General features: G+C 34.7%; 2 protein-coding genes and 2 long non-coding RNA genes across 12 annotated transcripts; 2 read left to right on the top strand and 2 right to left on the bottom strand.

Annotated features, from left to right (window-relative positions):
* Positions 1-26,927: 26,927 nt before the first annotated feature.
* On the bottom strand, positions 26,928-43,963 carry LOC116419416. Its single transcript, XR_004229728.1, has 2 exons — positions 43,655-43,963; positions 26,928-27,263 (listed from the first exon to the last, which is right to left on the bottom strand). It is a non-coding gene; the product is annotated as an uncharacterized LOC116419416 (long non-coding RNA).
* CUL1 (cullin 1) lies at positions 33,969-119,889 on the top strand. 4 transcript variants are annotated; one of them, XM_031939327.1, is made up of 22 exons: positions 33,969-34,033; positions 75,862-76,159; positions 81,077-81,251; positions 83,406-83,573; positions 86,936-86,986; positions 87,115-87,205; positions 88,073-88,236; positions 88,883-89,045; positions 99,446-99,576; positions 105,434-105,541; positions 105,619-105,725; positions 106,757-106,805; positions 107,096-107,227; positions 109,677-109,794; positions 110,514-110,590; positions 112,532-112,663; positions 114,513-114,605; positions 116,012-116,059; positions 116,142-116,224; positions 117,740-117,845; positions 118,406-118,519; positions 119,339-119,889. In XM_031939327.1, exons 2-22 carry the CDS (start codon positions 76,020-76,022, stop codon positions 119,417-119,419), a joined length of 2,331 nt encoding a protein of 776 aa, XP_031795187.1. In that variant the 5' UTR covers positions 33,969-34,033; positions 75,862-76,019; the 3' UTR covers positions 119,420-119,889. The 4 variants fall into 4 exon arrangements, with proteins under 4 accessions (XP_031795187.1, XP_031795185.1, XP_031795186.1 ...); XM_031939325.1 differs by lacking the exon at positions 33,969-34,033 and adding an exon at positions 42,231-42,359; XM_031939326.1 differs by lacking the exon at positions 33,969-34,033 and adding an exon at positions 42,535-42,613.
* A 5,107-nt stretch (positions 119,890-124,996) lies between these two features.
* Positions 124,997-233,111, bottom strand: EZH2 (enhancer of zeste 2 polycomb repressive complex 2 subunit). 6 transcript variants are annotated; one of them, XM_023504958.2, is made up of 22 exons: positions 232,961-233,110; positions 202,970-203,064; positions 197,267-197,376; positions 180,554-180,676; positions 175,516-175,617; positions 151,440-151,556; positions 147,700-147,820; positions 145,892-146,032; positions 145,132-145,234; positions 140,712-140,890; positions 133,203-133,294; positions 131,968-132,208; positions 131,112-131,281; positions 130,708-130,802; positions 129,419-129,459; positions 128,766-128,891; positions 128,048-128,226; positions 126,850-126,945; positions 126,481-126,562; positions 126,040-126,120; positions 125,814-125,898; positions 124,997-125,314 (listed from the first exon to the last, which is right to left on the bottom strand). In XM_023504958.2, exons 4-22 carry the CDS (start codon positions 180,668-180,670, stop codon positions 125,254-125,256), a joined length of 2,229 nt encoding a protein of 742 aa, XP_023360726.1. In that variant the 5' UTR covers positions 180,671-180,676; positions 197,267-197,376; positions 202,970-203,064; positions 232,961-233,110; the 3' UTR covers positions 124,997-125,253. The 6 variants fall into 6 exon arrangements, with proteins under 6 accessions (XP_023360726.1, XP_023360724.1, XP_012406568.1 ...); XM_023504956.2 differs by having other exon boundaries at positions 175,489-175,617; XM_012551114.3 differs by having other exon boundaries at positions 140,727-140,890; positions 232,961-233,108.
* LOC116419415 lies at positions 147,809-155,459 on the top strand. The gene is made up of 3 exons (XR_004229727.1): positions 147,809-151,291; positions 153,921-154,061; positions 155,081-155,459. It is a non-coding gene; the product is annotated as an uncharacterized LOC116419415 (long non-coding RNA).
* Positions 233,112-288,358: the final 55,247 nt, after the last annotated feature.

Genomic DNA, 288,358 nt, shown 5'->3' on the forward strand with positions numbered 1-288,358 from the left:
GATTTATTATTTTTTATTGTATTTTTTTTTTTTTAGTACTGGTTGATTTATGGCTTTGCAATTGTTCTTAAGCTGTTTCATATGTGTATACTCTGGTTCCAAATACAATATAAGACTGAGTAGTGACAGTAATAATATTTTACAATAGGCACTACTTCTATGTCTTTGTAATTTCTCTTTAAGGCTAAATTCTGAGGGTAATCCCAGCACTCCACTCCTCCCCCAGTTATGAGCAAGTTCCAACTTTTTCTGGATCTAATTAACACTTTTGGGCTTAGGGCTGTCCATACCAATGAGAGAACACAAAATAGGGATGATGATGGCAGTGATTTAGGTAGAGAATGGTAGTGATGGTAGATTACAAAGCAAGCAAAGCTCTTCCCTTGGATCAATGCTTACTTTATTTTCTTATGTTCATAATTCTCTTACCTTTGACTTCCAGACTCTTGACCCTATCTGCTGACCAGAAGTTTTTGTGTTTTGTTTTTTTTTTCTGTATGAGAAAATTGCATTTTAATAGGAAAAGCAATTTCTGGAAATGTTTAATAATATCTTACATTTACATTGGGTTTTTTGTTTTGCAAAGTACTTTACATGTACATTGTCTCATTTTAATTTCACAATGATTCTGTGAGGTAGGTTATTATTATTCCTATTTTACAGATAAAACAATTGAGGCTCAGAAAGATTAAACAAATTACCCAGAATTACCAAGTCTGAGGCTTCATTTAAGCTTAGACCTTGTGATGTCATTTCCCACTTTCCTGCTCACTTAAATTTCATTATTGTCATCAGAAATTCATCTTCCTTCAAGATTGCTTTAGTTTTAAAACTCCTACATCTTCAGTATCCCTTAGTTCTTGGGCCCTTCCTTCTCTCTGATTGGAGAGGGTGGAGAGTGGATATTGGAGAGCTCCTGCCAGATCCTCTGATTAAGTTTTTTTTTTTTTAATTAAATAACTTTTTATTGACAGAACCTATGTCAAGGTAATTTTTTACAACATTATCCCATGCACTCACTTCTGTTCCGATTTTTCCCCTCCCTCCCTCCACCCCCTCCCCTAGATGGCAAGCAGTCCTATACATGTTAAATAGGTTACAGTAGATCTTGGATACAATATATGTGTGCAGAACCGAACAGTTTTCTTGTTGCTCAGGGAGAATTGGATTTAGAAGGTATAAATAACCTGGGAAGAAGAACAAAAATGCAAGCAGTTTACACTCATTTCCCAGTGTTCTTTCTTTGGGTGTAGCTGCTTCTGTCCATCCTTGATCAATTGAAAGTAAGTTAGATCTTGTCTTTGTTGAAGAAATCCACTTCCTTCAGAATACATCCTCATACAGTATCGTTGTTGAGGTATATAATGATTTCCTGGTTCTGCTCATTTCGCTCAGCATCAGTTCATGTAAGTCTCGCCAATCCTCTCTGTATTCGTCCTGCTGGTCATTTCTTACAGAACAATAATATTCCATAACATTCATAAACCACAATTTACTCAACCATTCTCCAATTGATGGGCATCCATTCATTTTTCCAGCTTCTGGCCACTACAAACATGACCAGAAGTCTTTAACCTGGAGTCTGGGAATTTGCTTTCAAAAAACATTTTGATAATTCTCTTTCAATATATTTGGTTTCCACTGTAATGTTAGTGTGTTTTTATTTTTTAATTTAAAAACCAGAAGGATTCAAGACACTAAAAAGGTTAAGAATCCCTGGCTTAGGCAATACCTACCTGGCCCTATCTACATTAGCAAATTTTTCTATACTCAATTTTTTTCCCTACCTTTAAGACATCTGATTTCTGTCTTTCTCATACAGACACAGATACACACACAACAGTCTTGTCTTCTGCTCCAGAAATCAACCTTTCTTCCTACTGACGTTCAGTTTCTGCTGCACTCCTTCCCTAGAAAAATTCTTGCTCTTGGTACTTTATTGTTAGATACATCCCAGGCTCCTCCTTTTTAGTCCTTCTTCACAACTAGACTCATCCTTGCTGGCCTTGACCTGTTTCAGCTGATTTCACTGATGCAGGGAACTCTCAATAAAGAAAACTGCGCTAAAAATGTAGATTACCAGCTGTTCTACAGCTCTGCTTGAGGCATGGAGAATTTAAGTGATTTGCCCAAGATCACAGAACAATGTGTATCAGAAATGATACTTGAACCCATGTCTTTGGTGACATAAGGCCAGTTTTCTTTCTAAAATATCACATTATTGTTTTCTTAAAGTCTATTTTCCCTTCCTTCTTCTTCCACCACTTCCTCTCTCCACTACTTCTCCCTCTTTCCCTCCTTCTTCATAAATACATACATAAAACAGGTGTTCCAGCCTCAGAAATCTGGGGGAGAAAAAGAAACAATTCAAGCCCCTGGGAGGCTTTAATGATTTTTGAAGTTTTTTCACAATCTAAAGAAGATGACAATAGCATGTCTATACTATATATATTTGTATAAATCACTCAGCATTATTTGCAGACTGAAAATTTGTAGTAAGTGTGTCATTTGTCAACCCCAAAGGCTCCAAGTTGTAACTTCTATTAGTGATTTTTGGCTGGTTTCAGCTAGCTAATGTAATTTTATCCTTTGATGGCAATGGGATAATTGTTTTTATGAGGGCCCGGTTCTATTCTTTAGATGAAAGCTACAGGAGCAGTATGCAAAGTTGAGTGGCCTAGTCTCTGAGAGATAGCTATTTAAAAGATATGGATCTTTGAAAATGCAGCTTATACTTCCTCTTGTTACCCAATAGTTAAATAACTTAATTAGCTAGAATCTAGTGTGCTGGATTAGTCTATTGAAAATAGGAGAATTATCACTAACAAGATTACTTAGAAATAAAATTGTACTTTTATTTCTGCTTCTTTGGAATTACAATTAATTTTTCTTTGTTTTACAACAGAGGAACAAATTAAGATCAAAATAATGTTTGAAAACCATGATGGATAAAGTAGCCATTTTTTCTTCTCTATTCTGCAGTTTGCTCTCTGTTCCTTCCATATTAGTTTTTTTGCTCATCTTTCATACATCTTTCTTTTTTTGCATTCTATTTTTTAATTAAAGCATTTTATTTTCAAAACATATGCATGGATAATTTTTCAACACTGACCCCTGCAAAACCTTGTATTCCAAATTTTCCCCTCTTCTCCCCCCCCAACTTCCCTAAATGGCAAGTAATCCAATATATTTAAACATGGTAGAAATACATGCTAAATTCAATATATGCATACATATTTATATAATTATCTTGCTGCACAAGAAAAATCAAATCAAAAAGGGAAAAAAATGAGAAAGAAAATAAAATGCAAGCAAACAACAACAAAAAGTATGAAAATGGTATGTTGTGATCCACACTCAGTTCCCATAGTCCTCTCTCTGGATGTAGATGGTTCTCATCATCACTTGGTTATTGGAACTGGCCTGAATCATCTCATTGTTGACAAGAGCCACGTTCATCAGAATTGATCATGGTATAGTCTCGTTATTGCCATGTATAATGATCTCCTGGTTCTGATCATTTCACTCAGCATCAGTTCATGTAAGTCTCTCCAGGCCTTTCTGTCATTTCTTACAGAACAATAATATTCCATAACATTCACATAGCATAATTTATTCAGTCATTCGCCAGTTTATGGGCATCCCTTCAGTTTCCAGTTTCTTGCCTCATACATCTTTCTTTGGGAATTCATAAGTACAAAAGAATGTTCTTTTTTGTTTTTAAAGTAGCATAAAGGTTAAGATGGTTTGGAGGGATGGCCATGCTATATGCTATAATTTGAGAGGTACTGCTCCAAGGTCCCAACCTCCCCTGAAATAGTGCCCCACTACCACCATCTTGCAGGGGTGCCTTTCTCCTCTCTTACTCTTGAGAGTAAGATATCTACTGTCAACGTTTTTCCTCTAGATTAGATAAAGATCATTATGTGTAGAAGAATACTGCGTGCTTACTAAGCTTAGTTGTGGCTTGATTCTTGAAAAGGGGACAGACTAGGAGGAGCTCTGGCCTGCAGCTCCCTTTCAGTCATCTCTCATTAATATGTTATAATTGATCAATACTATATATATACTTGAAATTTATGTACCAACTGTGAAATCCTAGACAAGTCACTTAACCTCTTTATGCCTTAGTTTCCTGATCTGTAAAATGAGTATAATAATGACACCTATTTCCTAGGGTTATTATTTGGATCAAATGAGATGATATTTTAAGTAATTTGTAAACTTTAAAGTGCCATATAAATGTGAGTTATTACTTTAACTTACTCTGGGAGATAAATCAAAGCAATTCTCATTTTTATTGCTTTTGCTGCAAACCAGTGCTCCTCCTAGCCTCTCCAAGAATCAAGCCACAACTAATCTTAGCTAGGACTCTATGGATAAGAGGAAAAGTATAAAATTCACATCCTCTACAACAGTATATAAGGAAAGAGTGTTCAAAAGTGCCAACAGTTTCTTCATGAATGAGCATTCATGGTCTGTTGCAAAGAGGTACGGCTCACCTTCATTCCCAAAGATTCTGAGTCCCAGTCAGCTAATCACCTTGAGGGGTAGCCCCAATCACTGAAAAGCTATTAGGAATTGCATCAGTTCAAGAAAACATCAAAGAACAGGATCACACTCTCTATGGGGAGGAGCTTTAATTACCTCACAAAAGGTTTACTCCCTGTAAACTCATCAAATTGATTAATGACTCACTTGGTCAACTCTCTTTATATAACAAATATATTATTTGTTTTCTTTATTTTTTTTCTTCAAAGAAATCTTCCACCAAAAGAGAACATTACTGTGAAAAATTCAGACTAAGATAACAAACTAAGTGAGGTGATCCAATTATTTAAGATGGCTTTATAGATGGTAGATGATTTACAATATGACAAAACATTTTCTACAGGATCATGCAGGATCCAACTCAAATGTTGCTTCCTTCGGGATGCCTTTGCTGATTGCCCCCTTTCCTCTTCCAGTCCCAAGCATGTATTACTTCTCTTTCCTCAAAAACTCTACCATCTTTTGTGCTTCTCCTCTTTGTTTTCGTTGGTGTTCATTCTTGTCCCACTCTCGACCTCATTTGGGGTTTTCTTGGCAAAGAATGGAGTGGTTTGTCATTTCCCTCTCCAGCTCATTTTTAAAAATTTAATATATATTTATTTAGCATTTTATTTTTCCAAATTACATGTAAAATCAATTTTTAACATTCATTTTCTAAAATTTTAAGTTCCAAATCCCTCCTCCCTCCTCATTGAGAAGACAAGCAATTTGATTATCTAGGTTATATATATGTAGTCATATAAAACATTTCTATATTAGTCATGCTGTGAAAGAAAACACAGGCAAAAAAAAAAAGGAAAGAAAGCTTTGAAAAGTATGCTTTGATCTGAATTCATACTCCATCCATTCTTTTTCTGGAGATGGATAGCATTTTTTTTTATCATAAATCCTTTGCAATTGTCTTGAATCTTTGCATTGCTTAAAATAGCTAAAATATTCACAATTGATCATAGTTCTAATACTGCTCACTTCATTTTACATGTAAGTCTTTCTAAGTTTTTCTGAGACCATACTGCTTGTCATTTCTTATAGCATAATAGTATTCTAAGACAGTCAAATAATACAGCTTTTTTAGCCACTCCCCAATTGATGGGCATCCCTTTAATTTCCAATTTTTTGCCATCACAAAAAGAACTGCTATAAATATTTTTGTACAAATAGGACATTCTCCTTTAAAAAAAAAAAAACTTTTTTGAGATACAGACCTCCTAGTAGTATTTCTGAGTTTAAAAGTATGCGTGTTTTTGTTGTTTTGGGAGGCAGATTTCCAAATGGCTTTCCAGAGTGGTTGAATCTGTTCACAACTCTATCAACAATACATTAGTAAATTTTCCCATATTTCCTCCAACATTTATCATTTTCTTTTTCTGTCATATAAACCTATCTGATAGATATGGGGTGGTACTTAAGAATTATTTTTAACTTCCATTTCTTTATTCAATAGTGATTTAGAACATTTTAATTATGTCTATAGATAGCTTTGATTACTTCATTTGAAAATTATTTATATCTTTTGACCATTGATCAATTGGGGAATGGCTCTTATTTTTTGAATTTGACTCAGTTCTCTATACATTTAAGCAATGACGTATTTATCAGGAAAACTTGCTGTAAAATTTTTTTTCACATTTATGATTATTTTTCCCTCTGTCTTATTTTTCCTGTTTATCCTAATATCTTTCTCATGTCACCCAATCTGTCCTCAAAAGTGTTTTGTTTCTGACTGCTACTTCCTCCAATCTACTCTCCTTTTTTTTAATTAACAAGGTTTTTATTAAAGCTTTTTATTTTCAAAACATATGCATGGATAATTTTTCAACACTTATCCATGCATATGTTTTGAAAATAAAACCTTGAATTCCAATTTCTCCCCCTTCTCTTTACCTCTCCCATAAATGGCAAGTAATCCCATATATGTTAAACATTGCAAAAATACATGCTAAATTCAATATATGCATACATATTTATACAATTATCTTACTGCACAAGAAAAATAAGATCAAAAAGGAAAAAAATGAGAAAATAAAATGGAAACAAACAACAACAAAAAGTGTGAAAATTCTATGTTGTGATTCACACTCAGTTCCCACAGTCTTCTCTCTGGGTACAGATGGGCTCTCTTCATCATAAGATCATTGGAACTGGCCTGAATCCATCTCCTTGCTGAAAAGAGTCACATCCATCAGAACTGATCATTGTATAATATTATTGTTCTCTTGGTTCTGCTCATTTCACTCAGCATCAGTTCATGTCTCAAATTGTTTCTTACAGAACAATAATATTCCATAACATTCATATACCACAGTTTATTCAGCCATTCTCCAACTGATGGGCATCCACTCAGTTTCCAGTTTCCTGCCACTACAAAAAGGGCTGCCACAAACATTTTTGCACATGTGGGTCCCTTTTCCCTCCTTTTAGATCTCTTTGGGACATTAGCCCATCTACTCTTCTGTCTACCAGTTCTACTTTCTTACCCTCTTTCTCTAATACTTTCCTGTGAGGTAAAGTAGATTTCTATTCCCACCTAAGTATATGTTATTCTCTCTTGCAGCCAATTTCAATGAAAGGTTTGAGCACTTCCCCTGTCACTTCTCCCATTTTTCCTTCCATTCTAAAAGCTCTTGCATGATTAGATAATTTTTACTCCATTCAATCTCTCCCTTTCTCCTTCTCTTAGTTCATTCCTTTTTCTCATCCCTTAAATTTATTTTTTAATATCATTCTATCATATTCAATTCGTAGCCATGTCTTTTATGTATACTCCTACTAAGTGCCCTAATGATGAGAAAGTTCTTAGGAGTTATATTTTTGTCCCATGTAGCAATATAAACAATTGTTTTTTGTATTCCTTATGTATTTGTTTTCTTTATTCTCTTTCTTGTTTGTCTTCATGTGTTTCTCTTAAGTCCTGTATTTGAAAGTCAGATTTTCAATGTAGCTCTGATCTTTTCATCAGTAATACTTGAGAGTCCTTTATTTCATTGAATAACCATCTCCCTCCTCACTCCCCCTGCCCAACCCTGGGATTATACTTATTTTACAAACTCTTGGTTGTAATTATAACTTTTTTACAGTCTAGAACATCATATTCTAAGCACTTCAGTGCTTAACATAACAGCTGCTAAATCTTGTTTTATTCTGACTATAGCCTCATAATATTTGAATAGTTTATTTCTGGCTGCTTGTGATGTTTTCCCCTTGAGCTCAGAGTTTGGCAATAATATTCTTGGGGGGGGTCCATTTTGAGATCTCTTTTAGGGAGTGATGAGTAGATTCTTTCAATTTCTATTTTACCCTCAAATTCTGGAATCCTAGGATAGTTTTCCTATTCTATTTCCTATTCTGCAAAAATGTTTGTAGCAGTCCTTTTTGTAGTGGTAAAGAACTAGAAACAGTGGATGCCCATAAGCTGGGGAATGGCTGAATAAGTGATATGGTATATTTATGTTATAGAATATTATTGTTCTATAAGAAATGATGAGGAGGCTGATTTCAGAAAAGGAAGGAAAGACTTACAGGAACTGATGCTAAGTGAAATGAGTAGAGCCAAGAGAACATTGTACACAGCAACAACAAAATTATGTGATGAATTTGATTCTTTTCAACAATGAGGTTATTCAAGGCAGTTCCAACATACTTGTGATGGAAAGAGCCATCAACATCCAGAGAGAGAACTATGGAGACTGAATAGGAATTACAGCATAGTATTTTCACCTTTTTTATTGTTGTTTCTTTGCTTAATTTTTTTCCTCTCATTTTTTTCCCTTTTGACCTGATTTTTCTTGCACCGCATGATAAATGAAGAAATATGTTTATAAGAATTGTACATATTTAACCTATATTGGATTACTTTCTGTCTAGGGAAAGGAGGAAAAGAGGGGGGAAGGTAAAAAATATGAAACACAAGGTTTCATAAAGGTGAATGTTGAAAATTATCTTTGAATGTATTTTGAAAAATAAAAATATTTTTCCTTTTTGATCTGATTTTTCTTGTGCAAGATGATAATTGTGGAAATATGTATAGAGAAATTGCACATGTTTAACATATATTGGATTATTTACTGTCTAAGGAAGGGGGTGGGAGGAAAAGAGGGAGAAAAAATTTGGAACACAAGGTTTTGCAAGGATGAATGTTGAAAATTATGCATATATTTTGAAAATAAAAAGCTAAAAAAAGAAGAAAAGAAAAAGCTATTATTATTTTTTTAAATTAAACAGTCATCCACAAGTAAACATTCAGTGGAAATGAGGAAAAAAAGATGATATGTAAACTCTTTTTTCATCATGTCTTTCAGAGAGTTCAATAATTGTTAATTTCTCTCTCCTGGGTCTGTTTTCCTGATCAGTTTTTTTTTTTATTGAGATATTTCACATTAACTTCTATTTCATTCTTTTGATTTCATTTTTATTATTTTTTTGATGTGGATATATTTCTTGATTATGTCAAGTCATCAGCTTCTATTTGCCCAATTCTAATTTTTAAGGAATTATTTTCTTCATTGAGTTTTTGTACTTCCTTTTCCATTTGGTCAATTCTGTTTCTTAAGGGGTTTTCTTTAGTGAAATTTTGTATGTCTTTTTATGTGACCAATTCTTCTTTTTAAGTTCTTCTCTTCAGTGAATTTTTGTATCTTTTTTACCATTTGGACTTTTCTGTTTTTTAAGGTATTATTTTCTTTGGTATTTTTTGTGGCTCCTTTGTCAAGTTTTTTTTGTTTGTTTGTTTTGGTTTGTTTTGGTTTTGGGTAATTTTCTTGTATCACTTTCATATATTTTTCCTTTACCTCTCCTTTGATTTTTTTTTAAATCCTTTTTGAGTTCTTTTATGAAATTGAGGCATTTGGGACAGGCTTGCATAGGATCACATAGCTAGTAAGTGTTCAGTGTCTGAGATCAGATTTGAACTCAGGTCCTCCTAACTCCCAGTGGGGAGCTTTATTCACTGCACTATCCAGTTGCCCCTCAAGAATTCTTTTGGGGCCTAAGATCAATTAACATTTTGCTCTGAGGCTTTGTATATAGCAGTTTTGACATGGCTGTCTTCTGAATTTTTGTTGTCTTTTTCTTTTCTGCAGCCTCTTTCTTGACTTTAAAATTAACAAAGTTGGGCTCTGTTCCCAAGATGGAAGGGATACTGTTCCATGCTTCAGCTGAGTTTTTCTGCAGCTGTTTTCTGAGTTAGTTCTGAGAGTCTATAAGTTTTCAGTTCTTCCAAGTGTTATGATCTAAAAAAAGATATGTTTACTACCCTCCTGGATTTTGCTCTGGTCTGTATATGACCACAAGCACTCTTTAGCACTCCTGGACTGTGACCAGGTGGCCGGGTCCCCAGCAGCTATAAGTTCTGGTGTCATTTCCCTGGAAATGCAATTCAGTACTGCAACTTGGATCAGTGTAGGTGCAATACAACAGAGTCCTAACCCTTGTGCCAGCAAAGGGAGCCCTGTAATCTCCTCTCTGACCCCCTTCCTCCCAAAGCCACTGCTGCTGATGCAGTTGCTCCCAAGGACAGCTTGCTGGTTTGTTGGGCATTTCCTGCTCTAGATCTCAGTGTAACACAACTTTTTGCCAAACTTCTGAGTTGTCTTAGGGTGGAAAATTGTTTCAACCTGTCCTTTTGGGGATTCAGCTGCCCCAGAATCACTTTTATACATGAGGAACCAAAGTAAACAAGGCTACATCACTTGCCCAGGGTCACACAGCTAGTAAGAGTCAAGGGATAGATTTAAACTCAGGAAGATGGGTCTTCCACTTCAGGCACAGGCTTTCTCCACCGTCCACCTCGCCTCCCTCCACAGTCACCGTACCCACGGCGCTCTCTCCATCATCCACCTCACTTCCTCTACACTGTCACCATATCCTGCCTTTTGCTTTATTTGTTGACTTGGTTCATCTGTCCTGCTGTGTTATAAGCTCCTTATTGGCAGGAACTGGAATGTTCATATTTGAACTGCTTTTCTTGCCCTCTCCCAGTTTCTAGCATAATGTCTGAACTTTAGTAAAACAGTTGTGTAACATGTAAATTTTCCCCTTGTCTGTGTCTTGTTGCTATTGCTTTCTGTACATTAAATCAAGTTTTGCTGTGATTAGTCCAACGTGGACCTGGGGAATATATAGACCACTTCATCTTGCTGAGATGACATCTTCACTTAAAAGTGAGGAAGGAGTTACTCCTGTACTGATATAGGAAGGAAGTGAATATGTGGCTATTCTTTGCTGCTTGGCCCACCACATGGTTGAGGAATTCTTCTCATAGATGCTGCATAGCTGCATAGATGGAACTGTTGCCATCTTTAAAAAATTAAGTACCTGACATTTCTTGGCTGTCTTCCTATCTGGAATGGGAATGGGAAAAAAGTGACTCCTTCACTTACAGCATTTCTGAACAATGCTATAAGGAAAAGGGCTATAGGACCTCCAATGCCAATGGTCACAAATCCCCCCCCCCAAAAAAGCACTCCTTTTCACCATTCTTTTCTCTTCTAGGTAAAGAGAGTGGGATCTTTACCTTGGTTGAGACCAAGACCCATAGGAATCTTGGGGTAATGATTCTGATTATATTTGACAACCATTGAACATTAGTTCAAAAGTATCAGGAAAGATTGTCAGGAGTGACTCGTGGAACTCCAGTTTAATGAAAGAATTTATCCAGCAGCTATACTACATTTGGATATGACTTGGTACACTCATACTATGTAGATACTAAACTAAATTATGAGCTTAATCCCAGTTTAATCCCACCTTTATCCTCATCCACTTGAGATGATATAAGGGGGATTATATCCCTGAGACATTGTAGGGAAATATTTGATCTCTTTTGCTATATTTATGAAATGAATATCCCCTTGTAAAAGTTGATCAGTGTTAAGTAGTTAAATGAAATCCATGCTTGCTACTGGCACCATAAAACTGGTTATGGGGGTGAGGGGAACAAATTGTGGAGTATTGAAACATCCACAAATTCCTCAGGATACCCTAGAACCCTGAAAGGTAAATATCACTGTCTTAAACTTAAGAGTAGGGCCAGAACATATATATAATCATCAGCATTTATCAGTATTTGCATAGGGAGGGATCCTCTTCTAGGATTTCATTGATGGGAGGAAATTTCATGCTAGAACTTCTACTAATTACAGATCAGTAATTCATCTATAATTTATTATTTTAGAGAGTTAGATAAGAACCTGGCTTCCTGACTCTAAGACTTGCCTTTTATCCATTAGGTCAAAGTACCTTTCACTGTCTGCCATACATTTCTCTAAAAAGCTATGAGATAAGTCTGTAAGTCACAATAGGAACATTCATGTCTACTTACCACTGATTACCCTGGCTTTCACTGTGTGAAGGTCAGGTATCTTCCAGTGTTCTCCAGCATCCTTAAGAGGATTGGGGAATGTCTAGTTTTTCTGCAAATAGCTCCAGCCCCTACAATGGTATTCCCCCAATGATAAGGATAATCCCCTCTCACCCAGTTCCATGTAACCACTAACAGTTAGATTTGGTTTTACAAAGGAACATTTACTTCAAAATTATAATTATGAATCTGCAAACCTCTTAGCTCAGCTTTTACAGAGCAAAGTCCCAGTTCTAAGTCCAAAATTTCCCTTAGGCTTGAGTCCCAAGCAACCAGGGCGTCTCCAGGTTTCGCTGCCAGGCTAGAATCCTGATTCCAAGTTTTTCATGGCTTCGAGTCCCAAGTCCCATGAGAATCCCTGCCAACACCTAAATCTGAGAAGGACAAATGGAATCAAATAGAAACAAATATCCCAGGCCCTTTTCTCAGAGGTGGGATTAAAGAGAAGGGGATGGAAGAGGTATTTCCCCACCCTGATTCAGTTCATAATGCCATACTGTGAGTGAACTAAGTGGTATCTTTACCACGTATGAAATAGGAAGGAATACAAACGAAAGAGAATGAACAGAAAAAAAAACAACTATCCTCCATCTGGACAGTTTTCAAGCCCCCAGCCTCTTCTGGTTATACGTTGTAGTGAAATTCAGAGATACCTCCATAGAAGGTGATCTGGGAATATTCATATGAAGCTTATACATTTACTCCTGTTCAAAATTTGCCATGCCCAGAAAACAGACTAGAGTACATTTTAAAAATTCAGTCCTTTACCAAAATTCAGAACAGTTCTCTGTGGTTTCTGAAAAGACATAAGCAATACCCCTCCATCTGCTTCCTTAATATTATACAATAAAATCTAAAAACAATAAAGGTTGCATGATCATACACCATCCCCCCGTACAGATGAAAATCACAATTGTGACAACTGCACTAACACCCAGGATACCCCAGAATCAGCCGGAGTCAGGATAAGCAAAAGTCCTTAGTCTTTATTCTTGCTCTTTAGGGGTAGAAGTGAAGGGGATGGAAGAGAATCTCTCAACGGCCTTCTTCCTTGTCCACCGCAAAAAGTGACTCTAGCTCGTCTTTCTCCACCCCCGAGTCCCTCCTACAGTCCTCTGTATACACCAATCATTGAGCCAGCACAGATAGCGGAAAGGACCATTTTTCAAGCATATGTCCATAGAGTATTGTCCAATTGGTAGTTAGCCTCAAGTGCTCGGCAGTCCTGACCTCAGTGCATTGACTCAATAGTTTCAGCCCTCTACACACAATTATCCCCAAATACAAAGTTTTTTAGATTGAACAAAATAAAAAATGTATATATATATATATGTGTGTGTGTGTATATACATATATATATGTATATATATATATACACACATACATACACACACATATACATATGTATGTATATGTGTGTGTATATTTAACAGAGTAGACCAAATATCTCTGCTTCCTTTGCCTAATTCTTATAGGGCTTTTTTCAGCCTACAACAAAAGAAAAAGCAATGTAGGCAGAGAAAATTGGGTTTCACATCAGATGAAAACCTAAGACACACTGAATTTTATCTAAAGTACATGGAATTATTCTCTCCCCATCTGGATTTGCGATTTAGAGTTGATGTGTCACCCCATTCTCAGATGGGAAAATTGTCCTGTGGAACTTTTTCCAACAATTCCCTCACTGCATAAGGCTATCTAAATGGGATCTAGAAAAAAAAGTGCCCTCTTCTTCACTGGGCACATCCAGATTCTCTAGGGGTCCCTCTCTACCATAAACAGTACCCAGAAAGGTCCAATCTCTATTCTAAAGAGTACCCTACATTTCCTTCATGGGGGAAAAATTTGGAACCCAAAATTTTGCAAGGATCAATATTGAAAATTATCCATGCATATGTTTTGAAAATAAAAAGCTTTAATTAAAAAAAAGGACAAGAAAAAAATTTCATCCATGGACCCTTGATGTTGCCAAAGTAAACTAAATAGGATTGCAAACTCACCCATTGGAACAAAAAACTAAGTAGGCTCTGTTAGGAAAGTGGCAAAGAATGTCAGTTACTTTTGTGTTTTAGGCATAAGCATCTCACACTAAGAAGTTGTAGAGCCTTTTACATGCAAAGAATGCAAAACGTCTATATCTGTCTAAATGCAAACTTTATAAACATTTATTCTAGAAAGTAGCAATATAATAATTTTAGATTTAGATAATTTAGATTTAGACAAATAATATCAGTATTTATACACAACTCAATTATGCAGAACATATCAGAATATCAGCTTCAGGCACTAGTATATCAATACTTACACAAAATTCAGTAACAAATTTGATAACAAAAAGAATTATTATTTAACAGTTAAGCAATCATTAAAGGAGAACTGATTTAGGAGGGAACACATGTTGGATTAAAAATGACTATACATTTACAATCTAAACAAAAAGTTGTCCAGTTTTTCTAGGATCTTACAATTCAGGGTATCTTAAAAATCCAATATTTGGAGCAGAGAATCTCCAGGTGTCCCTTGGAGAAAAGCTAAGGGTCATATTTTATCCTAGACAAGGCTTCACATGTAACACTAACTTCCCTGACACCCACTTCCTGAAGGTCAAGTGTGTTATATTTCATCCCTCCCCCAGGATTCTTCAGTACCCTTAAAAGAGGATTAGGAAATGAAGCTTGAAAAGACTCCAGCCCCTGCTAATTCTATTTCCCCAAGTATAGTCCCCTCTCTCTGAGTCCCATGTAACCACTGCCAGATTAGCTTCTGCAAAGGAACATGTATTTCAAAATGCAAAAAAAAAACACAGTTTAACTCATTTTCTATATAGCATATATCCAGTTCCAGTCCCAACCCCCTCTTAGGCTTAAGTCACAAGCACTCTGGCTTCTCCAGGCATCCCTGCCAAGCAGACTGGCTGCAACATCCTTCCTGGAATCCTGGCACCAAGATTGCCATGGCATGAAATCCCAGGTCTTGTGGGGATCAACACCAGCACCCAACACTGAAAAAGACTGACAAAATTAAACAGAAAGAAACGCTCCCAGATCCAGTTCTCATGGCTGAGTTAAAAAAAAGAGAAAGGGGTAAAGTGTCCCCTCTCCTGGTTCAATTCTTGGCGCTAATGGATGTTCTAGAGGCAGGAGGTAAAAAAAAAAAAACGGAAAAAAGAAAACATATCTCTATATGGCCAGTTTTCGAGATTGCAGCCTGTTCAATGCACAAAATCAAAGGAGTCTACTCTCAACCTATGTGAGAGAAGAAGTTGGAAGGATGGTGGCTCCGTGTTAGGCAAACTCCTCACGTGTCCATATGTTAGATAGCTACTCATCTACTATAATGGGGACACAACACCTATTGATGGAAATGATGAAATGCAGAATGTGAATGCAAAACTGAAAGCTGTGTAATTATGATGACCAACCAAGAGAACCAACCCAAGAGAAAACATGAAAAAATGTAACTCCTTCCTTTCTTTGCAGTGTGGAACATGACATCAAACTTATATCAAATATTGTTAATCTTGCTGAACTGTTTGCAACAAGGAATGTCTCACTGGATTGAAAAGGAGGGAGGGATAAATTAAGAAAATAAAGGGTGTGTAAAAACAGAAGATCAAGATTTTTTTAAAGATTATTTTCTAATGAGAAAAAAATTCAGTATTAACTCTCTCCATTCTGAATGACACCTATTCATTGAATCTGTCTCTTGTTTTCAAACACAGGGAGTGGTCAATGAACTTTGAGATCAATTATAAATTTTATTATTTTCCAAGTCAAAGGGGTGGCACCTTTCCTGTAGATGTCTAATTCTATAACTGTGAGTCAGTTGACAAAATATGAAGATATCTGCTATGCTTGTACTTCGCCTGACTCATTTTATACTAAACAATTAAATTGCAGTGCGAATGAAAGAAAATCTTTTTAAAATATTTGTTATGACTCCTATCGCATCCTCTCTTAAGCCATCTCTTTCAAATATACCATATTGCCTCACTAAATCACTGGTTTCCAATTTCTAAGGGGAGACTTCCTAGAAAACGCCATATAAGTATTTCAAGAAGTCCATTTTCTTAAATGACTCGTTATTATAAATGAATACATGAGCCTCCTGTAGACAGAATACATGTTACACACACACACACACACACACACACACACACACACACAATTTTAACTGTATATAAATGCTTCAATGATTTTTGAAATTAAAAATTCACCTAAAAGTATTATTCAGTTCATAATATTTTTTGCCATTATGTATTTCCTCAATTTACTTGCACTAATAATATAGTTACTATCCTATCAGAAGCCTTAAAAAACGAGTCCTTTTGCCCAAAAAAGATTGACAAACCAGCAGTTTCAAATTCACATAAAAACAGAGACCACTTATCAGTATGTAAAAGTCCCTGTAATTGACTTAAGTTTTAAAATGTTAAGTTATCTACATTTTATTGAAGTTTTACTCATTTTATTAAATGTTTCTCAGTTACATTATTATCTGGTTGGGACAACCCCCAGCATCCAGCTGTGTTTCAAGTGTCTGACAACTCTGGTTGAAATCATAGGCGTTTAGAATCAGAAAACATTTTAGATATTACCTAGTTTAATTCACTGATTTTACTGATGGTCCAGAAAAATTAGATGACTTGTTCCAAATCATATAGCTAATAAGTATTATCAGGATTTGTGATGCTTAAAAAAGTTTGAGACATAATTTCTGGGTAATTAGTCATATAACTAATAATGTTAGCTTTGGGGAGGCATTTATTTAAAATTTAAGTACAAAAAAAAAAAAGAAAAACATTGAAAAACATTGCCATGTACATAGCAGAACATGAAAGGATTCAAAATACAAAACAATAAATTTCCATTTCAAGTATCCTATACAACACATACTACACATTGTGTTCAGAGCTGTCCCATCTTTTATTTGTTTTTTTTAGACTTTCATTTGTCCTCTGCTCTGCACTTTTCACTTTAGTATTTTCTTTCCCAGTTTAAACAATTGGCTTTTAATATAAGAGAAAAATAATCATTTCTTTCAAGATTCAAATCCAGGTTCTTTTTCATCATATTCATTCTCCATACCACTGAACTGTTCTGTCTTTCCAAAATAACTCTTAAATCTTTTCTAGCTATAAGGGACAATGAATCTAAAAGCCTGTGTCCTTGAGCCCCACGGTATCTATGACCTCTCCAGGGTGGTAAGATTGTGCCAGTACTAACTTAGACTCTAACAGTAAGTTATGCCCTCCAATGGCATTACTGAAGCAAAGGGGACTTGACAAAAATGGAATCATGTGACCCTAAATTTCATGAAGGGTAGGAGAGGATTTGGTAGGTAGAGCTGGATCTCCCCAAAGGGGGCCATCTGACATTTGCCCAATGCTTTCTGAAATAATCCATTCTATTTGTACATTCCAGGAAACAATAGAAATGAAACAGCAATGGTTTGCCCCCCAGGGAAATTCTCCTGGGGATACTGGGGGTGCCCCAATAATATTCAATAACTGAAATATAAGGAGAGTCAGACCCTAGTGGGTAAAAGTTGGCAGGTGTTCATTCTTTGGCTCTCAATCTTGGTTATTAGGTGCTTATATTTTTGCAGTGTTGGTATAAAGTGACATTTATTTTTCTTTGAAAATTCTAAAGTTCTAGTCACTTAGAAACCCACAGCAAATTTTCATTAAAAGGAATCCATAGATCTGTTTTTGCTCAGAGCCTCTTACTTTGAAAGACTTTGAATTTTGTTCCAGAATAGCTTTTGTACTCTTAATGGCCTCTACTGCAGTACATCTTCATAGAAAGAGCTACAGACCCTTCACCTTGGGGTGGGGAGGGACTTAATTGGGTTCATTATGGACAGATTTGGATAGAAAAGCTAATGGCTATTGTAATATGGAACAAAGACTTGAATCACATCTGACACCTACTCCTATTTAGAGATATTTATTAGATTCAAGTGAGTAGCTGGTAAATTAGGGACATTCTAAAATGAAAGTGAACCTTCCTTCCAAGTACATTTATTTAAAAAGTTCTTGTATGAAGGTGTCTCTTACTTATGTGAGAGTTCAGAGAGTAGAATGTCAAAGTTCAAGTATATCTTTATTTATCCCTTTCTTTGTTCTGAAAAATGGGATTTTTAAAAGACAAAAGTATCATCACTATTCACCAACTATACTTTCTACATTCATATGAGTCACTTAAAAATTATTGCTGTTCTCTATTTCTCTTTTTTCCTCTCTTTTCCCTCACCCTTTTTACCTCTATCTTATTTGTCCATTATTTATCTGTGAATATGCGTGCAATTTTTAAATATAAAATTTCATAACTCTTACATATTTACAAAGGTGAATCACTTTATTTTTAAAGAAAAAAATCTGTAATTATCCTCGTTTAATTCTTCATAGATGTAATATTTCATGTCTCACAGATACATACATCATTGTAGAAGTATTGGTATTAAAAAGATGGGCCTTTATTTCATAGAGAAGCTTTGGCTCATTTAAAGACCTTTGCATTTTCCCAAAGTCAGTACAGACAGATCTCATCCCATTCAATTCTGATCCAATTATTGTTCCATTTGCAATGTCTTTCTAAGATATACATACTGATAAATGAATTCTACAGGTTGTATATTCAGCTAGGTCATTGGTGTCAAACTCAAATAGAAACATGCTTACAAGCCATTTTGACTTAGAAAATTACAAATAAACATTATCTAGTTGGATATTGTATTTCTATTTTGTTAGACATCTCCAAATTAAGTTTTGATAAGTTTTCTAACTAAAGTTTTGCAGATTACCCAGGGGTTGAGTTCAATACCTCTGGACTATATAATATAATATAATCTAAAAAGAAGGCTCTTTTCATCCACTTGGGTTTTTCTGTGTAGATAACGGGACCAAACTCTTTTGAGTGATTCTAGATCTCATTTTAGAAGTTTGTAATGTTACTACTAAAGCAATCATCACAATGTAATCGACAAACAAGAGTATCTGGAAGATATCATCTATAGAGAATTATTCTGTTTTTTAATTAAAGCTTTCTATTTTTCAAAACATGCATGGATAATTTGACATTAGCCCTTGCAAAACCTTGTGTTCCAATTCCCCCCCCCCCCTGCTCCACCCTCTCCGCTGGATGGCAAGTAGTCCAATATAAGTTAAATATGGTTGAAATATGTTAAGTTCAATATATGTAGACATGTTTATACAATTATCTTGCTGCACAAGAAAAATCAAACCAAACCAGAAAATAAAATGCAAGCAAACAACAAAAAAAGTGAAAATGCTATGTTGTGATCCACCCTCAGTTCCCACAGTTCTCTCTCTGGGTGCATATGGCTCTCTCCATCATTGGAACTGGCCTGAATCATCTCATATGTTAGAAAGAATCATGTTCATCAGAATTGATTATCATACAATCTTGCTGTTACCATATACAATGATCTCCTAGTTCTGCTCATTTCACTCTGCATCAGTTCATGTATGTCTTTAAGGCAAGCCTCTCTGTATTCATCCTGCTGATCGTTTCTTACAGAACAATGATACTCCATAACATTCACATACCATAACTTATTCAACCATTCTCCAATTGATGGTCATCCCTTCAGTTTCCAGTTTCTCTAGCCACTACAAAAAGGGCTGCTACAAACATTTTGGCACATACAGGTCCCTTTCCCTTCTTTAAGATCTCTTTGGGATATAGCCCAGTAGAAACACTGCTGGATCAAAGGGTATGCACAGTTTGATAACCTTTTGGGCATAGTCCCAAACTGCTTTTCAAAATGGTTGGATCAATTCACAATTTCACCAACAATGCATCAATGTCCCAGTTTTCCCGCATCCCTCCAACATTCATCATTATCTTTTCCTGTCATCTTAGCCAATCTGAGAAGTATGTAGTCGGTACCTCAGAGTAATGATATCCAGTTCTTTTTTGGTCACAAATCTTCCACAAATCTGAGAGGTTAACTATCCTATGTTCTTCTAATTTATTTATAATCTCATTCTTTAAGACTTGATCATAAACCTATTTTGATCTTATCTTGGTATATGGTGCTAGGTGTGAGTCAAGGCCTAGTTTCTGCTATACTACTTTCCAATTTCCCCAGCAGTTTTTGTCAAATAGTGAATTCTTATCCCAAAATCTGGGGTCTTGGAGTTTGTCAAATACTAGACTGTTATAATCATTGGGTATTTTGTTCTATGAACTTAACCTATTCCACTGATCAACTGCTCCATTTCTTAGCCAGTATCAAATGGTTTCGATGACCTCTGCTTTATGATATAGTTTTATATCTGATACAGTTATTCCACCTTCATTTGATTTTTTTTTCATTAATTCCCTTGAAATTCTTGACCTTTTGTTCTTCCAGATGAACTTTGTTATTATTTTTTTTAGATCTGTAAAGTGGGAGTATCCTTGGTGTAGCACTAAGTAAGTAGATTAATTTAGGTAATATTGCCATTTTTATTATATTTGCTCAGCCTACTCAAGAGCACTTGATATTTTTCCAGTAGTAACTCCCTATTTCAAGCCTTGGTGACATCAATAATCTAATCCAAAAATCATCTAACAAAGTTATAATCTTTCAAAGTATCTTGTAGGATTTTTGTATAAATATGGAAAATACCTTGCTGTATTAAAGTTTCTGATGTAATGTTTTTTTTTACATTAAGTCAAATGTTTTTTAAACTGTCAACAAATAATATGTACAATGAAGCCTATATCTTTCAGTCATGTTTAGATGGTAAAGAGGTTGTTGATTGGCTTTCAAAAATCGAATTGTTTCATCCTAGTACCCTTATCAAGAGTGCTAAAAGATAATGGAGAGGGAAACTATATTGGAGCAGGCAGAAATATGTGATAAACAAGGAATTATTATAGGAGAAGCAATAAAAAGTTGTTATTGAAGAAATGTAGAATCCAAGAAGACAAGCTAGTCATGTGATGAGATATGGCTTAACATAGGCCATGATAAGAGTGCCTAGTATAAAGTAGATGCTTAATAAATGCCTTTTAAAATTAAATTGTTGAACTGAGAGAAAATTAAACCCATGTGCTCTTTTTTGTAGCATAGATGCATTGAGGACACAAAGTAAATTCTTTCTTATATGGATTGGCTTTCCAAGAGCAGGGTGGAGTAGAAAAACACAGAATTTAAGAAATGAAAAAACAAAAAGATAGCACTACAAATTTTTTTTTTAAAAAGAGATAACCCCATTGGCACATTGGATAGATTCCATGTGGCAAAATCAATGGGAGAACATGACATTAAGTAAATATTTGTTGATTGATCTATATATTTTTTCTTTATATATTCTTCATTGTATAATATTCCCATTGTATAAATATTTGTTATATATGTGATATAGTACCTAAAACAATATATAAATGTTCTTCTTGAAATATCCAAGGAAAATTAATGTTAGATAAGTCTCATATAACAAAAAATCAAGAATGATGGTACAAGTTAGGATTAAAATTTATATCTTTCCTTTTTAGGCCATAGAATTAATAAGGAGTCTGAAATTCACTGTGCAAAATGAGTTATGTTTGGAGCATCGGCTTCTTGTAAGGAGATATGTACTAAGTTGTGATAATGCTGTAAAAATTCTCCTTTTCTCCTATGATTTCATCCTGTGTTTATGTTTAACAGGCCCATTTTAGTGTTTTCAAGATCTTTTATCTGTTGTAATTAATTATACATTCATCCTATAGTTTACAAGTAGTTTTCCATGTATTCTTGAACTTACTATTCAGCAGAAAATTCACTGCACATTTTCATTTGTTTCGTAGCATTAGAAAGTCTATTTTCATGGCTCAAAGCCATTGGAAATAATCAGAGGAGAACTAGATGTTCATATCCTACTTTTTTTTAAAGTAGGCAAGTACACCATTGTTCGTTCATTCAATCTATGCTGAATGTGTATTTCTCAGTCAACTATTCCTATCAGATTTTAATAATAAAAAAAAAATACTCTATCCTCACCACCAAAACTTTCCTGAACACCCACAGAATTAGTTACACTCTATTGGCTGCTAAGCCAAATTAGGCTATTCCTTTTTTTCCTCCTCCCACAGTCAAAGAAGAATAAGAATTCTTGGTTTTGATGAGACTCTAATCAAATTAAAGATTGGGATCTTCTTTTTAAAAGTATCTTAAAACAGAACTAAAGTAAATGATCATTATATAGTGAGTATGCCCTGGGCTCACTGTCCCAGAGAGAGACCATTATATCTCATGCAGTGAGTCAGCTCTAGGAAAGCTCTAGGCTTATACTCCCAAACAAAAACAGCTTCATTTCTCCCTCAAAATTCTAGAGTTACCCTGCTCAGGGGCCACATTCTTTATGAAGCTTTTCCTGCTACCCCTCCCCACTCTCACCCCTGATCTACTACTGTACTACTCTCCCAAAATGACTTTAGTTTCATTTTGTCAATATTGGATATAAGTTTCTATGAGAACATAGGATTGCCTCATGACAGGGACTTCATTTTGGCTTTTTAGCTTCATTGCCACCACGGTATCCGGTACATATTTGTTGTTTGTTCTTCGTTTTGTAAAGGATCACACATCAAGGAGGTGATGCAGTGACATGCAAATGAATTGGATTGAAGTGAGGGTGGGATGGGCAAAATCTCCTGCCTTACTTTCCCCCTCCAGAGGAATGTGGGTCCAGCGTCCAGATCAAGATGACTGGAGATAGCCCTGGCTGTAGTGGGAGACCTGGGCCTTTTTAATCGAAGTTCTTCAATAGGTCTAAGTTTGACTGAGGCTGCACCCATTCAGTAATTGAGGCTAGGTAGCAATTGAAGCAAAGAATCTTTTTCACCTTGTCCAAAAAAAATCTAAATAAATAATTTTAATGCTTTAGTACTTTTAATAATTTTAGTAAGTACTTTAGTAAATTTAGTAAAATGTATTCTGAAGTGCTCAAGGTACTTGAAAACATTTTATTTTCTTAAGTATTATTTTGTGTTTATTTTGTATGTGTTTGCTCTGACTTACTCCTATGTTAGGCAGTCTATTTTCTTCTTAAGGCCCATTGTGACACAAAGTGAAACCTTATACACTTTAGGAATTCTGAAAAAGCACTCTGAAATTAGAGGCCTTTGAATATCTAATAAGGTCTGATAGCCTTCTTTAGAGGCAGAATGCTACAGTGGAAAGTATAGTAACTCTGCAGTAAGAAAATCTTGCTTCAAATCCTTCCTCTGGGAGGCAACTAGATGGCTTAGTTGATAGAATACTAGGCCTGGAGTCAGGAAGTCTTAAATTCAAATTAACCTCCATCATTTCTTTAGCAGTATGACTCTTTCTAACTCACTGAAGCTCAGTTTGCCTTTATCCACTGGATCTTTCCCACATAAGGAAGCTGAAGCTAATTAAACAATCTTGATTAATTGATAAAATAGCAACAGAACCCTAGCCTCTCAGCCCCTACAATTCTAGTTTTCTGTTTATCCTTCTGAGTCTTGCTTCTTCTATCACATTAAAATATTTCTTCAGAATACTTGTGGAGTTGCTGATTGAGAAACATTATGACTAGTGGAAAGAGTCTTGGCCTTAAAAATCAAGAAAACCTGTATTCGAAATCTTTGATAAATATGAGCTGTCCAGTCTCTGAGGGAGTTCCCTAAGCCAGTAAATCACAGACCTTTGTTAAACTTTGTAGGTGGAGGGATTTTCCTTGCCTGGAATTTAGGATATTGATTAAATCACAGGTTCCAATCCAAAAAAAATTGCTGATTAGAGTTTCCTTGTTGAAAGGAAATCTACTCTGTATATTTTGAGAAGATTGTCACTTTGGTTTGGTTTCTGAATCAGCTAAACACTGACTGCCTGAAGCAAATGGAAATTTGGTCATTTTAAAGTCTATTTCCTGCTGACAAAGATATAATTATTACTTTAAGAGTAAATTTATTCAACTTTTGTATTCAATCATATACATTTGTGTCTGTTGTGTACTCACACTTTAAATTAAATGAAAATTATATTCTAATTCCAATCACAATCCTTCAAATTATGAAATTAAAGCAAATTATTTTGCAAAGTCTGAAACTGTGATGTGACAAGTCTCTAAAGGAATATTAAAGAGGTATAAAGAAAATTTCCAGCAAGAATTTCAGGGGAAAAGTTCCACAAAATCTCAGAAGTCGCTAAATCATGCTTCTCTGTATGTTTGGGTTTTTTGGTTTATTTGTTTGTTTGTTTTGCTGAGGCAATTGGGGTTAAGTGACTTGCCCAGGGTCATACAGCTAGGCAGTGTTAAGTGCCTGAGGCCAAATTTGAACTTGGGTCCTCCTAACTTCAGGGCTGCTGTTCTAACCACTGCACCACCTAGCTGCCCCATCTCTATGTGTTTGTGCATCTTTTACTTTGTTTCATTTTGTGGTAAAAGATGAAATCACAGAGGTTTCCATCTCTGGTTAGACTACAATTATCAGGAGTCTTTAGAGAAAAATGTTTGGGTCTGAGTTATCTGAATAACTACAGTTACCTTTTTAAAGCATCAGAACTCTTTTAGTTAGCCATATGAATGGAAGCCTGTGTAACATGTTACATACTTCACTGCCTGCTAAACAAAATGTCAAATTAATAAATGCTTTTCTTAATAATTCAATTATCAATATGAATGGGGACAGCTAGATTGCACAGTCAATAGAATGCTGGGCCTAGAGTCAGGAAGATTCATCCATTCCAAAGGATCAGACACAACTGAAAAACAAATACACATCAATAGCAATAGCAGTTATTCAGTATATTGTCATCTTCATTTAAATTTACTGCTTCTAATCTACTGGGGCCTTGGAAATCAAATAATTAAGGTAGATAGAACTGTGGGTAAATAAGTATAAATAAGTGATGACTAAGGTTTTAAGAGATTCTCTTATGAGTAAAATATATAAACTTTGGTATCTGGACTTATAAGTTCCTTAAAGATAAAGACTGTCTCATTTCTCTATATGCCCAGCTCATTGCACATAATAAGTGCTTAACAGATGTCCATCTCTAGCACCGTTTTCTCTTAATTGTGCTTTCATCTGATCTTTCTTCTTCAACCTCTTTTGCTAGAATACTCTCTTCCTATTAATGTATAATAGGCATTTCCCATGGATTTTCCCATTTCATGCATTTTCTCTTCTCTAGTGATTCTGATGTGTGTGTGTGTGTGTGTGTGTGTGTGTGTGTGTGTCTAGACCTAATCTCTGAGACCTGAACCGTAATCCTGTATTTGCCTAGTGGACATCACAAGTATGTCCGGTAGTCATTCCAAACTCCTGCAATGCCACTAACTACCTGTATGACACTGGATAAAGAAAGCACTTACTCTCGCTAGTCCTCATTTTTCTCATATGTAAAATGAAAGATTGTGGGGCAATTAGATGGTACAGTGGATAGCCTGCCAGCCCTGAAGTCAGGAGGACCTGAGTTCAAATCCAGCCTCAGACGCTTAACACATCCTAGCTGTGTGACCTTTGGCAAGTCACTTAATCCCAATTGCCTCAGTAAAAATTAAAAAAAAAAATGATAAAATGATTAGATTAGATGATTTCTAAGGTCCCATTCAATTCTAGATCTATTTTCTTATGTCTGAAGTCAAACCCCTTTGAAGCCATTTCTCCTCTAAAGATTTAATTTTCACTGGAGGGCACCATCCTTCCACTTATTCAGGTTTATAACAGTGGCATCATTCTTGAGTTTTCTTTTTTCAAACCTTTTCCCAATGTCACCTCATTTACCCCATTTTATTAGTCCTATCTTTATAGCATCTGCCATATCTCCCCCCCTTCCCCTCACTAATACAACCTTTAACCTAATTCAAGCTCAATTTTGGCCCTCCCTTCATACTAGAAGAGAGGTATGAATTTTTTTTCTTCTTTTATGAGGCATTTACAGTATTTTATTGTAAAATGTGGGTTAAGTATTTGGTCATAAGCTTTGGATCATCTTCTGGCCTTCCCCTGTCATTTCTGGCTTCTGCAAAACTCCCCGCAAAATTCCCATTTAATTTATTATGATGACCAATGACATACTAAAATCATGATATGTAGAGAGCCGGAATTCTGGAGAAGTGTAGGGAAAGTCAAGATGGGAAAGGGATACCTGTGCTTTCCTCAGCTGTAAGATAGAGATAATAATAGCACCTACCTGGAAGGGTTGTGAAGATCAAATGAGATAATATTCTTAGCACAATACCTGACACATAGGATACTATAATTCTTCTATTGAATAATAATCCCTTGTGCTATTATAATAAAAACAGGTAGGTTTTTTAAATTTACTGTTTTTTTATTGGACAGATTAGGTGTAACTTCTTCAAAATAACTCATTATGAAGTTTTTAAATTAGAATTTATAGTAAGCACTTATATTTTGCAATTATTTAGTATAATCACTTCTCAAATTTTAAAGCTCTTGGCAAAGAAACTTGCATTTCACCTTCACCTTGACTTTATACTCTGGAAGTAGATCCCTTCAGGTCTGTATCATCTGGCACAGAAGGCCAGCAGTTGGATGCATCCTCCTGCCAATCAACATTCATCTTCTCCAAGAAACACTGGAGTAGTTGTTGCACGATCCTTCCAAAATGCACTGTCTGTACATAAGACAATGCCCTGTCCTTTGAGGATATGGGAGCTCCCAAACTGTTACATTCACAAGGTTATCTCCAAAGTTTAAAATGTTCATCTGAGATAATAGTCTCAACAATCCAGGAGGGATGCTCTAGCTGGAGCACCAAGGAGCCTACTGTTTACGCCCCAGTATACAAGGTAAAACATAATAGAGGCAAAAAAGAGCCAGGGAACAATTATTTTCTGGTTCACTCTCCCAGAGCCAGACTGGTCAGATCTTCCATTAAGAGTTCTAAGGGGAAAATTTCTTGGAGGGAGTTTCTTGTCGATAATCATAAGGGGCTTGAGCCCCAACTGATTATATTTCCTTCCCCTCCCCACAGGTGTTAGGTACCAGGAAGTAGAGCCCCAGTTCCATTTAACCACAACATGAAATTGTTTTTGCAAAGGTATATTTACTTCAAAACTATAGCAAGAGCAGAATATACAAACATTTTCCCCAGTTCCTTGGGCATAAAAACTCTTCTTTTCCACCTTGATCTGTGGAGAAAGTAGGCTCACTCTTAGCTCAGTATCTACTTTGGTCCCATCAAGTTCACTTCCATATGTAGCATAATTGCCTAATAGATCTTTAGCTCAGGTCCCCGGAGGTGGATCCTAAAGGTTACTCCAGATCATTCACTGGTCCTTGGGGTATGGTTCAGCTAGTTACAAAACTTGGACTCCAAGTAGCCTCCTGATCTTTGAGTTTTAGAGATCCAATCCCTTTACCTAAAGAGAGAAAAAATAAACTCTGAGGTCAAAGGCTGAGACCTATTTCACAGTCTGTGAACTCAGAAGGGAGAAGGTCTTTCCCCCTTACATCATTGTTTTTTATCATAAACCATGAATAAAGAATTCAAGTTCTCCAAAAGGCGGCCATAGAGGCTAGGCAACTGACTCCCCATAGATCTGACAATGTAGCCAGAAAAGGCTTCCCATTTATCCCATGATTACACAACTGGAACCAGTTACAGAAGGTTTTGCACATGGTCTTTCAAAGCACTTCCATTCACACCAAGACTCTTCCTGAAGTAAGCTTCCCAGCATCTCTGACCCTTTTACAATACTATAAGAAACCTGTAGTGGAAAAAATTGTTTTCAACTAGTAAGACTAGAAGACAGGCACATCTACAGAGAAATCTGAGTTGGGCTTTGAAAAAAGGAAAAACTTCAACAGATGGAGATGGAAGGAAAGTTTATCACATTTGAAAGTATAAGGTATAAGCTGGGATAGCTGGAGATTAATCTGAATGAGTTCAGAGAGACCCATAAACAGGGGCTTAACTAACTACTAGGAAATGAATTCTTTCAGGACAGCAATACATGGAGACCATTTAGACCTTCTATTAAGAAATTAGTTCTCAAACTTTTTGGTCTCAAGACCTCTTTACACTCTTGAAAATTATTGAGGATGATGGACAGAAGCAGCTACACCCAAAGAAAGAACACTAGGAAATGAATGTAAACTGCATTTTTGTTTTTCCTCCCAGGTTATTTTTACCTTCTGAATCCAATTCACCCTGTGCAACAAGAGAACAGTTTGGTTCTGCACACATAGATTGTATCTAGGATATACTCCGACATATTCAACATATATAGCACTGCTTGCCATCTAGGGGAGGGGGTGGAGGGAGAGAGGGGAAAAATCGGAACAGAAGTGAGTGCAAGGGATAATGTTGTAAAAAATTACCCAGGTATGGGTTCTGTCAATAAAAAGTTACTATAATAAAAAATAAAATAAAATAAAATAAAAAAAGAAAATTATTGAGGAACTCTCCACAAGAGCTTTGTTTATGTGAGTTACAGACACATTCATATTTTCCAAATTAGAAATTAAAATACCAAAATAGTTTTGACTGAAACTCTCTGAAAGAGTCAGGGGGGAGAAGGTGAAGGGGCCTGGCCTAAACTGAGAACTACCATACTAAAGCATAGAGACATGGCAATCTGTATCAGGAAGGGATAAGAAATCCTTACAAATCAGATACTTGAAGCATTAAAATATCCAAAAAACTATTGCATTTTGACCAATGGAAATGCAATATAAACTATTCATGCTTATGTATTATGATTTTTATAAGCTTTCTGCATATGAAACTTTTTTCTACTATTCAATTGACAATTGTTAGCTAAGGTCCCCTAGGCACCCAAGGAAAGAGGAAGGTTAGTTACTCTTTCCCATTTTTGCCACCTTACTCAAATTTATTCTCCAGTTTCGCTTGAGATTTGCCAGATACTCCCTCCTCCTATGTACCTTTTCTCTATCCCCATCTCATGCTCCTCTTCTCTTATTTTGGCCAAGCAGTTGAAACTCCAAGGCATCCCCTTATTAAGAGGGGATGAGATGGTCTTTCTCCTTTTCCTGTACTAGTGGAGACAGACCCTAAAATTCTTATATGGCATTGCCCCCAACCATTGAGTCCCATGTGTAAGTTTTAGCATAGCCTGTTCAGCTGAGGAGAAAAGTAGGTCAGGCAGCAAACAGCTTTAAGAATGCTTACTCAAGAAACACATTTTAGTTAACTGCCATAAAAACTGCCTTCCTATGTTTCATAAACCAATTGAAGCACTGCAAACCATGGGACAAAATCACTTTATTTTGACCTCTAGATCTTTTCCTCATTTCACCCCAAAGAGACAGCATAAAGCATGGCTCAAAATCAGTTATATTTCATTGCCAGTCCTTTTGGTATGATCAAAGTACAGACAGCCCTTTCTTTACTAGTCAAGAAGTATTTCCTGGTTTAGAATTTACTTGCATCTTCTTTTTTTTATCATCTGAGATACCTGTTTCTGAACTTTTAAAATTTTACATGCCATCGCTAAAGTTCCACTGTGTAGATACTTAATAATTATTTACATATTGTGCAGAAGGCAATGTGCATGGTCAGAGGTAGAAAGCCAGTGTCCAAATCGGAAAGACCAAAGTACAATAATCCTTATATATACTTGCATATACTGTGTTATGTGCCTTTAAAAAAGTCATACGACTTCATTGCTTCAGGGATAACTCTCTAAGATACAAACCAATTGTAGACCTACATTAGGAAAGGGAGCTTCTGATCCCAATGAAATCATAGGTCCATTTCCTATTTATGTGTGTGTGTGTGTGTGTGTGTGTGTGTGTATAATATATGTAAGTATATATGTATACATATATGCACTTGTGTGTGTGTATTTATCAGTGAGGCGGCACACTGAGCCTGGGATCAGAAAGATTCATCTTCTTGTTTTCAAATCCAGCCTCTGACACCTACCAGCTGGGTGACCCTGGGCAGGCCACTTTACGCTGTTTGCCTCAGTTTCCCCATTTGTTTTCATTTTAGACAGCTGGAGAAAGACATGACAAACCCCTTCAGTATCGTGGCCAAGAAAACCCCAAATAGGATCATTATGAGTCAGACAGGACTGAAAAACAATACCAAAGGTATTAGGGGAGCTACATAGCACAGTAGAGAGAGCACTGAGCTTGGAGTGAGGAACAACTGCCAATCAGGCCTCAAATACTTAACAGGTGTGGGATCCTGGGCAACATAACCTCTGTTTGCCTCACTTCATCTTTAAAATGGGGACAATAATAGCACCTACCTCACAGGGTTGTCAGGAGGACAAAACTACAAGCCATAGAAAATTAGAAAGGCTTCAAATATGGGTTTACATGTTTTTTAAGGACTGGCATTGGTAAGTTCATAAAGGTTCCTAATCTGGTTGGCTGCAAGATGAGAATTGGGGCTATACCAAATTTCTAAGTATGTATACACAACATTGAGGGGTATCATTTATACCTGGCATCCAAATCACAGGTCCTTTAAGTGCTTCCCCTGGACTAGCTATTTTGGTTAGCAAAAACAGAAGCATGTGCTTTGAAGTCTTACGCAGAGCAGGTAGAGATATCAATGAACTTGTAAATTAAAAGAAACATCAACAATTTAATATTTAGACCAAGTCTTCAGAAGCACTATAACATGCAAATTATTCTTCTGATTTCAGACTGATGTTCAGTCCTTGGAAGCAGTGAACAATTTACCTAAACTCTTAGCCTCTAATGCCTCTAACAAAGGGGGAGGAAGGATAAAAAGAATAAGAGGGGAGGAGGGGAGAGAGAGAGGAGACAAAAGAATTCTGCATATTACAATAAACATTTATTAAATGCCTTTTCTGTACAGAACGATGCAATAGACCCAAGAGAATTATAAAATTTAGATAAGACAGAATTTTTGCCTTAAAAAAACTTATAATCTAGGAGAGGGGCAAAATACAAAGCACAGAGAACTATAACATTAAATATTACATGAGAAGAACATCAGAGAGTAACAAAACAACATGTTTTGTACTTAACATCTCTTGGGGGAAATTAGTGATGGCAAATTGTGAACTAATAGTATCAGACCATGGTTAATTGCTAAGTGTTTACCCAAGAACTGTGGCTGATTTACTATTTGTTCTTCCGTGCCTAAAATGAGCATGTAAGTATGAAAGTAATTCAGTTTATAGGTCAAGGAACTCCAAAGGTATGAATGGAAATAGTTTAAATTCATTATTTAGATCCTTTAAATATCATAGTTCTGAAAAAGTAATTAAGCAAAATATGTGGTAATAAATTACAAAGTTTTTATTGGCACAATTTTAATATGACCTGGAAAATACACTTCATCACTCATGACTGAAATGTACACCAAATTTTTGCCAATAAAAACTTGAAACAATCTAAGACATAGTCTAAAGACATTACAAAGCAAATAAATGCATGAAAAAAAATAGTAACCATATAACTTAAGCCCCATTTTAGAACTGAGAAAAGGGTGGTGGGACAGGGAATGAGGGTAGGATTTTCTCAGGGAAATAAGACATTCAGTGATTAAGAGGAAGAATCAGGCTCTGGTAGGTTCTATAATCTAATCATACTTTGATCTACATATGAGTTTGTATTCCAGCTTTTGTTATCTCAGTTATTTGATAAGATGTATTTCTCCTTAGAATTATCAATGATTTAGGTATAAGGGCTATACACTGTAGTACTATTACTAACAGGATCTATTCTGATTCCAGAAGCAAGGGACCATATAATACGAGGATTAAGAATAGAAGGAATAGGGATTTCTTCTCCTTTTCTAGCCATAGGACCAGTTGTCTGGCTTTGGAAAAAATTAAGAAATTGGCCAGATGAATCCCTGACATCTTTCTATTCCCTCTATCTTCTTTTCTTTACCCACTCCCACTTCTTATTTACCTCCATTCAGGTACAGAAGTACAAATTACACTCTTTTCAGCCTCATATTGCAGCAACCCATCCAACCCTGACCTATTTCTGAAGGAGCACCCTCCTATAAATCACCCACTTCACTCTCCATCAAGGTTCTGTTTCTGAAATGTCATGGATTTTAACAAGGTATTAAAAGGATAGCAGTCCCACTGTATGGTCACATTAATATGTAATTGCCTGACAGTTTTTTAACCTCAACTGCAAGGATTTGTGTTTTTTAAAAAGTTTACTTTTTAGCCCAAACTAATTTCTAATAGGTAGAATTTCAGGCATTATAACTAAAGGAGGTTGAAACAAAAAGTCAGGTAGTATGTAAAACAAACCAAAGATAAGTCTTGCCTGTATATATCTTGGACTCAGCTTCTATCTATGAGTCCAGGGATTATTTTTAAATTCCAAATTTTGTTTTGTTTTCATTTTAGACAGCTTTAAAAGCAGTAGCATGGAAGACTCCAGTTGTGGGGAAAAGGAGGAGTACACAACTGGGGCAGGGTAAATTGGTTATGCGTATGGGTCATTTGCAAGTTCAGAGTTTGGACATTAGAGACAGACTTTGCAATATTCCCGCCCTGGTCATCATTTATTTACTTTGTACCTTGGCAAGTCTCTTAAAACTGTTCATATTTCATTTTCCACATCTGTCCCTCAATATTCTTCCTGTACTCTGGCTACACTCTCTTTCCTTCTTAATCTTCTTAATCTCCCATTTGTTGAATCAATTCAATTTTTTTTTTTACTACCCTCTACCTTCAGATCCCTAAATTCCTAGACCTATTGCCACACATGTCTGGCTAAGCTCAACATATATTACTCCCACTCTCCTCCTCTATCACTTCTTGAATGTGCTGCTGAACAAAGCCTGAGGAGGTCACTCCAGGGCATTGACTACATCTAATAAAAGTGAGTTTGTCTAATTTCAATGGAGATACAAATAAAGCAATCCTTTGACACCTAACTGATTTTCTATCCTGTTCAACACAATAGCTACTCCAACCCTTTCTTCTGTCCTCAGTCTCCCACAATAACCCCTCCACCCACTATCTCAGCTGAGGATCTTGCCTGTACTTTACAGAGAAAATAGAAGTCATTTGATATGAGCTCCCTCTTCTCCCCTCTTCTTCATCTATAACCCTATGAAATCTGCCTTTACTTCAGTGTCTGGTGATGAACTGACTCTTAAATCCCATCAAGGCAAACCCTCTAAATGTATCCTTTAATTCTATCCCCTCTAGTCTTCTTTGGGAGATTGATCACACTATCAAATCCTTCTTCTAATAGTTAATCTATTTCTCCCTAAAATATTCAACTCTCCCCAAGTTTTAAAGGGCTCTCCATAGATCCCTGCTGGCTCTCATCTGATATCTTCCTTCTTTTCTCAGCCAAAACTCGAAAAAAGCCACAAGGTGCCTCCCCTCCATCTCTTCTCACTTCCAACAGCAGCATTCACCTAAAACTGTTCTCTCCTTTTAATGGCCAGATCTAATTACTTCTCCATCTTCATCCTTATCTACTTCTGTAGCATTTGCCCAGGGAACAGTGAGATGGCATAGTAAGAGTTCCTTGAATCGGGAAGATTCATCTTCCCCTATTCAAATCTAACTTCGGGCACTAGTTGGGTGACCCTGGGCAAGTCACTTAACCATGTTTACCTCAGTTTCCTGATCTGCAGAAGGAAATGGCAAACCACTCCAATATTTTTGCCAAGAAAACCCTAAATGGGGTCAGAGAGTAGTTGACAACTGAAAGACTAAACAACAAAAACATCTGCCATGGTCGGCCATCCTCTCCACATGGATATTCTCTCCTTTCTGGGATTTCTGGAACACGGCTCACTCTTCCTGTACATTTTGCCTGTTCCTTCTCTGTTTCCTTTGATGGATCAAATATGTCACATCTGGATTTTTCTTTCTTTTCTCTCTATACTTTCTTAGTGATGGCATTGTGTCATATGGTTCAATGATCATCTCTATACAGATAACTCCCAAATTTTTATGTGCAGTCCTAGTCTCTCTCCTGAGTTCTAGTCTCACATCATCAAATGTCCTTTGGACTTGTAAAATTCAAACTCAGTATCTCTATGACAAAACAATATCTTCACTATCACACCCTCCCCTCCCCCCAAGAAAAAACACCCTTTCCCCCCATTACAATCAAGGGAACCACCATCCTTCCAATCACCTAGGTTGGACACCTCAGTATCATCCTTGGCTTCACTTTGACTTAACCCACATATCCGGTAAGTTGCCAAAATTTCTCATTTCTTATATATGTCTCTTCCTTTCTTTTCTGACATAGTCACCAGCCTATTTCATGCTCTCTCCATCTCTTGGCTGGACTATTGCTTTTTTTTGTCCGTCTTAAGTCTTTTCCCCACTCTACAATACCCTAAAAACAGTGGCCAAAGTTTTCTCCCTAAAGCACAGGGTTGACAGTATCATTCCTTCCTCTCTCTACCCTCCTTCCCAAGACCCACTCAGTAAATGCCAGTGATTCCCTATTTACTCCATGCACTCTAAAGTTCTATTTCTATTCGTCACACAAGATACCTAATCTCCTGAGTCTTTGCATAGCCCTATTGTTCATACCTGGAATGCTGTCTTTACCTCTGACTCTTGAAATTACTGATTTCCTTCAAACCTCAGCTGTTCCTTTTTCCATGAAGTCTTTCCTGATCTTCCTAGTTAAGAGTAGCCTCCTTCTCACAATTACTTTATTCTTTTGGACTTTTTCTGTACTGCAGACACTAATATATGTATATGCTATGATCTTGTATCTTATAGCATTTTTTCTGCAACTTACAGTTTTAAAGAGTTACCTGGCACATAGTAGGTGCTTAACAAATGTTTGTTCATTGAATGAAGTAAAGATAAATTTAAGAAGGAAGACCTTATTGTAGAGGACTTGCATATTAGATTATTATTATAAGAATAGTTCATATTTAGATAAAGAGATAGAAATCACAACCATTATCATGCCCATTTTACACATGAGGAAATTGAGACCCTGAGAAGTTAAATGATTTGCCCTCTCACTCTTGGGTATACAGACAGCCAGAAAATCAATATGACAACTTTTGAACATAGGCCTTCTGACTTCAGATCCATTGTATTTTATACTACATCCTAGTTTCAAGTTATAAGGTTTGGATTTCATTCTTAGAGACCTAAATCCCTTATAAATTCATGTCCATGGGAATAATAGGATGAAAAGGGCATTTTAGAAAAATTCATCTGAAAGGAAACCAGATTAACAATCTAAAAGTAAGGAAATCAGGAAATAATGGATTAGTCTAATCTATTAGTGGTAAAAACTAAATTGTGGTAATGGATAGAAGATGCTTAGAACTGAAAAGAATTGGGATTGTTGAAATTCTTAACAAAGATCATATTGCTCAAAGGTCATCTGATGGTTGCCTTGTAATGGAAAACTTCTTGGTATTTCCAAATAACAATGATATGACCATATTGTTATTAACTGTCATTTATTACCCACTTGCCACTCTCTCTCTCCTCTGTTTCATTCTTCTCTGTGATGGTCAATACTCTGGTCTGATGGTTTCTCTCTGGAGGGTATGTGGATGTAGGAGTAGCCCTTAGGGCTGGCCACATGCAATTCAGTGCTTTCATGACTTCTAGCCTCCTGCTATTTCTGGGTTACTCTCTCTATCTCTATTTAATGAGGTCCCTATTCTGTGGAAATAGAAGGCAAGAAGTGATCTTTTAGAGTGAAAAGCCTCCTGGGAAAAGAGATCTAGAATGAAAAGGCTAATGGAGCATGTTAGAAAAGGTAGTCTACAGAGTCAGGAGAAGAACCCAGAAATATTAAGGTATTTTACCAATATCATAAATATAGTTAAGTGGCAAAATGTTTTTCTGACATGAGAGGCATTAAGTTATAAGGGGAAAACTGACAGAATCTGGAGAACTGATAGTATTAATTGCGATGAGGAAGAGAAAGAAGTCAAAGATATCTGGGATTTGGTTGACTAAGAAAGTCACTACAATAGGACACAGGAGACAATCTTTTATCAGGAGATTTAAAAAAATATATATATAATAGTATCCAGGATAATGTCAGGACACCCAACATTGGAAATGTAAAGCAAGTTCAAAGTTGTATATTGAATTTATTATTATATTTTTTAAAAAGCAAACTGAACATAATAGAGATTTGTACTTTTTATGTAATCTTTGTGCTATTATTTATATGGAAATGCTCATTTTGTTTGGTATTTGTTAAGACAGAATTTAAAAAAAAAAAAAAAGAAAGAAAGAAAGAAAAGAAAAAAGAAATGAACAGATAAGAGGCACGGTTAGGCCTAAACAAAGCATTTCAAATTAATATATAGAAAGAAAATAGTTGTCGTCATGAAAGTCAATGAGAGAAAGAAGACAAGAGATTTAGAACATCAGGTTGTTTACAAATTGTTCCTGAGATGTATTGGCAAGTCACCTCACCTCCTTGGGCCTCAGTGGGCTCATCTGCCAAACAAAGAGACGAGACTAGCTAGCCTGTAAAACCCCTTTATTTAGCCCCAAGTCTATAATTGTACTTTAGAAATTAACAAAGTAGGTAGGAAGAAAATGACTCTGCTGAAATATTGGCATGATAACTAATGAAGCTGAAAACGGTTGCACCAAACCAAGTATCCACAGAAGAGATAGATGCTGTAGCTATATACAATTTTGAAAGAACTGAGAGATCTATTTTTAAGCTGTATATATGGAAGGAGGGAATATAGTACTGGAAAAATAATAAATGAATAGTACTTGAGAAGATATCGGTAATTACTGGACAATAAGCCTATTTTGTCAACGTTTTAATGAGAATAATCAATGAACACATTGAAGGTAATGCCCTTAATGAAAATAAGAGAAAGGAATACGCTTTTGCAAACAAATTTCTACACAATACTGTATCATCCTGGTCACAATTGTCCAAAAGGTGGAATACAAATACAAGATTCTGTTGTCTTTTATGATTTGCTGATTACAAAAAGCATTTTATTCAAGTAGAACAAAGGCTTCTCCCTTTGCTGCCCTTCTTGTATCCCCCAGTGCTTAATCCAGTATCTATTCTTTGATTGTTAAAATAACAGAGATGACTTTGTACAATATTCCTTTATGATATCAAGCCAAATAGTGCACAAAACAAGGAATCATCCCACTATCAAATATTCTTAGCTCTGTTGTAGAGGATTACTTTCACTGAACCCAAAAGGTAGAAGGATTTCTTATACATCAGCTGGTCTTAATAATTTTTGTGTCATGGAACTCTTTGTCAGTTTGGGAAAAGCCTATGGACTCCTTTTTAAGATGATTTTTTAAATGAAAAAATTATATATATATATATATATGTGTGTGTGTGTGTGTATATATAATAAAACAATATATTATATGTGATTACAACGGAATCAATTATATTGAAATTACCAGAATTATTTTTTTAAAGCTATGGATCTTGTTATATTCACATACATACATCTCCACTATTTCTCTTCTCCCAATAAAGTGGAAAAAGAGAATGCCATGACAAGTGAAGGGAAGCTAGGAGACTGGAGCAATTCTTATATGAAGAGAGGATTTAAGTAAGGTAAGATGGTTAGAAAATGGTAATGAATAAAAAATTTTAAAAATGAAAATAGCCTCTTTTCAAAAAGTCATCACACAAAAATCTAATATAATCTAAGCCTCCTGATGTTACAGTTTATACATGACATTATTATTAAATCTAGTTTCAGAATGTTTACAAGAACTTCACAATGAAATTCATCATCTCACTGAAATTCATGGTCATTTAAAATAGATTGGTTTACTATAAGCAGGAAAAATTAATGAAGAATGAGTGTTGAATATACTTTGACATAGAGCTGTATGAGTATTCTATTGAGTTCTTCCATCCCTACTTTCACTCTGTTCAGTCACTGAGGAAGGACAATGAGCTGAGCTCAGAACTGAATGGGAGGAAATCGGGGGATAGGCTGGATTTAGGACTGGGGTAGAGGGAAAGCAGAAATTAGTGCTTTGAACAATTCCATGTTATTCTCAAATAATTTCAAAGAATGTGCTATTAGAAGACAGAGCAGAGGGGTGGAAAGTTGGCTATGTATGGACACAGATTTTAGAGCTATCAGCTAATAAGTATTCCATTATGTGCTAGGCTGGAAATGCAAAGGAAGGGTAAAACAATCCATGCCTAAAAGGGAGGTCAAGTCCCAAGGATGAAGGCAACATAAAACAACTAGGCACATACACATTTGTAGAGGAGATGGCAGGTCATCTAAGAAGAGAAAGCACCAGGGGTGAGATCCAGTGGATGGTGGGAGTGAAAAAGTCTTCCTATAGAAGGGTATTTAAGCTGAATCTCAAAGAAAACTAAAGAGCAGAAAGACAATGATGAAGAGGTTAACATTATAGGTAAGGGAGACAGCCAGGATAAAGACATAGCAATGGAAGATGGAGTGTTGTGTTCAAGAAACAGTGAATAGGCTCCTTGTAGCTAGTTCATATTCTTTTGGAGTGAACAAAATATAATAAAATTGGAAAGATCGGAAGCGGCCTGGCTATGAAGAGCTTTAACTCAAGATTTTGTACCTGATCTTGGAGGCCTATTACTCTCTATTCAAGCAATTGACTAAGAGAGTACTATGATTAGACATCAAAATAGAAAATCATTTTGGCAGCTGGGTGGAAGATGGAGTGGGAAGGGGAGAATTCAAACAGACTGAAATAGTCCAAATGAGAGGTGGTGGAGTTCTGGCTGGGTGAATAGAGATAAGAAGACATGATATGGGTAAAATGGATAAATAGCATTCAAGAGTTCACTTAATTTGGGTAAGGTCAAAGTACTGATTAAAAATGATTAGAAGAAAGTAGAGGAAGTGAAAATTTTTATATCTTTTTTTAGTTTAACCATTAAAAGGAGAAGAGATATATAACTATCACTGGAGGATTTTTTTTTTAAAAGATGGGAGTCATATAGCCATGTTTGTGCATGGCAGAAAAGGAGCCAGTCCATGGCAAGAAATTGAGACTAAAAAGTTAGAGGTATGATGGTGGGGATGATGTTCTAGAGAAGACAGAAGATGAAGAATTAATGTAAAATCTTTTCATTATAAGGGTGAAAAAAAAAAAAGGAAAGTAATGAAGATATCTGAGTAATGTAAGATAAATGAAAGAGAAAATTTTAATGATTTGCCTTTATTTTTTTCTCTAAAGAGGTTAAGCTCTTACCTGAGAATGTGGATAAAGGGAATGCTTTGGAAGGGGTGAAGAGAGTTTTTAAAAGCTCTTTGTAGAGAGTGATTAGTGAAGGATGAGAAGGGGGTAGAATGACTGCTTGTTAAAGGCTGGAAGACACCTTAGTCATCTGGTATAACCACTTAATTTCACAGATGAATAAACCCAGAGAGGTTGAGATTTGCATAAGGTCAAATAGAAAGTAGCAGGACCAAGCTTTGGGATTGGTTGATGAAATTAGAAATTGGTCCTGGAAGCCGATGATGGTGTGAATTTCAAATGATTGTGGAGTAAAGTGCAGGTTTACTATTCATCTTCTTTTAATGAACTGGAAGAAGAGGGTGCCATGACTAGTGAAAGAAGAAGGGCATAGTAAATGTTCTTATGTGTCAAGAGGGCCCAATTAAGTGTTAAACATGGAAGAGAAAAGGGAAATTTAGCCATTGTGAAATAGCATCTTTTTCAAAAAGCCATTATACTATATAAAAGCTTTTAACTGTTTAGAAATGCAAATAAAAATAAAATTAAGACCAAAAACATCCCATCTCTTAGGAACCCAAATGGAGGGATTTTATCTATATTATATGTAATGATATATATTGCATATGTCTTTATTCTTTACTGGTCATATATATTATTACTCTTTCAGAGACTGGTGGAGGGTAGGCTAGATGATTCCAGAGGTCCCTTAAAAACTGCAATTTTATGTGTAAGATAGATCCAGTTGTAGTACTAGATACCAAAAGATTGGTCCAGAGTTTTTGAAATAGGAACTGGAGCATCACATAAGCTGGAAGTACTAGTATAATGGGATTCTGTTTCTGTAAATGGCACTCTTTCCTATGGGTAGAAATTCAGCCCAGTTTGCTGCTGAACAGGATCCTTCAAGCCTTTGGCTGAAATTGCATTCCTAACTCCTCTTAATCCCAAAAGTCCTCCAAAATCCTTCCTTGAATGCATTTGTCAGCATTTACTAAACAATTACTATGTGCCAGATACTGGGGTAAGCACTGGGGGATACAAGAAGGGCAGCATAGGCACCCAGGAGGGAAAGACGAAACAATGGAATACTTTTTCCTTTCCTTCTCCACTGAGGAAGATGCCTCAGGGGTGATATAACAGTGATATATAAGTAATTAGAAATAGGGGATGTAGCTGGATGGAAAGAGCTGTGGTTTAGGGATCTGGTTAGGGTTTTTAGCCCTGCCTCTCTGCCACTACCAACTCAGGGTGACTAGGAAAATCACTGATGCTCCTGTATGGGCCTCAGTTTTAATTGTAAAAGTAAAAAGAATTAAAATAGGTGATCTGATTCCAAATTACCACCCCCCTTTTTAAATACTATTTTCTTTTTTCTTTAATATTTTTCTTTTCCTAGTTACATACAAATGTAAAAAAAATTGTTTTAAATTTAAAATTTTTAGGTCCAGATTCTCATCCTTCCTCTCCACCAGGAAAGCCCATATGAAGTGCAAAACATTTCCATTAAAGTCATGTTGCAAAATAAAACAGGACTCCCCCCCAAAAAAAAAATCTTAAAGAAAGTTTTTTTTAAAAGCATGGTTCTTTCTCTAAGTATAGATAGCATTTTTCATCACTAGTCCTTCAAAGTGTTTTAAACGCTATTTCTTTTTTACTTATTTTTCATACACATAGCTTTATGAATCATGCTGGGAGAGAAAAACTAGAACAGAAAGGAAAAACCATGGAAGAGAAAAAAAAAACAAACTAGAAAAAAGTGAACACAGTATGTGTTGATTTACAATCTCCAAGGTTCTTTTTCTGGATGCAGTTGGCATTTTCTATCCAAAGTCTATTGGGATTGCCTTGGAAGTGCTATTTCTTATTACTAGCTGTAATCAAGGTGCTCCAGTGAAAGTATGATTTTAGACTAATGTGATTCATGCCACAAGCCACCCATGAAAATCAAACTCGGGGTTTTACCTATCGCACCATCGATTTGAAATCATTAATGGAGGGCAGGAAGCGACTAACCCACCCTTCCTAGTATACAAGAAGAAACAGGTTTGTGTGTTGAGGTGGCTTGCCCCAGCAGGAATTTGAACCCAGGCCTCTCTGTTTTCAGTCAGTGCTCTTTCCACCAGGGAGTGATTCAGCACCGTTACTTAGAGTTTTAAAGGTAGCAAATATAAACGATTTAGAGAACTTTGTCACAAATCTATTAAGTTTGGTCAAGCAAATTGTTAAATATAGCTTCAATGTTTGTGATTTGGGTTTTGACAATAACTATTAGAAGAAAATGGGGAATCTATATTTATGCCCACCTGCATTTTTGATTTCCTTCACAAGCTAATTGTACAATATTTCAGAGTCTGATTCTTTTTCTACAGCAAAGTAACGTTTTGGTCATGTATACTTATTGTGTATCTAATTTATATTTTAATGTATTTAACATCTACTGGTCATCCTGCCATCTGAGGGAGGGGGTGGGGGGGTAAGAGGTGAAAAATTGGAACAAGAGGTTTGGCAATTGTTAATGCTGTAAAGTTACCCATGCATATATCCTGTAAATAAAAGGCTATTAAAAAAAAAAAAAAGAATTTAGATGCTAAAAAAAAAAAAAAGAAAAAAAGAAAATGGGGATGTTTTTAAGATTCCCCACTCCCCCCACCTCCCATGATTTCTCTGATATTGTAAACTCCCGGTGGGCAAATTTTCTCCAATAATGCAGCACAGCCCCTGGCAGGCAATACTTGAGAAGTGCCGGGGGGGGGGGCGAGGTGAGGTGATTTGATCCATATCACACAACTAGAGAGTGACCGGGCAGCACTTGAACCCAGCTCTTCCTGGGAGCCGAAGTGCGCGCTGCCTCCAGGACACAGGACAGAAGCATCTATTGTTCTCGAGGGTCTCCCCCAGTCCGCTCTTCATGTGCCAATAACTTGGCTGCGGCAAGCCCACAAGCATTTATTAGGCGCCAGGCCCGACCGCGCGCCCGCCGGCAAAGCCCGTGCTCGCCTTCGAAGAGCTCGCAGTCTAGTCTCCACCAGAGACCGCAGGCCAGCACCCCACGGAGGACAGCCTAACTCGGAGATCCTCCCCCTCCCTCCGCCCCCGGCTTTCTGCCGAGCTCGGCCGTGCCCTGCGCCCCGGAGGCGCTCCATGAGCGCAGCTTTCCGACCGCTCTCGGGCTGCAGTTAAGCCTCCCTCGAGGAGGGCAGGATGGGGCGGGGGGCGGGTAGGCGGAGGAGGGCCCGGGAGGAGCAAACTGGAGGACTCGACTGCTCTCGGGCTGGAGTCGGACGGATGCGCTGTGCTGCTGCTGCCGCCGCTGCCGGCGCGCTGCAGCCGGAGGCCCCGCAGGTTCGCACTTGTGGTGTGGGGGAGGGGGGCTGGGAGCGTGGGAACTCGGCTCTTTTCGGGGGGCAGCATCGTGCAGGGGAAACTGAAGCCTTTGACTTGAGGGGTTACTGCTTATTTTAGGAGGGGGGGGGGGGGGGGGTGACCTCCAACCCCAAGGCTCCGGGCAGGAGGCGGCAGCGTGGAGACGGTGGCCGAGTGGTCTCTGGGGCCTGGCCCCCGGCGATGGCGACCGCGGCGGTTGCCCCCTCTGCCGAGTGCGTGATGGGCAAGGCGGGCTGGTCGGCCGGGCCGGGAGGGAGCGCGGCGAGGGCGGGCGGAGGGTGCGCGGCGGCGGCGGCGGCGGCGGCGGCGGCGGCGGCGGCAGGAGGAGGGTGGGCGGGACTGGCGGCGGCGGCGGCGGCAGGGGGGGAGGGGAGGGGGAGGAGGGAGCGGGTGTCTGTCGCACGCAGCTCCAGTCCGGGCGGCCCCTGGGAGTGTGGTACACGGCCAGTCCTTGGCGGGACGGGGACCGAGCCGCGCTAGAGACCCCTGTGGGGCAGGTGGCGACGCCGGCAGAGCCTCCTCGGGCCCGGAAGAAGATGCGGGTGAGTGTCGGCCGCTTGGAGGGGGCAGGGGCCGGGGGAGCGGAGCAGGCCCGGGCCGGAGCCGCGGTGTCGCAGTGACGGTGACCGAGGCGGCGCCAGGCTGGGCCGGGATGGGCCAGGCGCCGCCGGGGCCCTGGGCCAGCTTTGGGCCCGGCTCTGCGGGCCCGGTGCTGGGGAAAGGGTGTGCGGAAGCGAGAGGCGCAGGCCCGGGCCGGGGGCCTCGTGTAGGTGCGTGTTGGGCTGGGGGAGGGGAGGCGGCAAAGGGAAAGGAAGAAAGGCGGTGGTGGGCTGGGAGTGCAGGTACTGAGTCACCCCGTGTGGCCTCCGCGGCCAGACCCGGTCTTCGCTACGACCGGACGCCTAACTACGCACTGGGGAAAGGCCCTGCTTCCAGAGGCGGCGGCGGTCGCGTTCTGGTGGTTGTGGCCGCCGCCGCCGCCGCCTCTCTGCCGGGACTCGCCAAGCTCTCGCTGCCCTTCGGCCTCGGCTCGCCGCAAGGGCAGGGCCGGGCCGGGCTGGGAGCCCCGGTGCTCGGCCTCGGGGGACGGGTCTCCTCCGCCCCCCCTCCCTCCTTCCGGGGACAGCGCTCTCCCCACCCTAGGCTCAGCTGCCTGGTCCTTCTCCCCAGAGCTGCTTTCGCGTGTGAGGGCGCGGGGGCGACGGCGAGGAGGAGGAGGAGGAGGAAGAGGAGGGTGGGCAGGAAGATCTCACTCGTTTTCCGGTTCCTGATCGCGTAGCGTCCCGTCCTGTTCCCGGGGGTCCTCGGGTCCTGCTTGCCGTCGGCCGCTCTTTTTCTTGCTGTGACTCCCAGGAGTTGAGTATTATCCGATAATTGTCGTTACCTTCGGCCGTTCTCCCGGCGTTTCTCTCCCCCCCCCCCCCATCCCCAGGGCAGAGGCCTAGGGGGGAGGGAAGAAGGGAACAGCGTGTGCCGGCGTCCCGCCGGGGACACTGAGGCTGCCGGGTCCTGCTCGAGCTGCTCCGCTGGACTCTGAGGACCGGGGCGGGGGGTGACCTGCCCTGGGCGCCTCTGGCCACGCGGAAGGGGGTCCCCGCAGCCTCCGAACCCGGCGCGGAGGAGGGGGCGTCAGGTGCAGACCCCCCTCCCCCAGCCCGGTTTTCCACTCTCTTTCTCCTTGGCCAGGCCTTGAGCGGTGGTTACAACTCGTCGGGCTGGAGGTGTGGGCATGACATCCACAAGGGGTGCCCCGAGTTGAAGCGCGTTTGGAGCCTTCTCAAGCTTCTTTTGGGGTATTTTATTTTAAAGCTGTTTGCTATGTTACATATAACAGGCTTTCCCTAAAGTGTTGGCGCACTTTAAAGCTTGAATACAAATGTACAATAGTACACTATTAAGCTTTTTTTTTTATGTCTAATGTTATACGGCACATAGAACGGATAGAGCATTTAGAATTGTGGTCCTTAAAACTGCACCAAGACTTACGATATCCTGCATATAATTTGTAATCACGTTGATATAAGTAACATCTTAAATTATTATAGAGTAAAATAAGATTTTATAAAAAGTAGATTAACTTTTACTATGTGTGTATGTACCTGAATGAACTTTTGTGCCTCTTCCCCATACTTGTGTTAAAACCAAAGAAGGATCTTTGCAACTACTGTTTTGGGGAGGAAATTAAAATAGTAAAGTTGTCTCTTGGAGTCCATGCAATCAATTATAGCATTTATACCTTAGGTTGGAAGCACTAATTTAAATTTTTATTATCATAGAGCCGTAGCTAATTTGGAGGGATGTATTGAAGTCAAGAGTTTGACACATCAGATTTGCACATAGTAAGCATTTCATATTTTTTTTCATTCATTCATGAATGACTGTAGAAGAAATAGATTGCCTGTTGGAGGCAATGTAATAATGGAAATAGAAATAGAGAATTCGAATTGCAATCATCCTCTCTGAGTTTTCTGAAATTTTACATAGTTTGAAATTATATTCCGATGGTTACAAACAGTAGTTTTGTCCCCAAATTCATCATGCTGGAAGTATATTTTAAGGTTATTATTTAAAGTAGCTAGTGAAGTTAAAGTTTTTGAGTCTGCTTTTAAATTTTTTCATTTATTGGCATTCATCTTTTGAGTGGTATTGAATTTAAAACATTTAGAACTCTTGAGTTTGAATGGGAGGAGAGTAGAGTTCAGTACAGTTTCTTAAACTATTCACTATTACTAAGTATTAAAAAATTAACTTTTTAATGTCCAGTAACATTTTTCCCAGTTGAACATTGCTTTTCAAGTTAGGCTTTGTCATTTTTATTTTCTGTGTGAGCAAGAATTTTTACCAGTTTACAAATTTTGTTTTTTAGGGACATAACTCCTGTCCTTAATAGGAATTAGTTTTGGGATAGGATTTAGAGATCATTTAATCAATTCTTCCCTATCTATCTAAACCATTTTACAGATGAGACAACTAAGAACCAGCAAGGTAATGACTTCCACGAGGTCACATAAGCTTTTGAGCTAGGATTTCTATTGTCTGCTGCAGTTTTTAAAAAAATTTTGCCACTTTCCCATCTCAGGTGGACCCAAATGCCAAGAACATGAATAGTTGCATGAAATGAGTATTTTTAAAGTTCTTTTGAAAAACAAAATTCTCATGAGAATTTAAGATATAAATAAAGTATTTAAGCTTCTATATCTCCCATAGCACTTAGTACACTGCCATCTTAGTTTTCTTTAGGCGTTGAGTATGTAGGTATATGCCAAATTGTGTTTCAAGCACTGTATGAAATTTTTATCAAGTCATTTTGTCGACAATTCTATTATGATTTATTATTTGTATTGGAGATTGGTTGGTTAGTAGTAGAATAGAATGAAAACTGGACCTCTTGATGTTTTTAAAATCCTGCAGAAAATTGTGAACATCTACTCCACAAATTATAGTCTTAAAGCTTTGGAGATGCAAAAGAGATTTTAAAAGATATTGCCTAGATTGTACAACCAGTATGTGTCAGAAGTGCAGTTGAACCCAGGTCTTCCTGGCTTCCAGCTCCAGCTTCCAAAGGACATGAGGTTCCTTTGGAGGTTGAAAGAATATTAAAATTTCAGAGTCTTGCCTATGAAATTAAGAATTTTTCCATCTGATATTTAAATTTAGAAGGATAGAAATCCACTTAGAACATTGTTACATTTTATTTGGAAGATATTACTTATTTTTAGTGACACGCTTCATCTCCATTGTAAGTGATTTTTCTCTTAAAAGTGATTTCCTTTTCATCTGATCTTATATTTTAAACTCCTTGATGCACTTTCTGATCTATATTATATTTGTTCCTTCCTTGCAGTAATAGTATTTATCATTGTCTCTCCTAGTGATTTGGGAAGGTAGACAATATGTTCAATAAATGTTTGCTGAATGAATATATAGGGAGATAGAAATCTAGTTACTAGTGTACCTAGTCAGAGAAAATGAAGCAGTTGCTAATGTTGTATATATAAATAATGCACAGTGTTGTATGTATAAATGTTCATTATGTGCCAATGGCAAAAACTGAAACAGCTCCTGACCTTAAGGAGTTGATAGTCTATTTTGAGGAATCAAGGAAAACAATATGTACACATAAAAGTACTATGCTGTGAGCCACATTCAGTCCCCATAGTTCTCTCGAAGCAGATGGCTCTCTCCATCACAAGTGTATTGGAAATGGTTTGAATCACCTCATTGTTAAAAAGAGCCTCGTCTGTCAGAATTGATCATCACACAACTTTGCTGTTGTGTTCAATATGCTCTTGGTTCAACTCACTTCACTTAGCATCAGTTCATATAAGTCTCTCCAGGCCTCTCTGAAATCATCCTGCTGGTCGTTGCTTACAAAACAGTAATATTCCATAACATTCATATACCATAACTTATTCAGCCATTCTCCAACTGATGGGCATCGACTCAGTTTCCAGTTCTCTGCCACTACAAAAAGGGCTACTATAAGTATTTTTTTTGTACATGTGGGTCCTTTTCCCTTTTTTAAGATCTCTTTGGGATACAGATCCTGTAGAAACACTGCTGGATTAAGGGTATGCACGTTTGAAGACCTTTGAGTACACTTCCAAATTTCTCTCCAGAATGTTTGGATCAATTCATAACTCTGTCAACAATGTATTAATGTCCTAGTTTTCTCACTTCCTCTCCAGCATTTATCATTATCATTCCTGTCATCTTAGCTAATCTGAGAGGGGTCTAGTGATACCTCAGAGTTATCTTAACTTGCATTTCTCTAATCAATAGCAATTCAGAGTATTTTTTCATGTGACTAGAAATGTTTTTTCTGAAAATTGTCTGTTCATATCCTTTGACCATTTATCAATTGGAAAATGGCTTGTATTCTTATGAATTTGAGTCAGTTATCTATATTTTTTTTAGAAATGAGGCCTTTATCTGAAGCCTTGGATATAAATTTATTTCCCTAGTTTTCTACTTCCTTGTTTTTTTGTTTGTTTGTTTGTTTGTTTGTCCTTCATTCCAGAAGAGTTCCATGACTTCAAGGAGGTGATATGGTGCAGGCAAATGAATTGAATTTAGGTAAGGGAGGGTTGTGGAAGATCTGGCTCACTTTCCCCTCCAGAGCCATCTGGGTCCAATGGCAAAATAGATATCAGAAAGACTGAAGATGGCCCTTTTAAGGTAAGGTCTTAACAAGTCTCAGTTTGCTGAGACTACACCTATTCAGTGATTAAGGGTAGGTCCCCAGTTAAAACAAAGAATCTCCTCTTTAGCCTAACCCCCGAAATTTTTAATAAAGAATGAATGAATCTGGGAAGGGAAGACCTCTTCTGGGTTTCTGGTCAAAGTAGAAATAACTGCTGTTTATATTCAATCTGAATCAATCAGGATCCAAACAATGACCAAATGTCAAGCCCCAAATGGGGCTTGGCTTAGAACCTATGGGTAGCCAATAAGAATCAGATTGCAGGGTTTGGACATGCAAGAGAGAAAAAGAGCATTTGTAGGTAAGATGATACCATAGGTGGACAGAAGGAGCAAAGCAAGGAAGCAGGAGAGGAAGAAAAGGACGAGAGTCTTCCAGCTGACCACTTCCAGGCCATCTTCACTCACAGACTTCGTTGCTTGTCCTTTGTTCTCCACTAGCCTTAATCACTGAAAGCATGCAGCTCAGTCAAACTGAGACTTGTTGAAGACCTTAGTTTAAAAAGGCCAAGGTCTCCCACTACACCCAGTGCCATCTCCAGTAATCTTGATCTCTATTTTGCCACTGGATCCAGATGACTCTGGAGAGGAAAGTGAGGCAAGTGACTTTGCACATCCCTCCCTCACTAAATTCAATCCAGTTCACCTGCACGTCATGGCATCATCTCCCTGATGCTTCCATGTAGAAAATAATTTTACAGGTTGCCTGAGGAACTGGACACTATACCTGTAGAAGGTTAAACTTCAGCAGAACCTTATAGAAAGTTAGGGATTTTGAGGTTATGGTAGAGAAGGGAGAGCATTCTTCTTGGCGTGGGGTATAACCTTTCAAGGACTGAGACCAGAATTGTGGAGTAGGAAGACTTCAGACAAGCTATTTTGCTGCATTATAGAATCTAGTAAGTATGGGAAAGTAAACTTTAAATGGGTTGTGACAACTTGTAATAGCCAGGAAAGAAGGATTTGTATTTTCTCCATGAGATAAGGGGGAGCCAGTGGAATTTTTTTGAGCAGAGACATAAAATGGTTGGACTTGGCGAAAATTATCAAGTTTGCCAAATGGATTTAGAGCAGGGGGAGGTGGAATGCAGGAAATTCAATTAGGAAACTATTTCAGGTAGCAAGAAGAAAAGATGGTGATGGGTATCTGAACTCTAGGGATAATTTTCTCTTGGAATCTGAGTGAATTTGATTAGTCAGGTATATTAGTGACTGGAAAGATGTTGGTACCCCAACAAAATTAAAGAAATTTAGAGGAGTGGTGAATTTGGAGAGAATTATAGTAAGATTATTCAAACTTATTAGTTGTTGCGTGCCAGTATTATGTTTAAACTCAAAGTCACTGAGGAACAAAAATTGTTGACCAGATTTTTATTCTTTGGTATTTTGCCCTCCATAGATTTTTTTTTTTTTTTTTTTTTTTTTTTTTTTTTTTTTTTTGCACTAAGTCTGGTAGTTTTTAAAGTCTGATGCATAGAGAGCAACATAAGGTCCCAAGGTATTTTCACATTTGAAAGAAGGTACTAAGTGGAGCAGTGGATGGAACACTCTTGTCTAGAGTGGAGGTCTTTGAATTGAAATTTGATCAGTGACACTAGCTTTTTGACTTTGGGCAATTCAGTTAATCTGATTGCCTCAGTTTTCCCATCTGTAAAACGGGGATAATATCATCTACCTCCAGGGGTTGTTATGAGACTCAAATGAAGTAAATTTGTAAAGTGCTTGTTTAACCAAGTGTCTGGTAGCACATAGTAAGCACTATATAAAATGCTAGATATCATCATAATTGTTACTAAAACCAGAATAATAGCATTTGATTGTAGAGTTTGTTCAACTTGAAATGCCTTTAATTTTAAAGAATAAATTCCGCATTTTATTAAAAATAGTGATATATTTAAAATTGACAAAATAATGGTGAAAATAATTTGGAGGAAAAATCTTAATTTAAAAAAGTTTGTTTTCTATAATAATGCTTGCATTTATATAGGGGTTATGCACAGACATACTTCCAAGTATCCTAAATATGTGTAGAAGCCATCTTTATCAAATGAAGTAGTTTACATACATACATACACACACACGTAAAATCACCTTGCAAATCTTAAAGCTCTCCATACCTATTGGCTATTTTTATTTTTCTCTGTAGTATTTAAGCATAGAAGACTTGAAATTAGTATTAAGTTAGTCCCTTCTGCAATGGCTTACTATTTTAAAAGTCTTATAAAAGGTAAATTTTAAAGGAATCCTAGTCATTAAAAGTGATTGTAAAAGGTCATTACAGTAAAATTACAATTGGACTTTTTTCCCCCTTTCAAAAATTTTGTCATACTTAAGCAGCATAACAAATGTCCTTAGAAAACAAGAACAATAGAAGAGAAAGATAAAGGCGAGGTTCTATGAATTAAGGCAAAGAGATAGGTTGACTACCTGTGGCAGCACCAGTACATTGTCAACAATGAAGTAGCTAATAATAGGTGACATTATATAAATGTGATTGACTATAAAAGGTGATTTATATTTTTCTCCCTTCCCGTCTCCCTCCATTCTTCCCTTTCAGAGAGCAACACATTCAGGCAGAAGGAAAATAGGCATAGATTTCTTAGGTTCTAACAGTATTGTTGGTATTTTATTGGTTTTTTTATGTTCTCACTTAAGGGCGTGGCAGTTTTGGTGAGCTAGAATATAGACCGGTAGGAAGCACATAGAACTTGATGTCATGAGAGACCTAGGTTTATATCTCACCTCTGATTGTGAATTTAGGAAAATTATTAACTTCTGAGCCCTAGTCACCTAATCTGTAAAATGAGGAAAATAACACCCAAAACAAGAATCCAAGCCATGATGTCAGAATAATAGGAGTTTTCTCTTCCTATGCATATGTGGTAGAAAAATTTGCCTTCTTTCTGGGGTGACATACCCCAAGGCAGTTGCATTTTCTGTGATTGGAATAAAAGCTGTCTTGTAATTAATATGTATTGTTACATTGAATTTGGGGACCCTTTAATATGATTTATTCACTTTTCAATCACTAAGTTCAATCACTAAGACAATTATTGAATAGTCAGAAATTAAAATTTTAGTGGGGACTGATTCTACTTTGGTAGAAACTGAATCTGATCCATTAATATTTGTGTGTCTATCTTGTAGAATCGACATAGCTTGTTTCAGTTACCTTCTCTAGTACAAAGTTTTTCTGGATTCTTCAAGTTATTAGTACTCCTGAAATTGTTTTAGACTACTTGTACACATTTACATATTGTAACATCTTAGGATGCAAGGTATATTGTTTTCCTTTGTAAACACTCTTTTTTACTTAAAGTATTTCCAGCACAGTGCTACAGGTACTCATAGTTGTTGAATGGCATTTTTCTACATTTTTAACATTTTCATCCTTTTTTTTTTTTCCAGTAAGGTTCAGATAGAAATGGTATTCTGCTAACAATTTTGCAAGTATATAAAGTGACTGCTTTTTATAATTGAATGAATAAAAAAAAGCTTTTTAACTATTTAATACATGGTTCAACAAAAACTTAGCCCAAAGGATACGAACAGACTATTCTCAGATGAAGAAATTAAAACCATTTCTAGTTATATGAAAAAATGTTCTAAGTCACTGTTGATCAGAGAAATGGAAATTAAGACTACTCTGAGGTACCACTACATATCTCAGATTGGCTAAGTTGACAGGAAAAGCTGATGATCCTTGTTGGAGGGGATGTGGGAAAACTGGGACACTAATACATTGTTGGTGTTGCTGTGTACTGATCCAGCCATCCTGGAGAGCAATATAGAACTGTGCCCAAAGGGCTATTAAACTGTGCATACCCTTTGATCCAGCTGTTTCTCCTAGGCCTGTATCCCAAAGAGATCTTAAAAGAGGGAAAGGGACACATATGTGCAAAAATGTTGGTGGCAGCCCTCTTTGTAGTGGCAAGAAACTGGAAACTGAGTGGATGTCCAATAGTTGGAGAATGTCTAAATAAGTTAGGCATATAAATGTTATTCTGTAAGAAACGACCAGCACAATTTCAGAGAGGCTTGGAGAGACTGACATGAACTGATGCTAAGTGAAATGAGCAGAACCACGAGATCATTGTACACAACATCAATATTATACAATGATCAATTCTGACGGACAGGGCTCTTTTCAACAGTGAGGTGATTCAGGTCGGTTCCAATGGTCTTGTGATGGAATGCCATCTGCACTGAGAGGACTGTGGCAACTGAGTGTGCTTCACAACATGATATTTTCACTCTTTTTGTTGTTGTCTATTTGCTTTTTGTTTTCTCATTTTTCCCCTTTTTTGATCTGATTTTTCTTGGGCAGCCTGATAATTGTAGAAATATGTGTAGAAGAATTACATATGTTGCATATTATTGGGTTATTTGCCATCTAGGTAACGAGGTAGGGAGAAGGAAGGGTGGGGATCACAAGGTTTTTGCAAGGGTGAATGTTGAAAATTATGTATATGTTTGGGAAATAAAAGACTTTATTTAAAAAATTTTTTTAAAAGAATAGTATTGTGAACTTCTGGAAGAGTAAGCTTCAAGAGTGCTAGTATTCTTAGAAACTACTCAAGTTTTGAGTATGACTTTACATTAGCTCTGCCCAAAATAAAACAAAGTCAAAAAGGAAAAAAGAAAAAGAAAAATCTAGACAGTCTCTGCTGTCAAGGAACTTATGTACTTTAATTGAAAGAAAGAATATGTAAAAATTCAGATGCTCAATTTTTTCAGAAAGAAGAAAGTTGGTAATTGCCATCATATCTAAACTTTCAGTAGTTTGAGTAACTAAGATTTTAGTTAATTGAGAAAGTAACTCTTTGAGTGTGATGATATCTATTAAAAATGAGTTTTTAAAAATTATTGAGCCCAAGCATTTACAGATTATATTGTCTGTAATGTGTTTGGACAGTACATGTTTCTTCATTGGTATGATGGAACTATATTCTTGGGGGAGGAAAATTCCTACCAGTACAAATTAGTGCTTGACCTGCCAATTATTACATAAGTAATAGAGAGTAGTAGCCTAGGATATAGAGAAGTTAAATGCTTTTGTCCATGTAAGTAATTGTGGTTGAACAGTTTGATCTGTAGTAAAGATCAAGTAACGATACAGTTTGCTGTTTGGAGTTCTCCAGTCTTTGAAGTCTTTTTATATTTGTATTCTGTTCATGAAAGTTCATCAGTTTCTCATATGTTTTTTGGTGTCAAATTATGTCTTATTAGATATTCCATAGATGCCAAATTTTTAATTGTCTTTTTTGAGGTGTTGCACATTTTCTACTAATTCAATTCAAATCAATGCAATAAACATTTATTAAATCCCTTACTAAGGGCTTCTTTTTGTATTCCCAGTCATAGTAGCCACTAAGTAATCTAAAGGCAGAAGACCATACACAAAGGAGATTGGGGTGGAGGTGAAGTTACCCGTACAGACTAGATGGTATTAGGCCCTTTTGTCTCTCTAAAGGAAGACACTGATTTGGAGGGGTGGAGTATTTAACTCTTCCCAAAGAAGGGATCTTAGACTTCAAAGAAGGGGAGAGGTTGAGGGAGATGGTATTTGAGATTAGCATCCTGGTGACAAGGAATTGAGCTTATCCTGGAAGAGATTCAATGGCAGAACTACAAATGCAAATCTTCATTGATCCTTAAATCTTAAATTTCTGCAGATTTTTAAAATTTTCTCAAGATACTTCTTTAATAATGGTCAGTCAGTAATCATTTATTAATAAGTACCTTGACATATGTGCCTGACACTGTGCTCTAATAAGCACTGGGAATACAAAGAAAAGCAAAGGAATCCCTGTCCTTGAAGAGTTCACAGTCTTATTGTGGAGACTACAAAGAGTCATGTAAAATATGCTATGAACAGAAGATAATCAATGGAGGGAAGGTATTAAAATCAAGATGGATTGGTGAAGGTTTCCTGTATAAGATGCAATTTAATTAAATAATGAGATTTGAAGCCAGGGAAGCCAGGAGGGTAAGAGTTGAGGAAAAAATTTATTCCAGACACGGAGACAGCCAGTGAAAATGCTCAGGGCAGAGATTTGAGTCCCAGAAATTTTATGCTTTATATTCTCTACATATTTGGAATAAATTTTTCTTTTTTATTACCTCGTTGATTGAATTATTACTGTATAACAAGTGCAGTTAAGTTGATTTTTGAGGGTTTTATTTTGTACCTTGGAACTTTCTTGAAACTATTATAACAGCATTTTTACTGGTTCCCTAAGATTTTCCCAATATGCTCTCTTACTAAAAAACAGATAGTTTTATCTCATCTTTACATATATATATATATGCCTTTAAATTTTTTTAGTTTTGCTAGCAATTCCAGAACTATCAGATAATAAGAAAGATTGCCTACCCCTTCTTTAGTTTTTTTATCTATTGTGAAAGGTTCTAGTATATCTGTCACCATTGCATATGATGTTTGCTCTTTATTTAAAAGATACTTTTTATAATTTCAAAAATTATTTTTGAAAAATTGCCCATAGGTAAGGATTTGACATATTTTGTCAAAAGCTTTTCCTCCTCCCTCCACACATATTGAGATAATAATGTGATTATTTGCTTTTAATAGAAGTAATTGTTTTCTTAATGTTGAATCATCCCTGGTATAATCCATGATGAATATATATTTGATTAGTTGCTATAGCATTAAGAGAGATTATTTTTCAACTTTTAAAATTAATGATGATATTGGTTTGTAGTTTGTCACGTTTTTTCTCTAGCTCAGATATTAGGACTTTATTTGTCTCATAAAAAGATTCTAGTAGACTGTTTTAATTCTATGAAGCCATGAGGACCAGGAATTTTTACTTTGGTGGTTCCTTTACAGTTGTTTCTCTTTCTTTTATTAAAATTGGATTATTTAAGATTTCTAATAGTTTTTCTGTCTGTCTGGATATTTATATATTTAAAACTATTTTTCCCTTTACTTTGCATTCTGTATTGCTGCCATTGTAAGTACACATAGAGGATTTGGTGATACTTTATTTCTTTTGGTTTGGTTGTGATTTTACCTTGTTTTGTTTTTTTAACCTTAGCTTGGTAAAGGCTTATCAACTTATCATATAGAGTTTATCTATTTCTCTTTTAATTTTTAATAGCATCTCATGCTTATTTTAGATTTATTTATTGGCTTCCTAATTTTTTAAATTACATATCCAGTTCACTAATCTTTGTTAATGTGTTTGTTGGAATATTATTTTTCCTTCATGAGGACTGCTTTAGTTGCATCCCAGAAATTTTGGCATGCTATTTCATCATTTTCTTTTACGTAGTTGTTAATTATTTATATGATTTGTTCTCTGACCACTCATTATTTATGACTTTCTTGTTATGTCTTCATTTATGTGTGTGACCTATAAAGGATATATTGATTATTTCTGCTTTTTAAAAATTTAAAATATCACCTAATGTATGATTAGTTTTTTGCCAAATTTCCTTTTGATGCTGGAAAACAAACAGGCCTGTTTTGAAGACACTGTTAAGTGTTTTAGCTCTTGGTTCTCCAGCAAATATTCTTTTGTTTATTGTTCTGTTGTACTTGTCTAAAACCTTTCTAAAGAAAAGGATTTTGAAATTTCCTACAGCTACTTTTTCTATTTCTCTTAAGCCTGACCATTTAAAATGAGTTATCTAGCGTACTAGTTTAAAATTGGTACTAATTTGTTGTCCATAATTACCATATATAGTTTCCTTGTTTGTCCCTTTTAATGTCATTTTGTTGTTCTTGTTATGTACTTTGTCTAATAGCATGATTGCAAATCTGATTTTTTTTTTTTAATTTTTTTCTCCTGGAAGGAAATTTTTTTCAGCCCCTCATTTTTATTTTCTTTAAGGTATGTTTCTATAGGGTAAGGTACAGATTGTGACATTTCTTTTTTACTTTATTGGATTGTTTAATCCATTCATATTTCTTTCATTTGTGTATTTTTTCCAGATTGGAAATTTTTCCCCTCTCCTCTTTATCTATAAACAGAGTACTCAGAATCTTCAATTATTTTAGTTTCAGTTATTTTAATTTTTAAAATTTTTGTTATTCAGTTGTCAACCTCTACAAGGTGGACACATGGACTTTTTTTTTTTAATCTGTGTGGTTTTCTTGGCAAAGATACTGGAGTGGTTTGTTACAATGTGCCCTCGTTTTACATAAAATGAAAATCTGAGGTAAAGTGACTTATTCAGAATCATACAGTAAATGTGTAAAAACCAAATTGAACTCAGCTTTTCTGCACTCTTAAGTCAGATATTCTATCCAATGTACCACCTAGGTGCCCTTTTAAATTTTAAGACTGCCCTCTTCACTCTCAGGACTCTCTAGTCCCAAGGTCCATTCTATTTTGCTCTCCTCCCCCTCTCCCCCACCCCCAAGTGCCCCAGTCCAGCCCCCCCCCCCCCCCCCCCCCCATTGATAACTTCTTTCCCTCCCTTTGGAGTTTTGTTTTAACTTACTTCTTTTTCTAGTCCCCTCGTTTTTCTCAGAAAATTCTCCTCTTCAACATAATTTGTTAGGTTTTAAAATATCATTTTCCGTTTCTTTTCCTAAAAGCTTTCCATTATTTTTTTTTTATCTTTTTCTATCTGTTCTAGACCTTTATTCTTTGATTCAACTCAAGTTTAGTTAGACCTTTGATCTCTGTATTCTTTATGGAATTGGATTCTCTTTTATAGTTTCTGTGTTATTTACCTTGTGTTGATCTTTCTTTTGCCTCCCTTTTCCTTCAAGTAAAGAAGATATCTTGTAGTAAAAATTTTATTTTGCCTTTTACCATACAATTCATTATTGCATTTTACCCTTTCACCATTTTTCCTCTTTCTGCTATGAAATCATCTCTTAGGTTCATGCTTTCCACCTCTCTTGCATGTCAGTTTACCCCATGAGCTCTGGTTTCCCTTCTCCTGAAGTAGGATGAATGGTGTTTTTAAACACCATATCTCTCTGTAGCTTATATTCATCATTAGGTCCTTATCTCCTTTTATGTAGCTTTCATCATTGTTACCCCTTCCCACCACTAAAACATAATTTTGTTGCTTTTTTTCTACTTTTATTCTCTTCCTTTGCCTACTCATACTTATTACCTTGTAGGCTTTCTTCTCTTGAGACTAAAGAATTATTTTAATTTTTATCTTTGGTTTCTTGTAGAATACATTGCATTACCTTTTTTCTTCTTCTCTCCCTTTTGTGCACCTTCTTATTCTTAATCCCATGAGAATATTGATCATTTGTAGGTACAGTGTTGTGAAGTTTAGCCCATGATGCTCTGGCCCTGTTTCTCCAGTATTTGTTTGCTTTTTTCTTTTACCCTTTTCTGTTTGGGTACTTATAAAAAGAAAATTCTTAATGATATTTTTGTTGTCTTTGGTTGCTAAATTTATCTACTTTTCTTATTTCTGTTGTCTGGGATATTTGAAAAGCAAATAATTTGTTCAGACTTGCTTTTCTTTTTAGGGAAGCTTCAGAGAGCTTTTATTGGGTGTCTTCATTAATGGTTGGGCCCATATGCCATACAGGGCATATCCCTTTGGGTTACATCTTGATTATCTTTGTTCTTCAGACCACAATCTCTTCTCTTCTATGGGATAAAGAATAGCACTCTGTTATTTGGATTTCCTTTAAATTTGAAGGTTTTTCTCCTGGCTACTTGAATAATTTGTCACTATAATTGATAGATTTAACAACTATGTGTTTTAGCGTTTGCAGTATAGAGTTTATTTTTTCCCCTGGATTTGTAGATTCTTGCAGTTGGCTCTGCTTAGTTCATGCTGCATCTATTCATATAGATCTTTTTCATAATTCTAGTTATTCATCTCATACATCATTTCTTATGGCAGTCATATTCCATTACATACATATGCCACAATTTATTTAGCCATTTCCTAGCCACTGAAGATCTTTTTTATTTCCTTCCCTCGCCTCCTCTCCTTAGCCTTGATGATTGAGTAACTGGGTTTTTCTAGTTAACATTGCTGCACAGAAATAAGTTATGTTGCCATAAATGCATATGATAGCATAAATAACCTTTTTGGTTTTTTATTTATTTTTCTCTCCTTTCTACCCTTTCCCCAGTTGAGGAAATGGACAAGCCCTTAAAACATAGCTGCATAGACCAACAAAATAAATTCTCACTTTGGCCAAGTCTATAAATGGTTTTCTTTCTTCACTTCTAAGTTCATCACCTCTGTCCAGAGGTGTTTGTTCATTCTTTTGGCATCACAGATTTATCATTGCGATTAGAGTTTTAAAGTCTTCATTTTTTTTTTACATATCATTATTATTCTTATAAATTGTTTCAGTTCTTTTCATTTTAACTGTGGCAGTTCATGAAGGTCTTTCCAGTTTCCTATAAAACTATCCATTGCCATCATTTGTTATGGCATAATAATGTTCCAGTACATTAATATGCAACAATTTAGCTATTTTCCCAGAGGAGAACATTCTTTTAGTTTTCAGGGTTTTTGCTTATCATGGAAAGATCTTTTATAAATATTTTGCCCATATGGCTGGCTCCTTGGACTATATACCTATTAGTCATATAGCTGGGTCAAGGGATATTGGACATTTTACTAACTTTTAGGGTATAGTTCCAAATTGTTTTTCAGAATTTATAACTCCATCAGCAGTGTACCTGTTTTTCTATAGGCTCTCCAAAACTGGATATTTTCCTTTTCCATAATTTTGCCAATGTGATAAGTTTGTGAGGTGAGCCTCAGGGTTTAATTATTTATGATTTTTAGAGCATTTTCTTCTTTCATTCATTACTGATAGCTTGGATTTATTCCTTTGGAAACTGCCCGTTCATAACTTTTGACCATATATCTACTGGATAATAACTCTTAAGTCTTATGAATTTAAATTAATTATAACATAGCCTGAAAAATGATAATATTGTTATCAAAGTTGCTGTAGAGATTTTCCCCTATTGCCTGTTTCTCTTCTAACTTGTAATATATTCAATTTGTTTTTGTAAAACCTTGCAAATCTCATGCAAAAAATTGACCGTCTTATTCTGTGAACTTCTGTCACTTATAAGTTATTAATTCTTCCCTGTCCTTGGATCTAGAAAGTAATTTTTATCATTAATGTTTGGAACAGCTATGATTTTGGGGTAGAGAATCAGAACTGCCTTGCTTCTTAGAATCCAAGTTGAGATTAGATTAATTTTCATTGTTTAGCATTTAGCATTGTTACATTACTTCTCCAGCTCTGCTCAGCAGCATGGGATTAGGAGTTTGTTGTTGGGGATAATTCTTGGTTAAGGGATCATTGTTGGGAGTGATTCCTGGTTAAGAATCAAGAAGGTATGAATGATCATAGGACAAGTAAAGAATTAGTGTTGTAAGCTAGAAGAGTTCTACATTGGTTCATTGAGGTTTTGGAATTGGTAGTGGAGGAGATAATAACCAGAATAAGATGGCCTGTAAAAGTACTAAGATGTGGAATGATTGAAGGTCATGATGACAATGAAGAATAGATTTAGGAGTAGAAAGGAATAGAGAGAAATGGAAGTATAAAGATAATGTTTGGATTAAAAAATGTCAGAGTTCTTGAACATGAAAATGGAACACGTGATGAAAAGTCCAAGATTATGAACATTCTTCTGTGAAGCTGAGGTTGAAGTGGATCTTAGAAAATGAGTAGAATAAAGGAACTAAGAAGTTAACAGTATTTGAGAGAGAACATGAACATATATATTGAAATCTCTTAATATGATGGGAGGTGAGGAGAGGAGACATTTAAACAGGTACTAACTCTTTGACAAGGGAGGAAGAATGTCCTGGGGACATTAAAATAAATAACTGCCTTGAGGATCTGGATTTGGTGATACATTTCAATAGACTGTATCCCAAGAAGAAAAGTTACTAAATGATTCTTGTAGAAGACTAGTTTGGAAGGTGACAGTGGATCAATAAAATTAGGAAAAGTCAGTGAGATGGGAGGGTCTCTTTGAATAACCTATTCAAACTTAGGGTTCAGATATAGTAGTTACTATGTTGGTGATGTCAAAAGGAAGCATAACAATGTTGATGAACTCGTTTTAATTTGTTGTAATTTATTATCTACATGTCAGTTTCATTATTGAATGCTTTTAGGATGTTGTGACTCCCTAGGCTCTAAAGCAAAGCATTTTGTAGACTTCTGTTTCCACAGCTTTCGTCTGTTTTATGAGATCATAGGCTTATAGACTTAGAACTACAAGGGACATTGAGTCATTAAGTATACCCTTCTCATTTTACACATGAAAAAAAACTCAGATCCAGAGAGGTTACTCTCTCAATGCCTTGAGCAATTCTGTAAACAGTATATTTGTAGATTAAATTTTCACTACACTATCTCTTCTTTACTAAGGAAATCATGGGGATAAAAATAAAATTATACAGATTATACTTATAATATAAAGAAAAAACAACCATAACATCTAGACATTTTTATGTCTAGCATATGTTTTGTCTACAACATATTTTTGAACAAACGTCAACTCATCTTTCCATCTAAAAAGCAAACTTATCTTTAGTCTGAAACTACAAGCATTAAAAAAACCATAATTACTATGCGTCTGACAGGTTATGAATTCCTATAAGGTCAGGTACCCTAAGTTTAGTGAATGAAGATTTTCCTCATTCATAAGACAGAAGCTCATTCCCCCCCTCCCCCATCTTACTCTTTCATGATTCTGTTTATCTACCATCTTCCTCTTTAATGTTTTTATACGTGGATTTGTACTCTAGCTCTGTGTTGACTTTGGGCTTACTTTTCTCCATGCTTGATAAGAAGATCCAGTTTTGTTGCTAAGGTAACTTTCTGAGTTCTTTTGGTCTTTTGGTCTCATTATTGTGATAACTCTTTTAAATTTGTGCATCATTTATCAGAAATTGGGATGATCCTAGATCATTGTTGTTGTTTTCGTTATTTTCTTATCTTGATAAATATTTTTATTTTGTCTCTACTGACTTTTGGTCTTTTCCATAACTAGTAGCTGGTCCATTGTAACAGAACTCTTGATTCTGATATGGCTCCTTCATCACTAACTAGTTTTTTCCTTTCTATTAAGATATAGTCAGCTTCATTTTTGTGTGTGTTTGTGTATATGATGAAAATTAATGCTTGCCATATCCAGTCCCTACCATCTTTTGTTGAGAAGAAAATATTTTTTTTTAAATTATGAGGCTTCTAAATAGTACTAAGTAGTAATAAATCCTTGGTCTGTTCCCTCCACTCCCACCCTAATCTAATCCAGCTACATTTGCATCTTCTACCCACAGCCCCTTTTTTTTTTCTTTCAACTTTTCATTTTTTGCAGTAGACATTGACATTGAAACTTAAGAATTTTCTAAGATGAAATAGTCAAGCACTAGGGATATAAAAATTAAAATGCTAGTTTTTTATAAATTGGTTTTGGTACAGAATGAATCTAACTCCACCTACTAATTTGTGTCTCTGGACCATCATTTCCTTTACTAGTCCTTACTGTTTTCTGGTTTCACTTAGGTAGAAAGTGCCAATGATGACAGACTCTTGGTGTGTTATTTAAACATTTAATCAAGCTCTATTGCGACATAAGATTGAAAGTGATTTTTTTTTTTTTTAATCTTGCTTAATTTAGGTTGCCATAGCCAAAGTTATTACCTAGTGGTCAACCTAGAAGTCTTTTTTTTTTTTTTTTTTTTTTAATTTAATAGCCTTTTATTTACAGGATATATACATGGGTAACTTTACAGCATTAACAATTGCCAAACCTCTTGTTCCAATTTTTCACCTCTTACCCCCCCCACCCCCTCCCCTAAATGGCAGGATGACCAGTAGATGTTAAATATATTAAAATATAAATTAGATACACAATAAGTATACCTGACCAAAACGTTATTTTGCTGTAGAAAAAGAATCAGACTCTGAAATTTGGTCATAAAGACCTTCCCCTTCCACAGGTCTGAGAGGTAAACTATCCTGTGTTCCTCTAATTTATTAATAATTTCATTCTTTATGCCTAGGTCATGAACCCATTTTGACCTTATCTTGGTGTACGGCGTTAAGTATGGATCAATGCCTAGTTTCTGCCATATTAGTTTCCAATTTTCCCAGCAATTTTTATCAAACAGTAAGTTCTTATCCCAAAAGCTGGGATCTTTGGGTTTGTCAAAGACTAGGTTGCTATATTTGTTGACTGTTTTATCCCTTGAACCTAATCTATTCCACTGATCAACTAATCTATTCCTTAGCCAATACCAAATAGTTTTGGTAACTGCTGCTCTATAATATAATTTTAGATCTGGTACAGCTAAGCCACCATCATTTGATTTTTTTTTCATTAATTCCCTTGAAATTCTTGACCTTTTGTTTTTCCATATGAACTTTGTTGTTATTTTTTCTAGGTCATTAAAATAGTTTTTTGGGAGTCTGATTGGTATAGCGCTAAATAAATAGATTAGTTTAGGTAATATTGTCATCTTTATTATATTTGCTCGCCCTATCCAAGAGCATTTAATATTTTTCTAATTGGTTAGATCAGACTTAATTTGTGTGAAAAGTGGCCTGTAATTTTGCTCATAAAGTTTCTGATTTTCTCTTGGCAGATAGATTCCTAAATATTTTATATTATCAGTAGTTACTTTAAATGGAATTTCTCTTTGTAACTCTGACTGTTGGATTTTGTTAGTGATATATAAGAATGCTGATGACTTATGTGGGTTTATTTTATAACCAGCAACTTTGCTAAAGTTGTGGATTATTTCTAATAACTTTTTAGCAGAATCTCTGGGGTTCTCTAAGTATATCATCATGTCATCGGCAAAGAGTGATAATTTGGCTTCCTCATTGCCTATTCTTATTCCTTTAATCTCTTTCTCAGCTCTTATTGCTATAGCTAGCGTTTCTAATACAATATTAAATAGTAACGGTGATAGTGGGCAACCTTGTTTCACTCCAGATCTTATTGGGAATGGTTGCAGTTTGTCTCCATTACATATGATGCTTACTGATGGTTTTAAATAGATGCTGCTGATCATTTTAAGGAAAAGTCCATTTATTCCTATACTCTCAAGTGTTTTTAATAGGAATGGATGTTGGATTTTATCAAATGCTTTTTCTGCATCTATTGAGATGATCATATGGTTTTTGTTAATTTGGTTATTAACATCAACCTAGAAGTCTTAATACTTAGCTAGATTGCTCTTATATAAGAGCATATAACATATGCTCATATATATAGACTGCATATAATTATTTTATATCCATCTAATTCACAACCTTGTTGGAGTTAAAATGCCATTCCAATGTTTAATTCTATGGTAAATAATCCCAGAAAAAGTAATGCATGGGGTATATGTGATTCAGAAGAATAATATGTATAAAATCACTAGAAGTTCAAAGAATTTCTATCCATTGTGTCATCTAGCTGCCCCTGTTCAAATAATTTCTTAAGTAATTATTAGATTGAAATTTCTTATTAGAGTGGGCGATGATACTGTTTTTAAACCAAGGTACCTTGGTGCTTTCATTAGTTAAAGATTACTTTTTATTTAAATTTTATTGATATCTTTGCTTTTCTCACTAAATGTTCTTGTACGTCTCTTTCACTTCTCAGTATAACAAGTGTTTTGGATTTTTGTTTTAAAGAAAAGAGAGTCGGGAAAAAACAGCAAAATCTCTCAGGATGTTAGGAAAAATCTGATGGTATATGTGATATTTTCATACTTATGGATTCCTAGTGCATATTTTTACTTCATTTTTGTTTTTTGAAATTGATGTAGGTTTTTTTAATGCTTGTAGTTTCAGACTAAAGATAAGTTTGCTTTTTAGATGGAAAGATGAGTTGATGTTTGTTTAAAAATATGTTGTAGACAAAACATATGTTAGACTTAAAAATGTCTAGATGTTATGGTTGTTTTTTCTTTATATTATAAGTATAATCTGTATAATTTTATTTTTATCCCCATGATTTCCTTAGTAAAGAAGAGATAGTGTAGTGAAAATTTAATCTACAAATATACTGTTTACAGAATTGCTCAAGGCACTGAGAGATTAAGTGACTTGTCCTTCATCCAGGCCAGTTCAAATGTCTGAATTTCTGAGATTGCATTGAACTTGGACCTTTTCCCAATTTTGTCCTCTACCCCAAGTTGCTTTTCTCACTTTTCTAGAAAGAGATATGGAGCATAAGTTCTTTTTCCCCCCCTGAGGCAACTGGGGTTAAGTGACTTGCCCAGGGTCACACAGCTAGGAAATGTTAAGTGTCTGAGATCAGATTTGAACTCAGGTCCTTATGACTTCAGGGCTGGTGCTCTATCTACTAGGTGTACCACCTAGCTGCCCCTGGGGCATAAATTCTTAACCTGGTTTCTGTGAGCTTAGGATTTTAGTTTTTATAACATTTCTATATAATACTTTAAAATCTGATTTGTGTATGCATTTAGAACATCCTTAAAAAGATTCATTGACTTGAGTCACCAGATAGACAAATGAATCTGTGACAAAAATGGTTAAGATACCCTTATCTAGAGGTTGTGTTTTGCTAAATTGAATCTTATATGCTTTTGAGAAACGCTATATTGAAAATATTAGTATACAAATTGATATCAAAGAAATAGTGCAAAAGGCAGTTGGATGATAAGCTATTGTTTTGGTGAGATATTCAACCAACACAGGGAGAATGGAGATGCCATTTAAACCAAGTGACTTCATTTTTGGAAATTTACCAACTCCTATTTGATAAGATAGGGGAGACAAGAAAAGACTCTCTCCAGAGGTCAAACAGACAAATGGAAAAAGACAAGAGACTAACAAAAAAAGGAACATTATCCCCTAATATTTGTTTACTGTTGGTAAACTTGAATGAGAATAGATTTTAAATGGCCTTTTATTAAGGATAAAAGTTGTATAACTTTACCCAACAAAGGAATATTGTATAATTTGAATCATAGTCAATTTAATGTATTAGGTTTTCTTAAGAAGGGCTATACCTCTGTATCCTAATCATTTTAAATTTTTTCCCTTACACATTACTTTTTTTTTACAATTGAAACAGTAGGTTCCCAAATATAACAATGTTTGTTACTTCATGAAAATTTATAGGAAAAAATTTTCATTTCTGGATTCTTTTGTGTCGTACTTGCTTTCCAAATCTATTTTTGTGACATATCATACTAAGGACATTATGAAATTCTTTTAACTATATCCTATATTATTTCATGGAAATTTTACTGAATGAAAAATAAATTACAATATGCTTAAAAGTTAGGTTGTCTTAATATTAATATCATTTATTCAGAGAGTTGCACCTAGCTATTGTGGTGAAGCAAAAAAGTAGAAGAGGAAGGTTCTTACCCATCAAGAAGCTAAAAGCTCATACTATATCTGTGAAACAATATAATTAGAACTAAAGAGTCATGTATCAAGTACATTTCTAAATAAGATGATGTATAAGTTAGAGATCATTCACATTTAGTGGCAAATCTTGCTTTCTAATTTTTTATTACTGTGTTTAACCAAGTACCTTGGTGATTTTTTTTTTAAAACAAACATTTTTAAATACATCAGACTTTATGAGAGTTGTCTTTCAGCATACCCACAATAGCTGTAATAATTTCACTGATGTTTTCATTCTTTACCACTGTTGAGAAATACTCAACAGGAGTATGTCACAGGTTCTAAAAATCTCAAAGTAGTGGTACAAAAAATTTTTAGACAGCATCACTGGAATAAATTTACTGATGGAATAGTACACGTTTGATATGCAACTTGCCTTCATATTTGATTTCAAAGTAACTTTTTTAGTGATGACTCAGTGCCTTGATTTATTCTAACATAGAAGGAACTAAGAGAAATCCTTTGAAGCCAAAACAACTTTCTAAAGCAATGTGTAAACTGCTAAGGATATCTTATAACTAATAAGGATAGGGTATCTTAACCGTATATTTTCTGTAGACCTAACTACTGCATTACTTTTAGGAGTTGGTGAGTACATTCTGATATAGACAAAAAGAATTAGAGCTTTATGTTATTGTTCACTAAGTAGAAAGAGCATTATGAATTCCCAGAATATCAGCTGCCCTAATTTAAGTGTAAATACCCAAATGTCTCCAAAGCAAAAATATGACATTATTGCTGTTCTGTAATATTCTTGTTACTACTTTGAATAGCTAACTTAATTTACTTGACATTCTGATTGTGGAGAGACAGAAGTGTTAATCAAAATGTGTTACATCTATCAAATATTAAGTCTTTTGGCTATGTTGTAAAGGGAGTTAATATTTATGAATTTCTTAACCAAGGTAATCTCCAAAGTCTTTTCCAATACGGAGATATTTTGAACCTTTAGCAAAGTTACTGTAGTTTAGAAAGTAAGACTCTTTAGTCTATCCTTCAGTCCATTTTACATATATTATCTCATTTTATCTTCACAACAAAACTATGAGATGACAGTATTCCTATTTTACAAGTAAGAAAACCAGTCCAGAGAAGTCATGTAGGTTTGATCAGGGTCATATCAGTTAGTATTTAAGGCACTATTTAAATGCTTTTGCTGATAACAATTTTATATTTGGGGTATGCATTACCCATTACTTTCTGGTTGTCTACCTCTTAGTCATCTTTAGAGTATTAACTTAAATCCTACTACTTCATAAAACCAACCTTGACCATTCCAGTCTATTTCCTTTTTCAATAGGTAGCTCATATCTGTACATTTCATTTGGTAATTGGTTATGAACCACCTTTTAATTTCTCTTCTGTTTTGTGATGTCATCATGGGTATAAGTTATGTCTGATATCCAATTAGATATATTCTTTCAAGATAGTCCATTGTCCCAATTACCAGCAGCATACATAGTATAGTGGAAAAGCAATAAGAGCTGGAGTAAAAAGGCCTTGAAAGCTCAGCTCTACATTTAACTATTTGTGTGATATTGCATAAGTTACTGAATTCTTTTTGATTAAAAGATTTTCTAAAGTCCCTTGTAGCTCTAAATCTATTTCTAAATGATCCTGAATTAAATTTGTTTTGCGAAAGTAGCTCAAATATTTCTTTTAAAACTTCTTCATATAATACGTATACATGCCATGTAATGTGTTTTGCTACCCAAATTATGCAGCAAACTGGTAAAATATCCAAGTTTTTTGTTGGGAATTATTCCTGATTCCTTTTGGAAGATTTGTTGTCAAACATTATGTTAAATCTCCTTTAAAGGTGAGGTGCTTGTGAAACACATAATAAATGCTCCCCTATAGATAGAAAGAAAAATAAAAGACTACCTATCCTTCAAAATAGAATTACATGAGAAATTTAACTTTGTTATCTGCAATGGTATAAATGTTATGTGTAATAATTCCAAGGAAAGGAAGACCTTTTCACAAAAGTATAGCTTAAAAGTTTTTAATATTGCATCCAACTTGTATTGTTGCATAATCAGATTATTTAATAAGATTGTTATGGCTTATATCCTTTGTTACTTTTTAAAAAATGATTACTTAATAAATGATGTGCATTGTAAGGTAAATTTAGATATGTGAATTCTTCGTACTTCGTGATTTTGCCAATAGTATCTTTAAAAACCTTTTGTTAATGTGAACTTAAGACATTAACAAACATTTCTAAAGAAGAGAAATATTGAATCTAATATATATATATATAGCTAAAGTAGGTTTGAAGGGGAGGAGTGGAGTTGAATTTTAAATTCAATACTGCCTATTATTCAACATCGTCATCTGAATTTCCTTTTCTTTTCTATGTGTATTAAAATATCATTTCTGTTCTTTTCATCTTTTTTTTTTTTTTATATCACAATCATTCCAAATAGGATAGCATCTTAAGAGTCAGAGAAACACACTTTCTCATTTCTTTGCCCCAATGAAAGTCTTCCTTTGTAACCCATAAATATAAGAAGAAAAAAGTCAGACATTAATCTTATCAGAAAATGTACTCTCCTCCACCCCTAACTACCCCAATTAATTAGAAGTACTAAGTTCCTCTCCTCATTTCCATAATATATTATTATTCCCTACCCTTTCCTTTATTCTCTTAGAACAAAATCACCTCCAGGCCTTGAATTTGTTTTTCTTTATTCTTTTTTTGATTTCTGAAAATACTAGAATTTAGAAGGGACGCTTATCTCTCCTTTTATTAGAATGTAAGCATTTGATTATCATTTGGCACCTTCTGATTGAGGTTTTCTTGACAAAGATATTAGAATAGTTGGCTATATCTTTCTCTAGCTCATTTTACAGATAAGAAAAACTGAGGCAAATTTAAGTGACTTGCTCAGGATCTCACAGCTAGTAAATATCTGAGGCAGAACTTAAACTTAGGTCTTTCCCTGTAAGAGGGGCTGCCAACCTCCCGCCAGCCTTGGACATTGCATAGTGCACAGCTCAAGTAATCTGAGGGTAGCCTTGTAAGAATGAACAAGATGGTGCTGGGAGGAAAGGGGTCCCACAAAGGAAAGGAGCAACATGGCAGTTCCCAGGGAGAGGCATGCCAGACCTAGAGGGGAGTACCTTGAATATCCTTATTAGGAAAGGAATGTATACATCATATCTACGTGTGGCTTCCTGTAGAGAATCATGTATCTATTATAGGCTAGAATGTGATTAAGTATGAAGTAATAACTAGAAACAAACACTTTTTGATAAAAGGACCTGCAGTCTTTGTAATAACCAGAGTCTCACAACACCCTGGCTCTCACCCCTCATTACTTAGTCTTCACCATTCAGGTGGATAGGCAGTGCTGATCACATAAGGCCTGTTCCACTCAGGAGTTGGGGCTGTGACCCCTAACACTTCCCAATAGTAGGCTCTGCACTATATCCACTGTACCAGCTCTCCATTCTTAAGAAGTGTATGTCAACTGACTGACTCGAGTTTTGAATTTTAATTTGCAATATTTTATTGTTATTTGGGGAGGGAGGAGTGCTTTGATGTTATGGATTTTGACAGGACATTTTTGGGCATTTTTAGTGTTGAGATTTCTTTGAAGTTGTTAAATCATAGTTAATGAGCCTCAAAAAATGATAATGGAAAACCCAGTTATAAGAATTCTGGTAAGGAACAATTTAAATAATGGCATAGTTGAGCTTTGATAGAAGAAGTGAGCTTATTGTATAAATTGGTATGTAGTACAGTGAACCAGGATTTTTAGTTGAAAAAATTTTCACTGCTGCTCTGTGTTTACTATAATATTACTATATTTTCAAGTGCCACCAAGTGGTAGATCTTTATCAGTGTCATCCTACATGATTTCAAGAAGTTAGTGAAAGCATGAAAATCCTTTCTATATGAATCCAGAAGGGATTCAAAACATGAAGGGATACATTAGAAAGCTGTTTGATAAGGCCTATAATTTTTTTTTTTTTTCAAAACTTCAAGTTGGATTGACTCCATTGTCACTCATTATAGTTCTCATCTAGATTGAGTAGTAGTCAAGAGGTGAAAAGTAAATATCATAATGCAAGATTTTAAATACGTAGACAAGAAGCAGCAGAAAAGTCAAGGAGGCCTGAGAATTCAGGTTCCAACTCAGACAATACCTGGTTGTGTAACTTTGTCACTTAACCTTTCTTCCCTCCAAGATTCTAAGCAACTTTGCAAGACTCCCAAGTCAGAATTAAGTTCAGCTCACACAAGGTCCATGGTCCATGAAATCTTAAATTTGTCAAATAATTGCTAATGCATCCATTTATCTGCAAATGATGATGAGCTGAAAGCTAGGTATAACCTCCCAATGCTTGAGTTCTATAAGTTGATAATTTTGCATGGCCTGGAATGATGTTATAAAAGTCCAAATGGTCCTTGACAGAAAAAAGGTTCCTCTTAGTTATCCAGCAGTGGCTAATCTTCACTGATAGAAGTTTTTTAAATGGAAACTTCTTACACCAATGAAATCACAGGCCCAAATTAATTTTTAAAAATCTTTAGTATATTTAGATAGGAAAAGAAAGAACTTAGTATTTGGGATTATGCCATTGCTGATGTGTTTCACTGGTATATTTTAGTCTTTTTTTTTTTTATGACAATTTTATATGTCTTCAAATACCTCTGGGTTTAATCCTGTTAGAAAAAACAAAAACAAAAAAGTGCTAGTTATAGATACAAAGTTTGCCTCAAAAGTGTTCATAGTGTAAGACTTGGAACATTTATTGTCATGACATCTTTATTAAATACTTGGACAAAGCATCAGTTATGCAAATATAACATCAGGTTATGAATAAACATAAATTAAATTGGTCAAGTTCGCAAGCTTTCAGTTGTTGGTTGGTTGGTTGGTTGGTTGAGTTACAGTGTATCCCACTCTGGCTGATCAGACCTATCCAAGCTCAGAATGCTCTGCCATAGACCAGTCACAAATAGTACCTATAAACATTTGGGGTGGTTTCTCTTAATTTTATGCATCTCCTATTTCTTCTGGAGCTGACTCATTTCTGCTTTGCTTATAGATGAGGGCACGCCATGCTGGGTGGTCCTGTGCCAGTGACTCCCATGTCATGCAATTGAGTCTTAAGTTCTTGAGAGACATTCTATCATGGCTTGCCCTGTGTGAGTTCTCCATAAAATAATCTTTTTGGCAAGCATATGTTTGGCATTCATTGGAATGCTTGGCACTTTAGTTCTGGGGGAGGGGGGGGGGGGAAAGGACCTCAGGGTCTGGTAACTTATCCTGCCAGGGGATCTTCAGAATCTTTCTAAGACAATTCAAATGGAAGAAATTCAGTTTCCTAGCATGGTGCTGGTATCCTGTCCAAGTGTCACAGGCATACAACAATGAGATCAGCACAGTGACTCTGTAGATCTTCCATTTGGTAGTTTTAAAACTATTTCCCTCATGGTTAACAGGTATTTTTCACTGTTTAAGAACTTCGTTTTAGACATCTCCATCTTGGTGGGAGCTAGTATAGGTACCCAGTAAAACTACACATACACTACACACAAACACTTGTGAATGTGATTTCTTTCCCCTTTGGGAAATTGTCATTTGGCTCATCTCATGAAAAATGATATAAATTGATTTTTTGAAGTAGAAACACTAAACCTAAATATTAAAATATTCATAATATGGAAGCGCTAGAGAAAATGTGAGATTTAAAAAAAAAAGTAGCAGTGCTCGTAACTTAGGTTGCTTGCCTATGTGTAATATCTCTGCACTTATCAACATAAAACTGCCCTGACTTGATCAGGTTGTTTTGTGATAGTTCTGTGAATATATTGTAACAAAACATATAATGTTGCAAAACTCTGCTGTAACATTGTTTAGCCAGTCTTATAACCCCAAACACAAATTGTCAAGAGTGTTCCTGGGGAACTAACTGTCCCTGGTGTTGTTTTGTTTTTTTGTTTTTGTTTTGCAGAGCCAATTAGTGACAAGCAGGGTATGTGTGTTATCAGTACATAAAGAATATATAACAAATTGAAATTTTTAAATGAAGTAATTATAGTAATATAATCAAAGAAGTTAGAGCTTTGGAAGCTCTTAGTTTCTGTTTGTCTTCATTTCGAGATGACTCACAGAATTGAGTGACATGGATGAACACTCCTAGGGCTACTACCACACCTGCCGCCATTTTTCTTAAACTAAATTCTTGTGCTCAGATTTTTGATACTGTGTAGTTCTCAAATGTTTTTTATAAGCCTCCTTGAGGTATAAGCCTTAGTTGGTATCCATCCGAGTTGTGTCTTTTTTTATTCTCTTGTTTTTAAGAATTTTATTATTGCTACTATAGTTTAAAATTGTGGGCCCTTTTCCTTACCTATCAGAGTATATGTCTCTTGTAATATACTCTTGGCTTCTAGTAAGTTTTTTTTTTTTTTTAATGGCATTATTACTCATATGTAGAAATAGCAAAATTCTTTTAATTTCTTAACCTAAAGGTACAAGGAAAGACAAGTTTCTCTTATTTATCTCCTGTTTACTGTTGAGATACATGGATATTGTGTATATGTGTGTGTGTGTGTACACGTATATAAATATACAGAAGACATCAGCATTAAAACTAAAATATCTTTTGTTTTGACAAATCACTGATTCAAACCAAATCACAATGCTTCTTTTTCCACAAAAGTTGTTGTCTTCTTTTCTCCAATCTCATTGGTACCACTGTAGTTTAGGCTATTTTTGCCTGCAGCTTGATTTATTTTTCTTAACAAGTCTCCCTGTATTCGTTATCTCACTTACTGTTGTGAAGTTACTCTTTCTTGAACCAAGAACTCATTTGACAAACATCAGATAACCCACTACTAGAAAGCATATAACTCCTTGATCATGTTGCTCTCCAGATCCATTAGCTTCAATACCTTTCAGATCTAGAAATGTATAATCTCTAGTGAAATAGTTTTTCTTTCTTGAATATCCTTTCCTTTACTCCCCAATTTCTTATTCATACTCACCTAACACTTAACCAATACTTTAGACACTTGGGGTGGAATATATGGAATATGGAACAGTTTAAGAAATTACTGTGGCTAGAAGAAACGTTTATAATTGAAATATGGAAAACATTGGAGCCAAGATGAAAAAAAAAAAAAAAAACCAGAAGGGATCATTATGCTGGTCTTATGTCCTAATCAGATAGAATATAGTTTATGAAGCTTGTACTTCAGTCATGCTAAAGTGCTTTACTTCTAAGGAACTTTACTGAAATGGCTATTTGATTAAAAAGAGCTTCTCATTTGTTTTTTAACTTGTCTTATTAACTCGTCTTACCATGTTTTTTCAGAACAGCAAAGTGAAATGTTATTTTGATCTGAGTTATGACTATTAAAGAAAAAAATATATTTTGATGACTTGGAGATGATAGAAAATTTGGAAGAAAATAGTGTTTTCTTAGAAAGTCTGGTCAGTTGCATCTATAAAGGGCATGTTACCTCTTTGTCCCCTAATTTTCTTATCTTTAAAATGATGGTACCTTTGGCAGCTAGAGGGCACCAGTTCTGGAGTCAGGAAGACTTGATTGCCCATCAGACACTTAGCATTTCCTAGCTGTGTGATCCTAGGCAAGTCACTTAATCCCATTTGCTTCACAAAATAAAAAATGATACTTGTAGAGCTTCCTTTACAGACTTACTTGGATGAAATGTTCCTATTAGAAATAAAATAATGTACTTTTTAAAATTTTGCACTTTTCCTGTTTGCAACATTCTTTCAAATCTATGGGAAGTGTAAGAAAAAAAAATCTTCCTTAAAATACAAATGATCAGAAGATCAAATGATAAACTGTAAATTTGGCAAACTATTTCTCTTCTGTCCTGTAGCTTTTAAGGATTAGGTTCCTTTGATTTCCAATTCCTTTAATCTCCACAGGTCTCTTCTAGGTCTTAAAAATCTGTAAATCTGATTTGCAAATACTATTTGTTCTAGCTATTTACAGTCTTAGTACAGGAAGTCTTCAGTTTGTGTTCCAAACATTTTTTTAAATAAGACAGCTGTTTGGAAATTAGATGTGTTTTCATATAGTAACTATGTTAAAAATTGGTGATGAGATTCCCACACTAACTTATTAAAGTAATTTCAGCTCTCCATGAAACAATTGAAAATAATGTGTTTTTTTAAACAAAAATATAAGGAAATAGCATTGTAGAAATAGTAAAAACAACAGTAAATTCTATAAGAAGTTGGTGTTATTTGATTTGATTTGAGTGACAATATTTAAGGGGGAGGAAGAATGAAGAAATTTTATCTTCTGTAAAAGTTCTGAAAGGAATGTGACTTTTCAGATGCTGATTGGGTTAATACTAATATTTATCAATTTCTGATACTGTCTTCTATGATCCAGAAATGATTATTAGTTATTTTCTGAGTTACTAATAAAGTGTACAGGAGAAGGGGAATAAGAAGTAGTTAACTTTTCCTGAATGTTAAAAGAAGGAAGGTAGTTGTATGGCTTTTTAAAAAGATTATTGGAAGTTGTGAATATACCCGTGAGCTGTGATCATAAGTGGAACAAAGTGATTGGGAGTGATGGTAATAATATAAAAAGCATGTGATATAGAGCCAGAAGGGCCTTTAGGTATCTTGTAATCCAATGTTATTATTTTATAACCAAGGAAATTGAGGCTTATGAAATTGTCTTGTTAAGAAGTTTGGAGCTGGAAGAAACCTTAGAAGTCTTTCCAGGTTGGGACTTCTTAAATTTTTCCCACTCATAACTCCTTTTTACCCAGGAACTTTTTATGTGATCCGGTAGCCACAGGAGAGAGTTGAGTACCAGATAGACACCAAAGGTGGATGAGCCACCCTGAAAAAGACTTGGTATATACACAAGTATATAAAATAGATATACAAATCAATCATTTGCTGCTGATCATAATTTCACAACACTCATGTTTCACTTATGAGACCCCACATGGAGTCATGAACCAAAGTTTAAGAAGTACCAGAAAGATTTACAGAGAGTGGCTTGATCATGAGATCATGTATGTAGAGCTGGAAGGGACCATAGATCGTATAGGCTAACACTCCTTTTACAAAGTTATAAACTAAGGTCCACCTAGGTTAAATGATTTGTTCAAAGTCACGCAGGTAATAGAGCCTGTTCAGTAGTCTTGGTATGACAAAGTAATGTAGATGGAAAATTTTTCTAACAGTTTGAGCTTTTTGGAAGTGAAATGATCTGCCTTGGGAAATCATGATTCCTATCACTAGAGTTGAAGTAAAAGGTAAATGGTTATTGACAAGAATATTGTAAATGGAAATTGTTTGTGTTTGGATTTGGATTTGGATTAGACTAATCATCTCCAAAGGTCTTTCCCAGTTCAGATCATTCCATCTTAGGTTCTTTCATATAAAATATACTATATTTTTAAATGATATTGAACTTTTATATAAAACTCTCAGCCACAAAGTCCAAAGCAATTTGAAATCTCAGTGTAGATTCCAATACTTCATGGACTACTACTTTATAAAAGAGGTCATCAATAACTTACCACCCTAATTCTTTAGTGGACTTTTTTTCCCCCTCACTTTATAAATGCCATTATATTAATATGGCCATGTATTTAATTTTACTTCTGTATTATGCATCTTCAGTGGGATATACTTAGAGCACCTAAAATTTAAACAGAATTTTAATGGCTTCCTGGTAAAGCAGAAGAAGCCTGTGATTTGAAGTCTGTAGATCCAAGTTCATATCTTTTATCTGCCATTTATTCTTGTGTAATGTTCATAAGTCATTGATCTCAGTTTTAGAATTCTTGTGAAACTCTTCCATTTTGCATATTAGATTGGGAAACTAAGATCTTTTCCACTGCTAAGTCTTATGATTTGGTATGACTTACATGGAGTACTTGGGGAAAATTCATGGACAGTGAACCATATTTTGAGAACATTTGGCTTAAATAATTAAATTCTAACTTTTTTAAGTTCTAAAATTTTGGTAGTTATAAATCTTTAAGGTCACAACTTTAAATGCTAGGATAGTAACTGTGCATTTCATTAGGAAATTACATATATTGGGAGGGAAAAGTAAATTTAAACTTTCTATTAATATTTGAGAGTGCTTTCAGAATGAATATATTCATGGTTTTTTAAATTACAGTTTAGATATTGTGTCTTTTAGCTTAATAATCAAGTATGATATACATACTATCTTAATATATATGTACATTATGACAATATAAACCATATAAGTCACATTATTGCCACCACTTTAAGAGTAGTGCTTCCACAATGTAGAAAATCATTGATGTCCTTCACAATTAACTGAAACATGAAGACCTGGTAATAGAAATGTGTATTTCTCTGTCTTTAGAAATGTGTATTTCTCTGTCTTGTGAAAGCAGAATGTAGAGAATGGTAAATCATTAAAAAGTGTTTGGAAGACATTTAGGTTTTGATAGCAGCAAAAGTATCATATTTTATTTTATTTTATGAAAATATTTATTTGATTTATCCCAACGTGGAATTGCTGGTTATAGTGTTGAAGTACTTGCCTTCAAGTGGACATTTTTTAACTATAATGGAAACATGCATGTGCTTATGTGTATATACACATTTTCATTAGTGTACATTATTGCTAAGTAAGACTTAACACGTTGTGGGTAGAGTACCAGCCCTGAACTCGGGAGGACCTGAGTTCAAATCTGGCCTCAGACACTTAACACTTCCTAGCTATGTGACCCTGGGCAAGTCACTTGACCCCAATTGCCCCGGGGTGGGGGGGAGACTTAACATGTAACATTTTGTTTCAATTTTTTGCTCCTTTTTAAAAATGTTTGTTGATAGAACTGTTGTATTAGTTTTAATTAAATCTTTTTTTCCCCTTCAGGTTTGCTTGGAAGACGACCTTATTCCTCGCACATAAAGAACAACTCTTCTGAGCTGCTGTTACTGAATTTGGAATGATACTGCATATGTTCATCTGATGGAGGATTAACTAGATTTCAGATAAAACATTGCTCATTGGAAAACGTCACAATAATCAAAATGTCATCCAACAGGAGTCAAAATCCACATGGACTAAAGCAGATTGGTCTTGATCAGATTTGGGATGATCTCAGAGCTGGAATTCAACAGGTTTATACAAGACAAAGTATGGCAAAGTCCAGATATATGGAACTCTACACGTATCCTATTATCTTAAAACTTGAGTTTTTATATTGCTCATCCCACATTTTCTATAGTTACAGAATTTCAAACAATTATTTTAAAATTTCATTTACTCTTTCAGCACTGTGCTAGGTACATAGATGCACATGCATAGAGAATAAGATAGTCTTTGTTCTCAAGAAACTTATATTTTGGGAGGAAAGTATGAAAAGTTCAAAACTAAATAGGAACTGTAGGAAACAGATTACTAACTCCTGAGGGAATCGGGAAAATATACTTAAAGGAGTTATTTGAGCTGAACCCAAATTATATGAAGTCTCTCTTCACTCTGTCCTATGCATTAATAGTGCTTAATATTCTTAAATAGCTTTAAAAATATTCATTTTGTTTAATGAATTACCTTTTAAGTTAAATTGACCCTTTGTAATGAAAAATGTCTTGATATCATGTCATGAGTGAAATTTGGTAGTATAGATGTTTTTAAATGTGCAACTTAGCAGATGTTTGCCATTCTACATTTTTGCTATTGTATCAAAAGCACTGTGTGATATAGACACCATGGAAGATACAAAGGTGTTAGAAAGGAGATATTAAAACTCTTAAGGCATTTATAGTCTTGGGTAGGGGTATTTTAAGTACCCAAAATTTTGTTTAGTTATAAAAAATTATTTATTGAGTATCTTTTAAGATTCCATACATCAAGAATTCCTGTTGAATTTATTTTTTTAAAAAAAATTTTAATAACTTTCTTACAATGTGAACTACTGCTACTGTATAAGTTTTTAGCAACAGTTGTTGGGTGGGGATAATGGACTTAGGGTACATTTAAATCTAATGCATGTGCATGGATGAATAATTGCCAGTACTGCTCTTGTAATATATGTGAATATCCATTTATCTCTGATTTTGAAATTTTTAGTTTAACATTTCTTTGTATGCTCATACATATTTCACATGGATATATGTGCTAGATTGCATGATTTAGTGGTTAAAAGCTGGCCCTACGGCCATGAAGACTTGATTTCAAGTTGCATCTTTGATGCATATGACCATATTGAAATCACTTTGCTTCTTGATTTTGTTGGTAGAAGAAATAGCCTCATTTAGGAGCTTTGATGTATTATCTAAAAGACTGGAATTCTCTGGCATTAGCATGTGAAGAATATAGATGATCATGGTCATTTTAATGTTGATACATGAAACCCCTCTTAATGGAGCTGTAAAAAAGAACTAGAACTTAGAGTATATTGCCAGTAGATCAATTTTTTAACTCTTGAAGACACTTGGAAAAAGTAGTGAATTTTCAAGGGGGAACTTCATCATATATAGTGGTAAATGATGGTAATATCTTGACAATAGCTTCATTTGCTTTGAAAATTTGCTTTGGCAAATGCCAGCACATTTTTTTGTTTGTTTTGTTTTGTTTTAAGAAAAATGTTGGAAAAGAAACAATTATTGTACAAATATTTTGGAAACTTTATATAATAAGCCTATCAACAGATGCCATGCCATGACTTCTTTGTGAACAGTATCACTGATACCAGAATGGGGAGAAAGTCATCAATTTCTTTTTGGTACTATGACATGTTGGAAACATCATATTTTATCATTTTATCATCTCTTGCTCTTTGTTTCTAAAACATTATTTCTTTGAGTTGTCAGAAGAAATGTAGAATTAGTAAAACGGCAGCCTTTACAGATCTTGTCCAGTGTAGAAAAGACCTTGATGTTCTTGACGTGACATGGATGCCATTGGAGCACATTAGGTGACCATTAGCTATTTGTTGTCCTTGCCACATTGCCAGCCCCATATACTTTTCTGATACTTAGATAATGGAAAGGAAAAAATTCTTTCCCCTTCTGCTTCTTAACCACACAATTTGGCACTCCTATTCATGTAAGAGCTTTAAAACTGGATTTATGGAGGGGCCCAATGCTTTTTTTGTGCACTAATTATCAAAATTATTTAAAAAAAAAAAACATGAATATAAATGAGGAGAACTAGAATGTCTATACATAATTTTGTGGGAGCCAATTAAGGAGAGAAAATGAAATTTGGAAAGAGCTCTCTATTTAGAATCAGAAGGCTTGAGTTCAGATTTCAGTGCTTGCTGCCATTAATTTTGATAAAATGAGAATACACATATTTATACGTCCATTTCCCAGGAAACCAGAAAGCATTATTGTGAACAATTTCTAGAGTTCCGCTGCAGTGCTCTTTTCTACTTTTGTTTCTTTTGTTCTTGACATGTGACCACCTGGCTCTAAGTGTATATCGTTTATGGTGACATCGTTTATACCTAGTGTAGTGCTTTTCCTTACCCCATCTGAGTGAACAGGGTGTTAGAGTCAGGAAGACCTGCCTTGGACTCTATAAACAGCTATGTGACCCTTGTCAGGTCCTATGATCTCTCTGACCTTGGTTTCTTCATCAGTAAAATGAACATATTAAACTCTGATTCCTGTTAGTTCGGAATCTAATGGGTTTTTCTTAATGCTCGTCTCTTATCTTCTCTTCAGCCTCTGAACCTGTTAATCAGCCTTTACATCTTCTTGTTGTACTTAACCTCTTCCCGTGCCCTTTAAATTTAGTAATACAGACTTATTTGCCATGCTTCACCTAAAATAACCTCATTCTCTTAACCTGTACCTAAAGTGAATTTTAAGATTCTGAAAATGAAAACAGTCAAGCCAATAGGATTTTACCCTAAAACACATCACAGTGGGCAAGAAGGATATCTACAGAAAACTACTAAAATATTAGAGTGTTGATAATTCAAAATTTAAAAAGCAATTCTAAGACACAAAGAACTAAAGAATAAGAGTACAATCCTACAGAATGCTACTGTAGCAAGAGTTAAACCAAAATCTTAGCATAAAAAATTAAAAGCAATATTGAAATAGATTGATTTTAGTTGGTTTTAGTTTGGCACCTACAAGAAATAACTGCAGTTCTGAGGTTGATGTTCACCCTGTGTTTTCTTACTTTCTATTAACTATTAAGGCAGATCACCAAAACTGAAGTGGCCAAAATGCAGTATGCCATGCCCTGATTACACGTTCTTAATTTTGTCTTCAGCTGAAAATCCCAGATAGGTCTCTAGGCATGTGGGTGGGGCTGACAGTAGAAACTGCTGCAGTGGCCAAGAGAAGCAGAAAGATACCCTGCTGCTTCCTGAAACCCAGGCTGACTTTAGAGCAAGGCATTGAACTTTGCTGGGCGCTGCTTTCTTCATTCATTCCCCAACTGAAAGAGTTGGATTATATGATTTCGAAGAACCCATCTGATTCTTAATCTGTAATCCTAGGATACTCTGATTCTTTAGAGCACAGTGAAAGGATGAAAGAGCAAAAATTTAAGTGAATAGAGTCTAGCTTTTTATCTCTTCTATGATTTATCCTCATTAAAATATAAGTTGCAAATATTGTGCAAATTTTCTGGTTAATTTTGATCTCATCTCGATATAAAATTGTCTTAAATTTAAAATTGTCTTAAACTTACGCATATTTTTAATAGTATTTAAGTCTGCAAAATGATGTATCATGTGAATAGATTAATGTTTATAGTGATCTTATTTGTTGTTGAAATTAACTTGTTATCTATTACAAATGTATTGAAATGGATAAAAACAGATTTCCCTGAATTCCACTTAATGGTGTCTAAATTTTCATTGAATATTTTAAATGTGATCCTGTTGATATATTTGTATATCTTTGTAATTAACAATTAAGCTGTGTCCACCACAGGGAAATGTATTGCTGCATGCCACCCACACAGTACATAATTAGCAATTTAAAGTGCATAATTTATTTTACTGCTACATAGGGAAATTTCATCAGTTTTAGATCTGGGTCTGTTTTAGGCTTAAGGGCTAGGACAAGGATGATGATCTGGTAAATGAGATTGGGTGGGGATCAGATAAGGAGAAAAAACCAAGAGAAGGTAGTACCATAAAAATACAGAGAATATTCAAGAACAAAGGGTGGTTAATAGTCATATATGTAGAGATGAACAAGGATACATACTGAGAAAAGGCCCCTTAACTTCATAATTTAAAATTGCTAAACTTGGAGGAAGCAGTTATGAGATTAAAAACAGATTGAAATAGGTTGAAAAGTGAATGACAGGAGAAGCATTGAAGTCATAAACTATAGATGGATTTTCTCTTTTTTTTCCCCTTTTTTTTTTTTTGTAAATTTTTTCCATTTAAAACAAATGCAGAATGAAAAACGTAAAGAACGTTGCCATAAATGCAGCAGAAGATTAAAAAGAGGGTTCATTATAAAAAGTTAATTGCCATTTCAAGCAAACCTATATAATACATTATTTTCTATGCTTCCCAGTTTTTCCTTTTAGTAGGTTTTCTTTTGTTCCTCCACCATGCACTTTTTACTTTATTTCTACACACACACACTAGCATCAATTGATAAAGCCATGAATCTTTGCAGTAACTACAGGTCCTAAAGACTATAAAGTCATTTCCCTAGACATCATTATATTTTGCAAAAAGTTTAGGGCAGGGGTCTTCAAACTACGGCCCACGGGCCAGATATGCAGCAGCTGAGGACGTTTATCCCCCTCACCCAGGGCTATGAAGTTTCTTTATTTAAAGGCCCACAAAACAAAGTTTTTGTTTTTACTATAGTCCAGCCCTCCTGAACTGGCCCCCTATTTAAAAAGTTTGAGGACCCCTGGTTTAGGGAATCCTCTAGCATTTTGTATGTTATCAATTAGCAACAAATCTGTTTGATTCTTAAGGTGAATTTACTGAATTTCTTGTGTTTTATGTATTTCACAAGGGGGTTTTTTAATACAGTTTTTGGGAAACAATTTGTCTTTCCAATAGAGATTGTAAAGTAAAGCTGAAATTAGAAATGAGTTAATTTTAACTGTCTAATCCTTAGAATATTATAAGTTCCTTAACCTTTTATAGTCATGTTTATAACTACTGTACTAGTGTACACCAGTCCAACCAAGCTCGAGGAGCTGGAGTGCCTCCTTCTAAATCTAAGAAAGGTCAAACACCTGGAGGAGCTCAGTTTGTTGGTTTGGAATTATACAAACGACTGAAAGAGTTTCTGAAGAATTATTTGACAAACCTTCTTAAGGTAAGATTCTTTTACAGTTTGTGTTTGAACTAAACAGATGGAAATTGCAATAGAAACTCATAAAGTTGAATAATACTGAAGTCTTTATCATTTGATAACATTTTATAACTGTATGTATGTGGGAAAACGTTGAAATTGTTCATTATTTTGCCCATGATAGAAATGGAATATTTTCCATAAACAACTTTTCTTATATATTTTTAATGCTTAATGCCTATAAAATTATGAATAGATCCTTCTAAAGTAGTCGGACCATTTGTTGGATATTATGTAAAGAATTTGTGAAATGGACCAAAAGATTGGGCAAGATGACATCTAAGGTCTCTTGATTGTATAACCCAGCTCTTAGTTTACTTTACTCTTAAATTATTTTAATTTTCTTAATATAAGTTAATGGCCATTTTCCTATTATAATATAAAGGAATCTAGTTTATTTTCTAACAACAATATACACAAACGGTTAAGAGATAGCATGTCTTAGAAATTTACACAATGACATTCTCAAAAGTAATTTTGCTGTGGGACACAGGAGCTATAGAATTACTACCTTAACCAAGGTGGGTTTCTTTGTGAATACCTGTTTCTTTTGAGTATGGTTTACCCTACCGTACTCTTCTTGCCTGGGTAGTGATTAAGTTTTTTCCCCTTCATCTTCTGCCTTTTTCTTCCTCAGTCTTCATCTCTGTAGCAAAGGCAGTGTGGTGCCTTACTTCCAGCCACACGGATGGGCAAGTGGGGCCTTCAGCTGATGCTACACATGTTATATAGAGTGAGTGAAGACATCTATACTCTCTACCCTGGGAAATTTAGCAGAGTTTTTTCTGTGTATATATTCATAATTTGAACTACACAGATCTGGTACAAAAATTTCAGCATGCTCCAGATTGTTTTTTTTTCCTTAAATATCTTTATACATTGAAAACATTATCCTGTTTCTAAAAACAGTAAATTTGCCCACAACTTGTTATAATTTAATATTGTCATCGTATTTATTGCCCACATAGTATGTTCTTAATATCTTTTTGAAAGCAATTTTCAAAACAAATGTGAATCTTGATGAAAATGAATCCTGTCATTTTGCTTAAATGTGTATAGGTAAAAGACAAGACATTGTAGTATATAAAAGTGTTTTGGCTTTTCTTTAGTGACAGTGAATTTAAATTTTGTTCCTTATAATAAGGTATGATTCTTAGATATTCTTTACATTTGTTCATATTTAGTCATTTTCTACAAGAAACTTAAAGATTTTCAAAAGATTTTATAGAGGAGTATTTCTTATTATCCTACTTTCCTAGAACGTTGAAGCTGAAAGGGATTCTAGAGATTGATTATCTAGCCCAACTCTCTGAATTGCTAGATATGAAATGGATTTCCAGATGAGATTGTGACTTAAGTTGTGTGGTTGGGATGAGGTGGAAAAATAAGCCTTTTTTTTTCCATTTACTAGATAGAAGTAATTGGTAAAGGAAAAAAATGAAACTAACTAAAAGTTAAAATCCATTTCTGTAATAAAAATAATTCAGAGGTTTATTACTAAAAGATTAGCCTTTGGGTGATAAATTTTTCTGGCACCTGCAACTCATGAAAAAACTTAAGGCATAGAAATGTCTTGATATGTTTAAAGTGCAATAACATCTACCCCAGTGAAATAATATCTTTTGAAATATTTTGTTTTTCTTCTTGTTAAAAGAAATAATTTTGAAGAATTTTAAAAATTTTGTAGCTAGGAAACATGTCATATAACATGTTGCATAGCTTTTATTCATATGTTCTCTTCTGCATATTAAAGTCTTCTATTTAAATATAAAGAAGGAACATTATTTGGAAAATAATGTTGGTGCCATGATGAACTGAAGAGTATTAGAATTCTAAAACTTTAAAACAATTATTTTGGGAGAATGCTTTGCTCTGTATCTAAAGAAATAACTTGTGCATTACATACATAGAGAGACCCTTCAGAATTCTTAGCAGATGAATTTTTCTTTCTGTAACCTACAGGATTTGTGCTTTATCTTATATAATAATTAAATAATAGTTTTTTAGAAATGTGCATGAACATAAGTAGGTTTTTATGGAATAGTTTTAATTATTTTTCTAATGAATTTACATTAAAATTGAGTGATCTTAAAGTTTTAGTGAACTTACTTGTTTTAGGATGGAGAAGATTTGATGGATGAGAGTGTACTGAAATTCTATACTCAACAATGGGAAGATTATCGATTTTCAAGCAAAGTGCTGAATGGGATTTGTGCCTACCTCAATCGACATTGGGTTCGCCGTGAATGTGATGAAGGACGAAAAGGAATATATGAAATCTATTCAGTAAGGATTTAGAAAAGCCAACTTAAAATGTGTATTATTTTCTTGAAGATATTTCGTCTGTTTGTAAGGTGATCTAAATATAGATGTTATATTGTTTTAGATTATTTGGTAAATTACTTGTAACTTGATATTTTAAATTCCATCAGTAAATAACAGTTAAATGCTTTGTTGAATAATAGAAGGTAAGGATAAGTAGTTGGAATTATGTCTTGATTGAAAAACTGGTACATTTACTTCCTTCTTGCTTTTTTAATTGTCTGGAAGATTTTTTTTCAAATCCCCAAGTGTTCATCATCATCTTTGGTTAGCATGAGAACCTTCTTGCCCTTTTACCCTATGTAGCACAAAGATTCAATTTATTATGTGGATTTCTTTGCAAATAGATTGAGACATGGGACATTTTGAATGGTTAAATCACTGCTAAAACACCAATTTAGCCAAGAAAGCTTTTCATAGGAAGGAGACTAAGGAAGAAAAAAACAGCACATCTTGTCTTTGTGGTGAAATAGCATCTATAGAATAAATTTATTTTAAACATATATAATTATGTCTAGTTCTTTGTCTTGGAAGTTGTTACATAGTAACTATCTGATTCCATCAAATTAGGCTAAAAGAAAATGCATATTTTTATTACTACTCACAGGAGTCATTCTTCCTCTGTTTTAAGGAATTATAATTATCTAATTATTTATATCTCCTATATAGCTTTAATAGTGTGCCTCTCAGGATTAGGAGTGATGAAAATATTAGAATAGAATTAATAGGGCCTAGGGTAGGGAAGTGAAAGTGACATATGGGACTCATTCACAGGTGGTGGTCTTCATTTCTCTTACAAAAAAAATGTTACCAAAAAACTGTGTGTCTGTGTGTCTATGTCTGTGTGTACACGCACACATACATGCGTCTTTGTTTATACAGAAACATATAACACATGTGTACATACAACCTTTGGTGAGAATTATGGAATTTTTATTCATTTTAAATAGAACTTGCAGCAGATTTGTTCCTTCTGGAATGCTACTGAATTCTCTGTCCCCATGTATCAAATACCATATTATTAAAGAATAGTTTTATTGAGGTGTTTGATGTAGATTCATGAACAAGAGAAAGGACTGCAGAATTTATTGAAAAGAGATCTGACCTTAACTGGGAGAACCAGGTCCATGTCCAGCTTCTGTCATCTATTCATTATGAAAATGTTTCCTATACTAATGAAGTCATGAACCAGTCAGAAATGAAAAAGTGAAATATAATTCAACCTCTACCTTGATTGACAAACTATGTATTACAGGTACCATAGGCCTTCCTTTACGGTCTTTCACTATATCCCCAGATCCTTGTAAGATAAGAATGCTTTCTCATCTCAAGGCTTTTTTTTTTGTTTTTGTTTTTGTTTTCTTGAATCTCATTAGCCTTCCCTTCCTTCCTACAATGTTTCTTCATAACAGAGGAAAAATATTTAAGCAACAGAAGCCTACTCATCATTACTCTGTCATTAGTGACAGTGTGAACAGCATTCCATCCAGCCTTGGAGCTCACTGTCTTTAAAGATTGGGAAAAGCCCTTTTGATATCTGATGATCAAATGATCACTTGATGAACTCTTTATAAAAGAAATTTTGTAGGCAGGACTTGTTTAAATATAATTTAATACAGCATGTAATGCCCTTAAAATGGAAATTATTATGCCTTGGCATTATGGGAGGTTTTAAAAATATATATATGAAATTAAACATAAAAACAACGTGATGAAGAGAATAGAAAGCTATTAATTGGAACCAGGAAGACCTAGGTTACTATATACACTTACTATCTGACCTTTGGCAAATTATTCCAACCTTCACTGTTTTTGGCAATTGCTTAAAGATGGTTAACAAAGAAAAAACTCACCTTGAAGTTCTCTACAGCAGTGAAATTATAACTCCATTCTTTATTGCTATCAAAAGAATATACAAATCTTAATTGTTTGTAGCTATTAAGCTGATGCTATAAAAATAAATTCATTTTGTTTTTATAGAAAGGCTTACCTTCCTATTAAGTTAATATTAATGTTCTATTTATCTCTCGGATGCTAATATCTTCCTCTTATATTTTAGACTGATTTTTGCTTATTTTAAACTGACCTTTACTTATATTTTAAACTGATTAAAACTTTAATTTCTCAAATACAGTATTGTTTAGTAAAGTAGTAGGTTGACTCCATTGAGTGTACTTTGCCACTTATCCCAAATTCTCCAAAATGGAATCAGAGAAGGGGGCAAAAGGTATAAAAACATGCCTGTTAGACAATTCTAAACATATTAGTCATTTATGAATGAAGAGAAAATGTTTAACTCGTGAACTTTGATTTTTTTCAAGTAGTTGGTTCTGTTCAGTCACCTGCAAACTAACTCCCTTGTGTCCAACAATAACTTTTTCACACATTTACTCTTTCATGGTCACCTCAATTGTTTAACATAAAAGCATTACTAGAATAGTGTGAAGATGTACTAGAGCAAAATTTAATAGTCAATAAAGGATTAAACTTAGCTTCATTAGGTTGAAAACAGGTTCTAACTTTACAATAGTGTAAGATTCTTTGTTTATCTGTGCCCCAGTTGAATTAGGTAGGGATAATAAAGATTGGATCTGGGCATTAAAGAAAAGAATCTGCCTTCTGTGTATAGAATGGTGTTTATAGAAGGTAATTTAGACTATTTAACATAAATAGTTAATAAGGAAAATGTGTCAATTAGCAATGAGTTGGTACTTTAAGATGAATATATATGATTAAATTTTTGTTTTTAAGAAATTGTAATTGAACTACACTTGATAATTTCTATAACATACTGATGTTATATTTACTCACTTTAATGAAAAAGTATATGTGTACTGACATTTTTGATGGAGGGGACATTATCTTCATAAATGAGATATCGTAGTATTTGAAACTAATTCTTTCTGTCAAAAGCTTATTGGAACACATTTATATTCAGTTTAAATGCCTCTACCACTACAATCAAAAGCATTTTTATGGTTGTTGTTTAAGTAATACCATGAAATTTTTTGCAAATTGATTTGTCTTTTTAAGTTGCTAGTTGGTTTGGAAATCATTTTAAACCATTTGTTCCTCAAATCCGTAATACTTCTTAATTTACTGTAGAAATGTTGACAATTGACTAACTAGTTTGTAATTCATGCTGTTGTTTATGGCAATTATCAGTGGAATTCACTATTAGGAACAATGTGAAACGTAAAATATAACTCAATATTTCTCTCTCTCTCCCTCTCCTTTTCCTCCTGCCTTCTCCTTTTCCTTTCTTCATCTCTCCCCCACGTACTCCCCGTCGATCTCTCTTGCTCTCCTTTTTTTTTAAATCCTAGCTTGCATTGGTGACTTGGAGGGATTGTCTGTTCAGGCCATTAAATAAACAGGTAACCTATTTCGCTATATTCCTTAAGTTATTGTAACTATCATGTTATTTCTAGTCTATTTTGTATTACTTTTCATTGTTTTGAGTATTATTTATTATATGTTACTAAGTGATTTTATATTTTTTAAGGTAACAAATGCTGTTTTGAAACTAATAGAAAAGGAAAGAAATGGTGAAACCATCAATACAAGACTGATTAGTGGAGTTGTACAGTCATATGGTAAACATAGTTTACTTTTACTTTATTTGATAAGTATTTAGATTTTCCTAGTCTTAATGACAGCTCTAGGCATAGTTGTAACATTTAAATATTTTAAATTATCATTGAATTTTGTTGCTTACAGTTATGTGATGGGAATGTAACCTGTTCATAAACAGCTTTTAAAAAATCCAACTATTTTTGCTTGATTGAATACATGCTCATTTTCTCATCATAATGTTATTTGCACAGTAGGTGCTTAATAAAGGTTTTCTTTAATTTAACTACTTAAATGTTTCTTAGTATTAATTGAAAATTTAAAATTTTGTTTGAGGCTAATAATGTCTGCTTAATAGAGAATAGATCTTCATTAGGAGGACTTGTGTGTTTGCCAGAATTCTAACCATATTTGAACATATTGAACATATTGAACAGTTAAATTTGAACAATTAAAATAAAGAAGTACTTATTAATTAAAATCTAAGAGTATTCTGGATTTCCTTGCTTATATATGATGTTAATGAAAGTCATTTTACAAAATTATCTGGATTCCATTGTAATTTGAAAACCTGGTAACTATTGATGTACCACAATCACAGAAATAAATTTTAACAAATCATATCATAAAATATTTTCTCAGTTTCACATAATGTTCTTTTTTTTTACATTGGAATGTTTGTATTTGATGATTTCTAAAAAAATTGAGAGAAACCTTTGATGAATAATGGACCTATCAGCCATGCATCAGAATGAGTTGGTTTTAGACTTTTGAATTTCTTTTCTTCTGTGCTAGTTTAATTAAATCATTCATCTAAATGACTTTCAAGATTGTTACATTCTGTCAAACAAGGAGACCAAATTTTAAAGAAAGTATTTATTTGCTTTTAGTGGAACTTGGGCTTAATGAAGATGATGCATTTGCCAAAGGACCTACACTTACAGTATATAAAGAATCCTTTGAATCACAATTCTTGGCTGACACAGAGAGGTTTTATACAAGAGAGAGTACTGAATTTTTGCAGCAAAATCCTGTTACAGAGTACATGAAAAAGGTAAGTTGAAAGTAAAAATAAATTAATAATAAATAAATTATTAATTTTATTTATATTGTATTTGATTTTATAATCTATTATAAATAATTTTATTTTATCAAATAATAAAATAAATTTGATTAAAATTATGCAAGAGATTATCTGAAGGAGTCTGTGATTCCTTTTTTGTAAGACAAATTTTGTTTTTGTAGGTTTAGCACCATTCTCCATGTATAAAAAGTATATAATTGGTACAGTAACTTCATAGTAAATTCTTAAATAATGAAAAACTGCATTCTTAGTGTAACATCCCCTAGTGGACATGTTATGGTATGACATTTGTGATACAGAAACGACATATCAATTATATCAACACAATCTGTTTTATAGTGAAATTTTAAATAATGGTAATATTATTGCCAACCACTTGAAAGATGGTAAAGGACATTCATAATGTGCTTGTCAGAGAGGCAGAAAAGAATGAGTGACAAAAAGATGGTGATCCTGAGTGGTATATTGGTATTCTTTTAGGATCTCAGGGAACCGAGTCCCCTGTCATTAAAGGTCTTCACAGAAAGACTCATATTCAGGTAGGGGATGAGATTAGAGGATCCCTTCGACTCAGACACCTTGTATCTAAAAGAAATACATTTTAATTATTTCCCAGGCAGAGGCTCGTCTACTCGAGGAACAGCGGCGAGTTCAGGTTTACCTTCATGAGAGCACACAGGATGAGTTAGCACGGAAATGTGAGCAAGTTCTCATTGAAAAACACTTGGAGATTTTCCACACAGAATTTCAGAATTTATTAGATGCTGACAAAAATGAAGGTGAGCTGCTAAGACAATTTATAGATATAAATTGTGATTGCTGGTTATATCATTATATTGAATGTTCCAGAATTATAAGAAGTAGATTTGGGACACAATATTGAGAGGTATGGCTTAAGCAGTTATATAGGAAGGTCCATAGCTTGGCCATAGATGGCCAAAACCTACTGGGAAAAGAATGATTTAATGGCATTCATCTGTGATCTTATTAATATTTAATTTTAACTTAATTAATATTTCCTCCAGTAATATAGATTTTAGGCCATCCTTGCCTTCCCATCCTCTGTGGCTCCCATTAATTTGCACAGAAGTTCTATCCAGTATTCTGGAGATCTCCCTAACTTGCCCATGACCCCTTGAGGAGTACCAGTGTAACATATATATTGATTATCATTATCTCTCACTTTGAATACATGACCCATCATCATCTGCCTCAATTATATATTCCTTTAATGACATCCCTTATTTGACTTTTCCTTCCCTTTCTTTTTTTATAAGATGTTGCAGCCCTCTCATGCCCACAATACATCTCTCTTCTACCCTTTGAGATTAACTACAATGGGCTGGCTATAATGTTACATCTTATAGGAAACAAAATAGTGGAAAAACTTAGTTGTTTGTCCTCCAAATATAAGATCTTTATCAGTGATTCACTAGTGGATTATATACCAAAAGAATTAAGTTGTATCACTCTTGTCAGTATAAACAAAACCAGAAGACAAGGAATTTGCAGCCAAGTGGAAGGATAGCTCACAGGTATTCGGTGCAGTTGGTTTTCTCATACAAGTAGTAGCAATAAGAAACATCATTTGATATTTTTAGTCATTTCATATTATAGTTTATGGCAATTAATTGAAGATTCTGTTAAAGAGGAAAAAGAAATTCAAAGAACATTGTAAGACTAAATCATCTTGTACTCTGACTCTTGGTGACTGCCTGAATGCAGAAGTGGGACTAGGATGAAGAAAAGATGTTGGAGGGTACGATTTTGACTAAGAAATGCATGATGGCCAAGATATGGTGCCTACACAGAAGCTTAATGCCTATCATGACTATTTTCTTTGAAGGTGCAGGACATAATAAACACTGAATAACGCCCTTTACATCTCCCTTCCCCTCTGTAAGACAGGAACTAATTTTTTACTGATGTGGAAGTCATTCCTGAGTATGCCATGCATGTAAAACATCTTCCAAACTGACCTACCTAGATATAGCAGAGGATAGTATGTAACTAGAAAGAAATTTGTTTTATTTCTATATTAGAAGGATAATGTGAAAAGAAATGATTATACATCTTGGTTTATGTCAAAGGCAACTTTTTTAACCAAAAGGCCCTGGAAGAAGGAAGCAGTCTTCACATGCCTAATCCCCAAAAAGGGAGGGGAGGGGGAAAGAAAGGTAAAGATATCCAGATGATTGACTGAAAAGGAAAATTCTGACTAGGACAGAGAGAATCACACATTGACATTATTGTGATTGTGATATTTTTTTTCCCCTTTTCCTTGTTCTCTTGTATGGCAAGACAGGAAAACTGAATATTTTTCCTTTGATTAGTTGTAAGAAAGCAGTTCAAATTTTCTTAATGAAGACAATAAAAAACAATTTTGATCACAAATTCCCCTGAAAATTAGAGCATTGAAAACAGACTTGTGAAAGGCTGTTGAATTTAATGGAATATCAGTGAATTAACAGAATTGTTCTGCCTAAACCTTACAATGACTAAAAGTTTTAATAATTAATATTAGTTAAATTATTAAAGAGTATACCAAGTTGTATTTCATTGTTTTCTTTCTTTTAATTTGGAATGTTAAGAAGAATGGATTATTTTTTCATCCATTTATAACTAAATGATACTTATAGAGTGTCATTAACTAAAGGATACTTACAGAGGGGGAAACTTGCTTATCTTTCCCTCATCTGTGCCTGCAGAAAGCTTGACTCCTAGGCCATACTTAACTTAATTCTATTTACAAAATCCAGAAAAATAAGTTTTTAAAATGCTCATTGCTACACTTCCAACTTGTAAGATGAGGTGATCTAAACTTTAAAAAAATTATTTTGAGTTACCAGTACAAAGCAGAAACTCTAAAAGGTTGCATATCTGAGTCAAAAAGTTTAAATGCCTCTTCTGGAATATTTCATGTAATCACTAGATTATTCCATAAATACATAACATAGTTATTCCAGATAAGAGCAGAAAAAGAAAAGTGAAATTTTCTTTTCAGAGTGTCTTAAACACAAATTCCTTTGATCCCTAACTTTATAGAAATGTAGAATGTTTGAGCTGGAATGTGGTCAACTAATCCAACTGAAATGAAATATAGATGAATGAACTGTCTGATCCCTAGGGAAGTAAATACTGTGATTAGTCACTTTTTCCCCCCCCTGAGGCAGTTGGGTGACTTGCCCAGGGTCACACAACTAGGAAGTGTTAAGTGTCTGCTGTCAGATTTGAACTTGGGTCCTCCTAACTTCAGGGCTGGTCCTCTATCCACTGCACCACCCAGCTGCCCTGATTAATCACTTTTAAGGAGCCTTAACCACCTGAAGAAATTTCTACTATCCCAGTAGAGAAATTTTATTTAAAAGATTCATTCACATTGAGTAGATGCCCATCACTTGGAGAATGACTGAATATGTTATGGTATATGAATGTTATGGAATATTATTGTTATGTGTGAGAAATGACCATCAAGATGAATACAGAGAGGCTTGGAGAGACTTATATAAACTGATGCTAAATAAAATGAGCAAGACCAGGAGATCATTGTATATGGCAACAACAAGATTATACAGTGATCAATCCTGATGGATATGGCTCTTTCCAACAATGAGAAGATTCAAACCAGTTCCAATAATCTTGTGATGAAGAGAGCCATCTACCCTCAGGGAGAGGACTGTGGGAACTGAGTGTGGAGCACAACATAGCATTCTCTTTTTGTTGTGTCCATTTTATTTTCTTACTCGTTTACTGTCCTTTTTGATCTGATTTTTTTTTTTGTGCAGCAAGAGAATTGTATGTGTTCACACATATTGGATTTAACATTTTAACATGTATAACATGTTAAATTGCTTGTCATCTAGGAGGAGGGGGTGGAGGGAAGGAGGGGAAAATCTGAAACAAAAGGCTACACAAGGGTCAATGTTGAAAATTATCCATGCATATATTTTGAAAATAAAATGCTTTAATTAAAAAAAAAAAAAAGATTTGCACATGTTTAACATACACTGGATTACTCACTGTCTAGGGGAGGAAGTAGAGAGATAAGGGAGGGAGAACAATTTGGAACACAAGGTTTTACAAGGGTAAATGTTGAAAACTATCTTTGTGTATATTTTGATAATAAAAAGCTATTTGGAGGGAAAAAAATAAAAGATTAATTCATTAAGATTAATGACTTCTTAAAAAGGCCTCTTAAATTAAAAGCCATAGAAATGTAGTTAAAATAGCTTATTTTAGCAGGGAACACAATCGTTGGCATCCTCACATAGCAGTTTTGCCAGCTAATCCTCAGTGGACATAGCTTTAACTGAAGAAGCTGAACTCTTTTAAGATGAGAATTATAGGGGTGCTAGAAGGGTAAGATAAAATTGGAGAAGGGGAGGAAGCCTTCTTGTAACATTTTCACATCTGAAAACTATATATTGCCCTATTTCAATCTGCTTCATAAACCATTTTGGTCACTTCTTCCCAATGAAAATTGGGAAAGAAATCAGTTCTAACTTTGTTGACTCTTGATTTTCCAAGAAAGAATTAAAGTAGTTCCTATTGATGTGATTAGCTATAGCTATTAGCTTCTTGAAGGTATCTTTTCCCTTGCCCCCAAAAAGCTCATTTTAGCGCTTAAAAATTTTCTAAAACTAATTAATCTCTCTCCATATGACCTTGGTTTTTTCCATGCCTCTGTAAAAATTATTTTCCTTTAGTACATATCTGATCACATCTGTACAATAAAAAACAAGATGGCTTTCCTAAAGCCTTTCATGTTCTGGCCATAGCGTGTCTTTATAGCCTGATTACATATATACTCCCTTCCCTTTCTCAATTTTTCAGTCAGACTGGCTGGTTGACTAATCTTCACAGAAGATGCACAGTTTAATAGCCCTTTGGGCATAGTTCCACATTGTTCTTCAGATTGGTTGGATAAGTTCAAAACTCCACCAACAATATATTAGTGTCCCAGTTTTCTCACATACTTTCCAGTATTCATCATTGTTTTCCTGTCATCAGCCAACTTGAGAGGTGTGTAGTGGTTGTCTTAATTTGCGTTTTTTGTCCAATAGTAATTTAGAACATTTTTTCATAGTATTTTTCATACTAGAAATGGTTTTAATTTCTTTATCTGAAAATTGTCTGTTCCTATCCTTTGACCATTTATCAATTGGAGAATGGCTTGTATTTTTATAAATTTGAGATATTTATATATTTTAGAAACGAAGCCTTTATCAGAACCCTTGGATATAATTTGTTCCCCAGTTTACTACTTCCTTTCTAATTTTGTCTGCATTGGTTTTGTTTGTACAAAAACTTTTTAACTTGATATAATCTATTTTGCATTTCATAATTTATTCTAGTTCTTTGGCCACAAATTCCTTTCTTCTCCACAGATCTGAGAGTTAAACTATCCTTTGCTATTCTAATTTGTTTATCGTATCACTGTAAGTTATGAACCCATTTCAACCTTAATATAAGGTGTTAGCTGTTAATCATTGTCTAGTGTTTGCCATAATATCTTCCAATATTCTCAGCAATTTTTGTCAAGTAGTGTGTTCTTATCCCAGAAGCTAGGGTCTTTGGTTTAGCAAACTACATTATTATAGTCATTGACTCTTGTGTCTTGTGAACCTAACCTGTTTCACTGATCTACCACTCTCTTTTTTAGCCAGTGATAAATAATTTCATATAGTTTTAGGTCTGGTACAATCTGGATCTCTTTCACTCAAATTTGGTTTGTCCTATTCTTAGGCATTTTTGCTGGATCAACATCTACCTCCTATCTTAAGTGAAGGTTCCCCAGAATTCTGGGTTTCTTCCTTTCTCTATGTGGTCAATCCCATTCATTCCTATGGATTCAGTTATTTTAATACAGATAACTTGCTGATCTATAGAACTAGATTAGCTTCTTGATGGATATTCCCATATCAATTGTCTGAGAAAACCTCCAATTTGTGTCTAAAGCTAAACTCACCTTTGCCCCCAAAGCTTGTTCTACTACTATCTTTCTAGTTATTTAGGAGCACTTTCAGAGTTATTTGTGCTCTTCCTCCTTTTTCATTCCTTACACTTATTCAGTTACTGAACACTATCAAATCTTTTCTCATTTTCTCCTTTCCATTCACATGGTCATCTCTTGCCTTACAAATGTCTCCTGAAAACCATGGAGCTAACACAGAATTCAAACCCAAAGATGATTCAACTACTTGTTACTGTGTGACTTTGAGCAAGTCATCTTATATTTGGAGCTTAGGAATTAAACTAGATGGAGTCTCAAAAGGCCTTTCTAGCTCTAAAACTGTAATCCTCATTGATCTCTGCCTTAGGTCTGTCTCTTCCCTCAGTACTTTATCATTCATATGGCTGCCAACATAATCTTCCTAAGTCACAGGAACTACCATGTCATTTCCCTGTGCAAAACCTCCTTTCAGCTCCTTACTGTATCCAGAATAAAATACAAACTTTTCAGCTTGACTCTTCACAAACTGAAACCAATCTACTGTCTTTCTAGCTTCCTTTGGCAGACTCCTTAGCACAGTTAAATACCAGCCAAAGTAGACTACTAAGCTAGAGTACGAATTTTGTGTGATTCCCATCCATACATACAGAAGCCATAGTTTTTCTTTTTAAAACTTATTTAATGGAAGCATTTTTCCCACTTATCTATCTCACAACTTAAAAGAAGAAAATAACAAAAAAAAAAGATGCTTTGTCATGTCATTCAAATTTCTACATGAATTATGTTTAAAAATCTGTGCCATTCCGCACCTTGAGTCCATTACCTCTCTTTCAACATTGATTAAGATTCTTAAGTATTTTGTCAGTTTTTCTTTAAATGTTGTTTTGACTACATTTTTCTTCCTGTTTCTGCTCACTTGACTGCATTCATACATAAAAATCTTCACAGGTTACTCAGAAACTGTCCTTTTTATTACATTTATATACTTTGTTTATTCAGTTCCTCAATTGATGTGCATAACATTTAATTTGCAGTCCATTGCTAAAACAAGAAAAACGATTATAAATATTTTTACGAATATTCCTCTTTATTTGATTGATTTGTGGAAGAGACCCCGTTGTGGCATGGGCTGGTTCAAAAAGTTTGGTATAACTTATTCCAAATTGTTTTTCCAAAATAATTGTAGCATTTTATAGTTTCAGCAACAGTGCATTAATGACCCTGATGTGTCTTGCAGTTTCTCAAATTTATTATATTAGGGTTTGTTTGTTTTTTTTAAACCATTTTTCCAAGCTAAAGCTCCTGTTTTCCTGCCTCATTTCTAAATTTCAATTTGCTTATCTACCTTCTTTAGGTAGTTAGGGAAACTGTGTACCTCCATTTCTAGTTGATAGTACTCTTTCTCTCATCTGTATATAGCTTGCATCCCCTTTGCAAGACACATTTCTGCCCATGGAATATATGCTTCATAATGGCTTGAAACTTTTTGTCTTTGTTTCCCTAGTGCTTTGAATGTAATAAATACTTAATGTTTATTTAATTTAATTTTGTAAAATTTAATCCAGATAGTTGTCTCAGTTCTAGTACTTTCTTTCTCTTCCAACTGTCCCCTCCTCATCCAGGCTTTACTCATTTGTCTCTTCTACAGATCTCATAACTAGATTCATTTATAATCTTCCAATTCATCCTTCACACTACCATCAAATTAATTTTCCTTTTTCACAGATAAAATTATGTCTTCTGCTCAAGACAAGCTGTTATTGGTCCACTTTAACTAGCACTGTTGCCCATCATATACTTTACCAGCCATTCATAGCCTGTATTCTGCAATTTCCATATATTTGTACACAATATTTCCTTTTCCCAGCATTATATCTTGCCACAGAGCAAGGCCCCAGATTATCAACTTGGAGTGGAGATAAAAGGGAAAGGACATAAAGCTTCTCTGAAATCACCGTAATCCCCTCCACTAACCATGTAGATTTCTTCCAGTCTGCATAGATGCAACCATCCTTGGGATCCCATCTTTTTTTGCACAAGTATGCCAATATTTGCATTGGGGTTTTGTATTATATGAAGAGGTATTCTGTGAAAAAAGTTCTACAGTCACATTTTCTCTTTAAATTATTAAATAGAAATCTTTGCATACATGCACAGTGTTTTTGATAACTATTTGTTAAAAAATAAATTTGATTTGCTCAGTTTTGTTCATGGTTTATCCCAAACACCTTTTATTCTGAAGAATAGGAATATAGTGAAAGAAGTACTGTATTTGAAGGCAAGATCGCCTGACTATAGATTCCATGTCTTCCACTGATTAGCTTTGTGACCTCAATACAAGTCATTTAACAACCCTAGATCTTAGTTTCTTTACATGAGGGCATAAGATTATATCACCTCCTAGGTTCCTTTCAGTTCTAAATGTATAATCCTCCTACACCTTCTCCAATTCCATTTTTCTGTCTTTAAAAAATCCAGAAGTTACTAACTAATAATTTGAGAATGTTATGTGACATTGTTGGTGGAATTGTGAATTAATCCAACCATTCTGGAGAGCAATTTGGAACTGTCCAAGAGGTCATCAAACTGTGCATTCCCTTTGACCCACAGTGTTTCTACTGGGCTTATATCCCAAAGAGATCTTAAAGGAGGGAAAGGGACCCACATGTGCAAAAATGTTTGTGGTAGCCCTTTTTGTAGTGGCATGAAACTGGAAACTGAGTGAATCAGTTGGAGAATGTCTGAATAAGTTATGGTATGTGAATGTTATGGAATATTATTGTTATATAAGAAACAATCAGCAGGATGACTTCAGAGAGGAGACCTACATGAACTAATGCTGAGTGAAATGAGCAGAACCAAGAGATTATTGTATACAGCAAGCACAAGATTATATGATGTTCAATACTGATGGACATGGCTTTTTCCAACAATGAGATGATTCAGATCAGTTCCAGTAATCTTATGAAGAGAGCCATCTACACCCAGAGAGACTGTGAGAACTGAGTGTGGATCACAATGTAGCATTTTTCCTCTTTTGTTGTTTTCTTGCTTTTTGTTTTCTTTCTCATTTTTCCTTTTTGATCTGATTTTTCTTGTGCAGCACAATAATTGTAGAAATATATATAGAAGAAATTGCACATGTTTAACCGATATTGGGTTACTGGCTGTGGGGGGGAAAGGGAGGGAGAAAAATTTGGAACACAAGGTTTTACAGGTGAATGTTGAAAGCTATCTTTGCATATATTTCAAAAATAAAAAGCTATTAATTTTTCTAAAGAACATTATATGAGTGGCACCAAAAAAGTGAGGAAGAAGTTGAAAATGAAAAACAGTGATGACATGAATGAAAGATATAAGAAGTAAATATAGAAAGTCAGTAATTTGAAATACAGCAGGTCTACTTTAGATAAACCATTAATGAAAAACATATCATTGTCAATTGATTATTGGTTTGTAATCAACTATAACTTTTAATACTGAATGTTCATCTTAAGTTAAGGGCTTTTCTTTTTGTAATAATATCTTTATTACATAATTCTGTACTTATATTTTTCTCTTATTTTGTATGTGTATTGATCTGGCATACCCTCGTGCCTGGCTTTGTTCCAGTAATTATTGGTTGATTTAATTTTTGATGTTCTTTGAAGTATTATGTCCCATTCTCAGAAATTGACTCTATCTTATTGATAAGAATTTAAGCACTCTTTTCACTCATTGCTTTTCAAAGGTATTTATGACAGAGTTTCCCTTTCTCTAAAATTTTAAGTCCTCATTTTTAAATATAGAGAAGAATTTGTATGGGTTATAAATACTTTTATTTTATATATCTTCATTTTTAAAAAGTAGACTTCTAATATACAAGTGCATTAGGCTTTTGTTAATATATTTTACTTCCATATCATCTTTATTTTCTAATATCGTCATCCCATGACATTCATGAGTTTTATAACTTTTGTGTATTCAATTGACTATACATAATTAAATGGACATTTTTAGAGATTTGCAACAAATTATAGATGTACCTGTAAAAATTTAGTAAGTCATAAATACTATATATCATTAACTATTTTATCATTTGCTAACATGAGCATACATACCTAAATTTTGCAATTTTGTTAAAAGCTTCAGTGTACTAAAGAACTACTGGCTACATAGTCTCTGGGAATGCCTCCTTTTTGTCTCCAGCAGCTAGACTCAATCATAGGATTTTTCTCCTACTATGATCGTTTATGGAATATTTCATAACAGAAGGAAATCCAAGTGAAACAATTGCTCCAGCTACATTAGTGGCTGTAAAAACTGTATAATATGTGAGATACTAATTTCTCTCACAAAGAAAGCACAACTTGTTTACAGGGTTCATTGTGTTGTTTTGCTTGTTTTGTCTGTTAGATAAATATGATCAGAATTTTTTTTAAAAAAGGTTTGAGTTAGAGCTTAGAGGCAGTTTTTTTCCACTTTTGCAGGTGTCCTGTTCTGGCTTGTCTCCTTGCCCTCCATTGTTCAGACAACTTTATTTCCTCCTCTCCTTAGAAAACTAATATGTCAGTCAAGTCTTAATTTTTATTTAATAGTCCATACTTGTAATCCTTCATCTACAAAGAAAGGAGCAAAGATTTTTTTAAGGTCTAATTTTGGTCAACATTTAGTTTAATTTTTCTGTGTGCAAAAGCATAGTTTTAATATACTCTTTTTTTTTTTTAAGAGGAATATATGTATATATAAAGAAATTTTCCTTGGAATTTACCTCCAAGTTCCAAGACCTTCTTTATGATTATTGTAAAATAACAAAAATAAATGAACTTTTCTGAAGTAAATGTTTAAAGTTGTATATGTTAAGAATTTTGGAGAATTTTAAGGTTGTTTGATCCTTTTGCTTTAATTATTATTGTTGCCTATTTACTTTACATAAGTAGAATAGTGTTAAAGAATTTGAGTAGAAGCTGAAGAAGCAATAACATCTTATATGTGGGGAAAGATGAATATTTTCTTTAGGGGTAGTAGAAGATGACAGCTAAAATTCTGAATTATATAAATCAGTAATTAAAAGATGAAATAAGTTTGTAAATGTAATCGAGTATGAAGCCCTTTTTAAAAGATATAAATTATATTTCATGAAAGAAAAGAAATTCTCTTTTTAGTACAATGAACCTGATGCAGAATTGTCAGAAAAGTAATTCATTTTGACAAATGTTTCTAGAAATAATTCTCCTTTTCTTTTAGATTTGGGACGCATGTATAATCTTGTATCTCGAATTCAGGATGGCCTTGGAGAATTGAAAAAACTTTTGGAAACACATATTCATAATCAGGGTCTAGCTGCAATTGAAAAATGTGGAGAAGCTGCTTTAAATGTAAGTAATATTTGAGACAATTTGGCAAAATATTGTACACATTAGTGAATGATTTTTAAGTTGCCTATTTCCATTTTTTTAATTTCCATTGGTTAATTTTTACTAGAACTTTGACTCACACGTTGTTTTTGTTTTTCATATGAGGAATGCCTTGGTTATATTTTTTTTCTCAATAAAAAATATCTTATTTTTCGAAATACATCTAAAAATTGTTTTCAACTTTCATTTTTGTAAGACTTGTTCCAAAGTTTTCTTCCTCTATCCCTTATCAACTCCCTCCCAAGATAACAATCTGGTATAGGTTAAATATGTGAAATCCTTCGAATATATTTCCATACTTGTCATTTTGTGCAAGAAAAATCAGGCCAAAAGGGAAAAAACACAAGAAAAAAGTACACAAATCAAAAGGAAAAGGGTGAAACTATTATTTTGATCCATATTGAGTATCCAAAGTTTTCTCTCTGGATGCGGATGGCATTTTCTTTGGTTATAATTTTATAACAGTTTGCACATTTTGTATTATTTATCAATTCTCAGATAAAATACCATTTGCATTTATGTGCTTACTGATTTTTTAGTTTTGGATCTTGTTTACTATTTTCATATTGAGCCTTTAAACCAGGGGGAGGGAAAGCAGATTTCATAAATATCCAGGAAAATAAGGAAAACCGCAAAGAACCACATAATTACATAATGGTAATTATGCCATTAATCACTGAGAAGCCATTGTTTTTTAAACTTTGATATGAGTATTTATTCTGTATTAAATAATTGTCATCTGTATCTATCATATAAGATTATTCTGTAGGTGATTAAGAGATATCTTTGGAGATGATAAAAGGTCATTTTGACCAAACAAGAATTTTTGTTGTTTCTGGATTATCTGGACATAATTTAGAAAGTTTTATGTTGTTGCACATTCTTGAACTTTGTAATACTTCTTTGGTTACTCATGTTTGAAGTTGTAGGAGATCTAAAACAAAGGCAATGTGAAAACCTAGAAAGGATTAATGTCACATAATGCAGAAATTTTATAAAGGGAGAAAGAGCAGTTAAAGATATAGTTGGTCATTTAAGAGAGTAGTTTCATTTGAATGATAAAATTAGAAGAGAAATTGCAGGAGACTGAGACAGATTGGGAAGAAAAGAAAAGGCAACTTTTTCTAGGATATTATCTATGAAATTGGGGGTTGGGGAAAAGGCTTGTGAAAAAACTCACCACTTTTTCTTCTATTTCACTATTGTCTTTCTTTGTTTTGTATCTGTCTACACACTGCTTTATATGTATGAATACTGAATATTGTTGCCTGGCTGAAATTTTAATTTCATTAAAAATGAAATTAGCTTTTTTTAATTTGAAATTTGAACTGTCAAAAAAATATGCTTCCTAAGTAAAATAATTTGTCTTTTAAGGAAACCTTAACTCTTGTTGATGATGATGATAACTCTTGTTGATTCAGAAACAAAGGCAAACTAATTAAGGGAAACATTCTCATTTGTCCAAATATAGCAAATACATTTATAGTCTTTAGTTCTGAAAGACAATTTTTCAACAACCTTTTTTATATGTGACCTACTCAGTTACTACAGGTGTAATTGAATAGGATTCTCTCAGAATTAAAAACAATTAACTTCAATCTTTCTTAAAAAGTTATTATTTTTAAAGAATTAACTGTTCTTTTACTGAAGCCAGTTGATATTTTGTTTTAATGTCTTTGGTTTGGGCTATAAGCGACCTCTGGTCATATGGTTTCAGGAACTCCTGAGTTCCTGATAGTTTCCTCTTCAATGTATATTTATACCCATTCTGCAATCTAATGTTAGGAGAGGTATCTTGGGACCTGAGAGACTGGCTTTTCAGAGCCCTCCAGCCAACATTCTTAGAGGTCAGTCAGTAAGTATTTAAATGAGACAAAATAAAAGCCAAAGACAGTCCTTGCCCTCCTTTGGAGAGCAAATGAGAAACTGTAATCTTACAATCTTATCTTTGATCTAATCTAATGTGGGAGAAAATATATAAAAAGCTTAAAATGGTGGAAGAGGCAGGAAGGAGAGCATCCTGCACAGAGAATTGATGAATTTCTGTAGCCGATATGAATATGGTATTTTCTTCAGAAGACCTCTTCTGTGTGGGATACTGGGGAGATGTAAATTTCAGAGTGGATGTGATGGTTTAGAAAGATGTCTGTAGAGACAGTGGTAAAGGTAAGCTCAGCAGACCTAGAACCCAGACCTGTTTGGTAGCTGTGTGAGTGAAAAGGAGACAGTTCAAGTGATATTGTGTGTGTCAAATCCAGCCAGGTAATCATGTATATTAGCAATCTCCTTATGTTATGATCTTACTTGCCTTGTATTTTGTCCATTTTGTTGTTGACTTAATTCTTGAATTTTCGAGTTTTCTGTGCTGCAGAAGTCTGGGCAGATATCTGTACTGTTACTATCCTTACATTATTATTACTCCCCACGGTTTTGTTGGCTTAAACCTCTTGAATGATCTAAGCTATAAGTATGTACTTTAATTCTTGCCCTTTTCTTTCTATAGTAAAGCTTTCTTGACTAGGTTTCCAAAACTCCAGGAAAATAATTTGTTACTATTTTCTTTCTGCTGTTAACTTTATCTTAGTTTCAGTAGTAATTGGCACTATTTTTTACATTCATTGTACGGTAAAGAATGCTCTTTTGATTTTTATCGATCTTTTGTAATCTTTAATGCACCATTTTATTTCCCTCCTTATTACTGTATTCCCTGACATTTCTACAGTGCTCATTGTCTTTTTTTGCTTTTGATACTTCTCCTTGAACTTCACTCTTTACTTTATTGTCCTAACAATATGTTGTTTTGGCATTTCTCCCTTTCAGGCACTTCTCATGGTTTATTCAGGGTTTTTTCAAACCCTTAGTCTTCCTTTTACTCCTCTAGGATTCAGTGTTTCTCTAACCATGCTCTTCTATAGAAAATAATTCATTTCAAATTCATTTAAACTTATCATTTATATGCTTATAACTCCTGTCTTTTTCTTTCTAGTAAATTTATTTTAATACACATTGCTTTATGAATCATGTTGGGAGAGAAAAATCAAAGCAACATGGAAAAACCATGGGAGAGATTTTTTTTTTTAAGTGAACTTAGCATATGTTGATTTACGTTCAGTCTCCTTAATTCTTTTTCTGTCATAGAATTTCCTGTCTTACCATTGTATCTGCCTTGTATCCTCAACTGTCAGTGTATTCTAGACGTTTCCATATTGACAATTCTTTGATATCTCAGTCTCAGCATTATAAAATTGAGTTTATTTTCTCCCAATCACCTTCCAGGTTTATTTCTGTCAATGTTTATTCAGCCAGATGCCAGATCTTGTCAGGTTTTTGCCTTAAAATATGTTATTGTTCTGATAGTACCATACCTTAAGTCAAAACTCTGTTCTTTTCTCGCTTCAGTACATCCTCTCTCACTTTTCTCCAGGTCCGCATCTTTAGGTACCTGCCAAACATTTCTGTTAATACTTGAAACTCAGCATGTCCAAAGCTGAACTATCACTTAGCATCCATAATTTGACCTTTCTTTCAAGGTCTGTAGGTATCAACATCCTTCTCCTATATACACAGGTTCAAGTCATCTTTTCCAGCTTACTCCACCCATCATAGTATCTCTCATTTGCCCTCTCTTCTCTAATCAAACTTGGCACCATCAAATTGGTCCTTACTCTTTCTCCCATTCCCTATTACTCCTTTTTTCAGTCCATCTTTCAAACAGTTATCAAAATAGTTAGAACTGTAGCATTAGGAAAATTAACCTAGAATTCCTTAGTGACGGTATAATCTGACTTTGAAGGCGCTCTATTATTGTCTATCCCTGTCCCCTTTCTTAAAATAAAATCCACTCTATTTCTCATGACTTTACAACACACAAACCTGTTCTCAGAATTATCCTTTTACTGAGTAAATATAATAAATGTAAAATATAAATATAAAAAATAAGAGCCACACTCAATTGATAAATGATCAAAAGAGATGATATGTCCCTAAGGGACACCAATATTAGACATGAATACCAAAAAAAGATTCATAAAAAAAGGACAGAAGGGAAAGGAATGACTTATATACCAAAAAATATTCATTGGAGCTCTCTTCTCATGACAGTAAAATTGGAAATTGAGGAGATGTTCATCAATTAGGAAATAAACTATGGTATATGGGATAGAATATTATTCTCTGGGCAGTGAGCCAGGATGCTCTCAGAGAAGAAAAAACCTTGGAAAGTCCTCCTTAAACAAAAAAGAAATGTATATAAAGTAACAGCAATGTTCTGGGATGTCTAGGTATAAATGATTTTACTATTCTCGGTAATACAATCATCCACGACTACTCTGAAGGACTTATGATGAAAAATCCTTTCTATACGTAGAGAAGAAACTGTGTTGGAATATAGATTGAAGCATTTTTTCTTGAGGGTTTTTATTTTCATTAGGGTGGGAGATCTATATATTTTTTCCCAACTTGACTTTTATGGAAATGTTTTACATAACTTTTTGTTAGTGTTCTTTTTCCAAAACACAGTCAGGTGATAAAAGTTCAGATCTTTTATTGTGTCCTACAATATAGCCCAGTTAGCTCAGGCCTATCTCTCTGCTTGGTTCCAAGAGATCTTGCAGCTTTGTCCTTGGCTTCTGCCTCTGCTTTCTTCAGCCTCCAGCCAGCACCAAGTTGGAAGATACGATGAATCTCTTGCCTCGAAGATAGGGCTTGTGGGCTTCCTCCCAGAGTGCTCCTCTCTGACCCAGTCAATGTTCCCAAGAAAAACTCTCTCAAGCTCTAAGAGCTTCCTTTATATATATGATCTCCCAAAGGTTAACTCCTCCTTCTGGAGAGAGAGGGATTCTGGGTTATCTCGCAGAGTCCTCTCTGGCCCTAAGGGAGGTGTGAATTTGGATATCTCATACTAAGCTATACTAAGCCCTGAAATCTCCCAAACGTGTGAACTCCATTGAGTACTTAGATACTTATGAGCTCTCTAAAGGTGTAAACACAAGCATCGTTTCTATCAGTTGTACTTAGTACCTTGTTTCAAGTTCTGGCCCAAAATATCTCCTAAGATCAAATCAATCATACTGAACCGTGCCAAATTAGATAATTATTGTCTCTATCAACTCCAATGGCTTAACAGTTTGTAAAGATTCCAACAGTTTCTTAATTGTGGGTGGTGATAAAAGAGAGAACCCATAACTTAAAAATCTTAAAAACAAATGTAAAAATATATAACTAGGAGAAAATTTTCAATAAAGTAAAAATCATCTCTTTTACTAGCACATGAATACATGTGCATTCTTATACCCATGTTTTACTTCTTCACTAATCTAGTTTATTCATTTTTCCTTCAGTCAATACAGTTCTTTTCATTCCTGTCAGGAAGCCTTTCCTAACTACTTCTCCTGAACATTGAACTCCTCTAACTCCTCAGTTTCTTTCTCTTAACTTTGATAGAATAATTGAGTCCTTAGCTGACAAGATGATATTTGGTCTTTACTTAAGCATTGAGGTAATCAGAATCTAGTTATTCAGGGGATAGTTCTTCACATTTTAAATAATTTGACTAGTGTATTTATTTCTAATATTAGACTTTGGTTTTTAAATGAGGTGAAAATGGCATTTAACACATGTTAATTACTTTTCCTCTCCAATATCTTGTTTAACTCCAAAGAAAAGAATAGATGTATTTTCTGATCTTTCTTCTTAATTGTCCCCCAAAGGGTAATCTGAACTGAATGACTTATGTATTTGAAATTAATATGCTAAAAAAAATAAGTGAGCAACTTTGACATCCAGTAATGACCTTCTTTTGTTTTTTTTCTCCCTTTAGGACCCCAAAATGTATGTACAGACAGTGTTGGATGTTCATAAGAAATATAATGCACTAGTAATGTCAGCATTCAACAATGATGCTGGCTTTGTAGCTGCACTTGATAAAGTAAGTATGCATATGTTATAACTGACACCATCTTTTGATGTTGAGTTTTCTTAAACTCTGTTTTGTATAATTCACAGGCTTGTGGTCGATTTATAAACAACAATGCAGTAACCAAAATGGCTCAGTCATCAAGTAAATCCCCCGAGTTGTTGGCCCGATACTGTGATTCCTTGTTGAAGAAAAGGTACTTAGATGGCCTAATGTTTTATTTTTTTTTCTGGAGAAACTGAAATGGAAGTTTTTAAAATGGTATCACATTTCTTTTTCTCTCTCTCTCTTTTGGAGTGGGGAGAGCAGTTGGGGTTAAGTGACTTGCCCAGGGTCACACAGCTAGGATGTGTTAAGGGTCTGAGGCCAGATTTGAATTCAGATCCTCCTGACTTTAGGGCTAGTGCTCTATCCACTGCACTACCTAGCTGTCCCCCTGGCTTAATGTTTTTAAAAGAGTCAATGGAAAAAGAATCTGGCCTGACATTTGTGGATTTTTTCATGTGGTGTCAGTATGTAGTAGAAATGGGACTCATTGGGATTGTCTGAAAAGTCCTTTTTCCTCATAAAAATATTGTGAAATGTGAATATTTGTCATCAGCATTTATATGTTGTTTACCTAGTTTCTGTCATTATTCTGAACTGTAATTCCACATCTCCACCTCTTAATTAGAAATTCCATATTGGGATGTTTCTCATGTATCTCACATTCTACTTACCAAAAACGGGACTCTTTAGCTTTAAACCTCAAACACTTCTCTTTGAAAACTGCCTGTGCCTGCCTGTCAGGGGTCTGAGGGTCCCACTGTTGTTCCCACGTGGGTATCCTACGCTCTCCATGTCCCACGTGCCTAATCATTTTGTTGAATCCTTCTGTCCCCTCCCACAGATGTCACCTTGGTTCAGGTGCTTATTACTTCTTGTCTAAATTATCACTTTAGTCTTCTAAATGACTTCAGAGTGATTTTTAAAGTAGAACTAAGAAACAGCTAGAAGGGAGAAAAAGTATTTGATTTTAGAATAAAAGTGTGCCTTTATATGTTACTCAAATAAGCATTTTGAATCCATTTATTACTTAGAAATGTTAATTTCTAGTCTTTCCAATCTGCTAGGTTTTTTCTTCATTTTTTTCTCTTAGTTTTAGTATATAACTGTTTTGTAAGACTATTTATATTGAGTTCATGGTAGTTCATGGCCAAAGTTTTACCCCTTTTTGATTTATTTCAGCTCCAAAAACCCAGAAGAAGCAGAGCTAGAAGATACACTTAATCAAGTGGTAAGGTGCTTAAGAAAGAGGACTCTTAGTCAAACTTGATTATTGACTTTATTAAATACCTTTATTATTGGGCTTTACGTAAAATGGGAAGCTAATCAACACTGAGCCAACTCAATGTGATTTGGGAAATTTATTCTAAAATATTTACTTTAAAGATTATGTAAAGATTTTTAGCATTTCATTGAAATATGTTGCCTTAACTCTTAAAGCACTAACCCCTGATTTTTTTGTTTGTTTGTTTGTTTTTTGGCCAATCAATATATAAATGATATCTCCTAATCTTTTGACAGATGGTTGTCTTCAAATACATTGAGGATAAAGATGTATTTCAGAAATTCTATGCTAAAATGTTGGCAAAAAGACTTGTGCACCAGAACAGTGCAAGTGATGATGCTGAGGCCAGCATGATCTCTAAACTGAAGGTCAGTGTCTTTTCCTTTCCAAATCTCATCTTCTCTGGGATTTTTGTTTTGGTTTTGAAACCTTTATTAAAGGTGTTAATGCCTGAAATGTGAAACTAGCTAAGGGAGCTTATGTAAGTCTTAAGAATTATGTTTTTGCATTATATGAGTAGATTCTAATCTAACTGTCACCATGACATTCCATGGTTCCCCATAGCCTACAGAGTAGAGCTTAGGGTTCCTAACTTGGTATTCAAGACCTGTTTTATCTGACCAAATTTGTCTACTCAGTATCCCCTGAATATACCTATTCACGTTGTATTCCCCACCACCCCTTTTTTTAAATGTTCTTCCCTTTCTCTGTCTTTCCACTGCTTCTGTATTTGAGCCAGTGCTGTTTTCTAATCTTTCTACCCACTCTTATTTTTTTCTTCCCTTCCACCCAAATCAGCTATAGCCCCTTAAATAAGTTCTGTGGTCCAATTTTTTTAAAAAATCCTTTTATTGGTGTATTTAGAGAAATCATTCATCCCCAAAAACATTTATTTATCACAACCCATGAAGTAATCTAGAATTCATTGTAATTATCTAGAAATCAATTCTAGCAGATAACCCAGTGTGCTGGACATCTTTAAAAATGATATTTTAAACCATTCATATTTATCATATTGTATGCAGTTCTAATTAATTGACTTAAAGAAAATAAGAACAGTAATACTTAGCATTTATATTGTATTGTCAAGAAGGGCTGGATCCACCTGTCAATACTCTGTGGTAGGTGTTCTTATTATCCCCACTTTACAGATAAGGAAATTGGGCCAGAGATTAAGTAATTTCTCTGGGTCACATAGCTAGGAGGTAACTGAGGTCTTCTTGACTCCAGACACTAACTACAGTACCAGCTGCCTAATATATTATGTGGCTAAGGAAATCAAAGGGTAAATAAAATGATTGGCCTGAAATAATTTTCATAGCATCAGAGACTAGGTAGATTAATAAAAGGAAAGGAAAGATCTCCTAAGGTGGAGATTTAGATGTTTTGTTTTGTTTTTTATCAGATCCTGGGGATTCAGAATAGTAGACCATTTTGAAGCTTTCAGATAAGTAGTTTAAGGACAAATAAAATTAAATGCTTTGCACAGTGGATAATAAAGTGGTTTAGTATTATTTACCATGTGTGGCAACTTCTCCCTCCACACCCAATTCTGATAAAGTAAAATAATTTGTCTTTAATATCATAGGAGACAAAATATTCTCTGTGTATCCTTCTCTTTAGCAGTAAACTGTTGACATAAACCATCTTCTGTACCATTATTTCCTTCCTTGGAATAGGAATAGAGTGAAGTGTGAAAAGACAGGGGGTATCCTCCACTTATTCCTCCTTTCCCTCAGCACCCTTGTTGTTGCTCAGGCCTAGTTGCTTGCCTAGGAGGTATCATCTTAAATTCCTCTCTGATATCTTTATTTATTTTCTACCCTTTATTCTTATGCCTTGTTCAGTTCTTTAGCCCAAAAGGCTAATACAGCTTTCATAATGTAATTCCTAAGTCAGTCAATTTGGAATTTTGAATTGAAAACACAGATGGATCTTACTTTTTTTTTCCTTTTGTGTACCCAAAGACCATTAGCATCTATATGTGACATTGCCATGTAGGGTCATGAAGAAGAGTTTGGTAAGTGTGAGACTTAGAGGTAGCTTTTTTGTGTTCATATGTTTTCTCACAAATTATTAGCAGAAAAAGCCCTTAACAGATTTCAGAATGCCTGGGTCTTTGTTTCAGGGGCCAGTGCTCCACCCTCGAGCAGAGAGTCAAGAAACTTTGGTTGACAGCTTGCAAATGCTAAGAGTAGAAAGTGAAATAAATGTTTTCTGGGGCTCTTGGTAAAACAACAGGGATGGGTGAGGGTGACCAATATGAATAATAAAACACTAATAGTAGAACATCCCTCCCTGCCCCTAATGTCTCCAGGAAAATTCTTGAAGCTGGGAATTTTCCCCTTTCTATTGTCCTGCAAGTAAGGAAAAGACTAGTTATGTAAGAGACATAATGTTCCTGTCATATTAAATTGGAGTGTACTTTGTTACAAAAATATTGTTAAAACATAATAGTTATTCTCTAAAGTCTTCAACTAAGTGGATTAAATATATTCAGCCTAAGGAATGTTTCAAATTGAAGGTTATGCATTATTTTACCATATGTAATAATTTACTGCAATTTACCATTGAGTATCAAGTAATGAATTTTACTTAAAATTTTTAAAATCTTTATGCAATTTCATTTAAATTTGTAAAATGAATAGTAACTAGCATATGCTTAAATGACACCACCATTTTTATTTTTATTTCTACTTTCATATGAGTGGTATGCATAGTGCTTATGAGCTGATTTCTAAGAAAGTATGTACATTTTGCTTTATCATTAAGGAAATTGATCTTTTTATATTTAAATTGCTTTAAAATATATTTCAGCAAGCTTGTGGTTTTGAATATACATCCAAGCTTCAGCGGATGTTTCAAGACATTGGTGTGAGCAAAGACTTGAATGAACAGTTCAAAAAGCACCTCACAAATTCAGAACCCCTGGACTGTAAGTAGTTCTTTTAAAGGTCTGGTTCTCTTGGAGAATTGAGCTCTTTTTATTTTGATTAATGCAAGAAGTATGAAAATACTTAATATGGATAAAACCACTAACATAACATTTCAGAGGAGCTTCCTAAGGAAAAGATATTTAAGGAAAATGGTTCCCAATTATCGGGCCAGTCACTTTACTACCATCCAAACCCTGGAAGTTGGCAACATAGAACTAAAACTGAAATTCAGACAGCTCAATTGTCAAAAGTTGGACAGTGAGTTTGGGGGTAGTATACAGATAGACCTGGGATTCCTGAGGTAGTGATAGTTTGCCTCTCACACTGTATGTATTCTCATTCGTTCTCCTTTTAATCCACATGGATACTCATTTACTGAGAAACCAGAGTCTATTCTTTATTCTTAGAGAGTGATACATAAGAGACGCAAATGTGAAAGTTTTTACTATTTGGAAAGGAATGAAGTTTCTCTAGAATAAAACTGGATTTTTGACTGTAGCTTCCTCTTTTCTTTTCAATATAAAAAAGAAAATAGGATTTGAATTTCACCATGGTGTTTTGCTAGTTTTGTCCAGAAATTCTTTTTTTTTTTTTAATAATTTGGGAGGGCGGGGGGGGGGAACAGTTCCTTCTGAATACAGAGTAACAGTTTATAATGGCTATGGAAGTGTTTATTGATCTTTTTCTTTTCTTTCTTTCTTTCTTTGCTTTTTTTTAGTGGATTTCAGTATTCAAGTCCTGAGTTCTGGATCATGGCCCTTTCAGCAGTCTTGTACATTTGCCTTGCCTTCAGAGGTAATGATTTATGTTGATGAAGATAATAAAAACTAACTTAAAATGATGATATCTTAGACATAAAATATTCTACTTTCTGCCATGTTGAATCTTCTTAAAATCTTAGAAATCCATCAAAATGGAAATTTTAACAAGGACAGTATTGACAGTAGAGGTGGTGTGTTTGGACAAGGAGGGATCAATTTGACAAAGTATCTTCATAGGAAATGTGTTTCTTGTATGGAAGTACTTTGGTCCATATCACAGTTTTCAAAGAAGTTAATTGACAGTTACCCAAGACACTGAAGGAGTAGTGTCATGAAGGTTGCAGCATATCACCAGGGAAGGATTACACAAAATGCTATAAAAATGTATGACAAAAAGGTGATTTGGCCTTTGCAGTAAATAAATATGAGTAATAATCAACATATTACCCCAAAGGCCCTTAGAATATTGGGTGGACCCTTGTGAAGGACTTGGAGTTGGACAAGGACAAGAATCACATAGGAGAAAAAGGCATATATGTCTTGGGACTTAACATTAGGGGGAATACCCACTTCTTTGAGATCAAAGGCCTATCCATGAAAGTATCAAACCTCTGGATGGTACTACTATTTTTATTTGTGCTTTTCTATGTGGCATGAATCGGTCAACAGTGTCGTCCCTCACCCTTTTCAGTCTAAAGTTGTTGTTTTTTTTTTTTTTTCTTTGCAAAAGACTTTGCAAAATTCCAGGCAACTGGATTCTTTATTGTCCTTGTTAAATGTACTTTTCTACTGGTTAGGAGTCAGCTCTGCCTACCATTTTTGATTCAGAAGTACAAGTCCCATTCATTAGATATTCACCAATTTATTAAGTGCCAAAAATCAATAGCAAAATAGTTTTACTTCCTACTTCTACTAGAGTATGAGGAAATGAAATATTTGTAAATAGTATTTACAAGATAGAGAGTTGAATACAAAGGAATGTCAGGGATGGAGAGACAAATGAATGAGGAAGACCAAGAAAGTTTTTTATAGGTAGAGAAAAGAGCGTGTATGGACTGCTAAGAGTGTCAGAAATTCTATGGAGCTAAGGTGAAAATGGAGACCAGTATAGTTATTGGAGCCACCCTGACACAAAAGGCACAGAACAGGGTATGAAATGTGTACAAGAAGGAGTAGTTGCTATAATAGTTTGATTAAAACAAGCAAGTGTATTAGGGATAATATATTGTTAGATCAAAAGATCTAAGCTGTTTGAACTTGAACAAGAGGGGAGAGGTTTACCTAGTCAGACCTGTGCTTTAAGAAAGGTCTCTGTGGAGGATGGGCCAGCAGGTATAGTATACCTGCAATTTACCCTGTGTGTGAACAAAATGGAATTTGCTGTTCTCTAATCTTAGCTTGCCCTTTCCCGTCTCTCTTTGTTCACAATGTTCCACATGGTTCTTCTGCATGTTTCAATCATTTTCAAATCCTTCAAAGCCCACATTATTTGCTACCTTTTCCATGATGCTTTTCCTGATCACTAGAGTTCAAATTGATCTCTCAAATCTCTGTGTTGTTTGGATGTCCCTTTGAATGTACAGTCTTATTTGTATTGTTATTAATAATTATAAAAATTAATATTAATAATAATAATAAATTAATACACATGTCTCATCTTCCCCAGCCTTAGGACATAAGTCACCAGATTTTATCTTTTTATCCTAAGTGCCTCATATTATTGCATTTCCCTTTGGAATCATAATCATGGTAATCTTACCCTCTTCTCTTAAAGTAGAAATTAGTGTTTAATTTCATGTATTTTGTATTTTTTAAGTGATTACATTATGAATCCAACAAAACCCGCACACATGGATCACCGACATACTTGTACTTCAGTTTCATATTTTCTCCATGTTTAGAAATACTTTTAGTGAAATATAATTTAATTTGATTTAAAATTTGTTTTTTTTTGTTGTTGTTGTTTTTTGTATAGTTGGAACGCAGTTATCAGCGTTTTACTGCTTTTTATGCTAGTCGCCATAGTGGCAGAAAATTGACTTGGTTATATCAGCTATCAAAAGGGGAATTGGTAACCAATTGTTTTAAAAACAGATATACCTTGCAGGTAAGAATCAGTTTGCATTGTGGAAATGCAGATAAGAATATTAAACATGTTCATAGTGAGATTGCATATAAGGGACATATAAGACCAATTTGTATGAATACCTAACAATGTTTGAAATTATTCCTATAAGGTGGATTTCAAAATAAATATTTTCTTCCTCTTATGAATTAGAAGTATCACAAAAGAAGCAGATACAAAGCAATTTTGTGTTATTTTTGGTAATCAAGATGCATAGAATGATTTTGGCAAATACTTAATCTGGGAATATTATTACATTAGAGCCTCTTGGCTAGTTCTATTCTAAGGAATAACTTCTAATATGACCTTTTGTATGGAATAAGTCATTTATAATGTTATACATCATTGAACTTTTTTTCCCTCTGAGGCAGTTGGGGTTAAGTGGCTTGCCTCAGGGTCACACAGCTAAGAAGTGTTAAGTGTCTGAGACCAGATTTGAATTCAGGTTCTCCTGACTTAAGAACTGTGCCACCTAGCTGCCCCGTTATACATCGTTTAATATTGCTTCACCCTTCCTCCCAAAAAGACACAGAAGTGTCATTCTGTCCACATTGAATGTCAAAGATTCCAGTGACTATTTCTCATAATTCTAAATTTTTTTTCCCTATGGTAAATAATACAAATGCTTACTTAGCTCTCTGATGATAGCCAAGAACCAATATATGACTAATAATTTGCTTTCCCCTTTTCCCTTCTTGTGTGTGAGGTCAGCTTACTGCTTCATGTTGTAAATGGGAAGAGGAGAACATGTGAAAAGAGAGGACCTCGGGGCAGCTAGGTGGTGCAGTGGATCAAGCATCAGCCCTGAAGTTAGGAGGACTTGAGTTCAAATGTGGCCTCAGACACTTAACACTCCTTAGCTGTGAGACCCAACTGCCTCAGCAAAAAACAAAACAAAACAAAACCTCTTGTTAATCCTTTGTTACTCTGATTCTTTTCTATAACAGTTCTTAGTATAAGTATTATAGGAGTATCTTTTTAAAGTGATTCTAATACTCAATCTCCTGTCATACAAAATAATTATATTATTAGAATTTTAACTTTAATTTAGTCCTCAGTGACACATTTTTTCTGCTTTGCATTAATGGGACCTATTAGTACTTAATATCATCCTTGGAAAACATGTTAACAATTGCAGTTTCTTCATTTTTTTTTTTTTCCCCTTGGACTAGCTTGAGAATGTTGTGAACAGTGTGTGCCTTACTCCATGGGACTGCAGAGAATAGGCATTTATTTAGCACCTAAGGAGTTCATTCCCATGATGTGATGATGTCTGTCATTCATTAGCAAGGGACAACCTCCCATGACAGTCACAGCCCCATTAGTTCATCATATCTTCAAACAGCTGTGTTTTTGATACCAGTTCATCCTTCTTTTGTAGTTTGCTTTAAAAAAACAAAATCTTAATATAATATATCTTAAGGCACTTTGTAATAAATTTAACAGCTTAGCTGATATGGGGAAAATCAGATTCCTGAATAACTATAGAAAAAGGAGCAAGGTTATTTGTGTAAAAAACAAAAATAAAAATGACCACAAAATGCATGTCTTTATTATATACGTGTCTTAGGAAAATAGATTATTTAGGATAATATTTGTTGTAAGAAGTCACTGAAATATCTATAGAAGAGGCTTTATCTTTCACCAAAAATTACATTGTGATGATTTTAAGTAAGTTTGCTTTTGTTCTTATCATTGTGCTGTAAAACATTTTTCTTATTAACCATTTCTGACTCAACATAGAAATTATTAGTTCTTTGAACTTGGACTTCATATTTTTGACAAGAATTAAAATCTCTTCTCTTTCTGTTGTTTTGTTGATACCTCAAAGGCATCTACATTCCAGATGGCAATCCTATTGCAATACAATACAGAAGATGCCTACACTGTACAGCAGCTAACAGACAGCACTCAAATAAAAATGGTATTGTTCTCTTTTCCCAATTGCCATTCTAAGAATATTACTGGTTTCTTGGTTGTAGATAATATGGGAAAAGTATAAGTTAGGGTAGTGTGGTATGTACCTGTAAACCCTGCTATTATAGAAGGCTGAGGCTGGTGGATTACTTAATTTTGGAAATTCTGAACTGCAGTAGGCAGAAGCTACTTTGGGTCCACACTGAATCTGGTACAACTACGATGGTCTCCTGGCTGCCTACGAAGGTACAAACCAGTTCTGGTGACAAAAGCAGAGCAGGTTAAATCTTTGAATGATTATTGGGATCAGCCCGGAGGAGAGGAATAGCCATTGGACTGCCAGCTTCAGCAAGATGGTTGGAAAAAATACTCAACTTCAAGGTTTTCATTCTCTCTCCTCTCTCCCTTTGTCCCCTCTCACAACACATACACCATCATCACCCATCCCACAGGCTTTTTCTAAATCACATTGGCTATTTTATTTCTTTTGTTGAATATATTCCCTTCTGTTGTACATGTTGTTTTATTCCTTTATATATCTTTTTATTTGGGAAAATTGGTAGTCTAAAAAAAAGGAAAGGGGGCGGGGGAGGAACTGTTTTAAGTTTGGCTAAACCTTGTAATATTACTTCCCTCCAGAACTGAGTTTTTTAATGTGGAGCATTTGAACTAACCCCCTTGTTTTTAACTGAAAGACACATTATTCCTACTATTTCATGTACTTATATATTTTTATCTTCTTTAATGTTCATGTGTGTATAGGATTTTATTTGTTTTTTAATTGTATTTGTTTATATCTGTATAATTAAAAAAAAATTTTTTAGACATTTAACTATGTGCCAGACACTAAAACACTAGACTAGCAAGGAAAGGTAAAAGCAGTCAGTCCCCTCCCCAAGAAGCTTATATGCTAATATGAGAATGATAGGCATTAAACTTAGGAAACCAGGGAAGACAGAAGGAAGGCATGAAAAAGTAGGGGGGTCTGCCAGTGCAAAGACAGAGAGGAGTTAAAATGTCATGTCTGAGAATCAGCCAGGGCAAAGCTAGATCATAGAGTGGATAGAGCAGAACATTCTATCTAAATTCAGTGACCATGGTAATCCACACTGGATATAAATTGTAGGATATCTATACATTGGCAGTAAAGAGCCATGGTTATCTGTAGCTAACTCTTCAGAAATAACATCTTTTACTAAGTTTCATGGAACCATTTCAGATTGTAACTTAAATTTTTTGATGTCTCATTTTTAAAGTTTAGAGGCTCTGGTATTTACTTGTATATTTATATTTGTATTTATTTTGGTATCTGGTTGTAATCTTTCAATTTTGCATATAAATATTTCACTTAGACCTTTTATTACTCTTTCAAAGAAAACTACTTGGGTTGACTCATTTTTTTCTTTGTAATAGGATATTTTGGCACAGGTTCTACAGATTTTATTGAAGTCAAAGTTACTGGTATGTCCTCTTCGTTTTTATTTTTTACATTGTTAGAAGAAATCATTTTATTAAATACATAGTAATTGTTGTTTTCTTATAGGTTTTGGAAGATGAAAATGCAAATGTTGATGAGGTGGAATTGAAGCCAGATACCTTAATAAAATTATTCCTTGGTTATAAAAAGTAAGGAAAATCTAACATAGTTAAAAGAAGAATGATTGATGATGACTTGTTTTTTCCCTAAAGTTTTAAATATAAGTCTTCTATGAAATATTTTAGGCATTTTTCCCCTATTAAAAAGTGAGTGTCCCCAAGATATGATTAAAGTAATTTTATCTCTACTCTAGAGAATTCTCCTCTCACTCCTGGATGAAAGAAGTGCTTATTTCTGGAATTACAGGATGTTGGAAATTTTCCTTTTGTATTTTTTCTTACACAAGAATTGAAGGAGGTCACCTTATCTACAATCCCATGTTAATAGTTCAATAAATTGTATTCTGATTGTGCAAGGAATTAGGACAGCATTCTCACCAACTTCTCTAATATACTGTTATCATTGGCTACCAATCTGACCTTGGGCACTAAGTGCCTTCTGTATCTCTGCTTCCTCAGTAGTAAGAAGGGTCTTTTTAATGATTGCCCTTGTCGTTTAAAAAAAAAAAAAAAAAAAAAAAAAAAAAAAGCCCCCAGAAAGATGCCACTTGTATTTATTATAGTTTAAGAAATAAATTGAAATCTTTTGTCATATGAAAAAAGTGTTAATACATCACAACATTTCCATATTGCTGTTTGCTAACTTTTGCTAAGTTTTGGTAGAAAGAACAAGAGACTTATTAGTATATGTAGTATAAACTGTTGAGTATGGATTTTTAAAATACTTATGCATGGTTTTCACATACCCCTTTGATATTTTAATAATCCTATAAAAACCATATTCTCCACATTGACTTTATTTGAATTGAGGCATTTGAGGAGAATCAAGGTGACAGCGTGGTAGGAATATGAGATATGATATGAGAGAATTCCTATGCTGAACAAGGAATTGAAATGATGACCTAAAAAGTCCTTTTCAACTCTAGGATTTTATGATTTGCTTTTATTGTTGAATTTTCATTTTTATTAGCTGTTCCCAAGGTAGGCAAGAGAGTCTCTCATAAATGACTTATTTTGAAATTAGTTGGTGCCAAGTATCTTTAAGGTAGGATACTTTAGAGCTAATTCTGATAGGGTATGGAGTACATAGGAATGGCATTTCATGATTTGTTTCTGTTAAGTACAGCATCCTTCAGTTACTACCATTTCAGATTTGTTTACATAACAATTGTTCTTTGGTTACTTCATTTCAAATCAATTCACCATTTTTATTTAGTTGCTTTTGAATGCTAGCTACCTGGCTGTAATTATCCATATAAATGAAACTCAAGTTATAATAATTGCCTTTCTATTATCAAATGAAAATAAGCAACCCCCCCAAAAAAAAAATGATTTGAACTCTCTATCTTCTGCATGGCTTTGGAATTCCTTTAAACATATTTCTAACATTACTTCTTCGAAGTCCAAGAATGTTTCTCTTCAAATTTTGCAAAGGAGAAAATACTCTTATCATTTGAGGTTTTGATATTTTAAAATGAGATTGATACCACTTCACTTTTTCTTGATAGTTGAGATTGATATCACTTCGCTTTATTTTCTTGATAGTAAGAAGTTGAGGGTTAACATCAATGTGCCAATGAAGACAGAACAGAAACAAGAACAAGAAACCACACACAAAAATATAGAGGAAGACCGGAAACTACTGATTCAGGTGACTTAGTTGTTCAAATGAGTATTTGCATTGTCTATATAGTTGATAAGTGGATTGTTTAATACTAAGAAGACTGCTTTTTAAGTGCACTTTCATTATCAGAGATATTCTACTGAATAACTTTAATCCTCTTTGGGTGCTTCTTTTTAATTGTCTGTTTTGATATGGGAAGAGAATTAAGTTTTTTTGAATTTGGGAACAACTTGAACTATATATATCATGATGTTTTTGAAAGGCTAGTCATAAGTTTTTTTGTTATTTGAATTACATGTGTGTTCCCTTTTTGTAGTTTTGAGTCAGTGAAGTAATTGATCTAGATATCAAAAACAAACAGCCTTTTACATTATAATGTTCACTTGAATTAGGATTTGAGTTGTGAGTTGAGATGCTTTTCCAGCTAGATCAAATCTTCACTAGTCATTGGAGCCAGTATAGTTATGAATGCTATTGTAAATCAAACTTAGCTCAAAGAATGTGTATTATTTAGGTGAGATTCTAGCCTGTTATTTTCTTACTTTTTAATAACTTTAATAATCTTTTGTTCCTACTTGTTTCTGTAGGCTGCTATTGTGCGGATTATGAAAATGAGAAAGGTTCTGAAACACCAGCAATTGCTTGGAGAAGTATTAACTCAGTTGTCCTCAAGATTCAAACCTCGAGTGCCAGTGATTAAGGTAAAATAAAAATAGTTCCATTATAGCAGTATTTAATTTAATTATTAAAGAAAATAAATTGGTAAGAACCTGTGGGTTAGAGAATACACGAGTTGGCTACCGTCATAATTCTAAAACTGCTAGAACAATGACAGTGATTCCTTGGTAGTTATTAGTTTCTGTAGAGTGGTGACCACTAGGTGTTTCTTTTCAAAACATCAACTATTTGCTTTGTATTTTTTATTTCAGTAGACTATTCCATGTATTCCATCTTTCTGAATCTTTGATACCATATCTCCCTTTGGGAGATACTATAATAGTAATTGCCATAAGTCACTTACCTGAGGAAAAGGTCAATTTTACTTCTTCAAAGATAAGTCATGCCTGTATCCAAGAAATAATTTGATAAATGATTTGCATCTTGAAACCCAGAAAAGACCCTTCTCAAAAGAACTTGGCTTCTTGAAGAGGAAAGATTCCTTTTGCCCAAATCCTGGTAGCTTATAATCACATGAGAAGGTTTGCCTTATTCAGGTAGTGATAGAACAGTTTAAATAAAAGGCAACAGAAAAGAACCCTGGGGTGAGAATTAAGCTTATCAGAGCTAAAAATGGAATAGAATAAGTGGTCACACTTCAGCAAGGTATTCTCCCTGTGACCTAAGCAGGTTGGAAATCTGTAGTCATTGAGATGGAAACTTATCTGAATTGCAGAATTAACTTAAACTTGGTGACTTTGGTTTTCTTGGCAGCAGTAGCTTACTTGACTTTGATTCTTTGGTATTGAATAAATACATGGATTTTTTTCTCCCTCCTTCTTTATGAAAAAATAAATATACAGAAATGCATTGACATTCTCATTGAGAAAGAATACTTGGAGCGTGTTGATGGTGAAAAGGACACCTACAGTTACTTGGCTTAACCTTTTTAGCAGTTGTCTGACTGTGCGACACTCAGCAAATAATCACATAATGGAAACAATGGAAACAACTGAATTTCCTCGCAGCCAGGCCGCTGCCATGCGGACCTCCCTTGTCAAACCTGAGACCAAGACCCCCATCAGCCAGGCGGCTCAGATTTACATTGGAACTGCTCAGGATCGATACATTTCAAGGATGTAAATATGGACACCGACGCCGTCTAACCTAATTTAAGAACAGAGAGGATTCAAACCTTCGATGCTGAGGGTTGCATGCTACTGCATTTAAATCAATACATTGGCTATATATGATAAACAGCTGTCTTCATAGGCAGCCTTTATAATGTTGGCAGCACTTTGAGAGCGAGTCTGAATGGACCCATGTGTAATCTGCTATGAACAACCATTTGTATAGTGTGTTTCATTTTTTAATGTGTGAAAATAAAAACAAATTAAAAGATTTCTGTACAAGTCGCATTTGGTTTGTTGTTTTAAGTTTCACTACTTTCTATATGTAAATAAAAGGTATAATGATTATGCAAAATTTAACAATCTTATTATTCTCTTTCCTTCTAGTGTTCTTCTGCTGTGTGAAAAAGGTACATCCTGTGGACTGAAAATTTAATATTTTGATCCAGGCCACAATAGTCATTGCTTTATTAAGATTTATTTCCAAGGCATTTCTGTTTCTTCTCTTCCTTACCCCAGTCCCAACGCTGTCTTTATAAATGGGTCTTGAGATCAGTTTCTCCTGACTAAATTTCACTTCTTTCCAAATAAGTTTCCAACATCAAATTAGCTGATGTCTTATCAAATCTTCATTATGTGCACATTGATTTACCCACATTGTAAGTCTGGACTAGCTCCCATGTGACCCCATTTCCCCTTCCCAGCCTGACTTTGCCTTTTCCTTCCCTTTTATAGGCTAAAAGAAAAAGAAAAAAAGTTAATCTGCTTGCTCTTCTGCAGGTCTGCTTTGAATGTGGGATTCTAAGTTTTCTATAGGCAAATCTTGTCTCTGAGCTTCAGTTTCCTCATCTACTAACAGATCATACCTGCTCTTCCTCTCTGTCCCAGAATTTAGAGAATCAGATGGTAATAATGTAATGATGTTTTGTAAGTTATCTTTTTAGTGGTATTAGCTAGCTTTGGATTAAAGGACTAGATGGAGAGTCAATATTAAAAGAGCATTCTCCCACTCCCCTGAAGAGCCTGGAAACAGCCAACCGAAATTTTAACAAGGAAGACTCAAGAACCAGAAGACATGCTGACTTTATAATCTTATGCAAATTACCTAGCCCTTAGTGGCAGAGTAAGTGATGTTCTGTCGTCGGTAGAGCGATTTCTTCTTCCCAGAGTTTCTCAGACCAGTAAAACCATTGATCTGTACCTAAAACAAAATTGTTTTCATTTCTTTTTCTTTTTGCTGTTCCTATCATTGAATTCATATAAAGTAAGGAACTAAGAACGTTCCATTTCAGGTTCCAGTGTACAAGCTAAGAGTACCCCATGCCCATTGATCTGAGTAGGATTCAAATTTCCTGCCCTCGCTAGTTCAGTCTTTAGTGCAGGATTACCTCACTGAGATTTACCCAAGAAGTACTTTCTCACTATGATGTTAACAAAAGTTGACTGCCATTTTATAGTTTTCAAATGGCAATGTTCTCTCATTTATATTAATGAGTCTTATGAATAATTTGAAAGTAGCTGATTTAGGAATTTTGCTCACAAATCATGATTTCCCACAGACAAGAAATTTTGCTCTTTCAGGCATTAACAATGTGCCTTGGCTAAGTCCATGAGTAATAGAAGCAACAATCCAAATATAATACACCTACTTGGTGGTGTGTTTGCAATAGATGTTTCTTTGCATTAGAAATACACTGTAAGTTGATTGTTATTCAGAGTAGTTTATAAATTCCTCAACTGAGATTCAGAAGCTCAAGTCCAGTCCTCATCTAAGTTCTAAGGTGGAAAAGCTTATGAAGTTGTTAGGATTATATGATGAATGTGAAACTCTGGAGCCTTATAAGTCTAAAAATACAAACTGCTGTTACTTTATCCTTTAAGCCGGGAGATGAAAGTATACCTAGGAGCTGGACTAGTTCCCACCATACTTACTTCCTGTCTTCTGTCCTGAACTGTCATTTCATAGTCCTTATTCGGCAGGAGATGGTTAATTCCCAGCCCTTCAAGTTAATTCTGTGGCATTAACTAGCTTCTGATCATACTTAAAAGAGAAACACTATACAAAGGACAGCTAAATGATGGTTAATACCATCAATCTTATCACTACCTTGAAGAATAATTTTTGCTAGGATTGCAAGGATGAGCAAATAAACTTGTGGCAAGGAAAAGGCGACCGATCCAGCACCCAAGTCATTCAGAACTCTCACAGAGGCAAGGTATGTTGAAAAATTTTCAGTATATTTTCTGAGTCAGTGTTTGATGAGGTCACTTTACATTCTTCCCTGTTCCACTGTAAGAAGTACAGAGTAGTTCCAGAAAGGATGGTTAACCCTTGGAAAAGCTGTGGGATCTAAGCCGCCTTTTCATCAATAATTATCAACTATATTTCAACAGGTGTTTCAGTAGTCATCTTCCAAGAAAGAAATAGCCGATAGTGAAATCTTTTTAATCCATACTTATTAGGCAAAGAACTAACTGCCAAGGCAGAGCTTCAGACCCATATTAGTAAATGTTGGAATACACTGTATTCCAATTTTTTTACATTTAAAATTTCAGATTCCATAAAGCCATAGCAATTTTCCATCCCTTATTTAAGATTTCTTAATACTGTTCTATGAATACCTTCAAGTAACTATCAATTCTATGATACACTTAATTGAATAGTGGGAATCATAACAGTTTTATATTTCATCTTAAGTTTGCAGTTGTGAATTATTCACTTATTAGCTTGAGGATGGGAGATTATTTTGCACTCCATACCACTGTCATTTTTAACACAGCAAAAAAAAGTTTTATGAATTATTTTATGGATTCCTTCCTTTTTTTTTATGCTTCCAAGCAAATCAGAACAAGTGTATTCACAATGAGAAAACCAAATAAATCTGTTCAGAATTAGATTGACAGGTAAGCTGAGTGATTTCATTATCATAATTACATTTTTAACATATTTATTGTAGATGATATCTAAACAAGTTTTCATTTCTCTTCAGAGGGGATAAAGCAAAAAAGGATCAAGCAGCATCCACAGGTGGTCACTACCCAAAAGGATCACGAGTCTCTAAGAGTCCTCCTGCTTGCCATAAACCTTGCTTTGGAGTGAATCTATCCTTAATAAGAAGATAAGGAAAAAGTTTGGATTTAAAATAAAAACCTACAAAGGTAAAAATAATTTAGAAATTAACCCTAAATAATGGTAGGAATAGGGATAATGAAGGGTTGGGAGAAAGGTTCTGGTCAGGGTGGGAGGGCAAACCCTAGGCAATGTTCTTCCATGATTGGAGAAATATCCAGGTCCTATTAGTTGAGAACTGAAGGATTGCCTGAACTTGGAAAACACAAGGCTGAAAGCCTGCCTGCTTGTTGATACATTTGATATTTTTTTGCCTTGCTTTGCCTTCTAAATGTAGTACTTTTTAAAAGGAAAAAAAGTTGAATTTGGAGCTTTCTGTGTGGCCTTGGGCATACCTCTTCAACTCTTCTGAACCTCAATTTAATGTGCATAAAGAGAAGTGGAACGCTTTTAAGTTCCCTCCTATTCTAAATCTTCCATGAACCTCAGGTTCAATAGATGTTCATAATGTTTCCATTTTGAAAAGCAATCCATCTATTTCTCTGATACATGCTGATCACTAAAACTTATTTCTAGTTCATATAGCAAAGTATGAAATTTATATTGAGCTGATTAATTATAGCAGTTCTTATAAAATTCCTATCCTGGCTTTTACCCCAAGGTTGTTTTGCTTATTTCAAGACATTATTGAATATCCTTGAAAGAAACCAGAGTTTGAGCAGGTCACAACAGGATATGTGCTACTGTCCGTGATTTTTAAAAAGCAGGCAGACTTGACTAGTCTCACAGAAATAATGCATTAAAATAGCTGGAGGAGTTTGGTTTGTTTATGGAAGGTATGATAAATGGATTTGATTTGAACAAAGACATGTACATGAAATTCACACTGAAGTGATTTGTTAAATGAATCTTCATATAATATTCATTTGGATTTATTGCTGACAATGTGAGCTAAATTTTAATTCTTGAAGGCCTCTTTCCTAGAAAAAGTACCCAAAACTTCCAACACTGCTGCTGACACAACAAACAAAATATCAGACCTTGAAACTTGAAAAGAACCTGCTGTTACCATATTATTCTATGTGGACAAAATCACAATGTGATGGCAGAATTGCCAGCTTTCTTCCAGAATTTGGTCCCAAAATTTAAATAAATTAAATTACAAGAAATTCTAAGTTAGACATAGAGGGGGGCAAAGGACATTTTTTCCACTAACTTTTCACATGTCAATTCAGAATTAGATTTTTAAAAAGAGACCCAAGTGGATTCTGGTGATGCTTCTGGCCAGGGGAGTACAGACTTAACTTGCTATGCATTCAGAATACACCAGATGGTGCTCAAAATTGTTTCACAAAATTTACCTAGTTGGATTCTTTTATTAAATGAGGCTTTGATTCCTGCCCAACAGGAAGTACTTTCTCAATTGTTTTCAGGAGAAAGGAGTTGGCTATTTGTTGAACAGAACAAATTGAACATATTGAGATGTGTTGAGTTAATGGGACTTGCTGCATCTGAGGAAAACCACACTTAAGTTTTCAGTCATTTAGCATCCTGTGTGCCAAATACTGAGTAAAAAACTAAGAAGCTCAGAATCTAATTAATTGAAGACAAATATGTAGATGATAAATAAGATTTAGGAATTAATAAGAGACTTCTGACACAAGATGGGAAGGCAATAAGCAGAGAAGATAAATTTCAGAACAAAAGATCTTATTGGATCTGCCTTCTTTTGTGAACTTGCCAATCATATTGAGAGATTCATTTGCCCCAATTTCTAGAACCTAGAAATTGACTCTCCCCTGAGCCAAGAGATGGACAGCTAGAAGTCCAGTGTTATTGGAACAGGAGTTCCAATTTCTTACTCCAATTCAGGAGTAAGAAAGATGGCCTGGCATGGATCCCAAAAGATTTTAAATTAATATTTTTTTGGTATTTGGTATTTAGTCAAAGAAAAGAGGATCTGTTTCAAGAGGTTAAATCATTAATAGCTGACATAATAGCTGAGGCTAGGAGTCAAGAATGAGTCTGGGGAATTTGGGGGATGGTTCTCCCCTCCACAATAGTAGAAAAGAGGGAGCAGGGAAAGAAGAAAAAAGAGCCCGGAAGTACTTGTCACTATTTGTCAGCCTTTGTCAGTTTTCAACAATTCAGGCAATCCAGGAATTGAAACATTTTATTTAACCAAATCATTTACCCAGAAAGCATTAAAGACCAGAGTTGGACCCATTTTAGGATTCAAAGCTTTAGTAGACCAAACTGCTAAAAGAAATCCGAGACACTTGATTGGATAAAACGTATGATTACAATAATTGGGCAACAAAGAAGTTCAAGTATCCTTTATTCAAGGTTGAAAAATGTACCACACTGCATTATTGCAAAATTTCACTGGTACAAAACACTTTGCAGCTGGTGAGAAGGCAATAAAAAGTTGATTTTTAAACTCATTACTATAAATTACTCTTACAGTACTTTGCAAATTCAGAATTTCAAATTGCATTTTATTTTTCTAAAATTGCCCACAGTACTAGAAATTCCTGAAAATAAGGCAGCTGTTTTAAAGAGGAGGTAGCTGATGATATCAAGGGATTTCCATTTCTCGTTCAATGCCCACATACTTCAGGGCATCAGCCTGGCTATATCTGAAACAAAATTAGAAAAGAATTATCTCTTGGTTCCATATGGTCCTAGATAGGAGAACAGTGTGAAAATACAACAGAGCCACATTTACATATTAGTAGGAGAGAAGGTGCCCCCACAATATTGCTGGGGGGACTCAAGAATATGTTTTCCAACAAATTCCATAAATAGGTGAATCACTGCTGGACTACAATGGTGAAATCCTTGATAAATTTAAATAAATAATTATTGGATCTGAGCTGAGTTCTTTTATGAACCCACCAACTACATTGAGAGCTTAATCTAAGAACCTTACTTAAAGACCCAAAAGACCAAAAAGATTCAAATTCAATTCAAACAGAATTTAACCCCACCTGCTCATCACATGTCACAGTTTGTGAACTGGGGGTTCAAAAATGCAATGACGGCCAATAATAAGCTCCCCCAAGTCAGAACAAGAAGAAATGAAAGAAAGCTTTGGAAAAACTCAATGCTTACACTATAAATACGTATTTTACCAACCTGTAGTCAAAAAACAGCTCTTCACCAGTCTGGATGGCTCTCTTAGCAAAAATACCTATCCTGTGATCACCGTTAACCATCATAACTGGAAAAAGACACACAGACCCACATCAGCGAGCAGTTAGTATGGGAATAGCACAGCCACAGGATGGTTAATGTGACTCCTAAGCATTAAACATTTGATTGATAACTAACTACTCCTGGGCACGATTTGGTTGGTACCTACCTTTTGCATAGCAGTTGGGATTTACTGAATGATTTGCAAAACGAATTTTGTTACCCTTGCGGGTTGCATCCACCACAAAATCTATTAGAAAAAATTAGAAAAAAAAATTAAAAGTAAAATAATAAGGTTTCTTCAACAAATAAATTTAATAAGTGCCCTCATTCCTTTTATGCTTTTATTCCCATATCACTTGTCCTCTTCATTTTTGCACTGCTCATTCAAATAAACTTTTAAAATCTTAAAATGCCATTGTTTATCTGGCAGCCTTTTAAAAAAAAAAAAAAAAGCATTCTTCCCCTCCTAACTCTCCCTTCCCCAAACTCTCAAGGGCACTGATTCCTCCTCCCCACCAAAACAAAACAAAAACATATTAAAAGAGCTGGTATCTAATCAAACTTAAGGAATATTGAAAAATCCAATAGAAGGGTTACATTAACATACCATTATTCAAGTTGAAGAGAAAGCTGCACATGTACTTATCATAAACCTTTCCTCTTCTGTCTGCCTCATCCTGAGAAATAATCTAGAAGAAAAGACAAGGAGAAGGTCACCCTGAATCCTTGTTCAGCAGGGTGTGAGTAGCCTCCCTCACAAACACACCTGAGATGGTAGGTGTGATTCACTTTGTAACTCCACAAATTTTCCTTTTCTAGCCTTTACTTTGCTAAAATGGTAACATCTTTCTCCTGGACCACCTCTTTTGGTGGGTAAACTGGGAATGCTGCTGTTTAAAACATAACAAGCCCTTAACATGAAGGCATTTCTCAGTGCCAACAGGAAAGGTGTGTGCTGCTTCATCCCTTGCCTTACCTCACCACAGTATTCAGAGATGAATTCATTCTTTTGCACAGGATCTTTGATGAAAATTCCCCAACCTGCCACGTCAGATGGTGCCAGCAATAAATGCTAAAGAAGAAACCAGAACCTATTTATAATTTTTTATAATATTTATAATCAAAATTACAAGGAAAGCTTAAATGCTCAAAAGCTCAAAAAGTAAGACATGATCTACAATTTGGAGGAGTAACCTAGGCACATAATTTAGCTTGTTAGTGTGAACCCATTTATGCTAGCTAAAACTTACAAGTACAAAAAATATACAATTTTCACTATCTCATTACCATGAGATAATTTTAACTTTTGTTTGGTCAAGGGTATCTTGAAAAGACAGACACACTGCCCCTAAGGGCTCTGACTTTACCTGTAAGGTAGACATATCAAGATCTCTACTCAAGAAAAACCAAGTTCTAAAAAAGCAAGTTGGGATTTTGGGCTCCTTATACTTAATATAAATCCTCTTTCTCATTTTTGAGAAAGAGGATTTATATTGTCTTTGCTCATGAATTTCCCAATCTCCCCAAAAAAGCAAATTTCACTTGTAAAATTCACTAAATAAAATTTTATTTTTCTTTAATGTCCACCTCTCAAGAAGTACCTTCTCTAAGAAAACATCATTTCTTCAATTCAAGAAGGTCATATTGTGTCACATTAGGTGTATTGGGTATTTAAAACAGAATTTCTTCAGTTGATAGCTATTTTCCTAGACTTCTAATCTCTTTGTGGCTCAATTCCTTGAGAAAGCCATCTGTTGATACCTCTTTTACGGCAATTGGAACACATAGCAGGTGCATAACTAGGAGTTCATAGCTACAGGAAATTTGATATGTTCTGAAGGCCCCACAAGCACCTTAAAACCTAAAGCAGTCAAGATTAATGTGACTTACAAAGTCACAAACACAATTTACACTGTCACAAACTAAGCTCAAAGTCTTAAAAGCCCCCCAAATTACCTGAACAGTAGGATATTTTCCCTGACTTTTAATTCAGATTTCAATATAAATGGACAGTGACAGTGACAATTTCTGACGATGACTGATAGATCATATGCTAAGAAAGCTAAATTGTTCTTTTTCAAAACCTACAAAGTGGCAATTATATACTTGAATTTCTTCTGCTTCACAATTCCCTACACTTTTGGAGAGCTACTAAATAACATTTGCCCACTTACCTTTTTGGATCCTCTCTGAATGCTGCAGTTCTTGCAAGACACATTTTTACTATCCCAGTGATCAGCAGCCCCACAAGTCAGACAGAGGTCTGGATCACATTCACGGACAGCCAAATAACAAGGGCACTGTTTAGTGTTGCATTGTGCTTTACAACGGCACCCGGGGAATCGGTTTTGGCCTTCAGAGAGGGTGGGAAAAGGAGAAAGCTATGTTAGTACAGGACAAGGATTATTTCTCTATTAAGTGCTCCATAGACAGTTTCTTGATTAGGAACTATTTATGTATGTGGCTCCATAAAATTTAAATTTTTAAATTTTTAAATTCTAAAGACAAATAAAAGTCATTCCTTAACAATCACATTTGAATGTTCAATTATCTTGTGGTATGTTTGTTTGTTTTTCTTCTGGGTGCCCCTAACACTGTACCAGCTTTATTATGAATCTGTTTTTAATGGTCAAAGGAGAGGAGGGGAAAAAAAGAAAGGCCCCTTCTTTCAAGACAGGTTTGCCCAGCATGCAAAATGGCTTTAGAAGCTCAATGTTCCTTAAGTGAGATTTTCCTGAAGATGACCTCATGAGTAACTTTTTAAAAAGTGTAAAAATACATACTTTTAAATATTTGTTGAATGAGTGCTTCAAATTCTCTTACTAAAAAATGTATTTGATGCTCATCCTATTACAATGGGCATGACAGTGCACAAGGATAACAAATACTTACATTCTGAGCTACACTGACAAAACTTCTCACAAAAGTTTTGAGCAATCACGCATGGGCAAGAACTGTCACAAGGCTGACGTGGATGATCACAGGGTTGATAGTTGTAAACATGGTTAGAGGAGCCATCTGAATAAAGATATTAGTATGAAAAGCAATTGAGCCAGGGAACTGTAAGACTATTATATGTATAATTATCAAGTGGAAATCTTCCCTCTATCCTCTGCAGCTTAGCTGGATTTTCTTTACTGTATTTACAATGTTACACGTATTCCTGTTTACAAAATGATGGCAAAAATTAGGAAATGTTAATATTTCCCAACCCCCATGAACCTGCTCAGAAGCATTAATTGTCATCTCAGCCATTTTTCCAAAGCAATTTCCCTTTAATACAAACACTGCCTCTCTCCATCCCATTAGTTTAGGTTATGGGAAATACAATAGAGTAGTATCTAAAGGATCATTATCTAGCTCCCTCAATTTTTGTTTTCTTTAATAAACAGCAATATCCTAAACCCTGATAGTGTGACTATCCAGTTACAACATGTCAGTTCGTTGTGGCACAACAGACTCCCCATGGTGAGGCCCTAAAAACAATTAAAAACCAAAGTAGAAATGCTTAAAGTAAAGATAAAGTTAAATGGAAAGATGCTAACCCTTTTTCAGTTGTATCTTTCTGCAATGTGCAGCCCACAACCTGCAAAAACAAACAAAAAAAACACAACACAAACACAAGAAAGTTGACAGGAGACTCCTCCTTTTCCGAGAGCTGGAGAGTTAGTTAACAACTACAAACCCAACAAAAAATTACTTAAATGGAAATGTCTGTGTGACCAGACTAGCAATACTTAAATGAAATCAAAGTGTTCTTAGGAGAGTCATCTACAAACTGATCAAAACAACTCTAGGACAAACTGACCACTGAAAATATATATACATATATATTACATATATATATTTGCAAAAAATTAAACCCACATTCCTATGTGCAACTTTAAAGAAAAACCAGCAGATCACTTCCTGTGCTTGCTCTTTAACATCCTATGAGATTTTCCCTTTTTTTTGGGGGGGGGGGGGGGGGGGGAGGATACATTTTCGTCTGATCATGTCTCTTCTTTCTATCATTAAGAGACCAGGATTGGTTGGTCACTATTAATCTCAAGGAGATGAGAAAGACCCTCTCCAAGAAAACATGCCAACATCTGCAGTGGGCAAAATTCCTGTTGGCAAAAGCTTTTGAATTCCAATTCTTGAGTATTGAATTGCAATGGCCCTCCGTTTTGGGGGGGAATCAAAACTAATATAACCATAGCAAGGTGGCTGGCTGCTAGCTTTGATTAGGCTTTTGGATGTGGGGAGTTAATTCTGCAGATAAGCATGAACCTAAGTTAAGCCATTTTTTCATAATCATGCTTAAATTGTGCTAAAAATTTCAGTTTTTCACGGCTATCATATTCTACATAGTCTTATCTCAGAAGTTAGCATCAACGACTCAACTTTAAAGGAAATTACCCAACTGAAACAAGCAATCAGTAGTTCTTGGTAGGCAGTCCTCAAATGAAATTGAGCTTAACCTCATTAAGTCACTAGAGTAGCCAGAACTGATAGATATAACTAACTAACTGCCTTTATAACTGCCTTTAAAGATATTTAAAGCTAAACTTTTACCCAATAACCACATTAAGCTATCATCCTTTTCAATGTGCTGTTTGTACTAATGAGAAATGTATCATGCTTCTCTATCCTAAATCATTTAATGGTAGCCTATTGATTTAATAAAATCTGTTGATTTTATTAAAAGAATTAGTTTCTCTTAAGTACAGAGCCATATACCATGTGGCAACAAAAAGCACACCATAGCAGCTGGCTTAAAAAAGACACCACACCCCAGGCAGATAGAATACTAAACCTATTCCCTACAGTTTTAGAACTACAAAACACTTACCGGTGTTTCCTTTTTTTCTTCCTTGGAGGTGTATCAACATCCTCAGCAGGAACTGGAGCTATGATACTAGATTCCTTTACTCTAAACTCATAGACCTGGCAAGAGATAGTAGTTAAATGGCCATGAGGCAGGTTGTTCCTGGAGTGGTGGTGATGATGCTGCCTTCTAGACATTTAAATCCTCTGCATACACCTTTCATTTTCATGGCTCCTGACCTTAACTGTGCAAAATGATGATAATAATAATCTATAATTTTTAGGATAATTTTTGCTTAAAAGTAACCATTTAGTAGATTTGAGAATAATCGAGATAAACAGTAAACATTCTTTTAAGTTAAAGCAATGATCTCCTTTGGGAAATTGTACATTTAGCCCCACTTACTGATTTTCACCTGATGTTCTTACCTGTCTACATGTTTTGGTCCCAATCAACCTAGCAATGGCACAAAAATTATCATAGTAAGTGCCAATAAGAACTCTGAACATTGAGGCTTCAGCACCACTCCATTCCACGTTCTCAGGAGGTTCAATATTTGGCTTCATTTTTATTGGTGTTTGACACCTGGAGTTTGCCTCTGTAAAACCAAGATAAAATATAAAACACTATTATATTTTTAAAGATAAGTTTACTCTAAAACTAAATTATATGGAGCCAGTTACTAGTTCTCAGTTGTAATGGTTCTCAGTGGCCAATAGAACTAAAACTTAAAATCCTAATTTAGCCAATACTTCTAATAAACTCAGATTTGTTGTTGACTCATTTTCTGTTGTATTCAACTCTTCATGAACACATTTGAGATTTTCTTGGCAAAGACAATGGTTTTCCTTTTCAAATTTAGAAAGATGAATCTTCCCTATATTTCTGGATATCTTCCATAAAACCTCTTATCAAATTTGTTAAAACATCCCTTAGTGAATTAATGTGATTGTGTTTTTCTTCCTTTTCCAGTGAAATAAACAAAAGAATCGCACAAAAACAATGAACTTAAGTTAACTACTCAAGTCATGAATTAATTCTGTAATCCAGTGTATTTTAATAACATTGTCTGTGGTATCAAAGATATTAGTATGTTGAAGTCATTTTGGTTATATAATTTTTTTAAAAATTCTCAAACCAGGAGCAGGTAGGTAGCACAGTGGATAGAGTACCAGTCCTGAAGTCAATTCAAATTCAACCTCAAGACATTTTACACTTTCTAGGAAAAACAAAACCTCAGAAACAAAAAAAACTCCTCAAACCAAAGATTTTAAAGCATCTTACCAGAAGAACTAGAAGTTTCATCTTTCTTTTCTTCTTCCTCTTTATCATTATTCTCTCCACCTGTTTCAGTTCCAGCTTCCCTATCACTGTCTGTATCCTTTGATTCCAGCACATTAATGGTTGGTGTGCTTGGTCTACTGCTGTTATTTGGAAGCCTTCCCCTTCGGCGACCTCCTGGGCGCTTTGGAGGTGTTTTGATCCGTTCAGCAGTAAGAGCAGCTGCAAACTCTTTTGCCCCTTCCTAAAAGAAAAGAAAAAAAGTTATCTTTAAGCTATGTTTTGATTTTGGGGGGGAGGGAAGGGAAGATCGTGCTTGGCAAAAAATTAAGGAATTAGATCTGTGGAACCAGTTTAAATTCAGATTACAAACTTACATATTTAATTATAATTTTCTCTATACCTGCGGGGTTTCTTTCCAAAATTTTCAGGCTATGAAATAGAAGGATGAAACTGCCATTAATACCAAAAAGTGATGAAAAAAATTTCAGGAACAATAATTAAAATATAAGTATATCTTTATGTAATGGGATCATTTCTTCTATATATAGATGTTCCAGAAAAAAGAAATTTTCATAAGCCATATTTTAAATGAATTTGGGAGAATCTTCTATTTAATAGTAAAATTTTTTGATTAAGTGACAAATCCTCAGCTAACAAAAATAAGTATCATAATTTAAGTTTCACAATTTAGATTTTCGTGTATTAAATCAGTATGTACGTTTAGTAGAATGTCAGAATGTGTAGATGGTTCATGAAAACACACAAGAATATTTTCACCATGGTCTACTTATTTATCCCTTAGGCCCCAAAGCAGCCTGAGACCAGAGAATAAGGTTTGTGGGCTTAGTAAAACTTAAACAAGCAACTGAGTAGAGAATTTTGGAATTCTCAAGTTTTAGGTGACTTGTTTATAAACCCTGCTTGGTTTTTGTAGAACATACAAAAAGATCCCTGCCCCTAAGGAGCTTACATTCTTTAGAAAGACCAGATTTTTACAAACAAAACAATATAGTAGTATCAAATGTGATAAGCATTTTAAAAATTTTTTTTTAATTTTTTAAAAATGGATGGTCAGAAAGGGGAGAGATCAATGAGGCCTTAAGTATCCTGCCTGTTGTTAACTGTCCATGTTAGAACAATGTTCCAGAGGGCAAGATTCTGACCTTGTAGACCTTCACCGGAAGTCCAATATAAAGACTTCATTAATTCCTGTACAATAAAACAACAAATCTTACCAAATGCTGGTAACAGTGTGGTCCACAAGGTTTGTTATCTAGTGCTGTTTCTGTGTTCTTCCGCTTATAAGTGTTGGGTGTTGCATGGAATGCTGTGAAAGAGACAAAACCATAAACTACCCAAATATATCTTGGTAACAAAGTCAGTTATCTAACCAGTTTATCAGTGTAGCTCTATAGAGCCACTGAGTGGAAAACAGACCTTGTTATTTATCTACATTATTTAATAAATTTTCTCTTCTAACCCTTTGAAGATCATCACTTTAATAAGTCTCATCCAGAAAAAGTGACTGATAGGTATTCTGATTAATTAGTGATTTCTCTTTTTTGGCAGGTGAAGCTGATAGATTCTTCAAGCCATGACTAAACATTTGTTTAAACAAAGTCCTTAATATCTTCATAGAACAGTGGGTATTCCCTCTACAGCTAAATGAAATTTTTTATTTTTAAGAGAAGCTTCAGTAAATACTTAGGAAATTTGAACTTCAACAAGTAAGCCTGTAATATTAAGGTTGGGAAGATGGGGAGAGAGGGGGAGGAGATGATGAAAGGCAAAGAAGAAAAGTGTGGAGTTGGAGCAGAAAAATTAGTACTTCTAAGTGAAGCCTGCCAAATGCATGATAAACTGGGTCCCAGATTAGAAGGGGAAAAAAAGTTTAGCGAAATTCCAATTTCTATAAGAAATTCATGTGCTTTTAAACATGAATTTCTTATAGAAACTGGAATTTCATTAGACAAGTCTACCACTAAAGAAAGATAACATGTAACAGTAAGCTTTCTTCCCAACTCAGATTGTTCAAAAACTGGTTTTTGTAAAAGCAGCAACTTGTGTTATATAAAATTTCATTGTATAAAAAGTGAGAGCTTTTGAAGACATTTTCTAATATCCAAAGGGCAAGTAGTTCAGGTGCTTGTTGTTTTGAAAATATCATTAAACAGTAAAGAAAAGATAATTATAACATTTTAGGTTGAAAATCTTCACGTTTATGAAAACTACACCTTTTAAGATAAATGGAAATCTTCATGTAAAAAGCTCAAAAAGAAGGAAGACAGGAAAAGAAACAAGGAAAAATGGAGACAATGTTTTCTTTACTAAAAATATTTACTTCTCTTTCAAGTCTGTGAGCTACCCTTTCCCAAAATGAAAAACTAACAGTACATGACTAATTTAGGATTTAATTACAGTTTGACAAAGTGGGAATCTTTTAGCATCCAGAAGGTTAAAGCTCACACAGCATTTTAGGAAAGTATTATACCTATAATTGGAATCAGTCTGAAATCTTAAGAGTCTTCATTTACTACAGTAACTCTAAAAAACAAAATGCTTTAGGAAAATGGGTATATCTGTTCTCTCTCTATATATACACACACACACACATATATACACATACACATATGTATATACATAAAAAGATGTTAGACATTAATTGCTATATTAATATGTTTCCACAGAACCAAATTAATTTAAAGATTTATTCTTAGGAAACCCACTATTGTCTTAATAAATAACAACCATCAAAATAATTGAATCAGCTCAGCTTCGACATTTCTATTCAGGATTAGAAACCAATTCTGTATATTACCCACTGTCATACAGCACAGTAAGAGGCAGTGTAGCACATAGAACACCTGGAGTCCGGTCAAACTTCTAATATACTAGCCTTATGGCAAGTCACTTGGGGCCACAAGATCCCAACAATTCTCTAAGATGACAACTTGGATTGCAGGTGCCAGTCTAAAACTGTAGAGGGAATTCCTCACAAGGAGGAAAATCCTCCCCCCCCCCAAAAAAAAAAAAAGTGCCTAAGAGGAATAGATTTACTCTTTTTTTTTTTGGATAGAATTCTTAATCAAAAAACTTTTAATTTTGTGTGGTGCTGTTCTTAAATTTCTTTTTATTTTCCCTAAAACTACAGAGAACCATTCTTACCCTCTTAGCAGGATGAAATACTTTGAAATCATGATTCTTTTGGGAAAATGTTTATTTCTCTATTATTTCTATAAGGAAAATTTAAACTTGATACTTTAGTTAAAGCCATTTTCACAGATTTTTCATCCTAAAACAATATCCAATCAAATATTAATAAAGTTATTAGAACACTGTATTTCAACTTAGAATGCTTAATATGGGAAAAAATGCTTTTAAAATTACTAGAAAAAGAAAAGAATATGCCATATATTAAAGGACTTAAAGATAAAATTTTTATTTATAAGAAATAACTACAGCATCAATGTGAATATCAAAAGTTCTGATGATTAAAACTGCAGATCTGAATGCTTTAGGCATCCAGAATCAGTTCACCAAGTAAATATATAGAACAACTCCAATAAAAAGTCTCTGAGTCCACTAGATACACTTTTCTCCAGTCCAGAATCATTTTACAGATAAACAGACACAGTAGGGATAATGTAAGTAGATAGAGAATGGACCTCTAGTTAGGGGCAGATGCAAGACTATTCTTACTATTATGAAAACAAATTTCTTCAATCACTAATGCATGTAGCTGGTGCTATACTGATTGAGTACCAGGTCTCCAGTCAAGAAACTCAACTTTAGATCTGGTCTCAAACCACTTAATAACTATATAACCTTTGGCAAAGGACTAAACCCCATTTGCCTCAATTTCCTCGCTGTAAATAGGAGGAAATGACAAACCACTCCAGTATCTTTGCCAATAAAACTCCAAATGGGATCATGAAGAGTTCATGACTGAACAAGTCTGAATTAATTTCACCTGCTCTGTGTAGTACACAAAATGGACTGTCATATTTCAAATTACTGTTGCATAATTATTTTAGAGTAAACATGATAATTTACTTGTCTGCATCAGACAACCATAAAGCCATCTTGCAAATATGTTAGCATTCATGGTTCCAAGTCTCAGAAAGTTCATGCTAGTCCATGGATAACACCAAAATCAAACATACTCCTTGAGTTCAATATGTTCCTACAAGAATCCCTTAAACATCCATCACAAAAGAGCAAATGAATCTAATTCATTCTAGAACATGAATGTACTTGGTAAGAAACGGGCAAAAAAAAAAAAATTTACCATATCTGCAAGTTGTGCTTTCTACCAAGATATAGGTCCTATTTTAAATGACTCAATTGTTTAGCTTTACCAAGTTTCTCCACCTGTGCTTTTCACTTCCCACTATCTCTTAACTTCTATCTCTTCCCAACAGTTTCTAAAGAAAAGCAAACTTCTTGTGAATCCTATTGGATGCTGTACATAAATGATCACTTTAACATTATTATATTTAATGTATAAAGTTAAACTGCACAAGATCAGACTCTGAAAAGGATTCCAATTAATATTACTTCAAAGATCCAGTGCTTTTAATTGAGAAGTACTCACTAAACAATGTTTAGTCTAGCTGGCTCTGCTGAAACTTTTATAATAAACTAGAACATCTTATCTTTCAGGCTGTTTTTCCCTCCACTTTATCCTTAAAAGTAGCAAGACATATTTGCATTCCAAAAGGCATTAGAGTTTTAACCTCCACCTTTCAAAAAGATGAGGCACCAATAATTTCTTTCACTTTGAAATATTTTGTTTTTACAGAGTTCCTAATTTCACCATAATTACTATTTGAAATAAATTATATATTAAAAGCTTCCCCAAATCTCAAATATGTTTTGCATGTTTCTGATTTTGTTTTAAAAGTTTAAAAAGAGAAAAAAAAATAAAATGGACAAAAAGAAGTTGATACATTGGACCACATGCAACAGAAAGACCATCCTTTCTAAATAAGCCAAAGACAATGATTTTGTCACTCAAATATAATTAAGTTGAGGCTATGAAGTTCAGCACACTGTAAGCTTTGTTATAAATACTGTAGCCTTTTTGAGAACTTCATTCTCAAGTGCCTTTTATGAGCAGCTGACCAATACCAGAAATGATTTTAAAACAGGATTTCACTTCATGTTCCTTAGTATCACAACTAATGAATCTAAAAGGCTATCAAAATTAGTGATAAACTTTAAAATTAAACTCTACTGTTCTAATACATAAAAGGGTTAATTAACATCTATTGTTTAAAGGATTTATTTACAAAAATTTAAATGTTTGGAATACACTGTTATAAAAGCTACCTGGAGTGGATAGGGCACAAGCCCTGAGTCAGGAGGACAGAGTTCATATCTAGTCTCAGATACTTAATAGTTGTGTGACCCTGGGCAAGTCACTTAATTCTGATTGCCTCAAATAAAAACACAGTAAATTGTTTGGATATGATACTTTGCGATTCTCTGAGAAAACCCTCTGGGCAAGTCACAACCTCTCAGCCTTACTTTCCTTACCAAAAACTTAAATATAATTACCTACCATTAAATGAGATACTATATGCAAAAAAATGCCTTAACCCTTAAAGCAACCCATCATAGTTAATGATGTTGCTATTATTCTGACTTGCCAAGTTTTATGTATTTAACTCTTGGGCTTCAGCTTTCTCACCAGTACCTGATCTGAAGTCCCTTCCAATTGTTCCAATTGCCCTATTATCTTGTTTTTGCTACTAAGATTATATTTAAATATAACTAAATTGTTACAATATAAATTTAGCCTTTTAAATACGGTGAGGGGGTAGGGGAGTTATGTTTGAAAAGTTTTCATGACTAAGTGTTCAAAGGCCATTATAAAGACTTTGAAAAATTGAAAAATGCTGAAATGATCATGTTTAACAATGCAGTTTTTTCCATTATTTTATTATTAAATTATTAGTTTAGCTTAGATTCAAATTTACCTACAATGTGATCATATTTTTCCTGCCCTGAATATAATATTAATAGAATGCTATCATTTTATAGTACTAAAAGATTGAAGGGGAGAAAGGGTGAATGTGGCAAAAGGTGAAATGAAGACCGGAACAAGTGTGCCTGATGCACACATTTGATGCGATCATTTGTTCACAAACTACAAACAGACATAAGAACTCAAAAAGCTGAGCAATCTGGAAGCATTTTGTGTGAGACTAAAAGTATTCAGGTAGGGCTTCTCAATTTTTTTGATCCCTTTTCACCCGAGAAATTTTACATGTATAAAAATCAAAAGTGTCTATTTGTATAGATAATTATATATGTTTATAATATAATTATATATCTCAAAGGTAAATACAAATCTATTTGTATAATTTTAACATTCAAAAATACTGTTTAGCTATTCAAGTAACTTTTTTTTTAACTTTGACAAGATATACACAAAAATAGTTAAAACTTGAGTAAATGTCAACTATCTGGAAACTAACTTACATGTATTTTATTTAATCTCAAGCAGGCCTTCATTGTAACAAATTTTCTAATCATCCTTAAGTCTCTAATACTATCCTAAATCCTATTTGACTCACTGCCTCCTTTCCTTCACAGCAAAGAGTCCACCTCCTACTATATATTCAGAGAAAATAGAGGTCATTAATTTCAAACTCCTTTTTCTTCCCTATTTCACACAACCCAAAACCCCTTCTTCTCTTCATCATCCTTCCATTCTCTCCTCAAATTTGTTATAGGTGGGCAATCTTCCACACCACTTATATTCACCTCTTCCTATGTTCTCTTTTCTCATTCTTGACTTCTCCTTAACTATTAGCTCTTTTTCTGCCTTCTAAAGTATATCTGGGCCTTCCCTGAAATACATGTAGTCTCAGGAATGGAGACTAAATGAACTATTTGTAGCATGATCTCCCAGCATCTGACAACATTTCAATTGCTTTAAATTTGGTCCCTGTAAAAGTTAAATCTTGTTTAAGAAACTCAGACCTCTTAGCCATGTTCTAAGCGAAATAAGGGGTAAAACCAAGAAGGGAAGAGAAAAACTTTGATCCTACTAATCCCTTAAACTATGATTCTGAATCCCACTTTCAGGCAAATGCTTTTAAAAAGTCCATACACACTCCACACTTACATTATTCTCACTTCTAACTCTTCTTAATCCCTTGCAATATAGCTTCTGACTCAAATTGTTCTCTCCAAGATTACCAACATCTCTTAATTGTTACATAAACTCTTCTGTTTTTTAAACTAAGAGCTACCAACTTCTCCTGGACACTCCCTGGGACTTACTTGTTCTTACACTGCTCTGACCAATTCTATTTAGAATTCACAGTATTTCATCCTATTCCCCCTCACTGAATGTAGTAATTCCCCCACATTTCTCAAAGCTCACTGAGTCACAGACCCTTTTTTCGTCTTTTAAGTGCAAAAGATTCCCATATCTATTTAGCCCTTCCTAAACTAGCTTTTGAATTTCAATGCTTTATGCCATATACATCTCAAATTTAAAATGTTCAAAAGAAAACTCAGTATATTTTCCAGGAAATCCATCCCAATTCCATATTGTATGGTCAATTCTACCTCTCCATTCTGTTATCTTAATTCAGATCTTCATCTCTACTACTGCATTTAAAATAGTCTTCTTACTTCCAATTTCAGCTTCCACAGTGCAAAATTGATATTTCTAAAATGCAGCTTCTGACTTTTATTTATTGGCCTTTCTTTTTCATAAATCTTCAGTGATTACAAAATGTAGTAATACATTTCTCACCTCTGCATTTAAAGCTCTGTTTTGCTTTATATGCTTTCTCTTCCACTACTCTGGTTTGCTAAAGGTTCTCTATAAGTAAATGACTTGCATCTCTCACCTTCTTGTTTTTGCACACACAGCTGTCCATATCTGATATGCATATCATCTTCCCTACTTCTACATAGCTCTACATCTTAAAACCCCTAGTTTCCTTCAAAGTATAACTCAGAAGCTAGTTACTATATGTGGCCTTTCCTAATATTTGTTTTATTGTTTTCTTCTTCTTTAAATTAATGTGTATAAAGTTGTGAGCTTGCTATAAGAAAGATCCTTAATAACAAAGACTTTCATTTCTGTCTTTGTAGCCCCAACTACCCAGTGCATCAGAAAGGAAGCACTTAATAAAAGTCTTGAATTTAATTATCCAGTAATGCAAAATAATTAAGGCATTACTATATGTGCATGTACACTTTACTAAGGAGATCTAACATTTTTCAGGAAACAATGTCAATGTAAAAAAGACAGAATGTATCCAAACACCAGTTTTATAGGATCTCTCATTCAATATAATGCATTTCATGGAATCAGAAAGTGCTATAAACAAAGACCACTAAACTAGGACATAGCAATAATAGAATAGTACTTTACATTTATATTATGTCAATTTAAATATATATCTAATAATTTAACTATAATAATCTATAAACTATAATAATAATCTAACTATAAAAATATTAACATGGTATAAAAGTATTACTACAATTTCCAGTATATCAATGAAAAACTAGACTACATCAAATTAAGAATACATTTTAAATAATAAATATAAGATTAATTTAATCATAATTTACCATATTATATAATGTTGCATTTAATAATTTATTAATTTAACAAGATTAACTTATGATTGACTGGAAATTAATACTCCACTTTTTCCAATATGCATTAAATGTAAAGTTCCATAATAAAAAATAAGTAAACCAAAACGTACAATAATTGAACTTACGATGTAAGAAACAATCATATTTAAAGCAGCGCCTGCAGAAGAGTGTATGAAATGAGTGCAAGCTTTGCTCCCTCTGAACAGACTTGGCATTTGGTCCATCTATGTTTGGTGTACATTCAGGAGGAAGGGCTCCAGGAAGTTGCTGCTCTGTTAGTTCTTTATACCTAGTAATCAAAACAAAAGAGTATTTTTGGAAGCTAAATTCTTAAAATCATTTGGTCATTGCAGTTATCATTTCAGGACTTCTTTCACACACACACCACATAACTACAACTTAAAACTTAAACATGAAGAGAAAATTAACCTGAATTGCAATGATCAAGATTGCCCCCTGGGGTACATACATAATTATAGCTAAACTAATTTAAAAAAATAACTTTTAAAAAGAGAGATGGATTACTGGATAAGAGAATGACAAGAGGGGATAAATATCTGCAAATGAATATAATGTGAAAACAAATATGCATTTTTAAAAGTGAAATACAAATATCACATGTATTTAAATCTTTCCCTCCACTCACAGAGCTACCACTTTTAGGTCAGGTTGTCATCACCTCTCTGCTAGATTATTGCAACAATCTCCTAATTGGTCTTCTTGTTTAAAATCTCTCCTCATTTCAATTTATTTACTACATTGCTACAAAATTATTTTTCCCCAAGTGTAAATCTGACCACATCACTTCCCTATTCAATAAACTCCAGTGGTTGTCAAAGACCTATAGTCTCTGGAACTACAAACTTCTGTTTACTTTGTAAAGCCCTTCACAATCTTGTTCCACAATCTCATTGAATAAAACTCAATCATCTACATCATGGGAACCGGCAAAACTGGCGATCTCTGTTTCTTGAACACCACACTTCACCTCCAAATTCATTGCTTCTTCTCCTTACCTAGAATGTTACAAGCTCACCCCAGAGTCCTTTCTGCACTTTCTTCTTTCTACACAAAGCCTTTCCTGAGCCCTTCAACTTCTGGGAAGTTCTCAGTCTCTCAAACTATCTTTTTCTTTAATATATTTTATATATATATATATATATATATATATATATATATATATATATATATATATATATATATATATATATATATATATAAAATCCTTCATATATATGTATATGTATAAATGTGTGTATATACGTATGTATGTAATACTTCATAGCTCTTTATTCTGTGTACACACATAAAATACTGCTAACATGCAAGTATGTATATATATTACTTTCTTCATAATTTTTTGCATATCATATACTTGGATATTTTGATATTTGAAACATTTATGCAGTAAGAAAGTTTCTCTGAAGATCTGAAATGCAACTACATTAAGCTACATTAGACAATTTATCCAAACTCATTCTACCAGTATTCATATGGGGCCAACTATGGTGTCCTGCTATTCCACCTATTATCTTCACATAAAGCCAACCCAGTTTTTTCAATGCTCGTATGGAACCAGAGGAGATGCAGAAAGGACTCAAGATAGGAGATAGTGTAGTATACTGAAAAGAACACAATTTGGGTGTTAGAGGAACTGGATGAAAATCCAACCTCTGACACTTCCTATGCAGCCCTGGCCACATGATTTAATCTCCCTCAGCATCCTTATTTATAAAATGTGCAGACTAGACACATACCTCTGATACTCTGGTCAGAAGGGACAGGGCCTTAATTATTGATGATAAACAAAAAGAATTTAAATAAAAAAGGTGGTCATTGTCAACCATTATTGGCGGGTGATTACATTGCTATAGCACTATAAATAACTAATGTTCTATGAAAAATACTTTTGCATGTTATTCCCAGGCCAAGCTGAGATTCTTTGAGGGAGACCAACTCTAAGCAATAGCATGATAAAAGAATGTGTGAAGTAGCTCAGGTGGCTAAATGAGTGGGGAGAGGGCACAGAGAAATAAATGTAAGAAAAAATAGTCTTCTACTTCTTGGAAATTCTAATTCTAATTGGCTATTCAATATGATTCATGCTAACATTAACATTGCCTGAAAGCCTGTAAAAACCTTTTAACATCTAGAATTTATTTACACAACAAATCCTTAATTGGGCACTACTATATTCATGGTTATGTTCTAAATATTTCAAGAGATGAAAGAAGCCATAGTATCTCATAGTCTAATCAACAAACAAGTCATATGTGAAATTATGTAAAAAGAGAGGTACTATTCACTATGATTATTTAGCTCAGAAGAGTTCATGTTAACTTTGAAGATAAGGCTTTAGAAAGGAACTGATACTTTAGCTTGGTTTTGAAAAATAAGTGTAGTTGCAATATGTAAATATGGCTGGTTGGATTTTCCAGGTAAAAGAAAAATATAAATAAGCCAAAAGAAATAAAATAAAATATTAAATATTAAAAAAAAATTGTTGGGAACAGCAAATGATGCCAGTAGAAGAGTATAAAGACTGGGCAATGAGGTTGGAAAGGTAGACTAAAGCCAAATAAGAGAAAGTTTTCAATGTCAAATGAAGGAATTTATATTTAATTCAATAGAAAAGGGAAATCACTAACGGATTTTGAATAAATATTACATTAGAAAGATTAGCCCCAGTTCATAAGAGAGTGTTGGAAGAAGGAATGAGAGAATAGAAAAAAACAGAATAAGGCTGTTGGGCCTGATCTAGGGTACAATTGGGATGGAGAGAGAGAGACTAATGTGGGATATAAGAATAAAACAAAGCAGAGCACCTGATAGATGAAGTGAACTTGGATTAAAAAAAAAAAAAAGCGAGGACTAAAATAATCATACATAGCTTTAAGCCTGGATAACTGATTAGTAGGACAGATATGGCATTTATAGTCTCCTTTTTTCAAGAGGAAAAATTTCTTGGGGAGGAAAAATATAGCCTTGTATGAGGTGTTCCTAGAAATCTACAGACAAGCAACTAAACAGTCCTAAGGTTTGAAAGAACAGATTCTAAGAATGAGAGGAAATGGGTTTTTTTGGTTTGTTTTATGGATTCATTTGAGATATCTAATTCAAACCCAAATAATGGGAATGAGCCTGTAAAATAGCTTGTAAGATTATTGATATAATGATGAACAACAGAAGTCTTCAGGTACTAGATCTGAAAGTCCAAGCTGCAAGGAGGCTCTGTGTGTGTGTGTGTGTGTGTGTATTCAAATATAGAAACCTATATTGGTAGCCTTATTGCCTTATGGTCCCCTGTTCCATAGATAGACTCCCTGTAATGTCCTTGATCTTTCTTTGCTCTAATCTCCTTTTAATATATAGATTTGTTCTATTAGTCAAAGGGAAGACAGGATTACCTTTTTTTTTATTTTTTAAACCAATCTTAGAGAGGGTAAAGGATGGTTCAGATTACCGATTATCATCACTTAAATCCTCACAAAGACCAACAACTCACCATTTTAACTACTGTATCTATTTTAACTTGTGTCTATTGTAGGGATGGAGGAGGCAAGAAACAAATTAGCTGACAAAAAGGCTGAAATCAATCAAAAGTCTGAGAGAGAACTGGAAAAAGTCTCACTTTAATAAAAAATATTCGTAAGAAAAGGGAAGGAATATTTTGATCTAAAGAGCAGCAACTCTGAAAAAGGCCCTAGAGAAAAGATTTTGAGAAGTAGAACTAGCCACTAGAATATAAATGCCATAACATATCAAGGACCTGTAATTTTGAAGATTTGGGAGTATTCATTTGGGAAATGTCTATAATTTGTCTTTGAGACTTGTGTGAGGCTAGAAGAGATCAGGTACTTTGTTCAGGATTGAAAAGCAATTGAGTATGAGAGGCAGCATTTGAATTCAGGTCTTCCAGACTCTAGAGAAGCCCACTAATCCATAAATCAAGGCTGTTGGAAAGAAAGGGGAAATGTAGAGTTTCAAAGTTCCCAAAATAGTTGAGAAGGTATTAAATTAAACTTTTAGGTCTCATCCCAAGCTAGGCCGAGATGTGGAAGAGAAAGAAACTTCTACTGTACCCCCACTACACTTACCTCATTTCAACTTCATCAAGGCTAACAATCTTAAAACAAAATAAGGAAAATTAGATAGGTTTCATTTGGACATCCCCAAGAAACCATATCCTGTGAGGCAAATTGTTCAATCAAGAAAGAGGATACCAAGGGCAATAATAAAAATCTTTTTTTTAATTCCCATATAAGCTTATTACTTATCCTAAAAAAAAAAAAAAAAACCCAACCAGGATAAGGTCCTTCCATCTTTAACATGTATACATGTACATATATTTGTTTTATGAAACAAAAAGTAATGCAACAGAATTGCTAGTCAGCTGTCAGTTTCATTTTCAGAAGCCAAGAAACATCCCAAACACTATACTAAATAAGTACTTTACAAATAATATCTTATTTGACGAGTGACATGTTGTATTCAAGGCAAAGAGGCAACACCTCTAAAGAAAAATCTTACTTCTCCTTTAGTTCTTCTGCTGTTCCCTTATCAGGAAACATTGAGGAAATGGCTTCAAAAATCTTGTCAGAAGGAAATTTCCGAGGTGGGTGGCTTTCTTTATCTAAACAGGAATGAAAAACACATAAAAAAATTTCAATTGAACTAGTGAATTTTCTTCCCAGAGGGTTTAAATTCTCCAAATCAAAACTTAGACAAAAAACATTCATCAGGAGAGAATTTCTTTCAATTCTACATAATTACCATTTTTCTATAATAAATTCACAATGAATATAATGCAATAATGAATATGCAAAAGTAAAAAGAAATTGCATTTAAAGATTATTTGTCTATGAGGTATGCTAGAAGCAGCCTGAATTCTAAATTCCAGAATCTGAGTTTCCAGTCCCACCTCTGCCACCAGCTTTGTAATCAAAGGCAAGGCACTTCATGCTCTTAAAGCTTAGATTCCAAGAAACTGTAAAACAAATGAGTGGAAACTAAATGACAGACATGATACCTGGCAATAATCCAAAATTCTGGAGTTCTAGGATTCTCTGATAGTGCATTATTTAAGCTTAACCAACTAATAAAAAACTAAGTCAATGAGACCCAAGAGGGAGATTGTTAAGGAAGTTTTGGGGCTAGTATAAGGAGGATCCCAAAAATATCAGTACAGATATTAAGCACATAAAGATATAAATGAACATAACTATATCTGATTATATTATTTTGAAAGTATAGTGTAATAAAAAATATTTGAAGAATGTAATAAACATACCATCTCTGTTATCCTCTAAATCTTTTTGTTTTTCATCTCTCTCATCAGGATAATCTCCATCATCATCATCTTCATCATCACTGTACTGACCAAGAGCATTCACTAGCTCCACAAATATCTCATCATTTATAAACCCACATTCTGAAATCAATCACATTGAAATGTCAGGAAAGAAAATTTATTTTGAAACAAAAGGGTGTCAATTAAAACTAAAATGAAAATTACAAAGAAATCATTTATAATTATTTTCAAATGCAATCCAAGGTAAAACCCTCATGTTCTGTGACCTGTTCCCATTACCCCTGAGTTAAACATGGTACCAACATGGACTACCTGGGACAAGTCACCTATCACAATAAATTCTAGAGGTAGATTGTTTGAAGAAAGCCTATACTCAATGGTAACATTAACAACGTTATATTCTCCCAAGTCAATGCTACATTTTTAACAACCTTCTGGAGACACAATAACATAAAAACACCAATTTCTTTTTTCCTTTCTAAAACAACCAGCTCTCTCTCCCTCTCTTCCTTTTTTTTTTTTTAACCTGAGTACAAAACAGCCTTGTTTGACTTCAAAAAAAAATTCAAGAATCATGAAGGACTCATAGAATTTTCAGAAAACCCACAGAAGATTCCCAAATGCCTATTACATGTATTGTTTTCCAATGAATAAGGTCTTTCTAAAGAAAGAAAGAAAGACAGCACCTGAATAACAAATAGTTCACTCCACTTCTCTCACTGGTGAATTACTCCTGCCCCCATCCTCCATTTTATGGAAGAACTCAGGCCTGCCAAATTTCCTTCCACTCCAGGCTCTCCTTCAGACTTCTAGGTCTTCTAAACTATGGTCCCAATTGCCTTCTTCATCATTTCCACTGTTCCATCTCCCTCCTAACTTTTTAGTTTCCTTTTGCTTATGGTTTAAGAAATAAGCTACAGTAAGTCATGAACATGAGATAACTACAGATCTGGGATCTATAGCGAAGGTGTAAAAAATTTAAAAGGGGCAGAATTGGTGGAATTGTAAAACATGACCTGTTAAAGAAAATTGACCAGATACTAAGATTATAAGTTTGAAAGTTGACAAGGATGATGTAATGGTATTTTTCACAGGAGGGGTAAAGGGTAGTTTTTGATGTTGACACCAAAAAAAAAAAAATTTTTTTTTATTTATATTCCCATCTCTTAGTATAGTGCCAAGCATATAGTAAGCACTTAAATGTTAGTTTCCTTTCTTCCAAATACTTACAAATGCAAGTGGATTTCAGGCCTAGACCAGTGACGTGGACAAATGCTGACTCAACCAACATATAGACTATGGGCCTCATAGATAATTATCATTTCTTATCTAAACTTCTTACCCTATCTAGGACCTAGGAGAGCGTTCTATACTCAAGAAGGAATGTGCCAACTCTGAATTTGAAGGATCATCCTAGGATAAATTTACTAAATGATTTTACTAAATTCCACAAGCATTTGAGAAATAGGTAGCTAATTCATATACTATTTGACATTGTATTGCCCTCCTGAATAATTTCTAACATATTTATATATATAATTTATATCTATCCATCCTATTCCTGTCATTTAAGTTGAAAATATAATTCTCCATGTTTATAAATGAAGAAAATTGGACATAGCAAAGTGATATGGCCTCAGAGCATTTTCCCAGTATTTTTGTTTTTCAAGCAAAGAATGAATGATATAACTTCTTCAGAACCTCTTACCCACAGTTGCCATATGCTGAATGTACAAACTGCTCTACTATTTCTCAAAAGACTAAATATATCAGGGTACATAACTCACCTCTATCTCCATGTACTTTTCCATCATAATTTTTTATTAGTTCTTCAATGAAAGTTCCATCCTGATCAAGAACCTCATCCCCCATATAAGGAATGTTATGTAAAACTGTCTCATCTTCCACCTAAAAATAATTAAAACATTTAAAAGTCCAGTTTATTCAAAGTGGCAAAATAGAAAATCATTAAATGCTTCTTTCTTATAGGACATTATATGAACACAATTCTGGGGTTTATTCAAGTGTTATAATCCAAATCTTAAGTGGTAAAGCAAAAGATCTTTGTGCCACAAAGACAAAATTCTAAAAGAATTTTTTACTTGTCAACCAAGAATTATTGAGTAGCCCATTTTGGGAAAAGCACAGATGTAGATTCCATAGGAAGCTATAAATGAAAAACAGTTAATACATACATAGATATAAGTCCATACAAAGACAGAAGTATCATCTCTAAAAGAACTCCATAATAAAGATCTCCCTACTTTTAACTAATGACCTACTTTTTCCAAGTTTATATGATACAAAATACTAGTGCAACAAAAACAAAACAAAACAAACAAACAAACAAACAAAAAAACCCAGACAGTCCTTTAAAGTTTATGGTACCAGGATATCACCTATATATAAAACTATAGACTACTTACTTCAAAGTGAAGAAATAAACACTTTAGTATTAGGATAAGAGATGTGTATCAATTGAGTGAAGTTATTCAAGGAAAGTTGAATGAGGAATGTGACTTTGTAGCCAAGTTTAGAAGAAGGAGAGGGCTAAGGCTTAGCACAGGAATCAGGAGGAAGGGCACTTTGGGAAGGAAAAAAACACAATAAGAAGCAACTCATATGCAGAGGACAGAAGACAGTCTTTTTATGGATAGAGGAAAGTTCTCATCTGGGAAAAGCAAGAAATAAAGGTAATTTGATGAAGAGAACAATTGATAGAGGTCCTAGTTCCACATGTCTGAGTATTCTGGCTTGATGGAGAGAAAATGGGAAATGATATTCTGAGTGACAGTTAAAAAAACACACTTTCAGAAGACAGTTATGACTATGGTCATCTGTATGGTCCAACAGACAAGTTGGAGACCAGATAATAGACAGATTGACTAGATAGCTACAGTAAGTCATATGAACATGAGATAACTACAGATCTGGGATCTATAGCGAAGGTGTAAAAAATTTAAAAGGGGCAGAATTGGTGGAATTGTAAAATATGACCTGGTAAAGAAAATTGACTAGGTACTAAGATTATAAGTTTGAAAGTTGACAAGGATGATGTAATGGTATCTTTCACAGGAGGTAAAGGGTAGATGTTGACACATTAAAAAAAAAATCAAGCTTTTGCTATATCTCCCTTACAAGGGCTTTCAAATTTATATCAAAAATTCTGTTTTTTCTCTCTAATTCATTCCTTTTAACTAATCTGCTTTCTCTTAGAAATTTAATTTCTCTGGTTGAAAATTAGGATTGTAACATTTGACATAAAGTTATTACCTTTGCAAATAACTCTATCCCCTTGTATCAAAAACTTTTATTCTGCAGTAAAGGAAAAACAGCCTCACTATGTTAAGGGACAGAAAATATATGTGCTTTAAAATAACATTTCATTGCAACCTTGGAAACTGCTATGTCTTTCAGAATTAATTTCATAGAATATCTGAAAATATTACATCTTTTTTTCCCCTCCCCTTCACCAGATTCTGCTACAATCAAATTGAGATTCTAAAAACTGTTTCTGGAACAAATAATAAAACCTCATGTATTTGAATACCACAAATTCAACTTGAGGAAAAAAATGGGAAAATGTCTATACCTTTCTTTACTCTGCCACCTTTCTTTTATAAAGATAGTAACAGGAATTTTTTTTTTTACAAGAAAAATACAACTTAAAAGATGAGAAAAAGAAGGAATACATGTACAGGCACATACTATTTGATAATAAATATATAATGTTTTATAATATGCCAAACCTTAAATTATTTGATACTACCATTTGAGAGATATGCCTAAATTAAAGTATTCCTTCTATGGTTTGCTAGTTATCCTACTTAGCTATAAATATAGGCTCTTGCTACAATTTTGATTAAAATAACTAAAAAAAATTGCTAACTTTGTCAGAAAGTCAGTAAGTAACAACTGATTTGTACAAATAAAAAAATCTGTATAAACTACTTACAGGAACGTGAAGTCATAATTCAACATTTTTATAAAGCCCTATTTGCCTAATCTTTTAAGAAAACAGTTTAACAATCAGTTATTAATTACTAATGTAATACTGATTTAATAGTTTTAAGTTGAAAAGTTAGCTTATGCTGATATAATACTATTTAAGAAAAAAAATGATAAGCCAAAAAAATCAAAGACTAAATTTATTATCTCATTGAAAATGTGTTATTTCATCTTCAGGGATCCCTCCTTTCCTGACATATTCCTTAAGTAAGTGCTGGTTTTACAGATTAATATTTGAAAGAAAATTTGAAGACAGAGAAAAGTAAGATATCAGGGGAACTATTTTCAACCGCTTGATGAAAATAAAAACAAAACAGCTCTGAAATTACAAATTAAGTCCACAAGAAAATATGCTTTGAATATATTTTCCCTGAGATTCAGTTTACACATAACCTTTAAAATATATTGCTTGAATCAAGTGAAGCAACTCTATATAATAGGGAAAGTTGGCCTTTTTATATAGTCTTGCTCTAGTATAGTTAAAAAAAAAATTCCCCATAAGTATCTATAGATAAACAATTCAATTTTGTTCATTTCTGACTTTATTTTCATTTAACAAGAGTATCCATGCATCAAATTTACTTGTACTTTAATCTTTAAAAAGAAGTTAGTGGGTCTTAAATTTGAAATATTAAAGGAAATAATAGGCATTATAGTTATGGAACAAAAGTCTAGTTTTAGGGTAAAAACAACTTGGCTTCAAGTTCTCTGTGACAGATTCAGGCTTGGGAACCCAGACCTAGTCACTTAATTTCTCAGTATTTCCTTGAAATTCTCTTGAATAAATTGTAGAATAGTTTGACTCATCTTCCTTAATGGGAATGCTCTATACTGATGGAACCAAGTTTTAAAAAAAAGGAAGTTTTTAATCTTAGGCTAACTTGGGGGAAAAAAAATTAGTAAAAATGTACAAAACTAAAAGAAAGTACTATAAAGATGACGAGACACTAACAAGTATCTAATACACGATATGAACTGAGGTCGTCTTCACTCCAAATCCAGAACCTGTTATATACTATTCTTCAAATACTATCTAAATATTAACTACTTTATTAACTAAAATTAGAAATTCCTAATACAAACAGATATAATAACCAATTTTATGTTAAGACTGAAATATAATGATAGTGTGCTAAAGACGTATGTAGATTTAAATAACTAGCTTTAACTTTTTTCTAAGGTCAAGTTTGTGGTTTTTTTGGTAGGTATATTTTTCCAAGCCCTCATTAAGAAAATTATAAACATCAACAAGTTAAGAAAAGCCCTCAAAGAAACACCATTAGAGAGGAGTAACAACAAAAGGAAAAAAGTTGGAAATGGAGATTTAGGATGGACTTTTCTGTGAAACATACTGATCAATTCACAGTAGAGGTATGACTTTTTGGGGTCCTTTACTTGCCTAGTTCACCTTATAAAGAGAAAAATTATCTATACTTTATGTTCATATATATATATATATATATATATATATATATATAGCTTTACATTCCAAATAGATGAGATATAACATTTTACTTGCCATAAAATTCTGCTGCAGAGGAGACCAAGAATACATTATAGGTACTGAAGCAACAGCATTCAGAGTCTTTAAGGGGATGACTTGTTTTGGAAAATCCAAATCACTAGTCACAGAACACTAAAAGAGAAAAAAAATTAAATTTATTCTTTTAAAGATGTGTTAGAACTAAGTTAAAGCAAACCATCTATTAAAGCAAACCATCTATCATTATAACTATCATTTTTTTAAAATGCTGCTATATTAAATAATTTTGAAAAATAAATTAGTATCACTGGTAAGTTTCTTGAAAAAAAGGATTTTTAAAAATTGTTTACATAAAATGAAGAAAATCTAAGCCCTCAGGAAAAAAAAAACTATTTTCTTTCAAAATATTCACCAATCTTTCCCATACTTACCAATATCACAGCCTTTTTACATTTTATATTAACAACTCTTGCTCAAACCTAAAGATCATATCATGGCTATATTTCTGGATCATCAACATAATTGATCAATACAATGGAATAGTCCAAAAATATGTATAACACTTAAGACTTTTTATCTCTGCAAAAGGATTGGCATCCTCTCATCTCTTCTTTCATGTCTTATTTGTTCTTTATAATTTTGCAACATTCACTTTTGTTTTTATGGTATGGTTCTTTGTATTTACATTATTGTAGTCATTAGATATATTGTTTTCTTGGCTCTACTTCACTCAGCATCAGTTCATGGAGACTGTTTTTGAATTTATATTCATTAAATAAATCATTTTTTATAGTATAGTAATATTCTACTGTCTTCATGTATCCCTAAGCCATTCCCCAATTCCACAAATTATTTAAAAGAATGCAAATAAAGGTTTCAATATATTCCTTCCATAGCAGATTTTTAGAAAGGCACAGACAAGATTCACCCAGGATAAGAGGAAGTGGGTTGGTTGTGACCTATATCAATGAAATCTCAGACCTACTGAAATAATGAAGAATGGGATGGAATTTTAAAGTTTTTGTTGTAGTCATAAAAAAGTTATGCTCCCTATTTTTAAACAGTAGGTGAGTTTCATTTTTTGTTGTTGTCAAATTTTTTTAATGAGATTAAAAAAAAATTCTCACTCCTAGATTATCAAACCAATTCTACATCTACTTAAATATGTAATTTTAGGACCATGAATAAGGTTAACAATGAAGTGTTACCAGGAACTTTTTATTTCATTCCTAAAACATGAGTGATTAGGTCATTCCTCGTCTCAAGATGTGTCAGTGGCTCCCAGTTGCCACTGGGTAAAATACAAACTGCAAATTGTCATATAAATCTCTTCTAGCTCTCATCTCTACCCTTCAGGATAGAGGCACAATTCTCTTTGTTCCAAACAAACTGACCTATTAGCAAGTCCTGATTCACAATACCCCATCTCCCGCCTTAGTCTTTACACAGACTGCCCTCTATACCTCTTGGAATCCTCAACATTCTGCAACGCTAATTTCAAATACCTACCTCCTTCTACATGAAGTCTTTCTCTCCTTGCTTAGTGTCCTCCCTGAAACTACTTTGTATTTATTTTGTACATATCTTATATTTACTTATCTAAGTACATGCTGATTCTCCCCAGTAGAACATATGCTCCTTTGTTTCCATCTTTCTATCTCCAGTCTGCATTTCAGTGCCTCCTACATAAGCAGGCTCTTAATAATTGTCTATTAAATTGACCTGAACTTACTAAAGTAGAATTCTGCTTTAATTTAACTAGCACCTGGAAACATCTAAAATTTTCCAGCAATTTTTTTTCTCTGAAAATATAACATCCCTGATTTATACTAAAAATAATCTCACTCAAAGAAAGACCTAGGAAGATTTTTCATTCCATAAATCTTCATAAAATATCACTTAATCAGATCCTACTGTTTCTATGAAAACATTATGGAAAAATTATCCACTTCCAGGTTCCTTCTGAAGAAGAAAAATTGTGCTGTATAACTTATACAGGCCTAGGGTGGTGAGGGAATCTGTAAATGCTAGAGGTACTAACAGTGAAGTATAAACAAAACTTACTGATAGTTTAGTAGGATTTCTCCAAAGACAGAGAGAATTATCCCATGCCCATTAAACAAATAACTATGTGGCTGAAACACTGGGAATCAGGAAAGCCAAAGTGAAAATAGGAGTTGTAAAAGCAAAGAGTCTAAGCAGTAGAATCTAAGCCAAAATTGTTTTATGGCAGTTCAAGGGAAGATCAGGACACAGCCCAACAGATCTCAAAGGAATATACCTAAGAGACATAGCTGGGCTGTCTTTATAACAAAAAGAACTATCAAGACAAAAGAAAAAGTCAGCAGGAAGTCATGCAGAATCTGCTTTTTTTTTTTTAAACCTAGTTTACATATTCCCACAGTTTCTATCAACTCAAATCTAATTCCATTTCTTAAAAAAAAGAAAAGGAAAAAAAAAAAACCACCACATTATCCACAAGTCACTAAATAGCAACTCTGTCTTTTGGGTTAACAGGTGACAACCACTAGGAAGACTGAGAGAATGTTCTTCAGGAGTACTGTCTGAGGAAACAGGAGTACATAGACTGGAGAAGAGAGAGGAATGTATGGAAAAAAATGATCAGAAACTGAGACGTGAGAGAGCTTTCCAGAAATGGTAAATAATCAAAAGTTGTTATAGCTAGAAAATATATTTTTCAGATTGAAAACAGCTGTAATCTCTATGGTTTTCAAGGTTTTCCATAAAAAATTGGAAGGGGAGTTAAGGAAACGAGGAATCACCTGCTAGACACAATGGTATGACCTAGCATTCTAAGTTTTGAATTTAAGGAAAATGTGTTCTTGATAATGAATTAAAAACTGAAAGTCTAGCCCACACTAAAGAAAACCCACAGGCTTAAAGCTGGAAAAAAACACAGGTACTATTAGAATAAATCATACTCCCTTACTCTTTTGTTCTGCCAGTTTGTATTTATAAAGAAGGTAAAGTAAGGAAAGCATACAGGAGTAACTGATATGGGCTAAGTTAAATCCTAGGGAATGACCGTCCAACAATTTTCTCAGGAAGTACAAGGTAGTGTAAAGTTTAGTTCTAGGACAAAGCAACACCTACCTTTGAAAAAGAGCATCTTTTGGTCCAGGGACAACATATCATTATCAATATCATCAAGCATATAATTAAGCATTTACTAAGTGCCAGGCACTGTACTAAGCAATCAAGATACAAAGGTAAAAACTGATCCCTGCCTTCAAGAAGCTTACATTCTAATGGAAGAGACAATTATGTAAACACAATATATATAATGTGTAAACTACAGGTAATTACATTTTCTCCTTTCAAACTGTGTTGTGATTTCTAACTCTAGATTCTCAATAGCCTTTTAATCAAGGACTGTCTGCTCATTTGTTAGTTCACTAAAAGAATCACCAAATTTCATTTTTGGTCCTCAAAGGCCCTCACTTAGGGCAAACTGTATACCTGAATACAAATCTTTTCTCCCATAACCTCAACAGATGCTGCTAATTGCTAGACTGTTAAGCAGTCATTGCTAGAAGATGTCCAGTGTAGGGATACTTTCCTAACTCCTGAGATAGTCTATTTATAATCTTTTATACAGATAAAATTTATTTATGTCACTCTGAAACTTCTCCTTCTGCTCCTTGCCCTTATCCCAGAAGAGGCCCAGAACAAATAAGGTGATGCTAACCAACAAGGAGGTTGGAGTCCTGATGCTATTACTACCTACGTGACCTTGAGCAAGACACTTACTTTCAGCTTCTTGATCTACAAAATTAAAGGACTGGACTAAATAACAAGTCTAAATTTCAGGTTGGAGAGAAAATACTTTTATTTATTTTCTTAGCCTAAAGACTGCTCTAATGAACTTAGGAAAACATTACCTGACTATCTTTCCTTTATTTTGTAGCATTTATTCATAAATGCCTTAAGGTGTTTACTAAATCTAGGTTACATTTCTTTCTGTGATTAATGATTTCTTTATTGATTTATCTGCTTATTATATTTAAGATCTTTGATTTCTCTTCTTCCTAAGATCTTTAGTAATTTCAGTCTTTTTTTTTCTTTCTTCCTTATTTTCCCTCTATTACTCACTTTCTATGTCTCTGATTTTGTTTTGTTTTATAACTTTCTTTTGGATTCTAGACATCCAAAATCATGTAGATAGCTGAAGCTTCTTTATCTCTGGCTCACAATTTCTATTTTGGACAAGTAGGAAAAATCAAGAGGATCAAAAAAAATGTCTAGTCCCCTCATTTATCAAATGGCCTAACCGTCTTCTCAAAGGCCTTAGAAGTTGCTGCAGCCTAAAAAATCCCTATCCCTGATCCATTCTCAAGACATCAACTTTTTAAAACTCTTAAGATTACGAAAGAAATTCAGAACCCTGCCATCCAATAAATGAACTCTTTCCCTATCCCCAAATATTAATCTTTTGCTTAATTTCCAGTGAGAGAGAACTCATTATTTCATGAAGTAAGCCATTCTATTTTTGGACACCCAATAATTGGACTTTCCTTATGTGGGGTCAAATATCTTCCAACATATTCCTAGTTCTGCCCCCTTAGGCCACCTTTCAAATATGTGACAATTTTTGAGTTTTCACTAAGACATTTCTCCAGTTAAAGATCTTCAGTTTTTAAACTATTTTTTATGATAGTCTTCCAATCCCTCACATGCTAATTATCTTTCCTAAGTACCTTGACAATTGTGGCCCTCCTCCTTTTCAGATGATGCCCATAAGTTAACACCCCAGTTGTAGTCTGACCTTTACAGAGGTCAACCTCATTATCCTATACTTATATTAATAGCAAGTAAAATCAGATTAGGATTTTTTGGCAAACTCATAACATTCTTTATTCATATTCGGCTACCCTGCCTTGCCCCAATGCAATAAACTAAAATTAAATTCTTGTACAATTGGCTTTTTAGCCTGGAGGTCAGTCTGTACATTCATCCTTGTCAATTTCATCTTGTTTCCACTCATAACTCCAACTAAAGCTTTCTGGAATCTGATTCTACCATCTTAATACAACAACTAATCTTCCTAGAACCAATCATCTATAAATGTGATAAATCTCATATCTCTCATTTGATTTTGGAGCTAAATTGCTCTGGTGAATGAAAGTAGTTACTTAACCCACTACATTTTGCCAGTGTTTTAAATCCATCCAGCAACAAACACCCCGGAAACTAGGGCATACTAGGGCATCTAAAGATATGCCCTGTTCCCATTTAAATACTCTTATGTTCCTGCAAACTGTTTTTCACTTTTTGCTATTGAAATTATACTGCACTCAGTATTCCACTGTTACTTGAAAAGGCTTCACAACTGAATATCCAGACAACTTCACTCACTCTCAGTGATTTCTCATGCCCTTTCCATGGCTATCATTTCCCCTAACTGTCCTGTCTCTTATTAAAATGTAAGGAAGCTTACATTATAATAGCAACTATATAAATTTTGAATGTTATCCCTAATAATTAGCATAGTGCCTAGAATAAGGTGCTTTACTGCTTTTCATTCATACATTCATTCACCTATGTTTTAAAATCATTAATAAAAATTCTGAACTACTTTTAATAGGCCAATAATAAAATAAGGACTGAATCCAGTAGTATAGTCTTTTATTATTATTATATAGCTTTTTATTTACAAGATATATGCATAGGTAATTTTTCAGCATTGACCCTTGTAAAACCTTCTGTTCCAAAATTTCCCCTCCTTCCCCTCCCCCTCCCTAGATGGCAGGTAGACCAATACTTGTTAAATATGTTCAAGTATATGTTAAGTACAATATATGTATACCTATCCATACAATTATTTTGCTGCACAAGAAAAGTCAGACTTAGAAATAAGGTAAAATTAACCTGAGAAGGAAATCAAAAATGTAAGCAGACAAAAACAGGGATTAGAAATGCTATGTAGTGGTTCACACTCATTTCCCAGAGTTCTTTAGCTGGGTGTAGCTGGTTCTCTTCATTATTGAACAAATGGAACTGATTTAGTTCATCTCATTGTTGAAGAGAGCCACGTTCATCAGAATTGATCATCATATAGTATCGTTGTTGAAGAATATAATGATCTCCTGGTCCTGCTCATTTCACTCAGCATCAGTTCATGTAGGTCTCTCCAGGCCTTTCTGAAATCATCCTGCTGGTCATTTTCTTCAGAACAATAATATTCCTTAACATTCATATATCACAATTTATTCAGCCATTCTCCAATTGATGAGCATCTATTCAATTCCCAGTTTCTGGCCACTACAAAGAGGGCTGCCACAAACATTCTTGCACATACGGGTCTTTTCCCCTTCTTTAAGATCTCTTTGGAATATAAGCCCAATAGTAGCACTACTAGATCAAAGAGTATGCACATTTTGATAACTTTTTGAGCATAGTTCCAAACTGCTCTCCAGAATGGTTGGATGTATTCACAATTCCACCACAATGTATCAGTGCCCCAGTTTTCCCATATCCCCCCAACATTCAGCATCATCTTTTCCTGTCATCCTAGCCAATCTGAGAGGTATGTAGTGGTATCTCAGAGTTGTCTCATTTGCATTTCTCTGATTAATAATGACATGGAGCATCTTTTCAGATGGGTAGAAATAGTTTCAATTTCTTTATCTGAAAATTGTCTGTTCATATCCTTTGACCAATTGGAGAATGACTTGACTTCTTATAAATTAGAGTCAATACTCTATATATTTTGGAAATGAGGCCTTTATCAGAACCTTTGACTGTAAAAAATGTTTCCCCAATTTATTGTATCCCTTCTTATCTTGTCTGCAATGTTTTGTTTGTTTGTACAAAAGCTTTTTAATTTGATATAATCAAAATTTTCTATTTTGTGATCAATAATGATCTCTAGTTCTTTTTTGGTCACAAATTCCTTCCTCCTCCACAGGTCTGAGAGGTAAATTATCCTGTATTCTTCTAATTTATTTATAATCTCATTCTTTATGCTTAGATCATGAACCCCTTTGGATCTTATCTTGGCGTACAGTGCTAAGTGTGGGTCAATGCCTAGTTTCTGCCATATTAATTTCCAATTTTCCCAGAAGTTTTTGTCAAATAGTGAATTCTTGTCCCAAAAATGGTTGGGGTCTCTAGGTTTGTCAAACACTGGATTATTAGAGTTATTGACTATTTTGTCCTGTGAACCTAACCTATTCCACTGATCAACTAGTCTATTTCTTAGCCAATACCAAATGGTTTTGGTGACTGCTGCTTTATAATGTAGTTTTAGATCTGGTACAGCTAAGCCACCTTCATTTGATTTTTTTTTTCATCAGTTCCCTTGAAAATCTTGACCTTTTGTTTTTCCAGATGAATTTTGTTATTTTTTCTAGGTCATTAAAATAGTTTTTTGGGAGTCTGATTGGTATAGCACTAAATAAATAGAGTAGTTTAGGTAGTATTGTCATCTTTATTATATTTGCTGAGCAAGATCTTTTAATCAATACCTCCATCAATACAGGAAACTCAGATTCATGTAACTAGGGTGCCTCATTAAAGATCCATAATCAGTCCCCTAGGACAAGACAGGCATTTTCTGACAAAGGAAGAGCTCTACCAGAACAGCAAACAGGGTAATGGAAAGATGGAAAGCTGAAGCTAGTAAAGTGGAAAGAGATCAAATAAAGCAAAACAGAAGATAATCTCTCAAACCTTGGACATAAGGACACTAGAAAGTATTCCAGCCTTCCAGGTAACAAATGTATTAAGTTTCCAAGGAACCAAAGGTATTCTGAGAAAACTCCCTTTCTTAGAAGTAATGGGGAAGCCCTGAACCCTTAATGTACCTATGGGAGAATAATAATGATATGAAAACAACAATAATGACCAAAAATCAAACAAACCCAAAAAAATAAAATAAAAAACCCAAAACCCTGCTCTTTCCAAAATGAAGATAAGAAAGTAAACTACCAAAAGTCAGGATGGCTTGACAGGGGAAACTTGGTTCAGTAGGGTTACCAATAATTTTCAGGGGAAAAAAGTCATTCCTAAGTGCAAATATTCATGTATTCTATTTGACTTAAAAAAAAAAAAAAAGGCAATTATTCTCCTTTAACTCTGCAGGCTCTGACTCTACTGATCATTGTATCTCCTCTTCGATACTCTCTTTTCTCTAGGTTTTCTGGACATCACTCTATCCTGGTTTTTCTCCTCTCTGACCACCCCTTCTTTTTCCATTATTGAATCATCCCCTAACCATAGCTCCACAGGTTCCTCAGGGTTCTATCTTGTGCCCTTTTTCCCCCTCCTACTTGATCCCATTAGCTCTCATGGATTTAATTATCATTTCTATACTGATTCTCAAATCTACCCATCTTGCTCCAATGTCTCTGCTGATATCTACTCTCTCGTTTCCAACTGCCTTTTAGGCATCTTAAACTGGATGTCCAGTAGACACCTTAAACTCAATATGACAAAAAAAAAAAAAAAAAAAAAAAAAGATGAATATTCCTTCCTTCTACCTTTACCACTACAGTAGAGAGTTAACACCACCATTCTCCCAGTCCTTGAAGCTTGCAACCTAAGAATCATCTTGGATTCTTCACTACCTTTCACTTATATCCAAACTGTTACCAAGATCTATAGATTTCATTTTTGCAACAAATCCCAAAGACACACTCCCACATAATACTGCCACTATTCTAATACAGGCTCTCATCACCTCATCCTTTACCACAATAGCCTGTTGGTGGGTTGGTCTGCCTCAAAACTCTTAGTAAGCCATTACAAGTGATTTTTCTAAAATGTGAGTCTAATTGTGTCAATCCTTTTTAAAACAAATTCCAAGTGGCTTCCTACAGCTTCCAGAAGCAAATACAAAATGCTCTATTTGGTATTCAAAGTCGTTCATAACCTACCCCTCTCCCATCTTACCACTCTTCTTACATCTTAGTCCTCTCCATATACTTTTCAACCCAGTGACACTGCCTGACTATTCCATGAGCAAGTCATTCCATCTATAGACTGCAGGAATTTTCTCTGGCTGTTCCCTATGCCTGAAATGCTTTTCCTCCTGACTCCTATTGCTAACTTTTCCTCGCTTTCTTTAAGTCCTTTCTAAAATCCTTCCTTCTACAAGAAGCCTTTCCCAATTCCTCTTAATTCTAATACCTTCTCTCTTTTTAATTACTTCCTTTTTATCCTGCTTATAGATTGCTTTTTTGTTCATTTATTTCCATGTTTTCTCCATCAGATTGTAAGCTCCTTAAGAACAGGGACTGGCTTTTGCTTATTTATATACCTAACAGTTGTAAGAGGTACTTATTTAATAATAAATGTTTCATTGACTGTCATGTCAAAAAAGGCTTTTAAAATGATATCAGAAATGATAGGAAGGAAATTATGAAACCAGAAAATCTGAGTACAATCAGTATGAAAGTGAGGGACCCTATTTATTTAAAAAAAAAAAAAAAGTGAGGGATAGGGAGAGAAACAAAAGGAAAGTGCATAAGAAAGTGAACCACCTGAAAGCAAGATTATCTGATGAAGGATAAGTTAGGGGTGCAGGGGGACTCTGAGAAAGAAATATGTTAACCAAAAGGAAGACAGTCAAAGCTAAAAACAGAAGCAAGGCAGTGTGTCACTGTGAGCAGCAGGACTTCGGGGAGAATGAGAGAAAAGGATCTCGCTTCATCATAAAGAGCTTTAACTTATGATAAGGAACTGAAGAGGAAATGTAGGAAATGAACCTGGAAATGACTAAAAATTTAATCACTATATTAAATTCAATTTGACAGATCAACAAGAATGCATACATATATATAATTTCCATAAATACATGTTATACTGCATTTCCCCTTAATCATCTGACTAATTAGGTTGAGGGAACAATGGAAAATGAGTATCAAATTGAAGGGGAAAAGTAGATCTCAGGTTTGTGGGTTTTTTAAGAAAAATATTTGAATTTCCTAGCTGAAAAAGAAAAACATCTGTCCAACCTGGAAAATTAGAATTTATGATTCACAAAATAATTGCCATAATTCTTTAAAAGTTTCAACGACTCAAAAGAATAGCTAGAAAAGAAATATCTATATAGGTTTATGAATTGGGGCAAGTAGGTGGAACTGTGGATAGAGTGCCCAATCTGGAATCGAGAAGATTAGAGTTCAAATGTGACTTCAGACACTTACTAGCTGAGTGGGAACTAGGTACTTAACCCCATTTTTCCTCAGTTTTCTCATCTGTAAAATGCTACGGAGAAGGAAATGACAAACCATTCTAATACCTTTGGCATGAAAACCCCAAATGGAATCATAAAGAGCAAGACAAGACAAACAAATAAGCAACAGCAGAGCTTTAGAAAATGTTCTTACTAGTTAGCTGCAGACAAATTAATTAGTTTCATCCTCACCTCAGAAATTTTATTTCATCATTCTCCCTTTCAAAAACATTAATTTAAGGACCATTAAAAAAACATTCTAATTAAGAAAAAATAATGCAGACCTTTTAGTCTTAACTTGGTACACTTGATTAACTCAACAAAGACACCACTAATTACTATCCTAGATTTAAAAACAATTAAGCTATCAATTTAGAATCCACTAAAAGCTGTAAGTTTACTAACAAATTTCTTACATCCCTTTTGGAAGATCATTTTTTATTCTGAATCTGTACATCACCAACCAAAAAATTCAAATTTATAAAAATTTACATAATAATAATATAAATAATAATAATAATAAATATAATAATAAATACCAAATTATTTAAAATGTTTTTAAAGTGCATATTAAATTAAAACCAGTAATTGAAAACTGTCCCTATTGGCCTACATGTCCCTATTTTATATCTCTTCTGTGTTGGATCTCACTATATTGTTCTTTCATAATAATACACTTTTGTTTTCTGTACTGTCCATTCTATCCACATTTATCTGTCATGTACATATCATTACATTAATGTAAAACAATTTACTTGGCAATTTTCACAGATAGGTTATTGTTCTGTTTCCACTTTACTGAGGCTATTTATAATGCTTCAGTAAATAGTTTTTTTTTTTTCTTTTAATAATAACTTTAAGATATAATGGTGGGAAGATAAAGGACATGATCAGGTTAAATTTTACTACATATCACTCTACTATTTTTAAAAAGTTTGAACCAATTCAAAGCCGCATAACAGTTTGCCAATGTTCCCACAGCTTTACCAACATTAAATAGTCTTTACTACATTTGACAAATTAATGAGTATAAATTCAGTTATTTCAAATCAAACTGCTCTGATTGCTAAAGAATGTGAAAATGTTAAGATACTAACCCTAACCTTAAATTTGTGTTTCTTCATTGAACTATTATTTAATATCCATTATTGCTTAATAAATGCTGGTTCAAAAGACTGGCATCTCCTCTCTACTAACATTTTAACTCCTTCTCCCAGAAGTGTGGTTACTACTGCATAAGAGTTAACATCCCGCTCAAACCATTTTCCTAAGAAAAGCCTATCCCCCTACAGCCTAATACCTGCCAGGTATTAAGTTAGAGCTGGAGAAATAAAGGAGAGTGAAGGGATGGGGGACAAAAAGGCAGTCAGCCTAATGAGGGAAGACATAAGAAAGCTGGGGGAAAGGAGGTTAGAAAGGAAGGGGAAAGCATTATCATGATCTTAGAATCAAACCAAGTAGTATATACGATGGCAAATGAAGAAAGGGCTGAGACTTTTAACCCTTTATGAAGGAAAGTTATGTGAAGGAAGCAAAAGGCAGAGGGATAGCAACAGTGGATAAGAGTGCTAGGTCTGGAGTCAGGAAGACTAATTTTCCTGAGTTCAAATCTGGCCTTAGACACTAACTGTATGACATTGGTCAAGTCCCTTAATCCTGTTTGCCCTCAGTTTACAAATGATCTGGAGAAAGACATGATAAACCATTCCATTATCTTTGCCAAGAAAACCCAAATGGGGTCATGAAAAGTCACAGTTAAAATTTAGTACTGAACAAAAACAATCAAAGGGGCAAAAGCATGAGGTTACTGATGGGTTTTTTTCAGAAGTCTGGAAAAAGTTTAAGGGAGAAATTGTTTCTTTAATGATTCTAAAGAAACTAAAGGGAGGTTTTTAATATGCTTCCACAATGCTATCAAATTTTTCCAATAATATTTATTGAATAATGTCCTTGTTTCCAATATTTTAAAGCCTTGGATCTATTAAACACTCATCTAATGTGGGTCTTTGATTTTAATTCTGGACTACTATTGCTGTTCCATTAATCTGCTTTTTCTTTTATCTAGTACCAGATAAGTTTGATAATTATCACTTTGTAGAACTTTAATCTTGAAGTACAATTTCTTTTCTCATTTTATTACTTTTATAATTCTCTGTTAGAATCCTAGTGTTAACTCAATGGAATTGATACAATGCTTATTGGTTCACACATTAGAGCAAATCCTTACAAGATGTTGTCACTAATATTGATAGAAACAGTGCTTAAGTTAACACCTTTGAGAGTTCACACATTAGTTCACACGTTTGGGAGATTTCAAGGTTCAGTATGAGATATCCAAATTCATACCTCCGGTAATCCCACTCTCAGAGGAGGAGTCAACTTTTGAGTTTACACCTCTAAAAGAGCATAAAAACAGCTGAGCTCAGTCAGGAGAGTTCAGTTGAAAAGAATGAGAGGGGAGCGTCAATTGGAGATTGAGAAGCCATAAGTCAGAGTTGAGCTAGAGGCAGAAGCTGGAAGAGCTAAAAGACAAGCTGCAAAAGCTCTTGGAACCAAGGAGGGAGATAGGCCTCTAAGAAAGCTACCCGGGCCCAAGGAAAGAGACAGGACTTGGAAGGAGAAAATAAACGTTTGGATTTTAATAGCTGGCTGCATTTGGGGTGATTATTACGTTGAACTGAAACCAAGGCTGCCTCCAGAAACCTCCCCAAGAAACCTGCTCCCAGAGAGAATGATCATATTATACAAAAGAAGAGAACACTACAATTCTCCTTGATATTTTTTCTGTTCTTCCATATAAATGTAATCCCTTTTTCTAATTCAGTAAAGTTTCTACTTGCACTTTCTTTAGCAATGCATTAACTATATTAATCTGGGTAGTATTATTATCATTTTGACAATATTGTTTCAAGCTAGCCAGGTACATTAGAAATCTCTTCAGTTAATTTTTCTTTTCTGTTAAAATTGTTTCAGAATTATGTCTATGTAGACTTCATTAATCATACGATGTTAATGCTCAAATAATTGATATATTTTCAAGAAAGAGGTTTGTTTTTTTGGTTTTTTAAATCAATTTCTCCAGGCATTTGTTTCTGATAGTAATGCTGGTATTCTACCTGGGTTTACCAGATCTTTTGTTTTGAAGCCATTTATTACCTCAATTTTTGTTGATTTTCTCAAATTTTTAAAATATTCCAACATATCAGTTGTAAAGAGCTACTTATTTTTGCCAACGTGGTTCCCTTAATTTATGTTCCTTGCTTTATTGCTACACCACATAAAAAAATAATTGTGACAAGAGGCAGCGCACCTTACTGGGAATATTTCCTAGGTTTTTTTTTTTTTTTTTTTTTTTTTTAAATAAGAGATAATACTAGCTCTTGGTTTCACATAAATACTGTGTTTTATCATGTTAAAGAAAAATCTTTCTAGTTCTATATTTCTAAGTATTTAAACATAAAAATTGTATATTATTAAAGGTGATTTCAGCACATGATATAACCATGTTTTGTGGACTTACATTAAGAATCTACAATCTATTAAGGCTACAAAAGTGAAAGATCCTACCCTCAAAAAACTTCCATCCCATTGAGGAAGATAACACACATAAAAATATACATGGAAATGGGGAGAGGGATAGTATTAGCAACTGGGAGAATTTTTAAAGGCTTTCTCTTAAAAGGGGAATTGAGCCAATTTTTAGTGAAAACTAAAAATTATGAAGGACACCTAAGTGGCACAGTGAATAGAATGCCAGTCCTGGACTCTGGAACACTTAAGTTCAAATAAAGCATCAGATACTTATTAGCTATGAGACCCGAGGCAATCTACTTATTGCGGCAATCTGCCACAATTCCTCATCTGTAAAATGAGCTGAAGAAAATGACAAACCATGACAGTATTTTTTGCCAAGAAACTGCTCCTCCTCCCTAAAAGGGGGTCCAACTCATAATGACTAAACAACAAAAGGGATTTTTAAAAGTAGATATAATGATTAATATGATTGTACATATATAACCTATGTCAGATTGTTTGGTCTCTTGGGAATGGGGAGGAAAGGAAAGGAAAAAATTAGGAATTCAAAATCTTACAAAAGTGAATGCTGAAAACTATCTTTATATATGACTGAAAAAAAATAAACTACTGTTAGGTGGAAAAAATAATAAAGGTAGACATAAGGAGAGAGAGCATTTGAAGCTTGGTGGACAACTGAGCAAAAATGGCAGCCAAATGGTGCTAAATCATTGTATACATGTAGGGAGGCACCATGAATACAGTGCTGGACCTGAACTCAGGACCTGAGCTCAAATGTGGTTTCCAACAGGGTTGTTTTGAGGATCAAATGAGAAAACAGCACAGTGCTTCACAGAGTACCTGGCATATAGTCCACGCCATGGAAATGTTACCCAATATTACTATTATTGTTATAATAGAAAAATAAGCCTTTAGATTGGAACCAGGTTGTGAAGGGCTTTAAATGTCAGTGCAGTTTGCATCTAATCCTAGAGCTAAGAGAACTACTGAACTTTAGTGAGAAGGGGAGTAACTAACATGGTCAGACCTGTGCCTTGCCTGTCCTCAAACATTTCATCTTCTATCTACATTTCTGCTCAATTGTATACCATGTCTAAAATACCCTCTCTCTCTTGATATCTATCTTTATTTTTTTTTCACTTGGTAGCATTTTTTTTTCCAATTACATGTAAAGTTAGTTTTCAACATTCACTTTTATAAAATTTTTGAGTTCCAAATTTCCCTCCCTCTTCCTTCTTTTTCCCTCCCTAAAACAGCAATCTGATATAAATTATACATGTATAATCATTTTAAACGATATTCTATCATGGATAGAAATTTCTTTGGTTGTTCAGAGAAAAATAGAAGTGAATTTTAAAATTCTGATTTGAAAAAAGTATTTTTTTAATGTTTGTAGCAGTTCTTTTCATAGTGACAAAGAACTGGAAGTTGAATGGATGCCCATCATTTGGGGAATGGCTGAAAAAGTTATGATATATGAATGTTATAGAATATTATTGTTCTATAAGAAACGATCAGCAGGATGATTTCAGAGAGGCCTGGGGAGATTTACATGAACTATGTCAAGTGAAGTGAGTCGAACCAAGAGAACGTTGTACCCAGCAACAACAAGTTTATGAGATGGTCAATTATGATGCACTTGGCTCTTTTCAACAATGAAGTGATTCCAGTCAATTCCAATAGACTTGTGATAGAGCCATCGGGATCCAGAGAGAGCACTATGGGGGCTGAATTTTCACTTTTGTTGTTCTTTGCTTGCTTGTTTTTTTTCTTTCACTTTTCTCTTTTGATTTTTCTTGTGCAACATGATAAATGTAGAAATATATTTAGAAGAATTGTACATGCTTAGCTTTTATTGCATTACTTGCTGTCTAGTGGAGGGGAGAAAAATTTGAAGCACAGGGTTTTGCAGGAGTAAATGCTGAAAATTATCTTTGAATGTATTTTGAAAAAGAAATAAAAATAAAAGGCTATTATTTAAAATAAATAAATGAATGAAATTTTTCTTTTTTTATTCATTCATTCAAAGGAATGACATATTTGAAATCCTAAGAAATTCTCTAAACAATTGGACTACTCATAATTTTAAGTATTATGCTGTATAAATCATATATTAGAAGGATAACACTGGGTTTAGGCACCAATTAAAGCTGTACAATTAATCCTTTTGTATCTCCTTCCATTCTTAAGAGAAGTAGGGGAATTGAATATGAAATATCATAGACTGGGTTAACTACAATTGAAAGTTGTGAATAGAGAATAGTGAACTGAATAGTTGACCAACTATTTGTTTTGTGTTTCTTTTTTATTTTTATTTCTCACAAGAAAGCTCATATGGAACAATACATTAGAAAATGAGAGTGATGTAAAACAAGAACCATCCATCGAAAATAAGGCTGAAGAATGTCAACTTCATGTAGAAATGTTGTTTTTTTTGATCGTCTGATTAAGTGACAAAAATTAGAAATGACAAATTAAGAATCTTCAAATTGTAGAAAGCCCTAAAGTAGCAAAAGTGAAGTCTGGCAGTCACATTTCTTGGCTTGGCAGAGATGGTGAATAAAAGGCCAGGTTTAACTCCAGACCTGAACAGGAAGGAGAGATCACTAAAACAATGACGAATTGTTTATGAGCCCAAGAGAGTGCCACTATCCCTTTTCCTATTCAGATTACAATGTCTTCCTATTCGATCACTATTTTGTCCCATAAATCTTCTTATTCATATTTCAATGGCACCTACTACTTGGGCCATTCAGAAAGAGTGCTTTCTACTTCTCATTCTCAGTACATGATCACAATTCACCTTCCTTGTTAATCATATAGTTCTTTATTAACCTTTTCCTATCCTCCATCACTACATCTATGATCTTGTAATCTTATCTCCTAGTGTTTCTAAATAAGCTAGCTATTAAGCTACATTTTCTTTTTTTTTTTCTTTTCAGTAAAATCCTTACATTACTGCTTCTATAATGTCAGCATCATCAAAGGGGATTCATCAACCAAAATATGTGTTTGTGTGGATGTATGCATGTTTTAAATCTTTTGGTTTCACTTGTAAACAAGAGGACATCTAAAAAAATAATCAAAATCTTGTAGGAACAATATAGTCATGTGGAATATTACTGTAAATAATTAAAACTCCCTATCAGTGGGAAGTTTTTTCAATGACTAAATTCTTCATGTCAGTTATAGCTCCAGCAGACTTTTTTTTTTTTTAAAGCAAAACCTTTTTAAGATGTGACTTTGAATTAATAATAGTGTCTTCGTAATAAGCAACCACAGGATCACAGACTTTAAGAGTTGAAAGGGTTGAAAGAGTTCTTAGAAATCACTTATAGAGAAAGCTGAGGTCTCAAGAACTTGAATTTTGCAAATTCACTACTGCCTTACAAATGGAGGAGAAAATGCATAGAAGAAAACATAAATTTTGAAAAGAAGAACCTCAGTCATTTTTCATAAAAAAAAAAGTTATTTAAGCAAAATAGAACAGACACAGTACAAAATATGTCAAGAGTAAGACATGAAGTTCTAAAGAAGATTCAGGGCAATGTTTGCCCTGACATGACAAAGAAAATGACATGAAAATTGTAATGAAAATAAAACCAAATATATCCATACATTGCCTTAATAAAGTGTATATCACATAGTCTAAAACTGTCTCCCAACAAAGTTAGTTATCCTCCAAAAATTCTAAGGGCAAAATAACATGTAAAAGCTTTTAATATTAGAGATACTGTATTCAATAAAAAAAGACAAAACAAAATTATATGTAAAAATACATAGTAAAATTTAAGGGAACAAAATAATGTACTGTTTAAAGCAAAAAGATCTACCAATAAAAAATAAAAAAATATATATAAATAGCATCAGACAGCTAAGTTTATATTTCGAAGAGATCAACGCAAGAAAAAAAAATCCAAATATACAAAAATATATGTAGCAATATGAGCTCCAATACAAGACAGTCTAGTCTAGTCTAGCCTCCCCATGTAGTTCTGCTAAGACCTCCAGAATATCCTGGAAGACTACAACAAAAAGAGAACCTTCCTGATCAACAAATGGATTCTTCAGTTATTAAAAGTTACTCCTACCAAATCTTATAAAGCAGTCTTTTAATATTCAAAACGAGTCCTTCATTGAGATTTGAAATCTCAAAATCAGTTAACAGATAACGAAGTATTTAACTTGACTGTGCATTTGCACAGTTCTTTAGAATACCTATAAATGTATATAAACATAACTGCAGTACAGATTTATATTAGTGTCTGATAGAGATTCTACTCCTGAAGATACCTGGAAGGGAGTATAATATTTAAAGAATTAATAGTCAAGAAGCTACTCTTCCATGGACATTCAGCAATTGATCAACTTTGCAGAATCTTCAATGCTCTGAGAACTTCTAATAATGAAATATAGGCAGAAGTCAAATAACTAGGATTATAAGAATTTATTACACAAGTGGAAACCCAGAAGCTTGACTCTACAAATCAAACATTTGATTGAAAACAACCACAAACAAAAAACAAACTACAATCTTTGTCAATGATCTTGCCAAAGAAATTTCTGGCAAAAAAAAAAAAGCATCAAACCACCCATATTTTAAGAAGCCACGGGTTTTCAGGCAGAGGTTTCGTATCAAGAATGAATAATCCTCTTTTACTGAAAGGAAAAAAAAAAAAGACAGCCCCCAACCTATGTTTATATGTATATTCCCTTTCTTTATCATGAACTTTAGTTGACATTTAGTCACAATGATAACAAGCTATCTTGTTATCAAGGGCATTAATTTAGGATGTATCACAATATAACGAATAATGCTCTATATAAATCTAGTTATATGTTTTTTTAAATTAAATCAGTAACTACAAATAAATATATAGATAGATGTATCTATTTACATAAACACAGATACATCTATACAGAGATATGTGTATATATAAATATAGAGAGAGAAACAGAGAAAGACAGACAAAGTGAAACAACTTTTATTGTGGAGCAACAACAGGAAACAAAATGTGAGCCCATTAATTAGGGGAATAACTAGACAAATAATGATACATGAATGTGATCTCCAGGGCCATCACAAGCACAAGTTACAGGTGGTAAAACAAGAATCCTACTGCCCCTACAAGGGCTCTTGCTTGATAGATGGTGGCAACCTCCACCCACTCACTCCCAGCCTTTTGACCAGGTTTCCTTACATCTGTCCATACTCCTTCCTACCTGCTCTGCAGGAGGCCCTCTGAGGTTTCACAAGACATACTATATTACTGAAAAACCTGGTTTCAAATTCAATCTCTGATTTGTATTGCCTCTGTGACCTGGGCAAATCAGTTTCCTCAGCCATAAAATGAGATTGAATTAGATGACCTCTGAATCCTTCCCAGCTCTAAATTTGTGATCTTATGATTTGTCTCAGATTGGACCTTAAGGAACATTCTCAAATATCATCACTGACTCCTCAATGGTTAGCATACACCCATCCCTCATACTGACCACCCCTTCCCAGTGATGCTGAAATCTCAGCTGGCAATATACAAACCCAGTTACTATGCCCCACTAACTGTTCCTTTACTCACTGCCCTCCATTTTAACGATGCCATTTGGAATCCATATATAATTAACAAACTTTCTTTCATCTTAATCCAGATAACTAATAGATTTCCTTTCTTACTCCTTCCATCTTCTGGCTCTTATGGAGATCTAGCTCTGTCCAGTTGACGATGTTTTGCTTGTCACCTGTTTCAGGACCTGCTACACTTCCTCTCCTACAGTCTAACTCAATGGTAGCAGGGGGGGGGGGGGGGGGCAGTTGAAATGCTACTTCTTCCCCATTACCACTTCCAAACTCTCCTCCCACATTCATTAAGCAACTTCTCCCTTAATATTTAGCTGTATGACCTTATACAAGCTACTTAACCAATTATCTCACCACCTGCCCACCAAAAGAAAAAAAAAGGAATGTTACTTCACCAAAACTATAGAGATGGCCATATCCTTTATCAAATGTGTTCCACTTCAAATTCCACTAAAACTCCTTTATATAAGTGCAATCTTTTATTCTGTTTTTCTCCATGACTCATATTTTCTCTTATGGCCCATAACACAGCCCTTTATCATCACTATGACCTCCATTCCCTCTGCTCCTCTGTTCATTCCCTTCTATTGTTACATTCTCTTCTTTCCCTAACCCAACATCTTGGTAAAACAACTCTATTCCAGAATTTTTTTACTGTCATTTTTCAGTCATGTTCAATTCTTCATAACCCCTTTTGGGGTTTTCTTGGCAAAGATACTGAATAGTTGCCATTTCCCTCTCCAGTTCATTTTACAGATGAGAACCTGAAGTAAAGAGAGTTAAGTGACTTGTGCAGGGTCACAAAGCTTCTGCCTGATTTGAATTCAGGTCTTTTGAACTCCAGATGTGGCATTCCATCTGCTGTAATATGATGTGAGGCTCAGCACAAGAGTTGGGGTTCAGTAATGTGAAGAATTCACAATGGCCATTCTCTTTGGCAAAAGGTAAATTTATTTAGGGAAGAGGTTACAGACAAAATGAAGGGATACAATAGACACTGAATGGTAAATATGAAACGGAGTGGGAGAGGATATGAAATAATAGAGTTCCTCAGTGGAACTCATAATTACCCAGTAGAAAGGGAGCACACCATGAATTTGGGGCATTCCTTTAGCTGTCAGGCTAAATCCTAAAGGGGACTCGGCACCCTAAAAGAGTCAGTTAGCTGTAAGGAAAAGTGAGGTTAGGAAGTATAGTGGAGTTAGCAGAGATATCATGTGGCATAGGGGAATGAGGAGGGGAAAGATACCACAAGGCAGTGTCATGGCAGGCTGATCCAAAGGAAGGTAGCAGCCATGAGATAAGTATATTTTATAGAGAAAATTTAACCTCAGAGATATAACTGGGATTTCTGACAGGGCAAGGCAAGATGAAACTGCTTAAGGACTCTATAGAGGGTGGAGTCTCAGGGGTTTGACATGAATGAAGTGAACTGTGAAAACTATCTCAAAAGATGGAAGACAAGTGTAAAAACTGAGTAAAGGTCAGCTGGCCCAGATTTCTTTCTCCAGAGATCATGTGGTTTACAAGGAGTGGGGCCTTTTCTTTGTGAGATTAAGTTGGGGCCACCTTGGCACTGAAATTCCCATATAAGATAATTTATTAATCCTCACTATGTGGTTGGGTTGAAAGTTTTTCCTCATTTATGAATTAAGAATTAAATTAAACTAAATTAAATTAAATTTAGAATCACATTTAGAATGTGAGGTATTTGTACTGGCTAATCAGGGCAAAGATCCAGTGAATAGAAAATGTTAGCCCAGGCCCCTATATAATTCTTATCTGTTAACTGGACCTGGTCTCTCCTTGCCCAATTGCTTGTGGGGAGGGAGATGCCCTTTCTCACGAGATAGTAATGAAATTCCTTTATGCTTTTGCCTTGAGAAATCTCTTTGATTTATTTGAACTGGTGGTCTTGTTCCACACAGATATAACTTGAATTTCAAACTAGACCACCTCCCCAGAGGTGGGGCTAAACTGATCTCTATCAGTGCCTTCTCCCAGCTTACCTCAGGGATCAATTCTTTAGTTTCTCTGTCAAAAACATCATTCAGGACCTCATCACATCCACTGAACCAAGTGGCTGCCCTACCCTTGAATCCCCTTCTCCATTATTTTATCAGAGATCCCATCCTGCCAAACCACTAACCCTGATTAACCTCACTGTCCTCTTCATTCCAATTCACATGCTGTTGAACAGAATTTGAGGAAAATCAAGAAATTATGCTGATAATTTTATGCTATCTAATATCAATTAGGCATGTTACCATAGCAAGAAAAATATTCTATTCACTGTTCCAGTATTAATCAATTGCTTTTTTAAGATATGAGAAGAAAGCAGAAGGAAATTCAGAAAAGGCCAAAGAAAAGGAATACAGAATTAGAAAAAACAAATTAAATTTCAAATATACTTTTAAAAAGATGTGAACAAATTTTTCACAATGTGAAAAAAATCATGAAGATTCACTACTGCTTCATACGCAGTCTTCTTTTTCTATTACTTTTATTAACAAATATATATATATATATATATGGAATTATATATATATAAGGAAATATTAAGGAATATTTATTCCTGTTTTTAGATGTGTCAAATTCACAATAATAAAAAAGAAATTTTTTTAAAGCAATCAGTGATCTTCAAGTACTCCAAAGCTAATGGATTTCTTGGTAGACGTACCTTCTGGATTCAAATGCAGAACAACCTAAATATTCTAAAGTTTGTTTGTTTTTTTTGTCAAATTACTTCACCTGAATTAGAAAGGGAAATTTTTTCAGATATTACTAGCAAATGGTCAAATAAAATTAAATGTCTTTTGATAATGTAGATGTACCTTCATTTTATAAATTAGGAAAAAAATAAAGTGAAAATTATTAAAAAGCAGGAATTATTTTGCCAACCACCTGTTTCTCTCCATCTCATGCATCAAGGATGAAAGACTTAACATTGAAGTGAGCAAAGTACTATAATGACTGCACTGATTGGATTATTAAACAAGAAATACACCCAAAACTTGATGTTAGAAAGGTCTTTTCAAATTCTGGTGACTAAAGAACATATCTGGGTGTTGGTTCAGGAACACAATCCGAGATTCTGCCAAGCATGTGCAAGGGGCAAGGATCATCACAAAGCAGTCTTTGGCTGGTTTGTCTTTTGTTTGCTAAATTTTTTTTGCATCTTCGGAAGGATGTGAAAGAAATTAGAATACAATCAAAGACAGCATACAATATCACAAAACAAGAATGTGAAAAAGGGCAGATATACTGCCCTAGGCTAGACAACCAGTTTACAGAAGTCATTGAAGGGGAAGAAAATGAAAAATCAATAGGCAGAAACTGGAGACAATTCAATGTGACCGATTCAACAGTTTTATATGACAAGTTTTAGTCAGTGAATGGGGATTTATTTCTTTTCTATGCCATACTATACTATACTATACTATACTATACTATACTATACTATACTACTTTCAAGTACTTTTTATATCTGCTTGAAAATGGAAACAAACAAAAAAAAAAAAAACACAAGACAAAACAATAAAAATATGTTTACTGAGTTTTCCCTATTCCTAATTTTTAAATATTATTCTACTTGAACTAACGAAAACCAAGACTTTTTTTTATCCAATAGCTTATGGTTTCCTTTTTTTCTAAAATATAAAAAATAAGTATTAACTAATGAAATTTGTTTTACAAAAAACTTTCAAATGTAATATACCAAAGATGAAAATGATGTAAATAATCTAAATTAAACATATAAAATTTTTATAATTTCAAAGCTAACAAATGAGTTCATATTTTAATTTCCCCCCACAATTTTGGCATGGAAAGGGTATGGAGAAGAAAGATAAAAAGACATTCTCAATTTTAAATTTCCAGAAATTGGAGACAGCTAGGTGATGCAGTGGACAGAGAACCCAATCCTGAAGTCAGGAGGACCCGAGTTCAGTGTGTTAAGTGCTTGGCACTTAACATTTCCTAGCTATGTGACCCTGGGCAAGTTACTTAATCCCAATTGCCTCAGCAAAAAAAAAAAAAAAAAAAAAAAATCCAGAAATTTAAAAACATATAGTGAGAACAATAACATAATTTATGCAGAGGAATAGCTTTCTTTCTTCTTGAGAGTTACTGCTGACTGAAATAGAAAACAAATATCATTTCTCTTAGAAGACAGTCTGAATTACTCAGTACTTCCAGCATTAAAAAAAAATTCAACAATAGAATACACCAATCCAAATGAATAAATCTGACTAATTCTTTAACTATAAAAATACTCTTATCCAAAATAATTCCCTAGCTCAGAAGAAAGAACTGCTATTGCTTATACATCAAATCTAAATTTCTCTTACCTTTTTCTAAATATTTGCTAGAAAGCTAAGTATGGTATTCTCTAGAGCCCAAAGTCAAACCCCTTACTTCTAACAGAGAAAGAAAAACATTAGCCTTCAACAAGAGTATCTAAGAAAAACATTTTTTAAGCCATGTATGGGAAGGAGAAAGAGGAGAGAAATTCTTAGTATGAGACTAATTCATGGTAATTAACAGTCAATTCTACTTATGCTTATAAAGAAAAATTCAATGGCTAAAAACTTACTAAATATTTCAATTTGAAAAATACTTAAATAGTAGCTGATAAAAAATTTCTTATAAAAAAGCCAATAACAAAAATATGAGCATGCTAAAAAGTCAAGTGATTTCCTTACAACTCCCAACCAATTTTCCACTAGTAAAACCAAAATGTGCTGACATTACTACAACATGTCATGTTAACCAACCTCCCTGGTCCCGCGCAATGAGCTCACAGAAGTCATGATGTGTACAGGCTGTATCCTTCGCTGTTTCCATTCCTGGTTTAAGATTTCTGTCCTTTCTAGAATCTTCTGCCGATTAGAATTAAACATACTCTTTAAAAAAAAAAAAGGGGAGAAGGGGAATTTGTTAATTTCAAGTCATCAAGCAATTTTCCTAGAATGCCATCAGGATTATTCATTGAAACTCATATAGATTCTACAAAAAGACATTGTATGTGTATAACATACATCCACACATACATCATATACCTAGTATTTATTTCATAATAGAAAAAATACATAAAATTAACATTTTTTGAAAAAAAAAATTCCCTATATTTTTTTATTATATAAAAAGACAAACTGATTTTTAGAAATGCACAAAAACAAGGAAATGTTTTATACTTAAATAAGGAAGTACAAATTCTTGGTATATACTTACATAGTAAAAATATATTACAAAGAAATAATTTGTTTGAAATTTGGTTCTAAGTCAAAATATAACCATCACTATTAAAATATATGATTAAAATTTATATATTTAACTACAGTGACATAACTAGCTGAAACTGTATCATTTGAAATCAAAGTTTTCATATTTCAGACAAGTTAAAATTGTTAATTTTTTTAAGTGAGCAAAAAACAAGTTATACATGTAAAATGTGTGCTTTAAGAATTAAAGATTTCCTTCAAACAATAACTACCAACACATAAATAGAATCTTATATATACTTGGAAAACACATCTGGAAAATCAGTCAATCAATAAATATTTATTAAGTATCTATGACATAAACAGGAAATATCTGAATATATTAAATCGGAAATAATTAAAGGTGAAAGTCCTAAGATGCCTTCCTTCACATTCTTCTTTATCCTGTATATACAGTTTGTTTGTATATACTTGTTTGCTGCTTGTCTCTCCCATTAGAATATGAAGGGCAGACACTGTCTTTTGCCTTTTTTTTTTTATATCCCTAGTATTTAGCACAGTGTATGGCATTACAAGGCACTTAATAAACACTTATTGATTATTAACTGACTAAAGTAGAATGGGATTGGAAAAGACTTTTCTGTAGAAGATAGGGTTTTAGCAGGGACTTAAAAGAAGCCAAGGAAGACAGGAGGTAGAAAGCAAGAGAAAAAATTTAGAGTCAAGAATTGAAGTATCCTATTTATGGAACAGCAAGGAAGTCAAGTGTCACCGGATGGAATTTATCTGAAAGGCAGTTGTAGATGAGGATGGAGGTCAGCAGAAATTGGAAGAGAATGAATATATCTCAATATCATCAGCACAGAGATGGTAATTAAATCCACAGGAGCTGATGAGAACACCAAGGGAAGTAGTAGGAAGAAGAGAAAAGGGCCTAGAATAGAACTCTGAAGGACATCTGTGGCTAAAGGGATCAAGTGAAGGAGGATCCAGCAAAGAAGACTGACACATAGAAGAACCAGGAGAGTGGTGTCCAGAAAACAGCAAGAAATCAGGACCAAGGAGAAGACAGTGATCAACAGTGTTTAAAAACTGCAAAGGTCAAGAAGAACAAGGACTGAGAAAAAGATCACTGGTACCTCTGGAGAGAAGATTTTCAGCAACACAATGAAGTCAGAAGCCAGACTGTAAGAGATAATTAAAAGAGTAAAAAGAGAAAAAAATATAGGTATCTTTGCAGACTATCTTTTCAGAGAATTGAGCTAAGTAAATAATAATGAGTTAAAGAAATATAGATCAATGACTAATGGGGATGGAAGGATCAAGTGAGTTTTTTGAGGATGAGGAGACATGGGAATGTCTGCAGGCAATAGAGATGGAATCAGTAGACAAAGAAGAATCAAGGACAACTGGAGGAGGGAAAATGGAATAGTAATGCTTTTGCAAGTAGAGAAGATAGAATTGGTAAGGAACACATGAAGAAGTTTTCATGTAAGATAGAACTAAAAGAGGAATTAGTGTCAGAAAGCACATAGTCAAAACAGCAATAAAAGTTCACAGCCAACAGCTCCAATTTCTTCTGTAAAACATGAGTTGAGATTCTCAACTGTGAGAGTAGAAGGAAGGGAAGACATATGAGATTAAAAGAGAGATGAATAAGTTTGGAAACATTACTGGGATAGTGAGTTGAAAAGGAAGATAAAGTAGGATTACCTAGAGACCATGAAGGCCCACTTGAGGCTGTAATAATGTAAATTTGTAACAGACCTAATCAGAATAGTTGAGTAATTTTTCTACCTTTATTCATCAGCATATATAGTAGTTGTGGGAGTGATCCAAGGTTGAGACATGACAGGGCACAATCAGTAAAAGGATAAGGGAGCTTAAGACTTGAAAGTGAAACTGGTTTACCAAGAGGTCAAGTTGGGGAAAAGAGGAGAGAATGGCTAGGGTACAGGAGCCGGCCTAAGAGAGAAGTGTGGGTACAGGATTAGAAGTTATAGTGTGAATGGAGAATACAGTTTTGGAAGGAAACGCAGAGGAGGAGGGGAAAAGTAAATAGAACATGGTCAGATGAAGGGTTTTTGTAATTCTTAAACATGATAGTGATACATTTGTGGATAATGGCAAGTCCAATGGTGTGACCATCTTTGCATGTGGCTGAAGATGGGTCAAATTGTAGTTCATGGGAACTGAGTAATTTAAGAACTAAGTACTTTGGGTGTGAGAGTCAATTTCTATATTGAAGTCTCCTAATATGAAGGCAGGGACTGGAGAAAAGAGAGAAAAATGGATACCAAATGCATCGAGGAAGTAAGGAAAATGGCCTAAAAGACTGCTTAAATGAAAGCAGACTGATCACATATCCTAACAAACACCTGATATTCCTAATAAAATGAATGATAATCAAGAAGTACAGTGAGAAACTACAGCATGCAATTCCTATCATAAAACTGCCCCCCAAAAAAGAAAAAAAAAAGTCAGAAGCCCATGCATGAGCAACAGGAAAACAGACCCATCAGCAATACCAGAGGTCTCTGGCCCTCTTTCCTGAAATGCCACCAAGGGCCCCTGAAGATCCAAGTGAGACTAAGCAATGCTGATCATACCACCCATAAGTAAGCCTCGGGGCTGAATCTGATTTTGGCATAAATCTCCAAGTCAAGAACCAAGACTATAAAGTTGAAAAAGTTGAAGAAGGCACTGAGAACCATACATTTTTTTTAATAAATTCTGAAAGAAAAAAGAAACTCTATATCAAATATAAAGAGTGTCAAAAAAAATTTTTTTTCCCACTAGGATTTCAGGAATATCTAAAATTAAACAAAAACTTAAGGAAGGAATCAGAAGAATACCTCAAAAAAATTTGTAAACCTTACCAAAGAAATGGACTCCCTGAAAAATAGAGACCAAATAGAATAGATCAAACAATAGACCAAATAGAAATCATTTATTCCATGAGACATCAAGAAATATTAGAACAAAATCAAAAATTTGTAGAAAAGAAAGAAAAAATAAAGTATCAAATATTAAAAACTAATAACCTGGATAACCAGTCAACAAGAAATAATTTGAGAATCACTGAATTCCCTGAAAAACATGAATTTTTTAAAAAGGGGATAGATGATATTTTTCAAGAAATCATAAATAAAATCTTTCCAAATCTATAAAAAACAGAGCAACCTGAAGATAGAAATAATCTGATTTCCTTCTGAAAGAATATTCAAAAGTCCCAGGAATGTCACAGTCAAAACAATATCAAACTCTCACATTAAGAAAAAAAAGTGAGTTTAAATACTAAGGGACTACACTCCGAATTGAATATCTTGGAATAAAAAGTTCCAAAAGGCAAATGGGATAGCTAATAACTAAGAATTATTCAGTCAGCAAAACTGAGTGTAATCCTAGAAGTAAAAAAATAAAATAAGACTGGTAATGAAAGAGAAGACTTTCAATCCTTCCTGATTTTTAACTTTTTTGAAATTAAAAAAAGGAAAAGTCTACAGAAAATTAGAAAGGTAAACTTACTTGAGCAATTGGTCTATGTTCTATAGAGTTCTGTAATAGTGCATAGAGCTAAGAACAACAATCCTTGAGAAACTAGTGTCTTTAAAGGATTTGAAAGGATCTAAAGTTTTTAACAGGAGAAAGACAAAAGAGAGCAAAATAAATGGGGAAGGGGAACATCTCATAATTGAGATGTGTGTGAATATATAAATATGGAAGGAAAGTGGACATCAGAAGAACCTCACTGATACATGTCAGATAAAAAAGGAGGATTAGACATACATACAGGTTGGTGTAAAAATACATTTCTCTTAATGAGTAAACAAAGAATTCAAGGTGCAGATTTTTAGAGAAAGAATAATATTGGTGAGGGAAAAGGCAGAAGAAAAATAAGCTTCCTGAAGAGTGATTAAAAGAGAAAAAAGAAACCAAGAAATTAATGGGTGCCTTAAATTGCCTCTTACATAATTTAGGAATGGCTCAATGTGTGTGTGTGTGTATGTGTGTGTGTGTGTGTATAAGTGTAATGAAATATTATTGTGTGAGAGAAATTTTAGAGTAAAATAAGCAAAATCAAGAAAACAATTTATACTAATAAAATATTATAAAGAAAAATAACTTAAGAGACTTGAGAATTATGATCAAAGTCATGACCAACCATGTCTCCAAAGAACCTATCATGAGATGTTACCCATGTGAACATTAGGCATTTTCATTTTACTTTCTTGTTCACTTACAATAGATTTTCCCTCTCTTCATCTTGGTTTTTTTAGTTGCAGTGGGTTAAAATGGAAAGAGTAGATTACCAATATATGATGCCCCCCCACACACACACACCACCAAAAAGGTCACTGAAATATTACACACACACTCACACATACGTATACACACACACCCCCAAGGAATTCCAGAAGGAAACAGCTTTGAAAGTAATGTGTGGAATCTATTGTTTACCTTTCTTTTTTAAAGTGATATCAAATGGAGATTTTGTTGTTTCATAAATAAACTTCTTTGTATTCAGTTCTGTTTTTAAAAATGTTCTTTTGTGTTAAGTACAAAATTTTTAAAAATTAAAATTATGTTTTTTTTTTTTTAAAAGATAAATCCATACCTTTACTTCATCAGCTCGTCTGAACCTCTTAAGCTGTCTCAATCTCATGTATTCAGATTTTACACGCTTCCGCCAACAAACTGGTCCCTTCTCAGATTTCTTTCCAGTTTGGCCCATGATTATCTAAAAGAAATGATTTCACACTAAAATAATTAATCTACATTTCCTAAACATGATCAGTTATTTTTAACTCAACATTATTTAAATTCTGAGTAAGTAAAAAACAATAAAGGAAAAAGTGTTATGCATAGTCTCTCATTTGCAGAAATATATAACATTTACATTTTCAGGGAAAAAAAGGATTTCATGACAAGGATAAACTATAAAATGTATCTATAAATAAACTTCAGATTTACAAGGAATCTAGATCCTCTAAAGTCATTTTAATAAAAATGTGACCAATAATAAGAGCTAAATGTATAATACAAAACAGCTTTGACAATTTTTTTAAAGTCCCCTTTTATACACTTAAAAGATCTGGTTACTGAATTGGTTATTACCCAAGTAGGAAATAAAATGAACACTATAATCTTTAAAAAGATCAAACAAAAATTAAACAAAGCAGTAAGATTACATGCAACAAAAACAGGAAAAATAAAGTTCAATATATGTAAAGTCTATAAATTACAGCAAAAGTTCATTATAGTGGCAGTTCTTACTTTTTTCCACTTGACATTACTTATAAACTTCCTTTTTCTTTTTACTAAACTCCTAAGACTTTGTTCAAATGAAGGATTAGTGAATGTTATATCATCTACCCATTTTAATCACTTTGTTAGCACATTTCCAAATTGCTTTTTAATATATTTATTCAAGTTACAACTCCATTAACAATGCATTAATTTCTCCTTCTTTCCAAAATGGCTTTCATATCCAATCATTCCCTTATTTCAGGGGTTCTTGACCTTTTTATGTGTGCCACAGACCCCTTTGGCAATTTTTGTCATCTTTGCCAAGTGTAAGGCAAAAACTTCACTTACTTTGCTTTGTGTTCTCTTATTAATGATTTGGAGCAAACTTTCATATGATTGTTGACTAAAAATTTTTTTTTTTGAAAATTGTTCTCAAACTATTACTCCACTGGGAAATGGCTTTTATTTATATATTTTTTGTTAATTCTCTGTATCAATCAATAAGCATTTATTAAGGACTATACAATTTGCTAGGCATTGGGCTGATGGGGACATAAAAAAAGTTACTACCCTCAAAGAGTCTACATTTTAATGAGGAAAACAATATACATAAATTAGAACATACAAGATAAATACAAGATAGTAGGAGGGTAACCTTAGATGGCCTGGGGGATCAGGAAAGGCCTTCTAGAAGAGAAAATACTTCAACAAAAGAACACTTACAAACATACATGAAAAGGAGATGAAGTATGTGAAAAACAAATTGTTTACAATAGTTAGGATAATTAACTGAATCACAGACAGGGAGTTAAGGAAAGGGAATAGAAAGTTAAAATACTGGAAAAGTAGGAAGGGGTCAGGTTGTGAAGAGCTTTAAAGGTCAAAGGGTTTTTGATCTTGAAGGTAAACAACATGGGGGTGCCACTAGACCTTTATGAGTGCTGCATTTTAGGAAAATCACCTTGGCAACTTAAGTAGTGGATGGATTAGAACAGGAACTGACTAGGAGTCAAGAAGTGCAATTGCAAGAGTCTAGCAAAATGGTGATAAGAGACTGAATTAGAATGATAGCTGTGGAGAAATGTTGCAGAGAAAGAAATAACAAGATTTGACAAGAGATTAGATTTTAGGATGAGACAAGTTGGAAATAGTACTGAGGTTTGGGTCTGGGTGATTGGTAAAACGTAGGTACTCCTGAAAAAATAGGAATTTCAGGGGAAGGTTTAGGGAGAACAAGCAGATTATTAGATAAAGGATTAAAGAAAAATATTATATCATTTATATTTTGTTGAGTTTGGTCTTAATTTTATTTAGCATCTATTCAATTATCATTCTAAGTTGGTCATAGTATTTGGGTTTCAAATGATAGAGAGTATATGCAGGGCAAGTGAAGAGAATGTTAAATTTGGAATTTAAATCCTGTCTCTGGATATTAACTAGCTGTGTGACTTAGGGCAAGTCATTTAACCTCTCTGAGCCTCAACTCCCTTTATCAATAAAGTAGGAACAATAATGTTCAGACTGACTCACGAGGCTGCTGTGAGAGTCAAAAAGTTCTGCACACTTTAAAGTGTGATACAGTTTATCTTATAATTTTCTTTGGATGAAATGAAGTAATACTCAAACTAAGAAAGTATATATACCTTGATTAACAAATCCTTTCAGAATGAACCACTTAAAAAAAAAAAAAAAAAGTAGACCTAGTCATAGAAGAGACTCAAAGAGGCTCTTAATTTTTGGGTTCAATTTGTTTGCTGTTGACAAAAGAGAAGGTAGTGATGGTGATTTAGTTATGCCCTTGTAAATGAGCATTTTTAATTATGAAATCAAACAAAAAGCAGCTTGGGTGATACTGCTGAACAGGACAGTTGTGAATGATTTGAGAGAATCCCTAGAGAAAGAAGGAAGCAATACTCATGAGGTACTTCATACTCTGCAATATGCTTCCATGTCTACTTGATTGCATCGCTGATAAGATAACAAAGTCATTAGGATTCATGTCATTCATTGATGCATTGTTGGTGGAGTTGTGAACAAATCCAACCACTTTGGAAAGTGGTTTGGAACTATGCTCAAAAAGTTATCAAACTGTGCATACCCTTTGATCCAGCAGTGTTACTACTGGGATTATATCCCAAAGAGATTATAAAGAAGGGAAAGGGACCTGTATGTGCACGAATGTTTGTGGCAGCCCTTTTGTAGTGGTAAAACTGGAAACTGAATGGATGTCCATCAGTTGGAGAATGGCTGAATAAATTATGGTATATGAATATTATGGAATATTACTGTTCTGTAAGAAATGACCAACAGGATAATTTCAGAAAGGCCTGAGAGACTTAACTAACTGATGCTGAGTGAAATGAGCAGGACCAGGAGATCATTATATACTTCAACAACAATACTATATGATGACCAGTTCTGATGGACCAGGCCATCCTCAGCAACGAGATCAACCAAATCATTTCCAAAGGAGCAGTAATGAATTGAACCAGCTACGCCCAGAGAAAGAACTCTGGGAAATGACTAAAACCATTACATTGAATTCCCAATCCCTATATTTATGCCCACCTGCATTTTGATTTCCTTCACAAGCTAATTGTACAATATTTCAGAGTCTGATTCTTTTTGTACAGCAAAATAACGTTTTGGTCATGTATACTTATTGTGTATCTAATTTATATTTTAATATATTTAACATCTACTGGTCATCCTGCCATCTAGGGAAGGGTGGGGGTAAGAGGTGAAAATTGGAACAAGAGGTTTGGCAATTGTTAATGCTGTAAAGTTACCCATGCATATATCCTGTAAATAAAAGGCTATTAAAAAAAAAAAAAAAAAAAAAAAAAAAAAAAAAGGATTCATGTCATTTCTTCTACTCTGTAATAATTTAAGATCAATCACAAATGATGTGTAAAGAGGACAGAGACAAGAGGCAGGACACTTCAGAACCCTCTTTCTGTCCCAGCCCCCAACGATGGAAGAAATTATTGTGCTCCTCATCACCACTAGCAATAATTGCTTACCAAATGCTATCATTAGGCAGATAGGTACAAGAGTCCTGCAAGTATCAGTAGCCCTTCCTCTTCATCTCCTTCTCACTCCCAGTCTACCATTATTACTTCCATCCCAGCCTTTAGAGATATCACAAAGGAAAGAATATATATATATATATATATATATATAGTGGGTGGAAGGTGAAAAGAATATATCCATATCTCTGCAAATTTACCTGCTCACCTTCTCATACAATGAACAAAGGTGTAGTTGGATGATCAGGACATGATCTAAAATCAGTAATTTCCTCAACTGTGATATTTCTGTCCCTACAATATTTTGCAATACTTGAACTGACATAAATTAAAACTAGTTTTCAAAAACCAGCTGTAGTAACCCATGTTTTCTGATATGGTCATCAAAGAATTATAAGTATTCAATGGTTCTAGCCTCTAAGAAAACTAGAATTCTGAGATAGATCAACAGCATTGGTTTTTATTTAAAATTCCCTTTTGCATTACTTCACAATAAAAATGTTAGGTGATCCTTAGACACTTCAAATCCAAGTTGTGTTGGGGTTTTTTTTCCTTTCATAGAAATATAAATCCTAGAACAAGACTGTTTCATCCACATTAAAACAAATTTTGACTAGTGAATCCACCCCTCTTTCTATTATTTTTTTCCAAATCATTAGCAGCTCCATTCTCATCAGCACTGGCCACCTTTCCAGAAAGTTTAATATTATGCAATGGAACTCAATTTTTAAAGGGATCAGATTACCCAACCTAGCTTATAGTACAAGTTTCTGGGGGTAGCTGGAAGGTACAGTGTAAATCCAGCCTCATACTTACCACTTCTTAGGTGTGTGACATTGGGCAAGTCACTTAACCCCAATTGCCTTGCAATAAATAAAATTAATTCATTTCACTTCTATTTTTTTTCTTCAGTCTTAACCAAGTATGAAGTTTTTGTCTCAATGACTACTCTACAAAAAGGAATGCATTTTTATTGCCATCTACACAGCTAAAGATGCTCCATTTCTATCACTTACCACTTCAATTTCTTACACCTTTTTGCAAACCATCAAAAGCTGATGCAATTTTATCTTTCTTTTGTTTCTCCTGTTATGTTTTATAATATTCTGTGCCATACATACAGATATTCCAATACCTTGTTCTATCTTAGGGTTACTATGATCATATCATACTGTTCAATTACATCATTTTTTGTTCTAATGACAAACCTCTTCTTTTTTTTGTGCTGACAAGTGTTTCCATCTGAAGTATTCTTCTTTTTTTCCCAGTTTTTGTTAAAGGCTTTTTTAAAAAATTTAACATGACTACTGGTAATACAGTATATCGTAGCACACATAGAAAAGTATAGATTGACCTTGGAGAAGCATGTTAAAACCCTTTATTAATTTTCACTAGAACTAAAGAATCTATAACTCTTGTTACATTCCTAACTTTCCTTCATTTTTTTAATAGTTTCAACAGGATAAGAAGCTTCTGGTATAGAAACCACCCTTCCAGTGATAAAATTTAGAATTTAATTTGTAATTTACAGTATTAGAGCAGTTATAATTGATATACACTGATCATGACAAAACCACTAGGTGTCAAAGGCAAAATGTGAACTTTGGCATGGCAAGAAGGCTGGGCCCACTACCCATTGTATATCCTAACCCACATGGTATCTCTCTTGAGTTTTATCAATTGAATTCTGACTCATTATAAACAATCTAGCATTATTTATAATTTGTCTAAATTAAATTTCACATTCTTCTTACCCTCAGTAATTTTGACCTACTTGTGCACTGGGAATGTAGGTGATCAAAGAAAGAAGCAAAGGATCCATATGTACAAAATATTTACAATAGTCCCCCTTTTTAATAGCATAGAACAGAAAAACACAATAGTCCCTTTTAATCTATAGCAAAGAACTGAAAACTAAAGAGTGCCCATCAGCTGAATGATTAAATACTATGGTTTATAAAAGTAATAGGATACTATTCTGCCAGTAAAACATGAGAAGATTTACATAAACTAATACAAAGAAAAGTCAGGAGAACCAGGAGAAAAGTAATTTATTTTGTCTGATCATTTATATTTTTAAAGCAAATGATTTCATTTTCATATTATTTTCCAATAGAAGGGAGAGAATTTTTAAATTATTAATTTTAATTCTCTATTCATTTAAAAGAACACTTTTCCTCAAAATAGCATAAAAGATTACAATTTTTAAAAAATATATGCTCAAATTTGGAACTATACTCAAAAAGTTATCAAACTGTGCATACCCTTTGATCCAGCAGTGTTACTACCGGGTTTATATCCCAAAGCAATATTGAAGAAAGGAAAGAAACCTATATATGCAAAAATGTTTGTGGCAGCCTTTTTGTAGTGGTTAGAAACTGGAAATTGAATGAATACCCACCAATTGGAGAATAGCTGAATAAATTGTGGCATATGAATGTTATAGAATAGTATTGTTCTATAAGAAATGACCAACAGGATGAATACAGAGACCCTTGGAGAGATTTACATGAACTGATGCTAAGTAAAATGAACAGAACCAGGAGATCATTATACACTTCAACAACAATACAACATGATGACCAATTCTGATGGACGTGGTTCTCTTCAACAATGAGAGGATACAAATCAGTTCCAATTGATCAGTAATGAACAGAACCAGCTATACCCAGAGAAAGAACATTGGGAAATGACTATGGACTACAACATAGCATTTCCACTCTTTCTGTTATTGTTTGCTTGCATTTTTGTTTTTTTGTTCTCAGTTTATTTTTACCTTCTTTCAAAATCTGATTTTTCTTGTACAGCAAGATATATAACTATGTATACATATACTGTATGTAACATATACTTTAACATATTTAACATGTATGGGACCACCTGCCATCTAGAGGAGGGAATGGAGGAAAGGAGGGGAAAAGTTGAAACAGAATTTTTTTCAAGGGTCAATGTTGAAAAAGTACCCATGCATACGTTTTCTATATAAAAAGCTATAATAAAAAAAAAAAAATTATTTTTTTAGAATAAATAAAATTAAATTAAAATCAAAATATATGCTCAGCCAAATGTTGGAGGGGATGTGGGAAAACTGGGACACTGATACATTGTTGGTGGAATTATGAACAGATCCAACCATTCTGGAGAGCAATTTGGAACTACACTTAAAAAGTTATCAAGCTGTGCATATCCTTTGATCCAGCAGTGTTACTACTGGGATTATATCTCAAAGAGATCTTAAAGAAGGGAAAAAGACCTGTATGTGCAAGAATGTTTGTGGCAGCCCTCTTTGTAATGGCAAGAAACTGGAAACTGAAGGGATGCCCATCAATTGGAGAATGGCTGAATAAATTATGGTATTTGAATGCTACGGAATACTATTGCTCTATAAGAAATGACCAACAGTATGATTTAGAGGCCTGGAGAGACCTACATGAATTGATGCTAAGTGAAATGAGCAGAACCAGGAGATCATTATACACAGCAACAAGAAGACTATATGACGATCAATTCTGATGGAGGTGGCTTTCTTCAACATTGAGATGATCAAACAGTTCCACTTGTGCAGTGATGAAGAAAGCCATCTACATCCAGAGAACCATAGGAACAGAGTGTGAAACAAAACATAGTATTCTCACTCTCTCTGTTGTCATTTGCTTACATTTTGTTTTCTTTCTCAGTTTTTCTTTTTCTTCCTTCTTGATATGATTTTTCTTATGCAACAAGATAACTATATAAATATGTATACATATACTGGAATTAACATGTATTTCAACAAATTTAACATGTATTGGACTGGGGTAAGGGGTGGAAGGAAAGGGGAAAATTTGGAACAAAAGGTTATACAAGGGTCATAATGTTGGAAAATTTACCCATGCATATGCTTTGTAAATAAAAAGCTTTAATAAAAAAAATAACTATATATCTATGTGTATGTATATATATGCTCAGGGTTGAACTTCAGGGTTAATGTTTAAGCTCACTGAACAGTTTCATTTGTACAATAAAATTATACAAGTATCAGTAATGAAATTCAAAGCAAAAATCAAGTCTCTTGCCTTTTTACTTCCCTATTTCTGTTTTTTACAATCTTCTGGTCACAGCCTCACTGACAAATCTTGTAGTCATTTCAATTGCTTCTCTTTGGCCTAATAGCCAATAAGTTGCCAAATCTTACCAATTTCATTTCTCCAACATCATTTGTGTCAGTCCCCGTTTAACACTGCCATCACTCTAGTTCAGACCCTCATCACCTCTTGCCTGAAATATTGCAATCAACTCCTAACTGTTGTTCCAAGTAGCACTTTTTACCACCATCACTACCCCAAGAAAAGGGAAACCAAGTAAATACCTTTTGATCAAGAAATGCTAAGAAGATTGTGGCACCGAATATAATTGAATATTATTGTGCTATAAAAAATAATGAATATGATAATTATAAAGACTAGAAAAACTTACATGAACTGATACAAAATTAAGTTTTAATGTCAAGAAAACAAAATACACAATGAATATAACAATGTAAATGGTGAGAACAACCACTCTAAACAAAATTGTTATATTGCAACATTTATAAAGAAAAAAAGCTTGGACCCCTAAGAAACAAAAGATAACTCTCTCTATTCCTTTAACGATGTCAGAAACCACAAATGTAGAACATAGTGTACATATCATCAAATTTTCTTCAATTCACTGGTCAGTTTTACTACACTTTTTTTTCCCTTTCTTTTCTTTTTAAAAAAAATTCTTTATTGTAAAGAGATGATTCTACCAGGAGGTAGAAGGGAGAGAGATTCAGGGGATATCTAGGCAATGTAAAAATAAAAGCTATCAATAAAATTTGTTTTAAATGACCTTTATTCACAAAGTGGTCAGACCAATATTACTACCTATTTCTACCTATTACAGGCCTATTTCACTTACTATCTCAGGAAGTTTCCATGACTCTTTATTGACTTTAGAATCAAATATGAACTGCTACATTTGGTTTTAAAAGTCCAATCTGACTTGTTATACATTACTCTTCTCCATCGATTTTCAATCTGGCATCACTGGTGTTAGACATACCTAACATTCCACCTCTGTCTCAGGTTTTTGAGGACTGCCCCCCCCCCCCCCCCCCCCCCCCCCCAGTTTGCACTCTCTTATCTCTACTTTCTAGAATCTCTTGCTTTCTTCAGATCTCAAGCAAGTTTATTTCCTAAAGAAAGCCTATCCTGATATCCAATTAGTTACTGGTACCCTCCTCCTAGAAACTACTTTGTAAATATTTTCTAAGACCAGAGAATATGTTGGGGGTTTTTTTGTTCTTAAGTTTCCCAATGATTAGGTAACAGTAGGCACTTAGTAAATGCTGTTTGAAGTAATAAATCATTATCTAACGATGAGATGAACAACCAAGTAAACCTTCTCACTAGAATTATTATTTCACTTAAATTTGAAGGTTTCCATGTCATTATCTAAGCCTAAAAAACTGGCAGTTATGGACAACAAGATACTGAATTCATAATACCACAGTTTCTCCAGAGTTTAACATCACAGTCATGAGAAGAGAAATGTTGAAGGTCATTGAAAATTACCCAGCCTAACAATTGTTGTCTCAATATGGATAGAATCTTGGATTTATAGTGGAGAAAAACTGGGTTAAAATTCTCCTTCACTCAGAAGTAATGCTGTATGATGTTGAGCAAGTCACTGGGGCTCTAGCCTCAATTTCATTATCTGCAAAAAGGAGATATTATATGTAAAGCACTTTTCAAATCTTTAAGCACTATGTAAATATTAGCTACTTTATTCTGTGGTCAAGTGCTCACAACTTAATATATACTCTCTTCTCTGCATGGTAGATGACCCTATGCTTGAGATTAATGTTATTTTGAATTTCACTTTGATCTTTTTTAAAATAAAACTAAGATGTCTTCCACTATTAAGGGCTGATGAAGTATATATTATAGACCCATAGCCTATCAGACAATATTGTCTAAAATCAAAGTACCTAAATCCTTCTTCAGGTACAGGCCTTCAAACAGCATAACTGATCTTTCTAATTTCCTTCTAAAGGAATAATTTAGGAAAATAACTGAAAGTCCCTTTTTATAGGGATAGCAAACTCAACCTCCAAGAAACTAGATATATATTAAACTTGAGGCCTCTTTATGATGATATCTCTTAATGATAGTTCAGATATAAAATTATAGAATGGACAGAAGGGATAAGAATAATCCTCAGAAAACTTTATGCCCTAAAGGCAAAATTACTAATTTTTCCCCATTGTTCCTCTGAAGTTTTTCTCTCTTTCTATTCCCCCTCTCAGAATGCTGTCCCTACTAGGCCAGATCTCAACTGGGAACTAGCTACTCTTCATTGTCTGGGTGCTAAGTACAAAAAAAGGGCTGGTCCTAAGTGAAACTCTGGTTTATACGAATTCCTAGCTCACTTAATATTAATTTCAAAGAAACCCCCTAGGGATTTAGGAAGGAGAACCATCTGTTTGATGTATATTTCATATCTTATTCCAATTTTACCCTTTGAAAAAAAGAAAAGATGATGCAGCAGGAAAAAAACACATCCCTCAGAAGAGGTAAACCAACCCACTGAAGTGAACACTTTAGGGAAAAAAGAAAAGAACAGGTGTACATGGAAGGGAAATTCTACTACCACCATTAGACCTGTGACTAGTTAAAAGGGAAAAAAAGGCTATATTCTTGAAACCAATGCTCCAGGATTCATGGTTTCAATGAATTTACTTTGTATTCTGTTATTGTAATACCACAAGGCTAAACAGTTGGCAAAGAGAATCCGCATGGCCAGCTGTCTTAAGGCAAAGCCAGTCTGTTTGAGAGCTAGAGTACAATAGTTTGGGGGTAGGGAGGTGGTGGGGGGTGGACGACATATTCTGGACAGAGGCTCCCTTGTGACAGGCTGTCTCTGCTATGGATATCGCTCCTCCTGCCTGGTACTTCCTCCTTCCCTCCTGTCCTGCCTCTTTTCTGGAAACCCACATAGCTAGTTGGAACCTTCTAAGCTATGAAATTGTAGCTTCCCAGTGCATTGGTACCGCCCTGTTCATAATCTCACAAGTAGGAAACCAATCACAAGAGCCTAATAAAGACATTGTGCTTCACTAGGAAAAAATTTTTAGCTGTCTTTCTCATTCCTTAAGAGTATAGTTTTGTGAGACCATTCAGGTATCCTAAACCAAACAAGGAGGATCCACAAGATGATAGACTGGATACTAACTATATTAGAAAGGCTTTTCCGTATTCCTCCTAACCTTTCTCCTAAAAGGTCTCCTACTTTTCTGGAGAAACAACTGCTTTCTTGTTTCTCAGGAGACTATAATCCCAACATATCTTACCCCTGCTTCTTGCCCCAAATGTCTCAAGTTAAGCCATAAGGCTTTCCCTTTTGTGAGTTAAAATATGCCAAAGAACAATTAACAAATAACAGTAGTATGACACTGTGGTTTTTGTGTAAAAAAATCTCTTAAATAAAAAAAAAAAAACACAATAGATTAACACATCAACCAACTTAAGTCTTTCAAGTATAGATAATGGATGCAAGAGTAAGTGATGAAAGATGAATACAAAATCATGACATGATCTCATAATACAGTCAAAGAGAACTGAAGTTCAGAATGAGGCGAGTTTGATGAATGATATCAAGGACAACAAAACAAAAAGGACAATATCAGCTGTTTTGCAAGGAAAAAGATCAAGGGAATAAAACTACTAACTGAGGTAGACAAGATACTGACAACTGAAGAGAGTGAAAAAGCAAAATGGTCTAACAAGGAGAAAATGGTCTTAATTATGGAAAAAACAAAATAAGAATAATAAGACGCTGAAGACCAAGATAAATTAAGAGGATGAACAAAAGGACAAATAACCCCTCTTGAAGAATCCTGATACACCATATCTTCCTATGGCCCTAAAAAGAATCTGCCAAATCTGACTACTGAAAAAAGATGATACCGCTAAGACCAAGGAGAATGGGAAAGATTCCACAAGGCTGAGACAGCAAAGGTTGCAAATTTAAAAAATGGACAGAGCATGAATTCTATACACTATAGACCAATGAAATTAAGTTTTATTCCTGGCAAAATTCTGAACTACATTATTAATATCAAGATGTTTCATAAATATCTTTAAAAAAAAAAGGAGCATTTCTTCAATGAAATAAATTGGGCTGATTTACTCCCTAGCACTTTAAGATTTGGGCATTTCTTGAACTCTTCTGAGAAGCCTTGTCAATTTCAGTAATAAAAGCCATCTCATTTGCTGGGCTTACAATTAAGGGGGAAAAAAGGTCTCACTGATGTAGAATTACAATCAATAATAGGAAGTCCCTTGTTTACCTCTCTATAGCTAAAATTTGTTATTCACAACAAGAAGACAATAAACATGTATTAAGTGCCACCTTTCTAAGCAATGAGGATAAAAGTACGAAAAATGAAAGAGTGTCCCTGCCCTCAAAAACCCTAAAGTCTAAGTGAGGAAGACAACACAAATCTGAAAGTGAGTGGGAAAGAGAAGGTACCAGAGACAATGGCTGAGAAATCAATGAGATAAATCCAAAAGAAAAGAGATGCCTGAGCTGAGTTCTCTCCTTAAATAGAGGTTTACAGTTCATTGGTCCCATTCCCTTCCTCCCCAATAAGAGAAGCAGAGGTAACAAGGAGGTGGAGAACCAAGGCTGATGAGATCCTACAGGATGATATGTCCTTATGCATGGTGGAAAAGTCAGTCAGAGAAGTTCCAAAGCAGTGTCAAAGCAGTGCCATCAGGTCAGAAATGAGGATACCAACAAAACTAACACAGATGTAAAGCTTTTGCATTGCACAATTCTCCTCATATTTATATAGTGTCTTTTTTTTTTTCTGAGGCAATTGGGATTAAGTAATTTGCCCAGGATCACACAGTTGGAAGTGTTAAGTGTCCGAGGCCAAATTTAAACTCAGATCCTCCTGAGTTCAGGACTGGTGCTCTATCTACTTGGACCCAGCTGCCCTTAGATGGTGTCTTAATTAAGGTAGGTTGTACATTTGGGAAGCCAAGTGATGTGGCTTTAGTTCCCTACAGTTAAAAATTGAAGCCAAGCAAGCAAAATGGTTAGAATGCCTCCTGGACCTGTAGCCAAGAATTCCTGAGTTCAAATCCAGAGTAAGAAACTTCCTAGTCATGTGTGATCCTGGACAAGCTATTCAATTTCTTTCTGCCTGTTTCCTTAACTGTAAAATGGAGACAATAATACCTACCTCTCGCAGGGTTGTTATAAAGACCAAAACAGATTATTTGTAAAGTGCTAGCATAATGCTGAACAATGACAAAAAGGCATGGCAATCTGCACTTTACCTTATGTTTCACCAGCTCACATTTTAAGGTGGACTTAACTAAAATGACGTCTCAATTACCAAAAAAGGGTTTATTTTATTTTCAAATGCTATTCAAAGGAAGAAAAAGGGTAAAGTAGGGACCAGCCATCCCACCTGGTCAGTTGGCATATTAACAAACGAGAGCCAAAGCAAAACAATTCAATTCCTATTTTGAAATAAAATTTCCTATTTTTGTCCTCTCTAACAGTCATCTAAAATTGGAAAGCATAAAATACTCATTAAGGAGAAGGAACTGAAGAAACAGAGGTGTGGAGGTAAAGTTGATAAGTGCTTAAGAAAAACAAAAAGAAAAGAAAACCAGACTTGTACATAAAGTTTTTTTACTTCCAAAACCAGATCTCTATCACCCTGCTTCTCAAATTCCTAACTTTAAAAACTATAAGGTAATAAAATATCAATTTCAATTACAACCCTCTTCTTCTGTTCTTTGTTTACCGAAATGTTCATATGTCAATGTTTGTCAAATTGACAAAATTTTAAAATATTTTTACATTGCAATTGAAGGCCAAGATGGGACAGACGAAGATACAGTAACAAAGTATCTAGTTCTTCAAATTAGTTCACATGAAGTTGACTTTTTATTTCCAAGTACTGAAAGTACTTGTAAAGTACTTGCAGCTTTGAACACAAAAACACATTTTTGCAATTTTTTAGACCTTATACAGAATAGGAGAGAAATCATAAGGCTAAGACAGTCATATTGTCCCAATTTTTAAAAAAGAAGGTGGGAAGAATGAAGATACATTTTGGAAACAAGGTTCAATGAACCTGATATCAGGCTCCATCTTTGGTCTTGTCCTTTTCAACATTTTTTACCCTGTGTTAGACTGAAAACATCAGAAGCTCAAAAAACCTGTGTATAATATGAGAAGATAGCTAATATACTGAATGACAAAATTAGAGATGATAAAGAAACAAAATTAAAAGCAAAATAAAATCCTATTGTTAGATACAAAGCTATGTAACCTTGACACATTAGAACCTCTTTGAGCCAATTTCCTAATTTGGAAATGAAGAAATTAGCCGTGTACAAGAAGAATTAATTTTTTTCTAAATAATTCCATAGGAGGCAGTAGATGGCACAGTGAACAGAGCATCAGCCCTGAAGTCAGGAAGCCCCGAGTTCAAATCTAGCCTTAGACACACTTAATACTTAATAGCTGTGTGACTTAGAGCAAGTCACTTAACCCCAATTACTTAGAGCCCCTCCTCCCCAAAAAAGAGAGTGAGAATCTAGGATAAAACTAGGACCCAATGGGTTAATGTCATTTTTTTAAAAATAGGATTAAATATAATTTTAAAATTAAATATAATGAAGAATTTGCTAACCAGTCAAAAAATGGAACGAGTTCCTTTATTAAATAACAAGTTTCTCATTTAAAGAAAGTATTCAAGAAAAGATTGTCAGTGAAAATGTACAGTAGGAGTTCTTAACCTGAGTTCTCTGAACTTGGATTTCTTTAAGTATTTCAATATAATTGGATTTTTTGGCAATCCTATGCATTTTATTTTATGCATTTAAAACATAAGATGCCTATCAGTTACACCAATCTGTCAAAGTGGTCCTATAGAAAAAGTGGTACATTGCAAGACTTAACAAACTAACAAACTCAAGTCTAAATCCTGCCTAAGACACACTGTTAGCTGGGAGACTCTTCTGTTTTCTCATCTGTAAATTGGGAAACACCTCCCAGGGTTGTGGTGACAATCAACTGAGATATACATCAAGTATTTTACAAACTTTACAAAACTAAATAAATTATCACAATCTCTAGGTTTCCAAATTCTAGGATCTTTACACTATTCGGGACAAGTTGACAGTTTTCTCAAGCCTTGTAATTCTTTCATAACTCCAAGCCATCATGAGACTGCAAAGGATAGTAGATAAGAGTACTTGGCTTGAAGTTAAGAAGATGTATGTTCAAATCTTGACTCAGAAACCTACCATCTGGGTGACTGAGCAAGTCATACTCTTGGGTCTTAACTTCCTTATTTGCAAAAGAAGGGAACTGTACCCTAGGACCCCAAAAATCACCTTTCAGCTCTCAATTCATGATCTCATGATTCATGAAATTTTAAAAAACTTTATATCTTTGATCAAACAAATACATAAACAAATCTTTAAGGAGAAACAAAGACTAATATAAATTTAAGTATGCAACTTGAATTTGGAATAAAGAACTCATAAGTCATTCTCTCTTATACTTTTACTAGGTTAAATTCATGAAATGCTTAATTTAATTCACAAGTAAATCATATTTAATATTTTATGTAGCTTTATAGCTCATGATTTTAACCATATTTAAATCACAAATATGGTATGGTGGACAAATAGATGACTTAGGATCTAGAAGACCAAGGTTCTAGTCATATATCTGACATGTATGGGTATGGGCTCTAAGATACTAATCTTAGGTAACTCTTTTAAGATCATTAAGTTGTAGGGGGGGAAACACCAAATTACGCTAATAAAATGATATTCTTTATCAGAAGCTCCATAAAGAGAATAAATACAGGCCTAGGTCTTAGCCCTAAAATAATTATATTTTGTAATGGAAAGTCAGATCAATTTATCATAAATATTTTAACTTTTAAAATTTGTTTCCTTTATCAATGATGCTGAATTTCATTATTGTTTTTAAATCTCTTTTTTCCCGTGGTATTTGCCTAGAAAGTTATGTACTACCACAACAACAAAATTATATGATGATCAATTCTGATGGATGTGGCTCTTTTCAATAGTGAGATGATTCAAACAAATTCCAGTGGTCTTGTGATTGAGGAGCACCATCTACCTCCAGAAAGAGGACTGTGGGAATTGAGTATGGATCACAACACCATTTTCACTTTTTTGTTGCTGTTTGCTTGCATTTTGTTTTCTTTCTCATTTTTCCCCTTTTTGATTTGATTTTTCTTGTGCAACATGATAATTATATAAATATGTATGCACATATTGGATTTAACATATATTTTTATCTTGTTTAACATATTGGATTACTTGTTATCTAGGGGAGGGAATGGACAGAAGGGGAAAAAATTGGAACACAAGGTTTTGCAAAGGTTAATGTTGAAAAATTATCTATGCATGTCTTTTGAAAACTAAAAAGCTTTAATACAAAAAATTTTTTTAAAAAAGTTATATGCTAATTATACAAGACTTTTTTTTTTTTTGTTAAATCAGGGACATGTGGGGGCAGGCAGCTAGGTGGTCCAGTAGGTAGAGCACCAGCCCTGAAGTCAGGAGTACCTGAGTTCAAATCTGGTCTCATACACTTACCACTTCCTAGATGTGTGACCCTGGGCAAGCCAATTATCCCCAATTGCCTCAGGGAGAAAAAAAAAATCAGGAACCTGTAACTGTGCTCAATAATATTTTAATATTAAAAGATTATAAATTTGCTCCTTTCACCATGAAAAATCTATAATCAAAGGTCATTTAATCACTGAACAAAAAAAATAAAATACATAGACTATGTTCCAGCTCTCTATATCATTCTGAGAAAAATTAAGGTGAGTATTTTTAGAGAGCACAGAATCCCAATAGGATATAAACTGATGGAGGAAAACAACTACTTCATTTGGGCTACTGTGTTCCCAGAGAGCCTTACTGAAGAGCAGGCTCATACTGAATATTTGTTAAACGTGAATCACTGACACTTACCCCTCAAGAGGAATCAGAAGACTCTGATTCCAGTTCCAGCTCGACTACTGACTGACTTGCTGTGGGACCTTTGGCAGTCACTTCACCTCTCTGGGCCTCAGTTTCCTCATCTGTAAAACAAGGAGCTGGGATCAGATGGTTTTTCAGGTTCCTCTTGAATTCTCATGTTCTACATTCAGCCATAAGCAGTTTTGGCTATAACTGCTTTTGTCCTGACATTACAGGATTCCATGGTCATACATAGCAAAATACAAGAACAACCTGCACTCAAGTCCTGACACCACCAGAAATTCTTACCTGTGGGACCTAAGCAAGTTATTTAACCTCCCTGAACATCAGTTTCCCCATGTGCAAAACAGAAATGATAATACACTATCAACAGCTAGATTTAAGGACAGAGTCAACAAATGTTCACATTTTAAACTATGTAAGCATCATTGTTACATGAGACACACCTTTTGTCTTTTACTTGTAGCAATCCCAGGTCCTCTACTATAGTTTCTTAAACTGCAATTCATAACCCCATATGAGGCCTTGTAACTGAATGTGAGAGTCACAAATTGATGATTAACAATACATGTCTGATTTACTTATGCCCATATACTTCACATAAAAATTTCTTGGGAGTTGGGAGGAGAGATGGGTCACAAATGGAAAAAGTTTAAGAAGTCTTGCTCTGCTACATTTCTTTGGGTTTACTCCCTTGGGAAAAAATTCACCTATTCTTAAAGCTTTAACTATCCTGTGCGCAAATGATTCCTAAATTTCTGAGTCTTCATATTTTTAGAAATCTACAAAACATCTTCATCTAAAGAAAACCTAACATGATGAAATTTCTTAACTCTACTCCATAAATCAACCTTCTTCTAGAGCTAATCCTTGAGTTGTTTTTATTCCCCAATTTCATTTTTCATCAAACCCATTCTTCCAAATTCTCTCATTTTGACTCATGTCCTTCCTTTCCACTTCTAAAGATACTATCCTACTTAAGGTCGTCATCAATTCACAGCCATATCCCACTAAGGTTATTCTCTCATACAATGGTCTATCCCAACTTTAATCAATCTTTCCCCTAGTTACAAATATTCAAGTAGTATTTTCATATGCCCTGATCTAGAATTTCCAATGAATGGCACCTCCACTATTTCTTACTCTCTCCTCCTCCCACTCCAACCTACCATATTCTGACACTGCCACAATGCAGATATAGTTTGGGACACTTTTACTTAAGAACAATATAAGATCTTAGGTGTATGGTACAATCATGGGGCAGGGTACTGCCAAAATCACATTATAAATGAAGAAAAATTGGTTGGAAGCATAGGGAGCATCACCAGGTCTTGGCACTAAAAGGATTTTGAGGTGGTAATATCTAAAATAGAAAAAGTGAATCGTTAGGACTATCAGTCATGAAGCTGAATGGACAGGATACATCAGCAAAGTCTAAAAAGGATCTTGGGGCAAAACCAGAAACAAACTCAAGTCTCAAGGAACAAGCAGCAAGTCAAGTATGAGAGCTGGGAATTGAAATTCAGTACTGAATGGGTTACACTTGACCAAGTAAATTATAATTTGCTGCACTTGATAATAAAACTTAAGCCTGACCTTAGCTAAACCCCACCTTTTAGCTTCCCTGTAATTCCCTTCCCTTAGACAGCATTCTACCACTTCTGTCACCCCATTAACTCTGATTAACTTCCATAGCAATCACACAAACTACAAGGCAGTGAATAACTGCCTACTGCATATCATAGTAAATCTAAACATTTCCTAACCCTCCACCAACCTCTCCCTTCCCAAGATTTTTGCCCTTCGAAATCCATCTCAATATTAACCAATAAAGGCCTTATATTACACATACACATACATGCATACACACATCCACAATATTATGTACACATCTCACTTGCTCCCACTTTTTTGCCTTTTACCATTCCTATTACCAGAAATATTGTTGTTCAGTCATTTTAATCATGTCCAATTCTTCACAACCCCATTTGAAACTTTCTGGAGTTTCTGCCATTTTCGTCTGGAGTCTGCCATTTCCTTCTCTAGCTCATTTTACACATAAAGTAACTGAGGCAAACAGGATGAAGTGACTTGTCCAAGGTCATACAGCTAGTTAATTTTAATAAGCCAATAACACAGGAAGACAAGACCTACTACACTATCCTCTGCACTACACCTTCCTCCACTCTGGTCTAGTATCCAGTGTTTCTGTATCCAATATTTCAGCTCAAAATTCACTCCTTTGAGGGTATTACCAACATTAATTCCAAGCACTGATAATTACTCCCCTTACTTCAGATCTCTTCCACCTATTTTTCTTTGAACTTATTAAATATTTCTTTGGGATTGTTCTCAGGTACTTGTTTTTAAAATATGAACTTAATTTTTAAACAATGTTACCCTACCAATTAAACTTGTATTTACAAATCAATTAAACTTTTAAAGCCTTTGAATAAGCTTTCACATCTTACCACCACCAATTTGTTGTTTACCAAACCACATTTAAAATGATACACGAGGATTAAAAAAAAAAAAAAAAAAAAGTAAGGACAGCAATCATGATCTCAGATAAAGTTAAAACTAAAACAGATATAATTAAAGGACATAACAAGGGAGATTACATTGTGATAAAAGATACCATAGATAATAAAGAAAGATCAATATTAAACCTAAGTGTACCAAATGCTGTAGCATCCAAATTTTAAATGCTAGGTAGAAATAGAGAGCAAAATTATAATAGTAACGGATTTACATCTTTCCTCTCTCAGAACTAGATAAACCCAACCAAACTAAATAAATAAATGAGGAAGAAGTTATTAAGGAAATGAATTTCATATGATAGATATCTGGAGAGAACTGAATGGTAACAGAAAGAAATATACCTTTTTCTCAACAGTACATGGTACCTTTACAAAACTCAACTATATATTAAGGCATAAAAACTTTATGGTTAAATTCAGAAAAACAGAACTAATAAATACATCCTTTTCAAATTATAATGCCATGAAAAATACACTTAATAAAAGACCACAAAAACATATTAAAATTAAGTCACAGGAACAATAATTAAAAAGAATAAGAACATATCAAAACCTATGGGATGAAACAAAACATAATCAGAAAAAAAAAATTATCTCTCTAAAAAGTTACAACAAAAATAAAGAACAAACCAATAAAGTGGGAGTGCAATTTGAAAAAAATTAGAAGAACAAATCAAAAATTTCCATTTAAACACCAGATTTGAAATCCTAAAAAATTAAGAGTGAAACTAATATATTTGGATGCAAGAAAACCACTAAATAAATAAATAAATAAAACTGGAAGATGGTTTTATGAAAAACCAATAAACTACTGGTTAGTATGATTTTTTAAAAAGAAAACCAAATCACTAGTACCAAAAATGAAAAGGGTGAATATATACCATTAATGAAGATGAAATCAAAGCAATTATTAGGAACTATTTTTGCCCAATTATATTTTACCAAATTTAACAATTTGGGGGCAACGATACAGCACAGTGGATAGATCACTGGCCCAAGAGTCAGAAGGAACTGAGTTCAAATTTGACCTCAGACACTTAACACTTCCTAGCTGTGTTACATGGCAAGTCATTTAATCCCAATTGCAAAAATAAATTAATAAATTTAACAACTTAAGTACAATATAAGAATACTTATCAAAATATAAACTGTACAGATTAAAGAAACAGAATACCTAAATAAACCTATTTTAGAAAAAGAAATTGAACAGGCCATAAATGAGCTTCCTAACAAAAAAAGCACCAGAACCAGATGGATTTGCAAGTCAATTCTACTAAACATTTAAAAATCAACTAATTTCAACATTAAAGAAATTATTTGGAATAGGCAAAAAAGGATTTCCATAAAATATTATAGAGTGAAATGAGCCAGAACTAAAAGAACATTGTATACAGTAAAAACCAATACTATTCAAAGAAAAACTAAATTATCCTGAGTATTATAAATACTTACATCAACTACAAAAGAACTATGAAGGAAGATGCTTCAAGGGAAATAACTGATAAATAGAAGTATAGTTTGGTTTTACAGATATACACAGACATACACAAACAAACACACATTTGAGTCAAATGGTGGCCTCCTCTGGTATGGGGTGGGGAGAGAAGGAAGAGAGTTTGGAACTTAAAATGTTACTCCAAAAAAAATTTATTAAAAAAAAGCCGCAATAAAATATTTTGCCTATAAAATTAGAACAACCTCTCTCACAATTATATATTAAAATCATTTTGGAAGAGTAGTCATACATAAGAATATTCATGGAAGGATACAAATGTGTACAACTTGTACACATTTTGTACTTCAGGAAGTTGAACCACTCCCTTAAGTTAAGGGTGGGCATTCCCTAAACATCCCTTTTTCTGCTGACTAAACTATACCTAATAAATCTTCATTCAAAAGGCTATCTTCCCAACAAACCGTTATGGTTCTATGAATCAGAAGTGACTCAATTTTTTAATTGCAAAATCTTTTCAGCTCTCCCATGCAGATAAGTATGGGAAGGAGTAGAGGAGAAACAAGCAAACAAAACAAAACAAAAATTAAGCCTCAGAGATAAGGTCAGGCTAGGAGGTGACACTTGAGATGGCACTTGAGCTGAACCTTGTAGGGAATTAAAAATTCCCAGAAACAGGTCAAGAGAGAAAGCATTTCAAACATGAGTTATACCTATGAAATAACATGGCGGTGGGAGATAGAATGTCTCATACCTAAGAATGGTAAGTAAGCCAGTTTAAGTTTAGCTGGAATATAAAATGTATATGGGAGAGAAATTTGAGTTAAGCCTGAAAAAGTATGGTGAAGCCCATCTGTGAAGGGCTTTAAATTCCAAATCAAAGTATTTGTATTTTATCCGAGAGGCAATTGTAGCTACAGGGAGGGACGGGAAGAAACTTTGGGCAGGGAGAGACATCAATTAACTGACTACAACAAAAGGTAATAAATGTATGCATGAACTAGGAAGGCAGCTGCATGATAAGGGGAAAAAAAAAAACCTTGAAGTCAGAAGGCCTGCTGAGTTCAAATTTGACCTCAGACACTTAACAATTCCTAGCTGTGTGACCCTGGGCAAGTTACTTAACCCCAACTGCCTCAGGGGGGAAAAAAAAGGATGATTTTTGAGAACTGACTAGTTCCAATGAAAGAAAAGTCAATTTTAGAAAACTTGTGAAGATTGGTTACTGAAAGGATATAGGTATCCTTTATGGTTAAGAAAGGACTTAGGAAGAGATAGGTTTTAAAGAATGATGTTTTATTTTGGAACTCTTATTTATGTCAATTTCATTACAGTATTCCACACAATGACATGCCACCGTTTTATTCCAACATTCTTTAAATGTTAGATAGTTTACAGTTTTTACAATTAAAAATAAGGTTGCTATAAACATATTTGAATAAGCATTACAGGGATATCTACTATAGAGCCCCATTGCTGTAGGGACAGAGACAATGCTCTGAAAAATTTTTGACCCTTTCCATTCCAAATTCTTGCCCTGCTCCTCCCACCTCTAGTCTACCACTGTACAAACTGGTAACTATCTCATGTGGGCTTGTATTTCTAGATTGGCCCAGCCAAAATAAAATGGTTATTTTATTCCCTGACCATCTTCTCACTAGCAACCCTACCAAAACAAAATAATCTTCCCTTCCTACTTACCAATCCCTTTTATGTGTTCTCTCCTGCATTAGAATTTATAATGAATCAGCTTCTTGAAGGCACCATCTTCTCATTTGTACTAGTGTCCCAAAATTCTGAAATGCAATATGATGAAAATGTAGTAAATGCTTTTTCATTATTAAATAGGCAGGTCTTTCAGTTTTGATAATATTCTTAGGGCACATTTTTCAAAATGAAATTATTTGGTCAACTAAATGTAATAACAACTATATATATAGAACTGAATAGTATGCAAAGTACTTTCCTCACAACAACCTTCTGAAATGAGTAGCATTAAGTACTGTTGTCCCCATCTTACAAATGAACAAATAGAAGGTAAATGGTTTGTTCATGGAAATAAAACAAACAAATCTGAGTCAGGATCCTAACCCAACTCTCCCTCTGTACCCAAAGTTCACTCTTTGCATTATGCCATTTTAACTCTCAAAATAAGCACTTGGAATAGACTGTTTCTTATCTTTGTAACCCCCAACTACATGTTAAACACTATACCTGACTCTTGCTCTCAAATTGTTCACACCCACTGAGATAGAGAGAATTAAGTTATATGCGAGTATATATATTTATATCACTATCAGTGTATTATCAAACTATTCTCTTAATATATATATATATCAATTCCATCAGCAAAGTAGTCATATAATCCATTTATCTGACCACTGTACTTCAAAAATTGACTTATCTTTTTCTAGTCCTCTAAATATGAGGCAACATCTTCAGGTTACTTTAATTTGCATAATAGTCTTAATTATTAAAGTGTTTAACATTTTTGAGAAACATTTTTATGTAGTCATTTTTTTCAAAAAATAAGCTCTCCTTCATATCCCTTAATGACTTATCCAAGGCAGAATAAATGCTTCCCTTGAATACTTGCAACAGTTTTTTGGCATATTTTTAGAGTCAAATTCCTATCTCTTAAAGTTCCAGGAAAAGGAAAACCAGGGGGAAATGGCGGTATGTTGAAACCTAGAAGAGACTAGATAAGCTAAATCTACACAGAAAAGTTCTTTAAAAAAAATGATAAAGAAAAATAAATACTTATAAGCATTTCCCTCCAGACTGTACAAAAAGACTACTAGAATTTTGCAAAAAGTTCAGAACCCTTCAAGCAGAAGCCAATGCCCAGGAGAAGACATTCAGACCAAACCACTCAGATTCTATCAAGAAAGCTTGTAAAAGAATATTACAAAAGGCAAGAAAAAGGTGTGTAGTAGTTGAATATATCACGATGCTGAGGGGGAGTGCCAGTCATACTATCAATGACATAGAAAAACTACAATTTATTAGGCTCAGAATGCAGGCATCCCTGAACAATCAGTGAGCCTTGAATATCAATTTCAGCAACCCTATATCAATTTTATAAGAAGAATAGGTATTTTAAAGAAAGCAAAAGGGGAAGTTAATGATTTACACATCAAAGAACAGATGGCAGAAGGAGAAGATCTATATCAAGTAAAACAGGAAACTAGCCGTTTAACACCAGCTATGCTTGATTTAAGTAAAGCATGAACTAACCAGTTAAAATCAGGACTATCATGAATGTCTCATCTTGACTGAAAACTCTAGTTAATTACCTGATGTCCTCACCTTAAGTAAATGACAGTAATAAAGTTAAGTTATAAATCTTCTTATGACAATATAACCAATAAGGAAATCAAAAAAAAAAAAAAAAAAAAAAAGGAAATAAAAGATGGAAAAAAGCAGATGAGTTGAATACATACAAATTTACTTAACCTAGCAATTAGAGCAAAGGGAAAAGAAAAAGAAAATTAATACTACAATTTAAAGGTGACATGGTTCTACTTTAAATTAATAGGAAAGATTATCATCAGAAACCTGTCTGTATTAGGATATTTTAGCTTTCAAGTAAACTCTCCATTCCTAGGAAGGTCACTAGAATTCATAAAGATCAATTTAAAAGATTTCAAAATGTAGTTTTTACAGGAAGGAAAGATTTTGGAAAAGCTGTGTATTTAACTTTTATAAAATAAATGTATATGCATGAACCTCTTGAGAAATACTTTTGTAAAGGTTTTGTTTATTTATGATGCAAATCACCACCTAAATCTATCTTTGCTCAATGAAGGTTTCTTAAAGAAGGCATGAGCTAGAACTAGACAGCCCAAAATTATAAGAGAAAGAAATTTTTATATCTCTGAATTTAAAGATTAAGAAATCAAAGTCCCAAGTCAGAAAGATAAAATGTATTTTGCCTAAGATTACAGTTAGGCAATAGCTAAATTTGGTCTGGAACTCAAATCTCGAGAATTCGCGTATAATATTAATTCCATTATGTTATTCAGTCTCTAAGGTAGATGCAGAAAACTATTAAGTTGTGGAGTCAGTCAATAAACATTTATTAAAAAAGGCCTTTTATAGTACCAGGCATTGTATTAAGCACCAAGAATACAAAAAGAAAAAAAGAAAAGAAAGAAAAAAAAAAGCAAGAAAAGAAAAGAAAGAAATAAAGAAAGACAATGTCTATCCTCAAGAAAGGTAGAGGAAAGGAAATAAATATATACAGACAGTCCATAAATAGGACAAAATAGAAAAAAAAAATTCCTAGTATAAATTAACTTTTTTTAAAAAGCCTTTTTGTACAACAAAAAGCAATAGACCCAGAATAAAAAGAAATAGGCTAGAGTGAAAAACCTAAGTAAATATATTTTGCAAATACCCATGATCCATAATATATTCAAAATTCATATACATTTATAAGAATCATTCTCAATTAGAAAAGTAATCAAGGCAGTCCTAGAAAAAAATACTAATTATACATAACCAAACCAACATTTAATTCAGTGATAATTAGAGAAATGCACAGTAAGAGAATTTTCCAAAATATTATTACACCTAGTAAACTGGTTGTGGTTATAAAAATAAAAAATAAAATAAAAAGGCATGCAATTTATACCAATCCTCCCTGCCCCCACCTTCTATTTTCTCTTCTGCAGCCTATATAGTATCCCAACTGCCTAGATCTTACCCGCTCCAGAGAGTCCATTTCCCATTTTCCTCTTCAGATTGGACACCACTCACACCTCCCATATCTATGCCCTTAAAAGGAAACTCAGACCCATACCTCCTTGACTCAGAAGAATACATCTTCTCTCCCTTGGCCAAGCATTGGGTTCTTTTTTTTCAATAGCCAATGAGGGAACACTGAAAATTTCTTTGGGAATGATATTGTATTCATGAAAATCTTCATGATTTTCAGCTTCAAATCACTAATAAAAGAAATGTAATTTAAAACAAGTAGGAGGTTTTATCTTACATAAGGCAAACTGGCAGAAATGAAATGAGAAAAGACAGAAATTATCAGAATTAGGAGAAATAGAGGTATACTAAGTCCTAGCTGGTAGAACTATGGATTGGACCAACTATGCAAAAAACAATTCTGAATTATTCAAGAAAATGTTACTTTGTATTCTTCCTCCTTCATCCCACTTGCTAAGTGTATGTGTATATATATCCCAAGGAGGGCAAAGACAGAAAAGTCCTGTACAGACTGAAATTAAATAGTAGGACCTTGTGTGGCAGTAAAAAACTGGAAACAAAGTAGGTGTCTCTCAATTAGCTAATGGATAACAAATGATAGTATATGAATGAACTTGAATAGTGTAACAATATAATATAATATAACAATAACTAGGGATTCATAGAAATAAATACGAGAATACTGATCCAACTGATTCAAAATGAATTAACTAAGAAAAAAGCATTCATAGTGACCACTACAATATAAGTAAAAGGATAAACTAAAGCCAAATACTGTACAATTATAATGACCAATACAGGAATGAAAAGACATGAGGAAATATATAGCTCTCCTTTTGTTGGTATGATACTAGATCATAAGTATGGAATGTTGTATACACTGAATGATTCTCAACAGTTTCTTTTTGCTTACCTGTTTTTTTCTTTTGTCTTTATCTTTTTCTTTTTTCTTTTTTTGTCACAAGGTAAAGTTCACTACTGGGTAGAGTATAGGATACATTCCTATCTATCAAAAGGAAAACGTGGCTCAGAACAATGGAGATACTTAAGAGACAGCTAGATATTGTAGTGAATAAAGCATTGGTCCTCAGGAGATCATTATATACTTCAACAACAATACTATATGATGACCAGTTCTGATGGACCTGGCCATCCTCAGCAACGAGATCAACCAAATCATTTCCAATGGAGCAGGAATGAACTGAACCAGCTACACCCAGAGAAAGAACTCTGGGAGATGACTAAAAACCATTACATTGAATTCCCAATCCCTATATTTATGCCCACCTGCATTTTTGATTTCCTTCACAAGCTAATTGTACAATATTTCAGAGTCTGATTCTTTTTGTACAGCAAAATAACGTTTTGGTCATGTATACTTATTGTGTATCTAATTTATATTTTAATGTATTTAACATCTACTGGTCATCCTGCCATCTAGGAGAGGGGGTGGGGGGTAAGAGGTGAAAAATTGGAACAAGAGGTTTGGCAATTGTTAATGCTGTAAAGTTACCCATGCATATAACCTGTACATAAAAGGCTATTAAATAAAAAAAAAAAAAAAAAGCATTGGTCCCGAAGTGAGGAGGGCTCAAGTTCAAAATTGACTTAACACCTATACTAGGTGTGTGACCTTGGACAAGTCACTTAACCCTAATTACCTTCCCTCCCCCAAAAAAGGTGGGGGCTGAAAGGGGGAGAAAGAGACTCTTACTAGGTTGTGTTTGCTTAGTAGAAACAGAGGGAGAATATGTGAATATTTAAGAGTAAAGTTCTGGCCCAGCATAAGTAAACACTATGCTATGCACCTCTAAAAGCTGCTCACTCCTTTTTTTCTCCACTGTTGTCAACCATATATTGGCTCAACATTCCCTCCAAGTAAGCAATGAACTGTTCCACATGAAGAAACGCTCTAATTTACTGACATTAGGTCTCCTGGTAGTCATTTTGCCTTGAGGTCTAGGTTCTTGTTAAATGCAAGTATTTAGCTTGGAGAGGATAATTCTATAACCTGTCCAGCATTCTGCAACCCACATGACATTCATCATTCTCACATTCTATCATCTCTCTTTCCTCCTTACAATGATATAGTATGTTAAATACTCACAAACATCAAGGTTGATGTAATGAAATGATGGTGAAATTCAGAAGCTTGTAAATGAAAAACAAGAAACCCACAGGATTTGCCAGCATAATCATTCATCCTTCAGTGTTTAACTCCATCAAAACTAAAGTACAAGTGAAGCTTAGAGAGATGAGTTCTTAAATTCAGTTTTATGTTGATAGTAACAATCCAAAGAACTTACAAAATGCCCTGAAGGTTATTTATGGGCCAAAGACATTGGTGTATCTCAACTCCTCAGTACAGAAACACTGATTAGTGATAAGGGCATGATCCTAAAGAGAAGAGCTGAACAATTCCACAGTCTTCTTCATAAACCAACATCAATCAATGCTGTAGCTATTGACAATATACCTTAGGTTAAAGTTAATCCTTCTCTAGACAAATTTCCAACTGAAAAAGAGGCTTTGAATATCATTAGGTTCCTCTCCTACTGCAAAGCACATTGTGCTTATTCTATTTCAGCTGAGAATTACAAGTCAGAAGGGCCACTGCTAATATAAAAGCTGACTGAATCTTTCCAGGTTATATGGCAAGAAATCATTCCTCTAGGAATTCAAAGATGCCTCCAATGTCCATCTCTATAAAGGAAAAGGAAATTATGTCATCCTTTGAGAATTATAAAGTGGGGGTGTGTGGCTGTGTATCTCTCTCTAATTCAGTGGTGGTAAGCTATTTGCCAGTCTGCCTTCACTTGGAAAGCAGTCTATCCAACAGCCCGTGTGGCTTCAGAAAGAGGTGAAGAACAATCTACGTGGTATTTTTCTGGCTGGCAACTCCAAGAAAAATGCCAAAAGCAGATCAAAGGTTTGCATACAATGTTTGTCAACTTGACCAAGGCCTCTAATACTGTTATTTGTGAGAGCTTGTGGCAAAATTCGGTTGCATACAATCAGTATTGTGTGCCAGTTTCTCACACAGGCTCAGGATGATGGACAATACTCTTGCATTTTCCCAAGCAATAAAGTAAAAGCAAGGCTGAGTGCTTGCTCCAGTGTTTTTAACATGATGTTTTAACAATGTTTTGTTAGATGATTCTAACCAGGACAAAAATAGCATTAAGGTCAGTTACCAATAATTCTGATAATGAATTATTTAACTTGAAAAGGCAACAAGCAAACAGTAAAGCAGAGGGAGAGTTGGTCAGCACTGCATCAACCATACATGGAATCATCCATTACACCAAATAGAGAAATTTTGAGTGCTGTGGATAAATTCACTTACCTTGATAGTATATTTTCGAGTGATGTGCATATAAAATGATGTTTGGGAGGCTCTGAAGGAAAGTGTGAGAGAAAAGAGGTACTAAACTGCCTACCAAAGTGAAGTTCTACTTCAAGAGCTACTGTGCTAACCTCATTGTTATATGCCTGTGAAACCTGGACAAGTATACTAGTGTCATGCCAGGAAATTGAATCGCTTCCATTTGAACTGTCTTAGAAGATTCTGAAAAATCATTTGGCAAGATAAGGTATTGAATAATGAGGTGCTTTCTTCTATTGCAGAGAAAGCAACTCTGATGGGTTGGCCACATAGTTCAAATGCCAAATCTATATTTGCCTAAAAGACCATTTTATGAATTCACACAAGGCAAGTACTCAGACAGAGGTCAGAAGAAACTATACAAAGATACTTTCAAGGTCTCTATAAAGAACTCTGGAACCAATTGGGAGACATAAGAGATACAGGCACAAAACTGCCCAGCATGGGTATTCCCACATCAAAGAAGGCACTCTTTAAGCAAAAAAAAAAAAAATTTCAGTAGCTCAAAATAAAGGTGAGAAGCACAAATTTAAAGACATTCCACTCCAAATGTTCACGTGGACAATTTGTACTCTACCTGTGGTAGAGTCTCTGATCAGTAATAGTCAGATATATGACTCCAACACAATGATATAAATGTTGGTCTTCTTCAAGCATGAAGGACAAAAACCATTTAATGAGAAAGTAGATAAAATAGAATTATACAACTGAGCACACTCAGAACTTAAACTAGAAGTTGTAGAAGACATTAAAGGTATTTAAACAAGAATTTAAGAAAAATTATTTTTTTACATCAGCTCCTGTCAGGCTTGGAGTAAAGAAGACTCATCTTCCTGAATCCAAATCTGGCTTCAGACACTAACCATGTGACCCTGGGCAAGTCACTTAATCCTGTTTGCGTCAGTTTCTTCATCTGAAAAAGAAATTGGCAAGACACTCCAATATCTTCTGCCAAGAAATCCCAAATGATGTTGCAAATAGAGAAAACTAAAAAAATAACTGAACCACAAAATCTTTTATAAATATACACTATTTATAACAGACTATCAGTGAGGAAAGAAGTCAAGGTCATCACACAGGAAGGTATTACACTAATGTAGGAATGAAGTAAACACTAAAGTAAAAGTCAACAGGACTTTGTGACTAAATGACTATGAGAAACAAAGGGTCAAAGCAGAATCTAAAATTTCAAAGCCTGATTAAAGGAAAAATGGTGATGCCTTTGTTAGAGATACCACACTCAGATAAACATACTATACACCTTAAATAGACTTTAGAAGTCTTTCTGAATTCCCATCACTTTACAGATAAAAAAACTAATGCCAACAAGAGATATGATCTATCCCCTACAGCAGCAGAGGCAAAAGTTATCCGTAAGTTATTTACCTTATAAAATTTATATATTTTTTTCATATTTATTGTATAAGTTGGAAGGAAGCAAAAAAAAGTTCATTTTTCCAAAATGTGATATTGTTAAACAATTCATATTAATCATTATCCAAATAGATACAATTCTATTTTCTATCATAGAAATCTAGGATATACCTTATTCCATATCCAAGAAAAACATATACATATATTTATAACCAATGTTCCAAATTTTAAGATATTTTATTTTTAAAAAAGATAGCTTAACTAAAGACTCATTAGGAAATGACCATGAATCACTGCTCAATGCAAACGCCAACAGGTCCTACAAAAAAGAAAGGAAGGATGGAAGGAAGGGAGGGAGAGAGGGAAGAAGGGAGGGAAAGAGGGAAGGAGGGAAGGAGGGAGAGAAGGAGAGAAGGAAGGGAAGAAGAGGGGAAAGAAGGGAGGAAGGAAGGGAAGAAGGAAGCTTAACTATGAAATATAAATAAAAACTCACTTACTTTCTCCTGTTTCTCCTCATCATATTGAAAATATTTTATGATTTTCTACTGTTCCTTACTATAAAATCATTCCTTGAGGCAGATCATAAAATGTTTTGATATTGTACAGGAGTTTATATTTTATTCTAGAAGCAGTAGGATTCTATAGATGCTTCCTGAGTATGCGGATGAGATGGTCAGACCTATGTTTTGGAATTTCATCTTGCCAGTTGTGTAGAGTACGAATTGGAATTAAGATTTGAGGCAGGGATTCCAATTAGGCCATTGCAATAGCAAAAATGAGAAGTGATAAAATGGGATAAAACAAGGGTGGTGGCTATCTAAATGGAAATAAGAAGGTAGTAACTAAAAGACACTGTAGAGGCAGAATTGACAAGATATGCAAAATTTTGGATATATGAAGTATGGGAAAGTGAAGATTCAGGAATGACTTGTAAAAACCTGAAGGACTAAAAAAGGATGGTGGTAAATCTGACAAAGATCTTGGTAAAAAGAAATATATCAAATTGTTTTCAATAGTATGAATATGAGGCAACCCAGTCCAAAAAGCCCAATAGACAATCGATGACATTAGTGCAAGAAAAAGACTAGGCTGAATCTGGAAGTCATCTAGAAATGGAAAATTACCTCCTTGGATGCTGATGAGATTGAGAGAAATGAGAGAGAAAATAAAAAGAAAGAAAAAAGACAACAATGACGACAACAAAGGATAGAGCCTTGTGCTTTACCCAGACCACATACTTGAATGAAAATTTAGCAAATGAGATCAAGAAGACAGTCTAAAGACACACAGAAGAGGATCCAAGGAAGTACAACATCACAAAAATCCAAAAGACTATTCAAGTCAAAATGTTGTAGAAAGGTCAATAAAGATGAAAACTAAGAAAAGGTCATTGGCAATTAAGAAATCATTGTGGACAACAATTTCAATCAGGTGATGAGATCCGAAGCCAAAAAGGAAGATTTAGAAGAAAGTAAGATGATAGAAAAAGGCAACTGGTATAGTGTTTCTTGTTATTTGGGTTGTAAAAAGGAAGAGAAAAAGACTTTATTATCTTTAAATTCCTGGTACTTTAAAGAGACAGGGCGCCAAGAGAGGTGCTATGCTGTGAAGGATGGAGGACCTGGACATATTTGTAGAAGAGAAGGAGATGATGGGTAGAAAAAGACTTAAGATTAAAGAAAGAAGAGATGATTGTAGGAAAAATCTACTGAAGGGAAAGGCTATCACTCCATCAAAGACTAGGGTAAAGGAGGAAAAAATGGAGGGATAGTAACAGAGATAGTAACAGGGGAAGTAAAGAAAAGGGAAAAGAAAAGCTCACTGAAAATGGCCTATCTTTTCCAGATATGAGTTAAGATTTGGAAGCAGGGAGTAGTGTAGAAGGTTTGAGAGGAAAAAAAGGTTTGGAATGGTTATTGTGAGGAATTCATAGTCAATTAGGAAAGAGTAAAGTATTATCACACAGCAAGAAGAGTTTGAGACTGCCAGGGTTGTATCTCATTTAGGAGTCTGCAGTGTCTGTAGGCTTGAGACAAATAGCATGATATCAAATGCAAAAAATGAACATCTAAATCAATGGTTTCAAACTCAAATAGAAACAGGAGCTATCGAACTTTGCATAAGGATCCCTGCAGGCAGCATAATGACTTAGAAAACCCCATATTAACATTATATGTAGTCTACTGTATTTTTAATTTTTTATTAGTTTTAGGCATGGTGTTTGACACTTCTATATGACCTTGATCAATTATAGGGAATTCTCTTCATTTAGGGATTTGAACTTGATATATTCAAAGACAATGGTCAACACATCTGAGAAACATACCTCCTACCCGATTTAGCTCTGACTTAATCAGAGGGTCAAAGAAAATTCTCTATCTTTTTGGCATGGCAGTCTCTGAGATACCATTTTTTTAAAACTGAAACAAATTATTTATTTATGTTAACAAACAATAAGAATAGACATAGAAATACATTTAACTCCCATTAAGGAAAAGGAGATAACTAGGAAAGAAATGAGAATATAGGGATTGGTCATAAGCAAAACAAATTCCAAACTCCAAAGGAAAATCATGAAAGGAAATGTAAAAAGAAACAAAAGAAAAGAACCTGTGATCTAGATTTAAGAAAAAGGAAGAGAAGACTACAAGAGAGCAAAAGCCAAGTGCTTCAAGTGTTAAGCATATCCCTTTTTTCTTAGGATCTTCTTTTTCTTAGTAAATTGGGGAAGAGGAAAGGAGACAGCCAGCAGCTGGGCAAAGAAAAGAAAAAGTATAAGAGGTTGGGAGACAGCAAAATATACAATTATGAATCACAACAATGCACACCAATGCAATGAACTCATGCCCAAAATGGAAGGGGATAGCAAAATGGATCAGAAAGCAGACACCAACCAAATGCCATTTTACAAGAAATATACTTGAAACAAAGATTCACACACAGAACTGAAAAGTGCAACTGTGGTAACATTTATGACTATAATCATTACAGATTCAAGGGCATTTACAGAGGATAAACAGTCATAAAACTATAAAAGTTAAGAACTTCAATGTGGCTCTTTTCAGACTAACATAAATGTGATTCAATTATATAAGAACAGCAAATTACCCAATAGGTAAAAATCAAAGGATATAAAAATATCAAAATTTTAAAGGAAGAAACCCAAGGTATCAATATATATTTTTTAAAATGCTGCAAATCACTAATAATCAGAGAAATATAAGTTAAAGTAGCTAATTTCACTTAGACTGACAAAAAAGACAAAAGAAAAAATGATTATTTTAAAGGGAATACAGGAAAACAAGCATACTAGTAAACTGTTACTGAAGATGTCATTTGATCCAGCCATTCTGGAAAGATATTTGCCGTGCAAAAAAAAAACAAAAACAAAAACAAAAACCTAAACTATGCATAACCTTTCTCCTAGCAATACCATTATTGGACTGATAACCACCACCACCCCCCCCAAAAAGAGGGAAAAGACTCATATTTACAAAAATATTAATAGTAATTCCTGTTATAGTGGCAAAGAAATGGAATCTAAGGGAGTTTACATCAACATGAAATGTACTGAACAAATTATAGTGTGCCAATTTCTTGTAATATTATTATACCATAAGAAAGTATGGTTTCAGATAAAGCTGGGAGATCTGTATGAAAAATAACTGATGCAAAGTAAACAGAACTCAAAAAAGTTTATAAAATAACATACAGAAAAACTATGGGGAAAAAATAACCACGAGATTAATATAATGTCTAACCACAAAGGTCTATCAATGAAACATGAAATTCTTGACAGAGAAATAATGTACTCAAGATGCAAAATGAACTATACTTTCAAACATGGTCATGAGGGAAATTTGTTTTGTTGAGCTCTATATATTTAATAAAAAGATTTTTTTTCTTTTGATTTGAGGGGAGATTTTGAGTGAGGAATGGCTAGAAAGAATTACCAATTTTTTTAATATGTATATTTTTAAGTCATTGAAGCACTTTTTTTAGATGCACTGAAAAAATGAGGAAGGTCAGTAGGAAATATAAGCAAGACAACTTTGAAAATAACAAATAACATGCTGAATTTGTTATATAAAAAAAGAAAAGAAAAACTATCCGAAACACAAATTCACACACAATACTATTTATTGAATTTTTTATGTGGAAATGATCATAATATTTGGTATTAGTTTAGAACATAATTCTTAGGTAAGTTAAAAATTTAATGGAAAAATAAGTATAAAAAATGTTTGTGATAGCACTTTTTTGAAGTGACAAGAAACTGGAAACTGAGTGGAGGTCCATCAGTTGAAGAATGGTTGAATAAGTTATGGTATATGAATGTTATGGAATACTATTGTTCGATAAGAAATGATCAGCGGAATGATTTCAGAGAGGCCTGGAGAGACTTCTATGAACTGATGCTAAGTAAAATTAGCAAAACCAGGAGAACACATACATGGCAACAGCAAGATTATACGATGATTAATTCTGATAGACAGGGCTCTCATAAACAATGAGGTGATACAAGCCAGTACCAATGGCCTTGTGATGAAGAAAGTCATCTGCACCCAGAGAGAGGACAGTAGGAACTTAATGTGAACCACAACATAGTATTTTCACTCTTTTTGCTATTGTTTACTTACATTTTTTCTTTCTTATTTTTTTTTCCTTTTTGATATGATTTTTCTTGTACAGCATATTTGTGGAAACATATATAGTAAAATTGCATATGTTTAACATATATTGGATCAATTGCTGTCTAGGGGAGGAAGTAAGAGAAAGAAGTGGAAAAAATTAAAACACAAGGTTTTATAAAGATGAATGTTGAAAATTATCCAGGTATATATTTTGAAAATAAAGAAGCTTTAATTTAAAAAAAAAAAAAACCTGGGAGGTAGGGGGGGAACTTTAAAGAAAAAAAGTAATAATAATAAGCACAGTGGGATATTCTATTTTTTATACCTCTATACCTTATTTTTACAACAAATAAGTGGTCTGCTACAAAAAACCATTTGATGCCTATCCTTCATCAAGGATAGGTTGAATTTATGTACAGATTATTCTCATGAAGATTCATAGAGATGGAAAAATCAGCACCACGATTCAGTAATTAGTGATATTCTCACTCACTCATTGTTTTGGTAATAAGGTTCCCTAGTTCCAAGTATTTGGCATTGTTCCATACCTTAAGAATCAATTTCAATAGTGTCACTTCCAGCAAACATTTATGAATACTTAATACCTGTTCTAATCCAGCTGCTCTTCCTAACATTATTTTCTTTATACTTTATATTTCTACTCCTTCACATAATGCATGAAGGTTGTGACATTAAAAATCCAAATGACAATGACATCCAGTGACAATTCCACTGTCACTAATGAACAGCTTGTTAAAATGAAATCTTTGGAGAACTTCTCAATTTTTTTATTTGTTTTCTTTCCATTTTCAATACATACACACACACACACACACACACACACGCATGCAGAGTTTGTTTTTTTTTTAATCCCAGCTAAATTTATCTCAGGAATTTAATGTACTTCAGAAAAGCATAGTTTACCATCTAGTTTGGAGAAAAGTAAAGAATGCAAACATTCCTCCCTTTAATAACCCAAGAGGTAATAGTGAAAACAATCTCTAAAACTACTAGATCTGAAGGAATTATAGGTCAGGCATGAAGAAAAGTATTGTGTGTCAATCAAACAAAAATAATTTATTGAGCATGTAGTATATATGAGCCCAGAACTGTGGTAGACCCTGTGGGAGATGCAAAAGAAGTATAAAAAATTGACATGTTTCTCTACCTGTACTTTTTTGAGTGTGTGTGTGTGTGTGTGTGCGCACACATATGCCTTTGTAAATGAGAAATTGTATATTCAATTATATGACTCCAAAAAGTGTGCAGAAAGTATGTATTAGTAATCTATGACAAATATTACATTAAAGAAAGCATATGTGACTAAAAGTGAGTAATGAAGAAGGTAAAGTTTAAATGAAGAGAAAGAAAATCATGGAAGAATTATAAGGCCAGAAATAGTGAATTACATTTGCTCTAGGAATCTGTGTGTCAAATAGCATCAATAATAAATTCATAAAAATTTACAAATTAAACATAGCCCTCATGAGAGAAAATAACTCCTTGATGTTAAGTAAATATCATCAGCCCATGCACCAAAAATGAGCAAAATTCTCAACAACATATTTTCCCATCAATGTAAAAATCACCTTCCTCCTGCACCACAACAAAGTAATCTCACATAATACTTTCAACATAGACAGCAATTCTACTCTTTATTAGAAAACCAGTACTGCGTGCAGAGGCATGCCTTGAAAATAAAATATTTACATAAATTTGAACCAATAAGATAGCTGAATTTGCTGGGATTTTGTTTTAAAGGACACTGTACCTTGATTCAGTAAAGAATCACAAATCAAAAATTAATTTCTAAATGGAAAGATAGTCTTTCTAAGGTGTATTACAAACTATCTCAGCTATTTCTTCATACTTTGGTATATATCCTATTTTGATAGCTAAAGAAATGAAAATAAATTTTTAAAAATGATGTTCAAACTAAAGTAAGATATAAATTTTGAACTGCCCCATGTCATTCCCACTCACAAGATTGAAGTTAATGAGATTCTTGTAATACTGCATCTACTCCTATAAATGCTATTACAGATTCTCAGGCTCTACATATAAATCATCCCCTTCTCCTAAGGAAAGTACAGAATGATAGGAGTGGGAGAGGTAGAGTGAACCCCTACTATCAAACTATAATAGCATTCTTGTATAACCAAATTATTAGAATGATTTACCATTGCCCTGGCCCAACTAGTAGGTTCCTATAGAGAGACCAGAGCATTCAAAGAAAAAATGGAAATGCAATTTTCTGCATATCTTTTGATGGGATCATTTGTTGAGGCTAGAAGTTTGGACTGCTGCTGTCCTACTCAAAATAGCAGGACTGTTGAATGCCCTATATTGAAATTAACTGGAAAAACAGATAACTACCAACTCCTTTAAACTGGTAATTGCTTTATTACTTTCCCACATGTCAACCATTATCAAAGTAAATTAAACATAAAAGCAGCTTGTCATAATGGAAAGAATCAAGATTTCTGACTCGGAAAGAACTGGGTTCAAGTCCTATCTCTAATATATTAGGTTATACAACCCTAGGTAATTCAATCTATAGGGGTCCCAGGCAATTTTTAATACATAAATTGCAAAGTAGGTACAAATCTACTTTGATAGAGGAAATTTTCTCATAGGGTCCCATATATCAATGAAATCAAAGAAATGATCATTAAAAGAGAAACACACACATATGTAATACACACACACACACACACACACACACACACACACACACACATATTTCAAAAAATACTACCTTTATTTTTATAATATCAAAATGCCAATGTAAATAAGGTGGCACTAGGCACCTAGTGCCTTCCCTAGAATTCTCAGATTGCTATTGATTTCTCTCTCCAAAAATCTCTTCTTCCAGGTGTCATATTTGTAGCACCATGATGGGAAATAAAGAAGAAATTAGAGGATGGGAATGATTTATTAACTTCTGAAACTTAAAGAATGAGAACTCTGGGGCAGTAAAATGGCAGAGTAGATAAGAGCACCAGCCCTGAATTCAGGAAGATCTGAGTTTAAAGCCAGCCTCAAACACTTATCACTGCCTAGCTGTGTGACCCTAGGCAAGTCACTTACCCCTAATTGTCTCAACAAAAAAAAAAAAAAAAAAAATTAGTGCTTTAGAATTAAAAGGGATTTATCACAATAAGGCCAAAATGCATGCATGATTTAGATATAAAAGGTGAAATAATTAGGAGATCATGGAATATTTTACTGTCAGATTTATGGATAAGGTAAGAATTTATGCCCACACAAGAAACAGAAAGCATTTTGGGACATAAAACAGATCATTTTGATTACATCAAATCAAACGAATTTTGCACAAACAATGCTGATGTAGCCAAGGTTAGAAGGAAAGCAGAAAACTGGGGGGAAATTTTTCCAGAGAATTTCTCTGAAAAGGTCTCATTTATCAAGTATACAGAAAAATGAGTTAAATTTATAAGAATACAAGTTATCCCTCAATTGATAAATGATCAAAGAATATGAACAGGAGGTTTTCAGAAGAAATGAAAGCTATCTAAAATCTATAAAAAATGCTCTAAATCAGTATTAGAGAATTGCAAATTGCCCTTTTTGTAGTGGCTAAAAACTGGAAACTGAATGGATGTCCATCAGTTGGAGAATGGCTGAATAAATTGTGGTATATGAATATTATGGAATATTACTGTTCTGTAAGAAATGACCAACAGGATGATTTCAGAAAGGCCTGGAGAGACTTACACGAACTGATGCTGAGTGAAATGAGCAGGACCAGGAGATCATTATATACTTCAACAACAATACTATATGATGACCAGTTCTGATGGACCAGGCTATCCTCAGCAACGAGATCAACCAAATCATTTCTAATGGAGCAGTAATGAACTGAACCAGCTATGCCCAGAAAAAGAACTCTGGGAGATGACTAAAAACCATTACATTGAATTCCCAATCCCTATATTTATGCACACCTGCATTTTTGATTTCCTTCACAAGCTAATTGTACAATATTTCAGAGTCTGATTCTTTTTGTACAGCAAAATAACGTTTTGGTCATGTATACTTATTGTGTATCTAATTTATATTTTAATATATTTAACATCTACTGGTCATACTGCCATCTAGGGGAGGGGGTGTGGGGGGGTAAGAGGTGAAAAATTGGAACAAGAGGTTTGGCAATTGTTAATGCTGTAAAGTTACCCATGCATATATCCTGTAAATAAAAGGCTATTAAATTAAAAAAAAAAAAAAAGAGAATTGCAAATTAAAATTCCTGCTATACCAACTCATAACTATCAAATTGGCTAACATGACAGAAAAGAAAAATGATAAATATTAGAGCAGATATGGAAAAACTGGGACACTAATAAATTGTTAAAAGGTGATCTAAACATTCTAGAGAGCAATTTGGAATTATGCCCAAAAAAGGGTATAAAAGTGACATACCCTTTGATCCAACAATACCACTATTAGATCTGTATCTCAAAGAGCAAAGAAAAGGGGAAAGGATCTATTTGTACAAAAATATTTATAGCAGTTCTTTTTGGTGGCAAAGAATTGGAAATTGATGGGATGTCCATCAATTGAGGAATGAATGAATAAGCTATGGTTATAATTGCAATACAATATTTTCATGCTTTAAGAAATGATGAGCAGAATGCTCTTAGAAATACCTGAAAAGACTCACACAAACTGATGCAAAGCTTATTTATAAGCAGAATCAGGAGAATACTGTACACGCTAACATCAATATTATAAGGATGATCAAATGTCAATGACGTAGCTATTCTCAGCAATAAAATAATCTAAGACAATTCTGAAGGACCCATGATGATGCTATTCACTTCCAGAAAAAGAATAAAGTCAGACTACAAATCAAGCACTTTTTAAAAAACTTTTTCTTAAGGCTTCTGTTTATTTTTTAGTCTGGATTTTATTTTACAATATAATATAGAAATATTTTGCATGACTACTCATGTATAACCTATTTCTAACTGCTTATTTTCTCAATGAAGGGAGAAAGAATAGGAAGTTCAAAATTTTTTAAAACAAATATCAAAATTTTTTCATGTAATTGGGAAAAAATTGAAATAAGGACTACTATGTGTATATATGTGTGTGTGTGTATGTAACATGAAATCTAATAAAACTGCCAATCAGTATTCCTTAAATTCAACTTAATTCAAATTTATCACTTAACTGTGGGTAAAACACAATATTGGATACAAAGTTTACAAAAGATATGCACTCAAAGAATTTATAATTAGTGAATATGTCAAGCTACAATGACAACCACAATTAACAAAAATACCTTACTCACATTAGAGACATAAAACAATATGGGAAAGGGGGGAGATATTAGATGGAATTTAAATTGGGCTCCCAGGAGAAGGCAAACACCCATTCTAAGAGAAAAACCTAAAAAAAAGGTACACAAGAAAACAAAAAGGGACTTGTGTACTGTACAAAAAATAGTCTACTTTTAATTGAGTGTGGAATGTGACTAAGGAAATAATATAGGGATGAGGTAGAAAAGGTTAAGTCAGAGCCAAATTATGGAGGGCCTCTTTAGTGTTCTTTCCTCAAATAATCATGTATATACTTTTTATGTTTATATGTCACATATGGCAGGCAGAGAGAGAATATCCCCAGAATCGAGCACAATGCCTCAAAGATCCTGTAGATAGCAGGTGCTAAAAATGTGTTTGCTGGATTGGATGGAATAGCATTTTCCCTAAATGAGAAAAATATACACCAAATCGAACAAATATAGAGTATGCTCAACAAATCTACAAATGAAACAAAACTGAGAGATAGCTAACATGCTGCATAACAAAAGGATCTTGCCAGTTTAAAGCAATGGACTCAATCTGATAAGATATAAAATCCAATATGGATAAATGCAGTCCTACACTTAGGTAAACTCAACTTCTTAAATACAACTATCTGCTAGGCCTAGCAATTGTTCTGGAAAAAGGTCTAGCTATCTCAATGAACAAACACTCAGTAAGTAACTAGTGTGGGTGTAATACAGCAGTCAAAAATAGATAATAGATAAATAGATTTTGGGCTTTATTGAGAAGAAGCATATAATATAGAAGTCAAAAAGTAATGGTCCCACTGTACTCTCAGACTTTATGTGGAGTCTTATGTTCAGTTCTGGTTTAAGGGTATTAATAATTTAAAGAGTGTGCAAAGAAGGAAAACCAGGATCATAAAGGGCTTTGAGATCAGATCATGTACTAAAGAATCATTTGAACGAACTTAGCCTGGAGAAGAGAAGATTCCAAGGGATATAACAGCTGTCTTCAAGTATTTGAAGGGCTTTCAAATCTAGGAGGGATCATATTTATTCTACTGTGCCCTAAAAGACAAGACCAGGAGCTAAAGGTAGAAGTTACAAAGAGACCAGCTTAAATTTTGTATGGTATATAACAGTCCAAAACTAGAATACACTGCTTCAGGAAATAACAGGCAGTTGTCCTCAAAAATCTTCAAAAAGAGGCAGGACAGGATTGGATTTAGAATGTTAAATGTTAAATGTCCAAATGTTAAAATATTAGGTTGTATGAAATTTATTGGCTAAATCTCCTAATGTATGATACGAGAAATCAAAACATCTCTAAATTTAAAATACATAAAATTTAAAAGCTAAAACATTTTAAAACTATAGCACCATAGCTTCCCCTAAATGTCTGAGAAGAAGCAGACAAGGAAGTCCAAGGAGGAAGTCAAAGATCAATATTTAAATGGGTAAATTTGAGACTGTACAATTGTTTATTGAAGAAAATTAGGCATGTAGCGCTCCTTTTTAATAGCCACACATTCATTTCATTTCTATAAATAACATTTTGTTCCTAGTATCTGGAACTCTATTAGAAGTAATCTATATGGCTCATGATAGGTCTTTAGAAATTTGAAAGCCCCTTTTCTTTACTAGCAGGCATCTTTACTTTTAGATATCCTTTCAGCCAAATTATTCCATTCCTAACTTAATATACTTCTAGACAGTCCATCACAAACACTGAATATCTGTTATATCTCAGATGTTTTGGATGATAGAGCAGACACAACAGAGGCAGCAGTGGATAAAAAGCTCAATTTAAAACCTGATCCTGACTTTGACATGTACTTGCTATGTAACCCTCAGCAAGTCACTTCACCTCTCTTTGCTGTAGGCAACCCTCTAAGACTACAGAGAAGATAGCAACCTGTATAGGAGTTTCCAATATAAATGAAAACAATAGTCCAAAAAAAGAAAAATTAGACAAAGTCCAGATTCTCAATGGGACTTAAGAAAGTTGGTGGAAAAGAGTAAATTGTGTGAAACAATTTACATTGTAGAGTGTATTTAATTAAATGCTATAAAATTTAGATGTCTTCAGCTATTAAGTCTGAAAAAAGTTACCCAATCTTAGAAATCTTTTTGTTATAGTTTTCTTTTAAGCTATAATAGGATGTCTGGTTACCAAGTATCTTTTGAAGAATTAAGTCATTGCCCATTGTCAGTAATTTGTAGCTTGGTAAACCATAAAAACAAAGTATCTAAGAATCTCTAAATACTTTCAATTATCTTACTGTTAAAACATAATCCCCCCCCCACTGCCCCCAATCCCCCCCCACACACATTCAAAAACAAGCAGCAAAGACTTAGTTTACTAATAAACTCTTGGGCTGCCATCAAATTTAAATTAAGAATTTCCCAAGCATGATATTGCAAAAACTTATTAAATATTGTTAAATTAAACTTTTAAAGTAAGTATATATTGATAAGAAACATTTACACTTTTTCTCACCAAAGAAGTTATTTAAACTCTATATTTACATATAAGACTAATAAAAATATTCAGTCTTTTTTTGTTGGGTTCAACTCTTCATAATCATTTTTGGGGTTTCTGTGGCAGAGACTAGTCTGTCATTTCTCCAACTCATTTTATAGATGAGGAAATGAATGCAAAGCAAAATTAAGTGACTTGCCCAGTTGCCACTGAGCTAATTAAGTGTGTAAAGCAACATTTTAACTCAGGTTTTCCTGACTCCAGACTGGGCACTTTATACATAAAGCCACCTAGCCCTATCCATTATCCCAGCAGAGTCTCACAACAGCCCTTCAAGCAAGTTATATTATTATATCCTTTTTTACAGATGAGGAAAATAAGACTTAGAAAGGTAAAACGAGAAAGAAATACAAGATTGTTTGCTGTAGTAGTTGATCAGGAAAAAACTGCCTGGGAAAATAATAAAATAGTCTAGAAAAGCAGGATAGTACTCAATTCTAAATTATGAAGTTATTTCAAAGAAAATAAAGTATGAATTTAATTCAGTAGGTAACAGGTGGCCAAGATAGGTTTTTTTAGTGGTATAATACAAATTATGACTGTTTAAGAAATATCAGTGAGGCAATTATATGAATGAGAAGAGCAATGTTAGGAGTCTAATTCAGGGAGAGATCATAAGAATCTATAAAGATGATAGGAGGGGGAAAAAACAGGAATTCTTAGATGGGAGAAAGATTTGGAAGGGGGAGGAATAAATGGGATTTAATGACTAACTTTGTTATGGGTAACTAGGGGACAGGACAGGAAGAATGTCAAAGATAACACCAAATGTTTTACAGGGTACTATTATAAGAGAAAGGGAAATTAGAAGCAAAACCAACTAGCATAATTTGTTCAACCATTTCTCAATTGATGGGAATCCTCATAATTTCCAGTTCTTTGTAACCACATAGGTGATATAAATATTTTAGAACATATAGGCTCTTTTTCTTTTTCTCTACTCATCTTTGGAAAAAGACCTAGTAGGGAGTAATATCAGTGGGTCAAAGGGTATAAGAAGTTTAAAAACTCTTGTGGACAGAATTTCAGATTGTTTTCCAAAATGATTGGATCAGTTCACAATTCTACAATGAATTAGTATCCAAATTTTTCCACATCTCCTTCAACATTTGTACCTTTCCTTCAATCATTTTAGTCAATCTGACAGGTGAAAAATGATATATCAAGTTTGTTTTAATTTTCATTTCTTTAATCAATAATGATTTGGAACTTTTTTTATTGACTATAGGTTGTTTTGATTTCTTCATCAGAAACCCAAAAATCAGAAACATTTTTTGACCAGTTATATTCTTACAGATTTTATAAAGTGCTTTATATATTCAAGATATGAGACCTTCGTCTAAGAAGCTGTCTATAAAAAATTTCCCCAATTTTTTGCTTTCTTTCCCAAATTTCTGATCATGGCTAAATTTTGTTTATGATTTTTTTTATTTTTAATTTAATGTAATCAAAATTATGCACTTTATACCTCACTCTGCTCAACATGTTTTTTTAATTGATAAATTGTTCATCTATTTGGAAGTTGGATAATATGTTCCATAGTCTTAATTTTTTTACACTATCTCTCTTTATAGTCAAGACATGTATTTGATCTTATCTTGGTAAATGACATAAAACATTGGTCTATGTCCAATTTCTTTCATGTTGCTTTCAAATCCTTACTTTTTAAATTATAGGTATCTTTTAAAATGTAACTGAATTTGTCAATGTAACATCCCAATTAGTTCAATCTCTCTGTTACAGCAGATATTTCTAAAACATCCAAGTCTTCTCCATTAACTCACACAACTTAATTGTTACTATAAATCATTTGTTTTCATTTTATAGATCAGGTATTCAACTTTGTGTGAGGAAAAGCTAGTTAAGTAGTGTAATGGATAGAGCACTGAATTTGGAACTAGAAAGGCTTAAAATCACTTAATGTCTTAAAATGGGAATAATAAAAGCACCTGTATCACAAGGTTGTTTGCAAACCTATAGCATGTTAGTAGGTATTATTAAATGTTAGTTATTTTTATTACAATTCCTTTCAAAAGAAGGAAGAAATCATCTCTCAATAAAGGAGAAAATTCCAAAAATGAAAATCCAGAGTTGTACCAGCTAGAAATCATGAAGGAAAAGAGTGCTAGAGATAGCACTAGCTATCAGTTTTGAAATCTATTGAAATACTGGGAGGATCTAACACAGCTTCTGAGATCTAAGGATACAGGTAGAGACTAACAATCAATGGTCTACCTTTTTCATTTTTAGACTATGCTTCTTAAAATTTTGTGTGGGATATTATTCTGATCAGTTCCTAATAAAAATACATCCCATATTATTTCTGTTAATATCCAAACTCATTTATATGACCCAAAAAAGGTAGTCATTAATTTTAACAAGAAACCTTTGACTATTAAAACAAATCTTCTATCTATTTCTTCTAATAATCTGCATATGGCTTGTTCTCTACTACTCTTACTAGAAAATTCTCTGGATTACATGCTCAAGTTTTCTGATGGCTTTCCTAAAATGAAATAACAAGAACTGAATACAGTGATCTGACCAGTGAATATCATTGTAGAAGTCTTACTTCCCTCATATCCATCTACTAATGTAATCTACAATAGCATTAGCTTTTCTAGCTATGTTAAATGTTTATCCTGAGCATGCAGTCCACTAAAATACCCAGATCATTTTCAATGGAACTGTGAAATATTTCACCATTCCATTATCATTATAAACATTATCAATGTATTTGTGGGCTACCAAAATGTAAGTCCCTAATTCAGAGAATTCAGAAACAAGGGCTAGCTAAAAAACATCACTCTCTCAAACATAATTGATACAAAATAATGTTGGTCAGTTGCCAAAATAATCCAACTTCAGTGGCAGCATATTGCAATGAGCCCAGGAAACAGCTCAAAATGTAAATTCTGTGTTCACACTGTAGCTTCAACATCTAAAAGCTGTTTGAACCTGGACAAGTCATTTTATTTCTTCTTGGACTTACTTTCCTTCATCTGTAAAAATATATGCTCTACCAACTTTTTCCAAATTGTGAAGAAATTAAAGCCAAAAAATATCATGTAAATGTGAGCTGTTACAATATAACATTCTGTTGGTGACACTATAAATCATTCCAACCATTCTGGAAACAAATTTGAAATTATGTAAGAAAAATCACTAACTCAGTCAGTCTCTGATCCTACCACCTCAAAAAAGTCAAAATCTGTCACAAAGGTTCCATATAAAAATATTCCTAGAGATGATTTCAAAAAGGCTGGAGATGAACTGATGCTGAATGAAATGAGCAGGACCAGGAGATCATTATATATTTCAAAAACAATACTATATGATGATCAATTCTGATGGACGTGGCCCTCTTCAACAATGTGATGAACCAAATCAGTTCCAATACACCCAGCAAAAGAACTCTGGGAAGTGAACTACTACACAGAATTCCCAATCCCTCTACTTTTGTCTGCCTGCACTTTTTATTTCCTTTACAGGTTAATTGTACACTATTTCAAAGCCCGATTCTTTTTGTACAGCAAAATAACTCTATGGACATGTATACATATATTGTATTTAACATATACTTTAACATATTTAACATGTATTGATCTATCTGCCATCTGGGGGAAAGGGTGGGGAGGAGAAAATTGGAACAAAAGGTTTTGCAATTAATTGTCAATGCTGAAAAATTACCCATGTATAGATCTGGTAAATAAAAAGCTATAATAAAAAATATTCCTAGAACTTTTTGTGAATGCAAAAAAAAAAAAAAAAAAAAAAAAAACAGGAAACAAAATAAAAGCCCAACAATTGGAGAATGACAGAACAAATTTTGGCATATGTACCAGAATATCATTATACAACAAGAAATAACAAAATTAAGGAATTTGGTGAAACATTAAAAATCTTATATGGACTGATAGAATAGAAACAAAACCAAGAGGATAAGTGACAACAATAACATTTAAAAAGCAGAGTAATGAAGATTAAATGCAATGATCAATCTTCATGCAGGAAAACAGAAGATAAAAAATAATGCCCTCCCCTCAAAGGGAAATGAGTCTTGAGGGCAGAATATTAAATTGTCAGCCAAAGCGGTTTTGTTTCAATTTTTTTGTTACAAATTTTTTAAGAGTTTCATGGGACAAGCATAAAGCAAGAAATTATTGGGGCATAAAAACAAAGGTATTAACAAAATTTTTTTTTAAATGGGAACAATTATCATCATCATCATCAAGATGATTTACTAAGGAATGTTAGTAAGCCTTTATTTACTAACCTTTATTAAGCCTAGTAAGCCTTTACTAAGTCTGTTACTCAAACTTTAAAACTAGGGTTACACCACTTCCTAAATAACTAAAGTAAATTAAGATGTGATCTACTCAAATGTATTGTATTATAATATGAAATCACATTGTTTAGAATGACTGACAACCTGGAATCTATTTGTTTACTAATTCCAATTCCCAAAATCCAGTCAAGAAAAGTTACCACTTAGGACTTCAGAATGGGAAACCTAGAATATAACAGCTGTAAGGAAAACTCTATGTAACTTATTATGGTATACTGTACCACTTTGAAGCAAATGCATTGATTTAAGACAGCCAAATAATTTGTCAAAGTTAATTTAGCATTAGTGGTGTCTTGATTCTCAAAACAATCATTTAGAGATAGAAATATCCCTAGAATGACTAAAAAAAATTTACTAAATTGTCTTAGTTTTATAGGAATATCCTTTAACATCTAACTCTTCCCCTTTTTTCTGACACTATGCTCACTACAACCTTCAGATTATTTTGTAATTTGGTCTTCTCAATGGACTTTAACCTTCTCAATAGGAATCTTCTGTACAGATGACCATTACTAGTCCTCTTGCCATTATAAATTAATAAATTGATTTTCTGAGCAAAGCAGAGGAACACTGAATTCTTTCCAAATGTATCTGAGTCTAAATTAATAAAATAAGCATTGTTTTAATTTCTCACGAAATTGTTTAGCTTAATGCAACTCAACTCAAAAATAGTGTGACACAGAAAACTGAGGGCTGGACTTGAAAGTACAAAAGACCTGGATTCACACTTAACTAGCCAAACCCTGGGCAAGTTGTTTTAACTCAGGAGAGTCCTAGTTTCTTTATCTGTTCTGGAGTAAGATAATAGCACCTACATGTGAGGATCAAAGGAGATAGGAGTCAGTTACACAGACTCCCCAAAAGGCTTGATTATTCAGTCTGAAGTACAGCAAACAGTTAAGGAACAAACTCTTGGCCTTCAGTGACCCCAGAAACTTGCTACCACTAAAAGTCCCAACTGACCAGCCAAGGCACTCTCTCCTTAATACCATCTTTTAGTTACATCAAACACTCAAAATTGAGCCCAACATTATACAAAGTTGTGAACTTATATCCCAGCCTCCTCCCCCGCTCCCCCACCGCCACCAAAAAAAGGAAAATATATTACCATTTCATCTTTTCTAAAATATCAAATATGAGTTCATAGTTTCATTGAAGTTGTCATCATACCAGGGACTTGTCAAATATATTCTTTCAATACCTTTAAAACTCACTAGCTTTTAAGAAAATGATCTCAGATTTTAAAAAACTTCACTATCCAATAAAATTCTTTCTACTCAATTTCTATTTTGCCATAAATTTTTTTTAAATGTCTGTCTTTTCACAAGTTAAAACAAATCATCATGTCCACATTAGACCCTACATAATTTAGTCAATTCTTCATCATCAATACCTACAAGTTCTGCAACAGAATCTAAAAACCATTTCTATTTCACTCTGGAATATCACATCTATTACTAGAAATGTTTTTTTTCTGACATCAGTAACAGATTTATGTCTCTAAATCTAAATCTTTTGTTTAGATAATATTGAAATTAATTTGTATTCCCTAAGCACACCAATTCATTTCCAAAGGTAGCCTGAGGTACCCTGACAGTAAGAAAAAACTGGCCCAAGACTAGTCTTTATTGCTTTAGTTCCAAATCAATCAAGAATTGACATCCATATTTAAATATAAAATGTATTGTGATATATCAATGTTCTTAATTTCAGAGTCATCTCTGACTGTTCCCTATCTCTTACCCTATATATCCTATCCTTTTGTTTCTAAGTCTGAAAGCATCTGCCTCCTCCATGTCTAAGGCAATTGTACTAGTCCTGATCTTCCTTCTCTCTCCAGTCTGGTTTCCTCTCCAACTTAACTAGTATTTGGCTATAGATTAATTTATAATTATGTGCATAGTCTATAATATGTAGTAATATAATTACATTATCGTGTCAATGTACCATTTAAAAACCTTCAGTGACTTTCTGCCTCTTTGTGACATTGGCAAGTTACTTAAAACTCTCCATGTAATTTGCTGATGGGTAAAATGAGGGGTTTAGAAAGACTTGAAATCCCTTCCAGGTCTTTGTGACTTTAAACAAAATTTGGACTCAAAACTCTGGAATTCAAAGCCCTCCACAATCTGGCTCCAACCCAATTTGTCTCCTGCCACATTTATTCCCCATCCTGATTATGTTGTCTAGTCAAACCAGACTACTGTTTTCATATTGTCCTCTCCCATTTCCATTCATTTGTTCACATTGTTAGTCCTTCATTCTCAAAAGGCTCCTCTTACCACCCCCAGCCCCCCAAGATGTTTAAGTTCTCTCTTCACCTTAAATTCAGCTTTCTTCATGAAGCCACCTTGGATGCCTCTCCAGATGAAAGTGATTGCTCCCCCCTCAAATCTCTCTCATATTCTAAATTTTATATTTCATGTATATGCATGTAAAGTGTTCTCCCATTTTATTCGGATGGGCTGCTTGAGCATACAAAAGTTGGTTTTTCATTTACATTCCCAATATTGAGGAGAGTTTTGCATAATAAGAACCTAATACTTAATTGGACTTGTGTACTATCAACAAATGGTTTGGATTTTTTCCCCCTTAATTCATCGATACTCAAACCATTAAAATAATCTTAGGAATACTTTTCTAATTTTGCCAAATGAAAAGACTTATAGTGTATTGGCTACCATAACACTGGTCTTGAAGCCAGGAAAATTTGAGTTCAAATCCCATCTAACCAGAAGTGTGAATCTATTCAGAGTAAATGATAGTATCAATTGAGAGAATATATGTAAAGTGATTTTTGAAGATTTCCTTCAAGACTTAACTCAAATCCCACCTTCTACAAGAAGCCTTATCCAGTGTCTCCTTCCCAGTCATATTCAATTGCTTATACTTTGCAAAATTACTTCCCATTTACACTGTAAATATGAGTGTATGTTGTCTTCCCATTAAAATGTGATTTCCTTGAGAACAAGGATAATGCTTTTTGCCTTTATATCCTAAGAGCTTACCACTAGTGCTTAATGCTTGGTGAGTTGATTTGTTAATTGGAATTTTTCTAAAAATAACAGATTCACCTGGGCAAATTTATTATCAAAAGTATTAGGGGATTTTTTTCTCAGGAAAAAAAATCCTCTTTAATTTAAAATGTTTTATTACATAAATGTAAGTAGTATTCATTTAAAATCTATCTCAATAATTTTGAGAGTAATTTGTTGTCTTTTTTTTTTAAACATCCATCATATTGCAAAATAGTTTAAAAATCCTTACTTTTAATTTAACCTCTTTTTCTTTGACACAGAAATTTGTTTCAAGAGCATACTATGCCTTCAGATACATTACTTTTTCACATTACATCCCAAAGCACATCATCACACACAGATGGGAAGTGTCCTGATAACTCTATATCTAGAAATCAAGCTATAGGAGTAATGAGTATTTAGATCAAAATAAATACTTTACTTGCTAATAAATTAGCAATGAAATGGCTAGGGCTACATATTTGTTCCAAACTTAGCACAGTTCCTGGCAGTAGGTGTTAATGCTTGCTGACTTGACTACACACAAAGGATTTGGATTTGCTTTCCATTCTTGTACGGAATGAAAATTTAAATGCTACAGAATATGGAAGTATGGTACAATGCAAAGGGCTTTCAATCTGTAGTCAGAAGATCTGGGTTCTGAATTTGACTCAGCCACCTACTAATTCTGTGTGACCTTACACAAATCAAACTCTTCTTAGCCTCAATTTCCTCATTTGTACATTAATAATGTTACATTAGGTGAATTTTATGAGTTAAATGTTGGCATCTTAAGGGTGGATAATGCATTCAAGTATTAAAGCACTCACGTTAGACATAGACACAAAAATTAGTGAGGACAATCTTTTAAAACACAGTTAAGTAAACTTGACTCAAAAATATAATAAAAATGTTTATTTCATTCGTTTCGTTAACAAACTGTTTAACACACAAGGTTTCATTCCAGTTACTCAAATGAAGTTTTTGGTTTAACTATGAAGCACTCACTATTCATTCAATTATATATAGAGAGAAGCATTTTCATTCCCAATCATTTCTGAATCAATAAAGATATTTTTTCATGGCAAACAAAATTCAATTAACACAAGAACGCTACTATGTTCTAAAGTCACATTAACCCAGGCATATTCTAGTCGAAGAGCTCAAATAAATTTGCCAACACTATTATCTTCAACTACTAAGCATATGGGACACATATATATATATATATATATACAAAAGCACCTGCCTCCATTCTCAAATCAGATAGTGAAATTGGACAAACGACTAGAAATCTGTAAACGGATTAAAAGTTGTTTTCAATTCTGAGAGATTCTTAGGCGTTTACAGAGTTTTCCAAAAGCTTCAGTTACCCCGTCCCGTCGCAAAAGTCTACCCCAGGGAGTCAATTTTCCGAAACAAAATGAAATGAACTTCAGCCGCAAGCACTCAAGAACAAAAGAGAGAAAAGGAAAAACTCAACTCTTCCACAAACTAAGCATAAGGAACAGACCAGCTTCCTGAAGCCTAGAAAGAACACGGGAAAGAAACCTAAAAACGGCCCCAAATCTTTCCAGTCTCAGGGAGAGCCAAGGCTGTCCTCAAGCTGGAGAATAATTCTGAAACGGCATTTAAAGTTGTTTCTTCTGGGAAATGATTGATTTCGGGGGACTCGGGAGTTCAAGATTTCCCTCGTGCACGCTGTCCCACGCTAAGTGCGGTCAGAGCTGCATGGTCTATAAGCTCTGACGGGGGGAGGGGAGGGGGACGGGGTAGGGACGAGAGTAGGGAAAGGGGAAGGGGAGGAGGGGCGGTCTTTCTCCTAAATAGAGGCCGGCGCCGCCGACCCCCACCCCCCGCCCGCAGCCGGGGACACAAGTTGTGCAGCCCCCTCCCACATGCCCGAGCTCTTTTCGTCAGACACAGTCTCTCCTTTGTCTGAGTGCAAGGTCCCACCAAGTTGTGTCTGTCCCGTCACGCCCGGAGCTCTCCCGACGCCCGGCACACAAAGGCCACTCTTGGGGCGGCCGGGAAGGGGCTCCGAGCCCCGAGCCCGCTGGATCAGGCGGAAAAGGAACAAGGAAAGCGGGTGATAAGAGGCGGCAACAAAACAAAACACCCCGACCACAGCGACCCAGCGCTCTCTGGGCCATTCCTCCCCCATCAGCCGCTCAATCCCCTCAGTCTGGGGTCACCCCAAGTGAGGGCCGCCGACCCCCGTCCCCCAGCTTCGGGCTCCCTTCCCCCCGGTCATACAAAGAAGGCGCCGGGTGAACCCCGCTCCGGGGCGATACCCGGAGACAGGCAATACCGCCGCCGCCCGTAACTCCACGGGTCCCTGAGCCTGTCCCGCTAGCCCGGGCCGGCTCGGTAGCTTTACCTTCTTTCCCTCTCCCCAGCCCGTGCCGCTCCCCGCGCACTGAGCCCGCGCGCCGCCGCCGCCGCCGGTCCTCCGCTGCTTTCTCTGTCCCTGTGGGTGTCGGATGCTACCGGACCGAGCGCCAAACCTGACAGCCCAATCGCCATCGCTCTCATTGGCCCCCCCACTACAATCAAGCGCCGCCCCGATTGGAGGGACGAGAGGCAGGCTTCCACCCAATCAAGGGGCCCGCCGAGCTCCCAAGCGCCGGGAAGACCCACAGCCCCACGCATATACTTATCTCCGGACTGTACACACACATACACATATTCTCATATACTGGTGCTCGCAGACACACACACACACACACACACACACACACACACACACACAGACGCTCGGGGTTTTTACGTGCGGAACTACCACCGCCGTCCCTTTGTTCTCTCGTTTTACACACAGGGTATGGATCGGGAAGGCTGGTGGGCCGCTGGACAAACGCGGCTGCATGGGAGGAGGGGCGGCTGGACGAGCCAGGCTGGATGAGGGGCGGGGAGGAAAGGGGAAAGATCTGGGTGGCGAGTAGGGAAGGACGGAGATGGAGCTCTCATCTTGGCGGGAATAGCCACCTTCGAGTCCCGACGAGGCTGGGGAGGGGAATGGAGGAGGGGCGTCGGAAGGAGAGGTAGTTCAAGGGGCCTTGGCGGCCAAGTTTGAATCAGTTCGAAACTCGAGGCGTGGTAACGGTTTTAACGGCCGCGCTCTTTCTCTCCCGAATAGTGGGTTGGGCCAGGCGGGGTTCCGGGCGGGCGGAGGGGAGGGGAAGTGACCCCAGGAGACCCCGAAGGTGGGGGCGAACCTCGGCGTCCCGGGGCCTCCAGAGCACACGGCGGCTGCCGGGGTAGCCTCCGACTGTGTCGGGCTGGCGACTGCCCTTTGACGGCCGCTAGGGGCGGCGCAGCGCGCGCGGGGCTCGGCGCCTGGGGTTCCGCGGCTGATTTGCATGCGAGGCGCGCAGCTCCCCGCCCGCCCTGGCGGGAGCTGCCCGGGCTAATCAGCGCGCTCGCTCTGGGCGGGGAGTCGCGCCGGGGCGCTCGGCCGTTAGGCGCCCGGGAGGAGCTGGGGGCCCTCCCGCCAGCCCGGACGGGAAGCGGGGACGCCGCCGCTATTTTGGCTGGATGGTCCGGGCCTCCACCCGCCCCAGGCGCGGCCCTGGCTTCGGGGCTGTGTGTAAAAAATAAGCGAAAGACTCTCCTTAGTGACATGTAATCAATTTTTTTAAAGCCTTAGCAGTGTTGGGGCTGCGAGCGGGAATGCACGTGTCAGCGCCCGAAGCATCCCCGTGCGCAGGGCGGGCGGGGGTTAGCGATCTCACGCTAACCCCTCACTGAAGGAAAGGAGAGGGTGGCTCCCCCGAGGCGAGTGACCTTAAAAGTCAGCTCCAGACACAGCAACAGGAGTGGAGATTCAGAGTACTAATTTCCACTTGATTTGGTTCGGGACGGGTTGCGTTTGCTTGGATTTTTTTTTTTAACCAACATTAATCTGCCTTGAAGTAGTTTGAATTCGATTCCTAAAGGGATACAGGCTCTTAATTTTAAAAAATGCACATATACATATATGTGTACATACACATCTATTACACACTTATTACAGGTGGATACGTTTAACTCGATAGGAATTGCCCACTTGCATTAGGACTTTAAATTGTTCTGTCGTCGAAATACACAATTATATACTATAAACCCCAATAATCAATAGAGTGGGGGATAAACAACTACAGGAATTATATATAATTTTTCAGTTTGTTAAGAAAACATGAATATGGATATCCACCTACCCCATCCCAGTGAAACAGTTACATGTCCTTTGCATCACATAAATCTATGGCCAGGACCAGGAGATCATTATATACTTCAACAACAATACTATATGATGACCAGTTCTGATGGACCTGGCCATCCTCAGCAACGAGATCAACCAAATCATTTCCAATGGAGCAGTAATGAACTGAACCAGCTACGCCCAGAGAAAGAACTCTGGGAGATGACTAAAAACCATTACATTGAATTCCCAATCCCTATATTTATGCCCACCTGCATTTTTGATTTCCTTCACAAGCTAATTGTACAATATTTCAGAGTCTGATTCTTTTTGTACAGCAAAATAACGTTTTGGTCAGGTATACTTATTGTGTATCTAAGTTATATTTTAATATATTTAACATCTACTGGTCATCCTGCCATCTAGGGGAGGGGGGTGGGGGGGTAAGAGGTGAAAAATTGGAACAAGAGGTTTGGCAATTGTTAATGCTGTAAAGTTACCCATGCACATAACCTGTAAATAAAAGGCTATTAAATAAAAAAAAAAAAAAATCTATGGCCAACACAGGGTTCCAGGTCCCATCCAAAGTTCTAGGCTTCCTCTAGATCTTATGATCTGGATGCCAGCAGGGGCTAGGGGCTGCCCATCAGTTATCCTTCTTTTGTCATATTACCAGGTCACCTTTTCTAGTGGACTTTTTAATGTCTTACGCTTCTAATATCTTTTCCGTTGCCTCATTGTTCAAAGATAATACTAGAAAATTAAAATTGGTGACTTTCCCTGTAATTTCTATAGGACCCATCGGTGTAATTCCCATTTATAGTCTCCTATATATCGGAGATTTGAGAACTTGAGATCATTGAAATATACAAAACAATAAAATGCAGGAAATGTTAACAAATATCAATAAATATTGCCAAACAGTCCCTTCCCTCAAGGAACTTAACAGTTTAATTTATCTGAGAAAAGGAAGCTGTGGGGAAATTGAGAGAAGGTTCAGTGTGGGAACATGATGGTGAAGCAGAATTCAAGCAGTGCAGCTGATGGAAAATGAAGAGTTAGGTTTTAGAGAAGGAATGTGTGTGTTGTGTACTCAGCCCTCAATCAGAGTGGCAAAAGCAGTTTAAGAATATGAGTTATGAATACCAAAACTAATGCAATCTCCATGATCAGTTGGGGAGGAGAAGAAGGAAAAGAATGGAAATGATGATCCAAGCAATGCAGCTGGTAGGAAATGAAATGTTGACTGGACTTCTGAGCCCTCTTCAAATGGGGACTTTGGGAAGATTTCTTTTCCCCTCCATTCTCCAACTCTCCAAACAGAGGGGCAAAGTCAAAAAAGCAGTATTGCTAAGACAACAGTATGGGAGGAGGGTTGTAATCAAGCTTTGGTCACATCAGGGATATAACTTTTAAGACTACATAAGGTCAACATAGATGATGAGTCTCTTTGTGATTTGTCTTTAAAAGATTTGTAATATTCATATAGAGCATTCTTGGTCTGGAAATTCCATCTATTTCTCACTCTTCTAAAACTGAAAAGTTTTTGTTAGCTAGAGCACTGAGAGGTTAAGTGATTTACCTGGGATCACACAGTTAGTGTGTCTGAGGCCTAATTATTTTACTTTCATTTCCCAAAGCAAAACATTTCTATTGCTGGAAGCAATTTACAATTCCTTTCTTGGCTAGGAAGTTAACAAAAACTATTTATCAGTCAGCAAGCACATATGAAGCACCTTCTTTATGCCAACTACCATGCTGGGAATAAAGAGACAATGGTAAAATTGTCTTTTCCAGGAGCTTGTATTATCTTGGGGAGATACAACATGTTCACAGATAAATTTAAGATTATAGGCACAATACTCAGGGTAAAGGAAGGGAGTATCTGGAAAGACCTTGAAAGTAGCTAGATGTTTCAAAAGAAAGGTTTTTCAGAGGAAGAGCATCCCCAACATGGGGGCCAGCCTGTACAAAATCATAAAGGTGAGAGGTGAAATAAGAGCAGAATCACATTAGGAAGAGCTTTAAATTTCAGCTGCATTAAAGGCAATAGCCTTGGAAACAAGGGGTTGAAATGGTCAGATTTGTGTTTTAGAATTCAATTTGGCAGCTGTTTGGAGAGTAGAGAGAAATAAGGAGCCAAAGCTAGGAGGCCAATTAGGCTTTTAGAATAAACAGTTCAAATAAGAAATGGTGAGGACATGGAGTAGGATATTAGTGCTGTGAAATAGACAGGAGAAGGCATCTCTTCCCTTAAAATTTTACATAGAATAAGATCTTTGTGGGGTTGAAATGTAGCGGAAAGGGTTTCAATTTTTGCGTATATCATTTGTTTTTGTATCTCTATTTCTCAAAACTTCTTCCCCACCCCCCCACCCCCCAAGCCTCTCCCAAAGAGCCATCCCTTATAACAATTAGGTTTTTTTCGAAATACTTGAAGGAAATAGAAAATGGCTTGATTGGCGAAAGGGAAGTAGAGTCTTCCTCAGGGTGGGAAAATGAGAATATATAGGAATGAGCATTTATCAGGTCAGGGGGTTACTTTTTTTTTTTTTTTAATGGAACTGAAATTAAGATGGAAACATAACTCTGGAAAAAAAAATCTTGGTGTCAAGTTGCTTGGACTCATAAAGGACTCATTTCCGAGCCACATAAAGAAGTGAATTCAAATTATATGAATAAAAGCCATTTCCCCAATCAATAAGTAACCAAAAATATCAATACTATAATGAAAAGGCTCCAAATTACTAATAATTGGAGAAATGCAAATTAAGGCAATCCTGAAGTTCTACCTTAGACCCCATCAGTTTGGCAAAGTGGATTTAAAAAAAAGGAAAATGACAAACGATGGAGTTGTGGAACAAGGGGTATTTAATGCACTATTGTAGAGTTATGAATTGATCCAGGTATTCCAGAAAGCAGGCCTAAAATATACTATATTTTGCTTACCCTGTGATCTAGCAAGGTCACGCCTTCTAGGCCTATATCATAAAGAAATCAAAGAAAATGGAAATAGACTCATGTCCAAAAGTTTAGCAGCTCCTTTGTTGTAGCAAAGAACTGGAAACTAAGGGAGGTACTTACCATTTAGAGAATGACTAAACAAGTTAGGACAAATGAATGAGACTACTATTGTTCAATAAGAAATTATAAAAGAAATGGTTTCAGAGAAACCTGGAAATACTAGTATAAACTGATTCAAAGTGAAGTTTTAAAAACAACACTGGTAACAATGAGATGATTGAGATCAGTTCCAATGATCTTGTGATGAAGAGAGCCATCTATACCCAGAGAGAAGACTGTGGGAACTAAGTGAGGATCACAACATAAGATTTTCACTCTTTTTGTTGTTGTTTTCTTGCATTTTGTTTTCTTTCTCATTTTTTTCTTTTTTTTTGATCTGATTTTACTTGACGTCTAGGGGAGAGGGTGGGGGGAAAGAAGGGAAAAAAATTGAAACACAAGGTTTTGCAAGAGTAAATGTTGTCTAGGGGAGGGGGTGTGGGGGGTAAGAGGTGAAAAATTGGAACAAGAGGTTTGGCAATTGTTAATGCTGTAAAGTTACCCATGCATATAACCTGTAAATAAAAGGCTATTAAAAAAAAAAAAAGAATAAATGTTGAAAATTATCCATGCATATGTTTTGAAAATAAAAAGCTTTAATAAAACTGTATCATAGAAAAAAATGAGCCTTTGCTTTCATGGGAAGTTGTCAGTAAAAGAGCTTTCTAATTCCTAAAAGCAACTCCTAAAATACAACTCTGGACCAAGTTTTGTCCATCAGCACTATTTGTCTGTAGTCTCTTGTACATACTTTTTAGGGTTTCCATCTAAATTCATGTTGAAATGTGGGCAATAAGTAATCATCCACTTGTTTTTTCCTGTTTAGAGAGGTCAAACTCATTTGACGAATCATAGAAATCTTTCAGGATGCATTAAAATGTTCTAAAATTTAAAATCAATGCAATATCATATCCAGACAGGAGTACCCAGAAGATTTCACCTTCCCCAGAGAATTCCTCTTCAACTTGGAATCTGCATTGAAAAGCATCCACGACAGTGACGAATAATGTTTGGCTCTCATGTTTCTCTGGTTCATACCTCACCTGCGATTTCTTATCAGAAGCTCTTTGAAGAGAGTTATTTCTACTATTACATCTTCTAAGAAATCTTAAATGACCTTTGTTTATGTGTAAGAAACTTTACTAAAACAGAGGCTATAAGGAATCATTTTGTTTTTATCAAATTCATAGTTATCTTTTTTTCCCTTTTTTGTAATCAGATAACAATAGAATATTTTCTGAGTCTTTCTGTAAATTGTGAAATGATAAAGAAGTGATCCATTATAGAATTTTGCTTGCAAAAATTCTTCCTGTTCCCTACTTAACAAGGATGCTTTTGATTTATATATAAATAGTTCATAAAAATTTTGTATTGAGAGTGTAGACAGACCAGTAGTCATTGATATCTCAGTAATATTTTTTGGTACTAAAGTCCAAATTTTTTTTCATATTTTTGGTATTTTTAGAATGCCTTATAAATTAATTCCTCAACTCCCACACAAATCTTCTTTACAAATCTTCTTTATATATACTGTCATAAATTAGTACTCAATTAAAAGCAAACTCCTGGAAATATTAAATTGTATGACTAAAAAATGGATTTTAGTGAATACTTCATATAATATACCACAATTAACTAGTCCAATTATTAGTCTGAATACTTTAAAAATCATGAACAAAAAATGTTAGCCACAATTGTGAAAAGGTGTTTTTGATCAAATAGAAGTTAAATGAAGACAATGAGTATGTTTATATAATTAAATGGATTTTTGCACAGCAAAACATTTCATAAGCTCAAATGAAAATTAGTAGAAAATATTTTGGAAAACATGTCTGGTAAAACATACACAGAACAAAGGACAGCTAGATAGAGCTAGACAGTGGATGGAGCACTGACACTGAAGTCAGGAGAACCTGAGTTCAAATACAGTTTCAGACACTTCACTAGCCATGTGACCATAAACGTCAAATCCAACTGCCTTCCCCTTCAAAAAATCTACATAGAACTGATATCTATAATGCTAATAACATGTATTTCCCAATGGACAATGGTTAAGGGGCTTGAAACAATTTTCCTAATAAGAGGAATGTGGAAAAAAAAATACAAACTATATTGCCACATACCAAATATGGCACAAATAGCTCACAGACTAAGATGACAGGAAAAGATAATGATAAATGTTGGAGGGGATGTGGGAAAACCGGTACACTAATGCATTGTTGAAGATGTGAACTGATCCAACCCTTCTGGAGAGCAATTTGGAACTATGCTCAAAGGTTTATCAAATTGTGCATACCCTTTGATCCAGCTGTCTCTCCTGGGCCTGTATTCCAAAGAGATCATAAAGGATTTTTTGTAAAGGCAAGGAACTGGAAACTGAGTGGATGCCCATCAGTTGGGGAATGGATGAATTAATTATGGTATATAAAGGTAATAAAATATTATTGCTCTTTAAAAAATAATCAGTAGGATGATTTCACAAAGGCCTGGAGAGACTTACAGGAAATGATACTAAGTGAAATGAGTAGAACCAAGAGAATATTGTACTATTGTACACAGCAGCAATAAGATTATGCAATGATCAACTCTGCTGGAGGTGGCTCTTTTCAACAATGAGGTGATTCAGGCCAATTCCAATAGACCAGTGATGGAGAGAGCCATCTGCATCCAGAAAGAGGACTGTGGGGACTGAATGTGAATCACAACATAGTATTTTTACCTTTTTTGTTGTTTGCTTGCTTTTTTTCCTTCTCATTTTTTTCTTTTTGATCTGATTTTTATTTGCAGCATGATGAATGTAGAAATATGTTTAGAAGAATTGCACATATTTAACCCATTTTGGATTACTTGCTATCTAGGGGAGGGCAGGGGGAGAAGGGAGGGAGAAAAATTTGGAATACAAAGTTTTGCATAGGTAAATATTGAAAACTATCTTTGCATGCATTTTAAAAATTAAAAAAACTATTATTAAAAAATTTTTAAACAGCACACTGAAATGATTGAATTCCATATTATGGAAAATGGGAACCCTGACACATGTGGCACTAGATTGGTACAAATATTTAGAGACAAGCCAACATATAGCTAACAAGTACATAAAAGTAATTATACTTTTGATCCAGGTTTTCCAGTGCTTTGGATTTAATCCTAAGAATATCAAAAGGACCTGTCTACACACAAATTTAAATAACTTCTCTATAATAGCAACAATAAAAACTGGGAATAACTTTTGCATTATTAGAGAAGGTATATGAATGTAATAGAAACTGTCTGAAGTAGTGAAGCACAAAATACATAAAACCAAACTAGTAAATCAACATGGCAGGGTTTAGGTGTATATGAACTAGTGGATCTAATCTCAGGGGCTACCCCTCAATATTATTCTCTACTGTTGCCTCTACCAAGAATTGCCTCTTGAAAATCTCAAAATGTAGTTGGTATGTAGACCTCTTCAGATAAGAGTAAAAGGTAAAAATATATATCTGGAACAGAATATTCCTAATGCAAAGAAATTACAAAAACATCAAAATACTATTTTTAAGTCAAGAATGACATTGTTGTCAATCTGCTCTCTCTACAGTATATCAACTTTTATCTATCTCCCAGGACCATAGTATCATACTTTGGTTTAGATTCTTCTCAGAAAGAAAACGTACTAGCAATTGTCCAGGAATTTCTCTACATAAACTCATACAGGCCTTATTGTACTATCCCAAAAAGGTGGACTCTGTTACTAGAAAACAGCCCTTTACAATGGACTCAAACTGTCCAAATATTTCCAGATAATAGCAAAAACAAAATTAAGATTCCTTGCTCCCTCCTTAACATAGCTTTAACCTCTTGTTGATCCCTAGGCTTCAAGGAATATTGGAATCTAATGGTTTCTCTTTATGTTGCTGTTGCTACCAATGAAATTCCATTTTTCTCACTGTTGCAGTGTGAAATAACTAGATCCAGAAAAGCAATTTATATAATGATAAACATATTGGAAAAGAAAACAGTTCTAAATACAAGAACTCTGATCATTACATTGACAAAGAATGGTTCCTCAAGACCATGTTAACTCATTCTCCCCACTTCTTAACAGAGACAATGAACTAAAAAAAATTTTTTTTCAATATATTCAATGGGTGGATTTGTTTTGATTTATACTATCACAAGGGAAAGATAGTTAATAGCAGAAGGAAAAAGGGAAAAGTGATAGTGGTACCCCTCCCCGCAAAAAAAAGAAAAAAAATCAATAAACCATACAAAAGAAAATAAAAGTTGAAAGACAAAAGCAGAACAGCTAGAACTACTGTATTGAATTTGTTGTTTTTTCTTTTAAAAAAAATTACAAAATGAAGTTTCACAGTTTTATAAATAATCTATATGTATATATGTGTGTATATATATATATATATCTTTGTGTATGTATACATGTATATGTGTATGTATCCACACATGTATATGTGGAGAATGATCATATGTTCATAATAAAAGTGTTTTTGTGTTTTCCTTTTTTTTTTTTTTTTTTTTTTAAAGAAAAGTAGTACATATATTAAAACAAAAAAGAAAGAAAGCTGAGCTGTTTGAATGAACCCTTTGGAACTATGAAATGAGAGGTTTAGCCATTAGCAGAATGAAACTATAAGAAGAGGAAATTTTCTCTCATATCACCATCTTCCCTTGGCCCCTCCCATTACCACTAGTATCTCTCATTGGAGTTGCTTGATTGGTAAGAGGTATTACATCCACTGGAGACTGGAAGCAGCTTCCAGAACTGTGATCTCTGGTATTAAAGAAAGCTGACTATAAATTCAGAGCTATTCTTGGCAATTGAGTCCAACGAAGCTAGTTCATCAACCTGCCGAGTGGTAATACTGTGTCTATGGGGGAACAGCAAGAAAATACAGGAAGAGAAAGGTGAGGCTTTGATGCACCCAAGAGAAATACCTTGGTCATTTGTATCCCCTACACAAGTACCTGACAGTATATTTTCTTCCCATTGATGCTATGCATATTTGTAAGAGAGCACAATCTAGGGTTTTGGTGGGAAGGAAGGAATGAGGGCATTTTGTAGGTACTGTTCTTTGCAAGGCATCCTAATAAATATCTCTCCTTTACATTAAAATATCACAAAATTGATCATAATGCTTAAAGATCCTACTGCTGAAACTTTTATCCCTTTCATACCTTTAGAGGCATGAACAAATTTTTCAAAAAGGAATTATCTGTAGGAAAAACCCATAGCTCTTTCATAAAGGCAAGAAGCTGGAAATAACCTATAACTTCCACAATCTGATAATGGATGTGTTGATTATGGCATATTAAAGTAATGGAATATTGTACCACTGAAAAAAGATAACATGGAGAATAAAAGGAAATAGAAATAACATGATAGAAAGTAGTCAACAACAAAAATTTATTAAATACTTACTATATGCCAGGAACTGTTGATAAGTACTGGGGATGCAAGGAAAAGCAAAAAAATAGTCCTTCCTTTCAAGAAGATCTCACAGTCTAAGATGCAGAAAACTAAGGAAGGCACTGGAATTAAGGGTTAAGTATAACAAAATACCAAAGGGATTAGAACAGGTGGCAGGAGAAATTGAATGAACCACATTGTCTCTATCTTGTGATTCAATTCTAGGACTAGTTCTGTTCCCTTTCTATCCAAGGATCGGTCTAATCAAATTTCTGTCTAATGAGAAAACTATTCAATCGTAAATATTGAGAGAAAACTTTATTGCATTATTTGAACCTAACTCTTTGGGGCAGGGAAGCTGGACCACTTCTACCTGCTGCTTAGAGATCCTTAACTAGGTTATGGGTTAACAAGGACCTAGGTTATGCTGAGTAGAAACCAGGTCAGAATTGAAGATTGATGCAAAGAATTTTCTCACAATTAGACTTATCAAGCAACCCATAGGTCTTATCTGAAAACTGGACCCATCCATCCGTTATTATTTCCAGGTTTCCTTTAATTGCTTATATACACTTGAGGGGAAGGGACACCTCTATTCTAATTTCAGGGAGTTGCTCCTATTGTTCCTCCCCCTTAACTGGGAAAATCCCTGATATTTCCTCCTATTAGAAATCAAATTACCTAATTTTGTATCCCAATTAATTGTTTTCTTCAATTAATAAGTCTTATTTGATTATTTTTAATATATAAAAGTCTGTCTTCCTCTGTACTCAGGGTGAATGCCAGAGCTGATGGTTCTAGTCCTGATCGGTTGGGCAATTGGCATATATTGCTTAATAAATCCATATGCTCAGAAGCTTGAACCTTTGTTTCCTCAGTCATTTCATCTTTCACCTACAACAATATGTATTTACTAAATATATTAAAATTGAAAGAAAGCAAAGCCAAAGATAATAGGGTTAATATTACGTAAAGACAAATTCAGTGGGAGACAGCAAATAATTTTGATGGTTTTCATTTTCTTAAAGCATATAATGTCTTTTTAAATTTTTTCCCAAATTGCTGATTTCTGTTTATACCATTCTAGTTTAGAAATTCTAGCTGGAAATTTATGTTTGGTTTGATTGTTGGTTAATTAGGATCTGTTTAAAATGTTGATTTAATGGCAATATTTTTGTTAAAAACAAAGCATAGTGGAAAATTTTTTTTTAATCCTACACAAAATTATAGTAGGTCTTTATTTCAAATAACTAGGTACAATTCTAGCAGTTTCATCTAATCAAGAATATAAGAAGAAAAATAGTAGTTAAAATGATCAGCATTAAATAGGCAGGATCAAAGTATTCAAACAAACTAAAAAGATTATTATTCAAATCTTCAAAGATAACCTTCAAAGGAATTTTTCAAATCTTGGTAAAGTGAGAAAGGCAAAAAACAGTCCTCACTCTCAAAGATCCTTCATTCATTGTACTGGATGAGATAGCATGCATATGATATGTACAAACAAGGTAAATTAAAAGTAATTACAGAGGCAAGACACTACCATTAAGAAAACCAAGAAAGGCTTCTCACAGATGGCAGGATTTTAGACCAGATGTGAGGAAAGCCAAGAAGCAAGCCTTTGTCTGGAATAAAGTTGTCTTCTATTTGTCTATTTAATACAGGCATTGAAGATCTCAAGAAGCAACTGATTTCCTTCTCCCTATGTGGGCAGTTAACTAGAAAAGTTTTAGCTACTGGAGCAGTTTTAGTAGAAACAGCAGTAGAGGCAGACCAACTAGGAGGAGAAAAAGTCACATAAAAAGAACAAAGAAAAGAGTTCACTTAGTGTTGATCAGATTATTATTATTATTTTTTTTAATTTAATAGCCTTTTATTTACAGGATATATACATGGGTAACTTTACAGCATTAACAATTGCCAAACCTCTTGTTCCAATTTTTCACCTCTTACCCCCCCCACCCCCTCCCCTAAATGGCAGGATGACCAGTAGATGTTAAATATATTAAAATATAACTTAGATACACAATAAGTATACATGACCAAAACATTATTTTGCTGTACAAAAAGAATCAGACTCTGAATTATTGTACAATTAGCTTGTGAAGGAAATCAAAAATGCAGGTGTGCATAAATATAGGGATTGGGAATTCAATGTAATGGTTTTTAGTCATCTCCCAGAGTTCTTTTTCTGGGCATAGCTAGTTCAGTTCATTACTGCTCCATTAGAAATGATTTGGTTGATCTCGTTGCTGAGGATGGCCTGATCCATCAGAACTGGTCATCATCTAGTATTGTTGTTGAAGTATATAATGATCTCCTGGTCCTGCTCATTTCACTCAGCATCAGTTCGTGTAAGTCTCTCCAGGCCTTTCTGAAATCATCCTGTTGGTCATTTCTTACAGAACAGTAATATTCCATAATTTTCATATACCACAATTTATTCAGCCATTCTCCAACTGATGGACATCCATTCAGTTTCCAGTTTCTAGCCACTACAAAAAGGGCTGCCACAAACATTCGTGCACATACAGGTCCCTTTCCCTTCTTTATAATCTCTTTGGGATATAATCCCAGTAGTAACACTGCTGGATCAAAGGGTATGCACAGTTTGATAACTTTTTGAGCATAGTTCCAAACTACTCTCCAAAATGGTTGGATTCGTTCACAACTCCACCAACAATGCATCAATGTCCCAGTTTTCCCGCATCCCCTCCAACAATCATCATTATTTTTTCCTGTCATCTTAGCCAATCTGACAGGTGTGTAGTGGTATCTTAGAGTTGTCTTAATTTGCATTTCTCTGATTAATAATGACTTGGAGCATCTTTTCATATGACTAGAAATAGTTTCAATTTCTTCATCTGAGAATTGTCTGTTCATATCCTTTGACCATTTTTCAATTGGAGAATGGCTTGATTTTTTATAAATTAGAGTTAATTCTATATATTTTGGAAATGAGGCCTTTATCAGAACCTTTGACTGTAAAAATATTTTCCCAGTTTATTGCTTCCCTTCTAATCTTGTCTGCATTAGTTTTGTTTGTACAAAAACTTTTCAGTTTGGTATAATCGAAATTTTCTATTTTGTGATCAGTAATGATCTCTAGTTCTGCTTTGGTCATAAAGACCTTCCCCTTCCACAGGTCTGAGAGGTAAACTATCCTATGTTCCTCTAATTTATTAATAATTTCATTCTTTTTTTTTTATTTAATAGCCTTTTATTTACAGGATATATACATGGGTAACTTTACAGCATTAACAATTGCCAAACCTCTTGTTCCAATTTTTCACCTCTTACCCCCCCCACCCCCTCCCCTAAATGGCAGGATGACCAGTAGATGTTAAATATATTAAAATATAACTTAGATACACAATAAGTATACATGACCAAAACATTATTTTGCTGTACAAAAAGAATCAGACTCTGAATTATTGTACAATTAGCTTGTGAAGGAAATCAAAAATGCAGGTGTGCATAAATATAGGGATTGGGAATTCAATGTAATGGTTTTTAGTCATCTCCCAGAGTTCTTTTTCTGGGCATAGCTAGTTCAGTTCATTACTGCTCCATTAGAAATGATTTGGTTGATCTCGTTGCTGAGGATGGCCTGATCCATCAGAACTGGTCATCATCTAGTATTGTTGTTGAAGTATATAATGATCTCCTGGTCCTGCTCATTTCACTCAGCATCAGTTCGTGTAAGTCTCTCCAGGCCTTTCTGAAATCATCCTGTTGGTCATTTCTTACAGAACAGTAATATTCCATAATTTTCATATACCACAATTTATTCAGCCATTCTCCAACTGATGGACATCCATTCAGTTTCCAGTTTCTAGCCACTACAAAAAGGGCTGCCACAAACATTCGTGCACATACAGGTCCCTTTCCCTTCTTTATAATCTCTTTGGGATATAATCCCAGTAGTAACACTGCTGGATCAAAGGGTATGCACAGTTTGATAACTTTTTGAGCATAGTTCCAAACTACTCTCCAAAATGGTTGGATTCGTTCACAACTCCACCAACAATGCATCAATGTCCCAGTTTTCCCGCATCCCCTCCAACAATCATCATTATTTTTTCCTGTCATCTTAGCCAATCTGACAGGTGTGTAGTGGTATCTTAGAGTTGTCTTAATTTGCATTTCTCTGATTAATAATGACTTGGAGCATCTTTTCATATGACTAGAAATAGTTTCAATTTCTTCATCTGAGAATTGTCTGTTCATATCCTTTGACCATTTTTCAATTGGAGAATGGCTTGATTTTTTATAAATTAGAGTTAATTCTATATATTTTGGAAATGAGGCCTTTATCAGAACCTTTGACTGTAAAAATATTTTCCCAGTTTATTGCTTCCCTTCTAATCTTGTCTGCATTAGTTTTGTTTGTACAAAAACTTTTCAGTTTGGTATAATCGAAATTTTCTATTTTGTGATCAGTAATGATCTCTAGTTCTGCTTTGGTCATAAAAACCTTCCCCTTCCACAGGTCTGAGAGGTAAACTATCCTATGTTCCTCTAATTTATTAATAATTTCATTCTTTATGCCTAGGTCATGAACCCATTTTGACCTTATCTTGGTGTACGGCGTTAAGTATGGATCAATGCCTAGTTTCTGCCATATTAGTTTCCAATTTTCCCAGCATTTTATCAAACAGTAAGTTCTTATCCCAAAAGCTGGGATCTTTGGGTTTGTCAAAGACTAGGTTGCTATATTTGTTGACTGTTTTATCCCTTGAACCTAATCTATTCCACTGATCTGTTGATCAGATTATAATAAATGTAGGTGAAATGTTAAATAACTTATGAGCAGCCCTGTTGCAAACATTAAGATGAGGCATGAATATTAGCTTGTCAACTGATTGTGATCATTTTTACCACTCTTTACTGCTTCTTTCCCTTTTTTGTGTGAAAACAAAATTGCCTATTTTATATCTGATTCATGTTTCTCCTCTGAGTACTTCTTTTTACTGCATCACCCCAGCTAGAAAGGACCTCTTATACTAGAGCCAAAAATAGAATTATTCCTCAGGAATTTGAGGTGGTGTAGAATTGAAAACTGGGATCCTAGTTCCCCTATTGAGGAGACAGGAAACCCCAAGGTAATAAACTCCAACAAGGAAAAGATAAACAAGAGGGACTGTCAAATGTTAGTCCCCATTGCCTCTCCCTAGTGGTCTCTGGCTATCCATTGTGCTAGACTGAGAAACTTGAGGCCTTCTAAGAGTAATTTCATAACCAACCTCACCACAACTGAGACTTACAGACTTTTTCTAGATAGGATCATAAATTCAGATTTGGGAGAAAGCATAGAGATCATCAAGTCAGACTCTTCTGTTTAGCATAAGCCCTTCACAACTTTACTCCAGTTTATTTTTCCAGCCTCACTGACATTATCTCCCCTCCCACACCCTTCAATCCAACCAAATTGATTTTCTCTTTGTTCTTCATCCATGATACTTATTTTCTGTCTCCATGGCTTTGTACTAGACATCCACTTTGTCTGTATTGTATTCTCTCCTCACTACTATTTCATAGAATCCCTCTCTTCCTAAGCATGTCCTTCTACGTTAAACTTTTTCTTATCCCCCCAAATATTAGTGTCTTTCTTTCTGAATAACCTTTTATTTAACTATTTTTGAAATTATTCACTTTGCATTTATATACTTATATATGAACTTGTCTTCTTTAGATTATAAGTTTCTTGTTAAAATTTAAATGCTTAATAGATTCCTGTTTTTTAAAATTTAATGTTATTGCTTATTGCTCAAACAATGAAATGAATGACTAAATAAATCCCCCTCATTTTAAAGATGAGAAAACATACTCAGAAAGGTTAGGTGACAATTAAAATCACACAGACAATAAGTGGTAGTACTGGGATTTCAATCAAGATCCTCTGACTGCAAAGCCGATATTTTCTACTCTTCTATCCTGTCCCCTTCTTCCCCAAGATTCTTCAGGCATCGTTTCCTTTGCTCCAATTTCAAAGGACAAGGTGGCTGAAAGGCCAAGGCTAACCCTCTTGTACTCTTGGTTTTAGGCCCATTCTTTTTTCTGGAAATTGTCTCAAAAAACATTTTCCCTCTCTCTGTAGTCTTCTAGATAGTGATTCCTTTACTGCCTATAAAGACAGTCATTTCTTCCCCATCTTTTAAAACCCTTTACTTTATCTTTCTACCACCTTAAGCTATCATTTAATCTTTTCTTCCTTTCATTGCTAAAATCCTGGAAAACTGAAAGCTCTCTCTGTTCTTAGCACACTTTGCTTGATTCTGATCTTTGCCCTTATTAGTCCCTAATTATTCAATCAATGTTTAAGTAAACAATTTTACAGACATTTTGGTCACATATTACATTTTACAAGGTTAAGCAATCAAATACCTGATAATAGTAAGACTACAATACGAAAATCCCAAAAGAAATGTACATGTATACATTTTAATCATAAACTAGATCCCAAGGAAATATAGAACAGTGTATATAAGTTAATAAGGTAACAGTTGCTTTTCACTATATTCTTCTCAAGGGGTTGGGGTAGTTCAGCATGCTAACTCTGGTTGCATATTGTATGTATGTAGCCCTGCTCTTTATCATGCTATCATACCTCAGACTGATCTTTAATTTAGACAATACAATATGTAATATCGTTTCTGTTTTTAGACTCCTTACGTGTTTAGAGAGCACTTATGTAATATCTACTCTGAATTGTTTCCTCAGCTTGCACTCATGTTCATGGATTGGAATTCCCAAAGGATAGCTATTACTTTTCTGACTGGAGTTAATCCTCTGGATGACTATTTTGACTTATGTAAGCTGCAAGTTTTGTTACTTGAGAAAACAAATACCAAAATCTGAAATAGTTTTAGAAAGAAATTTACTAGGTCATATACTAGAGGAGAATGAGCTGAAAAGAAGGTATGGTCCCCTCTTATCCTGGCTCTGGAAAGTTTACATTCATTATATAAGATTTAGACAAGGGTGCTTGCAAAAGAAGGACACATAGTTAAGTAATTTTGCTGAGAGAACATTAAGTATATGAGTATATATAAGATATGAGTAAATGTAAACAAATTTAGGCAAACCCAAAACACTAAGGAATAAAAAAAAAAATAATAAGCTTGGGTAGACCCAAAGCAAGACCTGGCTGTAAAGACAAGAATGCTTTGATCCAGGACAATTCCTTGTAGCCATCTTCAGCATCCCAGAGAGTTACTGGAGTCAGGTGACCTTCTGGGGACAAGCACATATGGTTGGATGTAAAATTGTTTTCCAAACAACATAATAAATCATTTTCCTCAGAGTTCTCAATTAGCTTTTAGCAAAGGTGTTTATTCAAATATTCTCATTCTCTCTCTCTCTCTCTCTCTCTCTCTCTCTCTCTCTCTCTCTCTCTCTCACACACACACACACACACACACACACACACACACACATATACTTCAAAGGGATCCAGAGTGGAAGGTTTAAGGATGGACGTGAGATGTTCACACCAATTTAAAGTACAATGATATTGAGGTACATATGTGAAGAAAGCAAATGGTTAAGAAAACACAAAACTCTCAGGAAAGTCTTCATAAAGTTTGCTGTGGGGAATAGAGTAAATGATGGATTAGTCTCCCTGCCTGTAGTCTGGGCTAATTCCTCACAAGATATGGCATTTCTACCCTGTAACCCAGGTAGGCTAGCTCATCCTAAGGCACCTTGCTCTGCTAAATTGAATTAGAGAGGTTTTTTTGGATTCTGGGTTGGTTCCTCCCAGCATGGCATCTGTGCCACTTGAGATAATCCATTTACCTGCCTGGGTTTATTCTTGGATAGCTAACTGTAGTCTCCACTACCTTGAAGGTTGTCACCTCCCCAGGTAGTTAATAGAAGGTATTGCTTCTCCTTTTTGAATAATCTTCTTGCTCAGAATAAGGTTTCCTCTCTGAGAGATCTCAATATAATTGGGTCCTTTCCATCCAGTACATTTCCTAAATCTTAATCTTTGTTTGCAACCTGGACCATAACCAGACACTGGCCATTTTATTTTGGTAATCAATTAACTATTTGTTAATAAAAACAAAAACAAAACCTTTAAGGTTTTCCTGTTCTATGCAAAAGAATGGCTAGAAAAAGTTACCGAGGGAGAAACTTGTTGTCTTTCCAGGTCTTTTCATAGAAAAATGAGCTATTCACAATCTGGGATTGCCCAAAAGGTAAAATTACACCTAAAAAAGACTTTATATCTTATTGTCTTTATGGTTTTGCTTCCTATAACCTTCAATTTCATTAGTCTAAAGTCAATTTTGCTACTCTAAGAGGGATACACACTTACATTTATGTTTGTGTATCTTGTATCTATTTCCCCCCAGTAAACCCCTTAAAGTTAGGGACCAGTCCATTATCTTTGTATCCCTGGTATCTGCCAATTGCTTGGCACATAATTTGTTAATTGAAGACAACAAAGTCCCATCAGGACTCATCTCAAAACCTCAAATTAGTAAAGTCAACAAGCCTGGATTAAGTACTTACTAAGCACTGGGAAAACAAATGCAAGTAGAAAGAAAGCCCCTGCCCTCAAGGAGTTTACATTCCAACCTTAGAAAAATACAAAAGGAAGCCTAAAGGGGATAGGGCACAAGGTCAGTCCCTGACTTTGAAGCAGAGGCCTACAGGTGGAGAATACTTGCAATGTTCCACTCTGCTAGTAACCATACTGAACTAGATCTACCAAAGCTCTAACTCAGTAACATAATTACCAAGTTTTAGCTGAACGATTTTCATCTTTAATTGTATCTTACTTTTTAAGCATTTAATATTTGCTGAACATATTTTGTAATACTTTTTGCAGCTGGAAGATGTAGGAAGACTAACTCATAGGATTGCAAATTCTTAAGGAGGCTGAAGGTTAGCCCAGTGGCTCAGGAATGTGATTTTATCAGCTTATACCCAAGTGAACTAGCTAGGAGAAACTGGCTTATGCTAAACAAATACAGGAGACATTAATAAACTAGAAAGTTGATTTATTGATTTACAATAAGAAATGCATCTGCTTAGCAGAACAGATACTGATGTGAGTTGATCAGCACATTTTCTTCCCAACAGGAAAATTTTACTTGGAAAACTCAATTAATGTTGGATGATTGCTTAGTGATCATAGAAAAGTAAAAGGAGTTGGATAATCTTGATAGCAAATGTCATTAAAACCAAGATAAGCTGACATTCCCTTATCTGCTAGAAGGATATGCATTTACCTCCATTTACATACATCTATTTGAATCAAACATTTAAGTCAACTAGTCAAGGCATCATCTTTCTTGAATAGCACTAGCTTAGCATTAACAAATTCTTACTCTTGGTCTCTATTTGTCCTATTCCAGAACAAACAATTTTCCTATTGTGACTACATGCCAGGTCATTGAGCTATTTACTAAGCAATCACAGCTTTCTTTGCATTAGGCCCATTTGAGACTGGAATCTCCCCAACTGGATTTGGGAGACATCCTAATCACAAACCACCTCTTTGAGCTAATTATTTCTGCACCCTCTTTATGCTGATTCCTATTTTGCTTTACTATTCAGAGTAAAAGTCTTATCTGTTTAAGGCAGTTTGGTAAAGTTCATAGAGTATCCAGCTCTGAAGTTAGAAAGATCTGATTCAAATCCAGCCTCAGACATTTACTAGTTGTGTGCCTAAAGGCAAGTCACTTAACCTCTGAGTTTCCTTACTTATAAAACAGGGATATTAATACGATCTACCATGAAGAATTGTTGTGAGGGTCAAATGAGATATTTATAAAGTATTTAGCACAGTATCTGGCACAGAGCAGCCACTTAACAAATGCTGGAGGGATGAGGGTGGGAAAGAAGGGGAGGTTGTTTGTGTTCAAATGGTCCCTGGCAAGTCATTTAATCTCTCAGGGCCCCAGACAGTTTTCTAAAGGTATAAGCTTCAGAGAAATTACTGATCTACACTGATAGAGTGTATTCACCATAATTCCCTCATGTCAATGAAATCAAATCAGTACTCTTCCCCCAAATCCTGCTTCCTAATTCCACATATCTTGCTTGAAGTTGACTGGACTTTGAGTGCTAAATGCCAGAGAGCATGATGTAGCAGAAAGAACATGACACATGGAATCTGGAAAACCCCAGATTCATATATTGTCTCCAACACTAACCAGTTGTTTGACCACAGGCAAGTCATTTAATTTACTTTCCCAGAATTTCAGCTTTCTCATCTATAAAATGAGGATAATAAAGAGCATCTGCCTCTGGAATCAGAGGATCAGAGTTCAGATTCTGCTTCTGCACTTGACAATATTAATGTATAAAGGATAAGAAGGGAAGTTGGCCAATTGGGGGGAAAGTCTTTGTCAAATTTCTTTGATAAAGGTTTGGTATACAAGATATATAAATAATTGAAAAATATGTATGAAACTAATGGCCATTTCCCAATATCTCATCAAAGTGGTTAAAAGAAAGGAACAAATAATTATCGAAAGAAGAATTTCAGAGTATTCACAACCACATGAAAGAAGGTTCTAAGAGAAATGCAAATCAAAACAACCCTGAGTTCACAAAAACGACCCCAAAAGGTGGCAACTGTCACTGTGGAAGGGATTGTGAAAGGTTAAACACAGTAATACATGATAGATGGAGCTGTGAAATAGTGCAACTGTTTTGCAAAGCAAACCGGAATTATGCAAATAAAATTATTAAATGTCCATGCTCTTTGAACCAGAAACTCCATTAATGGGCTCCAAGGATGTCATCCAAAAGGGAGTCCCCACATATTCTAAAATATCTATAGTAGTTATTTTTTGTGTTAGCTAAGAATTGGAAACAAAGTAGATGCTTATTAACCAAGGAATGGCTTCTCAAATTGTGTACATGTGTTGAGGTCAGGAACCAAATGTTGAGGTGTAGACCACATGTTGAGGTCTACATTTGGGGTACCTAAATGAAATTAGGGTTTAGTTAAGGTCTAGTGGCAGGTTTGGGGTACAGGGAGTCAAACAGAGTTCCCCTGCAACCCCCTTAGATTCGGCGCAAGGATACGGCGGTATATGAGGTCTAGAAGCGGCGCGGATTCCCAATAAAAGCATTTATTGGCCCAGAGAGCTAGATTAATAAAAGAGGTTTATTATTGAGTTTAGAAGTAGGAGATAGGTGAAGGTAGAGACAAGGAGGGCACTGGACAGAGGGTCCAGTGGACAGAGGGTCCTCACATGGCGACCATGTTTGGAATCTCTGCAAAGAGGGGTTCCCAGTGTGGTCCTTAAGTCGGAGACTTACCTCGAGGGGCTTTGGGGTGTAGCCCCAAAGTTGGCTCAGATCCCGGTGGGGCTGGGATAGGTCCGGACCTTCTATTGGAATTCAAAGGGACCAGGATTTGTGAGTCAAAGGGTAATTTACATTAGCTAGGGGGGTTGGGAATCAAAGATTGGAATCTTTCCCGCATCACATGAATGTAACAGAATGTAAGAAATGATACATATGATGAATATAGAGAAGTATATTACACTAATTGATGCAAAGTGAAGTAAGCAGAGCCAAGAAAACAATTTACACAGTGACAACAATATAAATGGAAAGAAATACACACCAAAAACAAAAAAAAAATCAAAAGTAATGTTATAAAATTTATAAAGACAAAGTGGCACTCAAATGAAGAGATATAAGAACACATCCTAGCTTTACCTTTATGTGGAGATGAGAGATCCACAAGAACTATTGCATATTGCTTGTTTTCACACTTTTTCAATGTATCAATCAGTTGTGCTAATTTTTTTTCTTTTCAAAAAACTACTATATAGGATGGTTCTATGAGAGTACAGAATAAGGGATACAAGTGATAGCTATGGTAAGGTAAGAAGCAGAATCAATAAAAAGCAAAAAAAAAAAAAAAAAATCAAATGAGGTAACTAGAACATGAAAATCTTGCAGTATTATATAAATGTTTGCCCTTACTAGTGTATCCTATGATCCAATGTTTAAAAATATAAAATGTTTCCATTGTATCAATTCATCACAGTTTAACTTTATGGAAAAAAAATATATATATATCAACATGGTTTTAAAACTTCTAGTTAGAAAGGCCAGTGGAAAAAAGGTTCTCTGGAAACCATGTGCCTAGGTAATTACCCATTTGAAAATTAAGGGCATGTAAAGGCATAGATGGTTTACAAATGATATACTTTCAATTCTCTTTTGCTGAGATAGATGAATTTAGGTCTTTCTTACTCCTGGTCTAAGACTGTCTAGTGGGTTAATTAAGTGCCTTTATTATATACATAAACTTGTAAATGTCTTTTTGATAAAATATCTGTTGATACTATCTACATCAGAATGTCTATATTAAATATTTGTTTGCTAAATATAACAATTTTTTAAAATATTATTTTGGTGACATTTGGAGAATTTTATAAACTTTATTCTTTTTAGTAAAATGTGCTTCTTGGCCTTAGTATCAGGCAAATAGAGCCTATGAAATAAAGATTAGGTCAGTTCAGATTAGAGAAACATTGAACTACTTACTATACTAGTTTTGTGGAGTATTGTGCCAAAACTCTGGGCTTTAATTCACTACAGCAAAACAAATCATTAAATGCTTTCTTCAAACAAGTTGCCTCTGATGCATATCCTAAGACCAGACAAGATTCCAAGACATTGCCATGGAGATAAGAGTTAAACAATATAGTCCTATCAAATATCCTATCAAGTGAAACATAATACACAAAGTCACATGCTCACCTAAAGTATTTGCCAATGTCAAAGCTGATGTCCTACACAAAATTTAAATAGAAGAAGGAAATGACATTGTGCCTAGAAATAGCAGAGTCTCTTCTGTGAAATATGAGGTCACTAAAAAGAGAGTGGCCTAAAAGGGCAAAGAGGTTGAAGGACACATGATGTCCACTCAGGGTAGAGCCAACAAAGTTGGTTCCCCAGTGTTTATCTGAATGTCTGTTATTTATTATTTATATGAACCTTTCTTATTATAAGGATTTGATTTTGATTTATATAAATGTGGGTGCTATTCTACCTCACTTTGAGGAATGTAAATGAATTAATATAGTTTGTGTGTGTGTGTATATATATATATATATATATGTATATATATATATGTATATACATATATATATATATATATACACATTTATAGAATATGTACTTATAAATAAGATCTTTATCCTCTTATTAGGTAATTATGGAAACTGTTCACCCTCCACTGTAGAATCTAAATTAGCATTTCACATGTATAATTTTTTTTGGAGGCAATTAGAGTTAAGTGATTTGTTCATGGTCACACAGCTGGTGAGTGTTAAGTGTTTGAGGCTGGATTTGAACTTCAATCCTCTTGACTTCAGAGTGCTCCATTCACTGGGCCATCTAGCTGCCCCTTCACATGTATAATTACAGAGAAAAAGAAAAAGCCCACAAGTAACTATATGAGGCCTATGATTCCTCATTATAGCTAACCACCCAAGGTCATTCTCCAGGTATTTGCCAGAAAATAGAAGCCATTTCATATGTGTTAATTGTCCCTTGTTTTTTTGCTTTCACCTCTAAAAGTAGCCAAGGTTCCCACACCTTTCTCAAAAATAACTCCATAAATAAAGTTGTTGTTGTTATTTGTTCTTTGTTCTTGAAGAGAATCATGACATCATGGAAGTGATTTGAATTTAATCCAAAATGAATTGGATTTAAGTGAGGGAGGGCTAGTCAAGGTCACCTGGAACCACTTACACTCCAGAACCATCTGGGTCCAGTGGCCAGATATAGACTAGGATGACGAGATAGGTCTAGATGAAATGGGAGACTTTGGCCTTTTTAATCAAAGGTCTTCAACAGGTCTCAGTTTGACTGATGCAGAATCTTTTCAGTGATTAAGACTAGGTAGTTATTGGGCAAAGAATGTCTTATTTTACCTAGTTAAAAAAAAAAAAAACAAACACCAAAACTAAATAAATAAATCCGGGAGGAGAAGACTCTTCTGTTTTCTGACCACACTAGAAATAACTGCTATTATAACATTCAGTCTGACTTAATCAGGACTCAAACAATGACCAAATGGGGCTTAGTCTAGGACCTATTGGTGGCCAATGAGAATCAGATTGGTTTTGATTTAAGGCATGGTCCTTAAGAAAGAAATCTAGCCAGTAAACCCCAAGATATCTTGGAAGGGTTCAAAGGTACAAAAGAGGGGAAAAAATGCTTTAAGAGCATCTCTTGGTAAGATATAATACCCTATGTGGATAGAGAGGGAAAATATAAAATGTCCATCTAGATTCAGATGGCACTGTAGAACTGGCATCATGGATAAAATATTATTTATACCCATTTGTGGTGGTTTTCTGGAGGCAGCCTTAGACTCAGTTGAAATAAATAATTACTCCAAAATCGCAGCCAGCTGATAAAAGTGCAAACGTTTATTTCTCCTTCCAAAATAGCCCAGTTAGTTGAGGCCTGTCTCTCTGCCTGGCTCCAAGAGATCTTGCAACTTTGTCCTTGGCTTCTGCCTCTGCTTTCTTCAGCCTCCAGCCAGCACCGACTCATGGCTTCTCAATCTCCAACTGAGGCAAGTACCCTCCTGTATCTCCCAGAGTGCTCTATTTATCCTACTTCTCCGAGAGTGGGATTGTGGGATATCTCCCAGCATGCTCTCTGGCCCTAAGGAAGGTGTGAATTTAGATATCTCTTTCTAGACCCTGAATCTCCCAAACTGTGAACTCCATTGAGTACTTAGATACTTATGAGCTCTCTAAAGAAATGAACACAAGCATTGTTTCCATCAGTATTAGCAATTTATCACCTTGTAAGGATTCACTCTAAGGTGTGAACCAATAATCACTGTATCAATTCTATTGAGTCAACACCAGGATTCTGACATCACCCTTGAGTTTTCACCTTGTTTCAAGTTGAGTTGACACTAGGATTCCAACACCCATTGTTAGTTAAACTTAAAGAAATCAGGGGAAAATCCAATTTCAAACTCTTTTCCTCTTCAACTAATTTCTAGATTCTTAGATCTTATAGAATAGACCTGGAATCAGAGGCAGAAAAATAATAGCTTGCTCTCTACCAGCCACCATCCTAAAACTCTTGAAAAGAAGAGAACATCTCTAAATGCATAGAAAAAGGAAAGTTTGGGAAGCCATTTTTATATCACCATCCCAATTCAGATATGGATTTGGTGAACTGTAGTTCTCCTACTTGCAACCCTCTTGAAATCTGTTTACTGTACAAATATCATTTGATAATCTTTTTCAATACTCCTTTTCTCCTCCCTAGTAAAGACAGAGGGTTACCTTGTAATTTCTCATTTGGAGAAGCAATTGCCACCAAATTAAGAGATTGAGAGAAAATGATCACGTCTCCTCTTTATTTTTCAACTCTTTAAATACAAGGAACCAATTGTTCAAAAAAGAAGAGAATCAGCTACATCCATAGAGAGAACTATGGGAAATGAGTGTGGACCACAACAGAGCATTTCCACTCTTTCTGTTGTTTGTTTACATTTTTGTTTTCCTTCTCAGGTTTTTCTTTCTTTCTAGATCTGCTTTTCCTTGTGCAGCAAGATAACTGTATAAATATGTATGTATGTATGTATATATATACACACATATATATATAGGATTTAATATATACTTTTACATTTAATATGTATTGGATTACTTGCCATCTAGGGGAGGGGGTAGGGAGAAGGAGGGGGAAAGTTGAAACAGAAGGTTTTGCAATGATCAGTGTTGAAAAATTACTCATGCATATGTTTTGTAAATAAAAAGCTATAATAATAAATAAATAAATACAAGGAACCTTCATTCCACTTGCTATAATGAGAGTCACTAACTTACCAGAGTAACCCATGGGTCCGAATGGTCTATATTCCATCAAATTGTGATATACAGTTGTATAAGTGATGAAATCAATCCATCAATTCATATATCGTGGACAGACATTATAAATGAGATGAATCCAGACTTCAAAATAATTAGAAAACATGCCTGCATCACACCTAGGAAATTGTCCACTATTTTCAACATCTCAATTTCTTCATATTACTTTAAATAATTTTATTTTTCCAAATACATGCAAAGATAGTTTTCAACTTTCACCTTTGCAGAACTCATGTTCCAAATTTTTCTCCCTTTCCTCTCCCTTTCCCCCTCCCTATAGCAGTAAGCAATCTGATATAGGTAAACATGTGCAATTCTTCTAAACATATTTCCATATTAGTGATGCTGAGCAAAAAAAGAAAAAATCAGATCAAAAGGGGAAAAACCCACAAGAACAAAGAGAAAAAAAAAAAAAAACAAGCCAACAAATAATACCAAAAAGATGAAAATACTATGGTTACAGATGACACTTTCCATCACAAGTCTATTGGAAATGCCTTGAATCACCTCATTGTTGAAAAGAGTCAAGTCCATCACAATTGATTATCATATAATATTCTTGTTATTGTGTACCATGTTCTCTTGGTGCTGCCCACTTCACTTAGCATCAGTTCATGTCTTTCCCAGCTTTTCTGTTTATCATTTCTTATAGAACAATAATATTCCATCTGAATGAATTATTCAGCCGTTTCCCAACTGAGGGGCATCCAATCAATTTCCAGTTCCTTGACACTACAAAAAGGACTGCTACAAATATTTTTACAAATATTGTCCTTTCCCCTTCTTTATGATCTCTTTGGGATACAGGCTCAATAGAGACACTTCTGGATCAAAGGGTATGCACAGGTTGATAACCCTTTGGGCCTAGTTCCAAATTGCTCTCCAAAATGGTTGGATTATTTCACAACTCCATCAAAAATGCATTAGTGTCCCAGTTTTCCTATATCCCCTCCAATATTCATCATAATCTTTTCCTGCCATTTTAGATAATCTAAGAGATGTAAGGTAGTACCTCAGAGTTGCTTTAGAGCATTTTTTCATATCATTAGAAATGGCTTTTTTTTCCTTTGTCTGAAAATTGTCTGCTCATATCCTTTGACCATTTATCAATTGAAGAATGACTTATATTCTTATAAATTTGAGGCAATTCTCTATATTTTAGAAATGAGGTCTTTATCAGAAACACTGGCTGTAATTTTTTCCCCCAGCTTCCCTTCTAGTCTTAGCTGCATTGGTTTTGCTTGTACAAAATCAGTGATGTTTATTTCAATTCAAGAACTATTTATTGTTGCTATTCAGTCCTAACTGACACTTTGTGACACCATAGACCATATGGTCCATGGGATTTTCTTAGCAAAGATAGTAGAGTGGCTTGCCACTTCTTTCTCCAGTAGATTAAAGCAAGCAGAGGTTAAATGATTTGCCCAAGGTCACACAGATAGTGTCTGAGGCAGGATTTTAACTTGAGGCTTCCTAACTCCAAACTCAGTGCTCCATCCACTGAGCCATCTTGCTGTCTCCTCAACAAACATTAAGCAAGGTACTATGCAAGGTGCTAAGGATATTAAAAAAAAATAGACCTCAAAATCAAGAAACATACTTTTTCCAAACTCCTTATAATATTTTTAATATTATTATTCTCCTAGTTATGTTATATGACTGCTAGTAATGAAAGATTATAACCTTAGAAAAATCAAAATTACAGGATCCTAAGAATAATGAGGAAATCCTGAGTATAAGTAAGCTACAGCATATAATTCAATTAATAGTTTTGCAACAATCTAGTATAACTTTCTAATTTTAGTTCATGTTTATAATTTAATTCTAATTTTGTTGTATGTATCTTGAAAACAAAAGATTCATTTTTGCCTTTTGAAAATATAAAGGGGCAGTTAGATGGTGCAGTAGATAGAGTACGGCCCTGAAGTCAGGAGAACCTGAGTTCAAATTTGATGCCAGTCACCCAACACTTTCTAGCTTGAGTGACCCTGGGCAAATCACTTAACGCCAATTTCTTCTCAAAAAAGAAAGAGAAAATATAGAGAAGTTTTTTGTAGCTTAGTATAGGATCAGTTTTTTGTGAGCATTACACATTTACTTGAAAAGCACGTTTCCATTTGGACGTCCTCTCCTTCCCAAATGAGAATGAATGGACTCTACCACTAAAGACACTACACTTTGATAGGCTATCTGTGGCATCAACTAGCTTGGCTCTAACCCTTTACTACAATTCATTGACATTTTCAGCTATATTATTCTCTTCCCCAGTTTTTAATTTTTAGCTCTCCTATATGTGTTGTCTTCTTTTATTAAGTTGTAAATTTCTTGAAGGCAAGGACTATTTTTCCTCCTTTTATTTCTATCTCCCTCTATGTTTAGTGTACTATTTGTCATGTAATAACTGATTAAATTCTCTTCTCTATCATCTCTCTGTTCACTCCAACTTAATTAAACAATTTAGATTTGAAATCTATTAGTTAAACATATTATTTAATTTGGCATAGTCTGATAATGAAGCATTTAAGTTTCCTATTATTATAATACATATACATATGTATTTTTATATTTTTTTAAATTTACATTTTTGTTGCTCTTACCCAACTCTTATGAGTTTAAATACCAAGTTTTTCAGTTCATATAAAGTGAAAATTTTTATATACCTTTTAATTTACTTTTCCTCTCATCATTATATAATGCCTTTGAAAGCTTAGTTGTTTTTTTCTAATTTGAATTTCATTTTATCAGATACTATTACTGATTTTTGCTGATTTTTATGAACTTCTGATTGCATCATACTTTTACATTTTTTAAAATCTTTTTTGCAATAAATGTATTTTATATTGGCAAAATAATTAGAGGTTTTGTTTCTTGTTCCATTCTGAAGATTTCTATTAATGCTAAAATTCAGATAGTTTTTGTTTATTGTTGTAAATAATACATAATTTTCATTTAATATTTTGCTCACAGAATCACAGATCTAAAGCTTAAAGGGATATCAGAGACTTTTGGTCCAACTCCCTTACTTTACATATGAGGAAACTGAATCCAAGAAATAGTGACTGACTTACCTAGTCATACACTGTCAAAACCAGTATTTCCAATCCTACTCATTTGACTCCAGAGCCAAGGTTCTTTCCACTTTATGGGGTGTCCAAAGGAAGTGAAATTCATTGTAACCTTTTATGCTTATTTCAACTACTAAAGCAAATTAATGAAATGAGTTATATTTCTCTTTTTAAAAATCATTCATTTGGGTACTTCTCTTTTTATTATTGATAGTCCTTTTACATTAAGGATTAGAAACTTTTTATTATCACTTCTCAGCTTAGTTTAGAGTCTCTAGCAGTAGCAGTAAATATACATATATTTTAGTACTTTTGCATTTTTGTATTAATCATTATATACTTTTTAATCCAAGTCTTAATTTGATTATTCATATTAAAGAGCACATGTTTATTCTTACACATATGTATATGTATGTATGTGTATATCTATAATATCTTGACTATAATTAATAACAGGCAAAGTATATTACTATTTTTGTTAAAAACTCAGCTAGTTTGAAGTTTCTCCTTTACTAATTATAGGAATCTCCCTAGTTGTGGGTTTTTTAATTTGTAAATTGTTCTAGGTTTGGTTTATTTTTAAGTAATTTAAAATTTTTTGAACAATATGATTTGATTTTAATATAGTCACAGGGGGAAGGTGGTTCAGCAGCAGAGAAACCTCAGTCTGATTAATACCATCTTTTGAGAAGGAGTTCTGAATGATGGGGAATCCCCACTGCTTTAGTTTCAGCTAAGACTAGCAAGGTTAGTTGGAGTAGGAGGAAATCAGAGAATGATTGCCCTCTTCTCAAACAGGATGGTGGGGAAGGGAAATTTGAAGGAGTTCCCACTGATCTAGTAACTATTTTAGGAGAATTCTCTGGGGTTTTCCAGGCTCTAGACAGTTTTCTTATTAGCTAGATGAGGCCCCAGTGTTCATGGGTCTCCAGTTCTGAGGGGCTTAGGTCAATAAATAAGTGAGGTAGGCAGTGGGATAGGAGACCCTGATGCCTTGAGACCCTTCAACCCAAATTGATAAGAAAAGGGGAGGTGGGCAAGATTATGTGATGATCAACTATGGTCAACTTAGTTCTTCTCAGCAATGTAGAGATCCAAGACAGTTCCAATAGACTTGGGATGGAAAATGCCATCCATATTCAGAGAGAGAATTATGGAGACTGAATGTGGGTTGAAGCATACTATTTTCATCTTTTGTTGTTGTTATTGTTTGCTTTTTCTTTTTCATGGTTTTTCCCTTTTGTTTGATTTTTCCTTCACATTTTGACCAATATGGAAATATGTTTAAGATGATTGTACATGTATAATCTCTATCAGATTGCTTGAGGAGGAGTGGGTGAGATAAAGGAGAGAGAGAGAAAGAATTGAGAACTCATAATCTTACAGAAATGAATGTTGAAAACTATCTTTATATGTAATTTAAAAATAAAATATTGTTGAGAAAAAAAAAGAAAAAATGGGAAGTGGTAGATGATTCTCATATTTGGAATATCTAAGAAAGTAATGAACCAAGATGAAAGGGGTAAGAGTGCAGACTCTGGGTAAACAGAATTTGTTGTTGTTTAAGTGTTTCTGACTTTGTAAGCCCATTTTGGGGTTTTCTTGGCAAACATACTAGAGTGGTTTGCCATTTCCTTCTCCAGTTCATTTTCCAGAAAAGGAACTGAGCCAAACCAAATAGAATGACTTGCTCAGGATCACACAGCTAGTAAGTGTCTAGGGCCAGATTTGAGCTCATGAAGAAGAGTCTTCCTGATTTTAAGTCCAGTGCTCTATCTGCTATATGTCTCAAATAGCAAATGCCTTAGTTATAATTTTCTTTTACCAGGTGATTTTCTTTTTTTCTTTCTTTTTTAATTTCTAATTTTTTCTCTCTTTCATATTCAATGAACTAGCAGAAAAATGCAGGTTTTCTAAATTTTTAAGATTATTTGGGCAGTTCTGGTTCCTCTTACTTCTTATTGTTTTATTATCTAACTGAAAGTCCCAAATAGCACTGTCTTGCTAAGCCTTAAAGCAAATAGAAGTTGCTCTAGGCTGTCCTATGTGAATCTCTAACAGAGATTCAATTGCCAGTGTGTCTAATTAAACCTAATTATCTGTATCTATAGTAGTTGGGGTTTTTTCATGCCTCTTTTTTGGGGCCTCTCCAAGCCATTAGGCTTTGTACAGGTTCTTTTTATAGTTCTCTTCTCCTCTAGCCCTGCCCTTTTTTCTGAAATCTTCCAAGCTAGAATTTCCCATGAAGAATCGCCTCAGGTTTAGAGAGGAGGGGTATGAAGTTTGCTGCCAGGCCCTGACATGTTTCTCCTAGATCATCAGAGATGGAAAACCAATCAGATACATAGGTTTTCTCTTCTGGATCTCAGACTTCAGATACTTCCTGGACTTTCTCTGGCTCCTTTACGTTCAAGAAAATTCAAATCTTTCCAACCTGGCATCACTTGACCTTCACACCCCATTTCTCTCTCTCTCTCTCTCTCTTTCTCTCTCTCTCTTCATAGAGTCTAAAGTCTAATCATAATGAGTTACTCTCTACTTTTACCACCCTTCCTATTCCCACCTCCTCCATTATATATATTAATGTCTTCGTGCCTTTGGTCTAGCTTTTTATTATACCTCTTCCTCTTGGCCTATTGAACATCCATTAATCCTGTAAAGCCTTCATGCCCCTTAGTCTGATCTACCCCTTCAGACAATAAAGAGCATGTAGGCTTAAAATTGGACTCATCTTTGTGAGTTCAGGTCTGGCTTCAGACACTTGGATAAGTAACTTAACTCTTTGCCTCAGTTTCCTCCTAAAATGAGCTAGAGAAAGAAATGAAAAAATGTTTGCCAAGAAAGCCCTAAATGGGGTTGGGAAGAGCTGAGCACAACTGAAAAAGAGTGAACAATAACAACATTTTGTGTCCTTCTGTTGAATTTATCGTGTAATTCTATATTTGTTTATGTTGCATCCCCCACAAGGCTGTAATTTCTCTGAATAAATGAATGACCATTTAATTATTTACTATGTGTCATTCACTGTGTTGAACACGTGACGTGTAAAGTCTGTCCCTGTTTTAGAGTTTATATTTTAATCAAAGATGGAACACATAATAGGAGAATAGTGACCAACCAGGAAGGGATTCTCTGAGTGGAACCATTTGGGAGTAGATTGATGTATACCTTGGGAAGTAGCAGGAGAGTATATGTACAATGACAAGTCAGTTGATGAGAAAATATCTAGGAGTAAGAAGTGAAGAGAAATACAATTGTGGCCTACCTGAAATTGTGAGCCAAATGAGGCCTTAAAGACAGAGGAGTCCCAGAGCAGAAATTCTGGAGGCAAAAGTAAAAACCTCCAGGCATGTTCTCTGAGACCTGCAGCAAGGTAGTTGGTATGAAAAAGTTAGGAAATACACAGTGAAGGTAGAGTCTCGGAATTATTATCTAACTTTTGTATCACTACTCCTAGTCATGTTTTATACATAGAATATACTTAAATGTTTGTTGAATTGAATTCCTAAAGATACTCTTAGAATTTCACTTAATATACTATTTTAGTATATCACTCACCTTGATGGTAATTTTTTTTTTCTGCTTGCCCACCTGAAATTTCTTATTTAATGTAAACCATTTCTTATGCTCATCCATGGACCTGAAAAGCAGATAATCAATAGCTACTTTATAAGAACCCTTTAATTTGATAAAAGCAACTGTCCTGTTCTTCTCCAGCCTATAAGACAAATACACTATTTCCATTAACCTTCCCTGAGGGAACCTGTTTTCCATAACTTCATTATATTTGTAGTTGTTCTCTGAACCTTTTCATATTTTCTGTATCTTTTTAAAAATATAGTAATTAAATATGGACATAGTTTCAAATAAGGTTCTAAATAATGCCCATGGTAGAGAAGGTCTGCGTCCAAAAAGTGCCCAGCTCAATCTAAAGTCAAAGTTTGCTTGAACAGAGGAGCAGGACGCTAGGTTTGGATCCAAAAGCCTTGGATTCAGATCCCACTTCTGTCACTTACTACTCATGTAGTGTTGGGCAAATCATTTAATCTCACTGACCCTCAGTTTCTTTATCTGCAAAATGAAGGGGGTGGACTACACGACCTATAGTTTCCTTTCCAATTCTACCCTCTCTGATGCTTTTACTAGCTGGGACCAACCTCCAAACCATCTCATTTTGCTCTATGATATGTTTGCTATGACCTTGAGCTGAGACTCACATTCTCTTAAAAACAAATGGGTCAGGGAAAGGCCAGGAAGATCCTTTCAGTGACAAGACTTCTAAGATCATATCAACTAGACTTCTAAGACCAAATATCAATCCTCTGAATTTCAGTTCACATATAATCCTAAATTCCATGCCATAAACTGATCCAAAATCCTTAGTCCACCTAGATCCCAAGTCTGTTCTCTGCCCCATAAATACCAATTTAAGAGTTTTTCCAGAGGTTCCCACTTCTTAGACTTCCTGCTTTTTGTCAATGGAGTAAAAATTCAAATGGACTCCATTATCTACTCAAAAAGAAGCAGTATTGGGGAATTAAAAACAAACTCACACCTAGATCCTTTTGCTGGAATATTGCCAGGGTTTAGAAGAAGCTAGACCGGAAGTCACTTAGAAGATGTTTTATTGTTTCATTATACATTGTCATCTGTGGTTATTACATTCTGTTTATTTGCTTATTGATTCTATGCTGACTGAATTCTGCATGCAGTAAGCTTAAATGCTACTTTGTAAAGTTGATGCCATTGTACCAAGGTTATATGAATAACAGTCTTTGAAATATAGCACAATCAAAGGAAGGCAGATTTATGAAAGTGAATAGGGACTTGAGGCTGAATTCTAATGGGTAGATTGACTAATCCATATAGCCCCTTTATGATGAATTAGTGTCATAGGGAAGAGTGACTGAGCTAAACTACAGAGAGCATGGAGCTTACTCAGCACTGCTTCCCCAGAAATGGATCTATTAACCACTAGAGGGAGCAGGGAATTCTCCAATGAATGAATGGCTAGCAGCACCGTCTGGTAGTTAAATTCCTATCAGTGGGGGTAACTAATTTACCACATACTCACTCTGCTTGTCTATTAGGGCATACATGTGCAAGGTAGCTGATCACATTTAGAAGTATAACCATGAAGCAAAACTAATTATAACACCTAGTGCTTAATTAAAAAAATATTTATATAGCAATTACATAGTCTCGGGAAGCGAGGAAGAAAAAAAGGGGGTCCTTATTCCAACTCCATTTGCACTGGCAAATTGAATCCCCAGGGATTAGCAACATCTCCTTCTCAAAATTCTATGGAGACTCCCTGAAGGTTTAGAAGTGTTTTTCTAATTCTGTTGGCTTAAACTGCCATTCTGGTATGTTCTTCTCTTATGTAAATTGTTAGTTACTATCTCCCCCAATTTGTTGTTCAGTCATTTCAGTCAAATTTGACTCTTTGTGACTCCAGTGGGGTTTTCCTGGCAAAGATACTGAAGTCATTTGCCATTTCCTTTTTGCCTAGGATCATATAGTAAGTGTCTGAGATCAGATTTGAATTCAGAAAGATGAATCTTCTTGTCTTCAAATCTAGCACTCTATCCAGTGCTGCCCAATCTCTTCTGATAACATCATTTAATGTCACATTAGCAGTTAAATAGTAATATCAATTAGCATTTGCAAAGAGATATTTCTTGATAAAACAAAAGCATCCATTCAAATTAGGGACATTCTCCCTTTCACCACCTCAGTCAGTCCCACTTTTTTTTGTTGTTGTTGTTATTCATTCCTTTCTGACTTTTTGTGACCCCATTTGAGATTTTCTTGTCAAAGCACTAACTTAAAGTTGAAGTTAAAGTGGGTACAAAGCATTCGCCCCACCTAGTTTACTTCTCAATGTGACTAGCTGATGGACTGAATCACTTCTTTGTAGGACATAGAGCTGTGGCTGCTTTCTATCCACCTGGGATGGATACCTCAGGTTTCTCTTCAGGGTTTCCCCTACCTCTTCATCCTTATTAACTTTCATGGTTAGATAGCCATTTCTGGACCTCTGTATCTTCCCAGGTCATTCTGTCTTCAAGTATTTCTTTACCTAAGAGCAGAAGAGGAGAAAAAGGTACAATAAGGACTATAGCAATGCAAGGTCTGTCTTCAAGAGGTAAGATTGGAGGAAGGAAGATCGAAGAGGGAGAACCCAAGGTCTTCTTCCACCAAGAGCTCTGAAGCAGTTGTTGCTTACTTCCCTAGAAAAGAACAAATCTGGCCAATAAGTACTTTTTGTATACTCACTCAGTTCCAGCTCAGCAGCCAACCAAAAGACCTTTGTTTCACTATACAGTAATCAGACAGGAAACAGTTACGGAATAACTACCCATGCTTTCAAAAATGAAGAGTCAGTCTCTTCCTCTTCATTTCATCATGAATTTCTAGAAGCAGGTGTCCCAAGGTTTCACATGGGTTCCCTCTGCATACTCCCAGAAATGGGACCTTCATTGGCAATTCTCTGCTATAGTTAGCAGTAACTCCTACAATCGGAGAATTAGTTGTAATGAGAATCTAGCATTTCAAGGATGTCTTGTCCCTAGAAGTACTTCATCATGTTATGTTGTAATTTTTTTTTTAATATTAGAGCACAGAAGAAAGTAGTATTATGAAATACAGGTACTTTATATTATACAGCACGTACAATGCATAAGATTAGTCTGGTTGAAGGGGTTTTGTGCACAAAAAAGGTTAGAAATAATTTTTGCAGAGCTATAACTAAGACTTTTTGTAACTAGGGCAAGTGCCAGAAACCACAGGGCAAACAGCAAGAAGCGTGTCTTTAAGAGAGCTGAAGAAGAGAGAGAGCTAGGGTATGGGGACTGAACTCACTCAACCCTTTTTTGGCAGCTTCCTTTTTAAACTTTCTTCCTTTCCTATGCTTGCTTATTAAGTGTTAAGTTGTGTTGTTTCTTTGCTGCTGAAGGACTGCAAATGCTGCTGGTGCCCTCTCTGTCTTTGTTCACTCCACCCTGGTTACTACTTTGAATACTTGCAGTGTTCTCAAGCTGATTTGGTTAAAATGTATAGTAAATATCATAAGAGCTTGGATAAGGAATCACTAACCAGAACACTAGAACACTAACTAGAACTAACCTTGAAAGTATAACCTTAGACCAGTTCTAGATAAGGAAGGTCCTGAAGAAAGGTAAAAAAAAATTGACTATTTGATAAGAATGTTACTGTGTCTTCATTCAGTTGCCATGTGACTTCTTCCTTGAAGGCTTTCTCAATTCCCCTTTCTCAAATTTCCTTTATATATAGATATACAAGATAAATTGGAGACAACCTCAGAAAGAAAGCACTAGAATTAGGTAGTCAGGAAAGGTTTCTCATAGAAGGTGGGATTTGGTTTTAGACACAAAGGAAACCCAAAAGGCCAAGGGGCAGAGATGAGGAAAGAGAGAAATTCGGGAATGAAACTGCCAATGAAATTACCTAGATTTAGGGGATGGAATATCTAGTGCAAGGAACTGCAAAGAGATCAGTGTCACTGGGTAGCAGAGTAGGTAAAGGAGCATAAGGTATGAGAAGATGGAATAGTAGGAGGGGACTAAATTGTAAAGAGTCTTGATTGCCAAACAGAGGATTTTATATTTGATCTTGGAGATGATAGGGAGCCACTGGAGTTGGTTGAATGGAAGAGATATAACATAGTCAGATTTGGACTTTGGGGAATTGAATGGAGAATGTAATGTAGTGAGAAGAGACATAAAGCAAAGAGGCCAATCTGAAGGTTATTACTGGCCTGAGGTAATCCTGAACCACAGTGATGGCAGGGCCAAAGGAAAAAAAGAGACATAGAAGAAATATTTTGAAGGTAGATTTTGGTATTCATACAGCAATTACATCAAATTCTAACTGCTTCTATCTAAGATGCTTTCTCGCAGTTTCTCAACCTGTTATCAAATTGTTTTCAAGCCACTACACAAGTTCAACATTTAGGCACAAAGTAATTCCCAATAGATGATCAGATACATCCACATATCCTCATTTAGTTTTTTTACACCGCATCAGACAAGTTCCCTCATTCCTTTGCTAGTAATCATACCTCATCAGCTATGTAATTATGTGATCAGGATGTTACCAATACAAATGTCAGGTGGTTTGAAAATCATGATTTTTCTCTGCACACATTATAAGCCTTCAAGCATCATCACAAATGTTCCACAGAAATAAACTTTCTATTGTCTCTTAGTTTGATATCAAGGCAGCTTTCTGACTTAAATTTGTCCTCCATTTAAGTTACTATTCTTTTATCTGGTGGAATTGGTTGGCAACATTGGTCAGTCATTCAGAGTGTCTATGAAAATATTGTCAAAGCACCAGAGGTAGAAGAGAGGAAAGTCACATATGAAGAGACTATAAAGATTGATAGAGTACTGTCTTGGGAAGAGGGAAGAAAAAGAGGGAGGGAGAAATTTTTGGCACTCATAATCTCACAAAGATGAATGTTAAAAATTATCTTTACATGTAATTGAGAAAAAATTATTAAATCAAAACCCACAAAGTTGGTATATAAAGTTGATATATAAACTTTTTTTTAAAGAAGCAGTATATGCAATTGAACTTTAAGCATATATATGCAGTGCTTCTCATTAGTCAGCAGAAAAGTAAATACTTCATATAGTAACTAGCTATAATGGGAAAATTAGCCCATGAAAGTGGCAAATAAAAACAAATTCAAAATTTAAGAGGCATGTGATACAGGTGTTCTATTCTCAAAGTTATAGAAAAGGACAATTTTTCCTGACCATTAGATGTCTTCTAAGAATCTTGAGGGAAATGGGAGTGGACAATGGGAATAAAGGATAACCAGGTTTCAGCAATCTTTTACTTCTTAACTGATTCTGAAATTATCCTGTTTTCTCCCATTGGGATTTTTGTTCATCTCACTGTTGGGACTGACTGATATAATCACAAATTCAAAGAGGAAAGAAACCTTACAGACCATGAAATAAAAATTGTGCTTGATTAAGGACACTAACACATCCTCAATAAGTTATTATCAAGATTTTGTTCCTAGTGATGGGAACCCATTACCTCTTGGGGAGTACTAGCCCATTTCACTTCTGAATAGTTCCATCATAGGTATACTAAAGGCAGCTCTCCTAACTGGTTCAGAAGTCAAGTGATAAATTTTTGCTGTGAGCATTTATACCTTGGAAATTGGTAAATGCTACCTATCAAGGCTTAATTTATTGTTTTATTAATCATCTAGCAAGAAAGTGATTGAAAAATGTTGATAATTCAAATTAAAGTGAGTAATGGATAATTCTTCACATCACCTCCCTCCCCTTAAAGCTAGTTGTTAAACATTTGTTAGCACACCACTGTTTCTAATAATTACAAAGTTTTCTACCACATTAAGTATAAATGCAACTATTTGGCAATTTATACTTGTAATGTTAGTATTCCTCTCTGGAGCCAAACAAAACATTCCATTTTTGGACCGCTCTAATTATTACGAAATTTTTCTTAACATCAAGCCCAAATTTGCTTCTCTGTAACCTCTACCCATTATTCCTAGTTCTGTACACTGGGGCCAAGTAGAACAACTCTGATCCCACTTTTTTGTCACATCATTTCAAATACTTGAAGACAGTCATATAACACCCCCCTCAATTTCCTCCATTTCTAGTTCCTTCCACTGATCCCCATGTGGCATGATCTTTATCTTCTGGACATCTGCCAGAATATCAGTAGAATACTGGCACTTTCAATCTTCTATTTGTCATTATAATTCCATTGTTCAAGGAATCACAGTTTGGTGCAGTGGAAAAATAGTATATGATTCTTGAAGCCAGAGAACTTGGGGGCGAATCCTAGTGATTCCACTAATGTATGACCTTGGAAAGAATCACTTAATTTACAGGTTCTTCATCTATAAAATGAGAGGGGTTGGATTAATTAAGGTTTTTTAACTTTTCTTGTGTCATGGATGGCTTTGGCAGTCTGATGACTGGACTTCTCAGTCATGTTTTTAAATGCATAAAATTAGATGCATAGAATTAAAAAGGAAATCAATTATTTCAAAATATAAATATCAAAATAGTTTTTAAAACAAACAAAATTCTGAAATTATCCTGTTTTCTCCCATTGGGATTTTTGTTCATCTCAATGTTGGGATCACTAATGACATTTGGACTGACTGATATAATCACAGATTCAAAGAGTGAAAAGAAACCTCACAGACTATGAAATAAAAATTGTTCTTGATTAAAGACCCTAACCCATCCTCAATATGTTATTATCAAGATTTTGATACAGAACCCAGTTTAAGAACCTTTAGATAGTCTCTAGGATCTCAGCTCTCAATGATCCTATAACTAAAACTGCATAGTAACATGATTATAGTGAGAAATTAATTTCTTCCTGAAATGGCCTAGATAATTCTTTTTTTTTTTTTAATTAAATTAAATTTATTTTATTTTTTTTTTTTAATTTAATAGCCTTTAATTTACAGGATATAAACATGGGTAACTTTACAGCATTAACAATTGCCAAACCTAGATAATTCTTTAAGAAATGTTACCATAAAGACTCTGGCCTCAGTAGTAGACCAGGCACCTGCTTTTTCAGGAACAGTTCCTGTTTTATTCTTTCTTTTCCCAGCTACTTTGGATTCACAGAATTGCTCTCCAGAAAATAACTGAGGAAATTGGCCCACTTCACCACTTCTTTCATGGTGCTGAACTGTCTAAAAATGAGACTATTTGAAAGCAGTCCACAAATCTATGTAAGGTAATTTGGAAATTTGTTTTTAAAAATCTTGTAAAATTTTCTTCTAAATTTACTAGAGGAAAAAATGTTTGGTAATGTTATTCAGAAGCTTTTCTCTTCATACAAACTTAATTTAAGAAGAGAGTTCAATGTGGATTTGGTTCTATTAAAAAACACAGCCTAGATTAATGAGGCTGCTTTAATTTTGCTATGGATATCTGTGTCAAGATAAAAATGGCCTGAACTCTAGTCAAAATATGAGGGTTTGTAGGGAGAGAAAATAGAGAATTGAAAATTTTACTTCGAAAGGTCTCCTATATTCCAAAATATTTATAACAGTATTTTTTGGTGATAGTTAAAAATCTATATCCAAAAAGTCAAGGCCCATTAATTGGGGAATGTCTTAAAAAAATGAATGTAATGGAATATTATTACTATGTTATAAGAAATTAAATGTGTGATAAATATAGAGAAGTATGTACAGATAAATATGAACTGATGAAGAGCAAAGTAAACCAAGTCAAAAAAACAACATACATAGTAACTTTCTCATTGTTCATTCATTTTAATTACGTCTGACTTTTCATAAACCCATTTGGGGTTTTCCATACAAAGATGTTAAAATGCTTTGCCCTTTCCTTCTCCAGCTTATTTTACAGATGAGGAACTAAGGCAAACAGGGTTAAGTGACTTGTCCAGAGTGACAAAACTAATAAGTGTCTAAGGCTAGATATGAACTCAGGAAGGTAGGTTTCCTTGACTTCAAGCATGGCACTATCACCACTTCACTACCTAGCTGCCCATACAGTTACTATGACAATGTAAATGAAAGGAAATGCAAACCAAAAAAATTAAAAGTAAACATAACAAAATTATAAAGATCTAACAGGACTCAAATGAAGAGATGTGATGAGACACCCTCAGTCTACCCGTTGGTGTAGTTAGGAAGTCCACTGTTATTCCCCACTGTATACATTTTTAAACTTTTTTTCAATGTATCAATCAGTTGTACTGATATTTTTTCTTTCTAAAAAATACTATTTGTCATATGTCTTTTAGGCAAGGGAGAAGGGGAGATACTTACGATAAGTATGATGTTGTAAGAAACAGAAAACTTCAATAAAAACTTATTTTTAAAAGGAAAATTTCCACTTTAGTTTGGAATAAGTTATTTTTTTGGTTTATGTAAGTTCTTTATGTAGGCTTGAGTTCCACAAATTACACATATAAAAAATGTATAAAGCCCAGATACATAAGCAAAGTAAGAAAAAAAAATACTCAGCCACTCAATGTGGAAGAACAGCTATATCACCCATTCATTTCCTTCATAAAAAATTTCCCTTTTGGAACATATCTGTTTAATAGTTTATATAATAATAAGATTAGTATCTGATTCATAAAACATCAAAACAGTCAAGCAACTGGTGACAAATTTTTAAGAAGCAAAGTTAATCACCTTTACATTTTTGAACTATCAGGATTATTATTTCTTGTCTTTGAAGGAAGTGGGGGAGATCCTTGACCTTCTGCCCTGTTCTCCCAGCCTGATCCCTAATTTGGTTCTAATCAACAAGAAAGAAAAGCTGGGGACCTGGAGAGTTCAAACCTAACTTCTTATATATTCTATCCATAAAGTTTCTAAGTTCTGCTCTGCTGATTCAAATATGGTGAACTCTTTGGGGTTCCTTTCTCTGGCTTTGAGCTGTTCTCTAATTGGCCCTTTTTTTCTCTGGAGAGAGAACAGTCAGGGGAGTCTCAGACTCCTCAGCCTTGATTTGAATAGCATATAATTAAAATTTTCACTATCCCATCATGGACCATTAGATTAAGAGAAATTGGAAACTGAATTCTTATCTCAATGAATCATCCCCAAGAAGTAGCATTTATGAAGTACTTAATTGGCTAGGGTGAATGGGAAAACAACATAGACCTAATTCCTCCTACCACCAAGTTTATATTCCAAGATATACTAGTGATAAGCTCATTTTCTCCATTAATAAAGTAATAATATAGTTAGGCTGCTGAATAGGCAGTAACACTATATGATTATTTTTAGATGATAAAATAATTTTTAGAAAGCAAATACTGGAAATGGTTAAGTTTTCCTTTCTCTTGTTCTACCTACATGTGGTAATAAGTAAAACTAAGACAAGTAGTGAAGGGAGAGAGAGAGAGAGGATGTTAATAATGTGTCAGAGAAAACCTTTCACTTTGATAAGATAGAGTTTGATATATCAGGGGATTCTACAGGATATGACTATAAGTCACACTTGGAAATAAATCTCCTCTTTGCCCTATAGCTATACTTTGTGTTATGTGGGAGGGCCTTTATGGTAGGAAGCAGGATGTTGATTCAAATGTCATTATTGGGTTCAGAAATGAATATATGAAGAAAATAGAACTGAAAGTTCTAAATGACAATTGTAAAAATGGATCACAGCTTTTTGCATCACTTAATTTGGATAATAATCTATGTCAGTGTGTGAGTGTATGTGTAGGAGCATATGTGTGTGTGTATGTGTGTGTGTAAAACCACCTCCCCCTATACTTCTTTGTAGAAGTAGAGGATCCATGGGTGTATGATATTGCCTATATTGTCAGGGTTTTTTTGATGTATTATTTTTTCTCTTCCTCTTTTTCTTTTAAAAATTACAGAAACAAAAATTACAGAATTATAAAACAGAATTAAAGAAAAAATATATTAAGAAAATGTATTTTTTAAATTTACATCTGATATTTTCTTTCATTTTCATTTGTTTTCTGAATAAAGGTATTTATGGATAACTCTGTGCTCTTTAAAAGTCTGATGCTTATGATCCATCTTGTTGCATGGGCAGCAATACCAAAAAACCCTCTGTCTCCCGGGATTTTTTTTTCTTTGTTCTCTGAGGGATTCTGTACATTTGCATTAATTTTGCAGCTGTAAACACCTGAATTATTCTGTTAGTGATTGTGAAATATTTTTAGTTGAGCAGGGGCCTGGAGTATGTGGGAAATTAATGCAAACAAGAAAAAGGTGTTTCCAGACATGCTTATTCTCAGATAAACATATAGCCTGTTAATGTAGTTTCATCAGTGGTGCCTGAAGAGCAGGGGGGAAAGGAACCCAAAAACATTAATATTTATTGATCATTGCTCTAATCCTGAGACAGGTCACCTGGCCCTCAGCTATGCCCCAGAAAGGTTCAGAGTGATGCTTTAGCCCATTGACTTGCCAGAGATATTAACCCTCTAAATTCAATCCAGTGAACATTTAAGGCACTGCAGTATCCAAGGCAAGTACTAAGTATTAGATATTTATAGGAAGCTGACTAGATTCATAACACTAGGTTGAGTACTCAAAAAGTTGTAGGTGTTTAAAGAAAAACTTTTAGAAGAAAGGGAAAGGAGATAGTGTTAAATTATCCTTTTTTTTTTTCAGGACATGTGTGCCATAGAAACCTTGATAGCAATATCACAATTATTCTTTTATATTTTCACAACCGTAATAAGAAAACCCCAAAAGGTATCACAAAGAGTTAGACACAAACAAAAAAGTTGAACAACAAATACAAATTCTGCTACCCCCAACTGGGGTCACAGAGAGTCAGATATGACTGAAAAATGACTGAACAACAACAAAGGTATGAAGTGCTGAGGGCCTGCACTAAGATGGGGGCAGTGTTAGAGCAGAAAAAGGGGTATATTTGGAAGATGTTGTAAAGGTGAAATCAAAAGACATTGGCAATAGATTTTATACTGGGGACAGGAAAAGATTCAGGATGACTCCTAGGTTTGAAACTGAGACAATGGGATGTTGGTGTCGCCTTCAATAGTAACAGGGAAGGTAGAAGACTGAGGCTTTAATAGGGAAGATGAGTTTTGTTTTGTACATACTAAGTTTAAAATATTTAAAATATCTCCTAGACACCCGGGATATCTGAATAGCAGTTGGAGAGGCAAGATTGCAGGTTAGCAGAAAGCTTGGGCAAGAGGGGTAGATCCAATAATTATCAGCATAGAGATGGTAATTAGGTTCATGAGAACTGATGAGATCATTGAGTGAAATAGTATAGAGGGAGAAAAAGACCCAAGATAGAACTCTGAGGAACACTGGGAATTAGAGGTTATGATCTGGAAAAAGATCCTGGAAAGGAGACAGAGAAGGAGCAGTCAGGTACACAGGAGGAGAACCAGGAAAGGCTAATATCTTGAAAGCCTAGATAGAAGAGAATATCAAGGAGAGTGATCAATAATGTCAAATCTACAGAGAAATCAAGGAGAATAATTAAGAAAATGCCATTGGAGTTGGTAACTAGGAGATCATTAGTGACCTTGGAGAGAGTGGTTTCAATGGAATGATGGGAGGTTGGAAGCCAGATTTAATAAGACTGAAGAGAGAAAGCGAAGGCACTTCTGGTCGACTGCCTAGACTCTACTTTATCATGTCCCAGCAATCAAGGTACATTCTCCCTTCCTTTTAGCATCCTTTTGTATGTTGTCTTCCCCAATTAGATTGTAAACTGCTTGAAGGCAGGGGTTTCTTCCTTTTTCTTAGTAGTATCGAATGTCAGAGATGTTCATGAAGCAAGAGTACCTCTGGTATGACAGCTTGTCAAGCCCCTTTCAGGGCTGCTCATCCACCTTTGGTGCCCACCTATCACCCAACTGTCACCTGAGGCTCCAAAAAGCTGTGTAATGCAGAGAGCCACATCTGGGTCAAATTATCTAGACTGATTTAATTAATTAAATAGCTTACTAAATTTATTATATTTGAATGAATATTTAAATGAATGAATTTTATGAAATGAAATGAAAATTTAAATGAATGAATATTCTGTCATCTGAACAAGCCTATTATGTTTAAGTTAATTACATTGTGACAAACATGAATATATTTGGCATCCTACAATGTAAGAATCTAGTTAAATAGTAACCTCCCTGAGGGAGGGTCCTGTAGTTCCTACTGCTATTGTAGTTGTATCAACACCCAAACAGGATGGAACTTAATAAATGTTCTTTAAATGAACAGTCATTTATTACTTCTGGCAACCAGTGGCTCATTTAATGGAGTGCAGCGGTGACGCTCTAATGGTCCACTTGCTGCCCGAGAGAGCAAACGTGTTCCTCTTAGACACTTCTGAGTTATGACCTGAGAATAAGCTAGCCAGAGGGGAAGAACTTGGCAGAATCAAGGTAGTTTGAAGGCAATGAGAACTGCTTCAAGTCTTGTGATGCTATTTACTTCATTGAGGAGGTAACTTACAATTTATGGTCTAATCAACGTGGATTATCAGTTCAATAACTGGCTATGGACAAAACACCACATTACCACTTCATGACTTACAAAGTCTAAATTGGACCATGGAACTTTGTTGTTGTTCAGTCATTTCAGTCCTGACTCCTTGATATTTCATTTGGGGTCTTCTTGGCAAAGTTGCTGGAGTGGTTTGCCATTTCCTTTTCCAGCTCATTTTACAATTAAGAAAACTAAGGCAAACAGGGTCAAATGACTTGCCCAGTTTTACACAGCTAGGAAGTGGCTGAAGCTGGATAATCAATCTTCCTTACTTCAGCACCCAAACTCTATCCACTGTACCACTAGCTGTCTCACTCATGAAATTTACAATCTGGTAATTCAGTGGTCTCTAAGGTAATTATGTGTGAGAATTACTGAGGTCAAGGAAGAAATGTTAGAACTTTGATTTATGTTTATTTATATCCTAAAAAAAATGAAACTATTAATATTTACTCTATGGAGTGACAGTGATATTCTCCTTCAGAATATATTTTCCATAGTGAAATGTCACGTACAGGATTCAAGACATCTTGAGGGAAGAGTAGAAGTTGCCCTCAGCTTGACAGTAGAATCCCGACTCTCTCATTCATTGACAGTCTATTGTGACATATTGCAGTTTACGCATGCCCAGTTAAATGGATTCATGATTATGTTAGCTAGTTATAATTGAAGTTACCCTCAGAAAATAAGCACATAATTTAAAATGATTCTTACAAAAAATGATTTCCTACAAAGAAACCACAGATTAAAGATGTCAATAATGTGAGTAAGAAAACGTCTAGACTTGTTGTTCAACAGCTAGGTGAAAGCAATGTTAATCTAATCATAAATGACCAGATTGAACAAAAAAAAAATTCAGAGTTATAAAGAAAACTATTTAAAATATGAATATGCAATTACTTTCATTAACTATGAGCTTCAACCTAAGTATATATTTGTGCCTGAAGATATTAGCTAATGACAGTATGAAGCCATCCTTCTTAATGGGATATTTCTAATCATAAATGACCAGTTTGAACAAAAAAAAATTAGAGTTATCAAGAAAATTTTTAAAGATATGGATATGCAATTATTAACATTAACTATGAGCTTCACCCTAAGTATATTTTTGTGCCTGGAAATGTTAATTAATGACAGTATGAAGTTTTGAACTTAAAAATTGAACATATAAAAATGTAACATTTTGAATAGTTTGCATGAACAACTGATTGATACTGCAAGATGGAAATTATCCAAATTTCAATAAAAACTTTTGCAAAGCTGGTGAATGGGACTGAAAAATGAACATAATGATTTAATAAGAGCAGCTGACAAAGCACCTTTTCAATTTGGATCTATGTATCTTTGTGAGGTCTCCTTTTTAAGATATGATTGCCTTTAAAAATCAAAAAACGAAACTAACTCAACTTAAAATCAGACCCTAGAGTGGCTGATAACACAATAGTAAGACAAATTAAAAAAAAAATTAAGCATATTCAATCACATTGCTCACTAAATTATTAATAACTATTAATAAGGGTTTTCTACTTTTAATAAAATAACATTTAAAATTTTTATTTATTTTACATTTATCTCATCCTTTGAAAAATTTATTTATTTTTGTATGTGTTTTATAAAATACATAAACATTAATTCAGTAGTTTATATGTATAACTTAACCTAAGTCTGATACATAGGAACATATGCTCACAATGTGTTTTTTTATAGTTTTGTAGTTATATGAAACTACAGTTTTATAGTTTTTTTTACAGTTTTGAAACTATTCTTATTAGAATATATAAACAAGTAGTAATGGTAATCTCTGGTTGTAAGCAAAGTGGTATGTAAGTAATTGCCAAGAATAGACATCAGTGAAGGCTCTGTGAAGGAGGCAGTGTTTTAATCAGACTTTAAAGAATGAATAGAGATTCACTGGGAGACAAGAGGGAAAGAAACTCATACTAAGCACAGAAGACAGTATGGACAAAGCTGTAGAACACATATAAAGGATAGTGATTATATGATACATAGAGAAATGTAGTACACGAGAAGGAGGAGAGGTAGAGTGATCCCAGCTTAATGTTAAGCAAAGACATTCATCATAGGAATTTCACTTGGTGGATGATAAGAAGCTTTGGTTTTTTAAGCTCAGTAACATGACTTCTATTACCAACACTAATGGATCAGAACAATATTTATTATATACTATGTGCTTAACACCGTGCTAAATGTGCTGGATATAAAAAATGAAAAGTATATATCAGCTAACATCAGGAGGAAACAACTAGGCAAAGATAATTTTAATCCACTAATTTTTGATTACATTAAATTAAAAATATTTTGCACGAACAAAACCAATACAGTTTAGAATAATAGAAAAGCAAGAAACTGAGGGAAATTTTTCATGGCAAGTTTCTCTGATAAAGGTCTCATGAACTTGTTGGATCACTGAAAAGAACCAAGTCTATCATAGTTGATCATCACACAATATTGCTATTACCATGTACAATAATTCTCTGTTTCCTCTTACTTCACTCAGCATTAATTCATATAAATCTTTACATATTTCAGAAATCTACTTACTCATCATTTCTTTCTTTCTTTCTTTCTTTCTTTCTTTCTTTCTTTTCTTTCTTTCTTTCTTTCTTTTTTTTTTTGGCTGAGGCAATTGGGGTTAAGTGACTTGCCCAGAGTCACACAGCTAGGAAGTGTTAAGTGTCTGAGGTCAAATTTGAACCCAGGTCTTCCTGATTTGAGGACTAGTGCTCTATCCACTGCGCCAACTAGCTGCCCCTTGCTCATCATTTCTTGTAGCACAATAATATTCTATTGAATTTCTATTCCACAACTTGTTCATCCATTCCTCAACTGATGGGCGTGCCCTCAGTTTCCAATTCTTTGCTACCATGAAAAGAGCCGCTATAAATATTTTTGTACATGTTGGTTCTATTCCCTTTTTAAATGATCTCTTTGGGATAAATACCTAGTAGTTGTATTGCTAACTCAAAGGATATGCACAGTTTTATAACTTTTGGGGCATAGTTCTAAATTATTTTCTAGAATGACTGGATCAGCGCACAATTGCACCAATAATACATTAATGTTCTAATTTTCTCACATCTCTTCCAACATTTGTCATTTTCTTTTTCTGTCATGTTAGCCAATCTGATAGGTAAAGTGGTACCTTGCAGTTGTTTTAATTTGCATTTCTCTCATCAATGGTGAGTCAAAAAATTAGTCACAAAGAAAATTTTTGCCACCAAAGTCTGTGGCACTGTTGAATGATTGAGTTTTAGAAAATGATATGATCCTATCAGTATTAAAGATATTTTATTTTAAAAGAGGCATTAATATCTGCCTTCCTGCTGTACCCTAAGAACCATGAGACTCTCCTATCTGACTTACATTTGAAATTTGCCCCCAATGTTTTCTTCTCCATGAGAATGTAAGCTCTCTGAAAACAGTCTTACTTTTCTACTTCTATTCCTGTTCGCGTTTCTATTGTACAAATGTACATATTGTATAATATGTACTAGCATAATGACTGGTTTGTTCAGTCAAAATGGATAATGCATGTGTAGGTAATTAGAGCCTACTATGTAGTTCAAAAGCATTTTTTTTCTTTGATTACAATGTATTTGTGATGCCAGATTTATTTATTTCTTTTTTTTAAATTATGGATTCCAAATATTAATAAAGTTTATTATAGAATAAGTAACTCAAATTAGAACCTTATGTGTATTAATATTGATTTTTTGGATGCTATTTATACAATTTTTTGGTGATAGTTCTTTGTTTTAAATTAAAGCCTTTTATTTTCAAAACATATGCAGGGAAAAATTTTCAACATTGACCCCTGTAAAACCTTGTGTTCCAAATTTTTCCTTCCTTCCCCCCACTCCCTTCCTCAGATGGCAAGTAATCCAATATATGTTAAACATGCTAAATATATGTTAAATCCAACATATGTGTATATATATATATACATACAATAATCTTGCTTCACAATAAAAATCAGATTAAAAAGGAAAAAAATGAGAAAGAAAACAAAATGCAAACAAACAACAAAAAAAGTGAAAATCTTATGGTGTAATCTACACTCAGTCCCCAGTCCTCTCTCTGCGTGTAGATGGCTCTCTCCATCACAAGATCATTGCAATTGACCTCAATCCTCTCATTGTTGAAGAGAGCCACATCCATCAGAATTGATCATCTTCAGACCTCTCTGAAATCATCCCACTGGTCGTTTCTTACAGAACAATAATATTCCATAACATTCACATACCATTTATTCAGCCATTCTCCAACTGATGGGCATCCATTCAGTTTCCAGTTTCTGGCCATTGCAAAAAGGGCTGCCACAAACATTTTTGCACATGTGGGTCCCTTTCCCTCCTTTAAGATTTCTTTGGGATATAAATCCAGTAATGACACTGCTGGATCAAAGGGTATGTACAGTTTGATAACTTTTTGAGCATAGTTCCAAATTGCTCTCCAGAATGGTTGGATCCGTTCAATACTCCACCAATGTATCAATGTCCCAGTTTTCCCACCTCCCCTCAAACATTTGTCATTATCTTTTCCTGTCATCTTAGCCACAGATTTCTTTATTTCAAAAGTGTTCCACACCAGAAATCAACAGACTAAAAATCAGGATGTTTGGGTTCTAATTCTGACCCTGCTCCTAACTAGTTGCATGTTGTTGATGTTGAGCAAATTATCCTAATTTTTCTTAGCCTCAGAATTGGTTGGAATTTTTATTCATTTAACAAAACTATTTATTAACATTATTAATAATTGCATTAATGTAAAAGATTACTTAGGCTACATAATCTCTAAAATCTCTTCTGTTACTAAAAAAAAAAAAAAGAAGAACTTTTATCCTCAAGATAGAGCTAAATATCATTCCTTTTAAATAAAGAAATAGAGTTCTTGAATCAGCTAAATAGGTTATTTTAAAATCATATTACTACTATAGTTCCCTTGTTTCTTGGTGCTTATGAAGTAAATGGATTGAAGACCTTATCAAATCATCAAAAGATTTCTTATTGTTCCGTCATGCCTGACACTTCATGACCCCATTTGTAATTTTCTCGGCAAAGACACCAAAGAGGTTTGCCATTTCCTTCTCCAGTGGCTTAAGATAAATAGAGATTAAGAGCCTTTACACAGCTAGTAAAGATCTAAGTTCAGACTTGAACTCAGGTCCCCCTGATTCCAACCTCCCCTCTCCCCCCCCCCCCACTCCCTCCACCATCTTGCTGTATTCACTGTAATCTACTATTGGCGCACTTTTAACAACTTAGAGGAAAAAAAAAATAAGGTTATGGTAAAATATAGTCAAATGATGAGTGTAAACAAGTCCAGCCTTGGAAAGATTCAGTATATTCAGAATCTGATTTACTGTTAGAAATTAATCTGAGGCTGCCATGAAATAGAGGCAAATTTCCCACAGAATTGGGAATACCAATTGTTATGTATCATGCCCTAATGAATTGTTTATCTTGTACCTCTGGCTGTCTAATCATGCTATGACTTCAAACAATGACACAGTAGGCTTACTTTGTACAGAAACAAGTGGGAGAATTGTATTTAGGAACTGAAGAGATATGAGTATAAGATGAAAAGAGAAGGTAAGACTAGAATCAAGAAACTGACTTCAGAGACCTTTTACTTTATAAATAAGGAGACTAAAGCCAGAGAAGTGAGGTTCCTTGCTCAAAGGGTCACACAGAAAGTTGATAGAATACTCAAGAGTAGAATGCAGCTCTTCCCACTTTAATGTCAAAACAGAACTCTGTCACTAAGTGTGTTATTATAGGAGGAGATGGCTTGGAAGGGGATCAGGCTTACAGTACAATCATATCAAAGATCATGTATGAATAACAAAACCTTATTGTTCTCAATGAAGAATTTGGAAGTCTAACCTCAGACATTTATTAGGTTAACCCCAATTGCCTCTCCTGCCAAAATTCCCCCAAAACAAAACAAAATAAACCAAATCTATAGGGGCAAGTAGGTGGTATGGTAGATAGAACACTGACTCTGGAGTCAAATTCATTTGTAGTCAGCAAAGAATTTTAAATGTCAAACATTGATGCTTACATCTTAGTTAAAGGAAGTTGTGGCAGTTCTGTAGACAGACATGTGGGAGTTGGGGTAAAAAAGTGATAGGAATAAGGTAGATTTTTGGGCACCCAAGACATTCAGTACTTCTGCATAGGAGGCTGGGAGTTAGCACAGGTGAATTTGTCATTTATTCCTTCCTCTCCTAACATATTCTGACTCTTAGGAGAAATAACTGTCTACTTTCATCCTTTTTATATTCAATTTGCTTCCTACTAAAAACAACCAAATCCCCCAAAGAGAGTCACTTGGAAAGTTCAATAATAACTGCAAACTTTTTTCTGTAGACTAGAACAACTCTCACTTTGAAACCTTTCTGCCCTCCCTCCCAGCTGCTTACTCAGAACACAAACCCAAAGCACTCACTGACAGTTCCTCTTTCAGAATTAGCCCTGGCAAATTTTCCCAGAAGACTCATGACTCAAAGTACACCAATAATAGAAGGCAAGTGTTCTCAAGAAAACAGCATGGGGAGCAGGATTTTACTGGGCCAGGACCCACATGCCCCCACACTCTAAGCGTGGGATCTTCCGCTCACTTGCAAGGTCCCCTTTCAGGCAGCTTTACCAAGCCAGGGGCCATTTTTATTTGTCACTGAGGTTAGTCTATGGCAGTGTGCTGACTCTTCATAGCCAGGTCTGTCTGTGAGGGGCAGGACAAGGTGCTCATGAGCCATGTGCCTGTCTACAGCCCCCAGGATAAAGACACCTTAGCACACGGCTCCTATTTGTGCCTGGGCAGTTGAAGAAGCAGCCCTACGTAGGAGTGGAAAAATAGTGGTTTACAACATCCCATTTCTGGGTCCTATTTTTCTGTCTTTGGTGCAGACTTTTCCTCCTTCAAACACTTCAAATCGTCTACCTTCTTGTCTCCCCACTTTCAAAACAGGAAAGAGTCTGATTTCTGCATTAATCTCTTCTCTGTCTCTGTCTTAAGAATGCAGATGGTCCAGATCCACTTACATATGGGAAGAACTCAATACATCTTTTTGCAATTGAATTCTAGGATATTCCTTCTTCTATTCTCCATCTCATCATCCAGGGCTCTCTGAAGCCTTCCAGGAAGTGTGATGATCATCCTAAAAACCATGTCCCTCAGTGCTCTCTAAGCCGATGTTTTCTTCAGTGTTTTGGGCTCTCCCTATATGAGAGATAACTGATTTTGTGTGTGTGTGTGGTATGTGTGTGAGTGAGAATGTGTATGTGAGTGTGTGAGAGTGAGGAAGAGAGGGAAACAGGGAGGGAGGGAGAAAAGGATGGAGGAAGAAAGAGAGAGGGAGATGGAAAGAAAGGGGGAGAAAGAGGGAAAAAGAGAGACAGAGACAGAGAGAAGAAGGGAGAGAGAAAGAGAGAGCGGGAGGGAGGAAAAGAGGGAGAGAAAGGGAAGGAAGGATGAAGGAGGGAGAAAGAGAGGAAAGGAGGGAGGGAGAGAAAGAGAGCGATAGAGAAAGAGCAAGAGAGTGGGAGAGACAGAGACAGAGAGGGAGGGAGGGAGAGAGAGACAGAGAGAGAGAGAGAGAGAGAGAGACAGAGAGAGAGAGAGAGAGAGAGAGAGAGAGAGAGAGAGAGAGAGAGAATGTGAGAGGGAGGAATGGAGGAAGAAGCAAAGAGAGGGAAGGAGGGAGAGAGAGGACACCTGCAAGATAAGAAAAGCACGAAATGGGACCAAGACAACTAGTTTGAGTCTTATCTCTACCACTTAAATAACAAATACTTAATAAACACCAACTGTTGGCTGTACAAAGCTGCTCTCTAAGTAGTTTGGAGACTACAAAGATCAAAAAACTGAGGCTCTCTCTGTCCTTTGGAGCTTACATTCTCCTGAAGGAGGACAAGGGATGGGAAGTGGAAGGGAAAGTTTGTGAACATGAACACGGAGAAGCAAATACAAGGAATTTTGAGGAACATGAGTGGTAACACTTTGGGAGAATGGATTACTAGTTGTACAGTTACAGGCAAATTACTTTACCTCTCTGACCCTAAGTTTTCTCATATGGAAAATATGCGGGGTTGGACCAAATTATCATTAGCGTCCTCCCTGACTCTAATAATCTATGAAATTTATGACTATATATCTGGGAGAGGGGAAACTGGATATTGATCAGTGGAGAGGGGAGGAAGAACTAAACAAAGAGCCTAAGCAATAGGTTTTCCTGCTCCAGGATATGTGGAGGCTTGGTGAAACTTCTAGAGATGTGTGATGAGGGACCCTTTCCCCATTCAGAGAATGTGTAGGTATTCCCTATGTCCTATTGACTTGTGTCTAAGTCTTTGAATTGGCTGCTGAGCCAGAATTTAGTCTTTATAATATAGATTGGGAGGTAGCAGATTATTTCTTAAAGCTACCTTTAACATTAAAGAGCTATTTTATCTTGGTCAAATAATTTCATTTCTCTGGACCTCAGTTTCTTCATCTGTAAAGTATTTCATCTTTGATGACCCTTTCTGATGAAACCCATGGATTCTTTCTTAGAGTAATGTTTTTAAATTCACCAAAGGAAGGAAAGAAACGAGTATTGATCAAGCACCTACTACGTGCCAGGCATCCTGCTAAATATTTTACAAATAATATTTTATTCTATCTTCACAGCAACCCTGGGAGGTAGGAGCTTTTGTATCTCCATTTTACAGATAATGAACCTGAGACAGATAAAGATTAAATAACTTTACCAGGATTACTCAATTAGGAAGTGACTAAGACTGGATTTCAATCTGGGTAGTAACCTATTGCAACATCAGCTGCCTAGATTAGGTTACTCTTAGAGACCAAGCCCTAAAAGTTGCCAAAAGGCAATTGGGAGCAAATAGCGTCCTCCTTATTCATTGCTAAAAATGAGAGTTTATGAATCAAGGAATCACAGAGTTGGAAGGGACTTCTGCCATCTAGTCCAACTTGAATATGGATCTTTTTCTAAAAACATACCTAAAGAAATGGTCTTATGCAATTTTTATTTATTAAAATGCATTTTTTCCTGTCAAATATTACTGAACAAAATAAATATTTCCCTGAACAAGAACTGACCAGGTTATTAACCATGAATTGCATTATCTGAAAAACAATCAATATTATTCTGGAACACGGTGTTCATAACAGATAATTCGAAACCATGTTAGCAAACAGAGAAGCCTAAGAGAGATTTCCCAGTGTTTGTCTTGATGCTACTGTAGTTATATTTCAGACTTCTAGATAAAAACTCAGAAATCTGAGCCGAATATCTATTATTGCCGTGGAAAAGAAAAAATTTTCCATTGATAAAAGCAATTACTGATAATTGTAGGTGAATAAGCAGCATATTCCATTTGAGATGTACAAATTAACGATTTATTCCTTCATCCATGCTTTACTGAATGACTACTGTGGACATGCTTCTGTACCACTCAGTGCCTGGGATGTAACAAAGTAATAAGCAATTCCTGCAATTACAAAGCTTACTTTGTGATTCCCAGCCAATTAGAGATCATGGAAAATAGGGTGACTAGGACAGCAAAGGTTTTGTGTCATATTGACAGAAAAGACTTTAAAACATTGCATTACTCAGAGTATTCGTAAGCAAACTTTGGCAGAAAAAGATACCCAGTTGAGTTCACTATCCCCAAAAGGGTTATTGTATATCCTGGGGAACTACCTTCGGGTATGACCAGGGGCTGGCTAGGAAACAGCTGTAACTCTCTTTTTTATTTGATGAACATTTTTCATTTAAAAGAATAGATGTATTCCAATATTATCACGGTATATTTTCCTGGTGATTTCCATTTTAAAGTTGGATATACTTTCTTCTAGAACACATCTTGACTTTTAAATTTAAGAAAAACCACACTTAAAATGTATCAAACCTTTCAAAATTGTGTGTATGCATATATATAATTAAAAGCTATTGAAACATTATTAATCTTCAAAATAATGAAAATATATTAAACCTTCTTTAGTAGTCTTAAAGATACCATAAATCATAAATTTGGAGTAGACAGACATATTCAAATTTAACCTCAGATATTTACTAGCTCTGTGAATTTTTGCAAGTCATTTAACAGTTTG

Source organism: Sarcophilus harrisii, chromosome 5 (assembly GCF_902635505.1).
Source record: "Sarcophilus harrisii chromosome 5, mSarHar1.11, whole genome shotgun sequence".
Lineage (NCBI taxonomy): Eukaryota > Metazoa > Chordata > Mammalia > Dasyuromorphia > Dasyuridae > Sarcophilus > Sarcophilus harrisii.

Coding starts and splice junctions, on each gene's coding strand:
- CUL1 (XM_031939327.1), top strand. CDS start 76,020: ATGTCATCCAACAGGAGTCAAAATCCACATGGACTAAAGCAGATTGGT. Junction 86,987..87,114: donor TCAGGCCATTAAATAAACAG/GTAACCTATTTC, acceptor ATATTTTTTAAG/GTAACAAATGCTGTTTTGAA. Junction 112,664..114,512: donor AAAACAGATATACCTTGCAG/GTAAGAATCAGT, acceptor GATACCTCAAAG/GCATCTACATTCCAGATGGC.
- EZH2 (XM_023504956.2), bottom strand. CDS start 180,670: ATGGGCCAAACTGGAAAGAAATCTGAGAAGGGACCAGTTTGTTGGCGG. Junction 146,033..147,699: donor AAAAGTACATGGAGATAGAG/GTGAGTTATGTA, acceptor GATTGATTTCAG/AATGTGGGTTTATAAATGAT. Junction 131,282..131,967: donor TGAAACTTCTAGTTCTTCTG/GTAAGATGCTTT, acceptor TTGGTTTTACAG/AGGCAAACTCCAGGTGTCAA.